This window comes from Macaca fascicularis, chromosome 18 (assembly GCF_037993035.2).
Source record: "Macaca fascicularis isolate 582-1 chromosome 18, T2T-MFA8v1.1".
Lineage (NCBI taxonomy): Eukaryota > Metazoa > Chordata > Mammalia > Primates > Cercopithecidae > Macaca > Macaca fascicularis.
The window spans coordinates 68,629,808-68,838,196 of record NC_088392.1 but is presented as its reverse complement, the minus strand read 5'-3'; the positions used below and the strand labels follow the sequence as shown (position 1 = coordinate 68,838,196).

General features: G+C 38.4%; 1 protein-coding gene and 1 pseudogene across 3 annotated transcripts; both read right to left on the bottom strand.

Moving 5' to 3' along the window:
• Nucleotides 1-27,013: 27,013 nt before the first annotated feature.
• ROCK1 (Rho associated coiled-coil containing protein kinase 1) lies at nt 27,014-184,452 on the bottom strand. Of its 3 annotated transcripts, XR_012427275.1 has the most exons (34): nt 183,456-184,452; nt 144,496-144,577; nt 129,752-129,852; nt 129,065-129,202; nt 125,602-125,777; nt 124,437-124,521; nt 123,046-123,190; nt 122,572-122,710; nt 119,938-120,029; nt 107,621-107,780; nt 102,032-102,092; nt 98,873-98,961; nt 94,258-94,306; nt 86,731-86,866; nt 85,412-85,503; nt 85,062-85,308; nt 71,716-71,822; nt 70,266-70,416; nt 65,664-65,824; nt 62,784-62,968; nt 60,918-60,987; nt 58,078-58,172; nt 48,780-48,945; nt 47,542-47,635; nt 47,204-47,292; nt 46,180-46,368; nt 45,346-45,505; nt 38,708-38,756; nt 38,184-38,254; nt 37,883-37,971; nt 33,008-33,086; nt 32,624-32,885; nt 31,106-31,313; nt 27,014-28,546 (listed from the first exon to the last, which is right to left on the bottom strand). XR_012427275.1 is itself a non-coding variant. In XM_005587067.3 (33 exons), exons 1-33 carry the CDS (start codon nt 183,546-183,548, stop codon nt 28,543-28,545), a joined length of 4,065 nt encoding a protein of 1,354 aa, XP_005587124.1. In that variant the 5' UTR covers nt 183,549-184,452; the 3' UTR covers nt 27,014-28,542. The 3 variants fall into 3 exon arrangements, 2 of the variants coding, with proteins under 2 accessions (XP_005587124.1, XP_005587125.1); XM_005587067.3 differs by lacking the exon at nt 38,708-38,756; XM_005587068.4 differs by lacking the exon at nt 38,708-38,756 and having other exon boundaries at nt 98,873-98,958.
• Nucleotides 184,453-193,597: 9,145 nt separating this feature from the next.
• On the bottom strand, nt 193,598-193,697 carry LOC123570092 (U6 spliceosomal RNA; annotated as a pseudogene).
• Nucleotides 193,698-208,389: the final 14,692 nt, after the last annotated feature.

The following is a 208,389-nucleotide window of genomic DNA, read 5'->3' as shown; positions in this document are numbered from 1 at the left end:
GGCGTCCCAAAGTGCTGGGATTACAGGATTGAGCCACTGCACCCAGCCTCTGAGGGTAGATCTGTTCCTTACTCTTCCCAGATTCTATACACTGTCCACATTCCTTGGCTCCTGGCTCCATTCCAGCCACAGCATCACTCCAGCCCCTGCTTGAGTCGTCACAGCGCCTGCTCTGACTCTGACCTCTGCCTTCCTTTTAGAAGGCCCCTTGTGATTACATTAGCCCCAAATGAATAATTCCAGATACTATTTTCATTTTAAGATCCTTAATCACATCATCCAGTCCCTTCTGGAAGGCAACCAACATATTCATAGGTTCAGGAGATTAACACATGGACATATTTGTAGAAGTATCATTCTGTCTACCAAGGACTGCCAATAAATAATAAAACAAAAAACAACGAATATCACTACACTTTCTTAGAGCACCTATAGTTTAATATTCCTATGTTTCCCTCTTCTCTCTCTACTAAATTATAAATTATAAGCCCTACTGGACGCGGTGGCTCACACCTATAATCCCAGCTCTTTGGGAGGCCGACGGGGGGGGGGCAGATCACCTAAGGTCAGGAGTTCAAGACTAGCCTGGCCAACATGGTGAAATTCTGGCTCTACTAAAAATACAAAAAATTAGCCTGGCATGGTGGCATGCGCCTGTAATCCCAGCTACTTGGGAGGCAGGGGCAGAAGAATCACTTGAACCCGGGAGGCAGAGGTTGCAGTGAGCCAAGATTGTGCCATTGCACTCCAGCCTGGGTGACAGAGCGAGACTTTCTCAAAAAAAAAAAAATAATAATAAACTATAAGCCCTGCCTTAAATAATCTGGGATCCTGCCGGGCATGGTGGCTCATGCCTGTAATCCTGGCACTTTGGGAGGTCGAGGCTGGCAGATTGCTTGAGGTCAGGAGTTTAAGACCAGCTTGGCCAGCGTGTTGTAATCCCCTCTCTAAAAATACGAAACTTAGCTTGACTTCATGCCAGGTGCCTGTAGTCCCAGCTACTCGGGAGGCTGACGCAAGAGAATCACTTGAACCTGGGAGGCAAAGGATAACCTGGGAGGCAGAGGATGATCTCAGTGAGCTGAGATCGTGCCATTGCACTCCAGCCTAGGCGACAGAGCAAGACTCTGTCTCAAAAATATATATATTATAATAATAATAATTTTGGATCCTACACACACACACACACACACACACACACACACACACACACACATTCTATAACCTAGAACGGTAGTTTGCCTAAAAAGATTTTCAGTAAGTATTTCCTGGCCAAGTATGGTGGCTCGTGCCTGTAATCCCAGTGCTTTGGGAGGCCAAGGCAGGAGAATGGCTTGAAGCCAGGAGTTTGAGACCAGTCTAAGTAACAGAGACTTTGTCTCTACGAAACAAAATTAAAAACAGTAGCTAGGCAGGGTGGCTTGTGCCTGTAGTCTTAACTATTTGGCTGATGCAGGAGGATCACTTGAGCCCAGAAGTTCAAGGCTGCAGTGAGCCATGATTGCACCACTGCTCTCCAGCCTGGGCAACAGACTGAGACCCAGTCTCCTAAAATATTTTTTTTAAAGTATTTCCTAAATGAATTCATAACCTAGTTTTGGATCAACAGATGATGCAAATTATATTAGGTGAATGCTAGGCTGCTATGGCAAAGGGGCCACAAGATTAAGTTGCTTATTTATTTATTTGTTTATTTATTTTTGAGACAGAGTTTTTGCTCTTGTTGCCTAGGCTGGAGTGCAATGACGTGATCTTGACTCGCCGCAACCTGTCTCCCAGGTTCAAGCAATTCTCCTGCCTCAGCCTCTAGAGTAGCTACAATTACAAGCATGTGACACCACTCCCGCCTAATTTTGTATTTTCAGTAGAGATGGGGTTTCTCCATGTTGGTCAGGCTGGTCTCGAACTCTACACCTCAAGTGATCCACCCGCCTCAGCCTCCCAAAATGCCAGGATCACGCATGAGCCACTGTGCCCAGCCAGATTCTGTTGCTTATTGAAGATAGGAAGTTATGCAGGAGCCACAGAAGAGCAAGTACTTGCATCATGACGTTGTTTACGGACCAACATTCCATCTGTAAAGCTCCTCTGCTAGCCGCTAAAGCAGTGCTTCTTGAAGGTGAATGTGAACGTGTATCACCTGGGATCTTGTTAAAATGCAGATTCTGATTTCCTAGGTCTTGAGTGGAGTCTAAGATACTAACAAGCTCTCAGGAAACAATAATACTCAGTCTGAAAATTACCCTTTTGAGTAGTAAGCTGTGAAGGGGCTTATCTTTTACTTGGTTGAAGATGAGTTTCAGGTACATCCAAGTTTCAGGCCCTAAGAAGAAGAAATAGAAGACAAAAAGAGTACAAGGCAGCAATTTCCTTTTAAGCAAGAGGAATGGGAGGAATGTGCCCAAATCACTCCCATTCCCATTTCACTGGTGAAAACAGTTATGTGACTATGCCTGGCTGCGTGCAAATCTGGGAAATATAGTCTCTAACCTGTCACAGATATACATGTCCTAATCCTATTATGATGCAAGAAGGAGAGAATGGATTTTGATGGAAAACCAGCAGTCTCTGCCATGCAGATGGTGGTTTCTTTTGTCAATAATCTTCAAGCTTATAAAGTTTTCCTAAAACAAGTGATCAAACTCCTGGTGGTTTAGTTTTCTCAACTGTAATATGAAAATGATCATATCTGTCCCTGGACCCTCCTAGAGTTGTAAGGTATAAATAGCTAGTTGAGAGCATATATGTCAGGAATAATTATCAGATAGAGCTAAACCACAACAGAGCAAATAGCAGATGCACTCATCTGTTTATATATCTGCATATGATTAGGCTAAGTTCTAGGCTAAGTTCAATTCCCAAAGTTTTCATTATTAAAGCCAAAACAGAAATATATGATTTGCAATCCTCACTCTCAAAACGTTCCTTTTAGAAACAAAAATCTCTACAACTGGACATGAATAAACTGTCTGGCCTTATCCCTAACATTTCTTTACCTATATTACCTCAAATTCAATGATGCTTGGCCAGGCACAGTGGCTCACGCCTGCAATCCCAGCATTTTGGGAGGCCGAGGTGGAAGGATCACTTGAGGCAAGAGGTTCAAGACCAGCCTGGGCAACATAGCAAGACCTTGTCTCTACTATAAAAACGACAACAATAACAACAACCAGAAAAAACCCAAGTGTGGTGATGCACGCTTGTAGTCCCAGCTACTCCGGAGGCTATAGTGGGAGGATCACTTAAGCCAGGAGGTTGAGACTGCAGATAGCTCTGATTGTACCCCTGCTTGCAGCCTGGGCAACAGAGTAAGTCCTTGTCTCAAAACAAAAAAATTAAATGATGCTTGAAGATACTGTGCTTTCTTACCTTCCATTGTTTTCCCCATGCTACTACCTTGGAATGTTCTTCCCAATTCCTCTCTACTTATTTCTCACCTCCATGATACAAACCGTGAACTTTTCTCTGCTTATTTAAGCAATTGCTTTTTGTATCACTCAACATTTTATTACCATCTTTAAATATATACTATCTTTTAACATTTAATATTTACTATATTTGACATTAAACATTTAATATTTACTGTCTTTTATGTGTATAGAGCAGTTATTATCTTTCTTGTTTTTGTTTTGTTTTGTTTTTATTTGAGACAAGGTCTCACTCTGTCACTCAGACTGGAGTGAAGTGTCATGATCTCGGTTCACTGAAACCTCTGCCTCCCAGGTTCAAGAGATTCTCCCACCTCAGCCTCCTGAGTAGCTGGGATTGCAGGCACCCATCACCACACCCGGCACCACCACACCTGGCTAACTTTTTGTATTTTTAGTAGAGACAAGGTTTCACCATGTTGGTCAGGCTGGTCTCGAACTCCCGTTCTCAAGTGATCTGCTCGCCTCAGCCTCCCAAAGCACTGGGATTACAGGTGTGAGCCACTGCCCTGGCAGTTATATTATCTTTCCATCTAGACTATGAATACTTCTTTGCAGCTCCTTCAATAATATTTGAGGATTATTTCGATTAGAGAATACAAGGTCATATCATACTCTGAAGCACTTTAATAATTATCATTAGATTGCCATCTGCGTATTATCTGCTTCGTGTCTAGACAGTGCCTGCATCTATGCTGTTCATCTTTGTGTCTCCTAGGCCTGGTACAGACTCGGCGTGAAGTAGGTATTCTATATATTTGGTGAATGAATGGGTTGAGGGTGTTGGTAATAGGAATTCAGAGAATAAAGAAATTGAAGGGAGTGGGAAGCAGTTGGGGGCAGGACGGTTCTAGAGAAATATAGAAACAGCAAAACCTGGCTGGGCACAGTGGTTCATGCCTGTAATCTCAGCACTTTGGGAGGCCAAGGCAGGTGAATTGCTTGAACTCAGGAGTTGGAGACCAGCCTGGGCAACATGACAAAACTCTATCTCTACAAAAATACAAAAAATTAGCTGAGTGTAGTGGTGGGTTTCTGTAGTCTCAGCTACTCAGGAGGCTGTCGTGAGAGAATTGCTTGAGCCCAGGAGACAGAGGTTGCAGTGAGACAAGATCACACCACTGCACTCCAGCCTGGCAACAAAGCAAGACTCTCAAAACAATAAATAAATAAATAAAATAAAACAAGAAGAAGGAGGAGGAGGAGAAGGAGAAAGTGGCTCACACCTGTAATCCTAGCACTTTGAGAGGCTGAGGTGGAAGGATCAGTTGAGCCCAGAAGCATGATACAAGCCTGGCCAACATAGCAAAGCCCCGTCTTTAGAAAAAATAAAAAATTAACTGTGCTTGATGGTGCACACCTGTAGTTGCAGCTACTCTGGAGGCTGAAGTGGGAGGACTAATGAAGCCCAGGAGGTCGAAGCTGTAGTGGGTCGTGATTGCACCACTGCACTCCAGCCTGGGTGACAGAGTAAGGCGCTGTCTCAAAAAAAAAGCAAAATCCCAAAGCAATCAAATTCATCAATTCAACAATTATTTATTGACTGTCTACTTAGGGACCCTGCATTCCAGGAGTTCACAGTCTATCAGAAAATGTAGAAAACAATTGCTGAGTGCGGTGGCTCACACCTATAATCCCAGCGCTTTTGGAGGCTGAGGCAGGAGGATCACTGGAGCCCAGGACTTCAAAACCAGCCTGGGCAACATGGTGAAACCACGTCTCTACAAAAAATACAAAAATTAGCTGGGCATGGTGGCACACGCCTATGGTCCCAGCTAGCTGGGGGCTGAGGTGGGAGAATTGCCTGAGCCCGGGAGGCAGAGGTTGCAGTGAGCCAAGATCGTGCCACTGCCCACCATCCTGGGTGACAGAGCAAGACCCTGTCTCAAAAAAAAAAGAAAAAAAGTAGAAAAGTAGAAAAAATTATTAAAATATATAACAACTATGCATGTGGTGGTAGGAGGGAGACTAGAGCAGAATGGAGGACCTCTATGTGGGGCTGTGGCAATAGATAAGGTGGCTGGCAATATGGGACGAGATTACAGACAGCCTGAGTGCCAGGGTTAAAATACTAGTCTCAATTAGGTGGGGTTTTCTATCTTCTTAAAATTACTATTCATCACAAAGAAGAAAAATAATGTTGAAATGTCTGTGTAGGCCAGGTGAGGTGGCTCGTGCTTGCAATCCCAGTACTTTGGGAGGCCAAGGCAGGTGGATCACTTGAGGTCAGGAGTTCCAGACCAGCCTGGCCAACTTGGTGAAACCCATCTCTACTAAAAATACAAAAATTAGCCAGCATCGCGGCGCACGCCTGTAGTCCCAGCTACTCGGGAGGCTGAGGCAGGAGAATCGCTTGAACCCAGGAGGCGGAGGTTGCAGCGAACTGAGACTCTGCTACTGCACTCCAGCCTAGGTGACAAAGCAAGACTCTTTCTCAAAAAAAAAAAAAAAAAAAAAAAAAAGTCCGTGTACTCGACTGTTGCAGATGATCTCTTATTCCAAAGCAAAGCCCTAACCTGGGTCAAAAAGCCTTACATAGGGCTCCCCATGAGTTAAGGCATTATGCCTCCCTTATGTTATCTACTTTTTAAAAATTAGTAAAGTAATGCCCATACAATTTTACAATTCAAACAGTAACAGGAAAACATTTAAAGAAAAACAAAGCTCTCCTGTCTCATTCCACCTACAATCTCGCTGCTCACCGGCAACTGACTTTAACTCTTTCTCATTTTAGGTCTCCTGATGATCACCTCTATAATTCTAAATAATATGCTTGGGCCAGGCACGGTGGCTCACACCTGTAATCCCAGCACTTTGGGAGGCCGAGACAGGTGGATCACAAGGTCAGGAGATCGAGACCATCCTGGTTAACACGGAGAAACCCCGTCTCTACTAAAAATACAAAAAATTAGCCGGGTGTGGTGGCGGGCGCCTGTAGTCCCAGCTACTCGGGAGACTGAGGCAGGAGAATGGCGTGAATCCGGGCGGGGGAGCTTGCAGTGAGCCGAGATGGCGCCACTGCAGTCCAGCCTGGGTGACAGAACAAGACTCCATCTCAAAAAAAAAAAAAAAAAATTCATAATAGTAATATGCTTATAACTCTATTTAATTTATCAAGTGTAAGCAATATCTGTTGAACCCCAGTGTACACAATAAGGATGTGGGTCAGTTATGCTATATTTCGCCTCCCCTTCTTCCTCCCTCTTCTCAATTTTATTTTATTTGTTAGAGACAGGGTCTCACTCTGTCACCTAGGCTGGAATGCAATGGCTGGATCATGGATCACCACAGCCTTAACTCCTGGGCTTAAGTGATCCTCCTACCTCAGCCTCCCAAGTAGCTGGGACCTCAGGCACGTGTCATCATGCCCAGCTAATTTTTTAATTTCACTTTTTGTAGGGGGGGGGTCTCAATATGTTGCCCAGGCTGGTCTTGAACTCCTAATCCAAATGATCTGCCTGTCTCAACCTTCCGAAGTGCTAGAATTATAGGTATGAGCAACCATGCCTGGCTCCCACTTTTCAATAATTAGGTTTTAGTTATTTTATTGGTTACTTTTACTTTTTTGTTTTCTTTTTCTTTTTCTTTTTTTTTGAGACAGGGTCTCATTTTCTCACCCAGTGTGATCACAGTTCACTACAGCCTTGAGCTTCTGGGCTCGGGTGATCCTTTCACTTCAGCCTCCTGAGAACCTGGGACTATAGGAGTCCACCAACACACCCAGCTAATTTTTTTTTTTTTTTCAGTAGAGAAGGGGTTTCACCGTGTTAGCCAGGATGGTCTCTATCTCCTGACCTCGTGGTCCGTGCGCCTCGGCCTCCTACAATGCTGTGATTACAGGAGTGAGCCACCGTGCCCGGCCTCACTGCACATTTTTTAACTATCCATTTCTTGTTCCATTGATCTTAGAGTGTTTCCTGACTGCTATTAGGTAAGATAAGAAAATTAGAATTTTTAGCCTTCCCTTCCCTTTTTATCTCCTTCACTTCCAATGTCTTTCAGCTATACCATTACTTATATAGTGAAATATTTTCAACAACAGAAACTAAGAATATTATAGAATTAAGAAGAGGCCGGTCACGGTGGCTCACGCCTGTAATCCTAGCACTTTAGGAGGCCAAGGCAGGCGGATCACGAGGTCAGGAGATCGAGACCATGGTGAAATTGAAACCCCGTCTCTACTAAAAATACAAAAAATTAGCCGGGCGCAGTGGCAGGCACCTGTAGTCCCAGCTACTCGGGAGGCTGAGGCAGGAAAATGGCGTGAACCCAGGAGATGGAGCTTGCAGTGAGCTGAGATCGCGCCACTGCACTCCAGCCTGGGCGACAGAGCGAGACTCCATCTCAAAAACAAACAAACAAACAAACAAACAAAAGAATTAAGAAGAAATGGACAAAAATGATGGAAGCCCCAGAGGGTTGGGGAACAGTAGTGATTTCTGGCAATGAGTCCTGCTGAAGATGTTGCTGCTGAGAGGAACGAATTCTTTCACAGTATTAACATTATTTCACATTATTTCACATTGTTCACATTATTTCACATTATTAACATTAGCTATATTAACAGTACTTTCAGTCAGGACAGGTAGGTGATGCAGTCTCTTGTATAAGTACTAGATAGCCTCACTTATTCTATGTATGTCTACAAATATATTTTAATCTTGTTCTTGATGATCGGTTAACTGAGTAGAGATTAATAGATTGGCAGTAATTTTCCTGAGCACTTTGAAGATACTTCATTGTCTTCTGTCATTTACTATTGCTGATGAAACTTTTTTGTTAAGTTTAATTTGTTGTTACCTTGTAGATAAGGTCTTCTTTCTCTAACAACTCTTAGAATTTTCTCTTTGTTCTTTGTTCTTAATATTATGCAGTTTCATGTAGTGTGTTCAGCTGTGTATTTAATTTATCCATCTCAGTACTAGGAGTAAACTTTTGAGCTGAGACTTAGGTTTTTGGATGTTGCTTATTCTCTGTTTTGGAACTACCATTTTTTTTTAATAAAAATTTTTTTATTATTTATTTATTTAGTAGAGACAGGGTTCCACCATGTTGTCCAGACTGGTCTGGAACTCCTGAGCTCAAGCAGTCCTCCTGCCTCAGCCTCCCAAAGTGCTGGGATTACAGGCATGAGCCACCATACCCCGCCAAAATTTTCTCTTATAATTCATATTTTTAAAAATTAACTAAATTTTGTATTCTTGCTGTCATCTTACAATTGGGCTTTTATTGAAGCTTCTCTTTTCTTTCTTCTTTTTTTTTATTGTTTTTTGTTTTTTTTTGAGACAGGGTCTCACTGTGTCACCCAGGCTGGAGTGCAGTGATGCAATTCTCTGCTCACTGCAGCCTCAACCTCCCAGACTCAGGTGATCCTCCCACTTCAGCCTCCCAAGAAGTTGGGATTATAGATATGCGCCACCATGCCTGGCTAATTTTTTGTATTTTTTATAGAGGTGGGATTTCACCATGTTGCCCAGGCTGGTCTCAAACTCCTGGACTTAACAATCTGCCCACCTTGGCCTCCCAAAGCGCTGGGATTATAGGCATGAGCCACCTCACCTGGCCTGTTGAAGATTCTACATCCTTCATTTGTCTTACCTGGTCTCTCATACTCTTTTATCTCTTTATCTCTATGGTAAATTATGTTTGAATTCTCAGTACTTTCTTCCAAATCATTAATTCTGTCTCTGTCCAGTCAACCGGTTTTCCCATCTATTGTTTTATATTTTAATGATTATTTTACACTTCCAAGATTGCTTATTGGTTCTTTTTCATAATTGTCCTGTCATGTGTAATATTTTTGTTTTCTTTTCATAATTTATCGGTGTTTTGAAGAGACTATGATCCCTTCAAACTAATATTTTTGTCATTACTATTTTTTAACTTATTATTTGAAGTAATTTCAAAATTACAGTAAGTTTGCAAGAGTAATACAAGGAACTCTTGTTTACCCTTCACTAACATTTCACCATAGTTGATATATATATAGTTACAGATATATATAGATATAAATCTGTATATAGACACTCATGATATTTTTCTTAATTGTTTGAGAGTAAGTTGCAGATATGATGTATATTTAGCTCTAAATAAATCACTGTTATTCCTTAAGATCAAGAACATTCACTTGTATAACCATAGGACAACTACCAAAATCAGGACATTCACCATTAATACAATAATACTATTACCTAATCTATAGACTTTACTCAAGGGACATTTTGCAAAAATGTCCTTTATAGCAATTTTTTTTCTAGTCCAGGATTCAGTCCAAGATCATGCCTTGCATTTAGAGTTATGGTTTTTAATTTTTGTAAATTTTAAACATAATTCCCCAGCCTAATTTTCATCTTTTACAGACTTTTACATAAAAGAAAATTCACCTAGAATAAAATCATTATGACAGTTGCATAATGAATAGTACAATGAACCTCTGTATTCCCGTATCAATATTTAACAAAATTCAAGTTTTGCCTATTTGTCTCATCTATTCTTTCCCTCTTTTTCTTTGCTTAAGAACCTCAATTAACCATCCCTAAAAGTGTATGAATTATTTTCTTAGATAGCTATAATATTATCTTACCTAACAAAGTTAACAATATTTTCTTGGTATTATCTATTTTGTAGACCATAGTCAACTTCCCCTGTTGTTTTTAAAATGGTGGGGTTTTTGCTGGTTTTCTTGTTTGTTTTTATTTGTTGATTATAGTTTTTTTGTTAGAGTTAGGATCCAAATGAGATCCATAGATTACATTTGTTATGCCCTAAGTTCCTTTTGAAATAAAGCTGCTGCCTCTCTTTTTTTTTTGGACAGACTCGTGCTCTGTTACCCAAGCTGGAGTGCAATGGAGTGATCTTGGTTCACTGCAACCTTCACCTCCCAGGTTCAAGCGATTCTCCTGCCTCAGCTTCTGGAATAGCTGGGATTACAGGCTCACACCACCACGCCCAGCTAATTTTTAAAAAATTTTTATTTTTAGTAGAGATAGGGTTTTGCCATGTTGCCCAGGCTGGTCTCGAACTCCTGGCCTCAAGTGATTGGCCCACCTCGGCCTCCCAAAGTGCCAGGATTACAGGCGTGAGCCATCGCACCCAGCTGCTGCTGCCTTTCTTTCACCCCACTACGTTATTTTCATGCCATTGACTTTTAGAAAAGCCAGGTAAGCCATTCCATAATTTGAAATGTCCCATATTCTGGAGTTGTTGTTTTGCTGCTTTGTGGCACCATTTACCTTGCTTTCCCCTACATTTCTTGTAAGAGAAATTAGCTGTAGCGACTTGATTACATTCTAGCTAAGCTTTTTTTTACAGAAATACTCCAAGAATGATGCTGTGTGCTTCACATTTCATTGGATCAGGAGGTGCACAGCATCTGATGGTCCTAGACTTAGTAATGATCAGGAAAGCTTAATGGCAGGGCAGAGTTCAAGTGAGACTGTATGATGATCTCCCCATTGTTAGGCTCCCTGTTGTGAACCAAAGGTATCTGAGACAGGTCCCAATCAATTTAGAAAGTTTATTTTGCTAAGGGTAAGGACAATCCCAAGACACAGCCTCAGGAGGTCCTGATGACATGTGCCCAAGGTGGTCGGGGTACAGCTTGCTTTTATACATTTTAGGGAGACATAATACATCAGTTAATACATGTAGGATGTACACTGGTTCGATCTGGAAGGGAGGAAGGGCAGGGCAACTCGGAGTGGCGGGGAGAGCCTTCCAGATCATAGGTAGATTTTAAAATTCTGATTGCCAATTGGTCGAAAGAGTTATCAATAGCCGGCATGGTGGCTCATGCCTGTAATCCCAGCATTTTAGGGGGCCGAGGCTGGTGGATCACCTGAGGTTGGGAGTTTGAGACCCGCCTGACCAATGTGGAGAAACCCCGTCTCTACTAAAAATACAAAATTAGTCTGGAGTGGTGGCACATGCCTGTAATCCCAGCTACTCAGGAGGCTGAGGCAGGATAATTTCTTGAACCTGGGAGGCAGAGGTTGTAGTGAGATCATACCACTGCACTCCAGCCTGGGCAATAGAGCAAGACTCCGTCTCAAAAAAAATTTATATATATATATGTATATATATATAAAATTTCATTTTATTTTCTTAAATAAATAATGAGATAAACAATAATTTGTATATCATGTGCTTTGGAGCAAGATTTAAAACACTGAAGCAGAAAATTAAAGTGGACAACTAGGTGGCAGCAATGGAAATATTGGTTTAAAATCTGCTCCTGTGCAGTCAAGTCGTTTCTTAGCATCACAACATGCTCTGTCAAAAATAACAGTGTTCTTGTTTTCCTACTAGCAACTCACCTGGGAACCATAGCAACAAGATGAGAATTGCTCTTCTCCTAGAAACCTACACACATTTTAACAAAGATTGGTGGTGAGCAGGGTGTGTGGGAGGGAAACAGCGGGAAAAGACGTGGACACCCCCCAAACAACAGACTGTTTTTCAATCACATACATTTTATCATTCCCAATTTGGCCGGGCACAGTGGCTCATGCCTGTAATCCCAGCACTTTGGGAGGCTGAGGCAGGCAGATCACTTAAAGTCAGAAGTTCAATTTACTTTTGATCCTCACATTCAGATCTCTCTCGCTCTCTCTCTCTCTCTCTCTCTCTCTCTTTTTCTCCTTCTCTCTCTCTCTCTCTCTCTCTCTCTCTCTCTCTCTCTCTCTGTTGTGAGCCTCACTGTCTCACCTAGGCTGGAGTGCAGTGGCGTGATCTCGGCTCAATTCAACCTCCGCCTCCTGGGTTCAAGCGATTTTCCTGCTTCAGCCTCCGGAGTAGCTGGGATTACAGGCACGCACCACCACACCCGGCTAACATTTGTTTTTAGTAGAGACCGGGTTTCACCGTGTTGCCCAGGCTAGTCTCGAACGCCAGAGCTCAGATGATCCACCCGCCTCGGCCTCCCAAAGTGCCGGGATTACAAGCATGAGCCACATCGCCCGGCCACATTCAGATTTTTTGATTCCACAGAAAAGCTCATCATGTTTAGCCTAATATTTCTTTTTTTTTTTTTTTTTTTTGAGACAGAGTCTTGCTCTGTCGCCCAGGCTGGGGTGCAGTGGCCGGATCTCAGCTCACTGCAAGCTCCGCCTCCCGGGTTTAGACCATTCTCCTGCCTCAGCCTCCCGAGTAGCTGGGACTACAGGCGCCCGCCACCTCGCCCGGCTGGTTTTTTGTATTTTTTAGTAGAGACGGGGTTTCACCGTGTTAGCCAGGATGGTCTCGATCTCCTGACCTCGTGATCCGCCCGTCTCGGCCTCCCAAAGTGCTGGGATTACAGGCTTGAGCCACCGCGCCCGGCCATATTTCTTACATTAGCCATTCCTAGACTTTATTTTCCACTAAACACCTATTTGTCAAATCTTTTTTGTTTTTATTCAGATAGTTTCATTAACCGTAGAATTTGCCATAGTTTCTTGGTTTTGCCTGTAATGAATCAGAGCAACCAGCAGCTATAAGAAAAATTTGTGGCCGGGCGCGGTGGCTCACGCTTGTAATCCCAGCACTTTGGGACGCCGAGGCAGGCGGATCACGAGGTCAGGAGATCGAGACCATCCTGGCTAACACGGTGAAACCCCGTCTCTACAGAAAACACAAAAAATTAGCCGGGCGTGGTGGCGGCGCCTGTAGTCCCAGCTACTTGAGAGGCTGAGGCAGGAGAATGGCGTAAACCCGGGAGGCGGAGCTTGCAGTGAGCGGAGATGGTGCCACTGCACTCCAGCCGGGGCGACAGAGCGAGACTCGTCTCAAAAAAAAAAAAAAAAAAAAAAAAAAAAAAAATTTGTTGCTTTTGCCTCTTCTTTTTTTTTTCCCGGAAACAGCAGCCTGTTTGCAAACCAATCCTTCCTCCTCTTTCAGTGCCGGCGGTTTGTGTGGGTCTGGTGTGACCAATCAGAACACGGCTTCCCTCTGCCTGTAGTGATTGGTTCAACCAGAGACATATGACTCTTTTAATGGGAGGATTTCCCTGGCCCCTGGAATAAGTAGGCAGCAGAGATGCTCTTTGTGCTGAGATTGCCACACTTCTAGAATGTAGACCTGGCACTGCAGTAGGATGAGGAGACTGTGAGAAGGAGGCCAACCCAAAGGAGAAAAGTGGGCTAGAGGTACAAAGATGCTAGCAGCTTCATTGGAGCTACTGGACTCATGCTCAAAGCTAGCTTTTTCCCTGCACTTTGAATTAAACAAATTTCATGAGTCAATAAGTTTCTTCTTTAGCCAGTGTGTGTTGGGTTTTCCATTTGCAACCAAAAGATTCCTCATGCAAAAAAGTGCATATTGTGAAAATGATTTTCTAACATGAGTCCTATTTTTATGGTTTTCCATACATATTTAAATGTTTTCTGTAATTATGTTTTAGGTACTGAATGATAACATACACTCTTATTTATTAAAAGGCACATTATTTTAATAACTTAGTTTTGGAAACAAAGCTATATGTTGCAGAAGCATTCAATTATAAATTGAGAGACCTGGGTTTTAGTCTGTTTTGTTCTGTTGCAACTTTATTTATTTAGAGATGATGCCTGGGCTGCACTCAAACTCCTGGGTTCAAGCAGCGTTCCTGCCTCAGCCTCCTGAGTAGCGACTATAGATGTTTGCTAGCAGACCCAGCTAATCACAGTTTAAAACATGAGCATCTTCCTCTCTAGTATTGATATCCTTACTTGAAGAGTAAGTAACTTGAGTTGGACTATCTCTAAGGTCACTACCAGCATTAAAATTAATTCTGTGGCTCTTAGAAATATAGCTTGGAGGATGAAATGGAAAAAAAATTAAATGGGAGGACACAGAGAAGAAAAATCAAACCTCTTTTTTCCCAGCAAACACAGGTATTAATTTTTGGTGCCCGTGTATAAAAACATTGATTTATTAGTCAAAGAAAAAGAAAATAATTCTGTAAGAATACATTATTGTTCCCCTGTATTTTCTGCACTTCCATATGGTAGGATTATGTATTCTCACCTCCTTGATTGCAGACTTGGCCTTATTGAGAGGTGACAACATGCTAGCAGCCCTCGCTCTCGGGGCCTCCTTGGCCTCGGGCGTCCACCCGGCGGCGCTTGAGGAGCCCTTCAGCCCGCCATGGCACTGTGGGAGCCCCTCTCTGGGCTGGCCGAGGCCTGAGCCGCCTCCCTCTGCTTGTGGGGAGGTGTGGAGGCTGAGGCGCGGGTGGGAACCGGGCTGTGCGCGGCACTCGCGGCGCAGTCCGCGAGTTCTGGCGGGTGCGGGTGAGGGCTTGGCTGGCCCCGCACATGGAGCAGCCGGCCGGCGCCGCCGGCCCAGTGCAGTGAGGGGCTTAGCACCCGGGCCGGCAGCTGCGGAGGTTGCACCAGGTCCCCCAACACTGCCGGACGGCTTGCACTGCGCTCGAATTCTCGCTGGGCCTCAGCTGCCTCCCCGTGGGGCAGGGCTCAGGACCTGCAGCCCGCCATGTCCGAGTCCCCCGTCCACGGTGGTGGGCTCCCACGCCGCCTGAGCCTCCGCGACGGGCGCCGACCCCTGCTCCGTGGCGCCAGGTCTCATTCATCGCCCAAGGGCAGAGGAGTGCAGGCACAGCTCGGGACTAGCCGGCAGCTCCGCCTGCAGCCCCAGTGCAGGATCCACTAGGTGGCGCCAGCTGGGCTCCTGATAGTGGGACTTGGAAAACCTTTATGTCTAGCTAAGGGATTGTAAATACACCAATCAGCACTTTGTGTCTAGCTCAAGGATTGTAAACGCACCAATCAGCACTCTGCTTTTAGCTCAAGGTTTGTAAATACACCAGTTGGTACTGTGTATCCAGCTAACCTAGAGGGGACTTGGGGAAATTCTCCTTCTAGCACTCTGTGTCTAGCTCAAGGATTGTAAAGGGACCAGTAAGCTCTCTGTAAAATGGACCAATCAGCTCTCTGTAAAATAGACTATTCAGCTCTCTGTAAAATGGACCAATCAGAAGGATGTGGGTGGGGTCAGATAAGGGAATAAAAGCAGGCTGCCCGAGCCAGCAGTGGCAAACTGCTTTGGTCCTTTTCCACACTGTGGAAGCTTTGTTCTTTCGCTCTTTGCAGTAAGTCTTGGTGCTGCTCACTGTTTGGGTCCACATTGCCTTTATGAGCTGTAACACCGTGAAGGTCTGCAGCTTCACTCCTGAAGCCAGCGAGACCACGAACCCACGGGGAAGAATGAACAACTCCAGAGGCGCCACCTTTAAGAGCTGTAACACTCAGCAAAGGTCTGCAGCTTCACTCCTGAAGTCAACGAGACCACGAACCCACCAGAAGGAAGAAACTGTGGACACATCTGAACATCTGAAGGAACAAAGTTCAGACTACCATCTTTAAGAACTGTAACACTCACCACAAGGGTCTGCGGCTTTATTCTGGAAGTCAGCGAGACCAAGAACCCACCAACTCAGGACACATTATGACTTGCTATGACCATGAAATGCAAATTGGCAGTGCTAGGTGCCATATCTGGGCGGAAGTGTTGAGAACTAGCTCATGGGTCACCATGTCCTTTTATCCTTTGCCATGATGATTGGCAATATTTGAAAGAGAGGCTACTTCATTACCCTACGTCCCAGAGTGAATAGGACACAAATCAAAGTTGCAGCTGACCTATAATGGACACATAGTATGAGGGAGAAATAAACCTTTGTTTTTGTAAGCGGCTGAGATTTGAGGGAGTGATACCACAGCCTAATCTAGCCTTCCAGACCCATGCTGTAATGGTTCTGAAACAAAACTGTATTAAGGTGGTTTTGCAGACCCTAAAAATTCTCAACCACATTGATAAAGTCTTGATTTGTTCTACATATATAAAGTTGAGATAATCACTATAATTATTAAGGTTGAGGCTGGCACTGTTTTAATAAATACAGAAAATTCATACAAGGATTATTTTTCTAAAACGAATGGCTTAGATGCCAACAGTATTACTTAAAAGTAGAAAAACATGGCCTGCAATAGTGCCAGTATCACGAGGGAGTCGCATCTGCAGAAGTTCAGTTTAACAGGGAGCTACTTGAGACCTGAAGTGGAGATTTTGTGTGAAATGTAGTTGCAATATGAAATGATGATCTTTCAAAGTGAAGCTGATGATTAGGTGGAACCTGTAAAACCCCGAGGCTTTTTAAAAAAGTGGCTATAAATCCATCAGAAATTGGAAAAGAGGTTAAAAATGTTCTATAGGCAGCAGCAGGATGACACCTGAAGCAACTGTAAAAATTCTGCTTGTAATCATGTATCTTCTTGTACTTACCTTTTAAACGCTAAAATAATGTATTAGACATATAATTAATACATCTGAAGCCTATAAAAATAGAGATTACTATTCAAGGGGCTTTTAAATGGCACATTACTCATTGTGGGGATTTTAAAAAATATTATTATTTTTTACCTAAACAAGCAAGCAGCACTAAATCATTTGTATTTCTAAAATTAATTGCTTGTTCATCAACTTTACCTCATTTTTTCTATAGGGTTACTTTAAAAAAATCCATTGATTTACAGGATTTTTAGAATTTTAACCTTTTTCTCTCGTTTCAAGTATTTTTCTCAGTGACATTTATAGTTTAAGTTTGTTTCTGGAGTTATTTGCCATATAGAAGTTTGATATTTGTGTGTATCATCTGCCAATTGTTACCTTTTTTGTCAGGACTGAAAATTCAGGTGATCTTAAAACATGAGACAGGTAACACAAATATGTGGTCCAGGTAGGGACTGTGTGAAATAGAAAGCATATCCTCTCTCAGAAAACAGTGACAGGGTATTGCTTGCTGTGCGGGCCTCTGGCCCTGTGTTACCAAACTTACTGTTGAGAAACAGTTATTGGAAATCAGATTTGTATTTGAAGTATTCCATTTTTTAAATTAGCAACTATTTGCTTGTAACCCCAGCACTTTTGGAGGCCGAGATGGGCAGATTGCTTGACTCATGAGTTCAAGACCAGCCTAGGCAACATGGCAAGACCCCATCTCTACCAAAAATATAAAAAATTAGCTGGGCATGGTGGCATGTGCCTGTGGTCCCAGCTACTAGGAAGACTGAGGTGGGAGGATCACTTGAGTCCAGGAGGCAGAGCTTGCGATGAACTGAGATTGCACCACTGCACTTCAGCCTGGGCAAGAGAGTGAGACCCCATCTGATGTGATTTGGCTCTGCCCCCACCCAAATCTCATTTTGAATTCCCACACGTGTGGGAGGGACCTGACGGGAGGTAGTTGAATTATGGGGGCAGGTCTTTCCTGTGCTGTTCTCAAGATGGTGAATGACTCTCATGGGATCTGATGATTATAGAAAGGGGAGTTTTCCTGCACAAGCTCTTTTATCCTGTCTGCCACCATGTGAGACATTCCTTTCACCCTCCACCATGATTGGGAAGCCTCCCCAGCCACGTGGAACTATAAGTCCATTAAATGTCTTTCTTTTGTAAATTGCCTAGTCTCAGGTATGTCTTTATCAGCAGTGTGAAAATGGACTAATACAGTAAATTGGTACCAGAAGTGGGGTGTTGCTGAAAAGATACCGGAAAATGTGGAAGCAACTTTGGAACCAGGTTAAGGGCAGAGGTTGAAACAGTTTGGAGGGCTCAGAAGAAGATAGGAATATGTGGGAAAGTTTGGAACTTCCTAGAGGTTTGTTGAATGGCTTTGTCTAAAATGCTGATAGTGATATGGACAATAAGGTCCAGGCTGAGGTGGCCTCAGATGGAGATGAGGAACTTTTTGGGAACAGAAGCAAAGGTGACTCTTGTTATGTTTTAGCAAAGAGACTGTCAGCATTTTGCCTCTGCCTTAGAGATTTATTGAACTTTGAACTTCAGAGAGATGATTTAGGGTATCTGGTGGAAGAAATGTCTAAGCAGCAAAGCATTCAAGAGGTGACATGGGTGCTGTTAAAGGCATTCAGTTTTATAAGGGAAGCAGAGCATAAAAGTTCAGAAAATTTGCAATCTGACAATGTGATAGAAAAGAAAAACCCATTTTCTGCAGAGAAATTGAAGCTGGCTGCATAAATTTGCATAAGATGTTAATCCCCAAGACAATGGGAAAAATGTCTCCAGGGCATGTCAGAGGCCTTCACGGCAGTCCTCCCATCACAGACCCGGAGTCCTAGGATAAAATGGTTTTGTGGGCCAGGCCCAGGGTCCCCATGCTGTGTGCAGTCTAAAGACTTGGTGTTCTGCATCCCAGCCACTCCAGCCATGACTAAATGGGGCCAAGAGACAGCTTCAGCTGTTGCTTCAGAGAGTGGAAAACCCAAGCCTTGGCAGCTTCCATGTGGTGTTGAGCCTGTGGGTGCACAGAAGTCAAGAACTGAGGTTTGGGAACCTCGGCCTAGATTTCAGAAGATGTATGGAAATGCCCGGATGCCCAGGCAGAAGTTTGCTGCAGGGGTGGGGCCCTCATGGAGAACCTTTGCCAGGATAGTGCAGAAGGGATGTGAGGATGGAGCCTCCACACAGAGTCCCTACTGGGGTACCGCCTAGGGCCACCATCCTCCAGACCCAGAATGGTGGATCCACTGACAGCTTGCACTGTGTGCCTGGAAAAGCCACAGACACTCAACACTAGCCATGAAAGCAGCAGGAAGGAGGATGAACCCTGCAAAGTCACAGGGGCAGAGCTGCCCAAGACCATGGGAACCCATCTCTTCCATCAGCGTGACCTGGATATGAGACATGGAGTCAAAAGAGGTTACTTCGGAACTTTAAAATTTGACTGCCCCACTGCGTTTTGGACTTGCATGGGTCCTGTAGCCCCTTTGTTTTGGCCAGTGTCTCCCATTTGAAATGACTGTATTCATCCAATGCCTGTACCCCCATTGTATCTAGGAAGTAACTAACTTGCTTTTGATTTTACAGGCTCATAGGCGGAAGGGACTTGCCTTGTCTCGGATGAGACTTTGGACTGTGGACTTTTCAGTTAATACTGAAATGAGTTAAGACTTTGGGAGATTGTTGGGAAGGCATGATTTTTTTGTTTGTTTGTTTTTTGTTTTTTCTTTTTTTGAGATGGAGTCTTGCTCTGAGTCCCAGGCTGGAGTGCAGTGGTATGATCTCAACTCACTGCAACCTCTGCCTCCCAGGTTTAAGGGATTCTCCTGCCTCAGCCTCCCAAGTAGCTGGGATTATGGGTGCCCACCACCACACCTGGCTAATTTTTATATATTTAGTAGAGACAGAGTTTCACCATGTTGGTCAGACTAGTCTTGAACTCCTGACCTCAGGTGATTTGCCTGCCTCAGCCTCCCAAAGCCCTGGGATTACAGGCATGAGCCACTGCACCCGACTGCATGATTGGTTTTGACATATGAAGACATGAGATTTGGGAGGGGCCAGGGGTGGAATGATGTAGTTTGGCTGTGTCCCCACCTAAATCCCATCTTGAATTCCCACGCATTGTGGGAGGACCTGGTGGGAGGTAGTTTAATCATGGGGGCATGTCTTTCCTGTGCTGTTATTGTGGAGGTGACTCCCACGGGATCTGATGATTATGTAAGTGGAAGCTTTCCTGCACAAGCTTTCTTACCTTGTCTGCCTCCATGTGAGACAAGCCTTTCACCCTCCACCATGATTGTGAAGCCTCCCCAGCCATGTGGAACCGTAAGTCCGTTAAATGTCTTTCTTTTGTAAACTGCTCAGTCTCAAGTATGTCTTTATCAACAGGGTGAAAATGGACTAATACACATCTCAAAAAAGATAAATTAGCAACTAAACAATATTTTAAAAATATGGTATGAGCCTAACAAAACAAAGAAGGCTAAATATGACTAAGGTCCCTTACTAGTTCTAATCATTTTCAATTAGTTGTTTGGAACATTTTTGGTAAGCAATCATATGACTGGCAAGTAATGATGGGTTTGCGGCTTCTTTCCAATATGTGTAATATGTATTTGTGTTTTGCTGCATTTATCTCAGAAAAATGTTGAATAATAGTAGGAATCCTGGTTGTTTCTGACTCTGAAGTTTCCTTAATTACGATGTTTGTTCTAGGTTGGCCTGCCTCTCTTATAGTTAAAGGAGCTATTGATCACATAAATAATTTGTAAGAATAATATGATGAACATGAGAATAGTTGAGAGTTTCTACTTTTTGAGTATTTGTGGTGCAAGTGTGAATTAATGTAATAGATTCATTCATTAAACAAGTGAGCTAATGAGAAATACAATTTCAGGCACATGATTATGAAGATGTTCCCTTTTTTCTATGACAGTAAATGCACTTTCTTGAAAGCCTGGTTGGAATAGATATAACATTATGATACAAAATATTTTAACCTATAGTTTGTTTGACAAAGTTTTTTTTTATGTGAATATATTCTGTTTAGAAAGTACAAAAATAATGAAGCTGATTTAAAACCAATTACAGTGTTTCTACAATAAGCATTACATGAACAAAATGTTTAAATGTGGGAGACAACTGTTACAACAGTTCTGCTTTACTATTTCCTGTAATGTAAATACTCTTCAGATTGTAAATGATATAAATAATATTGATGAAATAACAAGTTATAGAGGCAGGGCTTGGTGGCTTACATATGTAATCCCAGCACTTTGGGAGGCCAAGGTGGGAGGCCTGAGCCTAGGAGTTCAAGACCAGCCTGGACAACAGTGGAACCCCATCTCTACAAAAAATAAGAAAATCAGCCGGGCATGGTGGTACACGCCTGTAGTCCTAGCTACTTGGGAGGCTTAGGTTGGGGGGAGGATTGCTTGAGCCCACGAGGTCGAGGCTGCAGTGAGCTGTGATCACACCATTGCACTACAGCCTGGGCGACAGAGCAAGACCTTATCTTAAACAAAAACAAACCCAACAAAAACAAAAAAAGTCAAGTAACAGAGTATTACATGTGAAAAGTGTAATGCCATTTATATAAATGTAGAAGCCATATAAAACAGCTTTATATAGATACAAGGGTTTTAGCAAAGGGATAGAATACAAATGAGAAGAATACACATCAAATTAACAGCAGTTATTTATAGCTTTTAAGGGGGGAAGGAAAGAGAATAGAACTGGGAAAGGAAGTACACAGAAGTCTTTGGTTAAATCTGTAATTTTTATTTCTTTAAAAAAAGCAATTTAAAGGAAATATAAAGACAATATTTGCTCATTCTGGGTAGTAGGTATAAAAATGCATTTTATATTTTTTGCAGAATTAAAAAATATCAGTATTGAATGAACTTAGTAAAACAAATGAGCCCATACACAAATAGCAGTGTTTAATGAAGTATAATTATATGGATAATTAGAATAACAATATGGTAGGCCGGGCGCGGTGGCTCACGCCTGTAATCCCAGCACTTTGGGAGGCCGAGGCGGGCGGATCACAAGGTCAGGAGATCGAGACCACGGTGAAACCCCGTCTCTACTAAAAATACAAAAAATTAGCCGGGCGCGGTTGTGGGCGCCTGTAGTCCCAGCTACTCGGGAGGCTGAGGCAGGAGAATGGCGTGAACCCGGGAGGCGGAGCTTGCAGTGAGCCGAGATCGCGCCACTGCACTCCAGCCTGGGCGACAGAGCGAGACTCCATCTCAAAAAAAAAAAAAAAAAAAAAAAAAGAATAACAATATGGTATACAGGACCTAGGAATTCTTGTTGAATAGTCAGAACCATAGAAGTGAGCTGTAGTTGACATAGGATGTTATGTATATATGGTGTAAAAAGGAAAAATAAAAATTTCTATAGTAGCAAATATTAGTTTCTGAATATTATGAAATGACTACAACATATTATATATATCCAACTGAACAATGTCTACAGATGAATTTTAGTGAATAAAGTTTCTGTTAAATGACATTGTCATAAAGGAAAAATAATAGTGTTCATAAAGCTCATAATTCATTTAATGTTTCCTTTATGAAGTGTAGTCAGCTAGAGGCTTTCAGTCCAGTAAAAAATGACACCTATTATTGTATTTGTGTTATTTTGTATTGATAAAATGTTCATTTATATCTATATTTCTGCCTACTATAAATGCACAATGAGTTCATACTATAAAGTTTAAAAAACCAAGACATTTTTTCCCTACCATGACAGTGAAAGCAAAGTTTCCCCCCCTAAATAATAGATTACAATATGTGAAATATACTAATGCCCAGTAAAGTAAGTCAGGATGCAAATTCATGACTGTTTTTTATTTCAGCTGTAAGTTAGTTTACCTTCACATTCCATCTAGAAAATTGAGGTTTACAGCTGTGTACCCTAGAACAGAATATTATGTATTTTATTTATTGAGACAGTCTCTCTGTCACCCAGGCTGGATTGCAGTGGCACCATCATGGCTCACTGCAGCCTCAACTTCCTGGGCTCCAGCAATCCTCCCGCCTCAGCCTCCCAAGTAGCTGAGACCACAGGTGCATGCCACCATGCCTGGCTACTTTTTTGTATTTTGGTAGAAACAGAGTTTTGCCATGTTGCCCATGGCTGCTCTTGAACTACCTAAGTGACCACTGGCCTTGGCCTCCCAAAGTGCTGAGATAACAGGCGTGAGCCACTGTGCCTGGCCTACACATTTAAAATTGTCCCATCATAAAGTAGGGATGTTAATACCTATAGTTGGTAATACCTTGTAGAGTTGAGAATAGGATACTTTTTGTAAAGGTGAAAGTTAAGTTTTAACCTTGAAACATCTTAATTTCAAGATCTTGAGGTTAATAATATAGTGGAAACATTTTTTTTTCTTTTCTAGTTTTGACCTCCTTTATGCCTACTCTAAGATGGCCCCTCTTGTGATTAACTGACATATTTTGAATAAGAATTAGGCCTCAGGAGTTAGCAAATGTGTTGCACATAGCACAGAACTTACATCAACCACCACGAATGACACCTTGGCCAGAAGTGAGTAAATCTAAGAAACATCCATTCAGGCTGGGCACAGTGGCTCATGCCTGTAATCTCAGTACTTTGGGAGGCCGAGGTGGGTGGATGACGAGGTCAGGAGTTCAAGACCAGCCTGGGCCAACATGGTGAAACCCCGTCTCTACTAAAAATACAAAAATTAGCTGGGCATGGTGGCAGGCGCCTGTAATCCCAGCTACTCGGGAGGCTGAGGCAGGAGAACTGCTCGAACCCGGGAGGTGGAGGTTGCAATAAGCCGAGATCGCACCACTGCACTCCAGCCTGGCAACAGAGCAAGATTTCATCTCAAAACAAACTAAACCAAACCAGAAGCATCCATTCAGCCTAAGTAGAAGGAAGATCCAAAATATTTCCTTTTACCCAGCTGGGTCCATATTACATTTCTGCCACGTTATTTGGTTGTAGACTTTTTTTTTTTTCTCCAGATGGAGTCTTGCTCTGTTGCCCAGGCTGGAGTGCAGTGGGGTGATCTCGGCTCACTGCAAGCTCCGCCTCTTGGGTTCACGCCATTCTCCCCCCTCAGCTTCCTGAGGAGCTGGGACTACAGGCACCCGCCACCACACCTGGCTAATTTTTTGTATTTTTAGTAAAAATGGGGTTTTACTGTATTAGCCAGGGTGGTCTCGATTTCCTGACCTCGTGATCTGCCCGCCTTGGCCTCCCAAAGTGCTGGGATTATAGGTGTGAGCCACTGCGCCTGGTTGGTTGTAGACTTTCTTAAACAACTAGTCTAAGTGAATGTTAGATTCTACACTCACAGTTATCCAGGCAAATGAACTATTTAACTAAATTTAATAGCCAAACCATCCTACATGGTACAATAAACCAATTTATAGGATTAACATATAAGTGTCACTTTATTCACAATCTTTGAATTATACAATTTATTTCTAAGCATTTATATTTTTTCCCTTGAATCTCCAACATCTCAAATACTTCATGGGAAACAGGATAGCTTGGGAGAAAGTATCATATCTTAATTCTCATAAGACAATTCATTAACATTTGGCAAAAGAAAGGAGACATTTAATCTCTTTGTGTGTTAGACTTGCAATATGTAAAGTGGAATTAATGTTTTTTCCTACCTCACAAAAATCTGAGTTACATATACTTTGGAGATAATCCATTAGAAAACACAGCTAACTGTTAATAACAATTATGAAGGAATTGGTGGGGTAGGGTGGGGTGGGGTTTAGGAAGTGCAGACTGACTTTCTACTAGAATATTCTTTGCATTTAATTTATTGCAATAAGCATAGATCTTGTCCAGAAAAAAACACTAAAAGCATAAAGATTTGGCAGTAAATATATCTAGGGCATTGAGCATGGCTTTATATATACATACTATCCAACCAGAAATTGATTTGAACAGTAAACATTATAAAAGCAAAGAACAATTATGATTAAGATTTCCAAGTGTCAGGCCAGGCATGGTGGCCTACACCTGTAATGAGAGAGTAAAACTGCTTGAGGCTAGGAGTTAGAGACCACCCTGGGCAATATAATCTCATCAGATTGTCAGAATACGACTATTTATTAACCTAATGATCAAGTTTAAAAATCATTTGTTTATTTAAAAAAAAATTCCATTTATTTAGGTCTTTTTAAACTTCTCTAAATGTCTCATAGTTTTCTTGGTGGAGGTCTTACACATCTTTCAGTAGATTGTTTTTAAATTTATATGGGAATGCAGCCAGGCGCAGTGGCTCATGCCTGTAATCCCAGCACTTTGGGAGGCCAAGGCGGGTGGATCACCTGATGTCAGAAGTTCAAGACCAGGCTGGCCAACATGGTGAAACCCTGTCTCTACTAAAAATACAACAATTAGCCGGGCATGGTGATGGGCACCTGTAGTCCCAACTCCTCAGGAGGTTGAGGCAGAAGAATTGCTTGAACCTGGGAGGCGGAGGTTGCAGTGAGCCGAGATTGCGCCACTATACTCCAGCCTGGGCAACAAGAGTGAAATTTAGTCTTAAAAAAAAAAAAAAAAAAAAAAATTATATGGAAATGCAAAGGGTCAAGAATAGCCAAGCCAATTTGGAGGGATTACAAAGTTGGACTTCCACTATAGATATAAAATCTTATTATAAAGCTACAGTAATTAAAACTGTGATATTGGCAAAGCTAGAGAAATACACCAATGGATTGTTCACCTGAATTACAATGCAGGAAAGAAGTCTTTTAAATGAATACTGCAGTACCAACTGAATATCCATATGGGAGAAAGCCGAAAAAATACTTCTTGATCTCTACCTCACAAATGAATTCCAGATTGATTGTAGAACTGTGAAAGTAACTATGAATTATAAACTCAAGTAACTATGAGTTTGAGTTTTTTTTTTTTTTTTTTTTTTTTTTTACTTTAAATGAAGGGTGAACAGGTTAATTTAAGCTGAAACCCCAAATGACAGGTGATCAGAGTGAACCTGTGAATAATGACAGTGGCTATGTTTTCTTTGTAGCCCAAAGCTGGATGGAGTCCCTGGTCTCAGAGAAGCTTACAGGTGCGGGTGCAGGGGCTAACTCAACGCTGAACTTTCATTCCACACTCCTAGTGTGTCCTCCTGCAACAAATTAGAGAGAAAGCTAGAAGCTGTATTTCTGACTTTCTTGCAGCTAGGGGTCTGGATGATTTAGTTTTGGCCAAGTTGATGCACCTAGAGAAGGCAGGTGTGAGATGCAGGCTGTGCTAATGCCAGCAAGCAGGGTCATGGAAGTGCCTTTTCTGAGGTTCTTAAGTGGCAAGAGGAATGGTACAAAGCAACTAACTGGGGGTAGATCGTAGCAGGCCTGACAAGTGTTGCAGAGAACCAGCAGTGGTAGTGTGGCTTCCTGATTACGGCACTATCTGGACCCTCTCAATATTGGTATACTTGGGAGTGAGTGGTTTCCTGGACTTAGAAGAGGAAGCAGCTCTCCTGGTTGACCCAGTTCTGCAGTGTCGCATTGGGAGTGATTCCTCAAAGCTCTCTCAGTTCTCAACAACTCTAAGTTCAGATTAGCATGTCATTTAAAAAGTCTTCTCTTGCTTAAACTAATTAGAATTAACTGTTTCTGCAACTGGACCTTAATCTATTAGGTAATGGTGATGAGTCTGAGAAGGTAATAAGGACACTGTCAGGAACTGTGCTGAGATTTTATCCTAATTGCATGCTGCTGGTCACAGTTTCATGGATCCTTACAACAGAGATGAGACCCCTGGGTCAGAGTCAGATGCCTTCATTCACAGCACAGCAAAAGCAGCATGAGTTTCATGTTCCATTAGTTCCCTTTGCCCTCCAAGTCTCATGTGGGCAATGCATAGTGGCCCAGGTGGGTGCTGAGCACACAGTGGGTTTGCATTATAGGTGGGAGACGTTATCTTTATTATACTGGACAGTAAAAGAACCCGACATCCTCTCAAGGGAGACACTCTATCTTCCAAGGCTGTTCACTACATAAATATCCTTGGAAAAGATAGTCAAAAGAAAGATTGTCAGAGCCTCTGCTTCCCTGATGTGCAGAAATGCAAGAGACCCACGGAGAATTGCTTTCCAACACACATTAGTCAGCTTTTCATGTGAACTATACCCACTCTTGTTTTAGAGCCCAAGACCACGTTTTATCTTTTAAAAATATACTTTAATCTAACCGTGGAACTTAACAAACATTTATATACAATCAGAGACTAATTTGAAGTATGTTTTCCATTCATTTCAGCCATGAGAAAACACATTGCAGTCAAAATTAAAGATATCCATCCATAAATTACTTTTATTTCTCATTAAATGAGCACAGAGTCATTAGTATATTAATAACAGATATGTTTATTATTACATATCCATCAGTGCGGCTTTCAATACCACTTGAAACATGCATATCATCCTAGAGACGATCAGTTTTCCAGTGCTTCTTATCTGATACACATTACTGCAAAGCCATTATAAATTACTGAGGAGGTATTTGGTTAAAAAAATAAACAATAAATCATACTGTCCATATGCATCAACTCTTGTTACTGGACAAGAGTTTAACAGTATTTTTCTGGTAATTCCTATGTTAACTGGAAAACATCATGGATGTATTGCCATATTTCCTTTTTATATTGGTGCAACCTTCTACATTTTTTGCAGAGTTTTATAAAGTCATTATTGTAGCAGGTAGTTTGATGCAAAGATTGTACTCAATTTATGAAAGTCCAACAAACTTCTAAATATTTTAAATTAAACCAATTATCAATGAAAAACTCACTGACACACATAATTTTTTGAAAATACATTTTTTGACATTTCTATACTTACTCATGGCAGTAAAATAATTATCTCAAATTAAGGCACTAAAAGGACAATGCAACCCCCATTGAAAGTGTTCTAAGAATAATTTACATTTCAAACAGTGCATACATTTCTTATATGTTTGTTAACTTAATGTCTTTATCATTTAAAACCACAAAGAAATACATTACACAATTATAGAAATGATGTACCCCACAAAATGCTTTTAAACTTGGTTCTTTTGTACAGTTAGTTTCCTAATGTCTCTAGTAGTAAAATAACTCAATATGGCTTGGCAAAAATGCATAGATTAAATGTAATTTTTTTTGTCCTCTCCCATTCCCCAAACTTGCTGAAACATATACAGTATTTTCTAAAGCATAATGAAAGATATTTAATTTCTCCATCAAGTCCACCATGGGCAATCAACAGTAAGGCTTTTAAATTCTACAGTGAGGGCACTGAAGTTCAAGTGATATCACTGCTTTCTTAAAATAGTTTTGTATAGTCTTGCAAGAGCACAAAAACTTAAGTCATTTAAAAAAACAAACAAACAAAAAAAACTTCAGTTTGTCTCATTTTGAGATATTTTCTTTACTCCTTCCATGAGCTGATCTTGATAGTGATGGCCGTTCCACATGAAAGTGAAAGTCCCTTCCTCTTACTCATATGAGGAAAACTCTGTTCTATCACGACTGACAGGCATTTTCTTATAAATCCAAAAAGGCAGCACCTTTTAAAAAAAATACATCTACCTAAGCTTTCCCCCAATTGTACTTGCATTACATAGTAATAATTAATCTAATCTACCTGTAGGCAAACCCGCAATAAAAAAAAACCCCTCAGTGTGTTGTGCCAAAGCAAGGACAGAATAACAGCAATCTTAACCCTGAAGCCTGTGATATTTGTGTCAAAGAAACAGCCTGTCTGCTCTGCATGGTTAAAGAAGCCTGGTTTATCAGGTAGCATCCACACGACTCCACAAGGCACTCGGTCACATGGTTAACTGTTGAGGAGGGGGAAAAAAAACTAATTTAAGAAATGCACTCTGTTTAAGAATACAAGAAACAAACATTAGGAGGAAAGGTAAATATACATTATCTTTACATACAATTAACAATTACACAAAATTTGAGAAACAAGGAATAGGAAAAATATACTTAGTATTCTCTCCTCTTTGTTTCTGCACATTTTCTTACTCAGCTATAATCCCATTTCAAATCACTTTAGATCCAGTTTACACCCTATGTTCAGGAGAAGGCTGACATAGCATTCTACAGAATTAAGTTAGCAGTGATGTGGTAATACCTGGCATAGTGTGGTGGCTGAGAAGGAAAGGATATAAGTCATTTCAAAGAATTAGGCCTGGTTACTGACAACAGGGAATGAACAAAAGAGATGAATTCAAGATGGCTTTAAGCCTGCTTGGAAGATGTGGGTGACACTGGCAGCGAGGCCAATCAGTGTTAGGTCTCAGCTTCTAGATTCAAATGGCCCTATTAATCTAGGGAGTACACTCTAGGGAAGCTGGTATGTGGTAGAATAGAGGCTTTGGAATTGGACAACATAGGCTTTAGAATTGGACAGAAATGGCCTCCAATCCATTGGCTCTGTGATTGAGCAAACTGCTTAATTTCTCTGAGCCTTATTTACTAATGAGTAAAATGAGAACTTAATGAGATGAGATTTCATAATTTCTCTCCAAGAAAGAGTTAATTGCCGGGTGTGGTGGCTCATGCCTGTAATCCCAGCACTTTGGGAGGCCCAGGAGGGTGCATCACCTGAGGTCATGAGTTCAAGACCAGCCTGGCCAACATGGTGAAACCCCATCTCTACTGAAAATACAAAAATTAGCAGGGTGTGGTGGTGTGTACCTGTAATCCCAGCTACTCAAGAGGCTGAGGTGGGAGAACAGCTTGAACCCAGGAGGCAGAGGTTACAGTGAGCTGAGATTGTGCCACTGCACTCTGGCCTGGGCAACAGAGCGAGACTCTGTCTCAAAATGAATGAATGAATGAATGAATGAATGAATGAATGAATGAATGGTTATGCCTTATAATTGTTTATCATGGCATAAAAGATATTTTTGGAAAAAAGTCCATCAAAAATATTTAAACAGCCAGGCGTGATGGCTCATGCCTGTAATCCCAGCACTTTGGAAGGCTGGGGCAGGCAGATCACTTGAGGTCAGGAGTTTGAGACCAGCCTGGCCAACATGATGAAACCCTCTCTCTACTAAAATGACAAAAATTAGCCAGGCATGGTGGCATCCATCTGTAATCCCCGCTACTTGGGAGGCTGAGGTCGGAGAATTGCTTGAACCTGGGAGGTGGAGGTTGCAGTGAGCTGAGACAGTGCCGCCACTGCACTCCAGCCTGGGTGACAGAGTGAGACTCTGTCTTAAAAAACAAAAAAAAGTTAAACAACAAAAGAAGTAGGACTTAACTGGGAAGTTTGTTTGTAATAACATAGTTACTGATATGCAGCCATAAAAAAGGATAAGTTCGGCTGGGCATGGTGGCTCACACCTATAATCCCAGCACATTGGGAGGCAGAGGCAGGTGGATCATGAGATCAGGAGTTCGAGACAAGCCTGGCCAACATAATGAAACCCCATCTCTACTAAAAATACAAAAATTAGCCAGTCATGGTGGCATGCACCTGTAGTCCCAGCTACTCAGGAGGCTGAGGTTGTGGTAAGCCGAGATCACGCCACTGCACTCCAGCCTGGGCAACAAAGCAAGACTCTGCCTCAAAAAAAAAAAAAAAGGGGGCGGGGGTGGCGAGGGGATAGGTTCATGTCCTTTGCAGGAACATGGATGAAGCTGGAAACCATCATTCTCAGCAAACTAACACAGGAACAGAAAACCAAACACCACAGGTTCTCACTCATAAGTGGGAGTTGAACAATGAGAAAACATGGAGACAGGGAGGGGAACATCACACACCAGGGCCTGTCGGGGGGTCGGGGGACTAGGGGAGGGATAGCATTAGGAGAAATACCTAATGTAGATGATGGGTTGATGGGTGCAACAAACCACCATGGCACATGTATACCTATGTAACAAACCTGCAGGTTCTGCACATATATCCCAGAACTTAAAGTACAATAATTAAAAAAAATAGTCACTGATAATACCAAATAATTTTGTATGTTGCGATAGTATGGGAAGTTAACAAAGAAGGGAAAAACAATCTTGGTTTTTGTAGAAAAACTATGCCAACACAGTTAAAAAACAGAAAAGATGATTAAAAGTTTTATATGAATTTCTGCATTAAAAAAATTCACAAGTTGGTTAAAGCATTAAGGGCTAAAACTATGCCATGTACAGCAACTTATGACAATAAAATTAGACACAGAACTAAATAAATATAATATTGCATGTATTATTATTTTTAAATTCTAACAAGAATAAGTCAAACTAATTTATAAAGTCACTGCAAGTCATATACAAAGACCTAAAAATGATGCCCTCTGTGGTGAAAAGAATTAGATTTCTGATTTTAATAGATGTTAGCCAATCATTTTCACATTGTTAAAAAGGTTAGCATTTCAAATCCTTACCTAGTTTTTCCAGATGTATTTTTGACCACTTTCCGGAAAGACTGATTTGCAGTGGATCTTGTAGAAAGTGTTCGAGGGGAGGCACGAACAAAACCAGATGGTGGATTCTTAGGGATTTTCTTTACTAAATGAGTTACCCATTTTTTTTGTTCATCCTGAGAACATGCTAACAGCAGCATATCTCTTGCTGATGTTACGTCATAACTTACTATGTTAAGGAGGAAAAAAAAGCATAATTAAAGTCATATCTTTTTTTAAATCCAACCTATCAAATGCATAGTTTTTCAAGTTCTTAAGATTTTAAAAGTTTTAATATACTTAATTAAGCATGAACAATATCTCATTCTCCTTAAGTTAAATAAGGATAAAATTTAAAAATAAATTAGTCAAACTAATAAAGTAAAATCAGAAACATAAAAAAAAAGTAAAACAAATAAATGTTTAAAGAACATACGTTTCTTATCTGAAAATAGCTATGGTCTGTATTCTTTCCCTCAAGCTACCTCTGCTAAACTAGAAAATATTCTGTCTATGATACAGCATGCATGCTGATCCAGGCAGTGAATGCCAGACAAAAAGAAGAGGAAAAACTAAAGGGCGGAATAGAGTAGAACTCACCTGTTGCTCTCCTCTCCAACTTGGAGTAATTTCTTAGTGGCATGTTTGGTTTTTTTGTTTGTTTACAAGGGGGTGATTCTCTTTAAAAACACTGTTGGCCGGGTGTGCAATGGCTCACACCTGTCATCCCAGCACTTTGGGGAGGCCAAAGCAGGTGGATCACCTGAGGTCAGGAGTTCGAGACCAGCTTGGGCAAAATGGTGAAACTCCATCGCTACTAAAAATGCAAAATTAGCTAGGTGTGGTGGCACATGCCTATAGTCCCAGCTACTCAGGAGGCTGAGATAGGAGAATCCCTTGAACCTGGGAGGCAGAGGCTGCAGTGAGCTAAGATCACGCCATTGCACTCCAGCCTGGGCGAGACAGAGTGAGACTCTATCTCAATCAATCAACAAAAATAAATAAAAACATTCTTTTTTTTTTTTTTTTTTTTTTTTTGAGACAGAGTCTCCCTCTGCCGCCCAGGCTGGAGTGCAGTGGCGTGATCTTGGCTCACTGCAAGCTCCGCCTCCCGGGTTCACGCCATTCTCCTGCCTCAGCCTCCCGAGTAGCTGGGACTACAGGCGCCCGCCACCTCGCCCGGCTAGTTTTTTTGTATTTTTTAGTAGAGACGGGGTTTCACTGTGTCAGCCAGGATGGTCTCGATCTCCTGACCTCGTGATCCACCCGTCTCGGCCTCCCAAAGTGCTGGGATTACAGGCTTGAGCCACCGCGCCCAGCCAATAAAAACATTCTTAAAAGCTAAATCTGTAAGTAGCTGCACATTGCTCCACCAGTGTCAAAATATTACTTTTTATAATCTCTTTTCAACTTGGTATAGAAATTAATACACATAAGTTATTTCATTGAGACTGAAAACTAAATTTATTATAAGTTGTAACAATAATTGCCATACCTTACCTTTACATGGGCAAATTAAGTCCTCTTTCTTATCTAAGTGATCTCTGTGGCACTTAACATGGCATCTTCGACACTCTAGGGCAGGGGGTGGCTTAAAAACATGCCAGAGAGGTTTGGCACAGGCATCACAATTGGCAGGAAAGTGGTAGAGTGTAGGAATAAACTCATGGCCTTTGTGATTTTGGAAATTAGTTTTTTCAGCTTGTTGTACTGGTTCCATCTCTACATCTTTTCTACATTCACCTTCATTTGCATATAGTATCTACATTCAGGAATGGTGAAAGGAAAAGATTTTTAAAATCTTAAGCATTGGTAAATTTTACATTTACTTCACAAAAACACTTAGGACTTAGATTCTTTAAAATTATAACTTCAGATTTTTACCTGGAATATTTTAGGAATTTCTTCAGTTTCAGCTCTATACACATCTCCTTGGGTTACAGGTCTAACGTGAAACAGTTTACTAAAATGAAAATAAATATAGGCCATTTACAAAAACTCATTTATTGTAAAAGACATTTCATTAAAGAGGACATACAGGTGGTAAATAAGCACATAAAAAGATATTCAACATCATCAGTTATTAGACAAATGCAAACTAAAACCACAATTAGTGTCACTACACATCTATCAGAGTTAAAAAAATATAAAAATAGTAATAACACCAAATGCTGGTGAGAATGCGGAGAAAGTAAATCACTCATATACTGCTGATGGAACGTAAAATTACAGAGCCACTCTGGAAAAGAATATGGCGATTTCTTAGAAAACTAAACATATGCTTACCATATAACCCAGCAAATTGCACTGTTAGGCCTTTAATTCCAAGAAACAAAAATTTATTAAAAATTTTATATCTATTTAAAAAAACCTCCACATAGATGTTCACAGGAGCTTTATTCATAATAACCAAAACCTAGAAACAACCCAAATAAATGGGTACGCAAACTGAGATACATCTACACTATGGAATACTACTCTGTAAGAAAAAAACAAATCATACGTGGATTGATCTTAAGGGAATTATACTGAATGGGAAAAAAGCTGATCATAAAAGATTACACATTATTTGATTCCATTCATATAACACCCTTGAAGAGACAAAATTATGGAGATGGAGAATAGATTAGTGTTGCTATGGATTAGGGAGAGGTGGAGGAAGGAAGCTGCCTTTTGGCTACAAAAGGAGTAGCACAGGGATGCTTGTGATGGAATTGTTCTGTATTTTGAGTGTGGTGGTGGCCATATGAATCTATACATGTGAGAAAGGCATACAGATTGGAAAGAAAGAAGTGAAACTCATTATTTGGTGATGACATGATTGTATGCAGTTGTCTCGTGGTATCCGTGGCAGATTGGTCCCAGGACCCTGGAGGATACCAAAATCCTCTGGGGATTTTGAAGAGAGAAAGAGAAAGACAGAGAAGGTGAGGGAAGGAGGGAGGGACGAGACAGGAAAAGAAAGAAAAGATAAAAAAATGGTGTAGTATTTGTATATAACCTAAGTACACCCTCCTGTATATTTAAACTTGTCTCTAGATATAATACCTAATACGATGTAAGTGCTATGGAAATTGTTACACTATATTGTTTAGAGAATAATGACAAGAAAACAAATCTGTACATATTAAGTACAGACACAACCATAGTAGGCCTAACTACATTTTTAATCCATAGTTGGATGAATATACAGATGCAGAACCCACAGATACAGAGGAATGACTATGTGTAGAAAAGCCCTGTGGAATTGACCCCAAAACCCCACAACCCTATAAAACTGTTAAGTGCAAAGCAAGATTAAATGATTCAAGGTCAATATATAAAAACAAATACTGTTGGAACAACCAGATACCTATGTGGGGGAAAAAAAGCCAACCTGACCTAAACAACTACCTCTTACCAAACACGGACCACAAGAGGCAGAAAACATTTTAAAAATTGGTACACTGATCCTCATTAAAAGACACCATTAAGAAAATCAACAGGCAAGCAACAGATTGGGAAATATTTGCATTACATATTTCTAACATAGGATTTTTATTCAGAATACATATAGAACTCTTAAAAACCAATCTTGCCGGGCGCGGTGGCTCAAGCCTGTAATCCCAGCACTTTGGGAGGCCGAGGCGGGCGGATCACAAGGTCAGGAGATCGAGACCACAGTGAAACCCCGTCTCTACTAAAAATACAAAAAAAATTAGCCGGGCGCGGTGGCGGGCGCCTGTAGTCCCAGCTACTCAGGAGGCTGAGGCAGGAGAATGGCGGGAACCCGGGAGGTGGAGCTTGCAGTGAGCCGAGATCGCGCCACTGCACTCCAGCCTGGGCAACAGCGTGAGACTCCGTCTCAAAAAAAAAAAAAAAAAAACCAATCTTAAAAACATAAGCAACCGAATTTAAAAATGGGCAAAAGACTTGAAAAAACTTAAGAAAAGATACACAATGGCTAACAATGACATGAAAGATTCTTGCTATTATTAGTTATGAGGAGAATGCAAATTAAAATAACAATGAGATAGCATTTAGCATCCACTAGAAAAGCTAACACAGATCTATTTTATAATCCAGGATTCCACTCCTAGGTATTTACCCATGAGAAATGAAAACATAAGTTTAAAAAAAGGAATGCTCCTAAGTCTTACTCACGATAGCCCCAAATTGGAAGCAACCCAAATGTCAATCAACACAAAAATGGATAAACAAATTCATACAATGCTATACTATTCAGCAATACAAAGAACAATCAATACATACAACACCACAGGTGCAGGATGAGTGAAAGATGCTAGGCACAAAAGTGTACTGTTTAATTCCATTTATATGAAGTCCTAGAACAGGCAAAACTAATCTTGGCAATAGAAATCAGATCATGGGAAGAGGCACAAGTGAGCTTTCTTCTTTTTTCTTTTTTTTTTTTTTTGTGAGATGGAGTCTCGCTCTGTCACCCGGGCTGGAGTGCAGTGGCACAATCTTGGCTCACCGCAACCTCTGCCTCCTGGGTTCAAGCGATTCTCCTGCCTCAGCCTCCCAAGTAGCTGGGATTACAGGCATCTGCCACCATGCCCAGCTAATCTTTTGTATTTTTAGTAGAGACAGGGTTTCACCATGTTGGCCAGACTGGTCTCGAATCAACTCCTGACCTCGTGATCCTCCCATCTCGGCCTCCCAAAGTACTGGGATTATAGGCATGAGCCACTGCACCCGGCCCAAGTGAGCTTTCTTTATAAATTAAAAAATATATATCTATATTCTTTTTTCAGAGACAGGGTCTTGCTATGTCGCCCAGGCTGGTCTCGAATTGAACTCAGGGCAACCGCCCAGCTCGGTCTCCCAAAGTGCTGGGGTTAGAGGCATAAGCCACTGTGCCCAGCCACAAGTGAGTTTTCTAAAGAAATACAAATTTTTTTTGTCTTGTATTGAGTGGTGATTGCATGAGTGTTTACAACTGTAGAAAGTTACTGAACAGAACACTTAAGATCTATGAACTTTATTGTGGGAAATTATACCTTAATAAAGAGAGGAAAGAAATCTCTCATCAATCTAAAAAGTATTTAACTTAGTTGAAAGATAATATCTTTCATATAAGTGTTTATTATTTCACTTAAGCTGATAATTTAAATTTTGACAACTAAAGCTTTTTTTAAAAAAAAAAAAGAAAAGAAAATATGAGTATTCTCTAGTACTTGCTTAATTCTTTTTACATTCTAACTATAACCAGCTCCACAAATACTTAATTCCAAAGGGATGGCAAAACTTTATTTTATATATATATTTCTTTTTTTATTTTTTTGAGACGGAGTCTCGCTCTGTCGCTCAGGCTGAAGTGCAGTGGCGCGATCTCAGCTCACTGCAAGCTCCGCCTCCCGGGTTCACGCCATTCTCCTGCCTCAGCCTCCTGAGTAGCTGGGACTACAGGCGCCCACCACCGCGCCTGGCTAATGTTTTGTATTTTTAGTAGAGACGGGGTTTCACCGTGGTCTCGATCTCCTGACCTTGTGATCCGCCTGCCTCAGCCTCCCAAAGTGCTGGGATTACAGGCGTGAGCCACCGCGCCCGGCATATGTATTTCTTTTAAAAAGCAGTTACCATACTTGACTTTGAATTTATATTTTGTTGCATGTTTTGCCTTTTCTCTTACTAGTCGGTAAGCTCCTTAATTATGGAATTTACTCATCTTTATACATACTGCATAATCTATGATAATATAAGCAACAATAAGAAATGATTTTAGAATGAATATAAGGAAAAAATACTATATTATAGGCCTCTTTGACCTATCACTACAAAAGAACAGATATATTTATATTTCCCCTTAATAATGACCAAAGAATCCTACACAGCTGTTCTTTGATATCCATGGGGAATTGATTCCAGGAACTCCAAAAATGTCAAAAGTCCAAGTATGCTCAAGGCTCTCATATAAAATGGTGTAGTATTTGCATATAACCTAGGCACATCCTCCTGTATGCTTTAAAATCATCTCTGGATTACTCATAAGACATAATACAGTGTAAGTGCAATGTAAACAGTTGTTATACTGTATTTTTTTTTTTAGAAATTTGTATTTTTAATTATTATATTGTTATTTTTAATTTTCTTTCATATATATATATATATATATATATATATATATATATATATATAATTTTTTTTTTTTTGAGGTGGAGTTTCGCTCTCGTGGCCCAGGCTGGAGTGCAGTGGCGCAATCTCAGCTCACTGCAACCTCTGCCTCCCAGGTTCAAGTGATTCTCTTGCCTCAGCCTCCAGAGTAGCTAGCTGGGACTACAGGTGCCTGCCACTGCGCCCAGATAATTTTTGTATTTTTAGTAGAGACGGGGTTTCACCGGCCAGGCTGGTCTTGAACTCCTGACCTCAGGTGATCCACCTGCCTTGGCCTCCCAAAGTGCCGGGGTTACAGGTGTGAGCCACTGCACCTGGCCCTCTTTCAAATATTTTCTGTCCACAGTTGTGGATATGGAACCCACTGATACACAGCTGACTATACGTTTTGAAATGCTCTCTGAACTTAAACTACTAAACACTTGAAATAAAAAATTTGTCTTCCAAATAATAAGTATATACATTTTTTCTTCTCACATTTTGCTAAAGATTTAATATAATGTCAACATTTATGCTTAAGAAAAACAGAAAAGTAGGTAACAGTGTTGAAGTAACACAAAATATAAAATGAATTTTAAGTCTAAAAATAATTATCAAAAGTTAGCTCTCAACCTCTTTAAAATTCAATCAAAGGCAACTTACTCTATGTCCAATACCATAGAGGGATTGGATTGCTCCTTATCTTGTTCATCATTATAGAACAAAATTTTTTTGCTGCTTACCACAACATACTGAAATAAGAAAAAAGGGGGAAGAGTTACAAGAGCAACATTAACTTGGTTTAAAGTGAAAAGCATAATATTTGCCACTAATATCTAGATTATATTGTATTAATGTAAAATCAATGCTAACAAAAAGTAAAAAAGTAGCTAATATAAGTTCTATGCTTCAAAGTAAAATATAGAACAAAATACCAGTTAGAAAATAAATAGGTATATGGTACCTGTTTCTTCCAGCCATATCGTTTGATATTTCCTCTATTTGGTACTGAAAGCCAACCTTCAATTCTTGACTCTAGGAGAAAAAGAATATATATATTAGTCAGTCTTAAATTGTAACAAAAGAAAAACAATTAAAAGTTGTCTGACAGCATGCAGCAACAAGCAACTGAACGCAACTAAATGAATAAGTGCTATAATTTGCTCTTCCATGCTTCAATCACACAAATTAACTTTAATGGCCATACAAATATTGCAGAAAAAAATTTCAAGCCACTTTTCCCATACAATTTAACATTTAGTACTCAATTACAAAAGTATGAAGTAACAATACCCTTAAGAGCCAGGCAAGACTGGAATGGATTGCAGCTTAAATGGGATATGATGTAGAAGACTTTATCATTTAACATTCATATAAAAATAATCAGCAAAAAAAAAAGAAAGAAAAACATTATGCAGCAAGTGGAACAAATCAGAGCCATGATTTACACAAGAGCAAGCAAAAGTATAGAAGTGTCCTATTACTCACAGAAGACAAGAATAGAAGATAAATAAATAAGGAATGCAGGCAGAATCAACTAGATATAAAGAATAAGAGACAAGTATTTTATTTGTTTTCTCAGTACAATATTCTGATTAAGCTTTTTGGTAAAACAACTTCAATTTGAATTTGTAACAATTTCAATAAAATCGTCCAAATTTGGTTGAAGGGAGCACTTAACTCTAGTGGTAAGTCCAATTACAATTCTACTCAAACTAAAGAGTTTTAAAGCCTCTTAAGTTTGTGATGTCACAATTTGATAAACAGTAAAAACACAGAATCCATTTGGTCTACCGTCATTACTTCAACTAGTACGTGCATACCAGGAATTCCTTGACTATTTGATCAAGGCATTCTATAATAATTATCACTATTGTTTATATATAACTAATGTTTACTAGAAATATCTGGAGGATAAAGACAACTCCATTAGAAATGGTTATTTTAGATTAGGTTGGAAATAAGAAAATCCATTCAATTTAACTATTTTCTATGTCTACCTTATATTTGAAACACAAAAGAATAGAAAAATAACCAATTTCAAAGTATGACACTAAAATATGAGATTATACTATTACTCAAATGATAATCCTAAGGGGAATATATATTGTCCCCCTTCATGTAACTTACAAGCTATAAACTCAGTCTTACAGCAACAGTTAACAATAGGTAACATTTACTGATTTATTGATTTATTTACAAATTTATTATCTGCTACATGCTTTATAATATCTCATATTTAACCTATGTATAAGTCCATGAATACAGGATATTCCTAGGAATTTGGAATTAGGTTCTACTGTCATCTTTCACTTACAAAAGAAGAGACTAAGGCTTAGCAGGGTAAACTGACTTGGGCAAGGCAACTCTATCAGTATCTATCAAAGCTCTATGGTTTCAAATCCTGACAGTCTAACTTCTGAGCTTATGTTTCTAGAGCACAACACTATTCTGTTCCCAAACAAGCTTTGCAGTTGACTGAATTGTGGGAAATATTTTTTCCCTCTACTCCCACCAGGTACTTAATGTCTCCACTCCTTTGCTTGTGTTATTCCTCTTCATATAAATTGTTAAAATGGAGGAAATGATGAGATAACTTTAGTTCAAAATGATCCCTCTCTCTTCTCCCAACATTTTTCTTTTTCCTTTTTTTTTTTTTTTTGACATGAAGTCTTGCTATGTTGTCCAGGTTGGCCTCGAACTCCTGAGCCTCAGCTTCCTGAGCAGTGGCATGTACCACAGCACCTAGCTTTAATTGCTGCGATTTAGTTCATGAAGTAATTATTTTGTTGGTTAGGTAGTTCCTTGGTAAGTTCTGTGAGAGCAAGGACCATATCTTAACACTTGATTTTATATATCCCATGGCAAATGACACACCGAGGAGGTACGTGACAGACATTTGTTGATTATTTTGCAATTCTTCGTTCTTCTGAATTAGTCAATTAAAGTCATCCTTGGTGACTTTAATGGTTACAGTTTAAAAACCAAACGGGCAGTTTTATACTAAATAACAAACAAAAGACTGCTGATCACATATTGATTATTCACCAATGTTTTATTTTATAAAAGCAAAAAAGTTATTGCTAGAAATTTTCCCATTAGTGTGGCAGAAATGGCAGCTCTGGTTTTAAAGTGTAGTTTGGAAAACATTAAGATGAACATTAGTGAGAATGAAAAGTAGTCTTAATATCTGATAATACAAAGTTGTTTAGTATCAGTAATTCCTCACCAAAAACAAACATATAAAAAGCCTTTGAAATCTTGACATTTACACAAAATTTTGTATGCCGAAATACTCTACACTTTCACATTATTTCTTTGTGACAATAAATGTCAAAAATACTTATGCCTTCTGTCTCTAGATGTGGGTTAACCTGCCAGTTTTCTTTAATATATCTTCAATAAGTTGTTATATGGTATGGCTTTATCTGTCATTTCAGTGTTCCTTAGAAATTTTATATACCAAAGGAATTTTATGAGTCAAATAAGCCAGAATTCTACAGTTGCTCATATTTAAATTAAATGAAGAGGCCCAGGGAGAAAATAAATTAAATGAAGAAATCTGAAATGAAAATAAAGGTGTCAAGAATATGTGAAGGTTTTTGTCAATTTACAATAAAGTCATGGGAGAAAATTTTAGTTTTTCCATCTGGTGAATTCCCTCAGAGAAGCAACTGAACTAAGCTCAATAATAACAGATAAAAATAAAAAAAATACTAGCTTCTCCTCTGTTTTCTTTCCTCACTCCTACCATAGTTGCAAGATAATATACTTACCAGTTTTTAAAATATATAAAGACCTCCTCTAAATCGGGACTACCTGTGACTTCAGTGGTGACCTGGAGGTATAATGCTGTAAATTCCATCTTTTATATCACAAGCACAGAAAACAGCTTCTCCAGATAACTAAATGAAACTCCCACCGAGAGAACCTCTAAGTCTGGATTATCATTAATAATATTCTACATATGTACAAAAACAACTTGGCTCCAAATTTTATACAATATATTTGTAGAGCAATTTTAAATTATACGAAGTTAGATGTATATTACTACAGTATCAGCCATTTCTTTACCCTAATAAGAGATACTCTAACTATATCTACATCAATACTCGATACAGCCAATTTAAACATCAGAACTAACCTCTGAAGACAACCTAATTTATTTAGCTATACCACAAACATACTGCTTAAGAAACAGGGCTTGCACTGGGAGTTATACCTGATGTAAATGACGAGTTGATGGGTGCTGACGAGTTGATGGGTGCAGCACGCCAACATGGCACAAGTATACATATGTAACAAACCTGCATGTTATGCACATGTACCCTAGAACTTAAAGTATAATAATAAAAAATAAAAAAATAAATAAAAATAAAAGAAAAAAAAAGAAAAAAAATGTGACTATAATAAAAATCAGTCCAAAAACTCTAAAAAAAAAGAAAAAAAAAAAAAAGAGTTCTATGAACAGCCTTGGAGTGAGTTCCAAAATGTATTTTAAGTGAAAATAGTAAATTGCAAAAAAGTACCTATATTATTTAGTAATCTACTTTTAATTAGTCAATTATTAATAAACTAACAAGCAAATAAATGAATAAATAAATACAAAAAAAAAAAAAAGAAACAGGGCTAGAGAACCATTTCAAAATATTTTAATTAAATTCAAAAGTGATATAAAAAAGAAAATTAAATCAACACTCAACAAGCCAGATACACCAACTTCAAATCACTGTAGATTTGGGCAAAGTCAGAAACCTTCATAGATTCAAATATTGGGAAACACACCAAGCGATCCACCATTTTCAGGTTTAAGTTACATAACCTAAGGTCAAGCTGGATGGAAAAGGGTATGATACAAATAATCCATAAGAGATCATGAATATTACTGGAGTATCAATACAAGTTTTCCTAATGCCTCATCTATTTCTACATTCTCTTCAGATGTCTAGGTTAACAGCTCCAAAAGAAGGAAAGAGAAACAATGAAGAAAAGAAACAGTTTATCACATATAAGTTTTTGTCATCTAAGCAACAGGCATCCATAACCCTAAGGGTAATCTTTATGTTTACATTGTGTGGTAGTTCATAACCTGCTACAGAACCAAAGAGAGGATAAAGACATAAAAGAATTAAGAGAATGAAGGTGACTTCAAGAACTTCAAAGAGTTATAAGTCAGAGAAGGAGTAACATTTTTTAATAAGGTTTTTAGAATTGGGAATTTCAGAGGGGAGATTTAAGATTTAAGCCAGTTAATAACAAAATGGCCACTGAGGATTCATAGAGGCTGTGCTCTAGATGTACAAGATAATTAAATTATAATCTTTATATTGAATGATGAAATCTAAGAGAATAAAAGTTGCAGTGTCAGTTCATCCATCCAACTACTTAAAAAAAAATTGAAAACCGTGACCCATATTTCAAAAAGCCATTATTTTAACTATGGAGTAAACTTAATCTATTCAAAGTTCTCTCCTTTTTAGTATGTATATTCATTTATTAATTTTGTAAACTGAAGTAAAAATTAATCATTAGCCATTACCTTCAAGACATTTTTTAGACACTAGAATGATATGTAACTATCTAATATTAAGAATGAACATCAACATTCTTTAACAATTCTTCCTAGATATGACTGCAAAACCTTAACTTTATTTGCCAGGGACCATTTTTGAGCATCTAGTAAATGGTGGATTTAATACAGATTTTCAATTTACTAGCAAAATATCTGACCCACAGAGAGGTAAATAATATTGACAAAGATTATCCATTAATTTCTACTTCCAATATGAAAGTCAAGGTTCAGCACTCTTGAGATTTTATAAAGTCTCAAAATTAAGAACACAGTAATAGGAAAAGAGATATTAACTGGCCTCATTTTCTAGCAAGGGAAAATGGCCACCAATACTCCCTGCTCCACTTGGTTTGGACTTTGATAACCTTAAAAACAAAATTCCTGAAAGTACACTAATATTCTAAGAAATATACTCAAAATAGAGCTAGTAGAAACATTTAAAAATCTCTTTGCTCAATAAGTCAATTTATTAGGTCAGGATTCTGAAATCTAAATGGATTCCCAGCCTAAGTCTGCCAATGAAGCCAGCTGATGGCACTATGAGCTTAGCCTTTCTGAATCAGCCACGATGGTGGGTAAAATTCATCACTTTCCTCATTAGCAGTCCCACCAGCTCATCTTTCAACTCAAATCTTTTAACTAGCATTCACCAATAATGTATCCATTTCTGACATATTTCACTCAATACTAAGAAAACTAAGGTACATATAAGGCATTATACATAGTTAAAGAGAAATGGGTGGAATAAAAATAAAATTGGTCAGAATTTTGAATTGACATTAAATAGAGTAAGGTCGGCCAGGCAGGTGGCTCATGCCTGTAATCTCAGCACTTTGGAAGGCCAAGGCAGGTGGATAGCTTGAGCTCAGGAGTTCAAAACCAGCCTGGGCAATATGGTGAAATCCCATCTCCACAAAAAGTTAAAAAAATGAGCTGGGTGTGGTGATGCGCACCTGTAGTCCCAGCTACTCAGGAGGCTGGGGTGGGAGGATCGCTTGAGCCCAGGAGGCAGAGGTTACAGTGAATCAAGATCGCACCACTGCACTCTAGTCTGGGTGACAGAGTGAGACTGTTTCATACATACATACATACGTACATATATACATATATACATACATATATACATACATAACCCCTATACTAAATAACTCCAGAAGTATCTCAGGGTAAATGAAGTGGGAATCTAACCTACAAATTCAGTTCAACAATTGAAAGAATGTAGCCAAACACTTCTAAAAGTTGTATTCTTAGTGATGATTAAGTCTAACTTCAGAGAAGATGTTCAACTACTAAAGCTAGAGGTTCTTATTAAATCCAAAGCGACTCTCCAATAATGAATCATGTGTACCTGCAAGTTTCTCAAGAGGTAGGCAGTTTCAGAGAGCCAAAAATAGGTAAAAAGAGGAGTTCCTTGACCACTAAAATAAGAAATATTTCTTCACTGCCTTTCCATTCCCAGATACCTGATTTTGACCTAGCAAAGCCACACAAGAATGAGGCCAGGGATCACATGGCATACAGAGAGGAGCTGAATTCATTTCCCACTTTGAGTCCCACTTTCTTGACCAAGAAAGATACTATAAAGTTTTCTGAGTGACTCATCTAGTTCCTTATATCAAAGTCACAATAACAAGTAATATCTGTTAAAATAGAATCCCTATAATATCAAACATGCTGCTTCATAAATATCTTCCTATTTATGGATTATTCAGAAAATACAGTAATTAAAATCTATTTTCAAGTTTATGACCATATATACAAAACTTCCAAGACTCTGAACTAAGACTCTGTGTATATGTAAATGCATGTTTTAATAATGATAACCTATTCATTTTACTTCTAAACTGAACTTATAGTATACGTATTTCTCATCTCTGTAAAGTACATAAATGTACTGTAGTTTACATGACGATTAAGCCAAGAATGAAGTTGTGTTTATTTTTAAATTGATTCTCCACTGGGAAAAAGAAGACGCAGAAAAAAGTCTGAAATCTTAGCCACTCATTCCTGCCTTTATTTGACACCCCTGGCCTCTTACTGCACTGCCCAACCCCTTTTATCTATTTCTCCAAACTTAAAACTTAACAAAGTCTGATTGAAGTTGATCACTACTCCACTAGATAGGCTTCTATACATAGCTGCTGTGATTCTGATGATAAAGTACAGTTCCTAGTTTTAGCACAAGAATACAGAAAATGTTAAAGATCTATTACTGACAAAAATGTACAACTTTTAAAAAATAGCGAGATGTGTAGTAGCAGCTTTGACTCTCACTGTGGACTTAGGCTGCTCAAAATAGGTTCATAAACCTCTTATGGTTTTTATTCAGGTAAAGCTTCTTAGGTCTATTTAAATAGCCTAAGATTGCTTACAACTGCTGTACTCCATAAAATATACCAAGTGTATAATCATCAGGCCTTGGCTATCAGAAATAAGAATTCCTTCTTAGGAATCCATGGATAGAACGACAAGGAGGTAGAAACCCAAACGAAAGAAATATACACTAATTTCCATGACATTTATACATGTTTGAATGATACAGAATTATTCTTACCTGGGAGGTTTCCATCAGTTTCATCAGCACTAGGAAAACTAGCAACACTTGTAGAATCCGAGAGGTCCAAAAGTTTAGCACGCAATTGCTCAATATCACTCTCTTTGCTGGCCAACTGCATCTGAAGCTCATTCCTATGTGCACATTCTTCTACCAGTTGCTAATTTTGAAAAGTATCAAAATAATATATAATCAAGCTAAAACAATTTCCAACATTATTAATTGAAATATAATAAAGTAATTTAAATTGCTAATACTAAAAATGTACAGTAAACTTCATGAATGTTTGCTACCACAGATTTTGATACACTACAGAAATGTCAAGTTCTCAGTAATACATTGCTCGGACAAATTCCTTTTCTACTTGCCTTAAAAAGAGTTTTTGTTTTTGTTTTCAAACATAAGCCATCAAAAAAAAAAGTTACAATAGAAAATGCTTTTCTGGCTCCAAATGAAGTAGCTTTAAAGGTACAGAAAACTTCAGAAAACCATAATTGATGGAGCTAAAAAGCTTAGATCTAAGTGCCTGAGACCAGGTTCTCAATTTTGTTCTATTAACAAGCCAAGAGGTATCAAAAAATTAAGCTTGTTATTTTGATTTCAAAAAAGTGAGTCTTGACTAGAGAAAATAAATAAGCTACAATACTTCAAAACCTCTACCCCAATTACAGTTAATATTAAAACAGCCATATCCCAATTACAGTCTGAAACCAAACAGGCGGAACCCTTGATTGTTCCCAATCTAAACAAGATAAACAGATAACAAGTATATACAGAAATAATTTAAGAAAATAATCCTTCACACTCGTGTCCATACACACACACAAACCTTACCGCTTGCATGTCATTCAGCTCCTTCTGATGTTTCACTACCATCTGGTTGAATTTCTCTCTTTCTTGGTTGAGTTCCAGTTGTAGCTTTCGATTTTCCTTTTCTTTCTTTCTCAAATCTTGTGTATTAGCTTTCTTTCTATCAATTTTAAAATCTTTTCGATTCATTATTTCTGCCAACTTGTTAACAGCCTATTAAAATATTAATAAAGATAAATAGTGTAGTCATCCAATTTAATACTAAAATGTATTTTTTTCTTCAAAATAAGGAAGCAGGACTTTTTGTGTGTATGAAAATTCGGACAACTTAATGACGGTTGAGACATGATAACTGGTAGCACAAGTAACTAACACTGATTTATCACACTACTCAAATGTAAGAACCAGGAGCCTTTCCTTGGTTAACTTTACAACCCAGTACTGAATCAAGAGTATGTTAATCCTACTCTGATGTTGGGTACTAGCAAATAAAGCTTCTATGCCTTGGCCACATACTCTTATCTTCTACAACTGTACAATATTACTAGGTAAGTTAGCTTTCTTAACTGAAATCCTATTCTTTTTTTTATTTTTGAGACCGAGTCTTGCTCTGTCACCCAGGCTGGCATGCAGTGGCATGATCTTTACTCACTGCAACCTCTGCCTCCTGGGTTCAAGCAATTCTCGTGCCTCAGCTGCCTGAGTAGCTGGTATTACTGGAGCGCACCACCATGCCCGGCTAATTTTTGTATTTTTAGTAGAGACTGGGGTTTCGCCATGTCAGCCAGGCTGCTCTCGAACTCCTGGCCTTAAGTGATCTGCTGGCCTCAGCCTCCTAAAGTGCTGGGATTACAGGCATGAGCCACCACGCCTGGCCTGAAAATCCTATTTCACAAGTAAGTTTTTTATAGTTAGCAGGGAGAGAATTTACGTTATTTGTTCTGATGAAAAGTTTGAACCTTATAATCCTTGGTTTTAGGAAAAAGTGCATAAAGAGCAACGATTAACTCAAAAATGAACATGTGGAAAAGATTGAAAGCATGTATACCTGTGTTTTAAGGGTTCGCTCAGTGTTGATATTCTTTTCAAAGGCAGCCTTAAGATTACTGATCTCCTCCTCCTTCTCCAATTTATATTCTGTCAACAAATTATATTAAATGTTATTGTATGGTATTAATTTCTGCATCTCAAACTAACAATGTCCTTAATTATTCAAATGAGTATACACTACATATTAACTTTCAGTAACTTCATTAAGATAATTCTTAAGGCTACAGAAGTTACTTAATATATGAAAACAGGTATCTTAGAAACCTAACACAACATAGGTAAAGGTAAATCACTGAATTTGATTTAACATGATAATTTAAAAAAAATTCTACATACCTTCCTCTGCCTTCTTCATTTTCTCTGTTAGCTCTTCGTTCTCTCTTCTTAATATTTCCATATCTTTGGTTAGCATGCTGTTTGTTTCTTCAAGCTGAACAAAGCACACAAAAGTTTAAGCTCCAGCCTCTTTGCTATTCTCATATTTCAGGCAATAACCTTTAAATACACTGCTAGATAAAGAAAAGTCAGACACTGCTCAACTACAGCAAATGTCTGGTTTCCAGCTTAAAATATGTAGATATAATTACATCAAAAATATTTAAAAGTAGTTAACAGCTTCCAAAAATTATTTCAGTTTATGCATATAGATATATATATATGAACGAAAGGGGGGCATATGTAATGGCAAGATAACTAGATTGCAAACTAAGAAATGTTTATTTAGTTCCAGCTCTGCGATTAACCTAGTATGTGACCCTGAGCAAGTCATAATTTTTCTGGACTTCAGTATCTTTATCTGAATATTGATGATGCAAACAATAAAAACATTTATTTATAGATTACTTTTAGTAATGTATAATCATTACTATGTTATATGCTATATTAATCATTCTATGTCTACTCTCTTATTTAATCCTCGTAACAATCACGTGGAAGAGGTATTACTATTTCTATTTTACAGATGAGAAATCTGAGGCTTAGAGAAGTTAAAGCCAACTTTGCCAAGACCATATAACTTCTTAGAGGCAAAACTGGAACCCAGAGCGATTGATAGTGGCTTTGGAAGAAAAATCTAACTCCTCTTTTTAGTCCCATGATTCTATATAGACTATAGTATAAACTTCAGGAATAGGTAATTGTTTAGAGTATTGGTTTTCTTATAATGGATTTATATATTATCCCAAGAATTCCTCATTCCAAAATGGTTTATTTCATAGAATTCTGGCCCATAAAAAATCAGTTGCAATGTATTAAGAGAACAACAAATGAATTTAAGCTAAGCCATTTCTTCATATGAAATATAACTAATAAGATCTACAGCCAGAAAGAAAAACAGCCCAATATTGCATTGGTTCTGTACCTAGACAAACAAAAGCCCAATATCTTGAACAAGAATTTCAATAATTAACAAATGTTTGGTATTATACAAACTATTTTATACCTGAGTACAGAATGACCACTATGTATAACATAGAAGTAAATACACTTGCACACACACTTACCCTAATACTTTAAGATGTGACCTACTGTGATTTAAATAAATTTTATATGACTTACTTGACTATCACACTTACCCGACTAACAGTGTGATCTTTATCTGTAATCTCTTGTCTATTTCTTGAAGCAGCTTTCTTGCTTTCTTGAGTCAATTCAAAATACTGTTCTTCCAGAAGGCCTCGAGCCAACTGCTCAGACTCAGCTTTTGTTTCTGCTAGATCCAACTGAGTAGCAAGAGTTTCTCTGCAACAATTTTTTAAGAGAAATTGATGTAAACAAACTCAGTTCATTCTTCCAACTTAATCATATTCTTAAAAACACAATTAACTTTAAATGATAAAAAGAATTATTTTATTGCTTAAAATAAATTTATTGCAAACTTTCTATAAAAGTAATGAATTTAACCTCTCACATGTTGAAAAATTATAAAAGAACTATTTAGTTTTCTATCTGATATTGTGCTTAACTAAAAAAGGTAATAAAGCAACAGCAAATAGTCTGTTCTTGAAAAGAAATTTCTTGTGGGTTTGGAATGGAAGGCAGCATGGCATAGTGGAAAAGTCATCGACTTGTAAATCAGCAGGCTAGACCCAGACCTTTATTTCTGTTTTGTCATTAACTAATTGAGTAGAGACACTCAATGTGCACAAAGTGCAAATCCCTTACAATTCCTGTAGTTCAGTTTCATCAAATCTGTAAAATGAGATGGTTAAACTAGTCACTTCCAGCTCCAAAATTCAATGAGATTATGAAAACTTCTAAGAGATTTGTAAATCACTACAAACTAATTTGAGAACACTCCCTGGAAATGATACTAAAACATTTCAGAATTGACATTCAGACCAAGATGAGGTAACTCCAGTTTGCCTACTCTTCTAGAAGAGCCTCTCTTGGATAAGCTCTCTTAGTCACTACTGTAGTCCCTGAACAGAGCAGGTGCTCAATAACTATGTTCTGAATGAGTAACATCCACCTCCTATTTTCTATTGAGTATTACAATTCAAACTTTCTGCCTCAAGCCTCAAGAGGGACAGAGGGAGACATATAGTAAACACACACACACACACGCACACACACACAGAAAATTCATTCATTCACTTAACAACTATTTGAAGGTTTATTAAGTACTACACTATGTTTACTATGCATCATGTTGTTCTAGGAATTAAGAGATACAGCAGCCTGGGCACAGTGGCTCATGCCTGTAATCCCAGCACTTTGGGAGGGTGAGGTGGGCGGATCATGAGGTCAGGAGTTCGAGACTAGTCTGGCCAACATAGTGAAACCTCATCTCTACTAAAAATACAAAAAAATTAGCCTGGTGTGGTGGTGTGTGCCTGTAATCCCAGCTACTCGGGAGGCTGAGGTGACAGTGCGAGACTCCGTCTCAAAAATAAATAAATAAATACAGCAGTAACAAAGTTCCTGTGCTTAGGGAGCATGTATTAGTGGGGCCGTACAGGCAATTTAAAAAATGAACAAGTGCTCTATAGTAAGTCACAGAGAATACTACAAGATAAAATATGGAAAGTTACGAATGTGATCACTTTTATTACAGGGTGATCAAGGAGGCCTCTCTGCTAAGACGACATTAGAAGAAAAGGAGGGAGAAGAGAACAACAGATATTGTAAGGCTTTCCAAGGCATTACAAGGACTTTGACTTTTATTCTGGTACTCTGATGTTTTAGAAAGATCATTCTGGCTGCTGTATTAAGATCAGACAGTAGGGGGACAATGGCAGAAGTTGAGATACCAGTTAGCAGGCTACTGAAATAATCAAGATTGGAGATGATGGCAGTTTGGACCAGGTCAGTAAATGGAACAAGTAGTGAGAAGTGATTAGAGTCTATATATAATTTTTAGTGAACACTGGGAAAATTTGTTGGTGGATTGCATTTAAAGTGCAAGAAAAAAAGAAGAGTCTAGGATGACTCTAAATTTTTCACTTAAACACCTGGGAATAATAGAGTTGTTCAGGACTGAAATGAGGAAGATAGGGAGGAGCAGTTTGCACAGTGAGGGAATCAGGAATTTTTTCTGGACACTTTAAATGTGGGGTGCTTAACACTCAAGCAGAGATGTCAATGAGACAGCTGAATACATAAGTCTGGAATTCAAGGGAGAATGTACTTGGACTCTGACACCATTTAAAGCCACAAGGCTGGATGAGAACAAGCAGGGAGTAATCCCTTGAGCACTCCAAACTCTTAAGGGTCTCAGCAATTAGAAGGGAAAAAGGAACAAAGGAGGTTGAGAAAGAGTAGCCAGTTCAATAAGGAAAAAACAGCGTATGGTGTCACAGAAGTCAAAAGAAGACATTTTCTCAAGAGAGTAATCAACTAAGTCAAATGCTGCTATGAAATAAGGTGAGAACTGAGAAGTCACTATTAGGAAGATGCCACTGACCTTGAGAAGAGTTGTTTTGTTAGCATGATGAATGCAAAAGTATGACTACAGTGAGCTCAAGAGAGAATGGAAGAAGATGGGGGAAGAAGGTACCTGATGTGTTACTTTTCAAGTAAGCTGGCTATAAAAAAAAGAAAAGTGGGATGGTAGCTACCATGTAGATAATGTAGTTAAAAGACGCAGTTTTGCTCTTGTTGCCCAGGCTGGAGTGCAATGGTGCAATCTTGGCTCACTGCAAACGCCACCTCCTAGGTTCAAACAATTCCCCTGCCTCAGTCTTCCGAGTAGCTGGGATTACAAGCATGCGCCACCATGCCCGGCTAATTTTGTATTTTTAGTACATATGAGGTTTCTCCATGTTGGTCAGGCTGGTCTTGAACTCCTGACCTCAGGGGATCTGCCCACCTTGGCCTCCCAAAGTGCTAGGATTATAGGCGTGAGCCACCATGCCCGGTGTAAGAGGGTTGTTTTTAAAGGAGATATCTAAATATGTTTACATAACAATGACAATGACTACAGAAAGGTAAAAATTGATGTAGAAAAGATAAGAGAATTGTTAGAGTCATAATATTCTTTTTTTTTTTTTTTTTTTGAGACTCAGTCTGTCACCCAGGCTGAAGTGCAATGGCGAGATCTCGCCACACTGCAACCTTCCCCTCCCAGGTTCAAGTGATTCTCCCGCCTCAGCCTCCCAAGTAGCTGGGACTACGGGCATGTGCGACCACGTCTGGCTAATTTTTGAATTTTTAGTAGAGACGGGTTTCACCACGTTAGCCAGGCTAGTAGCGAACTCTTAATCCAAGTGATCCGCCCGCCTGGGCCTCCCAAATTGCTGAGATTACGGGCATGAGCCACCAAACTCGGCCAAAGTCATACTCTTAAGTAGGCAGGAAGAGATGGGATTAGCCATTACATAAGAACTAATGCTCTTGTCCATTTAAATCATCAGAAGGAAGGCAGGGTTTATAGGTACTATTCTCTACTTAGAAGCTGTTCTCACCAAGATAATGAGTAACCTTCAAAATAAATACAATGGACAATTTATGACTTTTTGGTGACCTTTCTGAATATTTGGCACTTTTTTTTTTTTTGAGATGGAGTCTCACTCTTTCGCCCAGGCTGAAGTGCAGTGGCCTGATCTCGGCTCACTGCAAGCTCCGCCTCCCAGGTTCGCGCCATTTTCCTGCCTCAGCCTCCCAAGTAGCTGGGACTACAGGCGCCCGCCACCAGGCCCGGCTAATTTTTTGTATTTTTAGTAGAGACGGGGTTTCTCCATGTTAGCCAGGATGGTCTCGATCTCCTGACCTTGTGATCTGCCCCCCTCAGCCTTCCAAAGTGCTGGGATTACAGGCATGAGCCACCACGCCCAGCAATATTTGGCACTTTTAATCACTTTCTCTTTCTTGATATACTCTCCTCCCCCAGCTTTTGTGATACTCTACTCTGATGTAGACAAGTTAGTAGCTACGGTGGTGAAATAGATGTTCTCTTCTGATTTTTAGGAAGCAAGGCCATTAGCTAAGTACAAGAATAAGGAAAAGGTGGCGATCTGAGTAGAGACGAGATGTGAAATACTTTTCTTAGGAGAGTAGTAGAGTTAGTACTTTAGGAAAAGAAAGGAAATGCTGCCAATGCCAAATCTAAGAATACTGGGAGTGGTTCTGCCAGCTATTATAATACAGGGCTTCAGGTTCACGACATGTTCTTATCTGGAGTTTCTGCTTTGTGTTAAGTTCAGATAAAAGTATCTGGGTTATACTTTAAAACACCAGAAAACCTATTTAACCCAGAATATATTTCTCTCCATAATGAAAGACTGTCTTTACTAATATTTAAAGTGAATCTCTCACCCTTATTCTCCTATCTCTTAAAAGAATTCAATCATCAATCATTCCATATTCTTCTGGATTATAAGATTATAAAGAGTGGCTTTGTTCTTGTTCACAAGTGTATTTCAAATGCCTAGAAAATTCTCTGGCCCACAGAGTGCACTCAAAAATTTTATTTGAATGAAGAGATGTGGGGCTGCTCCTACTCTGATTTCCTTCCCATAGTCCATTTAAATATGCTCAAGTTTACGCTACTGTTAGGAAGTGCTCTCCTTCACATTCTCTTCTAGCTACTGCTACTTCTTCTTGCCATAACAGCCAAGTCTCCTGAATTTTTTAATTTAACAAATATTTGCTGAGCATCACAATGCTGCCGTTACAATTGTAGGTGCTAGACATACAGCAATGAATTGGACCTAAGAATGAAACATCTGAAAATTCCTTCTGCCATAGTGCTTTGTTTCTAGTGGAAAAACAAAAACAATAAATACACCAAGTAAGAAAATTATATATTAGGAGGGAATAAGTGCTACAGAGAAAAATAAAATAGGGAAGGATGTATGAACTGGGCACCAAGGTAGTGGGGTGGGGATGTATGCAATTTAAAAAGCATATTCAGGGAAGGCCTTCTCAAATGATGTGGACCTGGAGAGGGCCAAGGAGCAAGTCATGTAGATACTTGGAGGAAACTGTTCCAGGAAGACAGAAGAGCAATGTACATACCTGGAGGTAGGAGAGTGACTAATTGGTGTGTTGAATAGAAAGAAGGCTAATCAGACTGTTAGGTATACTCTGTCTCTTGTTCTACCCTTTCCATTCAGTCTCAATCTACTTTAATATCTATTCTCGTCTCTATTTAGAAGCTGTTCTCACCAAGATAATGAATAACTTTCAATGTAAGTACAATGGACAATTTATGACTTTTTCTTGACCTTTCTGGATATGTGACACTTTTTAAAGTTTAACTTTTATTTATTTATATTTTTGAGACAGAGTCTCACCCTGTTGCCCAGGCTGGAGTGCAGTGGCGCCATCTAGGCTCCCTGCAAACTCCACCTCCCGGGTTCACGCCATTCTCCTGCCTCAGCCGCCCGAGTAGCTGGGACTACAGGCACCCGCCACCATGCCCGGCTAATTTTTTTGTGTTTTTAGTAGAGACGGGGTTTCACCATGTTAACCAGGATGGTCTCAATCTTCTGACACCGTGATCTGCCTGCCTTGGCCTTCCAAAGTGCTGGGATTACAGATGTGAGCCACCGTGCCCAGCCAATATGTGGCACTTTTCATCACTTTCTCTTTTTTGAAATATTCTCTTAGTCCAGCTTTTGTGACACCCTGCTCTGATTTTCTCTTATACTGTTGGTAGGTTCTTAGTTTCCCTTCCTCTGCCCATTCCTTAAAAGTCTAGGAGCTAGTAGTCTTTCCTCAGCCCTTATGTCTTCTGATCCTACACTATGGGTTACAACTTGCTACCTGGGAGGACCAAATGAGTCCACAACAGTGCCCCCCACTTCCCTCCAGACACACACACACAAACACACACCTAAAATAGTTTTGGGTCAATCTTTTACATAAAAATTCAGATTCTTGGTTTCTCTTGAAAAACCAGAAGATCTTGACATACTGGGCCAGTGTTATCATGTGGTAATAAATGGCTGGAACTGAGGAGGTGAGATCTTCAGTTTGTTATAATCCTTACAACTTACGCAATGAATATATCTGCACTTAGACCCCACTAATTACAGCCTAATTATACCAATGGCATCACAGGCTCATGAGTTTATAAACTCTGAGATACATAATCACCTTAACAGATCTCTATATTAGTGGTTTCTATATGCAAAAACTATCAAATCAGCTTCAAGTATTTATCTTTTATCTGCATTCTAAATAAATAAACCCAAATACCGTGGTATCCGTTTCTGTCTGGACATCCCATAGGCACCTCAAACTCAACAGGCCTGAAATTGAAATAATCTTCTCTCCCCTCATCTCACAATTTTGGCATCCCTTAGCTCAGGGACCAGCACTACCATCAACTCAACAGCCCTGGTCAGAAACTTGAGAGTCAGCCTGAAAATTTTCCTAACATTTACCCCTATGCCTCCAAATCTACAAATCCTACTTCTTTTACTTCCTACTTCGTTTTATGCACCTGCCTCTTACGGCCAACTTCCACTATAATTTTACATCTAAGTTTTTCCAGTGGTTCTATAACTGGGCTCCCTGTATCTATGCAGCTTTCTCTTACTTCAATTCATTCTCCACTCCTTAGAGTGAGTTTTCTAAAATACTTGTCAGTCACTAGCTTAGAATTTTCATTTATTCATTCAGTATTTCTTGAATACTTACTCTAAAAGTCCCTGATTGAAGTGCAGGGAATAAATAGACAACAATGGAAGAAACAAAAGTCCCTACTTTTCAATATTTTAAACTCTTCAGCATGATACACAAGGTCCTTTGTAATCTGACTCAGTTTTATCTCTCCAGCCTTATCTGTCACGAACTAACCATTTGCTGTTCCTCAAATCACAGATTGGCTTCTGCCTATACTGTCCCTTGTTCCCCACATCCCATTCCCTGGCTAATTCTACTTTCCCTCAGTTGTGATCTCTGTTGGGAAATGTTCTCTGAATCCCACATGGTAAGGTGAGATATCCTTTGGCACAGCCACTGTACCTTGATTATATCTCTCCTAACTCGATTCTGAAGCACTTGAAGAATCGTAACTTACTAATAATTGGATAGCTGCACAAAGCACAGTAATTATAGCACAATAGTGGTGATCCATATATTTGTCTTAAATAGATGAACAGATGAAAAAAGGAAAATATATCAACTCTGAAACAATATAGTATGGAGTGAATATTTGGCACTTTTAATTACTTTCTCTTTCTGTTCCTCACATCACAGATTGGTTTCTGCCTATACTATGCCCTTCACAGTGAATGCATACATCTGGGATTGCATATTGCACTATGAATACCATACAAATGGTAGAGTAGGTAACAGACCAGACTCTACAGTATGACTGTATCAGAGAATAACCAGGAAATGCAGCTTTGTGTCTACCTTAGCTTTCAGTTAACTAGGTTATCTAACTATGATACTTGGCCACCAAATTAGTATGTTGATACCTGCTGTGATGCTAAAATTTATAGTAATTTACAGATCGGCAACAAACTATTGTCAATTCTGGACCTCAAATATTTTAATCAACTTAATCAACTCGATTAAGGCAACTTAATTGCAAAAAGATGCAATTATACTTAATTTATAATCAAGTCAACAAAGCTAAACAACGAAAAGTCTAAGTTTATTTATAAAACTAGTAAAAATAAAGGTTATGTATTCCAACAACAAAAAAAATGAAGAATGATAAAAGTGAGTATCTCCAGTTTGCAACACCTAATGTATTAAGGATCTAACGTTGAGTACCGCAGTGGTTAACAACAGAAACAGGGAAACCAGAAAGTACAAGGTTATATATTAATTAGTCTTCTTTCTCCTAAAAATCAGATTTGAATCTGATTAAGCTTCCAAATCAGAAATGTCCAATAAAACTTTCTAGGATGTCAGAAATGTTCTGTATCTGTACTATCTATTATAATATGGTAGACACTAACTGCATGTGACTACTGAGCACCTGAAATACGACTAGTACATCTGAGGAACTAAGTTTTAATTTTACGTAACTGAATTTAAATTTAAGTAACTATATGTGGCTACTGGCCACCACATTGGGCAGAGGAGCTCTAGATATAACTACTGACTTCCAGGAAACATAAGGGAAATGGGGAATGTTCAACCAACTACAGAAATTGAATCAATAAAATTGCAACTGAGGGAACCTCTACAGGACAAAAAATTCCAGTTTCTTCGACAAATTCGTATCAGGATGGTGATTACTCTTGAGATGGGGAGGAAAGAAGGCATAATTAGGAGGTGGGATATAGTGGGCTTCTGAAGTGGATAGCAAGATTCTCTTTCATGGATGATGATGTTATGACGACATTTGTCATAATTCATAAAAACTATTAGTTTTGCTGTTTTCTGTAATTGTTTGTTTCAACAACAAACAGTCTTTCAAAGGTGATTAAATGTAAAGAGAATATAACAGTGTTGGAAAACTAGTTCTAGTGTATGTTCTGACATTACCTAGCTATGAGATACTCCGCATGAGTTAGTATCTTGTTGGACCTATCAGCTGAATTCTAAAATGAAGCTGTTACACTTGAAATAGCTTTATAAGGTTTTCTCCTTTTAAGACCCTAAACATACACATGTAATGAAAATTAACCTGCATAATAATACTTTATTATTATTATTTTTAGAGATGGGATCTCATTATGTTGCCCAGGTTGGTCTTGGGCAACTCCTGGGCTCAAGTGATCCTCTCACCTCAGCCTCCCAAAATGCTGGTATTACAGGCGTGAGCCACCATGCCCGGCCATAACTTGCATAGTAATCCTAAGAAGACCTTAAGTACCTTTATCTAACTTAAAATAATGATTTGCAAAAACAGCATGATTTATATATAAATAGATCTTTTAAAATTGAGATACTAGCCCAGGCGTGGTGGCTCATGCCTGTAATCCCAGCACTTTGGGAGGCCGAGGTGGGCGGAACACGAGGTCACGAATTTGAGTTTGAGACCAACCTGACCAACATGGTAAAACCCTGTCTCTACTAAAAATACAAAAATTAGCCGAGCGTAGTGGTGCACGCCTGCAATCTCAGCTACTCAGGAGGCTGAGGCAGGAGAATCGCTTGAACTCAGGAGGCGGAAGCTGCAGTGAGCCGAGATCACGCCACTGCAGTCCAGCCTGGGTGACAGAGCAAGACTCCGTCTCAAATAAAAATAAATTAAAAAAATAAAAATTGAGATACCCCTGAAAACAACTGTCAAACAACTTTTTGTCAGTTTAATGGATCTCTGCAATTGCTAAAGTGTTGATTTATAGCATTGTTTTTTCACCATAAAGGCAAATTTAGCCTAATCTGATTTGTTCTGAATTATCCCAATAAATTGTGTTCTATACCATTCCCACCAGAATAATGGCACATCTATTCACTATTTTAAAACTTAAGAATGCCTGTTGCAGTACTAATTCTTGTTCTAAAGCAAAATGGACATACTTTTCATTTTGTAGTTCCTGTATTTTCTTTAAATTTTCTCTGTTTTTTTCTTCAATTTCTTCTTTAAGTTCCTTTACCTGGGTTTTATAAAGTGTCTGCAAAACAAGTGACAAGAAGAAATAAGTGTTTATGCTGGGTTAACAACAATTTGGCAGTTTCTTATAAATTTAAAAAATTAACATATGATCCAACAATTCCTCTCAAGTATTTACCCATGACAAATGCAAATATATATCAACACCTAGTCTTATACATGAATTTTCCTTATGGTTTTATTTATAACAACTCCAAAGTGGAAATGAACCAGATATCCATCAATACATGGGTTAAAAAAAAAAACTGGTTAATTCATATTACTTAGCAATAAAAAGGAATTAACTACTGATACAACACGTAAAACTAAGAAATCTAAAAAATACGCTGAGTGAAAGAAACCACGTGTCAAAAAGCATATACTGTGTGACTCCATGTATATTAAATTCTAGAACAGGTGAAAATAATCAATAATGACAGAAAACAATCAGTCATTGTCTGTGTATAGAGGTGGTTGGGAAAAATGTAGAGTGAAGGGCCACAAGGGAACCTTTTGCGGTGAAAAAAAATATTCCACATATTGATTGTGGCTGTGGTCACACAGTTGTATATATTTGTCAAAACTTACTAACCAGTACACTTAAAATGGGTATATTATATAGAAATTATAGCTTAATGGCCGGGTGTGGTGGCTCACGCCTGTAATCCCAGCACTTTGGGAGGCCGAGGCGGGCAGATCATGAGGTCAGGAGATTGAGACCATCCTGGCTAACACAGTGAAACCCCGTTTCTACTAAAAATACAAAAAATTAGCTGGGCATGGTGGCACGCTCCTGTAATCACAGCTCTTCGGGAGACTTGAACCCGGGAGCGGGAGGTTGCAGTGAGCCAAGATTGTGCCACTGCTCTCTAGCCTGGGTGAGAGTGAGACTCCATCTCAAAAAAAAAAAAAAAAAAGACATTATAGCTTAATAAAGTGTATTATAGATTTGGGAAGACATTATAAAGAAATTTAACACACACTACTAATTTAAATGTTAGATCAATTCTTGACTAATGTTAGAAAAAAATCACTTCTGTTTTGGTGGGTGGGATGTACTGGGCAGTTGGGAGACAGGTAAAAAATATCCACAAAAGGGCTGGGTGCAGTGGCTCACGCCTGTAATCCCAGCACTTTGGGAGGCCGAGGTGGGCAGATCATGGGGTCAGGAGATCGAGACCATCCTGGCTAACATGGTGAAACCTCGTGTTTACTAAAAATACAAAAATTAGCCAGGTGTGGTGGCGGGCACCTGTAGTCCCAGCTACTTGGGAGGCTGAGGTAGGAGAATGGTGTGAAACCAGGAGGCAGAGCTTGCAGTGAGCTGAGATTGCGCCACTGCACTCTAGCCTGGGCGAGAGGGCAAGACTCTATCTCAAAAAAAAAAAAAAAAAAAAAGAAATGTCCACAAATAAGATTTATCAAGTATTCTGCTAACATATCTATAATATATGCTTATTTCAGAACAATCGTTCTTAAAAAATTCACTGAGCTTTTGCCAACTCCAGCGAAAAATATTTAACACATGAGACTCATTTTGTGTTAGTTGCTGAAGTTACAGAGTGAACTTCCAGTTTTGATATCTATTTCTTTTTAACTACCCTCTTCATTTTAAAAGAAAAAGAGAAGGGAAAAAAATAGCAAGGGCCAGCAAACAGCTGTGGAAAACTACTTTAACATTTACTTATTACATTAAGAAACAGCACTTTTCTAGGCAAAAAAATACATAAATGTCTATGGGAATGCAAATGAAAGAAGAATAAGGGCTTACTCTAGGTTAAGTATTTAGAATTCCTAAAATTAAGTAATCTATTTGGCCTTTGGGACTTAGATACTTATCTCTCTGACTTCAAATAATGAAATTCAAGTAAGTAAATCAATGAAGGGATAAAAAGAAAAATAATCTGATTTGAAAACCCAGAATAAAAACAAATCTTAAAAATTGGTTCATAACAGCTTATTGAATTGAATGCTGTTTAATCCAATGCCCACAAGCAATGCAATAAATCAGAACTGAGACAGGGTCAGGTTTTGTGCTATTTTCTAGAAGCAAAATGAAGAATCCACAGGAACCACCGCAAGTCATTTGACATCCATGCAAACATCTGGAGGCACTGGATGATTGCTCTGTGGAAGCATATGGCAAGAAAGTGTATGGGATGCTACAGATCACTTTGCAGAAGTTAGCAGTAGATACTTTGAATAATTACATTTAGCAAATACCCAGGGCAAGAGTTTTCAATAATATTTAAAAGTTTTTCATTTTGTTTATGAGACAGAGTCTTGCTGTCGCCCAGGCTGGAGCACAGATGACCTCGGCTTACTATAATGTCCAACTACCAGGCTCAAGTGATTCTTCTGCCTCAGCCTCCTGAGTAGCTGGGACTACAGGTGCCTGCCACCACAACCAGCTAATTTTTGTATTTTTAGTAGAGACAGGGTTTCACCATGTTGGCCAGTCTGGTCTCGAACTCCTGATCTCAAGTGATCCACCCGCCTCGGCCTCCCAAAGTGCTGGAATGACAGGTGTGAGCCACCGCGCCTGGCCTGAAAAGTTTTTATGATTTAAAAACATACACCAATGATAGCCTAATATGCCAAGAAACAAATGGACAAACAAAAAGAAGAAAATCACAATGTTTATTAGAAGATGAAGAGTCATTTGAAAAATAATTTTAAAAAGAAAAAGTTCAAATAAAAGAATCTAATACCTTGTTGTAAGTCAGGTTTTGAAACAGCGCATATGTTAAAAATGATTCTCACTTACCGAGAAATATTGTTCAGCTTCAAGCTGATCTTGCAGCTCCCGCATCTGTCCTTCATTCCCTCTATACTGTCTTCAGATGAAAAGAAAAACAAGTGAACAAACGCTCCTACTTATACTAGACTTTATTTATTCTTAGTTTGTTAAAGTTGCTAATATAAAAAAGGTTTACTAAAACAATCTTTATTTTTAAAAAACATACTTCATTATTATTTTACTGATTAACGTGGTCAGGCCACACTGGTTCTATCTTGCTCCTTATAAAATGATGCTATACAAAAGTCGTGAGAGCCCTTTTCTACTGATGATCACTTTTTGGAGAATATTAATTGTGGATCTATCCAAAATGAAAAAATAAAATTGATACCATATTTTTGCTAAATTTTTACAGAGAAAAGCAGTAATAGGGAAGAAAATGTCTTGTACAGTAAGTAAAAAAAAAGGGGGGCATGAAAAATTTAGTAATAGTTCAGTGCTATATATCATAGTACTATATTTAATAAGTAATAATTCAGTATTACATACTAGACATTATGGCCAATTAAGCACAAAAAAGGGGCTGTGGAAATGAATCATCAGGTAAGAAGGGAAAGCAAGAACAACAAACTGACAAAGGAGGAACATAGACAGACAACTGCATGTATATAATATATACATAAACAAAACTCACAAAGGAGCAGGGTCCAAAAGATGGAAACACAACGTAACCCGAAGACACAGATTTTCAACAATTATTTACTGTCTACTATGAAAGTCTAGCAGCTAGGCTTGAAAATCTAGCTGCTAGACTTTCATAGTAGACAGTAATAGCTTTGTATTCTCAGTATCTAAAAAGGCATGTGGTTGACAGAAAGTCCACACCAATCTCTTTTTTTTTTTTTTTTGAGACGGAGTCTCACGCTATTGCCCAGGCTGGAGTGCAGTGGCGCGATCTCAGCTCACTGCAAGCTCCGCCTCCTGGGTTCAGGCCATTCTCCTGCCTCAGCCTCCTGAGTAGCTAGGACTACAGGCGCCCGCCACCGCGCCCGGCTAATTTTTTGTATTTTTAGTAGAGACGGGGTTTCACTGTGGTCTCGATCTCCTGACCTTGTGATCCGCCCGCCTCGGCCTCCCAAAGTGCTGGGATTACAGGCTTGAGCCACCGCGCCCGGCGTCCACACCAATCTCTACTGAATGCTGAGTGAGAGTATTTTTGGAGGAAAAAAATATAAAACACATTTTTGTGAAAATGGTGGCCCTAAAAGAGGAAAAGAATTTCACCAATATAAACCCAATTTTATGAAAACTGAAAATTTAATCCAAGAATCACCTCTGTAAATGAAGCTAGCAAGTGATGATATAATAAAATAAATTCGGAGGAAATAAAAACACAGGACTTGGCATAAGATATATCCACTTTTGATATTAAACTTGTGATGCATATTCTTAGGCAAATTGTGAAAGCAATCCTGATATCTTGCTTGTTCTCCATTTCAAGTAAGCAGGCATATCACATCCCAAGAGTAACAGAAAAACAAAAAAGACATTTTTGCATTTTGAGATGAACCAAAGACACAAAACAAAACAGTGTGTCATGTCTAATTCTAGCCTCTGAACATCTCCTACAAGGCACTGTGATTTTTGTAATTCTAACCTGAAGAAATGTGATGACTTCTGTGGACATGAAAATCAGATGAGAAAACTGTGGTCTTTCCAAAGCCTGAACTCCCTTGAAAACTTTTGCAAGTAAATTCTTTTACTTCTAAATACTTTTTTGCAGTCTTTCACAAACTCTAAGTACATAATCTGTACATATGTAAAACATCAAACACACAAGTCAATGATGAGCACAAAAAAGAAAGAAATTACAATGTTATTTTAAAGACTTACTTCGTAAGCTGAGCTAACTCAAATTCTAATAATCTCTTTGCTTCCAATAAAGTATTTATTTCCTGTTTCATCTGCTTTTCTAAACCTTTTAAATTGTCTGCCTCAAATGCTTGAGTCTTCAATTCATTTTGTAACAACAGCCGCTTATTTGATTCCTGCTCCAGTAGCAGGGTTAGATTCTTAACCTATGAATGAGAAAAATAATTGGGATCTTAAATCTCTTAAATAATTTATTAGACATTATTTGAAAGAATACTAACCAAATCAAGTACATTATAATTCATGGTACTAGTAGAAAATATTAGTATTTTAAAGAGTCTTCATTGTTCCATGTGTTTATTATTGTAGATTTACTATAAAGTCAAATTAATTCTCAAATTTCAGACATGAGATGTTGTGGAGGGAAAAAAATTCTGGTTCCTTTCAGACCCAATCATCATGAAAATGTTGGAGTACAAGGTGATTATAAAACTCATTTCTGGGCCAGGCACAGTGGTTCACATCTGTCATCCCAGCACTTTGGGAGGCTGAGGCAGGTGGAGTGCTTGAACCCAGAGTTTGAGACCAGCCTGGTCAACATGGTGAAACCCTCGCTCTACAAAAAAATACAAAATTGGCCATGCATGGTGGTACACTCCTGTAGTCCCAGCTACGTGAGAGGATCACCTGAGCCTGGGAGGCAGAGGCTGCAGTGAGCCAAGATCATGCCATTGCACTCCAGCTTGAGTGACAGTGAGACTCCGTCTCAAAACAAAACAAAACAAAAAAACCATTTCTGGGGGAACATTTGAATGGAATACTTAAATTTACCTGTTTATGTGCTCTACTCTACAACCCTTGAAAGCTTAACAAAACAAACTGAACGTATGTTTCATTCAACTCAACAAATATTTTTGAAGTGTTTATTAGGTGTTCGGACCAATGAACTCAAAATTCCTACAGTGGTTTACAATGGCCTTCATGATCTGTTCTAACTCTATTCCTATCATTGGCCATTCTCTACAATCCAATCATATTCTTCAGATCCTCAAATGCAAGAAATTCTCCCTCATCTCACAGTTCTTGTACACACTACTCCTTCTGTTTTATCCTCCTTCATTTATTCATTCTTCAGCTCTCAAATGTCATACTCTTAGCAAGGCCTTCTGTAATTCCCAAATGTGATTAGTAATACACCCCTATAGCATTCGGTACTTTCTTTTTAATTATTTGCAATGCTTGTAGTTACTATTTTTTTTTTTTTGAGACTGAGTCTCACTCTGTATGTAGCCCAGGCTGGAGTGCAGTGGTGTGATCTTGGCTCACTGCAAGCTCCACCTCCTGGGTTCACGCCATTCTCCTGCCTCAGCCTCCCGAGTAGCTGGGACTACAGGTGCCTGCCACCACGCCCGGCTAATTTTTTGTATTTTTAGTGGAGACGGGGTTTCACCATGTTATCCAGGGTGGTCTCGATCTCCTGACCTCATGATCCACCCACCTCGGCCTTCCAAAGTGCTGGGATTACAGGCGTGAGCCACTGCGCCTGGCCAGTAGTTACTATTTTAATATCTGTTTTTCCCTCCTGGCTGTAACTTCCAACAAAGTCAGGACCATACCTATATCTTACTCACTTCAGTAACCCCCAACTCCTAGCACAGAGCCAAATAGTAGGTAGTCAAAAATTATGTTTTTTAAATGACTGAATATTATCTTTCAAATTTTGTACATTCCTCCTGCATGCTAACTTTAATAGGTACCTCTAGTTTCTCTTCTTTCTAAACCACTCTATATACCACTACTAAATTGATTTTTCTAGAAGTGCTTTCACCGATAGCTCCCATGCAAGTTTTATTTTTTAGAGATAGGGTCTCACTCTCAGCTCACTGCAGCCTCAATCTCCTGAGGTGCAAGCAATCCTCCCACCTCAGCCTCCTGAGTAGCTGGAACTATAGGCATACGCCACCACACATAGCTGATTTTGGTATTTGAGATGGGGTTTCACCATGTTGCCTAGGCTGGTTTCAAACTCCTGGGCTCAAGCAATCTGCCGATCTGCCCACCTCAGCCTCCCAAAGTGCTGGGATTACAGGTGTAAGCCAATGTGTCTGGCCACCCATGCAAGTTTTAAAGAGTATTGATATTTTGGCCTCCAAATTTCTCCCATGACCACTCAACATGTCTTCTTCTTTTCTTCAAAAAGTTAAAAGTTCTATCAAGTTCCTTTTTATGCTTTACTTACCCATCTTCTTATCCACCCGGTACTCATTTTATTATCCATATCTTTACTGATAATATTCCCTCTAGCAAATAAAACTCTGACTCTAAAACTATTACCTTTTGAAGTCTTACTCAACCTTTAAAATCTAGGTAACATGTTATATCTTCTTGAGAAGGCTTTCCTACTTTCGGTCTTAGAAATAATTTCTAAAGTACATATAGTAACCACCAGGACATGTTGTCATTTTATCTTTTTATTAACTGCTTTATAAAATGTATACCCCTTGCTATCAATCTAAGCCAGGAAAGACTACAGTTAAACACTTTTATTGAAATCTAAGAGCAATGCTTTCTTTGGGGATATAAGATGCATTATAATAAAGACTTTTTTTTTTCTTTAAAGCAGATGATCAGTTTTTTCAGGGAAGGAACTATGACATTTCAATACAGTTGTACTGTCATAGTGGAAAATGGCATAGATTACACAGAGTGAATATTCAATAACTATTTGAAGAGGAAAATTCTAGGTGCTGGGGTAAGCATATAGCAGTGAACATAGACCCATGTCAATCATTTCATTCAAATCTCCTTCACGGTGTTTAAATTATAGATAACTCTTCAGTCATAACTTATATAATCGTTTCTCTTTTAATAGATGAACAAAGTCAGTACTATTTTTCTTACTTCATCCTCCATCCTTTCTTTATTTTCAGTCAAATGTTCTAGTTTCTGCTGAGATTGCTTCAGATCAACGTCTAGCATGGAACACTGTTTCTCAATCTGAACAACCCGATTTTCAGCCTTCTCTCGAGCTTCTCTTTCTTCTTTCAGCTTTTTTTCCATCTCTGGGAAAGCAAAAAGTTACAAACATTTAAAGAAAGAGTACTTTAATACATTTCACTTTATATGGGCTGTAATTTGGTTTCAAACATCTCTATTGTTTTTATCCTGGGACTTGAATAGAGCTATTAATTATAGAAATTCTCATGTTATGTAAACTGTTTATATAGTAGAAATCTCTAAAGAAAAGGAGTTATAAAATATAATACAGCAATAAAATCTTCTAAACCCAGCTCTTGCCCAGTGATGAGAGATTAATCAGTACCACTTTCAGACTAGAAGGTGAAGAGTATAGCTAGAAAGAAAGTGAATCAACAAAGAAGAACAATGAAGGTACATCAAGTAAAAGCAGAAAAATAAGGCTGTGGTTATTAATTTATACCCTGCATTGTTCCAGAAAAGGTTCAGGAGGCTTAAGGCTATGGTAGGAACTCCAACTTATACAATTCAGATGAATAAGATTCCACAGTAGTATAATACCTCTTTTAATTATTACTGGAATATATTAGTCTACACTGAGGCTCCTTTTTTGAAATATAACTAAGCTTCTGAGAGGTTAACTTTTCCATGTTCACGCAACTAGTAAGTTGCCCCATCAGGATTCTAGTTTATTTGAAGTCTGCTTTCCCACTCTCGAAGACCACCCTCTAGGTGACAAAATATAAACTATTAAATAAATATAAATAAACTATTACTTATCTTTCCCCCCAAACCTACAACTTAGCTGCACCACTAAATTGTCACCTCTTAAGACCCTTCTGTTTAATCAAACACAAATCCATCCACTATGTTCTTCTGACTCTTGATATCTCTCTCCTGAGCGCCAGACTTAGATACCAATTGACTATTTAACATCTCCACCTAGATATCGAATAATCTTATTAAAGTTAACATATCCACAATAGATGCCTTTACTTCTGGCCTATCCCCAAACCACTCCAACCCCAGTTAGTCTCAGTCTTTCGTTTTTTTTTTTTTTTTTTTTTGCGACGGTGTCTCGCTGTGTCGCCCAGGACAAAGTACACTGGTGCAATCTCAGCTCACTGCAACTTCCGCCACCTGGGTTCTAGCAATTCTTCTGCCTCAGCCTCCTGAGTAGCTGAGATTACAGGTGCGCATCACTACACGCAGCTAATTTTGGTATTTTTTAGTAGAGGCGGGGTTTCACCATGTTGCCCAGGCTGGTCTCGAACTCCTGGCCTCAAATGATCTGCCGGCCTCGGCCTCCCAAAGTGCTAGGATTACAGGCGTGAGTCCCCGCACCTGGCCTCCTTCTATCCAATTCATCATCAACTCTTGTCCTCTATACCTCAACTTCTTTGCCGCTCTACTACTACCAGTGTTTACAGCCTATAGCCTTCTAACTGATCTCCCTTTTTTTTTTTTTTTTTTTGAGACGGAGTCTCGCTGTGTCGCCCAGGCTGGAGTGCAGTGGCGCGATCTCGGCTCACTGCAAGCTCCGCCTCCCGGGTTCACGCCATTCTCCCGCCTCAGCCTCCGAGTAGCTGGGACTACAGGCGCCCGCCACCACGCCCGGCTAGTTTTTTGTATTTTTAGTAGAGACGGGGTTTCACCATGTTAGCCAGGATGGTCTCGATCTCCTGACCTCATGATCCACCCGCCTCGGCCTCCCAAAGTGCTGGGATTACAGGCTTGAGCCACCGCGCCCAGCCTGATCTCCCTTTTTATCACTGTTCTCACTCTTGAAAGCATTCCCCACAAAGCAGCAGAAATGATATTTTAAAAACATAAATTACACATCCCAGAAGCTTAAAATGTGCTAGTGCCTTCATACAAATCTTAGAATAAGAATACTGAACTTACTATCACTTCTGCCTGGAATGTATTTTCTCCAGCTCCTTTAACAGGTGGTTCAATTTGACTTTCAGTTCTTACCTCAAATATTATGAGCTCAGAGAGCCCTTCCTCAGAACCCCCATCTAGGGCAGTGCCAAGTCAAAACAATGATATTAATGTGTATTTTCTTCCCATTAATAATTACAAGCTGTACATATTTTCATTTATGTATTCTTTTTTTTTTTTTTTTTTTGTCTATCTTCACCATCTGAATGTAATCTCCGGGCTTCCTGTCAGTTTTAGTCTCTGCGATATTCCCAGCTGTGCCTTGTCTGTAGTAGGCAGTCAGTAATTAAGTGAAAGAAATAAAAGTAGCTCAATATGGCTAAAGCACAGGATACACACAACAAAGTGTAGAGCAGGAAGATTGCAAAGACAGACAGGTGTCAACTTAAAGATTCGGTATATCCAAGGAGTTTGAAAGGTACCCTGCAAACAATGAAAAGCCACTAAAGGATTTTAAGGATAACAAAATATGATTTGACCAGAAAAGAAAATTGTTCTAACCTAAGTGAGAATGATTGATGAATAGAACAACTCTTGGCAAAATGAGGATGTGATGTTCAGTAACCAAGATAATAGCTACTGAAAACTTTCTATGCACAGGCACTTTACATGCATTTTTCATCTAACTTAAAATAGTTACAGGGCAACACTGATCTGTCTGATTCCAAAGCCTTGGCTCATCTCATAAAGACCCTATGGCCATTAACTAGGTTAGTGAGAATAAAGAATAAGAGCAGGTTTGATGGATAAGATTATGAGCTTTCTTTTGAGGAAAAGATAATTTAAGATGCCAACACATCCAGACTGTAGTAGGTTAAGAATAAGTAGAAGGTGAAGAAAGACTTGTTAGAAGTTTGGATATTAAAATTTTTTTTTCTATAAAGAATCTGACACCATTGAATTTGACTATTTTATTATTTTATCTGAAATAAAACAGTAGTAATTAGTAAGGATCATCGATTGCTGCATGGATTTGTCTATTTGTTTTTAAGATGGAGACTTGTTCATGTTTACAGTAAGAAAGAAGATAATGGAGGTAAAAAGGTCGAGGATATAGAAAAGAAAAAGAGGTAAGAAGTTAAGATGAGATAAGAGGAGATTACCCTCATTTAAGATAATAGTGAAGATAATGAAGACAGGTAAAGAAGTAGGATAGATTGACAAGAAAACTAAATTTTGAGGAGTTCACACCTATGCTTTCATTATTTATTTGTGAAATAAGAATAGAGTTCACCTAAAATTGGGAGTGATAAAGAAACGGCACAGGAAACTTGAGAAGATAAATAAAAGTCTGGGAAAAGAAATTTATGAGTGATATGTTTAAAGAAATTGACAGCTGGGCATGGTGGCTCATGCCTGTAATCCCAGCACACTGGGAGGCCAAGGCGGAAGGATCCATTGAGCCCAGGTGCTCAAGACCAGCCTGGACAACATAGTGAGACTCTTTCTCTACCAAAAATAAATAATTTTTAAAAATTAAAAAAAAATTGACAACTCAGGTTGCAGATAATGCATTGGACTAACACTCAACTGCTTGAAGAAAGTGGCTGGCTGGTCTGAACTAGGGTTGTGTTTGGAGGCATAACACAGTGGAAGTACAAAGAAATGAGAAAATTGAGGGTACAAAGCAAGATGGCATATGAATTAACAGACAATGAGGTCCAGAATGGATCATAAAGAAAATCAAGGAAAGGGCTACTAAAAAACAGAGAAAAGACAGATTCCACTAACTTTTATAGGAAACAGAGTAGTAAACTGAGGGAACAAGGAGGTGAAATTGTGATCTTAAAAAATGGAAAGCATTGCCAGGCATGGTGCCTCATGCCTGTAATCCCAGCACTTTGGGAGGCCGAAGCATGTGGATCACCTGAGGTCAGGAGTTCGAGACCAGCCTGGCCAACATGGTGAAACCCATCTCTACTAAAAATACAAAAATTAGCCGGGCATGGTGTCCGGTGCCTGTAATCCTAGCTACTTAGGAGGCTGAGGCAGGAGAATTAGGAGAATTGCTTGAACCTGGAGGCGGAGATTGCATTGAGCCAAGACTGCACCATTGCACTCCAGCATGGGAGACAAGAGCAAAACTTTGTCTCAAAAAAAAAAAAAAAAAAAAAAAAAAAAAGGAAAGTATCAAAAGGAAGGCACCCTCTTCTTGATTATAACTTATAATTTCTTTCTTTCTTTGAGACATAGTCTCACTCTGTTGCCCAGGCTGGAGAACAGTGACGCCATCTCGGCTCACTGCAACCTCCACTTCCTGGGTTCAAGCGATTCTCCTACCTCAGCCTCCCCAGTAGCTGGGATTACAGGTGTGCGACACCACACCTGGCTAATTTTTTTTATTTTTAGTAGAGACGGAGTTTCACCATGATGGCCAGGCTGGTCTCAAACTCCTGGCCTCAAGTGATCCACTGGCTTCAGCCTCCCAAAGTGATGGGATTACAGGTGTGAACCACTGTGCCAGGCCTGTAATTTATATTATAATTTCTACAAGTTATACAGTATAAAATTTTGATCAAAACCAAATTTTCTGTAGTCACTATTTGAAGCCAATTTTGTAAAAATAATAAAACTGACACTTACCACACATTGCCACAGACTTTGCCTCTTCAATAGATTGATGTTTGTCAGTTAAACGAGCTTTGGTTACTTTGTGTTCATTTACCTCTTGTTCTAACCGTTGTTGTAATGATTTAAGTTTGTAGTTTAAATCTATTTCTAAATTATTCTTTTCCTGTAAAATGGGAGTAGGAGTCATGTAATAAACTGTGCAGAAGGCATGCATGTTAGTAAATCTTACATTTAATATTCTGGAAGAGATAAGATGCCTTATTTTAAAAATCACAATAAACACATATAATTAAAAGCAAAAGATAACCTTTTCTTTACCCCCTCCCTTCCCATTTGAATCATTAACCATGGCGGAGGGGAGAACAAAGCTGTGCTGGTGGTTATGTTCAGGACAGTTCATTGCTAAGATCAGAAATGAATAAGTCAAATTTTCAGTTTATTTAAAAATTTTTGATACCATCTTTTTTTTTTCTTTTTTTTTTTTTAAAGAGATGAGGTCTCACTCTGTCACCCAGGCTGGAGTGCTGTGGCACCTTCTTAGCTCACTACAGCCTTGAACTCCTGGGCTCAAGCTATCCTCCAGCCTTAGCCTCCAGAGTGGCTAGTATTACAGGCATGTGCCATCACACCTGGCTAATTTTTAAGCATTTTTTTTTTTATAGAAATGGGGTCTTGCTCCATTGCCCAGGCTATTCTCAAACTCCTGGGCTCAAGCAATCCTCCTGTGTCAGCCTCCCAAAGTGTTGGGTCTACAGGCATGAGCCACCTTGCCTGGCCTGGTACCACTTAAAAAATATATACTAACTGATGTTTATCTACATTTGCATCTATATCCACATTTACTTTGCTTTCACAAAAACAAAACAAAACAAACCACAAAGCATCCTGTGGCAAGTCATTGACATAGAAAGGAAAAATGAGTCAAAATATATTCCATTTCTGTTTGAGTACCCTTTTCTACTCTTCCTTCTTTTATCCTAAGTCCATATTTACACCAGCTTGGCCATCAAAAACTATTCTAATTGTGACAAAACATGTCCAAAGGACAAGATAAGTAAGTCATGGCTTTTCTGATAATTTGCCTGAGGTTCTAATGAACCTCCAACATTACAGAGAGGCTTTGAAAAAGTGACAGCTGTATCTCTATATCATCTATCTAACTCTTAGCAAGGTACATAACAGAGAATAACCAACGACATTTTTATTGTTAAGAAAATTCTAAATGCAAAGGCCAATCATTTATGCTCTTTTCTATTTTGCTAACCATAACAAAACAGAACAGGTACTCATCATCTACCATGTACTGATCTGTTGTTTTCCTTCTTCATAGGCCCTCACAGCACATTCATCTTACTCATGTACAAAGAAAATAGGCAAATAAACTTCATAAAAAGGTATTTCCAAACCAAAGCAATCTGTGTGATACTATTTTATAATAATTGGTATATATTAAATCAATTACCTTTTCTGAGTGATTAAGCATGTCTTGAGCCTCTTTTCTTTCTCCTTCCACTTTTTCAAGATTATGTTTGAGATGCTTCACCTCCTCTTGTAAAGATGTAATTCGAGCTATCAAGTGAGAAAAAAGTTCAAGTCTGTAGTCATTGAAAGAAGTCTTCTTGTTCAGTGTGACAATTTAGTTTTTAAAAAATGTGTTGTTTTTTTAAATGTATTAAGTTTCCTGATCCGATAAAATTTATTAAGTGTTTTCACAATAAACACAAGATACAGAATAAAAATATTAATGCTAATTGGATATAATCTAGTGCACATTCCTTATTTACAAGTAGCCAAAGAGATGAAGCCTCAGCTTCAGCTAGAAATCAGATCCAAGTCCTTATTGAGTGCTCCTAACAACATTAAAGGTGAGAGCCTTTTTTAGTCAATTAAGGCAAGTATTAAATGGTACATATGTGCCAGACACTGCAGTGTTTAATAAAATTATTTTTAAACTTAATGGAGCCAAACTCTATTTTCATAGAAAACTAAGTTTTTAAGGAATTCATGTACTCTAACAAAGCTTAGTTTTAACTTACCTGATGTTCATGCCTTGCAATGGTAGTAACTCATATATTTAGTAATTGTCTACTCATTAAAACATGCTTTAACCTTATAGGCATTTAAGGCATAAGTATTTAATAAACACACAAATTTAAAACATGTAGAATCTAACTTAATATACTTATATTGTCCAGCTTAAAATAAAAATTATATTTTCATATTTTGTGATTCAAAGTGGCCTAGGATTTGACAAGGAAAATAGATGAAGAACCTGAAGGGCCAGTAAAAATTCTGTACTACTCAAAGTACAGTCTGACTTACTGTACTTGCCCCACTCTCAAATGTATTCTAGTTACCTCCCATATTTCAGGGTTTCTAAAGTAGTTCTTTAATAAACAAATAAATATTAAGTCTTTGGCACCTGATAATGCGTATCTGGCTAGATTAGTTCTAGATCTAGAGAACAATGAAATAATTTTATTTACACACTCAAGATATTTTCATGTTGGAGTATGTTCAGGTAGGAGAAAGAAACACCTGCTGCTTTCTTTCAAATCATTGACCAAAAAATACAGAGTATGTGTGTGTTTGTATGGACATAGATAAAGCAAATGTGCCAAGATGTTTAAATGTTGAAGTGCTATTTAGAAATTATAATTTAAAAAATAAATGATATAATTATCTTTAAAATGGGCCAGGTGTAGTGGTTCACGACTGTAATCCCAGCACTTTGGGAGGCTGAGGCAGGCAGATTGGCTGAGCCTCAGGAGTTTGAGATCAGCTTAGGCAACATGGTGAAACTCTGTCTCAAACACAAAAATCAGCTGAGTGTGGTGACACAAGCCTGTAGTCCCAGTTACTTGGGAGACTGAGGTGGGAGGATCACTTGAGCCCAGGAGTTCTAGGAGAAAATCTGTTTCAAAAATCATTTTTAAAAATTTGTACAAAGACAGTAATTCAAATTAATATTTGAATTTTTGAGGTAGAAGCAGTTTACTAAGGAGACAAGATAATAAAACTATATGGGTTGAATCCACACCAGATTCCTAACAACCACATGAAAGAGACAAATTAAGTATAGTTTATTTTCCTCCTTTACTCTGTCTGAAAAGAAATGTCAGAAATAAATAGAACTTACATGTGCAATACATGAAAACAAAAAAGCTTTATATACAGAAAATATAAAAACACAGTGGGAGGAATAAGGGCCCAAATACCAGGTATCATAATCTAAGTTGATTAAAACAATAACATTTCTAAAAGCTAATAGGAGATAAAATCTTCATAATCGAGTCAAAGACTTTTTCGATAGGCCACACTAAAAATAAAGAAAAAACTAGATACACTGGACTACATCAAATACAAGAAATGAAGACCTTCTGCTTATCCAAAAGCGGCACTGAAGAGTGAAAATGGTCCCACCATGCAGTAGGCTGACTATAGTTAACAATAACATACTGCATATTTCAAAGTAGCTACAAGAGACGATTTTGAATGTTCTCACCACAGAGAAATGACAAATGTTTGAGGAGATGGATATACTAATTACCCTAATTTGATCAGTACACATTGTATACACGTACCAGAACATCCCATAAGCACGTACAATTATTATGTGTCAATTAAAAATAAAATACGGGGAGGCAGAGAAAGGTGGCCAAATAGAAGCCTCCACCAATTGTCCTCCCTGCAGGAACACCAAATTGAACAACCATTTGCAAAGAAAAGCACCTTCATAAGAACCAAAAATCAGCTTAGTGATATGTATCAGCTTGGCCACAGTGGGGTACAGCACCAAGCAGGCTCTTGGGGTCCCCAATTCCAGGTTCTGGTTCTCGGACGGCATTTCTGGACCCGCTCTGGGTCAGAGGGGAGCTCAATGCCCTGAAGGGAGAGTCCCAAGCCTGGCAGCATTTACCACAAGCTGACTGAAGAGCCCTGAGGCCTTGAATGAACATCGGCAGTCACCAGGGGGCATCTGCTGCAGGCCTGGAGCAGTGGTGGCCATGGGGAGGGACTCTTCTGCTTGTGGAATAAGGAGGGAAGAATGGGAAGGGCTTTGACTTGTGGCTTAGGTACCAACTAAGCTGCAGTAGAACAGAGCACCAGGTAGATTCCTAAGGTTTCCAACTGTAGGCCCTGGCTCCCAGATGGCATCTATGGATCCACTTGGGACAAGGGGGAGCTCACCACCCTGAAGGGAGGGATACAAGCCTGGCTGGCTTCACTAACTGCTGATTATAGAGCCTAGGGCCTTGAGTGAACCTAGGTAGTAGCAAAGCAGTAGTTACCATAGGTCTTGGGTGAGACCCAGTGCTGTGCTGGCTTCAGGTCTGACCCAGCACAGTGCCAGGGGTGGTGGCTACAAGGGTGATTGTGTAATCCCTCCCCCACCTCTCCCTGGCAGCTCAGCCCAGAGAGACTCCATTTGTTTGGGAGAAAGGGAAGAGAACAAGAGTCTCTGCATTATAATACAGATAATCCTTCCAGATCTTACTCAAGACCACCAACATGGTACCTCTAAGAGTCTGCAAGAGCCACAGTATTACTGGGCTTGGGGTGCCTCCTAATACAGATATGGCTACAGTGACCAAAAACTTGGATCACAACACCTAAGTCCCTTCGAATACCTGGAAAGTCTTCCCAATAAGGACAGGTACAAACAAGCCCAGAATGCAATGACTGCAATAAATACCTAACTCTTCAATGCCCAGACACCGACAAACATCCACAAGCATCACGACCATTCAGGAAAACATAACCTCACCAAAGAAACTAAATAATGCCCCACAGACCAATCCTGGAGAGACAAAGATATAAGACCTTTCAGACAGAGAATTTAAAATAGCTGTTTTGAGGAAAATCAAAGAAATTCAAGATAAAACAAAGAAGGAATTCAGAATCCCATCAGATAAATTTAACAAAAGATTGAAATAAGTACAAAGAATTGGGCAGAAATTCTGGAGTTGAAAAATGCAACCGACATACTGAAGAATGCATCAGGGTCTCTTACCAGCAGAAATGTTCAAGCAAAAGATAGTATTAGTAAGCTTGAAGACAGGTTATTTGAAAATACAGTTGGAGGAGACAAAAGAGAATTAAAAAGAAGGGAACATGCATATAAGATCTAGAAAATAGCCTCAAAAGAGAGTATCTAAGAGTTATTACCCTTAAAGAGCAGGCAGAAGGAGAGAAAGGGGTAGAAAGTTTACTCAAAGGGTAATAATACAGAACTTCCCAAACCTAGAAAAAGATATCAATATTCAAGCACAAGAAGGTTCTAAGGCTGAAGCCTTAGGTCTGACTCAGCACAGTTTCAGGGGTGGTGGCCATAGGGTAATGATAAGTACACTGAAAAACAGTATTGTAACACTGTAATTGCAGTGTATAAATTATTCATATCTTGGGTAGACAGATTAAAAGAACTGATCAAAAATAACAACTACAATACTTTCCAAGACGCAGTAAGATTATAAATAGAAGCAACAAAAAGTTAAAATGCAGGGGACTAAGTTAAAGTGTAGAGTTTGTATTAGTTTTTTCTTTGCTTGTTTGTTAGTTTGTTAATGCAATCACTGTTAAGTCATCATCAGTTTAAAATAATGGGTTAGAGGATATTATTTGCAAGCCTCATGGTAACCTCAAATCAAAAGACATACAACAGACAGATACCCAAAAAATAAAAAGCAAGAAATTAAAACCTATCACCAGAGAAAATCATCTTCATTAAAAGGAAGCAGGAAGGAAGGAAAGAAGGAAGAGAAGACCACAAAACAATCACAAAAATAAAATAAAATAAAATAACAAAATGGCAGGAGTATGTCCCTACTTATTAAAAATAACAATGAATGCAGATGAACTAAACTGCCCAATCCAAAGACATGGAGTGCTGAATGGACGAAAAAACAAACAAACAAAAAAACAGAACCCAATGATCTGTTGACTACAAGAAACACACTTCACGTACAAAGGTACACATAGATATACATAGAGAACACAAGGGGATGAAAACAGATATTCCATGCCAATTAAAAAAAAAACAAAAAAAGAGCAGTAGTAATTATACTTGTATCAGACAAAACAGATTTCAAGACAAAAACTATAAAAAGGCACAGAAAAGGTCATAATGTAATGATAAAGGGGTCAATTCAGCAAGAGAATATAACAATCGTAAATACAGATGCACCCAACACTGGAGCAACCAGATGTATACAGCAGACATTGTTAGAGCTAAAGACAGCGAGAGACCCCAATCCTGGAGACTTCGACTCCTCACTTTCAGCACTGGACAGATCATCCAGACAGAAAATCAACAAAGAAAACATCAGATTTAATCTGCACTATAGACCAAATGGGACCTCATAAATATTTACAGAACATCTCATCCAACAGCCACAGAGTATACACTCTCCTTAGCATGAGGATCATTCTCAAGGACAGACCATATGTTACGCCACAAAGCAAGTCTTGAAAAATTCAAAAAAAGGAAAATTACATCATGTATCTATCTTCTCTGACCACAATGAAACAAAACTAAAAATCAATAACAAGTGGATTTGTGTGTGTGTGTGTGTGTGTGTGTGTGTGTGTGTGTGTGACGAAGTCTCGCTCTTGTACCCCAGGCTGGAGTGCAAATGGCATGATCTCGGCATACTGCAACCTCCGCCTCCCAGGTTCAAGTGAATCTCCTGCCTCAGCCTCCCAAGTATCTGGGACTACAGGTGCCCGCCACCACTTCTGGCTAATTTTTGTATTTTTAGTAGAGATGGGGTTTCACCATGTTGGCCAGGCTGGTCTAGAACTCCTGACCTCAAGTGATCCACCTGCCTTGGCCTCCCAAAGTGCTGGGATGACAGGCGTGAGCCACCATGCCCTGCCAACAACTGGAATTTTTGAAACAATATAAATACCTGGAAATTAAAGAATATGCTCCTGAATGACCAGTGGATTGATGAAGAAATTAAGAAGAAAATTAAAATACTTCCTGAAACAAATGATAATGAAAACAAAACATACAAAAGCCTATGGGATACAGTGAAAGCAGTACTAACAGGAAAGCTTAAATCTCTGAGCATCTACATCAAAAAGGTAGAAAAACTTTCAATAAACAACTTAATGATACATCTTAAAGAACTAGAAAAGCCAGAGCAAATCAAACCCAAAATTAGTAGAAGAAAATAAATAATAAAGATCAAACACATGCAACCTACCAAGACTGAACCATGAAGAAATCCAAAACCTAAACAGACAAATAACAAGTAATGAGATCTAAGCTGTAATAAAAAGTCTTCCAGCAAATAAAAGCCCAGGACTGAATGACTTCACTGCTAAATTTTACCAAACATTGTTTTTTGTTTGTTTGTTTTGTTCGTTTGTTTTGAGACAGAATTTTGCTCTGTTGCCCAGGCTGGAGTGCAGTGGTACAATCTCGGCTCACTGCCACCTCCGCTTCCCCGGTTCAAGCGATTCTCCTGCCTCAGCCTCCCGAGTAGCTGGGATTACAGGTATGCACCACCATGCCTGGCTAATTTTGTATTTTTAGTACAGATGGGGTTTCTCCATGTGGGCCAGGCCGGTCTGCAACTCCTGACCTCAAGTGATCCATCCGCCTTGACCTCTCAAAGTGCTGGGATTACAATCGTGAGCCACCGCATCCGGCCCTTACCAAACATTTAAAGATGAACAAATAACAATCCCTACTCAAACTATTCCAAAGAACAGAGGAGGAGAGAATGTTTCCAAACTCATTCTACAAGGCCAGCATTACCTTGATACCAAAACCAAATGAAGACACATTTTAAAAGACAAACAAAAAAGCTATAGGTCAATATTCACGATGAACACACATGCAAAAATCCTCAAGATGCTAGCAAACCAAATTCTATAATACATTAAAAAGTTCATTCATCATGGCAAATATCATTTGCTGAAATATCACTGTTTTAGCAAAAAACTAATTTAAATATGTTAAAATGCCAAAACAAAATATAAAATTTACAAAAAGGCATAATCTACAAAAAGGCATTGAGTCCCACCAAGAATATATAAAAATTAAAAATAAATTAATGGACAAGATATAAGAAGAAGAAAATGCACATTAAGAAAAAGCCTCGGCCGGGCGCGGTGGCTCACGCCTGTAATCCCAGTACTTTGGGAGGCCTAGGGAGGCGGATCACGAGGTCAGGAGATCGAGACCATTCTGGCTAACACGGTGAAACCCCATCTCTACTAAAAAAAAAATACAAAAAATCAGCCAGGCGTGGTGGCGGGCGCCTGTAGTCCCAGCTACTTGGGAGGCTGAGGCAGGAGAATAGCAGGAACCCGGGAGGCGGAGCTTGCAGTGAGCCGAGATGGAGCCACTGCACTCCAGCCTGGGCGACAGAGTGAGACTCCATCTCAAAAAAAAAAAAAAGAAAAAAAGAAAAAGCCTCAGAGTCAGATACATTTAATGTAATTTATAGTACAAATTTTAAATCCACCCAGAAGACACAGGAGTCAAAATCTTGCACACCAAAAAACACTACATTAAAAATACGTAAAGCAAGGTATTCATGAAATACCCACAGCTAACGTCATACTCAATGAACAATCCAAAAAGAAAATTGAGAAAATTCCATTTACAAGAGCATCCAAAAGAATAAAATACCCAGGAAGAAATTTGCATATAGAACACTAAAAACAAACAAACAAAAACACTGCTGAAACACATTTTAAAACATCTAAATAAATAAAATATATCCTTGTTCATGGATTGGAAGACAATATTAGTTTTGATGTTTTTTTGAGACAAAGTCTACCTCTGTCAGCCAGGCTGGAGCACTGGGACGACAGGCGTGCACCACCACACCTGGCTAATTTTTAATTTTTTGTAGAGACAGGCTTTGCCACGTTGCTCAGGGTGGTCTCAAACTCCTGCGCTCAAGTGATCTGCCCACCTTGGCTTCTCAAAATGCTGACATTACAGGCGTGAGCCACGGCGCCTGGCTGGAAGATTTAATATTGTTAAGATGGCAATACTACATAAAGTAATCTACAGATTCAAATAAATCGCTATCAAAATTCTAAAGATCTTTTTTGCAGAAATGGAAAAGCCAATCCTCAAATTCATATAGAATTGCAAAGAACCCTGAACACGTAAAACATACTGAAGAACAATGACAAACTTGGGAGGGCTCAAACTTCCTGATTTCAAAACTTGCTACAAAGCTACAGTGAACAAAACAAAACAGTGCGGTACATGCTGGCATAAGGACAAACACACAGATCAATGGAATAGGGCTGAGAATCTAGAATATCATAGATGCATTATATCTATATTCAATTGATTTTCTTTTTTTTTGGAGACAGGGTCTTGCTCTGTTCGTCCATGCTGGAGTGCAGTGGTGCAATCTTGGCTCACTGCAACCGCTGCCTCCCAGGTTCAAGTGATCCTCCGGCCTCAGTCCCCTGAGTAGCTGGGACTACAGGTGCGTGCCATCATGCCCAGCTAATTTTTGTATTTTTAGTAGAGACAGGGTTTTGCCATGTTGCCCAGACTGGACTCAAACTCCTGAGCTTAAGCAATCCACCCAACGCAGCCTCCCAGAGTGCTGGGATTACAGGTGTGAGCTACTGCACCTGGCTGCCAATCGATTTTCAACAAAGATGCCAAGACCATTTACAGAGGAAATAGTCTGTTCAACAAATGTTGCTGGGACAACTGGATATCAGATGCTCAACATCATTAGTCATTAGGGACAATGAAAATCAAAACAAACAACAATGGGACAACCACCATATACCCACTAGAGTAAGTATAACTGAAAAAAGGAAAATACCAAGTGTGGGCAGGGATATGGAGAAACTGGAATCCTGTACATTGTTGACAGGAATGTAAAATGGTGCAGCCATTGTGGAAAACACTTTGGAAATTCCTCCAAAGTTACACATAGAATTACCAGAAGACTCAGAAATTCCACTCCTAAATATACACTCCTAAAGAATTAAAAACAGGTACTCCAACAAATACTTGTACACAAATGTTGAAGCAGTGCTATTCACACAAGCCAAAAGGTGGAATCAATCCACAGGCCCATCAACAGATGAATGGCTAAGCAAAATGTGGTATATACATATAACAGAATATTACTCAGCCATAAATGAATGAACTACTGACACATGCTACAATATGGATGAACCTGTAAAACATTATGCTAAGTGAAAGAAGTCTGACACAAAAGGTCAGAAACCCTGTCTCTACTGAAAATACAAAAATTAGCTGGGCATAGTGGCACATGCCTGTAGTCCCAGATACTTCTACTTGGGAGGCTGAGGCAGGAGAATCACTTGAACCCGGGAAGCGCAGGTTGCAATGAGCTGAGATCATGCCACTGCACTCTAGCCTGGGCGACAGAGTGAGGCTCCGTCTCAAAAAAAAAAAAAAAAGAAAGAAAAAAGAAATACACGGGAGGCTGTGAGAAAAAAACTCACAATGATAGTGAAAACTTTTAAAACACATTTTAAAATTTGACAGAAGAGACACAAATATTTTAATAGTTCCTGATCACAATAAATAAGAAATTATTAATTACAAAAAAATTGTTTCCTACCTCTGTCCATTAAAACGACCCACTAATATTGACCAACCCAACAGTAGTGAGTACCCATAGAATTCAGGTTACAGACCCTGAATGTCATATGCTACAAAAGGAACTGGAGTTCCTAGGCAAATGGGTGATTCCAGGTCTGGGCCAAAAAATAATCCTGGAAAATCTATGCATATCAAAAAGCAAGGATGCTATCCAAAACTACTAGGGTAGTGTCTAAACTTAAAGAATTCCTACTAAACTTCAAGTGAGCATCATTAAGAAAAATGCAAAGGGCTAATATATATTAAATATATTAAAATTCATGAGTTCATAGATACATTTTTAAAATTCACTAATCATCTTTGGAGGATGCCTGGGAAATAACTCACTGTTCCAAAAACTGACAAATAATTAAGTATTTAACCTGACTTTCTTTTATAAGCTGTACCTCAAAGTAACTACTATATAATTGATGAAGAAATGTTTATCTCTAGAGTAGTATGCCAATTAACAAATGAAGAAGGATAAAAACAGATGATCACCACCGCAAATTCCTAAGGAAACAAAGGTCCTAGGCAATGATATCATCAATGGCTACTAACACCACAAAAAGATACAGCCAGACTTTAAGTTTTTACATTTGTTTGTTTGTTGTTGTTTTTGAGACAGGGTCTCTCTCTGTTGCCCAGGCTGAAGTACAGTGGCACGATTTCGGCTCACTGCAACCTCCGTCTCCTGGGCTCAAGCAATCCTCCACCTGAGCCTCCTAAGTAGCTAGGACTACAGGTGCGTGCCACCATACCTGGCTAATTTTTGTATTTTTTGTAGAGATGGGGTTTCATCATGTTGTTCAGGTTGGTCTCAAACTCCAGGTCTCAAGAGATCCACCCACCTCAGTCTCCCACAAGTGTTGGTTTTACAGGTATGAGCCACTGTGCCCAGCCCAGATTTTATGTTTATGTATCTCCTGGTACCTAAATACTACTACTTACAAGTATTCTTGACAAAGTCCTACCCGAAATAGATCACATCTCTAGATCTAACATCTGGTTTAAAGTACTATCGCAGACACAGCAACATGCTAAATGATACCAGCGGATGAAATCAGTAAAATTCTGAATGGGAGCCACTCACAGGACCAAAAAAACCCTGGTTTCTTTAACCAAAAACAGTAGCAAAAAGAGATTACAAATAACATAAAAGGGAGGAGGAAAATACAGATTAAAATAAACTTAAGGGACGTTATTAATGAAATGCAATGTCCAAACTTTGGATCCAAATTCAGGCAAAATAAATGCAATAATAACAACAAATTATGAGACTACTAGAGGAATTTAAGCAGTAATTAGATATTTTATAATATTAAATAACTGTCACCTATTTTCTACCTTTGATAATGACATTGTAGTTATGTTTGTCTTTCTAAAAATGAGTCCCTAAGATAATGAAATATTTACAAATTAGGATGTATTTACAAAAGGACAACATGGTGCCTGATATGTGCTTCAAAATAATTCAGTGTCAGAGGATTGGGAAGGGGAGGTAGAGGTATAAAATGAAATACGACTGGCTACCAAATGAAGACTTTTGAAGCTAAATGATGAGTACACAAGAGGTCACTACAGGACAGGTTACGCATCCTTAATCGGAAAATCCAAAAATCCCAAATGCTCCAAATTCTGAAACTTTTTGACCACTGACATGACATTCAAGGATTTCAGATTTGGGATACTCATAATGCAGATATTCTTACAAACCACCCAAAATCCAAAATCTGAAGCACTTCTGGTGCAAACAATACAAAAAAAAAAAGACTTTCAAAAATGGTTAATTAAAAAAAATTGTTTCTTGCCATTCAATCTGAAGAATCACAGATAAACTTACTATATGAGAGCTTATCAATTCAGTTAAAATTTTCAATCCTCCATAACATTTTGATCACTTTCATTAAGCCTCTATAGCCTGAACTTTTGGAAACTTTCTCTGTAATCAATCGCAGCCTTATTGTTTCACTAGTCCAGGCACTGGCAAATGTCAGGGCTGCAGCCTGGTTCTGTACAGACCTCAAGCTAAGAATAGTTTTTATACTTTAAAGGGTTATAAAAAGTAAAAAATAAAAAAGACTATTCAACAGAGGTCATATATGGAGGACACTCCATTAATGAATAACAATCAAGACTCTGCCAGAAGCCCATCATCCCAAACTAAATTTATACTTGAGAAGCCCGAAAGTTCTTAAAGACCAGAAAAGAGTAATATAAACATTGTAATTTGTTTAAAAAACCACAATGCCCTTTTATATGTATGTTGAAACTCACATAAGTTGTGTGCATTATTTTAGTGTATGTGAGCTTTTATCCACATTTAAGTTCCAAAATAAACAAAGGAAACACTGAAAAAGGATAAACAAACAATAAATCACGCTACAAATTTTCCTTAACTTTAACTGATATCTAAAAAATAGATACAGTTTAAAATCACTGTTGATAGTACATGGATGATCTCTGCCTCTGAAGCAAGGAGCTCAAAGCTCAGTCAAACACAGATCACAAACTTACAAGAATTTCAGAATTGGAAAGATTTATTAGAGGTAACCTATTCTTATCTCCTTGGTTTACAGACAAAGAAGGGAGATGAAGAGACTTTCAAACAGCTAATAAGCTGTATAAAAAGGCCTAGGAAAACAATGTAAGGAAGTCTGTAACTTTCCTATTACATATAAAGTGGTTACTTTCTTAGTTATATTCAGATCTATTTTAAGCCTGGTCCCTGAGAAATATGATTGCACAACACTCCTCAGCTAAGAACCAACAGGAGATCATATTTTCTGTTTCCTTAGTCACAAAAGCTGACCCTGACCTCTCTCCACTGAATTATAGCTAATCATCAAGCCCCAAGGGACCCAAAACTATGTTCCCAACTCTAACTAAGGTTAAAATGAACTCCTCCCTCCAATTTTTTCCTGAGAGATCTGGCAACTTCCATGCATATTTGTTTTGATTAGGTAGTATGGATGCTGCTGCTAACAGGAATAGAAAAAAGAAAAATATGTGAGTACGTAAAGCCAGGAATCTTTTTGAAAACAAACTGAATTTTATTACTATTTAAAAACTGTTCATTTATTCACTGTTAGTTATACTCAATCTTTTGCCTCTTAGATTCACGAAGACTTATCAGTATCTCCAGTTCAAACGTTCCCAAGTATATAACTTTTAATGTGTAATGGGATTCTATTTCTGCAACTGAATTTCTATTACTACCAACAATGCATGAGGAATTCCTAGGTTTTAATAGTGATAATCCTCTTTGCCTGGATTAGTCTCACTTTGAGTAAAACCTTTATGAATTAGGCAAGTTTTCAAATGAAGTTTTTGGTTAATTTACCTGTAAAACTGAAAAATATCCACATTACCTACCCCGCAGGAGTACCCGTGAGGGTGAAGAAATTACAACGTGATACAAATGTAGGCATTATCCTAAAAGAGAAAGAATGCTGGCCTGGTGTGGTGTGTCACACCCATAATGCTAGCACTTTGGGAGGTCGAAGTGGGTGTTTCGCTTGAGTCCAGGAGTTTGAGACTAGCCTGGGCAAAATGGTGAAACTCCGTCTCTACAAAAAATGAAAAAATTAGCTGAGCATGGTGGCATGCACCTGTAGTCCCAGCTACTCAAGAAATTGAGGTGGGAGAATTGCTTGACCTCCGGAGTTCAAGGATGCAGTGAGCTGTGATCATGCCACTGCACTCCAGCCTGGGCAACAGAGCAAGGTCTTATCTCAAAAAAATGTAAATAAAAAAGAATGCAACCATCTGGTTTCACCAGTCATTTTCTTTATGAGGGTAATATGATCATAAATATATTAACTTAGACTTAAAAATGGTCAAGATGGTAAATTTTGTTATATATTTTTTGACAATTAAAAATAAAAATTACAAAATATTCCTTCCATTGATAGATGAGTGGATGAACAAAATGTGGTATACACATACCATGGAATATTACTGAGCCCTAAAAAGGAACGAAAATCTGACACACACAACATGGATAAACCTTGAAGACACTGTGCTAAGTAAAAAAGCCAGATGCAAAAGGACAAACACTGTATGATTCCACTTATATGATGACAGTTGCATACACTGTGAACTGTATTTAATCCCACTGAACTGTATACATAAATGGTTAAAATGTTATAATAAATTTCATGTTATGCATATTTTACCACAATAAAAAAAAATATTACCTTGAAGGTCTCCGATCATCTCAGAATCATGACCTCTGTCCCTTCGTTCAGCTTCCAATATAGCTTGCAGCTGGTAATAATCTTTGTCTGTTTGCGACTTAGAATTCTCTAAAAGTCGATTTCTCTCTTGCAACTCTCTGTTCAGGGACTCTAACTGACTAATTGACTTGCTCATTTCTGTGTGACTCTTCCTCAGTCTTACAGCTGTGTCTGATTCTGTCCTAAGTAAGTCATTGGCTTCTTCTAGCTATTTAAAAAAGAAAGAAAGAAAATAGGTTTCTGACCAAAGTACAATACAATTTAATTATCTACATTTTTTTAAAAAAAGGAACCTCATTTGAAACACTTACCTGCTTTTGTAACTGGGACAGCTTCTCATTAGCAAGTTGTGAATTCTGACTTACTTTCTTTAAGTCTTCCAACTGATCCTTTAATGTAGAAACTAGAAAATGAAAGAATAATATATAGAAATTACAAAATTTTCATAGTGGAAACATATAAATCCTTTTTTAAAAAATGACATTTAGTCTTAGGCCATAACAGTCAGCTACATTAGGTCCACTCCCAAAGCCAAATTCCAATTTGGAAGTACTTGCATTTTACATTCATTAAAAAGTAGAACATCATTTTATAATACAGAGTGCAAAAACAGATTTCTTCTCACTATTGTAAATCTCAAACTCCATCTTCTTTATTCCCTTTATAAGATCACTCTGTTAGTGTAATTATAAAGCTAGTTTTAATATTATTTTTCAATAGATCAATTGCTTGATAATTCAATATCTTAATACAAAATTTAACAGGTATCAAATGGCAGATAGTATAAGGCTTCCTTTCTCCATTTAGTCATTTTTGCTCCTTGTGAGTCTCCCTTAACTGACTCTCCTCCCTAATATATATTTAATTTAAGCATATATAGACAAGTACTCTTGTTTTAAACACAAGCAATCTGTACTTTGTTTTTGTCACTTAAAGATATATCTTAGAGATTGTTTCATACCAGTATTTAAGGAGATGATTTTTTTTATAAGCTGCATAGTATTCTACCATATAGATGTACTAAAATTTATTACAGCATTGATTACCTTTATGTTTCATATGTGTTACATTATGTTTCATATAAGCATTGATTGCATTTTTTTTTTGTCATTTTAAGCAATGCTACAATGAATACCCTTGTGTATATATCAGTTTGCAGTATGAGTATGTATGTAAAATAACTTATGGAAGTGAAATCACTGCATCAATGGGTGTAGAAAGGTATTTTAAATATATTTGTAATAGGCATTAAAACACAAGAAATCCTAGTTTAGCAGTTCTTAGACGCAGCTGCTTGTTATAAGTACCTAGGGGGCTTGTAAAAAATAATGATACTCAGGCCACATATCTAGACCAATTAAATTAGAATCGCTGGGATTTAGGCATCAGTACTCTTTAAAGCTTCCCAGGAGATTCCAGTATGCACACCATGATGACAATCACTACTCTAGTTAAACACTACTTACTATTTACTTTAATATGTTATAAATTTAACTTGAGATCTGGGTTATTTAGCTTATAAAGTGTCTTAGGACTGTAGCTTTATGTACATATCATGGACACTAAATTAAAGACAACCTCATGACAATGTTAGAAATTTTATCATTTTTCAAAAGTAGTGACAATTCACCTTCATTTTCTACATTTCTTCTCTTCTCATTTTCCTGTTCAGCTTTTCTTTGGTACTCATTAATTCTATGCTGTAGCAACATTTTCTCCTTCTCAATCTGAGACACTGTAGATTCTAGATTTCTTCTTTGATTTCCCTGAAATTATAATGATAAAAGTTACCATTGTGATTAATACTCTCGTCATTTATTCAAGAGAGTATTTTGTTTTTAAAAACAAAAAAACAAGAAAAAAAAAAAACCAGACAAACACCTAAGACGAATGTTCTGCTTCAAAAGCAAATAGTATCTCCTAATACAACTTTCTAAGTAGCTTGCCTTTTAAGAAGACAGTGAGACTCTGCTTACTTGAACTTGATAGGTAAAATTTTCAGAGACTTCTGGCTCCAAAAATTTAAAATACAACCCTGTGAATCTTTTCAGACTGAAAGCCACTCTCTAAGTTTAAGACAATCATATTGTGTTACCAATATTTTGGCATAACAATCCCAAATTTAAGGAATGAAATAAAGTGATGAAAAGCTCAAACATTACCAGATGGTACAGAATGTGCAGTGAGTTCACCATTTCCTCGATGTCTCCCTTAATCCTATCTCTGTCAACAACAACTTGCTTATCTTTCTAAGATGTTCTAGGTATCTACCCACCAATGTGTATTAAAAAGCAATCAAGGAAATTGTTATTTTAGTAAAAGAAACTACCGGAGAGAGGAGGATTAAAATACCAATTTGTTTTGTCTATTTTTTTTTTATTTTTTTGAGACAGATTCTCACTCTGTTGCCCAGGCTGCAGTGCAGCAGCGCAATCTTGCCTCACTGCAACCTCCGCCTCCAGGGTTCAAGTGATTCTCGTGCCTCAGTCTCCCAAGTAGCTGGGACTACAGGGATGCACCACTGTGTCTGGCTAATTTTTCTATTTTTGGTAGAGACAGGTTTTGCCATGTTGGCCAGACTGGTCTTGAACTCTTGACCTCAAGTGATCCACCTGCCTCAGCCTCCCAAAGTGCTGGGATTACAGGCATGAGCCACCATGCCCAGCCTAAAATACCCACATTTTCACAACTTAAAAGTGTACCTTTCTCAGTTACCACTACCAGTAAATCTTGTTTTTGATGCTTCACTTTTTAAGACTCCACATTAGGAAACCTGTTTTATAGTGTTTCTGGGCTTTCTCATCTTTAAGCAAAAATTGGACATAAATCATTCAAGGTCTTTCTGATTCTAAGAGTTCATCATTCTAACTTTAATTTTTAGATAATTATACATTCAAAGAAAGTTGCAAAGATAGTACAGAGAGATCCCAAGTGCCCTTCCACTCAGCTTCCCCCAGTAGTTACGTTACATATAACAATAGTACAATAACAAAATCAGAAAATTCTCACTGGTATAAGGTGTGTATAGTTCTGTCATTTTATCACATATGTAGGTTCATGTAAGCACCACCACAATGAAGATACAGAACTGGTCATCACAACAATCTCTTTCCAGTCACTAGTTATAGCTACATCCATCCCTGTTCTCCCACCACCCATACTCCTGGCATCTAATGGTTCTCCATTTCTATAATTTTGTCTTTTTGAGAATGTTATATAAATGGAACCATGCAATATATGAGTTTTTGAGACAGTTTTTTTTTTTTTGTATTTTTAGTAGAGATGGGATTTCACCATGTTGGTCAGGATGGTCTCAACTTCCTGACCTCGCGATCTGCCTGCCTCGGCATTCCAAAGTGCTAGGATTACAGGCCCAAGCCACCGCGCCCAGCCAAGACAGGTTTGTTTTTTTTTTAACTCAACATAAAGTCCTTAAAATCCATCTATGTATTGTATGTATCTACAGTTCATTCCTTCTTGTGGCTGAGTATTCTATGGTACAAATGTACCAAAGTTTGTTCAACCATTCACCTACTGTAGAACATTTTGATTGTTTTCAGTTTTCGGCTATTACAAATAGAGATATTATAAACATTAGTGTACAGGTTTTGGTGAGAATATAAATTTTCATTTTTCTGGAATAAATGCCCAAGAATACAATTGCTAGGTCACATAGTAGGTACATGTTTAGTTTTTCAGGAACACAGTCAATTGGTTTTCCAGAATGTCTGTACCATTTCATATCCCCATCTGCAATGTCCAAGTGATCTAGTTTCTCCATATCCTTGCCAGTTTGTTATTGACATAATTTTAAAACTTACTGCTTTTCCATAGTTATGGAGTAATATTTTATGGTAATTTTAATTTGCACTTCCCAAATGACTAATTACGTGAACCTCTTTTCACATGGTATTTGTCATCCATATTATCTAAAAAGTTTTAAAAGTATGGATTCACTTTCCTTAACACTTATATAGGGCTACTGAAATTACCTATTTCACACTGTATGAGTTGTGGTAGTTTGTTTTTTGAGAAGTTAGTCCCTTTCATCTAAATGTCTTAATTGTGTTTAGAACTGTTCATAGTATTTCCTTATGATTCTTTTGATACCTATATGGTCTATAGTATATGCCCTAGCCCTATTTCATTCCTCATACTGGTAATTTGTGTCCTCTCTTTTTCCTTTATCAGTCTTGCTAGAGGTTAATTTTGTTGATCTTTTCACACAGTTTTTTGTTTCACTGTTTTTCTCTATTGTTTTCCTGCTTTTAACTGCATTGTTCTCTGCTCTTATTGTTACTTGTCCTTCCTTTTGTTTGTTTTGGGTTTATTTCACTCTTCTTATTCTCGTTTCCAGAAGTAGGAGTTTAAATTATTGATTTCAGACTTCTCCTCTTTCCTAAGGTAGGCATTTAGTGCTATAAATTAACCTTCTTCACTATGTTAACAGCATCTCACAAATTCTGATGATGTATTTTCACTTCATTGTTTAAACATTTTTTAAAGATGAAGAGCCGTAACAGTTTTATGAGACATAATTAACATTCCAATGTATTTTTTTCACTGAGACTTCTTTGACCTCTGGATTATTTAGAAGTTTGTTGTTTGCTTTCCATGTGTTTGCAGATTTTTCTGTTATTCTCATCTGTACATTTTGGTCAGGAAACTCTCTGTATGATTTCAGTGCTTTCAAATGTGTTTGTTTTATAGCTTGGCATGTAGTCTACCCTGGTGTGTGTTCCTTAAGCACTTGAAAAGAAGGCATATTCTGCTGTTAAGTAGAGAGTTCTGTAAATGTTGAACAAATTCTGATGGCTGACAGTGTGGTTGAGTTCTCCAATGTTTGGTAATTCTTAGGGGTGTTGAAGTCTCCAACAATATTTATGGATTGGTCTATTTCTCCTTTCAGTTTTATTAACTTTTGCTTCACACATTTTGTAGCTCTTTTGTCTAGTGTACAGTTAGGATTTTTATTTATTTTTGGTGGCTTAACTCTTATAATTATGTAATACTCCTCTATGCTCATGGTAGTTTTCTTTGCTCTGAAGTCTACGTTAAGGTATTAACATTGCCAATAGTGCTGCTTTCTTTTTAATATTTGTATGCTATCTCTTTACATCTTCTGATATTCAACTTCCCTATATTGTTATATTTGAAGAGTTTCTGACAGATACATAAATGGGGGATTTAAAAAAATCTATGCCTATCACCTCTTTTGATTGGTATTCCATTTACTTTCCATTTAATGTCATTATTGGTAGTATGTTAGGGTTAAATCTGCCATTTTTGTTTGATCTCTGTTATTTCTACATTTTCTTTCCTGTCTTTCTGTGGTTACCTAAACATTATTTTAGCATTCCTTTTGATTTACCTACGGTGTTTTTGAATGTATCTCCTTGTAAGGCCTTTCAGTGGCTGCCATAGATATTACATTGTATATGCATAGCTTAATATATAGTACGCTCTACTGGTATTGGCATCTTACCAGTTAAAGTATAAAAACTTCCCCTTTCTTTTTTAAATTTTTATCTTATTTATTTTTGAGAAAGGATTTCACTCTGTCACCCACGCTGGACTACAGTGGTATGCTTATGGCTCACTGCAGCCTCAACTTCCTGGACTCAAGTGATCCTCCCACCTCTGCCTCCCTAGTAGCTGCGACTACAGGCGTGCACTATGACACCTGGCTAATTTTTGTATTTTTTGTAGAGATGGGGTTTCACCTCGTTGCTCAGGTTGGTCTTGAACTCCTGGGCTCAAGCAATCCGCCGGGATTACAGACATGAGCCACCACACTTGACCTAAAAACTTTACCTTTCTTTATGACCCATTATTCTCTGTTTATAATGCCTAAAATATTTTTTCTCATACACAGAGAATCATATTAGACAATATAATTTCTGCTTCAACTGCCTATTATAAAAAAAATCAAGAGGAGAAAGAAATGTATTTACCCATATTTTACTCTTTCTTTATTCCTAGTAATTCAAAATTCCTCCTTTTTCTTTTGGAGACAGTCTTGCTGTGTCACCCAGGCTGTAGTGCAGTGGTGCGATCTTGGCTCACTCCAACCTCCACCTCCCAGGTTCAAGCAATTCTCTAGCCTCAGCCTCCTGAGTAGCTAGGATTACAAGCATGCGCTACCACACTTGGCTAATTTTTTTTGTATTCTAAGATGGGGTTTCGCCATGTTGGCCAGGCTGGTCTTGAACTTCTGGTCTCAAGTGATCTGCTCGCCTCAGCCTCCCAAAGTGTTGGGATTACAGATGTGCGCCACCCCTCCTGGCCAAGATTCCTTCTTTTATCATTTCCTTTCTGTTTAGAGAATTTTTTCTAGCAATTCCTTTAGGGAAGGTGTGCTGGTGACACACTATCTTAGTTTTTCCTCATCTGAGAATGTTGTCATTTTCTTTTTCATTTGAAAAGGATATTTTAATTGAACACAGAATTCTGAGTTGATAGGTTTGTTTGTTTTTTTAGCACCTGAAAAAATCATGCCACTTCCTCCTGGCCTCCATGGTTTCTGGTAAGAAATCAGCTGTCACTTACACTGTTCTTTCCTTTCTAGGTAAGGTGTGTCCTGTATTTAAGATTTCTTTTTTGTCATTAATTTTCAGAAATCTGGCTATTGTGTCTTGGTGTGGATATCTTTGGGTTTACACTTTTTGTGGTTCGTTAAGCTTCTTGGTGGTTTATGTCTTCTGTTAGTCAGTTCAGGTCTTTTGTCAAATTTGTTGAATTTTCCATTATCATTTCTTCCCACCCCCGTCTCCTCTCCTTTAGTAATTCGAGTGACATGAATGTGAGAACTTTATTGTTATAGTTCTACAGGTCCCAGAGGCTCTGCCACTTTTTTTCTGACCATTTTCTCTCTATTGTTCAGACTGTATAATTTCTATTTTTCTTTGTTGAAGGTCTCTGATTCGTTCCTCTGCATTGTTCACTCTGCTGCTGACACCATCTATTGAGACTTTTATTTCAGTTATTGCAATTTTTGGTTGGCTCTATTTTATACTATGTCTTTCTGAGACTATTTTTTTTGCTTGTTTATATGTTTATAGTTGCTCACTGAAACATATTTATGATGATTCCTTTAAATCCTTGTCAGATAATTCTAACATCTGTGTCGTCTGAGCGTTGATATTAGTTTATTATTGTTTCTCATTCCAGTTAAAATTTTCCTAGTTCTGATTATGATGAGTAGTTTTCTATTCAAACCTGGACATCATCTTACAACATTCTGGATCTTATTTAAAATCTCTTTTAGAAGGTCTCCTCTGACACTGTTCTGGTGAAACTAAGGGGGTGCTGCCTCTTTTCCGCCAGGTGGAGTTTGGAGAAGTCCAGGTTTTCCACTCAGCCTCTACTGACACCTCAGGTGGGGAGGGGAGCAGATCCTTATCATTGCTGCGTGGAAGCAGGAGTTCTGGCGCTCTACCAGGCCTCCATCGAGTGCACCATGGCTGCTCCTCATGTGGCCCCCACAGATGACACTGCATTGTGGAGGGGAGCTTGTTATTTTCAGTCGAAAGTTCTAATGCCTACCATGCCTCTTTTGAAACCAACCCAGAAGGCAGTGGGAGGGGCACTCCATTACTGCCAGCTGGGAGTGTAAGTGCAGATTCCCCACATGGTCACTGCTAAGCTGTCTGGGGAGAGAAGGAAGGTTTGTTACTGCCCACGGGAGATGAAAATTCGTTTACTGGGCCTTCTCTGACACTATTCTAATTGGAAGTTGGGGTGTGCTACAGCATAGTGGAGATGGAAATCTGGACTTGCCACTCAGCCTTTGCTGTTAAGAATGGGGCTACCGTTTTTCTGTGGTGTTTGGCTGAAAAAAGCAGCGACAGTATAAGTTTTCTGATTTGCTAGCCTGCTCCTTTTCTGGTCTTTAGGCTAAGGAAATTAGCCTTTTTTGGAGCTTTGTCTGCAATTGTTGATATTTCAAGGTTGCTGGCTTCTCCAGCACCCTGTCTAAGATACATGCAGCAAAACAAAAACCCTGAAGGTTCATTCATGTGTTGTTTCTCAGGATACAAGTAACCTAGGCTGGTTTGCCTTCTTTCCAACTTTCAAAATCTTTTTATGTTTGCTTTATATTTAATGTTTAGGGTTTTTAGCTGTATTTACTGGGAGGAATACAGAAAGGTACTTTTACTCCATCTTTCTAGAAGTGAGACTATTTTAATTTCATACCGCAAATGTCCCTCTCTACTTCTAATTTGGAAAAATGAATAACTTAAATCTAGCACATCTAAATTTTATCTGTGTTTTAAAAGTTAAATGTAAGTGGAAGACATGCAAAAAAGGACTCCTTAAACATTCAGAGTCAAATATATACTGCTAAGGCTAAATACAAAGGCAAGTTAGTAAAATGCTATCTAAATCTTCATAGATGATTACATGGATATCCAAAGCCACCCACAAAAGAAAGCAAGCCATTGACAGATACCATTCTATAAGGGAAGAAAAAATTAACACAGCATAAAAACTATCAGAGATTAAACCTAAAAAAGGACAAAATAATATATTAGGAGAAGACTATAGAGAGTGTATTTCTTTTCATGGGACTCATAGACACAGTAGAAATATACTTAGAAGTTGACTAAGAGGAATGGAAATGTATTACATATTTGCAAACAAACATCTGAATTATGAATGCTTGTTATTGTTTCTCTGATAATAAAAAAATTTTGACAGGTAACCATGGAAAAGATGAACATTCTAAAATCAATATATTTTCCATTTGATTACATGAGATTATGTCAGTGTTAATCTTTTAAAAATATTTTAAACTGTGTTTCTCTCTTTTCCTTATTTGTCTGTCTCTTTCTGATACAGTTTGAGATTCAATTTCTGATAGCTTGCTTCTCTGGCTCCTTTCTCACATTTCAACCATCAAGAACCACTGAACTGAAATTTACATACTAAAATTTCAATATGGCTGTAGAATACAATTGTACAAAGGAAATTAAACTATAATCTAATCTGTACCACTTGAAACTGCAGTTCCAAGGTAAGGCTCTCATCACAATTCTCTGGCTCTGTTTTGTGTTTCAAACTACAGAGTTTAAATATAATTTTCTCTGGAAACGAAACAATTTGAAAGACAGAAAAATCTCAAAAAGGAAACTTCTGATTAGAAAACAAAAAGTACCTCTTCATCCAATTCTTTCATTATCTTGTCTAGTTTTATGTTTGAGGTTCTGTAAAAACAAAAGCAATACAGATTAGAAATATATTTATTTCCTATTGCCCAGTATTAAACACTCACATTTCCTTACTTTTCCACTTAACTAGAGTTTTGTATCCTTTTTTGGTGCCATGGATCTCTTTGGCAGTCAAGTGAAGCCTATGGCCTTTTTCCAAAATATTTTTTGAAGCACAAAAATTATATATGATTAAAAGACAATTAGGCCAGGTGCAGTGGCTCACGTATGTAATCCCAGCACGTTGGGAGGCCGAGGCGGCTGGATCATCTGAGGTCAGGAGTTCGAGACAAGCTTGGCCAACATGATGAAACCCCAACTCTATTAAAAATAAAATTTTTAAAAATTAGCCAGGCATGGTGGCAGGCGCCTGTAATCCCAGCTACCTGGGAGGCCAAGGCAGGAGAATTGCTTGAACCTGGGAGGCAGAGGTTGCAGTGAGCCAAGATCGTGCTACTGCACTCTAGCCTGGGTGATAGAGAGTCCATCTCCAAAAAAAAAAAAAAAGGAGCCAATTATATTGAAATACAGTAATAAACTTTTAAAAAGCATGTATAATTCAGTAGTATATATGCTTCTTTATTAATATATTAAATCAAAAGATCTAGTGGCAGTAATTTCAAAGTACTGATGAGCATAAATGATATTTAGAGATAGCTGTAACAACTGTAATAAGAAAACATCTATAATTTCTATTGGTAATAAAAATTAACAACTACTGCTAATAACTGAATTGCTGCCTATGCTCAGAATTGAAAACAAGTGCTAAAATTAAGTTACAAGTTAGAGAAAACATTCACCTTTTCTCATCCAAGTTTAAAGACTTCAAATTTCATCCATGGACTCTTTGGGGGAGGTCTATGGATCTCAGGTTAAGGATCCCTAAACTCCATCATGCAATACTTGCCACTACTCAAAAATCAGCCATTTATCCTTTAATACAGGATAAAGTAAATGAAGAGAAAGGTAGCATATATCAAATCAATTAAGGCACCATTTGTCAACACTCAGGGTATTATCTTCATTACAATTTGCTTTCTTTGGTTCAAAATGTAATTCTGAGCTTCAAAACCTATATATGCAACATTTTCACATGGATGTCTCATCAAAAACCTCATTCAGCATCTCCAAAATGGAACTTACTGCCTCCGTTCCACACTCCCACCCCAATACCAATTTGCTTCTCTTCTAGAGTCCCTAAGTAAATGACATTACCTAGGAATTATCCTTGACTCATCTTCCCTCACTCCCACTTAGTTGAATAAAGTCCCAAATGCTGCTAATTAAGCAGGAACTTCTTTTGAAACAGCAAATTTAATATATATTTTTTACTTATTAGTTTAATGACTTTTGGTGTTTTTCCGTCACACTTAAAATAAATTCCAAATTTCTTAGTCCCCCCCGCCCCCAAAAAAGAGAAAAAAAAAAGAATCTTCCCCAATCTAGACCTTGCCATCCTCCCCACTCTCATCTCAGGCTTTTCCTTCCCTCGCATCTTACAGGCCAGTCAAGGTCTCTTACCTCATGGCCTTCACAGATACTCACCTCCTGGACCCTAACACTTCCTTCCACTCTTCTCCTAATAATTTCCACTAACTCTTCTGGTTTTAGCTTTCTCTGATCTCTGACAAAACAGTACAGGCATCTCCTGATGTATTCCTGATATTCCTGTATAATTTTATTCTCTCCCCAATTAATACATACCACACTTCTTGATAATTACTTATTTTTCTTGCTAAATTACAAGCTCCTTGTGGAGAGGGGCCATGTCTTGATTTATTCAGTACTATATTGTTGACAAGCACATTATCTTGACACTTTAACTGAAATTTTTATTGAACAAATGAATGTAACTAAAATGATTTGAATGCAGAGAATTTGATTTAAAGAAATGCAAGTAAATATCACTCCACAATCCCTAGCACTAGGTTTTTATTTTAAAAACTATTTGCCAATTTAATACATACTTTTAAAAAGTTTCATCTCAATTTTATTTCCTTGAGGTGACACATTTTCACAAGATTATTAGCCACTTCAGCCATTCTTATTACTTCCTCAAACTGATCCCTACTCACCATTACTACCAGTTTGTCACTTGTCTTTTAATTTTGTTTAAAATTTTTTGGGGGCCGGGAGTGGTGGCTCATGCCTGTAATCCCAACACTTTGGTAGGCCGAGGCGGGTGGATCACCTGAGGTCAGGAGTTTGAGACCAGCCTGGCCAACATGGTGAAATCCCGTCTCTACTAAAAACACCAAAACTAGCCGGGCGTGGTGGCTTGTAATCCCAGCTACTGGGGGGGCTGAGGCAGAAGAATTGCTTGAACTCGGGAAGCAGAGGTTGCAGTGAGCCGAGATTGCGCCATCGCACTCCAGTCTAGGGGACAAGAGTGAGACGTTGTCTCAAAAAAAAAAAAAAAAAAAAAAGGATGTAGAGACTTCTCAACATTTATATAACAGTATCTACCCAGTTCTTCCCCTTATTTTCATATTTTATATTTAGAAATTCTTTCCAAATCCTGGGATCCGTTAATTATTTGCTTATATTCAAATACTTTTTTAAAAAAAAGTTTGTATTGGCCGGGCACGGTGGCTCACGCCTGTAATCCCAGCACTTTGGGAGGCCGAGACGGGCGGATCACGAGGTCAGGAGATCAAGACCATCCTGGCTAACAGGGTGAAACCCTGTCTCTACTAAAAATACAAAAAAAAAAAAAAATTAGCCGGGCGTAGTAGCGGGCACCTGTAGTCCCAGCTATTATGGAGGCTAAGTCAGGAGAATGGCGTGAACCCGGGAGGCGGAGCTTGCAGTGAGCCGAGATCGTGCCACCGCACTCCAGCCTGGGTGACTGAGCAAGACTCTATCTCAAAAAAAAAAAAAGAAAAAAAAAAGTTCGTATTATACACTTAACCATATAATCTATAAAGAATGGTTGGCTGGGCGCAGTGGCTCAAGCCTGTAATCCCAGCACTTTGGGAGGCCGAGACGGGCAGATCACGAGGTCAGGAGATCGAGACCATCCTGGCTAACACGGTGAAACCCCGTCTCTACTAAAAAATACAAAAAACTAGCCAGGCGAGGTGGCGGGCGCCTGTAGTCCCACCTACTCGGGAGGCTGAGGCAGGAGAATGGCGTAGACCCGGGAGGCGGACCTTGCAGTGAGCCAAGATCCGGCCACTGCACTCAGCCTGGGTGACAGAGCGAGACTCCGCCCCCCGCAAAAAAAAAAAAAGGAATGGTTAAAAGTGAGAATTTTACCTGTTTCGTACCAAACCCCCCCACCTGCTCTGTCACAAAATTACCAGCGTTCCCAATTTTATTTGTTGAATACTTTTTGTGTTACCTTTGCATTTCATTTATTCAATACTATTCACTAAAAACATAAATAATTATACAAAAGTATTGCTTATAATTGATAAGTAATTCAGTATTAAGATAGGTTATTTAAATTAATCTTGAGCATAACTCAAAGATATTTTTTCTGTGGGTCTAATGCCAATAACATGCTGAAATTAGACCCGCAGAAAAAAATACTCTGAGTTACTGCTCCAGAGAACCACAGTGGAAATTAGAATGGCTACATCAAAAATTTAGTATATTTTAATCTTCAACATTTTACATGTCAAAAAGCACCTTGTTTAATGTAAACTAATTTCCCCTTTATTTATTTTTCTTTTTGAGACAGAGTCTTGCTCTGTTGCCCAGGCTGGAGTGCAATGGCGTGATCTCGGCTCACTGCAACCTCTCCCTCCTGGGTTCAAGCAATTCTCATGCCTCAGCCTCCCAAGCAGCGGGGACTACAGGTGTACACCACTGTGCCTAGCTAATTGTCTGTATTTTCAGTAGAGATGCAGTTTCGCCATGCTGGCCTGGTTGGTCTTGAACTCATGCCCTCAAGTGATCCACCATGCCCAGCCTAATTTGCCTTTTTAGTTAGCTAATTATGTAACGAGAAAAAAGCAGTAAATCCGGCAACTAAATGAATTAGCATTATAGTTTTTTAAGAATACAGACTGTTGGCCAGGCGCGGTGGCTCACACCTGTAATCCCAGCACTTTGGGAAGACAAAGCAGGTGGATCACAAGGTCAGGAGATCGAGACCATCCTGGCTAACATGGTGAAACCCCGACTCTACTAAAAATAAAAAAAAAATTAAAAAAAATTAGCCGGGCATTGTGGCAGGTGCTTGTAGTCCCAGCTACTGGGGAAGCTGAGGCAGGAGAATGCCATGAACCCGGGAGGTGGAGCTTGCAGTGAGCTGAGATCGTGCCACTGCACTCCAGCCTGGGCAACAGAGTGAGACTCTGTTTCAAAAAAAAAAAAAAAATACAGACTGCCAGGAACAAATGTACTTTAAATATTCTGAGGAAAATACATCTATAACTAAGCCAACATAAATAGAACTTCTCAATTCTAGCCAAGACACATCATGAATGTATTATCAGTAGTAATCTTTACACCCTCATTTTCTATCTACTTTCAGATGTTTGCAGGGTATAAGCTTTCAAATAAGTATTTGGTATGTAAAACTTTTAATATGAAAAACTTCAAGTATATTCTCACCTGCACTTCTGCTCCATTTCATCTTTTAACTGCATTTCATTATGCAGCTGTTCTTCCAGCTTATAGATTGTTTTCTGCAAACTTTCCTGCTTTAAAACAAAAACAAAAATTCATTCTACTAAGAATATTTAGACATTTAAAATATCAAGTCTATGTTAATATTTTAAACCTTTTTAGAAAATAATTTAATCTTACCTCTTTTCTATCTCAATTTTTTTATTATCAATTTAACAAGCATTTTCTTAACATCTACTAAATGTTAGGCCATTAGAAATACAAACATTAAAAAGATTTGGTTCCTGTTCTCATGAAGCAAATAGTTACATAGTGAGGCAAAGTTAAATTGGAAGAGAAAAAAGAACCTACAATGTCTCAAATAAATATACACAAAATATTACAACAGACTTTGTTAAACAATAATAAAATTATCTACAGAGTGTTCTGAAGGAAAGAAAAGGTCACTTCTAACTCTGCCAAGAATATATAATCCTTAAATTGAGGCCTAAAAAGGTAAGAGGAACTGATAATCTGATAAAGCAAAGAAGGTGGTACAAGGAAGGCATTTTAGCTAGAATGAACAATGAGCCCAAACGTAGAAAGGCAGAAGAAAATACGATACATTTGGGAAATGGAAAGAAATCAAGTACTATAGCAGAGCACAGAATGTAACAGGAAAAACAACTCACTTTACGTCTAAGAAGGTAATGATCCTTGCATGCACAAACTGGAGTTAGGGACTTTTTAACCCATAAACATTTTAAATGAGAAATGACATAATGCTGGCACCTCAGAAACATCACTACAATAATAAGGTGAATGAACAGCTTAGAGCGCAGTGAAGTTCTAAGAAGAGCAACCAGTTAAAAAGCTATCAAAAGAGTTCAGACAAGAGAATATGGATCTGATAAAAGGCAGAGTCTATAGGAATGAAGAGGAAGTAATGGATAAAGGTATCAATCAGAAAGCATAACGTATGACCAAACCAATTGAAGTTAGAACAGATATACCATTATGAAAGACAGTCAACACATTGCTAGGGAGGGAATGGGGACAGGAAAACAATGAGTTTAGCTCTGGCCTAGTTTCATATGCCTGAGAAGTATACAGAAGAGACAGAAAGATTCAGGGCTGGAGCTCAGACGAGCAAGCTGGACATGAATGAGATTACCTACAGAGAAAGAGCAGAGAGCCAAGATCAGAACTTTGGGAAATGTTTAATAATTGAAAGTAAGCAGAGAAGGAAGATCCTGAAAAGGGGATTGAAAAATAAATAAAACTCAAAAATATGGGAGGTAAAAAAGAGGGAAACAATCGGAACATAAAAGAGTTAGAAAAGTCTGAAGTTCCAAAGAAGAAGGAAGTAGTCAGTGTCAACTACAGCAAAGAAGAAAAATAAGACACGGGTTGAAAATCATCCACTGTATTTGCCAATTGCAAAGTTGTTCATTAGCATCTCTGTTAAAAGCTTTTCAGGGAAAATTAAATTAGTTGATTTTGTACTTAGTTCTGGGTTAAAATAATTAGTATTTCCCCCTTGATATTATTAGAGCAAAAGATAAAGGTAGCAACCACTGACAAACTTACAGTAATCACCACTGAACAAAATCCGCCCAAAGAAAACATGAATCCTTATTTTTGAAGGCCGAAGGCACTTCTAACTCTACAGTCAAGTAATACAGTGAGAGCTGACTTACAGCAACTCCTTATTATTACCTAGGTCAAAGATTTTTGAGCCCTGGTTAGCAATACATAACTTGCCAAACAGCTCTACTGGGATTAAAATTTAAAAGGACCTTCTGAAATGTAAGCAAGTAAGATTTTGTTTTACCTCCGTCTCAGAATATGAGCTATATGAACAACACAAAGAACTCAACTAAAATTTATTTTTGAGAGTAATTTACTTCTCAGTGGACAAATTAAGATGATGCTGACTATACTGGTTATTCTCCATTTCCCCCATTCCCTTCTAACCTTGAAAATTCATCCTCTGCTCTTCTTTGCCTTAAAATCTACAGACTGCATTGCCTGTATTACTCTGTAGCCCTATGATTTTAAGCTTGGTTTCAACCCACAGGAGACACCAGCAGAAATCTGAAGGTAAAAAAAAGAAATATTCATTCTCCCTACACCGTTTGTGCTTCACTATGGTTCTTGCAATGTTCTATGTTTTATATTCCTTTTCTATGATGTCAGGCTTTCTCTGAGCTACAATAAGGTTTTCTCTCTTTGCTCCTTTAGTACAGGGCAATGGCTTCCCACTCTTGTTCATACATGGGTGCTTTAATATACTTTATTGTTTCCCTCTACTGATGTTCACAGCTTGTTAATCATCCCTTCATTAAACTCTTCACTTAATAAATGCATAAAATACGGTGTGCGTGTGTATATATATGTGTGTGTGAGTGTGTGTATGTATATATATGTACACAATGGAATATTACTCAACCTTAAACATGAAGGAAATCTGAATACATACTATTAATATAGATGAATCTTGAAGACAGTATGCTACATGAAAGAAGTCAGTCACATATGGATAAATATTGTATGATTCCATTCATATAAGGTGCCTAGAATAGGCAAATTCATTGAGACAGAATGTAGAATAGTGGCTACCAGGACCTGGGGGGAGGGTGAAATTAGGAGTTATTGTTTAATTGGCATAGATTTTTAGTTTGGGATGATGAAAAGGTTCTTGAGATGGATGGCGGTGATGGCTGCACAACCATGTGAAGGTGCTTAATGCCAATGAACTGCACACTTAAAAATGATCAATATGGTAAATTTCATGTTATGTATATTTACCATACACACAAAACTCTCGTTTAAATCTTTTGAACATGTAATCTGTTTGCCTGTCAAGACCCTTAATGACACATTGATATATCATAGTTCCCGATTCCAAAGATTAAAAAAGATGACCTCTGTTAATCTGTGTAACAATTTAGTTTACTAACTGCCTCCAAATATATTATTTCATTTGATGTTTGAGCAAAAAATCAGACCGAAAAGGAGACGGGAGATAAAAGTGCCATAAAAATCTAAGTTCAGCTAACTACAGCTTCACAAACAATACATAAATTTACTATCATACACACAAATATATTACCCACAAAACAATTTTAAAAACAATTTTCTTAATATTAAAAAAATACCTACCAAGCTTTTATCTGCATTGGAGCTAGTCCTGTTATCATTAGGATTTGCTGAAGATAAGTATCTGAGGGAAAGAAAAGTTTAAAAAGAAAATAAAACAAAACTCTTTAATATCCTGTAACAACCAATAATAAATACTACATGCCTATTTTATGTTCAATGTTATAGTAGTTTTGTTTTTAAAAATTAAGTATAGGTTCATAATTTTTATAAACATAATTCAGAAATGATACATATATTAAATAAAACACCCAGTTAGGTCTAAAAATAGTAGCAGCCTATAAACATATGACTTAATATTCTTGTAGCAAAACATAAGAATATTCATACCAAGCAAGATAAATAAAAAACAAAGTCTCAAGTTAGTTCAGATTAGGCTTTCTGGTCATGACAGCAGGTTATGACAGTTTTTTCTACCAAACAAGTAACTCAAAAACATTCAGTTTTCAGAGCTTTTTGTATATAAGAATTGGGGGTAGGAAATTGCTGACTTCTGCAGACATATGCACAATCACCTCTCTTGCACCCAACTATCCTTCAGCAAAGCATAATATTGCCTCTTCAGGTCCAAAAAATTTTTGCCTAAGTGGGTGAAATAACAGCACCAAAGTTTAGGTGATGCTGCTAATCTTTTGGGACTCCCGGCTTGCAGAGTTCTTTAAATTCAGTGTACAGTTAGAATTGTATATAAATAAAGCTATTAGTGAACTAATTTAGAGGTCTTTTTTAGATGTCTCACAAGATTCTCAATCTAAATAGATCATATATGTAAACAATTTCCTAAGCTACCAAATATTATATAAAGGTAAGGTACTAGTGCCACTAGTGTTGCTACTACCACCACCATGCTATGCTACAATTACTATGGCTACAACTACTATAATCACTACTTCTACCATCACCACCACTACAGTCAGCACCCCAATTAACCAGTAGAGCTCTCGCAAAAGGAGATCAAATAGTTATCGTATGCTTCATAGCTATTGGAGGCATCTGTTAACACACCAGATATTAATAATGTTCCAAAAGAACAATTTAAGTAAATTTTAAAAATCAGTGAATAACACAATCCATTACGTATCAATAAAAATACACAGTATAATGGCACTATAAAAGAAACAGCTAGAAATATGTCACTTCCTAGGTTTTCCTTGAAAAATTATTCAGATCAAATGGAGATTCAGACAACTTTAAGACAATAATAGGGGCTATGTAGCAGTTTTATAGAGGAAAAGTCCCATATAACAATTGACAAATTCTGGATGTAGTGCAATTTAATTCCATTGACTATTAAGCATCTCAGAAATTCAATGTGAGATTCTGCTTATGTAATATAAATAAGGCATATAGCAATGCCAGTGAAATCTAAATTAGATGAGACTGTTTCATCTCTAAGATATTTTCTAAACTTAACAAGCTATGTAACTGAGACTGACATTTTAGTCTTTTGCAAAATTAGTAATAAAAGCTTGAATGCAGCAAGGGAAATGTAAGGACATCACTTGTATACATTAATTCTTCCACCTTCTGTCATTTTCTATCAAGGTACGTTTGCATATTATATTGATGCTTTTACATAGAATCTGGTCATTTAGGTAACTTTTTAAGAAATAGGAGTTACTATATTAGGAATATAGCTTAAGGCTATTTTAAAAATCAGGTTTAATTCAGCTGTAATTAAGCAGCAATTATTTCTGTCCTTGGTATTAAAAGTATATTTGGATTTCAGGGATAAGAATTTCAGAGGTTTTCTATTTCATATCTGTATATTCTAAATTATGCTTACGTATTACGGTAAGGCTAATCAATATTTCTGCCAGGGCCAGGTGCAGTGGCTAACACGTGTAATCCAATGGGATTACTTTGGGAGGCCAAGGTGGGTGGATCACTTGAGGCCAGGGGTTTGAGACCAGCCTGGCCAACATGGTGAAACCCCATCTCTAATAAAAATACAAAGATTAGCCAGGCGTGGTGGTAGGCATCTGAAATCCCAGCTACTCAGAGGCTGAGGCACAAGAATCACGTGAATCCAGGAGGCGGAGATTGCAGTGAGCCAAGATCACACCACTGCACTCCAGCCTCGGTGACAGAGTGAGACTCTGTTTCAAAAATATATATATATTTTGTTGGTTCTTTCTTATTAAGAGCAATCATACCTTTGCCTATTCATGTAGTAATTACTTAAAAAATACTACATATATTTGTCAATGGGCTATGACAGTTAAGAACACAGTATATATGGCCGGGTGCGGTGGCTCACACCTGTAATCCCAGCACTTTGGGAGGCCGAGGCGGGCAGATCACAAGGTCAGGAGATCGAGACCATCCTGGCTAACACGGTGAAACCCCGTCTCTACTGAAACTACAAAAAAAAAAAAAAAATTAGCTGGGCGTGGTGGTGGGTGCCTGTAGTCCCAGCCACTCAGGAGGCTGAGGCAGGAGAACGGCGTGAACCCGGGAGGTGGAGCTTGCAGTGAGCTGAGATCACGCCACTGCACTCCAGCCTGGAAGACAGCGAGACTCCGTCTTGGGCGGGGGAGGGAACCAGTAATAATTTCTACTTTTAAGAAACTTAAAAATTAGTTTGCGCCATAAAACATGAATACAAAGAAAAACTAGAGAACATGATCGAGTGCATGATAATGTAGGACAAATAGTAGAATAAATGTTTATGTAACTCAAGGTTACCATTATACAGAGAAACTTAAAGTTATTAACTGCTGGACTCTACTACAGAAAATACAAAAACATTGGAGGTTGTTTATATCAACAACTTGAGTGTTTCAGAAACCAAATCAAAGAATAATTGATAAGAATACAAAAAGTTAAAGAATGCTTCAGCAAGCTGGGCATGGTTGGTCAGGCCTGTAATCCCAGCACTTTGGGAGGCCAAGGCAGGCAGATCACCTGAGGTCAGGAGTTCGAGACCAGCCTGACCAACGTGGAGAAACCCTGTCTCTACTAAAAACGCAAAATTAGCCGGGAGTGGTGGTGCATGCCTGTAATCCCAGCTACTCGGGAGGCCGAGGCAGGAGAATGGCTGGACCCCAGGAAACGGAGGTTGCAGTAAGCCAAGATTGCATCATTGCCCTCCAACCTGGGCAACAAGAGCAAAACTCTGTCTCAAAAAAAACAAAACAAAACAAAACAAAAAAAAACGAATGCTTCAGCAAAAATCACCCTGAAGCTCTTCTGTATATGTATGTTAATTGAAAATAGTTAAAATACTATACTCATGGAGTATTAGGGAGGAAAAAAAGGTAAGTGCCAGCTATCTCACTGATGTATTAAGTACTATCTTACAGTGAATTACTGTAGAGGTTTCAAAAAGCCAGACTAAATTGTCTTTCTGATTTCTTAGCTTAACCCGAATGGCTCTAATACTAAAATGACAAGACTCTTCACTTTAAAATAAGATTAGTTATAAAGACCTCAAATGTAATAATTTACTCCAAGCAAATCTGTTATCTGATACCATTCCAAAGGAGTATAATTTGATTAGAAGTACATATTTTTGAGGTAATTAAAAGCAGATTTAACCCACCCAGTAAGTGTTACCATATAGTTCAATGCATTATATTGGTATAGCACTTTGTTTAGATTTCTCCTTCCTTCACTTCCTTCCTTTTTTTTTTTTTTGAGACAGTCTCACTCCATTGCCCAGGCTGGAATGCAGTGGCATGATCTTGGCTCACTGCAACCTCCGTCCCCCAGGTTCAAGCAATTCTCCTGCCTCAGTCTCCCAAGTAGCTGGGATTACTGGCATGTGCCACCACGCCTGGCTAATTTTTGTATTTTTAGTAGAGACGGGGTTTCACCATGTTGGCCAGGCTAGTCACGAACTCTTGACCTCAAGTGACCCGCCCACCTCGGCCTCCCAAACTGCTGGGATTACAGGCATGAGCCACCGTGCCTGACCGAGATTTCTACTATGTCGTTCTTATCAACCTACGATGTACAATTTATCCATTTCTCACCAAATGTGAGCCTCTCAAGAGAAGGTACTGTATCTTATTCATCCTTCTCCATGCAATTTGGTGCTTAGTATATACCTGACAAATAATAAGTTATCAAAGATATCTGTGGAATGAACAAATGCTCAGCACATTAAAATAATGTTAAATGTTTAACTTAAATCTCAAGTACATTACAGTAAAGCTAACATGAACTCATACCAATGATAATAATAGTTACACTGAGTGCTTACACCATGCAAAGCACTCTTCTAAATGCTGTACTGTGTTTTAATTTACTTAAACCTTACCGTTGGGAGCAAGCCCCCCAAAAACTGGCCATAAACAAAATCTCTGCAGCACTATAACATGTTCTTAATGGCCCTAACGCCCAAGCTGGAAGGTTGTGGGTTTACAGGAATGAGGGCAAGGAACACCTGGCCCGCCCAGGGCGGAAAACCGCTTAAAGGCATTCTTAAGCCACAAACAATTAGTATGAGAGAACTGTGTCTTAAGGGTGTGTTCCCGCTGCAGTTAACTAGCCCAACCTATTCATTTAATTCTGCCCATCCCTTGTTTCCCATAAGGGATACTTTTAGTTAATTTAGTATCTATAGAAACAATGCTAATGACTGGTTTGCTGTTAATAAATATGTGGGTAAATCTCTGTTCGGGGCTGTCAGCTCTGAAGGCTGTGAGACCCCAGATTCCCCACTTCACACCTCTACATTTGTGGGTGTGTGTCTTTAATTCCTCTAGTACCGCTGGTCTTGGCACTTTACAACAATCCTGTGAGGTAAGTAGGCAAGTAGTATTATCGTTATTATCATCATCCCTATTTTTGAGGAAATTGAGGCATAAAAGGCCAAAGTTATTTGTCCAAGGTCACAGTGGAGATAATACTACATGTTATAACACATGGTAAATTAAATGGGTTTGGGGAGGAATTACTTAATTTTTGAAGAGCTAAAAATTGATAGCATCAATATGGTGATGACAATGCTAGAAAAGTCTACATGCTGGCCAGGCACGGTGGGTCATGCCTGTAATCGCAGCACTTTGGGAAGCCAATGCGGGCAGATCATGAGGTCAAGAGTTCAAGACAAGCCTGGCCAACATGGTGAAACCCCATCTCTACTAAAAATACAAAAATTAGTGGGTGTGGTGGTGAGCACCTGTAATCTCAGCTACTCGGGAGGCTGAGGCAGGAGAATTGCTTGGACCCAGGAGGTGGAGGTTGCAGTGAGCCAAGATTGTGCCACTGTACTCCAGCTTGGGTGACAGAGCAAGACTCCATCTCCAAAAAAAAAAAAAGTCTACATGTTGTTTCAAAATGTATTATAAACCATAAGTCTACAGATCAAAATATCAGTATTTATAGCATCCTTTGACCTATTAATTGTTGTAACTTGAGGATATACAGTATATCATTTAGCAAAAAAATTTTGAAAAACAATGTCCTAAACATGGATGAGTCCAAAATAAATTAAATATGAAATACTGGAGATATCATGTATCAATGAAAAATTGCATAAGGTATATCTTTATATACCATTAAATCTACTTTAAAAATGAATTTTAGACATTTCTAAGAACAAACTCGGCACTTACTCCTACAATCACTGTTTAGCATACTTACCTACGATTGCTATAATATGTAAATCCTACAAAAGGTAGTTGATTGCCAACAAAAGCTTTAGGAATAGGGAATGTTTCTTCCTCTCCTTTATCTTCTTCCAAGTCATCAAAATTACTAGTATCAATGTCACTACTTAAATCAGGTACAACTGGTGCTACAGCTAAAAACAGAAACAAAATTAGTTGCTCATTTCAAACTTAAAATACAAGTAAAGTGAAGCAGATTCCATACCAACTACTGATGGTTTCTCTCTTATAAAAGCTTGCAAACTACAAATTCTACCTGGCTTGAATCCTATTATACTAAGCTTTACCAGGATTAAAAATCAACTGATAATTGATCATTATGTAATTCTATGAAACAATTATCTTCAAAGTCACCTATAATTATCTATACTTTGGGTTTAACTTGACTATTACAAATCAAGCATTATTAAGGTTTTAGAATGTACCAAGGTATAAAATACACAAAAGCATTCAGGACTACAGAAAAAACTTTTTAGAAACTAAAGCATAACAAACCGTACTTGAAAAAATTGTTTATCTTTAAATATAGTATTTTTTGGTTAATCTGCTTTATAGTAAACTAGAAATTAAGGTTACTTCTTAGCTTCCTGGACATAATAATTTGGTAATGAAATATTTTTACTCACTCAGAATCCAGATGATCAATACTCCTCCCTCCCACCCCAGTATCTCCATAAGATTAAGCCACAGGAGCAACGGATTTGGAATTGTATTTTCAGACTAGCTACCTCTAGAATCAAGTGATTAAGATTAATGCGGTGAGGTATTTATGATATCATTGTTAATAAAAAAAGGGCAGTAATACAAAAAACAGACACGACATCTTCAAGAATTATAAATTTGATATGGACCAAGTCTTACATATACTTAATATAAAACCATATGTGACAATGTTTAAATATTCATAATATAGGAGAAAATACCATATAAAACTAATACTACTAACATCTACTTCTGGGGCTTGAATGTTAGAAGAAGTATATCTAAAAATAAATTCTAAGAAAATAAAAGTTTAAGAAAATTTATTTTTTAGCTTAAAGATACTGTAGTATAATAAAACATCCCTGAATTATGATCATCAAAATACTAAAAAATTATTTTAGGTGTAACAACCTCATGTTCTTTTAGGGAAAAGGAATCAATTTTCTTTTCAATCATCTGGGTATTTCAGGCAAGAAATACCTCTTGTTGTGCCATCTGAGACACAGTAAATTAATATTTAGGGAACAAAACAACACATTTAGCCGAATGAAGCCATAGTACTAACTAATAGTAACACAAGAGTGAGATTAGAGCTTTTCCACCATTCCACTTTCCTGAATGGCCAACAGAACTGTCTGATTAGACAAGGCTAGCTTTCTAATATTTGTAAAATGAGGGAAAAACACAAATGGTTGCCGCCCTTGGGAAATACATAAGTTAAGTATGGTCTTAGCATAAATTTTATGTTAAAAGAGTGATCTCAATCAGAGACACTTTCGCCTGCTGGAGGGCATTCAGCAATGTCTGGGTACATATTCTGGTTCTCATTAATGGAAAAAAAGTGTTACTGGCACCTAATGAGTACAGTCATGGGATGCCACTAAACATTCTTAAGTTTAGGATAATCCCCACAAAAAGAATTATTTGTCAACTGCTAAGGCTCAGAAAACCTGTTTTAAAATTATATCAGAAAGAGAGAAGCAGAATAAGTGTGCTGCATTTTCTCTTGCTGTTTCTGATGGACCTACTCTTTTTATAAATGACACTATTTCACAGTAGTTCTAAAATGACAAATTCTCACCTGTTTAAATTCTGAGACACAAGTGGGGAAAATATTGGAAGAGTTATAAAAGTAATTATCTCTGCTTCTAAATTAAGATGCTTAGGCTTTACATAATGCCATATAATCACTTCAGAACTAATAAGAATAAAGATAACTTTACGGAATAAACATCAGTATATATTTGTTTAAAAATCTGCCTTCATTAAATAACTGTTAATTTAGAAATCATGTTCCATAAAAAAGAATCCAGCAGATGTTGTCAAAAATGGCAGAGTAGGGAACTCAAAGAAATCATACCTCCACTGAAGCAAATGCTGAGTTGACAAAAACTACCAGAGCAACTTTCTGAGAACTCTGGAACCTAATAAAAAACTAGTAACAAGCAGGGAGTGTTTAATGAAGAAAGAGGCTACAAAAATTTGGCATTTAAGGAAATCTCTGTCACTGGCTGAGATAATGAAATGGAGATTTCAGTGAATACAATGACAATGAATACAGACTTTGCAAAAATAGTTTGGAAAAGTCACTATCACAGCCCACAACAAGCAACAACAGCAAGCCCTGGGTAAAAGAGGAAGAATCTGATTTCCAGAGTTACAACACTGTAATATCCAAAATGTCCCTCTTAGAAGGATACAGCTGCTTTAAAACAATGTCCAGTTTACAACAAAAAATTACAAAGCATGTAAAGAAGCAAGAAAGTATAGGCCATTCACAAAGAATATAGAAAATGATAGAAACCACCACTGAGGAAACTAAGACATTAGATTTACTCAACAAAACCTTAAACTCTTTTAAATGTGTTCAAAAAGCAAACGAAAACTATAGACAAAGTACCCGGAAGACGATGTCTTAACAAAGAAAAAATATCATGAAAGAGATCAAAAATAAAACCAAATAGAAAGTCTAGCACTGAGAAGTACAATAGCTGAAGTTAAAATTTCTCTAGAAAGCTTCAACAGCAGATCTGAATAGGCAGAGGAAAAAAATCAGTGAACTTGAAGATAGGACAAATGAAATGATCAAGTGTGAGGAACAGAAAGAAAAAGAATGAAAAAGTGAACAGAGACTAAGGAAACTGTGGCATCAAACCAGACCAACACACAGATTACGGGAATTCCAGAAGGAGAGAAAGGGGCAAAAAGACTATTTGAAGAAATAATGGCCAAATCTTTCCAAATCTGGTAAAATATATAAATCTACACATCCAAGAAGCTGAATGCCAACTATGAAAAACTCCAAAAACTCCACATGAAGACATATCATAATCACATGCCATAATCAAACTGTCTTAACTCAAAGCCACATGAAGAAGAAAAAGGAGTATCAGTAAAGGTAACTATTTAGATAAATGTAAACAGAAGCAGGTTTTTGAAAGCTACTTAAACTAAAGTGGTATCAATTCAACCTAGATTGTTATCAATTTAGAATGTTAACTGTAACTCCATTTAATTAATAAGAAAATGACTAAAAAATATACAGAAAAGGAAAAGAAGGAATCAAAATAGCATACTAGGGTAAAAAACTAAGCACAAAAGAAAGCAATAATGTATTATCTGAGGAATAAAAAGGAAATATATGACATAGAAAACAGCAAGATGAGAGAAGTCTTTTCTTATCAGTATTCACTTTACATTTAAATAGATTAAACTCACCAATTAAAAAGCTGAGATGAGTAGAATGCAATAAAAAATGATTCAACTGTATCTGTCTATAGAGACTCGCCTAAGATCCACAGACATAGGTTAAAAGGTTACTTGACCTTCATCCACAGGTTAAAAGTAATGGAGGGAAAAAGATATTCCATGCAAAAGGGAGCTGAAGTGGCTACATTAACAGGAGACAAAACAGACTTTAAATAAAAAACTGTCAAAAGAGGCAAAAAAGGACACTGCATATTAATTGATAAAAGGCTCAATCCATTAAGAAAATATAATGACTATAAAAATGTATGCATCTAATACAGACCCAAAATGTAAGAAGCAAAAATAGCCATGAATGCAGGAAAAAACCATTCTAAAATAATAGTCTGACATAGTTTCATAGCTTGTCCCCACAAATGTCATGTTGAAAAGTAATCCCCAATGTTGGGGGGCGGGGGCTGGTGGGATGTGACTGGATCACAGAAGAGGATTTCTCAAGAATGGTTTAGCACCATCCCCTTGGTGTTGTCCTCAAAACAGTGAATGAGTTATTGCCAGATCTGGTTGTTTAAAAACGTGTGTGTCATCGTCCCTCTCACCCTCTTTCTTGCTCCTGGCTCTTACCATGTGATGGGCCTGTTCCCACTTTGACTTCTGCAATGAGTAAAAGCTCCCTGAGGCTTCTCCAGAAGCTGAGCAGATGCCAGCAACATGCTTGTACAGCCTGCAGAACCATGAGCCAATTAAAACTCTTTTCTTTATAAATTACCAGTCTCAACAATGGATAGAACATATAAATAGAAGATCAATAAGAAAATAGAAGATATTAACAACTTCACAAACCAACTAGATGTAACAGGTGTGTACAGAACACTCAACAACAGCAGAATACACATTTTTCTCAAGTGTATATGGAACACTTTCCAAGACAGATTATAAGCTGGGCCAAAAAACAAGTCTTAAAAAGTTTTAAAACACTGAAATTATACAAAGTATCTTCTTTAACCACAAGGGAATGAACCAAGAAGTCAATAATAGGAAGAAAACTGAAAGTTTCACAAATATATGGAAATTAAACAAAACACTCTTAAATCACCAGTGACTGAAAGAAATAATCACAGGAAGACTAAATACTTTGAAACAAATGAAAATGGGAAGACTAAATACTTTGAGACAAATGAAAATGAAAACAACATACCAAAATGTATGGGAGTCAATGAAAGCAGTGCTCCAGTGGAAATTTTACCCATAAATGTCTATTATACTAAAAACCAATGATCTCAAGCTAATAACCCAACTTGACACTACAAGGAACTATAAAAAGAAAAGCAAATTAAACCAAGAGCCAGCAAAAGGAAAGAAAGAATACAGATTGGAGTGCGTAGAAATAAAACTGAGAATAGAAAATCAATAATGCAAATTAACAAAACTAAAAATCGGTTCTTTATAAAGATCAGCAAAATTGACAATCCTTCTACTGAACTAAGTGGGGAAAAAAAAACCCAGAAGACACAAACAACTAAAATAAAAAATGAAAGTAGGGGGATAACTACCAACCACATAGAAGTAAAAAGAAAATACAATGCATAATCGTACAGTGACTTTTTTCTTTTCTTTTGGACACAGAGTCTTGCTCTGTCACCCAGGCTGGAGTGTAGTGGTGCAACCTCAGCTCACTGTAACCCGTGCTTCCCGGGTTCAAGTGATTCTCTGCCTCAGTCTCTGGAGTAGCTGGGACTACAGGAGTGCATGCCTGGCTAGTTCTTTTTTTTTTTTTTTTTTTTTTTTTTTTTTTGTATTTTTTGTAGAGATGAGGTTTTGCCATGTTGGCCAGGCTGATCTCGAACTCCTGGCCTCAAGCGATCCACCTACCTTGGCCTCCCAAATTGTCAGGATTACAGGGGTTAGCCACTACGCCCCGCCTACAGTGACAAATTAGATAACTTAGATGAAATAGAGACATTCCTAGAAAACACAGACTGCCAAAATTTATTTTAAAAGAAATAAAGAATCATAATAGGGCCATAGTGGCTCATGCCTTTAACCCCAGCACTTTGGAAGGCCAAGGGAGGGTGGCTTGAGACCAGGAGTTTGAAACCAGTCTGGGCAACATAGCAAGACACCATCTCTACAGAAAATAAAAAGAAAATTAGCCAGGTGTGGTGACACATGACTGTGTTCCTAGCTACTCAGGAGGCTGAGGCAGGAGGATCCCTTGAGTCTGAGAGTTCAACAATACAGAGAGCTAAGGTCATGGCACTGCATTCCAGCCTGGGCAACAGAGCAAGACCTTGACTCTATTAAAAAAATAAAACAAAATGAAGGAAAAAAACCCATATGATCATTTCAGTTGTCATATGAAAAGCATTTGACAAACACAACACCCTTTCATGATTGAAAACACTTGGCCAACAAGGAATAGAGAGGAACTTCCTCAATATGATAAAGGACATTAATGAAAATCCCACAGCTAACATTATACTCAGTGGTAAAAGACTAAAAGCTTCCCCCATGACCAGAAACAGACAAGGTGTCCACTTTTACCACTGCTATTCAACACTTTACTGGAAGCTCTAGTCTGAGTAATTAGGCAAGAATGATAAATAAAAGGCATATAAATTGGAAAGGAAGAAGTAAAACTCTCTCTCTTCTCAGGTGACATGATCCTATCATAGAAGCTACAAAATAATACATTAGAGGTAATAATCAAATTCAACAAAATTGCAGGTTACAAGATCAGAAATAAAAGTTCTTTTTTTTTGAGACAGAGTCTCGCTCTGTCGTCCAGGCTGGAGTGCAGTGGCCGGATCTCAGCTCACTGCAAGCTCCGCCTCCCAGGTTTACGCCATTCTCCTGCCTCAGCTTCCCGTGTAGCTGGGACTACAGGCACCCACCACCTTGCCCGGCTAGTTTTTTGTATTTTTTAGTAGAGATGGGGTTTCACTGTGTTAGCCAGGATGATCTCGATCTCCTGACCTCGTGTTCCGCCCGTCTCGGCCTCCCAAAGTGCTGGGATTACAGGCGTGAGCCACCGCGCCCGGTCTAAAAGTTCTACTTCTATATGCTAGCAATAAACAATATGAAAAGAAAATTAAGGGAACAATTCCATTTAAAATAACATCAAAGGCCAGGCGTGGTGGCTCACGTCTGTAATCCCAACACTTTGGGAGGCGGAGGCGGGGGGTTCAGGAGGTCAGGAGATTGAGACCATTCTGGCTAACATGGTGAAACCCCATCCCTACTAAAAAAATATATTAAAAAATTAGCCGGGTTTGGTGATGGGCGCCTGTAGTCCCAGCTACTCAGGAGGCTGAGGCAGGAGAATGGCATGAACCCCAGAGGCGGAGCTTGCAGTGAACCTAGATTGAGCCACTGTACTCCAGCCTGGGCGACAGAGCGAGACTCGTCTCAAAAAAAAAAAAAAACATCAAAAAGAAACACCTAGGAAAAAATTTAACCAAGAAGATGTAAGGCTTATGCACCAAAAACTTAAAAACATTGCTGAAATTAAAGAAGGCTTACATAAAAGGGGAGACATCCTGTGTTCATGGACTCGAAAAGTTACTATTGTTAAGATGGTAATACTACCCAAAGTAATTTAAAGATTCAATGCAATCTCCATCGAAATCCCAATGTCCTTTTTGGCAAAGATGTAAAAACCCATTCTAAAATTCATATGAAATCTCACGAGATCCCAAACAGTCAAAACAATTTTGAAAATGAACGAAGTTGAAAGACTCACATTTCCTGATTTCAAAACTTACTACAAAGCTACCATAATCATACAGTGTGGTACCAACATAAAGACAAACATATACAGACCAATGGAATACAACAAAAACCCCACAAATAAACCCTCATGTATATGGCCTAATGATTGACACAAGGGGCCAACAACTTTCAATGCAGGGAAAGGACAGGCCTTTCAATACACAGTGTTGGGAAAACTGGATACCCACATACAAAAATATTAAATTGGACCCTTACTATACACTATATAAAAAGTAATTCACAACAGGTCAAAGACTTAAACATACTGGCTGAAACTATAAAATTCACAGAAAGCATAGGTAAGACATTTCATGACACACTGGATTTGGCAATGATTTCTTAAATACAAAGCCAAAAATACAAGCAACAAAAGAAGAAATAAACCGGATTTCATCAAAATTTAAAATTTTGTGCTTGAAAGCACTATCAACAGAGTGTAGAGAATAGAAAATATCTGCAAACCACATATCTGATAAGAGATTAATATCCAAAATTTAAAAAGAACTCCTATAACTCAACAACAACAACAAAAACAAACCACCAAATTTTAAAATGGGCAAAGAACTTGAATAGAAATCTCTCAAGAGAAGATATACGAATGGCCAATAAGCACATGACAAGATGTTTACCATTCCTGGTCATTAAAGAAATGCAAATCAAAACCACAATAAGATACCACTTCACATCCATTAGGATGACTACTATTAAACAAAACAGAAAAGAACAAATGTTGGAGATGTGGAGAAACTGGACCCATGTGCACTGCTGTTGCGAATGTGAAATGGTGCAAACGTTGGGGTTACTATTATGGCGTCTCCTCAAAAAAATTAAACATATGGCTGAACGTGGTGGCTCACGTCTGCAATCCCAGCACTTTGGTACGCTGTTGCTGGGAATGTGAAATGGTGCAAACATTGTGAATTTTATGGCATTTCCTCAAAACATTAAACATACAGCTGAGCATGGTGGCTCAGGCCTACAATCTCTGCACTTTGGGAAGCTGACGCAGGAGGATCTCTTGAGCCCTGGAGTTTGAGACTAGCTTAGTCAACACAGCAAGGTTGTCTCTACAAAACTAATTAATTAATTATCATATGAGTTAGCCATTCCACTTACAGGTAAATACCCAAATTAATGGAAAACAGGGATATTACAGAGATATCATATATATAACATCAATATGGATATAAAATATAATATGGAATAATATATAATAATAATATAATATGGAAAGCAGGTATTTGTACTCTACTGTTTGTTATTCACAATAGCTAAAAAAGAGAGCAATCTTAAGTGTCTATTAACGGATAAATGGATAAACAAAATGTAGTATATCCACACAATGGAATATTATGATACATGCTATGACATGAATGAACCTTGAAGACACTGTGCTAGGTGAAATAAACCAGTCACAAAAAGACAAATATTATAGTAATCTATTTAAATGAAACACCCTGAGTAGTCTAATTCAGAGATAGAACAGTGATTACTGAGAGTTGAGGGGAGAGGGAAATGGAAAGTTACTGTTTAACTAAAAGAGTTTAGTATAGGATGACGAAAAAGTTCTGGACACAGCAGTGGTAATGTTTTAAGACAATGTGAATGTATTTAATGCCACTGACTTGCATAGTTAAAAACGCCCAACATGGGGAATTTTATCTTACGCATACTTTATCACAATATAAAGAGATAATTTATTTTTTAAAAATCCATTATAATGTTCAGAAAGTCTAAACTCCTAAGTAAAAGAGCCCCGAAACTTGGTAGGCCTTAAGTTTTTATTCACAAAGCCCACACTGATAATCTCTCCTGTAAGAATGTAAAATTCAAACAGAGAGGGTACTAGTCTTGATTAACCCACAGAACCTAGAATAATATATATGTGTGTATACAATGAGTTTTGAGCCAGCAGAAGTATTACCACTGTTAGCATCTTGTGTGTTGCCCACAAGCTATAGGTGGATTAAGTAACGCCAATATCTTATTTCAAATGAGATAATAATATATGGCAAAGTGTGTTGTAAGTTACCACATATTTAATGTAGTATTATTAATTTTTCTAAAAAATTAATAAAAATTAATTCCAGCCTGCATTCAGGCTGGAAAGCAGTAGCATGATCAAAGCTAACTGCAGCCTTGAACTCCTGGGCTCAAGTGATTCTCTTACCTCAGCCTCCCGACTAGTTGAAACTTAGGTGCGTGCCATCACACCTGGCTAATTTTTAAATTTTTTTGTAGAGATAGGGTCTCGCAACATTACCCAGGCTGTCTCAAACTCCTGGCCTCAAGAGGTCCTCCCACTTTGGCCTCCCAAAGTGCTGAGATGACAAGCATGAGCCCCTGTATAATACTGTACAACATTGTAGACCACTGTAGAATAGAGCCGCCTGGACCTAGTCATTATTAATCATTATTAATAACATGTTAAATATGTGGTAACTTGCAAAATCCTTTGCCATTTATTATTTCATTTGAAATTAATACTACGTTAAATACTAACAGTATTATTAATAATGTAGGCTAAATATGTAGTAAATGTTATTTTCTTTTTCCCAAAATTTAACTGCCAACAATCGTCAATTCCTTCCATTTTTGATCTATGTAATACTGAACAGGTAAAGATCTTTAAATCGTACATGGTATTTCAAAGATCAAAGGCTTTGGAGTCAAGACACTTAGATCTGAATTTTGACATTGTTGTTTGCTTGCAGTTATGACCTGTAGTAAGTAATTTACGTCTTTTCATTTCTTATGTCTTTCTCCTATCTTTAATCTTACTCATGTCACTCCTTCAATTTTATCTCAAATGAGTGGAAAAATAGTGTTACAATCTTAATACTTTGTGCCTCTGAATTAAGGGTGAACAATCTCAGGAAGCTCAAGGAAATTCTGCCAAAAATCAAGCTATTTTGTGTCCTGCTCCTACACCACCAAGGAACACAAGGTGAAGATTAATTGCCATTGCTATGTGGAGACATGTAAAGTGGTAAAAATACCCAAAAAAAACACTATTATTTGTATTAGAAAGCAATTTTGCCAAAGAAAATGGAAAGTCAAAAAATTAAAAGGAATTATAACTGTTACATAATTTTTAAAAATTTAGCAGGTCAAAGAGGTCAGTTCAGAATAAAAGAATTCTTGGTATTTTAGGGGTGGGAAGTAAAGAAGGGGTAGGAAGATGGGAAGGGAAGCAAAGAACAATAAGTTCTACAGACTTCAATTTTTCTTTGTTTTTTCCAATAACCACAAAACAGGACCTCTTAGAATTAGGAAAAACTACCAAAATGCTATTAAGTATGCCAAATCTAACTACACTAAAATAAAACCATAGACAATGCAGATCTTAAGCAGTTTTATGAAGGAGGTACAGCAATATCATAAAATGCCACTGATCTGGACTCCCTAATTCCATAAGACTATGAACTCCAGAAGAGAGAAAGAAAACTTTTGTTGGTTTCATCACTGCTGTTTTCCCACTGCCTGAAACTGAACAGTGCTCAATATATAACAAGTGTTCAAAAAATAATTGTTGACTAAATTACCTCCTCTTTGAAGTGATCAGTTTTTCAATATACAAAAGGAAAAATATCTTTATTACTTTTGAGGGTGATTTATTGTGTGGTTATTCTCTAATTATTTATGCATTGCTTAACTTTGAAAACGAATTTAAAGCAATACAAAAGATTATTTTGTATTTTCTTCAGTCCCCTTCAAAGTTTTATTCAGATTTATAATAATATTTGCACATCTTCAGCCTTCTTAAACTTTACTAAGATAACCTGAATAAAACACAAAAAGTGTTTCAATGTAACCATTTCTCACTCCCTGATCATCTCTTTGTCATGTAACAATTTCACTTGCAGCATGAAGAGAATAATTATGTCACATTTAATTCTGAAGAGGAAGAAGTTCCTTATTTCCTAGTATATAATTGTTAATAAAATTCTCCTCAAGTCAAGCTGCTCTTACAGCTTCTCAAACAGCTGGTCATTCAATGATGTTCCTTGTGTAATTTCTTAATTTCCAGAGAATTTATTTTCCCTTTCTCCTCCTTAGACAATTTTATAGCTCAGCACAATGTAAGTACTATGTTATAGTACCTGAAGGCAATACAACTGTTCTTTTAAAATATTTGATAACTAGAATGCTTCACTAATATTAGCAAACCTACATGATTTATTTCATCAGAATTAACAAGATTTCCTTCTCTCTGGAAAGTACTATCCTTCACTGTCTCAACCAGATAGTCCTTAAGACAACTAATGTGTAACTTTCTAAAACTAGGTAGCTGAGTTCGTTTCCATTGTTGCTGTTCACTGCTATTCTTATGGCAGCAAGTTAGGGACTGAGATACATTATCTTTTCTCTGATAAATGAACAGGGAAAAAATCCTAAGATGTCAGCAGGGGAAAGATGGAATTCTTTACCTCCCAAATCCACAAAGATGATGAGAGCCTTTGATGCCATGATAATTTTGATTCGGCTATGTTGCAGAGAGTTTTCTGTGAATCATCTTATAATTTTAACTTTTTTTAAAAAATAAGAAAGTGTTCTAAACTGACTGAAAATTAGCTTCTTGAAATACAATACATTTTTGTTTCTGAATTGCAAGTTGCAAAAGCCTGAGGGAATCAAGTATATCACAATAGCCTATAAACTCATAAATAAAATTAAATTGAATTCTGGCATTAATTAATAATAGAACCTTCTTATATTTTGGGTTTTAACAAAAACAAGAGAATAACTTGTCTTCTCACAAAAACATATATTTTAATCTCATTACCTACTACTTATTGACCACCTCCATAAGAAGATAACTAATGCCTAAAATAAAGAGCAATTCAACAAAGATCAAACGTAAAATTATGACTGGTAAGTCTAAATCCATTACATTTATATTTCATCTGGGTATCCTGCATGGGATATAAGAGGAGTAACAATATAATCTTCCCAATATTATCAAATTAATAGGTTAGGACAATTCCCACATAGTATTTGGGGCTTCTGATTTTCATCAGACACACAAAAATATTTAGCAATGTAGTTCCAACAAATTATCACAACTACTTTCAAATATTCACTAAAATATGCAAGAAAAAAATAACTTACTATCTCGGAGTGTTTCCCAAGCCCACTGGTCATTTTTGAAGAAGAGATGTCGTTTGATTTCTTCTACACCATTTCGTCCTAATCTCACTTCCCTGAATAAAGACAGAAGGAGAAAAGTAATTAATCATTTGAGATCTTATTATAACCTGTACAGGTTTATTTGTGGGCAGAATATTAAATCTGTGCAGGACAAATACAGTTCTAAGGTGAAATTATATTGTCAGCATAATTTCAGCCCAAATAGAAAATATGTTAAAGATAGAGAACATTAAAGAACTTTTTAAAAAGAAAACTGAAGAAAGGCCAGACGCGGTGGCTCACACCTATAATCCCAGCACTTTGGGAAGTCCAGGTGGGGTGGATCACCTGAGGTCAGGAGTTCGAGACCAGCCTGGCCAACACAGTGAAACCCCATCTCTACTAAAAATATAAAACTAGCCGGGTGTGGTGGAACACGCCTGTAGTCCCAGCTACTTGGGAGGCTGAGACAGGAGAATCGCTTGAACGCAGGAGGCAGAGGCTACAGTGAGCTGAGATCGCACCACTGCACTACAGCCTCCGTGAGACAGAGTGAGACTCCGCCTCAAAAAAAGAAAAGAAAACTAAAGAATAACTACAAAAAACACCCATGACTTTTCTACTGACAACAAAAATCCAGATTGATCACCACCTTACTTCATTAGTAAAATGAATAAAGCACCATGCATTTTCTTGACAGTTGTTTGTGCGTGTATGTTTATTTTTTTCTTACAGTGGTAAAGTTATGCTTTTTTTCCCCCAACCAAAACTTTACTTAGGCAGTAATACCAGATGCTACCAAAAACCTCCAGAAACACATTTTAAATTTTGAATTTCCAATTTATAATCTATTAATTATTTCTGACCATTCAAAAGTCAGTGACTACTAATTCTTGATACTGCCACAAAATTCAGAGCTTTCACTGGACAAGTTACTGACACCAGCCTCTTTCCTGGTGAGCAAAAAGTTTTTAAAAACGTGATTTTAGCTGAATTGGAAAAAGAAAGTCAGCACCTTTTTTTCCCTAGTAGAGTGCTTATAAAGAAAATACTCTAAATTCTAAGTTTCTGCATAAGCTAAAAGATAAGTTGGCTTAGATATGTGACAATTTTTCCAAGAAGCTTTCACGAACTCTCAAACTGGATTAGAAAACCTCTCCATGGTTCTCTGGCACATGGTACTTACCTCATGGTAATTAGTTGTCTGTACTATAAATGTCTGATTTGCTCATCTAATTCCCCCAAAGGACTATGAGATATTTGAGAGAAGTGGCTCTGTATCTTCCTCACTACTATATCCCTAGCACCTAATAAACAGCATAGTACAATTCTTTATATTAAAATGTAAAAATTATCCAGGCACGGTGGCTCACACCTGTAATCCTAGCACTTTGGGAGGCCAAGGCAGGTAGATCATGAGGTCAGGAGTTCAAGACCAGCCTGGCCAACATAGTGAAACCCTCTCTACTGAAAATACAAAAATTAGCCAGGCATGGTGGCAGGCACCTGTAGTCCCAGCTACTCAGGAGGTTGAGGCAGGAGAACCACTTAAACCCGGGAGGTGGAGGTTGCAGTGAGCCAAGATCGCGCCACTGCACTCCAGCCTGGGCGACAGAGCGAGACTCTGCCTCAATGAATCAATCAATCAATATCAATGTAAAAATTAGCCAGGCATGGGTGGCTCATGCCTATAATCCCAGCATTTTGGGAGGCTGAAGTGGGAGGATCACTTGAGCCCAGAAGTTTGAAACCAGCCTGGGCAATGAGCAAAACCCTGCCTCTGTTTAAAAAAAAAAGCAAACATTTGAAAAACCATACTTCAAGCTCTAAAGGACATAATGAAGGCAAGTTAAAGCAAATATCAACTTGAAACATATTTAAAAGTACTAGGTCTCTCTAATATTTAACAATTTACAATCATAAACATTAAGTATAATCTTACTAATACATCTGGTTCACTTTCAAATTTCAAAAGTAAACCTCAAAGGTATACATAATATGTCATTTTTCTTTCAAAAACGCAGACAAGTATCATTAAAATGCTTGTTGAATCTACAAGATGGAACACCAACTATTATGTCTAGAAGAAAAAAGGTAGTATACTTTTAAAAATGGCTTTATACTATTGACTCTTTCAACAACCATATACCATACATCATCAAATCTAAAATGGTTTAAAGTATAAGGTGTATCACCATTTTTATACCACTAGGAAAAAGAATGCTCCCAACTCACACCATTGACTGTGAGATGTTCTCTAATTTGAGATGTTATGTTAAAAAAATTTTTTTAGATTCAATAAAATACGCTGTAATTTTTATAATTAACCAAGTTAAAAATTGAACAATAAAAGAAAAAGTCATCTAATTTAGCCATCAGCCAAGACTATATTATCATCACAATTTCTTAGGTATGATAAGTGAGCTGAGATCCACAAAAGACATCTAGACTATCATAAAATTATCTCAGGTTTCACTGTCATTAACAGTTTTGAGAATGGTAGCATATAAAAATTCTAACAATTTACACGTAGAAACTCAGATATGGACCTTAAAAACGGAGCAGAAGATGAGAAGTCCTCAGAATTAATACAGGCTCAATTTTAAAATTATTTACCTGTCAGTAAGGAAGGCACAAATAAGGTTTTTTGCTTCTTTTGATATGTCATTATCATCAGGAAAGGTAAGTGAATTTTTATGGTTCATAATTTTACTGTAAGTTCCAACCAAAGAATCTGCATAAAAAGGTGTATCACCTGAAAAATTAATAAAGAAAACAAAAGCAAAATGAAATACATTTGAAAAAAGTCAGTTTCAAAGGAAGAGTCAAAGTTAACCCATTTTAAAAGATTATTAGGTACGTATTAAACTAAAAACATACTCCTAATATATAAAAAGAACACATCATAAAGTTGCTCTAAGCCTCTAAATGCTTTTAAAAACACATACAAAGCGGGTTTGGATCATGTTTATTACCCACAAACAAAATCAAGATTGCTTAAGAAAATAAATGTTATATTAGAAAGAGCCAAGTGGCGAGTTTTGAGATGAACAACTATAATAGAGAGACATAAAATCTTCCTTTACTCACCTACAAGCATTTCGTATAAAAATACCCCAACCGACCACCAGTCACATTCTCTTCCATAATAACCATCACCACCTTGGGATTTTAATACTTCAGGGGAAATATAATCAGGTGTTCCAACTGCTGTATCACATCGTACCATGCCTTCCTAAAAACAGCAGCAGGTCAAATTTTGAATTAGGATATAAAGTCTCAATTATTTAAAATGACTTTCTTATTAATATAACCTATGGGACTCCAAATCTTTGAGCTATAAAATATCATATATTAAAACTTAATGGAAACCTGACAAAAATTAACACAGCTTAATCATATATATACATACTGTATACACACCATATACATATATACCATAAAATCTATGTGTATACACATATACACACACACTATGCATATACACACACACTATATGTGTATTCACATATATACACACACCAGTGATTATTTTGTAATAATGCTCACTAGAAAGACATACTGCCACCATTTATTATTCCCCGAGTTGTGCCAATATCATGATATCATCTTAACTGCTGAGAATAAGTACACAGGCCAGTGCAAATACATTGGGGAGTTCATAGAATAGGGCATTTTACAACATATTGGTATAAACGCTGACTTCCTTATTTCTTACTAAAATAGCTATTTAACTATGTTTGAAACTACAAAAGAAACATACAAAAGTTGACTATATAAATATAAAATGGGGGCGCATATGTATGGGAAAAGGGCATAATAATGTAAAGCACACTGAATATCTATTTCATGTGAATTTTAACTGCCCTCCCCCACCAAACCTGAGAGACTTGTTAGTTGTTACCTATATTTGCTGGTATTAATGAAACAGAATTATAACTAAATCCTCACACAAAAGTTCTCATGTAGTGTTTCCTTCACTGTTTATATGAAGTGAAGGAATAACATACACAGCTGAATGAGCTGTGTATATGTTTTATTTATTATATAGTGAGGGTAGGTATCTTTTAAGACTCACTCCTAAAATAAGCAGTAAAATTTTTTATATGTTAACAGAAGTAAAACACTAAAAAATACACACATCACTGAAATCCAATTTTTATGAAAGTCTAATTTTAACACTGGCATAAGTATTTAGTGACGTTTAAGCTAATTCCATTCCTAGTTACCAGTAGTGTATATTAGAGTTGTTATGAAGGATTTAGTAAATTTGGCAATCCACATTTACCCTAAATAGAGAGGAAAAAATAAATCACTAACAAGTTACTAATACCACATTGAAACCATGGTATCTAGTTCAACAAATAAGGTCATATCAATTCTGGACAAGTCCAGCAATGGTTAGTAAATTCTTAAACCATTTTCTAAAGAAGCATCTATCTTGAATTAGTAAAAACTAAATTAAAATCTAGTTAATTAACCTTATTCATCTTCATACAAGTACCAAAATCTGCTAACTTCAAATGTCCAGATTTATCCAGCAGCATGTTATCAGGCTTCACATCTCTGCGGGAGGGAAAAAATAGTACAGTATTTTCTGAAACAGATTAGACACTGTAAAAATTATATGAGGCAGTTATTTTAGGTCAAGCATCCTCAATCTAGGTAAGGCCATCTTGGATCTGTATGTGTTCTCTAACCACATCTATAAATTAAATTTCATCAAGGAAACTTCTTTATATGTTAATGCCTCAGAAGAAAACATATATATTCCTTTTTAAACAGAGTTTGATTCTTTCAGAGGGAAAATCAAATCGTTTAAGAGAGACTGACCATCAAAAATACAACACTCAGACATAAAAGGTGATCGAAACATATGAGATAGATAAGTACATAAAAAACCCCAGGGCAGGGTCTAAGTTGCTTTCATTTTTGATCCCTGACATGTAGGCACAGCAACTGCACACAGGATTCCAGCAGTGTTTGTACAACAAATGAAACTATTCGTCTATGAATAAATATGATGTATTCACTAATTAAAAGCAAATTAAATTACATATTTAAAAAATTAACATCAAAGTGTTTAACTCCTGGCACATACCTTAGAAAACTAGTTTACAATTTTTACTTTTCAGAATATCATTTAAAGGCTATATGATCAGATTAAGGGATATTAAAGAATACATTTATACCAACATTAAACTGAAATGCTAAATTTATAAACTTCAAAGTCTGGAGTTCTTTTTTTCCCCCCTTCCTGAGATGGAATCTCATTCTGTCACCCAGTCTGAAGTGCAGTGACTAGATCTCAGCTCACTGAAACCTCTGCACTCAGGCTCAAGCGATCCTCCCACCTTAGCCACCCAAGGAGCTGGGACCACAGGTGCATGCCACCTGTTGTTGAGATGGGTTTCACCATGTTGCCCGGGCTGGTGTCAAACTCCTGAGCTCAAGAGATCTACCTGTCTCAGCCTCCCAAAGTGCTGGGATTACAGGCATGAGTCAGCGCCTGGCCAAAGTCTTGAGTTCTGAAATGTCATTCATGTCATACAGAAGAATGGGTGAATTGAGAGTAAGAAATGTTAAAGTTATTTTTTAGCTATTTCCTTCAACAAATGAGAAAATTTAAAGCACTTTTATCTTTACCTGTGAATAAAACCCATGGAATGGATTGCATCCAATGCAAGAACTACTTCTGCAGTATAGAATCGTGCCCATTTTTCAGGCACATCATAGTTGCTCATTAAGTTTACAAGATCTCCACCAGGCATGTATTCCATCACCATGTAGAGATAACGATCATCTTGGAATGCATAAAAAAGCTACACAGACAAAAAAACACACAAAACATATTCATTAATGTTAAACAAAATTGTTTCACTTAAAAAGTGGCAAAAATACTAACAAAAGATTTAAGTAAAATTAATCAAATTACAGAAGTTGCAAGTCTAGTTAAAAAAAAAAGACAAACATAAATGCCACAAAGACCCCTGTATATGCAAAAGGACTATAACCTGATTATTCAGAAGAGTTACATGGAGATAGTCTTCCTTCATAACTTTCTATACTATTTGAATTTCCTTTACTGAGAATTTTTTTAAACTGTAATATTTTCAGTAAATATACAAATCTCCTAGGCAAAGAAATACTGTACTTCTTATTTATGCATCAGTGAGGTCTACTATTAAATTTATATCAATATCACAATGCTCAAGAAGTCTTTGATAAATTTGGCTTAGTTTCAGCTGTTTCTTATTAGCTGTGTGACTAGTAATTTGCTTAACCTACCCGAGTCTCTGCGGCTATAAGATCTTCTAAAACACTGTAACGACTGTACTTTAACTTTTATACCTGCTGCTTAGTCAAGTATCCAGATGCCTGGTAGTTAGTAATTGCTTAATAAAGGCTTAATGAACCAAATCATAAATTAATCCATGAAGTAACAGTGCACCTAACAGATTAACTGTGTTTCAGGGTTGAGGGTTGTTAAAAAAGATTACTGAATACAGAAAGCACTTAGTGCAATAGATGCTCAACAAATGACAACAGTCAGGAGGAGGAGTAGTAACAACACAAAAGTAGGAGAAAGGCAGCCGCTAGGGCTAAAATAGTAACAGTAAAATCCACTAAATGTGAAATTAGTGAGGATATCAGGCATAAATATAGTATGTGACCGGGGATCAAATAAAAAGGTCAAATTTACAAAATAACATTTTAAGTAAATATAAGAAGTTCAGAATTAAACTAAAAAAAAAAGTAAGCCCCAGAGAAGATGATCTCTAATTTACCCAGATGTTTGTCTTAAAATCTGCTTAATGCTTCATTTTTTTCAACAGTGTTTAGTAATTTTAGTTATAGATTCAGTTATTTTGTTTTGATTTTTTATTTTTTTGTAGAGGTAGCGGGGCCAGTCTTGAACTCCTGCCCTCAAGTGATCTTCCTGCCTCAGCCTCTCGAAGTGCTTGGATTACAGGCTTGGGACTACCACACCCGGAGGAGACTCAGTTATTTTAATGTAAAAAATATATTTTGGGGGAAGAGGGAAGGATAAGAAACAAAGTGGCATTTCATGACTATCCCAGATTAAAGTACACAATTTGTCATTTGGGCCCCATAAAGAAATATTGTTAATTTGGTGACAGTTTACCCTATTTATAGACAATATATCCAGAGAAATAAAGCTCTGAATACCTAAACTGTAAATAGCCCTGAAATTGACAATTATGTCACATATCTTTTAACTAACGGACACTGAACATGCATGTATCAGTGGTTGTTAACCAGTGGTGAACACATTTTCGGTTGTCACAGCTGTGTGTGAGGTGGGAAGAGTTGCTACTGGCATTTCCTGTGCAGAGGCCAGGAATGCTGCCAAACATCCTAAATTAACACACTCGTAACTGGAATAATGTAAAGGATGGCCCCCAACAACAAAGAACAAACACTATACTAACGTCAACAGTATTAGGGCTGAGGAACTCTGATCTACACAGTTGGTAAAAACATAGACCTTTCAAGTTGAAAAGTGCTATGGTGACCGGGTATGGCGGCTCACGCCTGTAATCCCAGCACTTTGGGAGGCTGAGGCGGGCGAATACCGAGATCAGGGGATCGAGACCATCATGGCTAACACAGTGAAGCCCGTCTCTACTAAAAATACAAAAAAAATTAGCTGGGCGTGGTCCCAGCTACTCGGGAGGCTGAGACAGGAGAATGGCATGAATCCCGGAGGCAGAGCTTGCAGTGAGCCGAGATTGCACTATTGCGCTCCAGCGTGGGCGACAGAGCAAGACTCCGTCTCAAAAAAAAAAAAAAAAAAAAAAAGTGCTATGGCATAAACCTTCAACATTTTTCATATCCTTTTAATTCCAATTACTGTTATGCTTTTTAAGGATAGACTTCATTATATATTATAAATAAATAAATCACAAATACAAGTTAGAAAATTAGAAATGGTCTAGCCCAGTTTAACTTCCCCCGTATGACATTTTGCATTAAGGACCCCAATACATAAGACAGATAAAACATGAAGCTGAACTCAAAAAAGCAGAGAGAAAACTCAGAATTATAGTCTACCCAAAACCCCACTTGACCCCATGATTTTGCCTAAGGTACCTCCACAACTGAACATAACCAATCAAAGACAACTTTCACACTTACGAACAAGGGAACTGTGGCCCAGAGGTGTTAAGTAACATGGCCACAGCTTCAGAGAAAGGCCTATGGCAATCAAGACGAGGACCTAAAACTACTGACTTCTAGTTTATTTTTCTTTCTACTGAAAACCTAAAGACAAGTATTATTTGGTGACCTAGCTTAACTTGGTTTCCTCTCACTTTCCCTTCATTTCCCTTATTATCTCCTCTTCACAAAATAAGAGACAAATAAATGAGACAGCTAAACAAAATGAGAGCCTCATGTCTGGGGAAAAAAAATTCAATATTAAATAAAAGTAACTATTTAAATTTTAATAATATATGACTTCCCTCAAATTTAAGTAGATTAAGTTTTCTGTATCTTCTGTATTTAAAAATACCTAATTTAAAATTCTGTGTTTAAATTTTTTATTTTTTATTTTTATTTTTGATACAGGGTCTCACTCTGTTGCCCAGGCTGAAGTGCAGAGATGTGAACACAGCTCACTGCAGCCTCAACCTCCTGGACTCAAGCAATCCTCCTGCTTCAGCCTCCTCAGTAGCTGGGACCACAGGCGTGTACCACCATGCCTCAATAATTTTTTTAATTTTTTGTAGACATAGGTGTCACCATGTTGCCCAGGCTGGTCTCAAACTCCCGGGCTCAAGCAATCCTCCTGCCTCGTCCTCCCAAAGTATTGAGATTACAGGCCTGAGCCATAATGCCCAGCCCAAATTCTACATTTAAATTAAATTTCCTACATATAAATTCTACAGAAGCATAATTATTTTGTTCTGGCCTTTCTTTCTAGAAATGATTCAATATAATTAAATTTTAAGATTTAAAAGGTAATTAGACAATTTTGTAACTGCCAGTAAATTCTCTATTACTATTCTAAAACACAAACTAAGCTTCTCAGATATGTTTAGTTACAAACTGATAGAGCAGTAATGAAAGAGTAGCAAAGTCATACCTGAACAACCCACGGACTATTAGCAAAAGCCATGATGTCCCTTTCTTCCCAGAAAAAAGCAGAATCAGATCTCTTAATCATTTCAAATTTGCTGAGAAGCTTCATAGCATATACCTTCCTGGTGGATTTATGCCTTACCTTTAAAATTGAAAAGGGAAAATAATGAACCTTTTGTTAACATTTAAAGCTCAAGGTTTCACAGAACAATTTACTAAGTGCTTTTAATACTTGTTAAATAATTAAGCTTTACTGTTTCCGTTATTTTTATTTCTTCTCTTCTGCCAAATTATTCCAAGTAGCTAATGTCAAGACTTTAATTATCAGAAGTAATGTTTTAAAAAAATCTCTATTTCCTATATTATAAGATACGTTCCCCCCTCCATCCTGCTATGTAAGCTGCTTCCTATTTATAAAGCTTACTATTCTACAGCATTTTAGTCTAATATTACGAGCAAAGATTTATCTTCTGACGCCTGAGACTTCTTCTCTGCCATAGGTACTTGGGGAAAACACTTCCCACTACGGCTGGATTTGACACTAGGCTTTCATACCCTAGGCAACAATGTCTAAAGGAACTTCAAGCAACAATTCTATAAAAACAGTATTTTCCCAAATAATATGTTAAACACACAAGTGGATTATTTTAATTTAATAAAATCCTTTTTTATTCTCATTAAAATAACCTACCAATTGAACTTCTCCAAATGCACCTCTACCAATCACCTTCACTACTTCATAATCTTCGGCTTTCATTCGTAAATCTCTGATTTTATTTATTGTGTCTTTATCTGTATGAAAAGAAAAGCTTATCATTTTAAATCACTAAAGTATTACAACTAGCACTACTTATTTTACATTCGAGTTCTTAAGAAACACAATGAAAAACAACAAACTTCATTAAGAATTATTTGAAAATATGGTGAAACTTGAAGTTATAAAACAGATAAATGTTCAATTTGCTAATATTTTTAAAATAAATTCCAGAATAACTTCATTATAGCTACTAAAGGTTTTTATTAATCAAAATATGACTTAATAGAATGTTTTAAAAACAAATATTACACTACAAACGAAAGTTGAGAATAATTAGCTAATTAGTTCCTAGTATTTTAAGTACACATCAAATCCGAATTTAGGAAACATGAGTAGATATTTTAGATTAATACTGGAATAAATTTTTCTTTTTATAAGGTCAGTTTTAGTGACCCTTTTAAAAAAGATGTAATTTAAGATATCAAAAGCAAATACACTAAAAAAAAAAACACAGTAAATTTTCCAACTGGCAATCGTTAATACTTACATCATTACATTTCTCTATTTGAACCTAGATTTTTAACTTGAAACACACAGTGAAAATCACTGCAATTATTTATATAAATCTGTCATACTACAAACTACAATAATTCACAAATCCCCACTGGATAGATATTCTAATTCCTAATTTGGTCATAGATTAAATTAGGGCTATTTTAATCCACATGGGTCAACACTGGCATGAGATTACATGGAAAAGCTTCACATTTCAGAGTTGTACAAAATACACAGCAGCTATTAAACTTCAGTTCCAGCTCCTAATAAGAGCTGTATTAATATTCTTGTTTTCCCTTTCAAATGCAAATTTAAACTTAAGTGTTTGTGTACTTTATGATCAATAAATACATGCAACAGAGAGCAAATTTCTACAAAGTTATAAGTACATTTAATTTTAGGTTACATATTCACTGCAAGATGCACCAGAAAGATAGACAATAATCAATTAATTCACTGCACAAATATTTGTATCCACCACACACCAGGCTGTACAGCACTGGAAATAAAGGTAACTTTAAAATGTAGCTCCTATTCTTTAAGAGTTCAAACACTAGCAAATGAAACAGAAACAATGAAAAAAAGAATTCAAAATAATGTAATAAGGAAGATAAACAGTTTTTTGAGTACTAAGGAGGACACCTAACCAAAGCCTGCTGGGGTGAGAGATAGGTAGGAAGATTCTGTAAATGATGGTACCTGAAACAAGTCTAAACTGAATAGTAGTGGTTAGCTAGGTGATAGACAATGAAAGAAAGAACAGGCCGGGCATGGTGGCTCACACCTGTAATCCCAATGCTTTGGGAAGCTGAGGCAGGCGGAATGTATGAGTCCAGGAGTTCAATACCAGCCTGGGAAACATGATGAAACCCTGTTTCTACAAAAACTATTTTTAAAAATTTAGCTGGGTGCAGTGGCAGTTTCCTGTAGTCCCAGCTACTTAGGAGGCTGAGGTGGGAGGATCACCTAGGCCTGGGAGGTGAAGGTTGCAGTGAGCCAAGATCACACCAGTGCACTCCAGTCTGGGCAACAGAGTGAGACCCTGTCTCAAAAAAAGGAAAGAACCAACAAATATAAGCAGACAAGCAATGTAAACCAAGCACAGAGGAACTGTATCTAAGTTCTATGTTGCTGGAGTATCAAGTTTGTAGTAAGGACTGACAGAAGAGGCTGGAAAGCCCCAGATAAGTTCAGGAGCTTGAACTTTACCTGTCAGCCAGTAGTTATAGTAATAACACTATAATTTAAGTATCAAAAACCATTTTCACATTAAAGTTTAAAGTAGCTCTCTATATAAAATAGATCAAAGAAACTGCTCTGTTCTAAAGGAGGTTAAAGGTGTCAGACAAGAGACAGAGCCTCATCTACTTTAGGCTCTTCCATAATACAGCCCCTGAGGAATCCTCTGGAATCTGCTGGGAACTGAGAAACACCACTACTATGGGCAGGAAGCCATGAAAAGGAATTACGGTGGACAAAACAACATAGTCAAACTTACATTTCAGGAAAACTACTCTAGGGAATATGTAGAAGATGAGTTCAATAAAGGCAAGACAGGAGGTGGGGAGAATTTTAAGAGTACTGTAATATCCCAGATGAGACAGAAAGTTCTGAACCTGGATAATATAATAGCCTGTGAGGTTAAGAAAAGATTCTTGGCTCTAGCTATATGAGCTAGAATAGGCTGCAGAGTCTTGACAAAGGCTGCAGACAAGTCATTTGAAATCTAAAAGATCTTTCTATGTTCTACTGCCTTGGATTTTAGCTTGTTCTAATACAGGTTTATGTGCTAGTAAGTGTAAATGCCTCTGTTGGATGGCTTTCAGTCAAACTCAGAGTTTCTATGGTCCTAGTTTTCTCAGTTCATCTCACCAATGGTCCAACCTAGAACTAATCAAGAACTTAATGGTAAAATTCTAAGCATTAGACTTTAGTTTCCCAAACACTCAGAACTGTGTATTCACACCCACCCAAATCTCAGGATCTTAAACAGAAGCCTATTTATTGTCAAGTAGTCATGTAAGAAACCCACTCTTGGTCTAGGGGTACTATACAGCCTCAACTTTGTAGGCTTATGGCTCCGTTGAGACAGAAAACAATGCATGCACTAGAACGGGGTTCCCAGCCCCTGAGCCACAGACCTGTACCGGTTCACGGCCTATTAGGAACTGGGCCATACAGCAGGAGATGAGCAGTGGGTGAGCAAGCATTGCCATCTGAGCTTCATCTCCTGTCAGATCAGCAGTGGTCCTAGATTCTCACAGGGGCACAAACCCTATTGTGAACTGCACATGCGAGAGATCCAGGTTGCATATTCCTTATGAGAATCTTTTTTTAATCCTGATGATCTGAGGTGGAACAGTTTCAGAAAACCATCCCGTCTGCCACCCCCCAACCCCCATCCTGTCCATAGAAACACTGTCTTCCACTAAACTGGTCCCTGGTGCCAAAAAGTTTGGGGACTGCTGCTCTAAAGGGAAATAATAAGTACATGAATAAATATGTAACTTAATTTCACATTGTGATACATATTCTAAAGAAAATAAGACCAAGCTTTCCCAAGTCTGTAAGGGGAGACTATAGGCTAATTCTTCAGTCACTTCAAACTCTGCATTGATTCCTTAAATAAACAAGAGTCAAGGAAAACAACCCAAGATTGGTTTTTTTAATTGACTATTGACGCCACTCCCAATGCCCCCAATTCTTTGAGCAGCTATTCTTTCCCAAAGGCTAACTAACAGTCTTAGGCAAGTTTTTGTCTCTGTACACATTTGTTTGGCTGCTGCAATCACATACCATCAGTGAACAGCTTTCTCTGCTCGGCTAGTGAATACACCACTCGTACGCTTACATAACATTGCAGCCTCTTTTTTTTATTTTTTAATTTTTGTTAAGCCTGCATGATCATTTTTCTTTATGAAGAAATTTTATGGGGATGAGATACTCCGTTTTAAATTTTCTCTTTTTTCTTACTGTTGCTGTCCTATGTCGGGAAGATCATAGTGAGTGCTTAGTCTGGGAATGTCCAATGTACACTGTATTCCTTTAGCACAGCTATACTGTCACTGCATAATTTTAAAAAATGCTTTGCCACCTAACTTGATAAAAATAATGCATACTCCATTGTGCTTCAAAAGGACAACATTTGGGCTGGGCATGATGGCTCACACCTGTAATCCCAGTGCTTTGGGAGACGAAGGCAAGAGGACTGCTCAAGGCCAGGAGTTCGAGACCAGCCTGGACAACATAGCAAGACTTGTCTTTACAAAAAATTTAAAAATTAGCCAGGTCCATGGTGGCATGCACCTGTAGTCCCAGCTACTTGCAAGGCTGAGGCAGAAGGACTGCTTGAGCCCAGGAGTTCGAGGTTGCAGTGAGCTATGAACGTGCCACTGCACTCCTGCCTGTGCGACAGCCTCTTACGGGAGGGGAAAAAAAGACAACATTTGAAGTATACTCTTCTCTTCTTGCTTTGACACAATGCGTATACACTGGTAATAGAAAATAAATAAAATGTTGTGGTATGGTGGTACATATAGCGCTCAAAACTCAAGCTGTAACAATATCACTGTGATGTCTACTGTGCTGAGCAGCAGTGTGAAGCAAGGAGAGAATTACATATGGTCTCTGTTGTAGCTACTCAGCTTAGGTGTTGTAGAACAAAAGCCGCCACACACAATACATTTTTTAAAAGTATGGCAACATCCCAAGAAAACTTTATTTATGGACACTAAAATCTGGATTTCCTATTATGTCCCATTCATGATATACTATTCTTTTGACTTTTTTTAAATCATGGAAAAATACAAAAAACATGCTTAGTTCATGAGCCATAGTGGTGGGTGAGATTTGGCCTGTGGGCTGTAGTTCACCACCTCCTGCTCTAATAAAACCCAGTGGCCCTCTGAGGGCACTGCTTCCCCACAGCTCTCAAGTCAGGACCTTTACTTATCCACATGCCTTAGACTACCAACCCTGAAAGTGAGAGATCTTCACATCCCCACCCCTAAATCTGCTAGCTTTGATTTTCATTAGGTTGTACTTCCCACCTCTCATTGTTGCTGTAATCCACTGACTCTCAGAGGTCACCACGTCTCATTGCTAGACAGTTTTACTTCTGATTTACTGAACTTCTCTCCAATATTTTCCTGTTTCAATTCTTAATAACTTTAATGCACCCACAGACAATACTTAAAGTACCTTGGCCTCTCAACACCTATACTTCTCTCCTTCAATGATCTTGTCCTCTATGTTACCTTGGTCACTCATTTCCATGGTCACATACTAGACCTTGTCATTACTAGTAATTACAATCTTCCCACAATTTCAATTAGAAAACTTACATTTTCTAAGCACTCTCTTATAGCTTTCCTGCTTAGTTCCTCTAGTATCTTAACTCTAACAACCCCAACCCCACCAGGACCTCCAATCCATTGATCCTACTCCACTCGTACTTTCCCTCGTTGCACTGATAGCCTCTCTTTCCTACTTACCCAGCTTAAATTACATGGTCAATTATTATAATCACTCCCTTGCATATACCTTTAATGTCATGAGCTCTCTTCTGCCTCACTTTACTTAGTTTGGCAAAACAACAATTCTATTATAGTTAAATCCAACTCTCCAACTACTCTATGTCAGCACCCATGCAGTTAAATATGTCTCAATAAATACATAAAATCACAATGACTGATCCTATTTTAAAATTCATAATCACAAACATCAAGTTGGCCCTTAGTTCTACTTGGTAATCCTAAATTTCTAGTCACTCTCCCACTCTCCTAGAGACATATTTCAAGTTTTCTTCTTTCTTCACACACCTCCTACAGCTCTCCCACTGATCCTCATTCACAGCTAATGATCTTGTTTGGCTACTACCCTGAAACAAACGAAACAGAAGAAAACTACCACGGACTTACCACCACTTATACACTTACCTATCAGTATGTACAAGCATATATTTTGTCTTTTCACCTTTTACTATGGGAGACTACTTCTATCTTAAGTCAAACCCTCCATTCATGCACTAGATGTCATCCTTTTTTATTACTGTAGTTCAAGGACATTGCTCAAGCAATTCTCCCCTTTCTCCTCTACTACTAAGCTTTCCCCTTCCTAACTGGATCCCACCATGCTGTTTTCTCTCCCATCTTAGGGAAACAAACAAAAATAATCTCTTGATCCCATTTCTCTCAGCAGCTACTGTCCCATTACTCAACTCCCCACTGCAGCAAAATTTCTCATAAGTTGTCTACACTTTCTGTGACTAAAATCTTTCCTCCTATTTGCTCTAAAACCCACTTCAGTTCGGCTCTGGCTCTTAACCTTTCTTTCAAAACTACTTGTCAAAGTCACAAATGAGCATTATGTTGCTAAATCCAATGGTCAATTCTCAACCCTCATCTTGATATATCAGTGGCTTTAACAGTTTGATCACTCTCTCCTGATACATACTCTTCACTAGACTTTCAGGACACAACATTCTTCCAACAATACTGAAGATTTTACTTTTCAACCTCAGTAGTCTCAGTTGCCTTGGCTGGTTCCTCCCCTTCTCTCAGATTTCGTAACACTAGAGCATTCCAAGGCTCAGTCCTTGATGGTGACTTCTTCTCTATCTACACTCACTTCTCTGGCTTTAAAAACCATCTACATATCAACTTCCAAATTTTTATCTCTAGTCTAGACGTCTCTCTTAAACTTCAAACATACATATTCAATTACTTTCAAAATATATCCTCTCTTGAAAAACATCTCAAATTTAACGTGCCAAAAACTGAAGACATAATCTCACCCAAAACTTAAACCTATGTGTCTCACACTTTGGCTGATGTCTCAATTTTGCTCAGGACAAAACCGAGGGGCCATTCTTGACTCCTTTTTTTCTTACACTCCACATCCTATCTCTCAGGAAAATATGTTGGCTCTCTCTCTGAAATATATCTGGAATCCGATAACTCTCACCCTCTGCATTGCTACTATGCTAGACCAAGCCACCATCATCTCTTCCTTGGATTACTGCAATAGACTCTCAACTGATTTCCCTGTGTGTATTCTCAACACAGGGTGATATTCTTTTTTTTTTTTTTTTTTTTTTTTTGAGACGGAGTCTGGCTCTGTCACCCAGGCTGGAGTGCAGTGGCGCGATCTCGGCTCACTGCAAGCTCCGCCTCCCGGGTTCACTCCATTCTCCTGCCTCAGCCTCCCGAGTAGCTGGGACTACAGGCGCCCGCCACCTCGCCCGGCTAGTTTTTTGTATTTTTTTAGTAGAGACGGGGTTTCACCGTGTTAGCCAGGATGATCTCGATCTCCTGACCTCGTGATCCGCCCGTCTCGGCCTCCCTAAGTGCTGGGATTACAGGCTTGAGCCACCGCGCCCGGCCTTTTTTTTTTTTTTTTTTGAGACGGAGTCTCGCTCTGTCGCCCGGGCTGGAGTGCAGTGGCCGGATCTCAGCTCACTGCAAGCACCGCCTCCCAAGTTTACGCCATTCTCCTGCCTCAGCCTCCCGAGTAGCTGGGACTACAGGCGCCCGCCACCTCGCCCGGCTAGTTTTTTTTGTATTTTTTGGTAGAGACGGGGTTTCACCGTGTTAGCCAGGATGGTCTCGATCTCCTGACCTCGTGATCCGCCCGTCTCGGCCTCCCAAAGTGCTGGGATTACAGGCTTGAGCCACCGCGCCCAGCCCACAGGGTGATATTCTTAAAACACAAGTCAGATCATGTCGCTTCTCTGCTCAAAAGTCTCTAATGTCTTGCCATCTCACCCACAGCAAAAGCCCAAGATTTTACAATGGCCTACAAGACTCTACATGACCCAGCCTCCTTATTTCCTTACCTCTATGATATCATCCTACAATTCTCTCCCCTGCCTAGTCCTCTCCAGCGACACTGGCTTCCTTGATGTTCCTCAAACAGGTCAGGTACACTCTCCTCCCTCCAGGCCTTTGTACTAGCTATTCCTCTGTATGCCACTCTCTTCCCTGAGACATCCACATGGCTAACTCCCTCAACTACTTCAACTCTTTTTTCAAATGTCACCTTTTAGCAAGGCCTCCCCTGGACACCTCACCTAAAACAGCAAACTTCTCAGAACTTTCAATCCTTCTTAAACTGTTTTATCTTTTCCTATGGCAGATTTCGACCTCTTTGTTATTCACAAAATTAGTTTTATGCAAAATAATACTTGCAAAATTATAAATCTGGTAAGTTCTCATTCATTCTAAAACCTCCAAATAGGATGTTGTGACCACCTAGACCCTTTTAGCGATTTCTGATTGTCAACTATATTGAGTCAGGTGATGCTGGCAGAAAGCTAAGATTCAGAGAAGTGAAATACTACTATACAACATATTCAGCAAGAAATGAAATGAGCAAATTGAGTCATAAATAGGAACCACAGTCTTGACAACCACTAACTAGCTAATCGTTAGAGCTAGTAGTTTAGAGTTAACCATTCTCCAAATGATCACAAGTTAGCAAAAGGACCAGTACAAAAAGGCTAACTTATAGCTTCTGGGTTACCAAAAATTCAAAAGCATTTCGATCACATATAAACTCGTGGATCTAATTTTCAAGAAAGCAAATGGATGATTTTTCCTAACACTGTTTTAAAAATTGGCCAGGCGCTGTGATTCACGCCTGTAATCCCAGCACTTCAGGAGACCAAGGCGGGCGGATTGCTTGAGGTCAGGAGTTCAAGATCAGCCTGGCCAACATGGCGAAATCCCGTCTCTACTAAAAATACAAAAATTAGCTGGGCATGGTGGTGGACACCTGAGGCACAAGAATCACTTGAACTCAGAGATGGAGGCTGCAGTGAGCTGAGATCAGGCCACTGCACTCCACCCTGGGTGACTGACTGAGACTCTGTATCAAGAAAAAAATTAAATTAAATGGAAAATAAATAAAAATCATACTTTATACCCAGTGAATTTTACTTCTAGGAATTTATCCTAAGGAAATGAGATACAACGTGGGACAAAGATTTCTACAATAAAATAGTTTTAACAATTTTAAAGAATAAATAATTTCATATACATATAATAGAGTATTAGGCAACATTTAAAATTGTGTTGAATGTTTAATTACATAGAATTATGTTCAGCATATAATGTTGCGCAAAGAATAGAATAAACTGCATACAGTATATGAACTTGATTTTCTAAAAACATAATTATATACTGATATACAGATATGAATTTTTTTAAAAGCCAGAAGAAAATATGCCAAAACAATAATTGCAGTCATCTCTGAGTTTGGTGAGACTACAGAGTATTCTGCCACGTTTTTATATATTTTAAGTTTTTTATAATGACCCTTTGTTGCTTTTCTAATAAAAAAAAAATGTATTTTTGCCTAGCCTAAGATCCTAGATTACAAAATGTACCATTACTTTATGTACCACTGGAGATTCTAAGACACATTCTAATTTCAAAAATGTTCAAATTTTTTTAAATGTCAGAAAAGGTAAAATATGGTAATAAACATTAAGTACCATGTACTATTTGACCAGAATACTGCTACTCTGCCTAAAAAACCCCAGTATACATTGCACACTTTTAGAGTAGTGAAAGCAGCCCTGAAAAGCTCACAAATTAAACTTACTTGAAAAATTAACAAGAATGTTATATTCAATTCCATAAAAATCTGACTTTTTTTTTTCTTTTTTCTTGAGATAGGGTCTCTGTCACGCAATCTCAGCTCACTGCAACCTCCACCTCGGAGTTCAAGCAATTCTCCCACTGCAGCCTCGCAAGTAGCCGGGACTACAGGCACACAATACCATGCACAACTAATTTTTGTATTTTTGTAGAGACAGGGTTTCGCCATGTTGCCCAGGCCAATCTCGAACTCCTGGGCTCAAGTGATCTACCTGCCTCAGCCTCCGAAAGTGCTGGCATTACAGATGTGAGCCACTGCACCTAGCACGGTTTTAATTAAGAAAATTACTTAATGTCCAAATGTTCAAATAAAATCATGCTCTAGGAAGATGTGCTACATTTTGACTGCACAGGCACATATGCGCGCATCCACCCACCCACATACACACAGAGTAATCCAGTTTGATAAACAGACCAACAAAAAATAAATATAAATTAAAAATCCAGACTCCTAAATTCAAACTCCTCAACATGGCAGAAAAAAAAAAAAAAAAAAAAAATTGATCTTGTTAGTGACTGTCCAGTCTTACATTTCTACATTAAAAAAAAAAACTGATCTTGTTAGTGACTGTCCAGTCTTACATTTCTACATAAGCTACTCCCCACAACTATGCTCTAGCAATGCCTAGTTATTTGCAATTACCTGTATAAGCCATACTGCTTCATCTCTGTGCCTTTGCAGATGTTATCACTAACCTAAAATGACTTCCCCCACCACCTTATCTGACCAAGTTATTATTAAACAAGATCTAATCTTTTATCTCCTCTTTAGACATTCCTGATTCCCTCTTGAGCACAAAGTATGACTCCCTTCTCTGGGACAACATTATTTCCCTATATTTCACTTAACAATCTGAACTGGGATTGTTTATATAGGTCTGTTTCTTCTATTACATTGTATGTCCCCACAATCCTTAAGGATACAGACTATACTTGTACTTGATGCTACTGAAATATTAAAAACACTTACTGACATTATATGCAAATGGAGATAAACACATAGTGCATTTATCTATTCAGGAACAACAGAAAAGCCACATATATTTACTCCAAAATAATAAAAGTATACATTTAAAAATCAATCTTGAGTTTCTCAAAATGTTAAACATAGAATTACCATATGACCCACCAATTCCACTTCTAGGTATCTACACAAGAACAATAAAAACATATGTCTACACAAAAACTTCTACACAAATGTCCATAGCAGCATTATTCATAAAAGCCAAAATAGAATCAATACAAATGTCCATCAGCTGATGAGCAGATAAACAAAATGTGGTACATCCATACAATGGAATACTACTGGCAATTAAAAAGAATGATATACTGACACATGCTACAACACCGATGAACAATGAAAACATGCTAAGCCAAAGAAGGCAGTCACAAAGGACCATTTTATTGATGATTCCATCTATAGATTCCTAGAGTTGGCAAATCTATAGGGACAGAAATAGATTAGTGGTTGCCTAAGGCTAGAAGCCTAGGGAGAAAAGGAGAGTGACTTAAAGTTAATGGGTGTTGGCAAATCTATACAGACAGAAATTAGATTAGTGGTTGCCTAGGGCTGGAAGCCTGGAGACAAATGGAGACTGACTGTTAATGGGTATGAGGTTACTTTATGAAGTGATGAAAATGTTGTAAAAGTAACTGTGGTAATGGTTGCACAACTCTATAAATATATATACACTCAAAAAGCTCACTGAATTGTACACTTTAAATGGCTGATTTTTATAGTATGTAAATGATAGCTTAATAAAGTTGCTTTAAAAATTCAATCTTGAGTTTGGCAATGATTTTTACATGACACAAAAAGCACAACCAATGCAGAAATAGTTTATAAGTTAGATTTCATCAAAATTAAAATTTTTGCTCTATGAAAGACATTATGCAAACAAAAATTGACACTAGCAAATGCAACAAGGATGCAGAACAACAGAAACTCTCATTCATTGTTGGTGGGAATGTATAATAAAATGGTATAGCCACTTTGGAAGACAGTTTGGCAGTTTCTTAAGAAGTTAAACCTATTCTTAGCAAACAACCTAGCAATCCTACTTCTGTGTTTTTACGTATCTGCCCAAGTCAATTTAAAACTAAATTCATGGCCAGGCGCTGTGGCTCATGCCTGTAATCCCAGAACTTTGGGAGGCGGAGGCAGGCAGACCACCTGAGGTCGAGAGTTTGAGATCAGCCTGACCAACATGGAGAAACCCCGTCTCTACTAAAAATACAAAATTAGCCAGACATGGTGGTGCATGCCTGTAATCCCAGCTTCTCGGGAGGCTGAGGCAGGTGAACCGCTTGAACCTGGGAGGTGGAGGTTGCAGTGAGCCGAGATCGTGCCATTGCACTCCAGCCTGGTGACAACAGCGAAACTCCATCTCAAAAAAACAAAACAAAACAAAACAAAAAAACCTAAATTCATGCAAAACCTTGTACTCGAATATTTATTGCAGCTTTATTCATAATTGCCCCAAACAGGAAATAACAAATACGTTCTTCAACAGAGGAATGAACAAACAAACCAAGGTACATCCATTCAATAGAAGGTTGCTCTGCAATTTAGTGGAAAAAAGGAACAAGTTACTACTTCACACAACATGGACAACATGCAGGAATCTTAAATGCATTTTTAAGCCTCCCAAAGTGCTGGGATTACAGGCGAAAGCCACCGTGCCTGGCCTTCACTCTTGATAGTATCTTTGAAGCACAAATAAAAGTTTTTAATTTTGATGATGCCCAGTTTATCTATTTTCCTTTGCATTTCCCTATGAATTAAAGAATTGCTGGTCACTTTATACAAAAAACTGTCTGCTAAGGTTCTGAGAATATACGGGCTCTATAGATCAATTAATCTGGGGACTGTTAACATTTTAATACTGAATTGTCCAATCCATGAACACTGAATATCTTCTTAGGTCTTCTTTAATTTCTGTCTACAATGCTGTATAGTTTTCAGTATACAGGTTTACACATATTTTGTCAGATTTACTCCTAAATTTTTCATGTTTTTGCTTCTATTGTAAATGGCACTGTATTTGTTATAATAAATCAATTTCCAATTGCTTGCTGTTAATAAATGTATGTGCAACTGCTTTTTGGATATTAATCTTCTAATTTTCTTTTTTTTTTTTCTTTTTTTTTTTTTTGAGACGGAGTCTCGCTCTGTCACCCAGGCTGGAGTGCAGTGGCCGGATCTCAGCTCACTGCAAGCTCCGCCTCCCGGGTTTACGCCATTCTCCTGCCTCAGCCTCCCGAGTAGCTGGGACTACAGGCGCCCGCCACCTCGCCCGGCTAGTTTTTTGTATTTTTAGTAGAGACGGGGTTTCACCGTGTTAGCCAGGATGGTCTCTATCTCCTGACCTCGTGATCCGCCCGTCTCGGCCTCCCAAAGTGCTGGGATTACAGGCTTGGGCCACCGTGCCTGGCCTAATCTTCTAATTTTCAACCTTGCTTAATAAACTTACTAGTTCATGTAGCTTTTTTGCAGAATCTTGAGGATTTTCGATATGGAAAATCATGCTGTCTAAATTGAGAAAGTTTTACTTCTTCCTTCTCAATCTGTATGGCTTTTCTTTATTTTACCTGATGGCACTGTCTAGAACTTCTAAGACGATGTTAAATAAAAATGGTAAGAGAGGACAGATTTGCCTTTTCCTATCTTAGGGGAAAAGCATTTGTCTTAAACAAGTAGATAAAATCTGAACTGTAGGTTTCTTGTAGATTCCCTTTATTGGGGAAAGGAAGCTTCCTTCACTTTCTAGTTTGCAGACAGATATTTTAAAATTGTGAAGCCGGGCGCGGTGGCTCAAGCCTGTAATCCCAGCACTTTGGGAGGCCGAGACGGGCGGATCACAAGGTCAGGAGATCGAGACCATCCTGGCTAACACGGTGAAACCCCGTCTCTACTAAAAAATACAAAAAACTAGCCGGGCGAGGTGGTGGGCGCCTGTGGTCCCAGCTACTCGGGAGGCTGAGGCAGGAGAATGGCGTAAACCCGGGAGGCGGAGCTTGCAGTGAGCTGAGATCCGGCCACTGCACTCCAGCCTGGGCGACAGAGCCAGACTCAGTCTCAAAAAAAAAAAAAAAAAAAAAAAATTGTGAATGGATATTAAATTTTATCAAATGCTTTTTCTGCATCTACTAAATTTCCTTTTTAAAGTACATTAATATGGTAAATTAAACTAATTGATTTTTGAATTTTATACTAACTTAGTAATGCTGGCATAAACTATCCTTGGTCATGATTTTTACCTGCTACATTTGACTTCCCTAAAATTTTGTTATATTATTCTCTGCATTTTTCTCCAATTTAAAAATTAAAATAAATTGTACAGGTTTACCAGTTAAAACAGTTTACTTTAGATTTATACTTTTATTTTACTTATTTCTACTAAAGCATTAATGTTTCTATTTATAAAATATAATGCACAAGCACACTTAACATTATGAAAGCAACAAAGTAGCTAAGTTTAAGGAAGCACGTATTTCATTCTTGCTAGCCATTACCTTTAAAAAAAACATGCCCCACCCTCTGCCTTTGTACTAAGGAGTATTTACCCCTTATCTACACCATCTCTGTAAACACCAGTTACCATTAAGATACAGTCAAGCCTCTCCATCTTTTTAGTTCCTTCACCATGTTGTCAGGTAGGGAGGTAAGCAATTGTAAACATTAATAAAATTTTACTGCTATGTCCATAGGACATGATAAATAATTAAAACTTTTATACTTAAAAACTTCTCAGTTCAGAATATGGAACCATATTCAAAAACTCAAATAAAACTAAATAAATTTTTAAAAATTGAAAAACGAAAAGAACAAAATTTAAAAATTCTAATACAAGATTTCAAAGTATAGAAATGATTTTAAAAATCAAAAAGATATGACTATTTAGAAAAATAAAATCTTTGTAACAAAACACATGTAACCAAAATTGAAAGACAACACCAAAACCAATCAAACTTACATGTATCAATATTTATAGTTTAGAAACAGAAATAAATGAAGGAGGACTTTATGATCTAAATCTTATTAATTCTTTAAGATTAAAAGTTTGAAGTTGTAAGTTAACCAAATTTTTAAATTATAATATCCAATCTAAAAAGGAGCCTTCAGAAAAGAATATCTGTAAAATTTAAATATAAAACAGCTTTCATGGAGAAAAATTCTCATATCTCAGCAGTCACTCAAACTCAATGTGTGGTTATTCAAACTCAATGCACAGTTTTCTGAATACTTATTTTAGCTATTTTTCATCCCTTTCTCTTCAAAGTACTTTGGTTCTCCTAACAGGCATCCAAACTGCTTCTTACACACTTCCTACTCGACTCTATGTAGAAATCATTGATGAAATCACCAAAAAGTAAATAGAAGAAAAAATAAGGGCTTGAATGATCTAAGTCAAAATGTAGTTATATGAAGTCTGTCATTAACCTACACAAAAAATTACTTACATCTGCTTAAAAAGTTGTCAATATTTTTGTTTTTTCTTAAGGCAGGAAAATCCAAATCATATACCAAAGCATCCAATCCATCCTAAAGAAACAAACAAACAATGGTTAGTTTTTTTGGACCACATTATGAACAGTTTCCTTTTTTATGAAATAACAAAATATATGCTTTAATATTTAATGTCCCCTAACACATCTTGTGTACATTTAACACCCTCTACAAGATTAGATGAGAACTGGGAGAAAAGCTGTTTTCATTTCATATGTAGCTCTTTTTACCTTCTAAGTCTGGCGGGCCCAGGGGCAAGAAAATTACCACAGATTGGCTGCAAGTGATTTCAATCCATGAGCTTTTCCCCTCATAAGGACATGAAATTTTATTTTGCATTACTTCTCCTTACTATTGCATTTATCTTTATCTCACAGACATCAAAAACCTACATTTGTTACTATAAGTATTTTACAAGGTAACAGCTAAATAATAAAATGTGAGGTTTAATATAAAATAGATAGCTCATAATCACAAATACAAGCTATATACATTTTTAATTATAAAAATGTATTGGATTTTCATGGGTCTTCTTTCTAGGGAAACCTAGCAGTAAAGGACACACATGAGCTTTTGCATTTTTTCTGTTTTTTTTTTTTTTAAGGGTCTTGCTCTGTTGGCCAGGCTGGAGTGCAGTGGTGCAATGTTGGCTCGATGCAACCTCCACTTCCTGGACTCAAGCCATCCTCCTGCCTCGGCCTCTAGAGTAGCAGGGACTACAGGCTCACACTACCATGCCTGGCTAAATTTTATCGTTTTGTGTAGAGACAGGGTTTCACCATACTGCCCAGGCTGGTCTTGAACTCCAGACCTCAAACAATTGCTCCTGCATCAGAGTCCCAAAGTGCTGGTAGATTACAGGTGTGAGCCACCATGCCTGGCCGAGCTTTTGCTTTTAAGAGGATATTTAAGTATTATCTAAGCAAGTGCATGGCAGTGTGAAGGTATACTAAGCAGTACTGAAATGGGAAAGCATCTATTCAGACTATAGCCTGCCGCATGGCAGGAACTGGAAGAACATTCAGATAATCCTAAGCAATCTTCATTACAAAGTCTCACTCTTTGGTAAATGTTGTTTGTATAACTGAACAGCACTATGGGAAAGAATGGTTTTTGCATGATGCTTAATAATGTAATCAGTTCCAGATGGGTCAAAACATTAAAAAAATAAAGAACCAGGCAAAAGCATTTTAAAGAAAAAAATAGTATATTTAACATGTTGGGAGGACAAGTCACATAACCTTTCTGAGCCTCAGTTTTCTTTTTTGTAAAATGAGGGATAATGATTACAACACATAACAGATTTGTAAGAATTAAATGAGTTAATATGTGAAGTGTCTGGACCTTAACAGTCTCACTCTCTCTCTTTTATTTCTGTTACTGACATTTGAAAGCTCTCAATGTTAGTCTCCCTATTGACAGGAATGACCTACACAGAAAATAGACATTTTAGTCATGTGGTCATAAAACCTTAAAAGTAAATCTTAGGTCATGATGTTAAACCCTTTCCCAGTGCAGTAATCTGAAGTACTTTTGTTGTTGTTGTTACATATGGGCATCTGAGTTTTGCGTGACCAAGTATTTGATCATGTGTTTGTTAATGAAAAATGAGCTGCCTCCACTAATTACATATGGTCACTAAGTGTTTGGACCTGGCACTATACACTTTAATTCTACAATACCGCGGGATAGTCTATTACTTTTCAGCATCACCCATAAGCAAAACTTGTATGCCTTTATTAGGGAAATAAAGTTGGCAAGAATGTATTCTTCTACCTTAACCAAAGCATATACCAACTGAGGTTTCTAAGGGGAGTCAAGACACTGGGGTGGGAGAGAGGGATGCAGGCTTCCATTTTAATGCAGTGGAAAAGTTGCACAACGCAAGGAATGTTGTGCAGCTTTTCCACTATAAATGAGGCAGGAATCTTTTATTCAACACTCTGAAGTTCCATAAAATAATGCAGAATAACACTTCCACACTTCCTAAAAGTCCAAATTCTAGTATCAGGACTCAGAATGTCAACATAACATTCATCCAAGTGCAAAAACAATTCACGAGGAATGATAATCAAAGGATATACTTCCACTGGTCCTTTACTTAATTTTATGATTTAGGCATGAGCAAAACTACCCTCTACTTTCACAACATGTCCATCATATAGCCTAATCATCAGTTTAAAAATGTAGAGGAGGCCAGAAGCGGTGGTTCACTCCTGTAATCTCAGCACTTTGGGAGGCTGAGGCAGGCATACTGCTTGAGGTCAGGAGTTAAGAGACCAGCCTGGCCAAAATGGTGAAATCTCATCTCTACTAAAAATATAAAAATTAGTCGGGCATGGTGGTGGTGGGCACCTGTAATCCCAGCTACTCGGGAGGTTGAGACAGGACAATCGCTTGAACCCGGGAGGCGGAGGTTGCGGTGAGCCAAAACCATGCCTCCAGCCTGGGTGAAAGGGCGAGACTCCGTCTCAAAAAAAAAAAAAAAAAAAAATGTGGAGGAGAAAATATATAACAGAGGGGCCAATCAATGTCAAAAAATTACAGTAATTAAATTCTTTGCTACTAATAGTTGAACAAGGGTAGTAGACCAGTTGTAGCAGTTATATGTTAAAAGAAGGTAGTTACATAAGAGAAGTATTTTCACATATACACACAAAGTCAGGCATAATCAATTAAAAGTATAACATTTTACAGTGATCTTTAAAGTAAAAACACTTCACATTTCCTGAAAAGCACTGATATGGGGGTGGCGGGGAGCAGAGGGAAGAGGAGACAGAGGCCTGTTGTGTTATGCCATAACAGAGTTGAAGCAAAAGCAGAAGCAAAAGAAAATTATTCAACACTACTGCAAACTTTAGTTTTCTGGATAGATCTGAATTAACAAAAATGAGTCAGGTGTAAAACATCATTTAGGATTAAATCCATTAAAAATAACACATTATAAGGCATGAGAATTTAACGAGGAAAGGACAGTTACATTATTATAAGAAACATTCATTTTTAGATAAATTTTCAAAATCTAAATGGTTATTATTCTAAACCTAAGGGACATATTTTTGGAGAAACACTACCCCACCCTCAAAATTCACTGAAAACTATGGCAGCAAAACTGGGGCTTCTGAAAACCAAACTACTTCTAAAATGGACTGCCCACTGGTACTAAAGAGTGCTGACAAACTCTGATAAGAGAGGATATACCATTTAAAGAAAATGCTTTTGGTATATGTAGTAAAATGTTGTTTTAACTAAGTCCCTTAGGCCAGATGTCATGGCTCACAACTGTAATCCCAGCACTTTGGGAGATCAAGACAGGAGGATCACTTGAAGCCAGGAGTTCAAGACCAGCCTAGACAGCATAGCAAGACCCTATCTCTACAAAAATAAAAGTTAAAAAATATATATATATAGCTGGGCGTGGTGCCACATGCTTGCAGTCCCAGCTACTTGAGAGGCTGAGGCAGGAAGATCGCTTGAGCGCAGGAGCTTGAGGCTACAGTAATCTATGATTACGCCATGGCACCGCAGCCTGGGTAACAGAATGGGACCCTGTCTCTAAAAACCAATCAGTCGACCAATCAATCTTTCTTCACTTGATAAAGAAATAATTCATCAAAATTAAGCACAGCTATGAAAATGAAAACAGAATTTCCTTAGGGAATTTTAACAAACTGATATTAAATACAATTAATATCTGTTTAACTACTGTGACATTACTATGCCCATGTCAATGCTGCCCAGGACATTTATAGTCAATAAATAAGTAAATAATGTTCCAAATTATCTAGTACAACAAACAATGGCTCTTCCCAATCAGTTTCCAATCACAACTTTGTCCAGCCTGTTTCTCTACATGCACATAGCTGGGCTTATGTGCTACCAGCCATTTCCCAAATAAGCCAGGTTCACTCTACCCTATGGAACCTCTGCACCTGCTCTATTCTCCAGTTGGAATGTGAACGTTCTTACATTAAGACTGCCTCAAAATGTCCCTTACTTTGTGCTGCCTTCCCCAGTGCCCTGAGGCAATGTTATATGACCTCCTTTGTGCTATTACAGAAATTATGTATTTAGCTGTTATACTATAATTATTTATTTCTAAATCTGCCTCCTCTTCTGCAGGAAAGCAGAAAAAGAAAATACTTCCTGTCTCTGAGAGTTCAGAGGTTAGTAGGTAGAAAAAGTAAATATAGGATATCAAGTGTTGTAAGTAGGTACTACATAAATAGAGAAAGGGCTGTTGGGGCTTTACAGAGAAGATGAAATTTGAGCTGAACCTTGAAGAACAGAATTATGAAGGAATAAGACAGAAGTGGGGCAAGGCAATCTAGAGGTGAAAAGCAAGGAGAATTCAGAGAATGAGAGTAGAATGTTCTGGACTGGGAAAGGTGAGAAGGAGACGAAGGAGAAGGAGTCAAAGCTGTGATGATGAGGTAGGGAATGTTAAAGGTATAACATATCAGGAGAAGAATTTATCTTCTGATAATTTGGAACCATAGGAATTTCTGCGGTAGGGAGAGTGGCATGACTGGTTTTTATTTTAGTAGTCTGTCAATGATAAAGATGATAAATTAAAAGCAGAAGAGATAGGTGGAGATGAAAGCAACTAGGAGAATACTGTGGTAATACAAGCATAAAAGGATAAAAGACTGAAAAACTGGGGAAACAGGAATGGGGCATTAGAAGCAAAAGAATCTGATGAATAACTGAAAGAGGAACAGGAAGGGTTGAAAATGATTATATGATCTTCAAGTTGATGTAAGTAGACAGCAACTTCATTAAACAAGGCAGATAATATAATATGGAGAGAAGACAAATATTTCAGACACACTAAATCTGAGGTCCTTTGGGATATCATTTCATGGATAACTAGATGGTAACTGGATATAAGTTTGGGTTTAACAGAGAGACTGGGACTATAATATAGATTTGGGAGTCATGAGAGCACACTTAAATCTGTGAGAACATATGCAATTATCCAACAAGAATAAACAGGGAGAGTGGAGAAAGACTCAAGAATAGAACCCTGGGAAACACTAACATTTAAGAGGTACACAGAGCAGGCTGGGTGCAGTGGCTCACGCCTGTAATCCCCATACTTTGGGAGGCCAAGGCAGGCAGATCACCTGAGGTTGGAGTTCGAGACCAGCCTGACCAATATGGAGAAACCACTTCTCCATTAAAATACAAAAAATTAGCCGGATATGGGGATGCCCGCTTGTAGTCCCAGGTACTCGGGGGGCTGAGGCAGGAGAATCACTTGAACCTGGGAGGCGGAGGTTGCAGTGAGCCAACATCGCGCCACTGCACTCCAGCCTGGTGACAGAGCAAGACTCTGTTTCAAAAAAAAAAAAAGAAAAGAAAAGGAAGAAAAGCAAAAGAGGTACACAGAGCAAAAATGGTGGAGGAGGACACAGAGAAGAGAAGACAGACAGAAAGAACAGTACCAACGAAGCTGAGAAGGAACTTAAAAAGCAGAAATGCCTTAAGAATGAATTTAAAACGTCTCAGGCAGTCAAACAGAATAGTGAATGCAAAAGAAGCCAAATCATTTGCCATTTAAATATCACTGATGGTCGCATAACAACGTGAAAGATTTAATGCCACAGAATTATACATTTAGCATCAGTTAAATGGGCTAGGTGGCTCACGCCTGTAATGCCAGCACTTTGGGAGGCCAAGGCGGGAGGATCACTTGAGGTCAGGAGTTCAAGACCAGCCTGGCTAATATGGTGAAAACTCGTTTCTACTAAAAAGACAAGAATTAGCTGGGTGTGGTGGAAGGCACCTGTAATCCCAGCTATTCAGGAGGCTGAAGCAGGAGAATCACTTGAACCCGGGTGGTGGAGGTTGCAGTGAGCCGAGATTGTGCCACTGCACTCCAGCCCGGGTGATGGAGGGAGACTGTCTCAAACAAAAAAGAAACAGTTAAATGATAAGTTTTATGATATGTTTTTTTGTGTGTGTACAAATATACACACACATAAAAATTTTTGTATTTGTATTAGAGATGGGGTTTCACCATGTTGGTCAGGCTGGACTAAAACACCTAACCTCAAGAGATCCTCCCCTCTTGGTACATACACACACACACACACACAGAGAGCCATAATTTATTTTAAGTCACTATCAGATATCAGCAAATTGATGGACTAGGAAGCTCTAAGCTCTCCTTCACCCACAGAAACATCAAAAGTAACAAGCTATCTGAAACAGGTCTGCAGAAGTTCTCGAAAATTTAGGCTTATAACAAGCAAGCAAATATCCAATCAAGTAAAAGCTATCCCAAATGGTAGGAAAGCGTTACGGCAGGTTACTTGCTCTTGTCCCACCCGCTAAGGATAATCTTAAGTCTTGAGCAGGTAGTAGACTGGTTCCTCCTCTTACCACCCCCCCCAAACCTTGAACCCAAGGGAGTAGAATAAGACCATACTGTGTATGTTCATTCTATCTTGTATGGGAGATACCTGAAGGACTAAGGCAAGAACCTAAACTCTGTTTCACATAATTCAGAATACAGGCAGGAAAAGCAGCATGCGCTGCTCATAAAGGCTACAAGGAAGCTAACTATAAAACCTACTGATACACCTGAGGTAAAAGATGGAGAAGTAGGGAGGACTAGTGGACACAACACAAAGAATAGACCATCTAACGCCCAGAGGAGAAGCAGGGTGAGACTCTTTGGGAAATAAGATGATTCAAAAGCAGCCATGTATACAGAGGAATTTAAAAAGCCATGTGAAGCCCAGGCAAAGAAGCATGCTAAGAAAAATCCTGAGAAGATCCTAAGTTCTCATCTCATCTGAGTTTCATCCTGAAACTCAGAACTAGCCTAGCTAAGTGGTAAAGGAGTACCCCAGCAGAGGGCAAATCTGCAAAGACTGAGAGGTGGTTCTCTTTTTGTTTTCTGAGGCTTTTTTGGTATGTATTGGAGCACCTGACATTCAAGGAAATCTCTGCCCAAACATTAGCTGAATACAAGCTAAAGGAATCAAGACTTCAGTGATCACCCACAGTAAGGAATAGTCTTTGCAAAAACAATTTGGAAAAGTCTCAAAACAAATGGACTATAGCCATTTGTACTACAGCCATCAGCAAGAAAAACCAAACAGGCCAGGCATGGTGGTTCACGCCTGTAATCCCAGCACTTTGGGAGGCCAAGGCAGGCGGATCGTTTGAGCCCAGGAGTTCGAGACTAGCCTGGCTAATATGGCAAAACCCTGTCTCTACTAAAAATACAAAAATTAGGCAGGGTGGTGGCGTGCGTCTGTGGTCCCAACGACTCGGGGGGCTAGGGCGCGAGAATCGTTTGAACCTGGGAGCGGGGGGCTGCAGTGAGCTGAGATGGCACCAAAAAGGGTCCTTTGGAAGGTGTTTTGCAGCTCTCGTCTAGCAGGAAAGCCCGGGACACCTGTGCTGTAATGGCAGTCTGAGTCGCTGGAGCCAGTGGTTTGAGCTCCAGGACCCATCAGTCCTGCTGGACCTCTCAGAACTACTGGAGACTAGTTCTGAACCCAGAACAAAAGACCAAAGCAGGTCTGTCTCCAGTAGTCTCCACCACAGGCTGGACAGGGTCGACGTGGCTTCGTCTTGCTTCCTGGACATTCCTTCTTAAAATGCCCAGACTGACCACACTGATAACAGATAGAGGATGCACCTTGGGGATTCTGGACTTTACAAGATTGTAATGCTGCTACTAGAACCTCTGTTTTTCTCTTGTACTACTTCTCCTTTTCTCGGGCTTCCTCCCAATCCCTACTGTAAAACACTGAAGTGGCTATTCTCAGGAAGCTTTCTAGGGTGCTATCTGGTTCCATTGCTTGCTTCTGTAGCTTTCTTTTAATATCGGGAGCTGCCTGTGTAATAAACTTGTCCTTCAGGATGAGCTGTCCCTCAACTGAATCGGGGTATAGAAAGGTGTGCTTTATTAGTGCCCCTCTCAGCCTTTCCATAAAAGCTGTGGGATTCTTGTCTGGTTTTTGGTCTATCATAGACAGTTTAGAGTAACTGAGAGGTTTAGCTGTGGTCTTCCATAGGCCTTCTAATATACACCTTAAAAAGTGCTTCCTTTTCCATTCATCTGCTGAGTTATTGGGATCCCAATTAGGGTTATTTAACCGGAACTGCTTCCCTTCCTTGTGGGAGTGAAGTTTCTACCTCTTCCTCACCTTCCTTTTCTCCTCTTTTTTAACTTGGTCTGCTATAGGAGGTATGTTGTTCATCTCCATAATTTTCTGCTGCTTGCGGAACTCTGCTTTTCAGTTGCAGGGAGGGTTTGACTTAGCAGCATCACAACATCCCTCCACATGAGATAAAACACCTGAGTTAAATTTCAGAAAATTTCTACACGCCTATCAGGGTCATCAGAAAATTGACCTAAGTCTCCCTTTATTTGCTTAAGGTCCTGTAATGAGAAGGAAACTTGAACCTTTATGGCACCATTCCCATCAAGCATTTCCTGGAGGGGTAAGAATGAAGAGGGGAAAGTAGGATATACTGGAGATGGTGGGGCTGATGGTACAAATAGAGGGGAACGGGAAGGGTTGGCACTTCAGTAGCTGTCTTAGATTGCTCCTCTGGAGCCCACTTTAGCTCTGGGGAACTACTCCCTGTGGGCTTGCCTGCCACCAGCGCTTTAAAATACACTCCAGGGGAGTGCATGTTGAAGACGATCTGTTACCCATCCAGAAAGAGAAGTGAAAATAAAAGTGTTCTCCTTCCTTTCGGTATGTGATCCACGTGTGTCCACGTAGTTTTTTCTAATTCGACTTGAGACAAAGAACCTAGTGTTCCTCCACTCATCAAAGCCATACCACTAGCAAACCCTGGAGAATAGAGAAAATCTGATTTCCAAAATCACCACATTATAACAGTTAAATGGCCAATTTTCCATAAAGAAACCACAAGATATACAAAGGAACAGAAAAACATGGCTGGAGGAAGAAATAAATGAACAGAAACCATACCCAAGAAGCCTAGACATTGGACTTGATAAAGACATTAAAAACTCTTAAATATGTTCAAAGAGCTGAAGGAAAACACAGAAAAGGAACTAAAAGAAACTAGGAAAATTATATATGAGCAAAATGTGAATGTCAACAAAGACAAAGAAACTATATTAAGAAACAAATTCTGGAGCTAAAAACTAATACCAGTAACCAAAATGGTGTACTGCTGGCATAAGGACAAGCATATACAGCTGGTGCTCAAACAACGTAAGTTTCAACTGCATGAGTCCATTTATACCTCCCTTCCACCTCTGCCACCCAAGAAACAGAAAGACCAACTCCTCCTTTTCCCTCTACTCAGCCTACTCAATGTGAAGATGGTGAGTATGAAGATCTTTATGATGATCCACTTCCATTTAATGAACGGTAAATATACTTTCTCTTCCCTATGAGTTTAGTAATATTTTCTTTTCTCTGGGTAACTTTACATAAGAATACAGTATATATATATTTACATATAACATACAAAATACATGTTGTTAATCAACTCTTTATGCTATCAGTAAGGCTTTCAGTCAACAGTAGGCTATTAGTAGTTAAGTTTTGGGGAAATTAAAAAAGTACATATTTCATGTATTTCAAATGCATGGGGAGAGGGTAGTGGTCAGTGCCCCTAATCCCCATGTTATTCAAGGGTCAACTGTATAGACAAATGGAATAGGGGGGGAAAAAAAAAAAAAGACCACAAACCCACACATACATATGGTCAATTAATTTCAACATGTGTGACGTAACCATTCAATAATGGACGGTCTTTTTAGCAAACAGTGCTGGAAAAACTGCATATCCACACGCAAGAGAATCAAATTTGAGTCCCCACAATATACCATATACCAAAATTAACTCAACAGGGATCAAAGACCAAAATGTAGAAGCTAACTATAAAATGCTTAGAAGAAAACATAGGGGGAAGTTTCAGGATATTGAATTTGACCATGATCTCTTGTACATGATACCAAGAACACAGGCAACAAAAGAAAAAACAAACTAAACCTCATTAAAATTAAAAACTTTTGTGCACTAAAGAACACTATTAACAGAGTGAAATGGCAATCCACAGAATGGGAGAAAATATTTGCAAGTAATATGTCTGATAAGAGATTATTACCCAAAATATGTAGGGCACTCCTAAAAATCAAAACAACTCATTTTAAAAATGTGCAAAAGACAGAATAAATGTCTGTCTTTTGGATAAAAATGTCTCCAAAGACAGAAATGGCCAATAAGCACATGAAAAGATGCTCAACATCATAAATCATTACAGAAATACAAATCAAAACCACAATGAAACATCACTTCACACTCATTAGGATAGTTATTGTTTTAAAAAATCAGAAAAGAACAAGTGTTGGAGAAGATGCAATGAAACTGGAACCCTTGGCAATGCTGGCGGGAACGTAAAACAGGGTAGCTGATATGAAAAATAGTATATCCGTTTCTCATAAAATTACCACATGATCAGTAATTCCACTTCTAGGTATACACCCAAAGGAACCAAACGCAGGGATTTGAACAGATATTTGTACACCAATGTTCACAGCAGTATATTCAAAATAGCCCAAGGTAGAAACAACACAATTGTACACCAACAGATGAATGAATGAAAGGCAGTATGTACATACACTGTAATATTATTCAGCCTTAAAAAAGGAAATGCTGACACATACTATGACATAGATGAAATTTGAAAATATTATGCTAAATGAAATAAGCCAGACAAAAAAGAAAAAATATTGTACAATTCCATTTATACACAGTACCTAGAAATGGCAAATTGGTAGAAACTGAAAGTAGAATGGAGATTACCATAGGCTGGAGGGACAGGGAATAAAGAGTTACTTTTTAATGAATACAGAGTTTGTTTGCAACAGACGATATAGTGCAAACAGATACTGGTGAAAGCACAAAATTGTGAATGTACTTTAACACCACCAAATTGTACTCAAGAACAGTTAAAATGGAGACGGATGTAGTAGCACGCATCTGTAATCCCAGCTACTCAGGAAAGTGAAGTGGGAAGATCACTTGAGCCCCGGAGTTTGAGAGCAGCCTGGACAACCCCATTTCAAAAAAAAAAAAAAAAAAAAAAGGCAAATTTCATGTTAACGTATATTTTACTGCCAATTTTTTAAGGGCATTATTATTCTTTTTTTTTTTTTTTTTGAGACGGAGTCTCGCTCTGCCGCCCAGGCTGGAGTGCAGTGGCCGGATCTCAGCTCACTGCAAGCTCCGCCTCCCGGGTTCACGCCATTCTCCTGCCTCAGCCTCCCGAGTAGCTGGGACTACAGGCGCCGCCACCTCGCCCGGCTAGTTTTTTGTATTTTTAAAGTAGAGACGGGGTTTCACCGTGTCAGCCAGGATGGTCTCGATCTCCTGACCTCGTGATCCGCCCGTCTCGGCCTCCCAAAGTGCTGGGATTACAGGCTTGAGCCACCGCGCCCGGCCTATTATTCTTAAGTAGAATGCTTCATCAGAGGAGAAGGTGCACATACCAGCTTACGGTCCATTGAAAACTTAATGGAAAATGAAGAAATGAGAAAAATGGCTAAATGAGAAAAATTAGAAGTGTGCACAATTTAAAACTTAAACTTGATGAAACATTTTTAGGTAGAAAAGACATTTTTGTAGAAGATAAATGATTTAACAAGGTTCCAAAAGATGTAAGGGAGAACAGGCTTAAGATACCAAGTTAAGACATTAACCTTGTAAAGTGAGAGAATACTTCTACAGAAATGGCATTCTGTCTCATATTCCAAGCTAGAATATTTAGCAGTCATGTGATCTTGAGCAAGTTATTTAACCCATCACCACCTCAATATTCTCATCTGTAAAACAAGATAGTATCAGTAACAACCACACAGGACTGTTTTTTCTTTTTTAAAGATTTATCCGAACGAGTCACAAAAATATATTCACAGATAATATCAAGGATGATTTCCTTCCTACTGCCGTAAAGGTTTCTAGGTATGGGTGAACACAATCAAAGTTTTCTCCTGGCATGAGTAACTGAAGATGTTCAGATGGTTCAGACTCTGGGGAGAGAGAGTTTGTCATTTCTCAAATGATTCTTTTAAGTATCTAATTTGTTACTTTGGGGAAAAATAAATACACATCATACATTCTTTAGTTAGTAGTAGTATGAAATTTTTTTTTTTTTTTTGAGACGGAGTCTCACTCCGTTGTCCAGGCTGGAGGGCAGGGGCGCGATCTCAGCTCACTGCAACCTCCACCTTCCTGGTTCAAGCTATTCTCTTGCCTCAGCCTCCTGAGTAGCTGGATTACAAACACGCACCACCATACCCAGCTAATTTTTGTATTTTTAGTAGAGACAGGGTTTCACCACGTTGGACAGGCTGGTTTTGAACTCCCCACCTCAAGTTGATCCGCCTGCCTAGGCCTCCCAAAGTGTTGGGATTACAGGCGTGAGCCACCACGCCCAGCCTGAAAATAATTTTTTAAAACTCAGCTAATTGTTATTTTCTTGAAATTCTTATACAAATTCTCATATAACCAGACCTTGATCATGGAAAAAAATGAAGAGAATCATTCATTTTCCATGGAACCATAACAAAAGATTTAACATCTGTATCATTGTATGCCCAGAAGACAAACAAGAAAAACAGAATGGGGCTAAAAGGGACTAAAATAAATGATGGCTAAAAATTCCCCAAATTTGGCAAAAGACATAAACCTACAGGTGAAGGAGCTGACCAAACATCAAAACAGGACACACCCAAAGAAATCTAAGCCAATTTTTTAAAATGTCAAACCAGAATTCTACATCCACTGAAAAAAAAAATCAAGACATTCTCAGATGATGAAAAACTAAGAGATCTGTCTCAAGCAGACATTCTAAAATAATGGTTAAAGGCAATTATCTAAACAGAAGATGATGAAAGAAATAAACCTGGTATATCAGAAAAGAAAAACAAAATGTAAAAATATGGGAAAAGATAATACATTTTTCTTCTCTCGAAAGTTAAAGCAAAAATTATAACGTTGCTTGTTTCTCAATGCATGTAAGAAGATATTAAACATGAATATATTACAAACAAGAGTAAAATGACAAAAAGGAGGAAAAATTTCTACCTTTCAATTGAACTAGTAAAATGTCAACACCAATATAATATGATGCTTTCTATGCCTAATTTAATACCTAGAGTAACCAATTTAAAAAGTTACACAAAGATATATACACACAAAAACACTTTCAGATAAGTCAAAAGGGAATTATAATAAATGTTCAAGTGGCCCAGGAAGGCAAAAAAGGAACACGGATACAAAAAACAGACAGGTAAAAACAGAAAAAAAAGAATATAACAGCAGATTTAAACCCTAACATAATGATAGTTATATTAAATATAAATGGTCTAGACAACAATTCCAATTAAGAAACAGATTGGCAGACCTGGATACATAAACATGACCCATCCACAGACAAGAAATTCACTTAAAATGCAAAGGTAGGTTGGAAGAAAATGAATGGGAAATTATTTACCATGCAAATATTAATCAAAAGAAAGCGGGTGTGGCTATATTAGCGTCAGGCAAGGCAGACTTCAGAGAAAGAAAATGGCCAGGCACAGAATGGAAAATTACATGATCACAAAAGAGTCAATCCACCAGGAAGGCACAACAATCTCAACCATGTGTGCTCAGAACAATAGAACTGCAAAATAAGTGAAGCAAAACCTGACAGAAATGCAAAGAGAAATAGACAAATCTACAATTTTAGTTGGCACCTTGAATACTTCTCTCTTAACAATTGATAGAACTGGGCAGAAAATCATCAAGAACTTAACACAATTAATCAACAAGATCTAATTGACATTTATGTAACATTCCACCCCAAAGCAGCAGAATACACATCGTTTACAAGTGCTCATGGAACACTTGCCAAGACAGATCACCATATTGTGTGCCATAATTCAAACCTCAGCAAATTAAAAAGAATTAAAACCATAACAGAATGTGATCTTTGACCAAAATGTACAAACTACAATAAATAAGAAAAAGACAGTAGGGAAATCTCCAAACACTTGGAAACTAAACAACAGATTTCTAAATAATTTCTGAGTCAAAGGGAAAGCCTCAAAGGAAATAAAAATATACATTGAACTGAAGGAAAATGAAAATACAACACCAGAATTTGTGGAATGCAGCTAAATCACTACGAAAAGAAAAAATGTAGAGCACTAAATGATTAGAAAAGAGTAATGATGGTCAGGCGCAGTGGCTCAGGCCAATAATCCTAACACTTTGGGAGACTGAGGTGGAAGGATCACTTGAGCTCAGGAGTTCAAGGCCCATTTGGGTAACAATAGAAAGACCTCGTCTCTACAAAAAAATTTAAAAATTAGCTGGGCATCAAGGCGCATGCCTGTGGTCCCAGCCACCCAGGAGAGGCTGAGGCGGAAGGATAGCCTGAGCCCCAAAAGGTCAAGGCTGAAGTAAGCTATGATCACATCACTGCACTCCAGTCTGGGTGACAGAGTGAGACCCTGTCTTAAACTAAATTTTTTTAAGAAAAGAAAAAGAATAATAATTTTCAATTAATAATCTAAGTTCCTTTCTCAAGAAACTAGAAAGGGATCATCTGAACGAATTTGCTATGGTCTGAAACTGTTCCCCAAAATTCATTTATTGGAAACTTAATCCCTAGTGCAACAGTGTTGAGAGGTGGAGCCTTTGGGGAGGTGTAAAGGTCATGAGCACAGAGTCCTCATAAATATATTAATGCCATGATGAACACGTTTGATTAGGGAGTTTGGCCCCTTTTTGGCCTTCTGCCTTCTACCATGTGAGGACACACTGTCCCCCTCCCTTCTGGAGGATACAGCTTTCCAGGCACCTTCTTGGGATGAGAGACTAGACCATCATCAGAGAACCAGACCTGCTGGTGCCTTGATCTTGGTCTTCCCAGACTCCAGAACTATGAGAAAACAAATTTCTGTTCTTTATAAATTACCCAGTCTTGGTTCTGTTACAGCAGCAGAAATAAACTAGGACAGGAATTTTTTAAAATATTCCTGTTACATGTTATTACAAATAACATATTTTATTAAAACTTTTTTTAAGACAGAGTCTCGCTCTGTTGACCAGGCTGGAGTGTAGTGGCATGATCTCAGTTCACTGCAACCTCCAATGGTTCAAGAAATTCCCCTGGTTAAAGAAATTCCCCTGCCTCAGCCTCCAAATACCTGGGATTACAGGGGCACACCACCACAACCAGCTAATTTTTTTGTATTTTTAGTAGAGATGGAGTTTCACCATGTTGGCCAGACTGGTCTTGAACTCCTGACCTCAGGCAATCCACCCGCCTTGGCCTCCCAAAGTGCTGGGATTACAGGCGTGAGCCACCACACCTGGCCTAAAACTTTTTTTAATTGGGAAGAAGAATGGCATTATCTTACATTTTTACAAATCTCTTTAGTATCTAGCTTAATAGAAGGCAATTGGACACTCATATCTACATCTGCATTCAATCTATGGCAATACACTGTCTTAGGTTGAAGCATGAAAATCTAACTTCACACAGATATGGACAGATGCTCCCAGATTTATGATGGGTGGGGGTTACATCCTGATAAACCACTTGTAAGTTGAAAATATCATAGGTTGAAAATGCATTTAATAGATCTAATCTGCTAACATCATAGCTTAGCGAAGCCTACCTTAAACGTGCTCAGAACACTTACATCAGCCTACAGTTGTGCAAAATCATCTAACACTTTATATTTTATAACAAAGTGTCAAATATCTTATGTAATTTATTGAATACTGTACTGAAAGTGAAAAACAGAATGGTTGTATGGGTACTCAAAGTACGGTTTCTACTGAATGTATATAGCTTTTACACACACCACCATAAAGTGGAAAAGTCATAAAGTGAACCATTGTTAAGTCTGAGATTGTCAGTAGTTGGAAAAGGGAAGAGTACGTTAACAGCCTTTTCAGATAACCGGAAATTCTTTTCTACTTCATCAAATTTGACAATTGGTATTTCTTAAAGTTTAGGGGCATTGTGGAATCTGAAATTATATCAATGGTTTCAGAATTTTTTGTACCAGTTTGCAACATTAAAATGTATTGGTCTATCTTCTACTTTGAATGGATCTTTTATTCATGGATGATTTTATAACATCATGCATTGATTGGTCACTTAGAAAATACTAGTTCCTTGAATTATGCAGCCAAATGTTGACACATTTCATCACATCTGTAACCTCAACACTTTGGGAGGCTAAGGCAGGAGGATCCCTTGAACCTAATAGTTTAAGACCAGCCTGGGCAACAAAGTGGGACCCTGTCTCTATTAAAAATTTTAAAATTAGCCAGGTAAAATTAGCATGCCTGTAGCCTCAGCTACTTAGGAGGCTGGGGTGGGAGAATCACTTAAGCCCATGAGGTTGAGGCTGTAGTGAATCATGATCCCACCACTGCATACAGAAGCCAAATAAAGTGATTCTCTTTATTTTTGAGAACCTGTATCAAACAACGCACACACAAAAAAACACATTATTGGCTTTTGGTCCTTCATTCAAAATTCAAGAGGTACTGGGGTGGAGAGCAGAATATCTGTATTTTCATATAGACCTCTTGTAGTTTTAAAATGTTATCCCCCAGATAGATAGTTTACATTTAAACAAATTATCCATTATATCCTATTTCCTAATATGATGTCAACCATCTTCGGCTTTTGTTACAGAAACAAACAAGCAAAAGATATTTTCTAGAAATTCAACAACAACAAATAAATGTTTATTGAAAACTTACAACATGTCAAGCAGGGCTCTAAGAGTCAGTGATACAACAGTGAACAAGACAATGAGATACCTGTTCTCACAGAGCTTACATGTAAGAGCATCAGTATCTCAAAGTACAATAGATCAGAAGCCCAAAAGCTAAGTAAGCAAAATGTATTACCATTTAGGGAAAAAAAAATTAATCTCATAGGAACAGTAAATTTCCAAACCTTTTTAATCTGTGAAAATACCTGTTTTTCTGTAACAGTTGACCCTTAAACAACATGAGTTGGAACTGCACAGATCCACTTATATGCAGATTTTTTTCAATAAAATATACACAAAGTATGCCTCTCCTGCTTCCCTTTCCATCTTTTACCTCTTCCCTCTCTGCCACCCCTGATACAAAGAGACCAATCTCTCCTCCTCCTCAGCTACTCAACATGAAGATAATGAGGATGAAGACCTTTATGAGATCCACCTCCACTTAATGAATAGTAAATATCTTTTCTCTCCCTTATGATTTTCCTAATATTTTCTTTTCTCTAGTTTACTTTACTGTAAGAATACAGTATATAAGATATATAACAGCCAGGTGCGGTAGCTCATGCCTGTAATCCCAGCCCTTTGGGAGGCCAAGGTGGGCAGATCACAAGGTAAAAAGTTCAAGACCAGCCTGGCCAATATGGTGAAACCCCGTCTCTACTAAAAATACAAAAATTAGCCAGGTGTGGTGGCGTGCACCTGTAGTCCCAGCTACTTGGGAGGCAGAGACAGGAGAATCACTTGAACCCAGGAGGCAGAGGTTGCAGTGAGCCAAGATCATGCCACCGTACTCCAGCCTGGGTGACAGAGCGAGATTCCATCTCAAAAAATAAATTAATACGTATATATATCACAAAATATGTGCTAGCTGAATGTTTACATTGTTAAATTTGGCTGTTAATTGTTAAATTTGGGGCTGGGCACAGTGGCTCACACCGGTAATCCCAGCACTTTGGAAGGCCGAGGCAGGTGGATCACTTGAGCCCATGAGTTCGAGACCAGCCTGGCCTACACAGTGAAACCCCATCTCTACTACAAATACAAAAATTAGCCCGGCGTGGTGGCTGAGAATCGCTTGAACCAGGGGTGGGAGGAGGGGCAGAGGATGCAGTGAGCCGAGATCGTGCCACTGCACTCCAGCCTGGGCAACAGAGCGAGACGCTCTCAAAAAATAAATTAATTAAATAAAAAACTGTTAAATTTGGGGGGGAGTCAAAAGTTATATGCAGATTTTCAATTATTAGGGGAGTCAGCACCTCTAACCACCATGCTGTTCATGGACCAATTGTAAACTATTCTTTTATAGCCTCTTCACATTAAAATAATGCCTTCATAAATTACTAAAGAAAACAGCCAATCCATTCTTTTTGACAGGTGAAGGAACAAGGTATTCGGGAGTTACAATGATGATTGAGGGAATCTCTTCACTTGGCTTCTGTATCAAATTGGATTTTCCCTTCCCCAGTAAAAAAATCAAAGCAACCAAACAAAATAAAACAAAACCAGCCAGGCACTGTTTGTAGTCCCAGCACTTTGGAAAGCCAAAGTGGGAAGATTGCTTGAGCCCAGGAGTTCAAGACCAGCCTGGGCAACATCATAAGACTTCGTCGTTTCTACTAAAATTCAACAAAGTTAGCCAGTTGTGGTGGCACAGGCCTGTAGCCCCAGCTACTCGGGGAGGACTGCTTCAGTCTGGGAGGTCAAGGCTGCAGTGAGCCATGATCGCACCACTGCACTCCAGCCTGGGTAAGCGAGACCTCATCTTAAAAAAAAAACAAAAACAAAACCAAAAACCAACACAGCTTCGTTTTAGCAAATGTCAGAAAACGCTCATCCTCTTCATATAGCCTAGCATTTTTAAACCACATTTTTTAAGAGAAAATAATTTATTAAATGGGAGGCAAGACTTTTCCTTCAATTCTCATACGGTGGAGCAGTGATGAATCACAAGAATCTGCATTTGGTTCTAATGTGGTTGGATCCATAAACAGGCATCTGGAAATCCTCACTATGACACAGCACCAAGGCAACGCAGCACACAGGTATCCCTCTCTTAAAAGACCAAGTGTTATCCAGTTGGTGGTCTTAAGCTGAAGTGTGGCAAATAGCTGGCAATATTTATTTTAATGTCAGATAATTTAATAATGGTAAATGAACTCCAATTTCCAACCCTCCTTCATGCAACTGTAATGTATCTTGGTATAAGCTGACTCTTCCCCAGTTCCAAGACTGGAGCACATGATGCAGACCTATGCTCATCAGCACACCATTCTTTTGACTGAGATTGATTCAGATATGGGTACATAATACCTAAGTTGGTCAGATCAATTAGAGATTCTATTTGAAGGTAAGAAGAAAAGACTTTTCCACTGTGCCTGAACAAATAGTCTTGGACGCTCCTAGCACTTGTCTTGTAACCACAAGTTATCTGGTGGACAACACTAAAGAAGCAGATCTGGAAAACCAGCTGCAGTCACATCATTTGCAAAACCTTTGGGGTCAGGCCAAATAAGCACAGGGCACGTTGTTGAGAGATGAAGGTACAGCCACTTATCACCAGGTTACTCTATTGTTTTTGTAAAGTTTCAAATGCTGCTTTCTAAATTATCTCATTTAGTCCTCATCGGTACCCCATGAAATAAACTATTGTTGATTCCATTTTATAGATTGAGAAAACTGCACTTTAGGAGAGTGTATATGACTTCTCAAAGGACAAAGAGGGAAGAAAGAGTAACATAATGTACACCTATGACACTGTCTGCCCTGCCCTACTGCCCTCATTTTCCTGTGAACTGCCTCCCCATTCTCACAGTTCTCATGTGATCCTACCCGCCTTATCACAATTAATTAGTCAAGGAACAAGGCGCGGTGGCTCACGCCTGTGATCCCAGCACTTTGGGAGGCCGAGGCGGGCAGATCATGAGGTCAGGAGATTGGGACCATCCTGGCTAACATGGTGAAATCCCGTCTCTACTAAAAATACAAAAAAATGAGCCTATGGTGGCGTGCGCCTGTAGTCCCCACTACTCAGGAGGCTGAGGCAGGAGAATTGTTTGAACCCGGGAGGTGGAGGCTGTAGTGAGCTGAGATCGTGCCACTGCATTCCAGCCTGGGTGACAGAACGAGACTCAATTTAAAAAAAAAAAAAAAAATTAGTCTAGTCAAGGAGTGGGCACCTGACCTAAATGTTAACTAAATGAATCTTTCCTCCAGAGCTCTATTATACTCAAGACCCAAAGATCTGAAGTCAATGGTCAAAGCTGAAGCTGTTAGATATAAAGTACCAGTGCTGTAGGCAGCCATATTTTCCACAGGTGACTAAAACCAGTCTACAATCTGAGAGAATGATGCCAACATAAAGAAAAACGTAAGAGAACACAGAGAATGAGCCTTGCTTATATTTAAGCCCAAGTTCTGGTTTTTACTGAAGTTCAACTGAATCTTTACCCTTAATGAGACTGTTTTCCTGAATCCAAAATTCTTTTTTAAACAATCAACAAAGTGAGGAGGCAACCCAAAGAATGGGAGAAAATATGTGCAAACAAGGGATTAATAATCAGAATATATAAGGAGCTCAAACAACTCAGGTGGAATAAAGTCTAATAATCCAATTTTTTTTTTTTTTTTTTTTGAGACGGAGTCTCGCTCTGTCGCCCAGGCTGGAGTGCAGTGGCGCGATCTCAGCTCACTGCAAGCTCCGCCTCCCGGGTTCACGCCATTCTCCTGCCTCAGCCTCCCGAGTAGCTGGGACTACAGGCGCCCACAACCGCGCCCGGCTAATTTTTTGTATTTTTAGTAGAGACAGGGTTTCACCGTGGTCTCGATCTCCTGACCTTGTGATCCGCCCGCCTCGGCCTCCCAAAGTGCTGGGATTACAGGCGTGAGCCACCGCGCCCGGCCATAATCCAATTTTTAAAAGGGCAAAGAATCTGAATGGACATTTCTTCTCCAAAGAAGACATACATCATGCCCATAATCCCAGCACTTTGGGAGGAGGATCACTTGAGCTTAGGAGTCTGAGACCAGCCTGGGCAACATGGCAAAACCCTGTCTCTACAGAAAAAAAAAAAAAAAATACAAACATTAGCCGGGCATGGTGGCATGCACCTGTAGTCCCAGCTACTCAAGAGGCTGAGGTGAGAGAATCATTTAAGCCAAGGAGGTCAGGGCTGCAGTAAGCCATGACTGCACCACTGCACTCCAGCCTGGGCAACAAAATAAGAGTCTGTCTCAAAAAAAAAAAAAAAAAAAAAAAGATGGTCGGGCGCGGTGGCTCATGCCTGTAATCCCAGCACTTTGGGAGGCCAAGGCGGGCGGATCACCTGAGGTCAGGAGTTCAAAACCAGCCTGACCAACATGAAGAAACCCCATCTCTACTAAAAATACAAAAAAAATTAGCCAGGAGTGGTGGCACATGGCTGTAATCCCAGCTACTCGGGAAGCTGAAGCAGGAGAATCGCTTGAACCTGGGAGGTGGAGGTTGCAGTGAGTTGAGATTGCGCCATTGCACTCCAGCCTGGTCAACAAGAGCGAAACTCTGTCTCAAAAAAAAAGACACACAAATGGCAAACAAGTACATGAAAAGGTACTCAGCACCACTGATCATCAGAGAAATGCAAATCAAAACTACAATGTGATATCATTTCACCCCAGTTAAAATGGCTTTTATCCAAAAGAGGCAATAATAAATGCAAGCCAGGATGTGGAGAAAGGGGAACTCTCCTACAATGTTAATGGGAATGTAAATTAGTACGACCACTATGGAGAACAGTATGGCGGTTCTTCAAAAAACTAATCGAACTACCCATAGGATCCAGAAATCCCACTTCTAGGTACATACTCAAAAGAAATCAGTATAGCAAAGAGATATCCGCACTCCCATATTTATCACATCACTATTCACAACACCCAAGATATGGAAGCAACCTAAGTGTCCATGAGGAATGCACAAAGAAAATGTGGTACATACACACAATGGGATATTATTCAACCATAAAAAAGAATAAAATCCTATCATTTGCACAACAGAGATAGAACTTAAGGTCATTATGTTAAGCGAAATAATCCAGACACAGAAAGATAAATCTCGCATGTTCCCATTCATTTGTGAGATCTAAAACTCAAAACAACTCAACGAATGGAGACAGAGATAGGAAGGGCAATAGGGGAGAAAGGGACGGGGGGAGAGTTAATGGGTACAAAAAAAAATCTATCTAGAAAAAAATGAGTAAGATCTAGTATTTGATAGCACAACAGGCTAACTACAGTCAATAATAGTTTAATTGCATATTTTTAAATAACTAATGGAGAATAATCGGATTGTAACACAAAGGATAAATGCTTGAGAGGATGGATATCCCATTTTCCACGATGTGATTACACACAGCATGCCTGTATCAAAACATCTCATATACCCAATAAATATATACACCTACTATGTACCCACAAAAGTTAAAAATTAAAAAAATAAAATAAGAGTAGAATCAAAACATTCTTAACAGAAAGAAATGGTAAGTGTTGGCCGGGCACAGTGGCTCACTCCTGTAATCCCAGCACTTTGGGAGGCTGAGCTGGGCGGATCATGAGGTCAGGAGATAGAGACCATCCTGGCTAACACGGTGAAACCCCATCTTTACTAAAAATACAAAAAAATTAGCCGGGCGTGGTGGCAGGCGCCTGTAGTCCCAGCTACTAGGGAGGCTGAGGCAGGAGAATGGCATGAACTCGGGAGGCGGAACTTGCAGTGAGCCAAGATCGCGCCACTGCACTCCAGCCTGGGCGACAGAGCGAGACTCCGTCTCAAAAAAATAAATAAATAAATAAATAAAAGAAATGGCAAGTGTTGTAGGTGATGGATGCTCCATTTACCCTGATGTGACTACTATACACTGGATGCCTGTATCAAAACATCACATGTACCCCATAAATACATACATCTACTATGTTCCCATAAAAGTGTAAAATAAAGCATTTTTAAAATTATTTTTTGTCTACAAATATTCTTTTTTTTTTTTTTTTTTGAGGCGGAGTCTCACTTTGTCGCCTAGGCAGTAGTGCAGTGGCGCAATCTCGGCTCACTGCAAGCTCCGCCTCCGGGGTTCACGCCATTCTCCTGCCTCAGTCTCCCGAGTAGCTGGGACTACAGGCGCCTGCCACCACGCCGGGCTAATTTTTTTTTTTTCGTATTTTTAGTAGAGACGGGGTTTCACCGTGTTAGCCGGTATGGCCTCGATCTGCTGACCTCGTGATCCACCCACCTCGGCCTCCCAAAGTGCTGGGATTACAGGCGTGAGCCACCGCGCCCGGCCATATTCTTTTTTTTGAGACACAGTCTCGCTCTGTCACACAGGCTGGAGTGCAGTGGCACAATCTTGGCTCACTGCAACCTCTGCACCCCCGGGTTCAAGCAATTCTCCGGTCTCAGCCTCCCAAAGTGGTGGCTGGGACTACAGGCGCCCGCCACCACGCCCGGCTAACTTTTGTTTTTTCAGTAGAGACGAGGTTTCACCATGTTTGCCAGGCTGGTCTTGAACTCCTGACCTCAGGTGATCTGCCTGCCTCAGCCTCCCAAAGTGCTGGGATTACAGGTGTGAGCCACCATGCACAGCCTGTCTACAAATATTTATGTTGGGTTCTATCACTTACAACTGAAAGAGTCCTAAATAATTCAGAGAAAGAAAGCGAAAGAACAAGGGAATGGAAATCGGGGAGATAATCATTCACAACAATTAATGAGCATTATTGAACACTGATGTCTAGAATTGTTGCGCTTAGCCCACAAGGAATTCTCATTAGGTAAGTTTAACAAACAAGATAGCCCTATACCACATAGCTATGATCAACTAATTCAGAGAAAGAACGGGAAAAAAACAAGGGAACGGGGAAAGGGGAGATAATCACTCACAACAATCAAGTACTACTGAACACTGATGTCTAGAATTACTGTGCTTAGCCCTCAAGGAATTCTCATTAGGTAAGATTAACAAACAAAATAGCCCTATACAAGACAGCTATGATCAATTTCTAAATTTCATGAGACTACAAGAGTTCAAAAAAGAAAACAGTTTAACACAGCTGTGATTTATGTCAGACTACAAAGATGAGAAAATTGTGTGAGGAGGACATGCGGGAAAGGTAGGTCCCGGAAATATGATAGCAAAAGTAGGAAAGAGTAGGTGAGACACTACAGAAAGCAAGAAAATCCAGTGGAGCACAGTCTATTTTGGGAAATGCTGGGAATAAAGACTAAATAAACGGGTACACTGAGACCACATGACAAAAAGCACTAAAGTTAAGAAAAAGATGTAGTATAGATTATATTGGGAAGCTGCTAGGCTGTCCCACAAATCCAAGAATGTTGGGTTGAAAATTTGGATTTGGGTTACGCACAGCAGTAACAAAAAGATCAGATCAGATTCAGGGAACATTTCAAATAAAGTATCCCACTCTACTTTACCCCCAAGTAGTACTTTTGCCTATAGTGGAACCTTCATCAAGCCTATACTATAAAAGTAAACCGAGGAAAAGAATTAACTACTAATACTTGTATGTAACTATGGCACCACCTATCAATTATTTCATTTAATCCTCCTAATTAAAACCTATGATGTATTATCATGATTCTCATTTTGCAGATTAAAACATATTCAGACTCAAAAAAGTTAGGTAACTTGTCCAAGATTACACAACTACATAAAAACCTGGCCTGCAGAGCTGGGAGGTAGATTATAATCCACTTAGATCAAAAGTAGTTTTTCCCAAGGACAAATCATAAGGATGTATAATGACAATGATGATTAAAAACAGCTAACATCTACTAAATGTTGGGAACTCTGCAAAGCACTTACATGCATTATCACGTTTAATATTCTTAAGAGTTCTAGGAGGGTCTATGATTAATCTTATTTGAAGGTGATGTGTTTGAGTTCCTCTTAAGAACTTTACCCAGAGTCACAGGGCTAACAAGTGGCTAACCTGGGTGGGAGTCAAAAATCCCAGTATGACTCCAGAATTCACGCTCTTAACTACTATGTCACACTGCCTCCCTAACTAAGAGCCTATCAGAAATGATCAGAAGAAATAGAATCAGGATGAGATGAGGAAATACTTTTAGGGTAGATGATAAAAATCAGAGAAACATTTTATTTTTCTTTCTGTTATGAAAATAAAATTCAAGCAATCATTTAAAGAACAAATAGAAGGGCTAAGTACGGTAGTTCACTCCTGTTATCCCAGCACTTTGGGAGGCTGAGGCAAGCAGATCACTGAGGTCAGGAGTTCGATACCAGACTGGCCAACACAGTGAAACCCCGTCTCTACTAAAAATACAAAAATTAGCCAGGCGTGGTGGCACACACCTGTAATCCCAGCTACTCGGGATGCTGAGACAGGAGAATCACTCGAACCTGGGAGGCGGTGTTTGCAGTGAGCCGAGAACAGGCCACACTGTACTCCAGTCTGGGTGACAGAGCAAGACTCTGCCTCAAAAAAAAAAAAAAAGGAAGAACAAATAGAAGCATATATCTATAACTTCTTGAAGAGGTTGAGAATTTAAATAAACTCTTATTTAAAGACAAATTAACTTGGAGATGGTTTTGATGAGTGAATTTTGCATTATACTCTTAAATAAAACCAAGGTTCAGAAAGAGGGTATTTATCCATCTAAGGCAACACAATTTTTCAGTTTACAGAATCAAGAGTAGAATTCAGGGCTTTAGATTCCTAGTTCAGTTTTTCCTTCACTATATATAGTGAACGATATATATACCAGGCCTATATTCTTAGAAATTGGTGTATATATTAACTATCTACAAGGTTGACAGATACCTGACAAGGCAGTTCTGCTGGTGTCATGTAATCCTTACAACAGTATAAGGTAGGCATCATCATCCCATTTCAGAGATGGGATAAATGGGTATCACTGTGCTTTAGTAAACTGTCCAAGGACCAAGGGCTAGTAAACAACAAAGCCAGGGTTGGAAGCTAGTTATCCCAAAAAAAAACAAACACCCATGCACTTCAATATGACGGTGCATGTGCATGGGAGGGCAGGGGTGGAGATGGCCCTACTAGATATTTTAAAAGCTGAAGAGATATCAGAAAGCCTTTATAATTGACACAGTGTGGTACTAGCACATGAAAAAGCAACAGAGACCAACAGAACAGAAGGTTTAGAAATAATCCCAAGTACACATGGAAATTTAATATATGAAGAAAGTGGCATTGCCGACCAATAAACACACGCATTTTAAAATAAATGCTGTGGAGATAACCAGATAGCCATTTATTGAATAAAGATAAAATTGGATGTATCTCAAAATTTACCATACATGATAAATTCCAAATAGATGTCAAAGTAAAAACGGAAAAAAACATAAGTATCAGAGAAAATATGGATGAATTCCTTTATAATCTGGACATAAGGGAAACCTTTCTAACTATGATTCAAAATTTTGAAGCAAAAAAAGATTGATAATTTGGAGACATTTAAAAATTGTGCGGCAAAGTAACAAAATGCAGAAGCAAAGTCTAAAACATGAAAAATTGCAAAAAAAACCTTACACGAGAAGAACAGAAATCAAAATTTACATCAGAATAGAAAAAATAGAAAATAAAATTAAAATTATACTGAGATACCACTTGTCACCTATTAAACGGACAAAAATTCAAAAGTCTTACAACATATTGTTGGTGAAGACAACAGACAATCTCATATATTACTAGTGGAAATGTAAAATAGCACAACTCTTAGGAGAGGGAGAATATTTTAACAGTGAGCAAAATTATATATGCACGTGTCTTCGACCCAGCAATCTCACTTCTAGGAATCTACTCCAAAGACACACTGCTAAAAATATAAAATGACTTATGAGGCCGGGCGCGGTGGCTCACGCCTGTAATCCCAGCACTTTGGGAGGCCAAGATGGGCGGATCACGAGGTTAGGAGATCGAGACCATCCTGGCTAACACAGTGAAACCTCGTCTCTACTAAAAATACAAAAATTAGCCGGGCGTGGTGGCGGCGCCTGTAGTCCCAGCCACACAGGAGGCTGAGGCAGGAGAATGGCGTGAACCCGGGAGGCGGAGCTTGCAGTGAGTGGAGATTGCGCCACTGCACTCCAGCCTGGGCAACAGAGCGAGACTCCGTCTCAAAAAAAAAAAAAAAAGACTCATGAGCAAAGTTACTAATAGCATAAACAACTCAGATGTCCATCCATGAGACTGAATAAACAATGCTAACACCCACAAAATGGAACAGGATGCAGCTGCAAAAAGGAATGAGGAAAATCACACCCCAATATGTAGCATGCTACTTTTTGTGTAAAAAAGTGATAAAAAAAGAATATAAACATATCTATGTATATATCTATGTATATCTGTATATGGATATATATTTGCTTATATTTATAAGAATAAACACTGAAATGTCAAATCAAAAGAAAGAGTAAAGGGAAAAGAACAGGGTAGAGAGACGTGGATCAAAGTAAGAATATTCTGAATATATCCTGTATAGTTTTAACTTTCAAACCACGTAAATGGGCCTGGCACAGCAGCTCACACCTTTAATCCCAACACTTTGGGAGGCTAAGCATTTGATCTTGGCCTAGGCAACACCACAAGATCCCATCTCTACAAAACATTTTTAAAATTAGCCAGGCGTGGTAGCACGTGCCTATAGTCCCAGCTGCTCAGGAGACTGAAGTGAGAGAATCGCTTGAGCCCAGGAGGAAGAGGCTGCAGTGAACCGTGATCATGCCACTGCACTCCAGCCTGGGCGACAGAGCAAGACCCTGTCTCAAAAAACAAGCCAGGCCTGTTTTCATAGTGGCTCATGCCTGTAATCCCAACACTTTGGGAGGCTGAGGCAGGCAGATCACGTGAGCTCAGGAGTTCAAGACCAGCCTGGTCAACATGGCAAAACCCTGCCTCTACTAAAAATACAAAAATTAGCCGGGCATGGTGGCACATGCCTGTAGTCCCAGCTACTCGGGAGACTGAGTCAGAAGAATTGCTGGAAACTGCAGGGGTGGAGGTTGCAGCGAGCCGAGATGGTGCCACCGCACTCCAGCCTGGGCGACACAGCAAGACCGTCTCAAAACAAAAACAAAAACAAAAAAACCCAAACCAACCAAAAAGCATGTAAATGTTTCACATACACACACAAAAAAATTAAATCAAAAAGAAAGCACTTTTTAAGTATGGAGGGGGGAAAACCTAAAATGAAAGAGTCTAACTGACGTGAAGTTGGTGAAATAATCAGTATAAAGCACTTTTTCTTCTTTTCAAAAATAAAACATCATAGCTCTGTTCACTGAACAAGGACAAGAAACAATTTCAACCAGTAGTAAAGAGTAGCATTCCCCACCAAAAGGAAAGAGTTTCCTGGAGGAATGGCTGATTTCCAAGTCTGAGGCAAGAAATGTACAAGATGAGCCTGAGTACCTCATTGCAGCAAAAAAAAAAAAACAAGGACGCTCTATCAAAGATAATTAGAGTCATATACAAATAACAAGAGAATCAACCTGAAGAAGCCCCCATTAGCCAAAGACAGAACAAGCTGAGTATCAGCAAGGATGACATATATTGACTGAAACACACCAAAAGTATTTTTAAATGTGTTTATAATGATGCCAAAAATAAAAAACAAAACAAAAAAGACAGAGAGAGAAATAAATAAATAAATGTTGGTTATGTCTTGTTTGTGGCTCACATGGATCATATCAACAGGCTCTTATGCATATTAGCTTTTCAGGTAATGGGAGACCTCAGAAGGAGACTGTATGTAGGGAGAGAGGAGAATAAGGGTAGGGGATATATTCCTCTGCCTCCCTTAATATCTGATCAACAAGCTCCTCTTTAACTTGAAACCACACTGCCTGTCAGGGAGCTCTCTTCCATAGAGCTGCCCTCAGCTGTTCTCCTCTTCCCTTGTTCCTGCTGGCCTAGAGGCGATCGCAACTCCCTTCCTCACTGTGGCCAGTCACAGAGCACTGCACTGTCCCTACTGGCTTCCTTAAATACTATCTACACCTTTGTAAACAGTCCTTTACTTAAACTTCCCTCAAATTACCCAGTTCGTGGCATATCTACCATAATAAGTCTCCAAAGTACCTTGCTATAAAAAGTGGCAATTAAGGAAAATATTGAAGCATTCATCCTGTATTTCATGAATTGTATTTCACGGTAAACATACAGCCCTAGTTGATATTAATATGTAAAAGTTCTACTTTTAACAGAAGAATTACAGTTAATAAATGTAAAAGGAATAACAGAATTAGAAAATCATTATTTTGCTATTCCCTAATGAAATAACAGGGATTCAGCTAAAGATCATGAATGAATGGAACCATTAGATGAAAGGTTAATGAAGGATTCTTACAGGAAGTTACCACAGACTGATGCCACCTGAACAGAATGATCAACCTTAGCATCACCACAGGCCAGCCAGACATTATGCACCTCCGTGTGAAGCAAAGAAAATACAATCTATTAAGTACCGCTGACTAGAAATCTGAAATAAGTAAGCTTTTAGATCTACCTACTATAGGAAATATGGAAAATACAGGAAGAAGTTAAATTATATCATCAGGAAAGTAAAAAGAAAAATCCAGAATGTAAAACAAGGTCCTGTATAGTACCCCTGACCTAGTTCCTTCAACACGCAGGGGGAGGGGAATTGGAGAAGTTGGGGGAATGAGATTTCTCTATATTAAGAAGAGACTTAAAAGACTCTTAAAGGACCTAACCAAAGAAAAGCAACATTTGGACTTTGGATCCCGATTCTAATAAAGCAACTGTAAAATAGACACTGTTTTAGACCATCAGAGAAATCTGAATATAAACTGGGAATTAATGATACCAAAGCACTTTTAATTTTGCTAGGCATGATAATGGCCATTATGATTATGTAAGAAAATGTCTTTTTTTTTTTTCAAAGATGCTTATTGAAGTATGTAAGGATGAAATCACAATATATGGAATTTACTTTAAAATATTTTGGTAAGAAAAAGGGTGATTAATGAAATCAAATGTGATGACATTTTGAAAACTGCAAAATCTGAGTAACAGGAGTTCACCATCCTATTTTCCCTACTTCTGTGTACGTTTGAAATTTTTCATTATAGGCCGCGCACGGTGGCTCAAGCCTGTAATCCCAGCACTTTGGGAGGCCGAGGCGGGTGGATCACGAGGTCAGGAGATCGAGACTATCCTGGCTAACATGGTGAAACCCCGTCTCTACTAAAAATACAAAAAACTAGCCGGGCGTGGTGGCGGGCGCCTGTAGTCCCAGCTACTTGGGAGGCTGAGGCGGGAGAATGGCGTGAGCCCGGGAGGCGGAGCTTGCAGTGAGCCGAGATCACGCCACTGCACTTCAGCCTGGGAGACACAGCGAGACTCCGTCTCAAAAAAAAAAAAAAAAAAAGAAATTTTTCATTATAAAATTACCAAACAGAATGAAAATTCACACTTTCCACTGTAACTACAGTTTTCAAACTTGAGTGTGTCTAAGAATTCACATCTCATGCAAATCCTAAGAATCATCCCAAAACATTGTGATTTTGTTTGTCTAGGCAAGATCCCAGGTTCCATTTTTAACAAGTGCCTCAAGTGGATCTGATAGACAATCTACAGCCTCATATCTGAAAACTATACACTTAACGGCTTTACTACAAGAAAACCAAACCTTAAAGGAAAGTCATGATCACATCTCTTACCTGCCCTTCACCTTACCCCACACCTATCTTAGTGTGATAGACATTTAATTAATCCTTTTCCTGACACTATAAATTCCATGAAAGTGGGGCATGTTTGTTTTTATTCACCATGGTGTTCCATTGCATAGCAGAATTCCTAGCACACAGTATACACCAAATAAACATCTGTCAAATGAATGAATGAATGAGTAACAGAAAAGAGAAAAAGGAAAGTTAATTACAGTGCACTGTTTCAAAATTAGTTTGAGGGATGGGTGCTGTGGCTCACGCCTGTAATCCTAGCACTTTGGGAGGCTGAGGCCAATGGCTCGCTTGAGACCAGCCTGTGCAACATGGCAAAACCCCATCTCGACCAAAAACAATACAAAAATTAGCCAGGCATGGTGACACATGCCTGTAGTCCCAGTTACTCAAGAGGATGAGGCAGAAGGATGGCTTGAGCTCAGGAGGTGGAGGCTGCAGTGAGCTGAGATAGTGCCACCACACTTCAGCCTGGGTGACAGGGCCAGACCCTGTCTCAAAAAAAAAAAAAAAAAAAAAAGTAGTTCAAGACAACAATCTGAGAAAATTTTCAATTTCTTGCCAAAAATCTGGTATCAGAAGTAAGGATCAACTAAGAGGGCACAGGTTGGCTTACCCTTAAAAATATAACACAAGTATAAGATAACCTCTCACCTCCCTGAGATATCAGACTTTGGACGTTAATTTGAACATCTACCTTCCTATTGTTTAGGAACTGTAATAAAAATATACTCTATATTTCATAATCCCAAACAGAGAGGGCAAGTATACTAGAGAAGAAAACTATATCTTTACATCTTAATAGATAAACAAATGGAAAATTATACTTCCTCTGTTCAAAAAGTACAAACCTCTACAGTTATGAACATAAGTCACAAATTCAAAAACTAATGCCAAATATAATTATTGAAATTAATTTAGGAACTAGTTCCAAAAACTGCACTTACTACAATTGGCTGACAATCTTACATTTCTACCCCAACATCATTTAACTGTTTTTTATTTCTTAAATAATAAATCAATGACAATTTTTTGAAGTTTTAATTGAAGTGTAATAAACAAAGTCTCATAGAATTTTTATTTTATTTATTTATTTATTTATTTATTTATTTGAGACACAGTCTCACTTTGACAACCAGGCTAGAGTGCAGTGGCACCAACATGGCTCATTGCAGCCTCAACCTCCTGGGCTCAAGCAATCTTGCTACCTCAATCTCCCAAGTAGCTGAGACTACAGGTGGAAGCCACAACACCCAGGTAATATTTTAATTTTTTTTGTAGAGCTGAGGTCTCTCTATGTCGCCCAGGCCGGTCTCAAACTCCTGGGCTCAAGGGATACATGCACCTTGGCCTCCAAATTACAGGCGTGAGCCACCGTGCCAGGCCTATCATAGAATTTTCAGAGATACAAGGGACATCAGCAATTATCTGGTCCAACACTTTGTTCTACAAATAGGGAAACTGAACGTTAGATAAGAAAAATGATGTACTTCGTCACACAGAGAGTTAACAGTAAAACAAGACTATGCTCTGAATTTTCAGTCCAGTGTTATTTTCACAACACCACACTAATGGCATATTTTTAAGAATAAATACTTTCCATTGTGAATTGCGGTACTATCTGTTCATCTTCTTGAACACATGTGTGTTGTATCCAACAGCTATACTGTGGACTTAAACTAAATGGATATGCCCCCTTTTTAGTGGGGATGAGAATGGAGAAGTAGAGCTATTGGATTATCTTCAGCAATAGAACTCTATATGTAATATTTCCTGGTAAGTGGGTTTTTCTATCAATTATCATAATAGAATCTGCAGTTTTCACCATATATCCATAGATAGATAGAACTCTATATGTAATATTTCCTGGTAAGTGGGTTTTTCTATCAATTATCATAATAGAATCTGCAGTTTTCACCATATATCCATAACACCAAAACTTACAATCATGAAGTAAAACTAGTGTAAAGTTATGCAAAGTCTAATCTAAAACTGAGAATTTACTCTTTGTTCAATATAAAATTTTACATGTAGTTCCTTCTTCTAGATTAAAAACATTTCTGACTCAAAAGATTAATGAATTAACCAATTCATATCTCAGCTGTTACTCTGAGCCACCTCTCTACACACCCACAGGGTGGCTGTAGTGCAAGAGGGCCTATTTACAGAACACATACTGAAAGCATAAAAGATACATACAGAAAGAGAACAAGATAACAACTCAATCTCCATCAATTAGTTCCCAATTGCCTTTTATATCCAACTAAACCCTTGGCACAAAGTAGATACCACGTTATAAATCATGACTAAACAAACAGTCTGTAAAAGATCCTCCCCATTTATTCAATCTATCTATTAATAAATGTCTCAATTTTCAGTTACAATTGGCTTAGACGTCAATAATGCACAGCTAGATTATGAATTTATGAGCAGTTTGAGGTGCTAGATAAATTACTCTGCACTTAGAGAAGACAATAAATATCAACTTCTAGACTGAGCACACTGACTAGTATCTAACAGAAATACTATAAATATGACATATTACAATTGCTTACTAAATACCAAATGCTGTGATAGTTGTTTTGACTGTATTATTCAATTCTTACAACAGTCTAGTACTTTTATCCCCTCTTATTTTTCTGAAGATGAAATAGCATTGGCAGGTTAAAATAACCCCCTAAAATATTTCAGCAAATACATGGCAGAGCCTAGATTTCAATCCAAGTTTAGGCCCTATACAAAGATTTGCTGAATGAATAAAAATGAATTAGGAGAGTAACTTGTTTTTTTTTTAAAGAAGTTCCTTCAACATACTAACATCTAAAAAAGTCTGGTCCAAACTAACCAGATATGCAATTGATACTAATAACACCTATTAACACACAAATTAGGAACACTGGCAGAGATACAACTTTGAGGCTAAAGATTTAATGACCTCAGGTCTTTTCATTCCAAGAGTAATATATCTCCAAAACTGATCAGTTCAACTGGCAAGGCGTACCGGGAATTAGACAGCAATAATCTAGATTCTAAAATGCTACCCAAAATCTGCTGTAATAACCCAATGTGTGGACTAACACTGTCAAAAAAGTTCACAACAAAAATTCCAGTTTAGTGACAGGGACAATAGTTGACTTAATGACAAAACAGGTAAGTTTATGGGAGGAAGCCTATTTTGGAATATGAGGGATTTGAGACTAACATGACACCCAAGTAGAGATGCTTACAAGGCAGTCAGATATTTAGGGTTTGGAACAAAAGACTAAAAATAAAGATTTGGGTATCATGTGCATAGAGATAATAGTAATTGAAGCTGTAAGAATGGATGAATTCTCCAAGAGAGTGAAGACAAAGATAAGTATTATAGGCCAAAGATTGAGGCAAAGAAAAAAAGAATGAAAAGATGGGAAAGCACTAGGTCAAGAGAGCCCAGGAAGATAATTTAAAGGAAGAAAAACTCAAATACTAACACTAGAAATTTCATTTACGTTTATCTTCCACATTCTGAACAACTCCCTAATGACAAATAGTAGTGACAAACATGTACAAAAGGAACGGCACAGTGTTAGAAGTCAACATGCACTGTTCGACTAATATTGGTTCCCTTCCATCTCCTCCACTCACCCGTTGCTACACCTCCACCAGCCAGAAGAAAAGTGGAAAGGTCATGTTCTTAACTGGCATCGTGAAGCAGTGTGCTAATAAATACGCTACAAGGAAGATAGCTGTATTTTCATGAAAAGTATGTCAAACTTCAAAACAAATATATCCATAACCCTCCCAACCACTTTTGTTTTTCCTTTTTTTTTAAGACAGGTTCTCACTGTGTTGCCCAGGCTGGAATGCAGTGGCACAATCTCGGCTCATTGCAACCTCCCCATCCTAGGCTCAAGCAGTTCTCTGGCCTCAGTCTTTCAGAAGCTGGGACCAGAGGCGCATACCATTACGCCTGGCTAACTTTTTGCATTTTTGGTAGAAACAGGGTTTCATCATGTTGCTCAAGCTGCTCTCGAACTCCTGGGCTCAAGCTATTCGCCTGCCTTGGCCTCCCGAAGTGCTGGGATTACAGGCATGAGCCACTGTACCCGGCCTTGTTTTTCCTTTTTAATTTACAAATTATAAGCATCTTTTCCTCTGCAAAGATTAAACAGACTTAACTAAACTCTATCCCTTACTCTGTTTTCAAGGGTACTCAAAATCACTGAGAAATTATTACAGGCCCTAGACAAAATAATTAGAAGATAAGGAAGTCAGAAAAAGGGAAATAGCTCCCGATAATCCTTATAAACTGTAACATGGACAGTAAGAAAGACAACCATTAGGACACTGGAAAGAATATGACTTACAGAAAAGCAAAGTTGACTAATTTGAATGCTTTAGGAAACAAGCGAATGGTTATCATAATATATCTTAATATTTGCAGACTATTTTAGCATTTATATATATATGAAGACTGAACTTACTTAGTCCTTGAAAAAAATTATAGGTGTTCCAGAAAAGGTTGGATACCCACTTATCAGAGTTCTTCCAGCTACATTATTCTAAACTACTGCAGGTTGAGTATCCCTTGTTTAATATGCTAGGGACTAGAAGTGTTTCAGACTGCATACTTTTTCAGATTTTAAAATATTTGCATATACTAAGATACCATGGGGATGGGGACAAGTCTAAATAAGAAATTCATTTACGTTTCATATATACCTTACACAAACAACCTGAAGGTCATTTTATGCAATATTTTAATAATTTTGTGCATGAAACAAAGTTTTGACTGCAACCCATTGCACAAGGTCAGGTGTGGAATTTTCCACTTGCGGCATCATGTCAGTACTCAAAAAGTTTCAGATTTTGAGCACTTCGAATTTCAAATTTCAGATTACAGATGCTATTCATCATTAGTGTCTCAACAAAAAAGCTGTTTAGTGGGTAAGGTAGTTAAAAGGACATACATCAGCAAACTTCTGAAACCAAAAGATTTGGAAGTTTCCATTTCTAAGCATGAATCTAGTAAAGGAGGTAGAGAAGAAACAATTTGAAAACCTTATTTTTGGGATTACAAAAAAAATCCTAGAACTAAATTGCCTGTGGCACATAATACACACTAATAAGTAAGTATCAGTTAAACAAATCAGCAAAAGTCAAAATAATATAGAAAGGCAACCAATGTAAAAGGAGTTTTGCTCCTATAATATATGAGAGGTCCAAAGTCCAGATAGGGGAGAACAAGAACAAACTCACTGAAAAAGTTGAAGTCAACTGATAGGTCACTCTGAATGACAGAATGAATGAATGAATGAATGCTCAATGTTAAACATAAGACATCATGCAAAGAAAATTCATGCTAGATACTACAAAACCGGAAAAAAGGACTTTTTGTCTCCAAAGGAAATTCAGTCTTGGGCCAGGCACGGTGGCTCACACCTGTAATCCCAGCACTCTGGGAGGCCGAGGAGGGCGGATTACTTGGGGTCAGGAGTACAAGACCAGCCTGGCCAACATGAAACCCCATCTCTACTAAAAATACGGAAATTAGCCTGTAATCTCAACTACTCACGGGGGCTAAGGCAGGAGCATCACCTGAACCTGGGAGGCGGAGGTTGCAGTGAGACAAGATGGCACCACTGCACTCCAGCCTGGGCAACAGAGTGAGATTCCATCTCAGAAAAAAAAGGAAAATTCAGTCTTTACCAAGTTCAGATTGATAGGCTAATAAAATTTCAGTAACAGCTATCAATAAACAGCTGTGGAACTAAACATTAAAAGGGGACAAGATAATAAGATTTCAAGGGGAAAAAAACAACCAAATGTGTCTGTTGACTATTCTCTTCTTCAAAATGTTGCTTTAGAAGTGTTGGCCTCCATGATACCTGGCTGTCCTAACTCTAGAGGCCTTGATTGCTTACTTCCTCCACTCTTCCTCCTTGTTCAACCTTCATCTTTCACCCTGTTTTCCCTCCACTGTTTCTCCCTTTATTGTATCAACTTGCACCTTTGTGCAAATGACTTCCAAATCATTATCTGTAATTATGAGCTCAGTTCTGTATCTCTAACAGTCTACAGGTCATTTCCTCATGATTGTTCCACTATCCCCTCAAATACAACAAATCTAAAATTGAATTTATCTGTAGGCCTTCAAAGCCAAGCAATTTCCAAACCTGACTTTGCTATTTTTACCATTCTCCCTATAATCCAGGCTCAACTTTTTCAGGGTCATCTGACTACTGCCTCTCTCTTTGGTTCCCCTTCTTTTCCCCAAGCCTGCCAATAAAGTTCCATTAATTCTTCTTTTCTCATTCTCATGCCCCAATTTTGGGCTTCAATCATTTCTGGACTATTACAATAATAATTTTTTAAAACCATCCAATCTCACCATCTCTCCAATCTTTTCCCATGCTAACCCATCTTCCACACACTAGATTCATCTTCTTCATTCATCCTAGCACGGTCTTATTTATAAATATTTAACAGCCACAACATTGTAAAGGCAGTCCAAAATCCTTGGCCTACCAATCAAATCCTCCACAGTCTAACCCTAATCCTTCCTTCCAACCTTATCTTCCTTGTTTCCCCAAACCTGTCATAGCCAGTCATGTCTCTATCCTCTATTCACGTTATCCTCCACTCCTCCTGAGTACCCTCTATCTAAATCCTATCCATCCATCATGAAACATACTTTGGCTCTCTCAATTCACAGTGACTTCTCCCTCTCAATTTCCAAGATCATACATTATCTAAACAATCATCTGGAATTTATCACATTTCTCAATCTGTGAAGTGTTTGGCTTTGTTTCTGTGTATATATGTGAGATAAGGTTTTGTCTTCCATTAAATAGATTGGACTCTCGGGGAAAGAGTCCATGACTTATATTTCCTTGTATCCTCCACATCTAAATAAAGGTCCCCAACAAATGAAGCTATAGCAAGAGGCTGGAAGATGATTAAAATAAAAAAAGAAAGCTACAAAACCCTCCCTATAACACCATCTCATGTAATAAGGAGATCAAAAAGCAAAATAAACTCAAAAATACATGAAAACTGGATAAATATTAAAAGATAAATCAGACTTCTTAGAAGTTATAGAAATCCTTACTAGACAGATATATTCTAATTCCTTCCACTTATCTCGTTTAATAAAATGTTTTAAAATCCATTGTGCATCAACCTTCTTTACTATTTCTCAATATGAAGAGCATCCATAATGTGATAAGACATTTCTAATAACCCACAATACTCTTATTTCCTGGTCAGGGATGCTTAGAATAATTCTGAAAGCTTTGGGAAGCTTCTTGTAAAGTCCATACACGTGGAAAAATATGCACGTTAATTTTAAACAATCTACATTAATTTTCCTTTGATTCAAGATGGGATTTTTGAATTGTATTATTTCTTTGAGTGGTATTATTTTGTTTCCTTAATCTTAATTCCCAAAATTGAGCATCTCTAACATTATTTCACCGAAGACTTTGTGAAATCCCGTCCATATACGTACTCCCTGAAACCTTATTTGTAGAGATTTTGTGGTTTTGTTTGGACTAAAAGAGAAATACTATATAACCCTTAGTTGTTCAGAAACTCGTTTACAGAGGAAATGTATCAAACCTAAGAATTCCAATTATTTACAGAGAACTGTAGGTTATCAACCACTTAACTATTTTTAAAATGGGATTTTGGTTTTTCATGTCATAAAACCCTCTTTAGAATGTTTTAAAAGTGACAATGTTAAGTGCCACACCACCAAAAAGACAGTTACAATAACTGTATGGTCAGTACTTTTGTAACCAATAATATAATAAGTTAACATTGTAATGGCCTAAGACCAATTATCTTGGGTTTTTACAATAGTTTAGCCAAAAGTTCCTTCAAACTCAAATCACCTATGAAATTTTGGCTCAAAAATCACTTGCTCAATATCAATTATCCGTTGTCACTTTCAAGGCTAAAAACTAAACGCCTAGGAGCTAAATCGCAAAAAAAAAAAAAAAAAAAGCAAAGTCTTTTCAATTTAACTGTCAAACTGATCAAAAAGATTAGTATTACTACGATCGCCATTCAACAAACTACATACGTTGCAGTAACTCTGACGTAATAACTTTTTATAGGATGCCTGCAATAGCAGTTTGTAAGTATCTTTCGGGTACTCATGAACTGAGTCAGAATTAAAAGTTCAGAGAGTAGTTAGTACAGAGCCAGTCAAATGGCAAATAGGACCATGCCATGAGATGTTAATGGTACTCCAAGATTCTTCGGGAAACAGAAATCCAGCGTTTTCCAAGACGATTATGCACACCTGAGACTTTCTTTTGCAGCGAACCAGAGTAATGCAAGAGGAAGGAAAGACATGCAAAACCCCAGACGAGCAAAAGAGAACAGCGCTACTCACCAGCAAACAATCCGAATTCACTTCCGATTTGGGATCCCGCAGCAGGTTGTCGATTTTTTCAAATCGAGTCTCAAAACTGTCCCCAGTCGACATGTTGCTGCTGCTGTGACAATGCCCTCGTACCAGCACCAGCAGCGGAAAGAAATTTCAACCAACTTCCTCCGCGGTGGGTTCGCAGCCGCAGGGCGGAGGAGCCGGAACCTCAGGGTCACCAGGTGCGCCCGGTTCCCCCTTCTTCCCCTCACTGAGGGGACCTCCGCTCTCCAGACCCCGGGCCGGGGGCAACAGCGACCCACAGCCGCTCGGACGCCCAAAGTCGCATCCCACCCGGCAGCCCCTCACGACAGCCGACAGCGCCGTCGCCACCAGCCTCGTCGCTCCGACGAGGTGCTTCAGCCTAGCGGGCCCCGGCCGCCGTCGCCATGGAGGGGTCCCCGTCCCGAGATGGGCAGGAGCGGGGAGAGAAAGAAAAGCAGGGTGGAGACTCCCTCGGGGCAACAAGGGAGGGAGAAGAGGAAAGGCGAAAGCGAAGGGCGGGTGAGGAGCTGTGCCAGCTGCGGCCGCCGCTCGGGCCACGGGCCGGGCCCGCTCCGCTCAGAGGCGCTGTAGACGGTCTAGCCCCGCGTCCCCGGCTCTACTCGGCCCGGCCCGACGCACCGATCAGTCTCGGCCACGAGCTGGTCCCCGCGGGACAGCCTCACTCTCCCATTTTGTCCCGTCGCTGCTGGGGCTGCTGCTACGGTGTCCGGTGGGGCAGGGCGAGGTCGATGCCCGATGGAGACTTAGCAGAGGAAAGGCTGGAGAGCGGGCGAAGAGGAAGACGATAGTTGGGTCCCGGCGGCTGCTGATGGGGGAGCTCCTGGGAGGGGCTGCGGTCCCAGCCGGGGAAAGGGCGAGTCGCGGCGGCGAATGCCTGGGGGGGTGGGGCGAGGGGGGCCGAGAGGGACTAATATGTCCGCCTTCCTGTTCAAACAAACGGAGACCGCCGGCGCAGACTGCGCATGCGGGGCGCGGACGCTCGGAAGGGGAACCAGCCGGGACCCCGCGCGCGCGCGCGCACGGTGTCGCCTCCGCAGGGCGGGGCGGGGCGGTGAGGTGGGCGGGGCCTTGCGGGCAGGCGGGCGGAGAAGGCGGACCGCCGGGAGGAGCAGACGTGGGGTAAGCAGCTGCCGGTAGGGTCCGAGCCTTGGCCGGCTCTGAGGAGCCTTGCAGGGCTCTGGAGCCGCCTTGGAGGTCCGGACAGAGGCGGAGCTCTGGCTGCTTCTGGTCGCTGTCCCGGCAGATGCCCCAGCTCTGTTTCCTCTGGGTTGTAGCAAGTCCAGAGACTTCTGACGAGGAGATAGTGCTTGTTCTTGTTACTGTCAGGATGGGGTGATACGTTCTTCTTTAGGCAGGAAGCCTTTTCGTGGGCAGGTACCAGCATTTAGCGGCGTTTGGTTTTCGGTGGTACTCCATGGATAGCCCTCTGGAGCCCTAGCCTTGAACCCATTTACAATTCACTGGGAAAGTTTCGAAGCGCTCAACCCTCCCACGCCAGGCGTGTGTGTCAGGGGAGCCATAAAATATTGACTCCGGAAGGTACAGTCAATAGAAGTCAAGCTCAATTTAATTTTTTTAAAGGAAAATAATCTCTTAGAAAAAAAACAATATTTTTAAGTCATTCGTATTAGTTCTCTTACTTCATTAACACCCCCACTGTAGTTCTCTCCTGGACATGTAATGCTGTCGTTTCAATGTCAAAACATTCAGTGAAACGTAAGTGTGATTTTTATCAGAACTGACGTAGGACATGAGAATAATAGGCATTTCTCCTAGTTCGTTGCTTCACTGACTGTGATGTGAGGAAAGGTGAAAGATTTGTCACTCACCCCCGCTGATAAAGTTATGTTCTTCACTGGTTTCAGCAGGAAATCTACCTTAATGTATTTCTAATCAAACTTTATTTTTGCTCAGAAATCAAATTAAGGATCACTAGAAATAGAAAATGTGGATCTTTTACCCCATGATGGAAAATGCTACAGATGAACCAAAAAGCATCGGGGTAAGAAGCATCGTACAGCATCTGAACAGTCCACCAACCTTACGATGTGAGTCAGAGGTTAGGAAAATCTTATATGGTTTGAAAAAAATGTCTATTTCTATTTTTAATTTATTAAATACAAGAAATATTTAGATGTAAAATCCACTGTATATATCAAGATAGGACGTTTTTGGTTTATACAAAAATCATAGCAAAGACAACTAGACAAACCAGGTATCTCATTAAATGCCTTTGCAGTGACTTTTCTTGGCTCCAGCATTTTAAGTCATGTGAATTAGATTTATTTTTAAGCGTAGGGCTTAAAATAAATCTAGCAGTTGCCCTAAAATAAATTTCCTAAACCCTGCTTGTCTTTTTTTTATTATTATTACCATTTTTAGGTATTAGGAATTTTGTTCTCAGAGAACGGTGAACATTATGTTGCTTTCCATTTAGACACATACGAAGAAATACAGGTAGTTAAGACAATACATGAGTGACACTGATAAATATAAGTGGAAGTGATAACCAACCTGGCAGAACTACTAGAAATATATGTGAAGTCCATATAGCTTACTTACCTACAAGGCTCTTCTGATGATTGTAACACATCACTAGTTATCTTCTGCCGTAAGATAGATGGACTCTGAATTAACTTTTTTTTTTTTTTCCTCCGAGGCGGAGTTTTGCTCTTGTCGCCCAGGCAGGAGTGCAGTGACGCCATCTGGGCTCACTGCAACCTCCGCCTCCCGGTTTCAAGCGATTCTCCTGCCTCAGCCTCGGGAGTAGCTGGGATTACAGGCATGCGCCACTACGCCCAGCTAATTTTTGGTGTTTTGTTTTGTACTGAGATGGAGTTTCACTCCTGTTGCTCAGGCTGGTGTGCAATGTCGCAATCTCGGCTCACCGCAACCTCCACCTCCTGGGTTCAAGTGATTCTCCTGCCTCCCGAATAGCCGGGATTACAGGCATGCGCCACCGCCCCCTGCTAATTTTGTATTTTTAGTAGAGATGGGGTTTCTCCGTGTTGATCAGGCTGGCCTCGAACTCCCGATCTCAGGTGATCCACCCACCTTGGCCTCCGGAAGTGCTGGGATTACAGGCATGAGCCACTGCCCCTGGCCTATTTTTGTATTTTCAGTAGAAACGGGGTTTCACCATGTTGGTCAGGCTGGTCTCGAACTCCTGACCTCATGATCCACCCTCCTCGACCTCCCAAAGTGCTGGGACTGCAGGCGTGAGCCACCGCGCCCGGCCAACTTTTTTTAATAAAGAGATCCTCACCTATAATAGGGTGGAATCATATGATATTAAAAATTCCCTTCCATTAGCCGAGTGTGGTGGCAGGCACCTGTTAATCCCAGCTTCTCTGGAGGCTGAGGCAGGAGAATTGCTTGAACCCTGGAGGCGGAGGTTGCAGTGAGCCGAGATGGCGTCATTGCACTCCAGCCTGGGTGACAGAGCGAGACTCTGTCTCAAAATAAATAAATAAATAAAAACAAAATAAAGTTCCCTTACAACCTTAAAATTCCGTCGTCTAATTGTGACTAATCTCTTCCAAAGTATTGTGGATATTTGAGATCACCCTTAAAATATAAATTATGGGCCAGGCGCGGTGGCTCACACCTGTAGTCCCAGCACTTTGGGAGCCTGAGACGGGCGTATCGCAAGGTCAGGAGATGGAGACCATCTGTCTAACATGGTGAAACCCCGTCTCTACTAAAAATACAAGAAATTAGCTGGGCATGGTGGCGGACCCCTGTAGTCCCAGCTACTCGGGAGGCTGAGGCAGAAGAATGGCGTGAACCCAGGAGGCGGAACTTGCAGTGAGCCGAGATGGCACTGCACTCCAGCCTGGGCGATAGAGCGAGACTCCATCTCAAAAAAAGAAAAGAAAAGTATGTTAAAATCCTACATGTAAGGGCAAAATACTGATGCCATGTATAAATATAATAATAATATAACAAACATATTGAGTGCTCACCATGTGCTAGGTACTACTCCACACACTTTATACATGATATATTTAAAACTATGCCACAGATGGGGAAACTGAAGTGCAGAGAGATATGTTGTTAATACTTGCTCAGACCCTGATTGGAACAGAGACAATCTAACTACAGAACCCCCCATTCATAACTACTGACTATGTTTACACTATCCAGTCCTAATACAGTGACAAGTATTTAACAATGGGATTACTTACATTAGCACAGATTTAAATGATTCCATGTAAATGAGGGAGTTACAGAATTTGCAATGTCATCAGTCTGATTACAGTCCCTAGATAAAGATGTGAAATGATTTTAACAGGTTGAATGAAAAGGGTCTTGAAGGGTGGGTGCGGTGGCTCACACCTGTGATACCAGCACTTTTGGAGGCCAAGGCAGGCAGATTACTTGAGCTCAAGAATTGGAGACCAGCCTGGGCAACATGGTGAAATCCTACCTCTACAAAAGAATACAAAAATTAACCAGGCATGGTGGCACCTGTAGTCCCAGCTACCCAGGGGACCGAAGTGGGAGAATTGCTTGAGCCTGGAAGGCAGAGGTTGTAGTGAGCTGAGATCATGTCACTGACTTCAGCCTGGGCAATGGAACCAGACCCTGTCTCAAAAAATAAAAAAAAAAAAAAATGTTTTTAAAGGCCTTGAAAATGTTCAGTAACACTGAATTGACTAGGGATTCCCAAACACTGGGTCCAGGAACCAGTGGCAGTCCTTGGTGGGATTTTCATGACTTGCAGCAAAATAAGAACAATAAAGATATATAGTAAGTTTTCATAAAGTAACCCGTTTCATAATGAAGGCTGTCCTTCAGTATGAAATTCTGTTACTTTTTTAAAAAGTAAACATACTTTCCTTTAAGAAGCAAGAGTAATAGTAGATGGTACATTTTTTAATGTTCTTAATTGGCAATTAAAAAATTACAAAGTTGGCCAAGCATGGTGGCTCATACCTGTAACCCTAGCTCTTTGGGAAGCCAAGGCAGGAGGATCGCTTGAGCTCAGGAGTTGCAGACCAGACTGGGCAGCATGGCGAAATCCCCGTGTCTACAAAAAAAATCTAAAAATTAACCTGGCATGGCGGTACGTGTCTATAGTCCCAGCTACTTGGGAGGCTCAGGCAGGAGGATCGCTTCAGCCCAGAAGTTCAAGGCTGCAGTGAGCTAGGACCAAGCGCCACTGCACTCCAGCCTGGGTGACATAGCAAGACCCTGTTTCTAAAAAAGAAAAAAATAATTATAAAAAGAAATTTACAAAGTTGAGAACGCTCTGTAAATATATAGACTAAACTAGTTATATCTTAATTTTTCTGAATTTTGGAATTCATGCATCTGGAAACATTTAGTGTACATGAGAGTCATGCTAGAACCTAATGAAGAGACTGCAGTGCTGAAAGATTTTGAATGAGGCATATTTGGGAGAGATCATGGAAACATCAGAAAGATTTGGGTGTAGACTTCTGTATAGTAAAAGACAATTAAGCTGAGCATTCCTTTGCTTTTGGTCATTTGGTAGGAAATAGGCTTGGTATCTTGTTCGTGAATTTCTCTAATAAACATTGATGTGTTAGCTAGCCTCCAAAGATGGCCCCCAGTGAACTATGTCTCCAATATTGACGCCCTTGTGGCATTCCTTCCCACATTGAATCTGGGCTGGGGTCTTGTGACCTGCTTTAACCAATACAGTGCAGCAAAAGTAGCACTGTGCCAGCAGGAGGCCTAAGCTCTGAGGGTGCCTGGCAGCTAACAGTTTTATGCTCTGGGAAGTCAGACTAAACTGAGATCACCATGGTGTGAGGAAACCCAAGCTAAGTAACCGCATAAACAGATCACATGGAAGACAACCAAGGAATCCTACAGACCTTGAGAACAGAGACCCCAGACTATGGCCCATTCCAGCAGCCCCCAAGCTTTGGTGGCACATAGAATAAGAAACAAGCTGATCCCTCCAAGCCCTCTGCCCATACTGCAGAATCATGGGCAAATAATAAAATGGTTAGTACTTTGAGACACTAGGTTTTGGCATAGTTTTACAGCAATACAAGACAAAACAGTTGAATTTCAGAAAAGAATTAATCATAAGTAAATATATAGAGAGATATATGTTGAGAATGCCTTTTATACTTCTTTTAATTACCCACTATAAAAGGAAGCTGCCCACAGTAGACCCTTGGTAAACGAATGACAGACTAACTCATGTTAATCTTCACTTCAGTGGAAACTCTGTCCAAAAGAAATATAAAAGCTTTTTAAACAAATTAAAGAATGATTTCAGGTGTTTTAAGTTATTGCAAAATTATCATATTCTTATATAAATACATTCTACCTATGTTTTTCTATTTCCTCAATTTAGAAGGTAATCATGTTTATTCTATTTCAAAAACATACCAAAAATGCAGGTATAATCATACATCAATTTTAATTCAGTGCTATAAATTGCATGTTATTTCAAAAATGCATACCACACACGTGTTAACAATGTGATGTGGCTAAGTTTCTATAGCAACTTTAGCTAACATTTCCAAGAAAGTATGATACTTATTATGTTTAATATAACTTTCCAAAGGGCACTACCTTTTTTTTTTTTCATATAGAGTAACTTCACTTGATACTGAACAACCTTAGTAAACAGAAATGGAAAAAAATTAAGTTAATTTCTGTTTTAACAGGTTGGTTTTATATGATTAATATTTACCCATAAGTAGTTTATCTGTATATATTTTCCCAGATTTGAAAAGCGAATCAAGAGAGTATGTTCCTTTACCTAAGAGTACTCCTTTTGAGATCAGTCAAGCTTTTCTTTCCATGGGACATTCAGGCATGGGAGTAAATGTATTTTGACATTTTTAGATCTACTATGGCCTTGATGCTGCCTACACAGAGTTGGGGATGCAGGTATCTATCAAGATAGGAAGGAAAAGTGTAGGGCAAGCTGTGAACACAGAGTACCCTTAAGGCTTCTCCTGACTCACCCTGGAATGCCTTCCTCTAACATCTGTTTTTTATTTCTTAGAAGCTGCTATTCCATTCAACTGCAAAAATACTTGCACTGACCCTAGAAACAGAATGAAGAAATAGAGGAAAATGGATTTTTGTAAAATAATTACTTCCCTGCTTTATGCCATTGCCATTTTGGAACCCTACTGTTACACTCACAATCCTGAGCATGCAAATGGCTGATATTACAATTTATTCTAAGAGTGGGGGCTGTTATGTTTGTGGAATTTCTGAGATAGTTGGTATGTGGCCATAATAAGAGAAGGAAGCCCAGATCAAGGAGATACACATAGCTGGTTACATACTCTTTCTCATTTTTTTGGTAACAGCTTCCTATCCAAATTTCCCCCTCCCACCCAGCACCACTCCACTGAGTTCCAAGACCAAGTTTCCTTTCTGTCCTATCGCTTTTTAAGTTCTTACATCTTCCTCTTTAAGGTTCCTAAACTGGTGAATTGCCTTTTTTTGGCAGTGACGGACTCGTCACTCAGTATCTACTTCTCTTTTTTATTTGTCATAACTTTTATCAGTCATCTCAGTCCCAACTTTCAGACTTCCATACCAAACACTTGGAAACAGAAAAATGTTTCTGACATTTCACTGTTTTCCTCTCCCTTCTATCATTCAAATACCTCCTGAAATGTAACCTCCTCCCTAAAAATCTCTCTAACGGGAAGAGAGACACTGATTCCTTATGCCCACCCATATTTATATAAATGTTACCCTTACACTCTCTATGTTCTTCGTTAATAGCTATGATAACTCATACACTTTACCCCTTTTTATTTGCAGTGTAAATACTCTGCTAGTTGAATTTATATGTTTGTTTTTGTTTATGTGTTCTTGTCTTTGCTGCTTCATACATTCCCTAGGGCATAGGCTAGGACTTTAAAAGCAATACTCATGTTTTTCTTTTCATTGTAAAAATAGTTCATGCTTATTTTTAAAATTTTGGAAAATATGGAAAAGTAAGCAGAGAACAAAAATCACCCATATTCCCACCACCCAATTATCATCACTGTTGATGTTTTTGTAGTTTCCCTTTTCATCTTTTTCCTCCCTCTGCAATTGTTTGTTCATTTTATATGCTATAGGATAATTATTGTATACTTTTTTTACAGCAGTCTTATATATACTCTAATTATAACTTTTCAAGCCTGCATAATACTCCATTCTAGAAATTTACCATAGTCTGCTTAACCATTACTCTGTTCATCTATAAATAATGCTACTGTAAACATCTTTGTACATAAAGTGGGTTTTTTTTTTTTTTTTTTGTAAATAATTTTATTTCTTCCTTGATGATTTAGAGGGACTATCTTCAAACTAGTACAAATATTTCATACATAATACCTGGTCATTTTCTAAGCAATTGAGTAATTTGTTGCACAATAAGCTACCTCACATATTTCAGCAAGAAATGCATTAAATTTGAATAGTGAAGACATTACATAATGAATTAGGGCACAATTAAAATTTGCTTTAAATATTTCTTTCGGGGAGAGGACACCACACTTCTACTCAATGAAGAGAAACATTTTTACAGTCCAGAGGTTTTTTATTTTTTTGAACACCTATTATACCATGAATTCATAGGGAATAGGTTCCAGCAGCTCAGGCTGCTTCCTGTTGGTTCTCACACAGTATGCTTGTCTGGGTAGAGGAGGCTCGCACTTCCGCTGAACCGGCGTACCTTTCTCTTTGGCTTCTTTATCTGACCATTTTCCTTCAAGCGTTTCAGGAAGCTATCTCGGCTCTTGGAGTGCTTAATGTGCTCCCTACGCACATTAATTCTCTTGGCAAGAATCTTGCCCTTAACTTGTTTGTTAACACAATGCCAACAGCATGCTGGGGAACATTGTAGACTCTTCCATTTTTGCCAAGGTAACACCTGTGGGACATTCATTTTTGAACAGTACCCATTCCCTTGATGTCTACACTATCACCTTTCTTATAGATTCGTATATACATGGCCAAAGGAACAACTCCATGTTTTCTAAAAGGCCTAGAAAACATATGTTGGGTTCTCCTCCTCTTTCGCTTTGTATTCCTCATTTTGGCGAATTACTGGAAAATGGCGGTTCCGGCCAAAAGAAAGGGAGTGTTTTTTTGTTTGTTTAATTTGGTAATACAAGTTTACACTCCCACTATTAATAGTTGCATGCCTTTTTATTTATTTATTTTTTTTTTTTTTTAAGTTTTTTTTTTGAGACGGAGTCTCACTCTGTTGCCCAGGCTGGAGTGCAGTGGCCGATCTCTGCTCACTGCAACCTCCACCTCCCGAGTTCAAGTGATTCTAGTGCCTCCGCCTCCCGAGTAGCTGGGACTACAGGCGCACCACCACGCCGGGCTAATTTTTTGTATTTCTAGTAGAGACGGGGTTTCACCACGTTGGCCAGGCTAGCCTCAAACTCCTGAGCTCAGGTGATATGCCTGCCTCAGCATCCCAAAGTGCTGGGATTACAGGTGTGAGCCACTGCGCCCAGCCTGTGCATCTTTTTATTATTTTTTTCCTCAGCACTGGGTGTGTTACTATTTACATCTGAGCTCATTGTTGTATTGATTTGTATATCATTGATTATTATGAAATTGGATATGTGTTCCCTATGTTTGCCAATTAGTTGTTTTAGGTTTTTTTTTTTTTTTCCATTAATTTACATTCTGTGCCTATTCATCAATTGACTCTTAGAATTTTTCTTATTGATGGGCCGGGCGCGGTGGCTCAAGCCTGTAATCCCAGCACTTTGGGAGGCCGAGACGGGCGGATCACGAGGTCAGGAGATCGAGACCATCCTGGCTAACACGGTGAAACCCCGTCTCTACTAAAAAATACGAAAAACTAGCCGGGCGAGGTGGGGCACCTGTAGTCCCAGCTACTCGGGAGGCTGAGGCAGGAGAATGGCGTAAACCTGGGAGGCGGAGCTTGCAGTGAGCTGAGATTCGGCCACTGCACTCCAGCCCGGGCGACAGAGCAAGACTCCGTCTCAAAAAAAAAAAAAAAAAAAAGAATTTTTCTTATTGATTTGTATGAATATAAATAAAATACTAACCTTTATCTTATTAATTGCACATTTTTACCAATGTTTTTATTTATTTTTAAATTCTGAGTGTATTTTTGACAACCAAAATGTTTACTTTTTTAAACAATTTGTGTCATTCTTGCACAGCAGCCATGCTAATCTCTGTATTGTTCAATTATAGTATATGTGCCCAAGCGAGCAGTTCTTTTGCTATTTTTATGTTTAGAAAGTCCTTCCACTTTCCGGCCGGGCGCAGAGACTCACCCTGTAATCCCAGGACTTTGGGAGGCCGAGGCAGGCGGATCACCTGAGGTCGGGAGTTTGAGACCAGCCTGACTAACATGGGGAACCCCGTCTCTACTAAAAATACAAAAAATTAACCGGGCGCAGTGGCACATGCCTGTAGTCCCAGCTACTCAGGAGGCTGAGGCAGGAGAATAGCTTGAACCTGGGAGGCGGAGCTTGCAGTGAGGCGATATTGCCGCCCCTGCACTGTGGCCTGGCAACAGAGCAAGACTGCGTCTCAAAAAAAAGAAAAAGAAAAAAAAAAAAAATCCGTCCACTTTCCAAAGTCCTTCCACTTTCCAAATGCTTAATATATTTGTATTTCTATTTACTTTTGTCCCCCCACTCTCCCACTATGGCTTGGTTTTCCATATTTTGTTTTTCATTATAAGTGAATATATTTTGATGTATTGAATAGGGTGAGAATCTGTTGTACTTTTTCAAATTGCTAAACAATTCTATTAACACCATCTATTAAATAAGCTTGTCTTAATGATTCATTATACTTTCATTAACAAGGATGAATTATGTGTAACTATATTCCTGCTCTCTTCTATTTCATTGTAAATATATTTATTCTACTAGTGTAGTAATATAACTATAGTCACATGGTGTGTTTGGATAGCCCAGAAAATCTAGTCTTCTTCTTTAAAAAGTTATTTCAACTTGTTATTCTTACATACGATTTTTAGAATAACTTTTCAAGTTCTTCCTCACTATACCCCCATTCCACTGCCATTTTAACTGAAAATATTTTAAACTATAATTTAATTTGAAAAAAAATGTTTATGCTATTCCATCTTCCCAATCAATAATTGGTAACTTTTATTCAAAAAAATTATATTTATTTCAGACAGGGTCTCACTCTGTCACCCAGGCTGTAGTGCGGTGGTACAATCACTGTTCACCACAGCTTTGACCTTCTGGGCTCCAGTGATCCTCCTACTTCAGCCTCCTGAGTAGCTAGGACCACGTGTGCCTGCCACCATGCCCAGCTAATTTTTGTATTCTTTTGTAGAGACAGAATTTTGTCTATTACTCAGGCTGGTCTCAAATTCCTGGGCTCAAGCGATCTGCCTGCCTCAGTTTCCCGAAGTCCTAGGATTACAGGCATGAGCCACCACACCCAGCCCAAAAATGTTTAAAAATATTTATTAACAAAATGTTATAGATGTTATCACCTGGGCCACACAGATTTTTCGCTGAGATTATTTCTGGATATTCTAAAAATTTTGTTGTCATTCTGAATAGGACTTTTGTTTTGATTATTTCATGATTATTGATTATGATATATTTATCATCTCTTACCCAGCCATTTTATTGACCTTATTGTGTCTATAAAATTTTCTCATTTTGAAATTTTTAAAGATTTATTGATAACTACCATATTTTAATGTAAAACAATATCAATTATAAGATATATAATTATTTTACATACCACCAAAGGAAAGGACACTAACAAGCTATCATTTTTGAGATGTATCTCAATTTCAGAGAGTTTAAAAGGTGAAAAAGAAAATATTAAATTTGACAAAATATCTTGTGTGTGTAAATAATGTTTAGACATTTGGTTTGGTTTCTTTCTTACCAGTAATCATGCCTCACATCTATTTTAGGTCTCAGTTCTTTAACTATAGCAGTAGAGATAGACAACAGATATCCTTGTCTTTTGTCAGTTTTTCTCAGAAATAACTCATATTTAAGCACATGTTAAGTTTTGATTTAAAATAAATACTCGCTATCATGTTAAGACAGTGTCTATTCACTGATATATGGACATCAGTTAAATACTAACATCATATCTACTACAACATATGATTTTATTTACTTAACGTTTTTCTTCAACTGTGTAATTTTTTTAGATTTAAATTCCACTAAAAAGGAAGCTTTACACCATTATAGAAGATGGAAAAACACAATCATTTTCTATAAATGGAAGGCAACCATAAAAATAAATAAAACAAAACAATGTTGTAACATTCTATTACTGTTCCTTGCTTAAGGCTCTGAGCTTGGTTGAGTGCCGTGGCTCATGCCTGTAATCCCAGCACTTTGGGAGACCCCAGCAGGCAGATCACTTGAGGCCAGGAGTTTGAGACCAGCCTGGGCAACATGGCAAAACCCCATCTCTACAAAAAATAAAAAAAATAGCCAGGCATGGTGGCAAGCATCTGTAGCCCCGCTACTTGGGAGGCTGAGGTGGGAGGATCACCTAAGCCTGGGAAGTCAAGACTGCAGTGAGCCATGGTTGCACCACTGCACTTGAGCCTGAGCAACAGAGTCAGACCCTGTCTCAAAAAAAAAAAAAAAAAAGACACTAAGCCTAATGCCAACTGCTCAGTGGAGGGAGAAAAGGACATTAGGAAGTGTTAGGAAAGTGTTAAAAATATATGCTAGTGCACCAAACTCAAACTTTCTTCTGGCAGTAATTAGACTACAAAGATAATTGACATAGAATAATGTTATCACTACAGTTAAAACTATGCTGAGTCCCATCTAAAATTATCTATCCAATTTGCTTTTAAAGCTTTGTTAGGAATTTGTTTAATATTTTATCAATTGCTTTTTTGGTATATGTTGACATTATTGTATAGCTAATGATTGACATATGTATCATATAAAGAAAGTTCCAGGCCAGGCACAGTGGTTCACGCCTGTAATTCCAGCATTTTGGGGGGCCAAGGCCGGCCGATCACCTGAGGCCAGGAGTTTGACACCAGCCTGGCCAACATGATGAAACCCTGTCTCTACCAAAAATACAAAAATGTTTGTGGTGGTATGTGGTGGTATGTGCCTGTAATCCCAGCTACTTGGGAGGCTGAGGTAGGAGAATTGTTTGAACTTGGGAGGCAGAGGTTGCAGTGAGCCAAGATTGCGCCACTGCACTCCAGCCTAGGCGACAGACTGAGACTCCATCTCAAAAGGAAAAAAAGAAAAAAAGAAAGAAAGTTTCCAATATTATGTTACAAGGCTAATATTATGTTACAAGGGTAATATTATGTTACCCTCGTAGTTCTAGAGATAAATACACACACATTCATCCTAATATACTGCTACTTTTGAATGGTTTATTTAGGATTTTCCTATTTATAACTGTATCACCAAGGTTTTAGGTATTTTGATGTGGTTGTTGCAGGAAACAGAAACCAACTTAAGCCAATTTAAGCAACAGCAGAAAGTATAGCTGGGCACCACAAGGGACTAAAACCAGGACATGCGAAGCTCCAATGAACCAAGCATGTTCTTCTTATTTTCAAGCCTAAATGGTTTTCATCTTTTCAAATACGTCTACTTTATTATTTTCCCTATGTCCTTAAAACCAACTTTTTCTACTTTTCTCTACATATAAACCAAATACAACAACTTCAACATCATACACATACAGTGAATTTAACAGAGATCAAGAAGTGTCTCGTTCCAATCCATATTCTGAAATTTTTATACTATACTTATTCAAATAATTAGTATATGTATATGATCACACAAATTTAACAGATACAATGGGGTATACAATGAAAAGTATTATTATATATTCTTCCTCCACTAATTGTATAATTTTTTAGACTTAAAAACTTTATACCATGATGGAAGATGAAAAAACATCATTTTTCATAAATGGAAGGCAACCATAAAAATAGATAAAGCCTCCATAAGCCACTTAGTTCCTTTCACAAAAGGAAATGGCTATTCAGTTTCTTTTATTCTTCCCATAGGTACACAATCATATCCATATATACATATATTTTTTAGACAGGGTCTCACTGTGTTGCCCAGGCTGGAATGCAGTGGGGTGATCATAGCTCACTGCAACTTCAAACTCCTGGGCTCAAGTGATCCTCCCAAAGAGTAGCTGGGACTACAGGGTCCTGCCACCCCACTCAGCTAACTTTTTCTGTTTTTTGTAGAGATGGATTATCACTTTGTTGCCCAGGCTAGTCTGGAACTTCTGCATTCAAGCAATCCTCTTGCCTCAGCCTCAAGAGTAGCTGGGATTACAGGCACTTGCCACCACACTGGGCTAATTTTTTTCCATTTTTTATAGAGCAGGTAGGGTGGGGTCAGGGAAGTCTCACTTTGTTGCCCAAGCTGGTCTTGAACTCCTAGGCTCAAGCGATCCTCCCACCTTGACCTCCCGAAGTGCTGGGATTAAGGGCGTGAGTCACCATTCCTGCCCTCCTTCTTTCTTTTTAAAAAAACTTCTTCTTAATCGTTGTTTTTGCTTTCTATAATTTGCTATATAACATTGACCTTATTTTCCTCTTGCTTCTGCAATGATTTGGATTTTGGATTAAAACATTCTTGTTAGCGTGCTAATAATTGCCTTGAAACATAAGCAATGTTGGCCATACATGTCTCTGATCATAAATTTAAAAATAAAACTATAACTTTTGTAACTTTCTATTTGGATGAGAAACTTTGCACATTTGCTGCCTCAAACTTTATCTTTCTGTCTTCTTTTTTAAAAACACTATAACCTTTTTTTCCAAGTTTTACAATATTAATTCAAATTTGTAGCTAAACTATGATTAATGTTTATATTTCTTTCTGTATGTTTAATTCCCATGTTTATTTCTAGTCCTAGAGAATCTGCTTTCTTGAATCTTATTTTGACTCATTTTGGGCAACCTAAAGTAAAACTTTAAATAATTTTAAAATGAATAATACTTAGGTGAAATCTTGCATAGGTAAGAATGCCTATCGTCTTCACATCAGTGACAACATGGGTAGATACAGTTTTCTAAAAATTCATTACATTTACTCCATTTTCTTTTTTAGACTTAGTGCCACTGAGAAAAAGTTAAAAAGCAATCTGTGCTTTGCTACTTTATAGGCAACATTTTCCAACTTAGCTCTTGTAAGATTCTTTGTGTATTTCTGAAATTCAAAAACTTCACTGGAGGCCGGGCGCGGTGGCTCAAGCCTGTAATCCCAGCACTTTGGGAGGCCGAGACGGGCGGATCACGAGGTCAGGAGATCCAGACCATCCTGGCTAACACGGTGAAACCCCGTCTCTACTAAAATACAAAAAAAATTAGCTGGGCGAGGTGGCAGGCGCCTGTAGTCCCAGCTACTCGGGAGGCTGAGGCAGGAGAATGGCGTGAACCGGGGAGGCGGGGCTTGCAGTGAGCTGAGATCCGGCCACTGCACTCCAGCCTGGGCAACAGAGCCAGACTCCGTCTCAAAAAAAAAAAAAAAAAAAAAAACAAACTTCACTGGTATAATCCCAGAAGTGGATCTCTTATAATGTTTTTCTAAAAGAGAGAACTCTTTGACTTGGTTCTTTTTTCTCCTCAGTAAAATTTTTTTCTCATATATTAGTTTATTGATAATGCTCCATTTATTTCATTTTCTTCTTTTGGAACATCAATTATCAATACTTGGGGTCTTATCTCTGTCCTCCTTATCTGTTTTTATTTTTCTTTCTTTCTTTTCTTCTACATTCTGGGAAGACTTCCAAGTTTGTCTTCTGAAACATGAATTTAATTTTCTGCACTGAGAAATTATTTTTACCTATTAGTAAATCTCTTGTACTTCATGATTTGATCTGCAATTCTGCTATAAACTGTTCCCAAAATGGATGTTATTGAGATACTGCATTTTAATTTTTATTAAAAAGATTTTTTTTAGGGAAAGAGTCTCATGTCATCCAGGTTGGAGTGTAGTGGTGTGATGATAGCTCACTGCAGCCTCAGATTCCTGGGCTCTAACAATCTTCCCACCTCAACCTCTGGAGTAGCAGGGATTACAGGCACACACCACCATCCCTGGCTAATTTTTTTTATTTTTTAAAAATTTTTTGTAGAGACAAGATCTTGCTGTGTTGCCCAGACTGGTCTCAAATTCCTGACTTCAAGTGATCCTCCTGCCACAGCCTCTCAAATAATTACTGCCTTTTAAAATTTTGATTTCCTTGAAGGCTTTTCTAGCCTGTTTTTTTGTTTGTTTGTTTTTGTTTTTTGCTTTTAATCTCAGTCTGTTTTCATCCCATTTTAGACTGCTCTCTCTCTCTCTTTTTTTTCTTTTTTCTTTTTTCTTTTTTTTTTTTGAGAACAGAATTCTCGCTGTGTCACCCAGATTGGAATGCAGTGGTGCAATCTGGGCTCACTGCAACCTCTGTCTCCTGGGTTCAAGCAATTCTCCTGCCTCAGCCTCCTGAGTAGCTGGGACTACAGGCGCACGCCACCATGCGCAGCTAATTTTTATATTTTTAGTAGAGACAGGGTTTCACCATGTTCGCCAGGATGGTCTCCATCTGCTGACCTTGTGATCCACCCGCCTCAGCCTCCCAAAGTGCTGGGATTACAGGCATGAGCCACTGCACCTGGCCTAGACTGCTCTCTCTTTTTAATAGCCTGTTTGTATTTCATAGGTGCAGATGTAATATACATAATTAGATATATCTGTTATATACTATACATAATACATTTACATATAATATGTATAAATATAATGTATATTTAGTAAAACATACATATTGAGTGTTCAACTCAATGGACTTTTACATATGTACACACCTGGGTGAACAGTACCCAAGTCAAGACATAGGACTCTTTCAGTACTCCCAAATATTTCCTCACTTTCCCTTCCCACAAACCTTACCCACCAAAAATAATCAATATTCTGATTTCTATCACCATAGATTCGTTCTACCTGGTTTTGAACTTCATGGAAATGAAATAATACAGTATGTACTTTTTTGTCACTTTGGTTTTTCATAGTTTGTTTTTTTTTTTTTTTTTTGCATTTTTTATTGTGGTAAAATGTACTTGACATAAAATATACCATTTTAACCATTTTTCAGTGTACAATTAAGTGGCATTAAGTACATTTACATTGTTGTACAACCATCATCACCGTTCATCTCCAGAACTTTTCCAAAGTGAAGCTCTATTCCTGTTAACTCCCCAATTCTTCTCTCCCTGCAACCCTTAACAACCACTATTCTACTTTCTATCTATGAATATAACTATTTTAGGCAGCTCATATAAGTGCAATCATACAATATATGTCCTTTTCTGTCTGGCTTATTTCACTTAGCATAGTGTCTTAATGTTTCACCTACGATGCAGCATATAAAAGAATTTCATTCCTTTTTAAAGGCTGAATAATATTCCATTATATGTATATAGTACATTTTGTGTACCCATTCACCTGTCAGTCGACATACAGGTTTTGTTTTAAAATAATCTTTCTAAAATTTCTTCCTCTGCCTGTAGAAAATCAATATTAGGTGAAGACTTTTCTGAGTTCTTAGGAGATCTGTCTTATACTATAGATCTTTTTTCCTTAGCCTCCACTATTTTTCCCTTATTTTCTCATCTTTGAATTGGAGGGAAGATATCTAGGCCCAGAGTTTGGAAACAGATAAGGTACAGAGTTTTGCTATTGAGTACATCTAACTTAGGTACTGGCCAAGTGCGGTGTCCTATGCCTGTAATCCTAGCACTTTGGGAGGCTGAGGCAGGTGGATTGCCTGAACTCAGGAGTTTGAGACCAGCCTGGGCAAATGGCAAAACCTCATCTCTATTTAAAAAAAAATTAGCTGGGTGTTGTGGCGCACACCTGTAGTCCCAGCTACTCGAGAGGCTGAGGCGTGAGAATCACTTGAACACAGCAGGCAGAGGTTGCAGTGAGCTGAGATTGTGCCACTTCACTGCAGCCTGGGTGACATAGCAAGACTCTGTCTCAAAAAAACAAAAAATAATAATAACAACTTAGGTACTGTTGGATGCGTCTCTAATACTTCGTGATTTGACATGCAAAGCCAGTTTTTATTGCTTAATGAGCATTTATCTTGTGTCGTTTTTTTGAAATGAAATAGTCTCTTCCTAATTCTGTATTAGGAAGAGGACGTTTAACCTAGAGAAGCGTAGAAGTTTAAGCATATTTATCCTTTAATGCCGTTGAGTGGTGAATGAAAACTCTAACTCTTCCCCAGATTGTACTACCTTTATGGTTCCTCTACCTTTACTCCACCTGAAATTCATATTCAAGGTGGATACGTATCCCAAGATCTCCATTTGAGAGGACTTCGTATCCCAAGATCTCCATTCTCTTTATCCTAGCCTATTATGCACTGAGAATTGTAGAACCTGAATTGGCTAAAAGGTGCTGTTAATGACGGGATGGGACACTCTGACCATTCAGAAATCAGTTTTCACATGGTGAAAGCCATGGCTGCCTAGCCTTCTCATTAACGAAACTCTGTGTTCCTAAACTACGGGCACTCAGGGGAAGTGAGGGGAGATATGAAACAGAATTCTTTTTACCTATTTTCCAGCTGTGTTTTCCTAATTCAAAAGATGCTATATGAGGCCAGGCATGGTGGATCATTCCTGTAATCCCAACACTTTGGGAGGCCGAGGTGGGTGGATTGCTTAAGCCCAGGAGATCGAGCCTGGGCAACGTGGCAAAACCCTTTGTTTACAAAAAAGACAAAAAAACAAAACAAAACAAAAAAAAAACTAGCTGGGTGCACTAGCGCATGCCTGTGGTCCCAGCTACTCAGCAGGCTGAGATGGGAGGATCACTTGAACCTGGGAGGTCAAGACTGCAGTGAGCTATGATTATGCCACTGCACTCCAACCTGGGTAACACCGCAAGACTCTGTCTCAGGAAAAAAAAAAAAAAAAAAAAAAAAAAAAGGTGCTGTGTGCATCACTATGCACTTCTGTTTCTTAATTTGACTCTACTAAGAGTTTAATAATAGAAATACTTCTGGGATTCTCCTCTATGTTTGACTTTTATCTTTTGTTTCACAGGTTGTTGTGTGTCATGCATTTTCATTTTTTTATACTACTTTATGAGTATTTATTGGAAGCTTGGGAGAACTATTAGGTGTAATTAATACTCAGCCACCACCCCAGCCCTAACAGATGGGTCCAAGATTGTTTAACTTACTTTATATAACCTGTGTGTTATAAGGTAATCAAGGAAGAGTCTCTTCTCCCACTAGCCGGATAGCTTAAATGCAAGTATTCAATTTCTTTGTGTTGTAAAGAATTTACCATTCTCAGGAGTCTCTTATAAAAAGCAAATATTCTCCAAAAAGATAAAATTAGTATCATCTTGGTTTGATAGCTTTAGGTCATCAAGCAGAACTGGTTTACTCTGGTAGTAAGGGAGTGAAGCACAGAAGCCGATGACAGCTAATTTTGCATTTTCCAGCATACAGACAAGTGCTTTAAATGCAAGGGAACAGAAAAATGTTGCCTGCTCTAAACCTTCCCTAGTATCCCAGGCAATCCCTGAAGAGTCGTCACTACTTCCTATCTAGTGTGTCAGCTGTTTTACAAGCATCAGAGAAGAACTGGAAAGCAACGTCATGTACTGCTGCTGATGATCAATCCAATCCCAGGCTCTTTACTGTAAACTGGTGATTTTCTATGATATTTTGTCATGTTTTGTTTACCACTGTAAATCATGTTATGCCATCTTGCAGTCCAATATGAAAAAGAGGTCAAAGTGGGCTGCTCTAATTGAAGCAGGTGCTAATAACACAAGTGCACCCACACACCACTGTTTTTGCCCCCGAAACTGCTCCATGGAATGCCTAGAGCTTTGAGTAGCAAGATGTCTAAACAATGACCCTAGACATCATTGGAGGGTGTTTGTGCAAGGCTACCCACTAAAGAAGAGTATGAGAAAAGACATCAAGATCTCAACATAACTAGAATGCTTGAGTTCTGACTTCAGTCAGTTATTTTAAGAATACACTTGAAGAATATTGTCTATACTTAGCACTCTTACCCCCTTCTTACCCTAGGCAACTGCTGAGGGAGTTCCACTGACCTATGTGATCTCCAAGACTTCATCCTTCCATTATATGAATTTCATACATCCTTACAAATATCCTCATAAAAACATTTTTTTTCTTTTTCGAAACAGGGTCTGACTTTGTCACCCAGGCTGGAGAGCAGTGGCGCAATCTCAACTCACTGCAACCTCCACCTCCTGGGCTCAAACCATCCTCCCACCTCAGCCTCCTGAGCAACCATAGGCGGACACCACCATACCCAGCTAATGATTTTTTTTTTTTCTCTGTAGAGATGGGGTTTCACCATATTGCCCAGGCTGGTCTCGATCTCCTGAGCTCAGGCAATCCACATGTCCCAGCCTTCCAAAGTGCTGGGATTACAGGCATGAACCATCATGCCCTGCCAAAATTTTTTCTTACATCAAATATCAGGATGTGACTTCCTATTCGGCTCAAAATGGAGCACATCCACTATGACCTATATCTCCTGCTGATTATAACTAAAAACTTGGGACAAAATTAAAAAAAAAAAATCTGAGGACTCTTGAAAGTAAATAAAACAGGCAAATAGTGATGTGGAGTCAAAACTTGAAGAAGCAACACATATGACAATGATTTTTCATTTTTCCCCCTTTTCTCCTGTGGCTGTGTGCCAAAGGCAGGCCTCAAGTGCAGAACTTCTTAGTAGCAGTGATCCAGGCAATTAAAACTCTTAAAAGAAACCTTATCTTTCTGCACAGAAGAACTGGAAAAAGGGACCTCCATGGGACAGAATGTAGAAGGAATCCTGGAGAGAAGTGTACTGGAGAACAGGATGTCTTAATAATATGTAAGAAACTACACAAATCCATGTTTACCTTTGAGGTGCATATGCATGGGACGAGACCGAAGACAACATAGCACAGCTTTGAGAATTGAACTAATATGTAAAGCACCACGCAAGTTTCAGACTAACTTCTTGGAAGCGTATGTGTTGAACAGACCCAAAGCAGCATTCACTGCATTTTGAAAACTGAACTGGGATGGGAACGCTGCCCACAGAAAGTGATTTTTAAAACTTGCAGTCTGAAGCTAACTGGAGTGATTGCCTGCTAAAATGATAAAATAAAGTAATAATAACAACATCACTTCGAGGATTTTGATAGGACTCATATCCACACAATTTAATCTTCAAAAAGTCCAGAATACAATTCAAAATTACTCAACAAAGAACCGGAAAAATGTGACCAGTCCTTTTTTTTTTTTTTTTTTTTTTCCTGAGACGGAGTCTGGCTCTGTCGCCCAGGCTGGAGTGCAGTGGCGCCATCTCGGCTCACTGCACGCGCCGCCTCCTGGGTTCACGCCATTCTCCTGCCTCAGCCTCCCGAGTAGCTGGGACTACAGGCGCCCGCCACCATGCCAGGCTAATTTTTTGTATTTTTAGTAGAGACGGGGTTTCACCGTGTTAGCCAGGGTGGTCTGGATCTCCTGACCTCGTGATCCACCCGCCTTGGCCTCCCAAAGTGCTGGGATTACAGGTGTGAGCCACCAAGCGAGCCCTGACCAGTACTTAAGAGAACAGACAATTAGCAAAGGCCAACCCCAAGATGACACACCTGGTAACATTATCAGATAAAGACTTTAAAATAGATACTGTAAGTTCCATGAGGTAAAGGAAAACACATGTTAAGTAAAGTAAGTGGAAAGATCACTTTAAAAGAAAATAGAAAATTTAGTATTGAAGCATACAATATCTGAAATTTAAAATTTACTGGATGGGGCCGGGTACGGTGGCTCACACCTGTAATCCCAGCTCTTAGGGAGGCTGAGGCAGGCGTATCACTTGAGGTCAGGAGTTCAAGACCAGCCTGGGCAACATGGTCTCTACCAAAAATACAAAAAATTAGCTGGGCATAGTGACACGTAACTGTGGTGCCAGCTACTCAGGTGGCTGAGGTGGGAAGATCACTTGAGCCTGGGAGGTGGAGGCTGCAGTGAGCCAAGATTGTGCCACTGCATTCCAGCCTGGGTGACAGAGTGAGACCCTGTCTCAAAGTAAATACATGAGTAAAATAAAGTTTACTGGATGGGTTCAATAGCAGAATGAAGATGACAGAGAAAAGAGCAAGTGAACCTAAAGATAGATTAATAGAAGTCATCCAATTCGAAGAACAAAGAGAAAAAGATTGGAAAAAAACTGAATAGAACTTCAGAGACTCATGGGACTATATCAAAAGTCTAACACTGATAACACTGGAGTCCTATAAAGATACTGGTATGGAAGAAACATTTGAAGATAATGGCTGAAAATTTCCCAAACTTGGAGAAAAAGACATCAATTTGCAGATTTAAGAAGTTCAGCAAACCCAAAATAGAATAAACTCAGAGAAAAGCACAAACACATTATAATGAAATTACTAAACACTAAATGTAATGAAAAAAATCTTAAAAGCAGCTAAGGAAAAATGACACATATACAGGAGAACAATGATGTTAACAATGATGTTGAACTTCTCATCAGAAACCATGGAGGCCAGAAGACAGTGGAACAACATCTATAAAATTATGACAAAATTGTCAAGCCAGCATTCTATATCCAGCAAACATATCCTCAGGCATGAAGGAGAAACAAAGATATTCTCAGATGAAGGAAAACTAAGAAAACTCATAGCTAACTCAAAGAAATGTGCAAGGAAGTTCTTCAGACTGAAGCAAAATAATCCTAGGTGAAACCTGGAACTTTAGGAATGAATGAAAAACAACAAAAACAGTAAATAGCTGGGTAAATCTAAAAGATTGTTTGCCTTTTTCTTCCTTTTTAGTTCTTTAAAATAGGTATAATTGTTTTTTGTTGTTGTTGTTTTTTGTTGTTGTTGTTGTTGTTTGAGACGGAGTCTCACTCTTGTTGCCCAGGCTGGAGTGTAGTGGCACAATCTTGGCTCACTGCAACCTCCAACTCCATGGTTCAAGCTATTCCCCTGCCGCAGCCTCCCAAGTAGCTGGGATTACAGGCACGCGCCACCATGCTCAGCTAATTTTGTATTATTAGTAGAGACGTGGTTTCACCATGTTGGCCAGGATGTCTCAATCCCCTGACCCCGAGTTCCACCCGCCTTAGCCTCCCAAAGTGCTGGGATTACAGACGTGAGCCACCGCGCCTGGCCTAAAATATGCATAATTGTTGAAAGAAAAAAAAAATTTTGAAAGAAAAATTTAACATTGTCCTATGGGGTTTTTAATGCTTCTGTAGATTTAATATATATGACAACCATAACATAAAGGAAGGAAGTTAAAGGACCTTTATGGTTGTAAGGCATCTGCATATTACTTAAATAGTAAAACATTACTCTAAGTAGACCCAGAAATGTTAAGTATTTCTATTGTACTACTTAGAGCGGTCATTCTTAATTGGGATCGAGAGGACATTTTTGATTGCCGTAACTGGAGAAAGGCGTATGACTGTCATCTAGTGGGTAGAGGTCAGAAATGTTGCTAAACATTTTACATTGCACAATGCAGAACAAAGATTTATCTGGTCCAAAACAAAGAATTATCTGTTTCAAAATATCGATAGTGTTAAGAGTGAGAAACCCTGCTCTAGAACAACCAGAAACAGTGAGAGTGAGAGAGAACCAAAAAGCAATATGTAAAATAGAGTAGAATACTAAACCTATCCAAACAATCCAAAAGGAAGGCAGAAAGGGAAAGGGAAAATAGGGAAACAAAAAAGCAGACAGGACAAACAAAAAATACATAATATAATGATATAACTAAATCTAAACATTCCAATAATTACATTAAATATAAATGATCTAAACATAGCAACTAAGAGATAAAAGTTACTATATTGGCTTAAAAAACCTACGTGCTGTCCTCAGGAAAGCCAGTTTAATTATAAAGACTTAAATAGGTAAACAGTAAAAAGGTAGAAAAAGATATACTATGCAAAAAATAATCAAAAGGAATTTGGAGAAGACATAATAATCCTAAATGGGTACACATCTAATAAGAAGGTTTCAAAATACATGAAGGACAAAAACAAATCTTAACAAATTTACATAATTTAAAATCACACAAAGCATTTTAACTGACCATAATAAAATTATGTTAGAAATCAACAACAGAAATATAATTCCATTTTGTTTTTGCATATGGATCTCAAATTATTGGATTGCCAGTTGCTAAAAGCTGTCCTTTCACCATTTAATTTCTTTGGCAACTTTATTGAAAATCAATTGAGCAATTTTGTGTGAGTCTATTTCTGGACTCTCTATTCTATTCAACTGATCTATATGTTTGTCTTTTACCAATACTATGCTGTCTTGATTACTCTAGATTTATAAAAGCCTTGAAATCAAGAAGTGTGACTGCTGCAGCTTTATTTGTATTTTTCAAAATTGTTTTGGCTATTATAGGTCCTTTGCTTATCCATGTACATTCTATTTATTATTTTGTCTCATTTTTAAATTAAATTTTATTTATTTTTAGAGATGGGAGTCTTGCCATGTTGCCTAGCCTGAAGTTCAGTGGCTATTCACAGGCACGATCACAGCACACTACAGCCTCAAACACCTGTGCTCAGCAATCCTCCTGCCTCAGCCTCCTGAGTAGCTGAAACTACTGTGTGCACCACACCCAGCCGTGTAAATGGTAAAACCAACCTGCTAATTTCTACGAAATACCCTAATGGGGTTTTTATTGAGATTACATTGAATCTATAAATCAATTTGGGAAGAACTGACATCTTAATAATACTGAGTCTTCTAATCCGTTAACACCATATAATTTCCATTTACTTAAGTCTTATTTTATTTCTGTTTGTTTGTTGGTTGGTTGGTTAGTTGGTTTGTTGGTTGGTTGGTTGGTTTTTGAG

What these genes read in the sequence shown, in the direction of transcription:
- ROCK1 (XM_005587067.3), bottom strand. Translation starts at nt 183,548, where the DNA reads ATGTCGACTGGGGACAGTTTTGAGACTCGATTTGAAAAAATCGACAAC. An exon ending in TGAAAGAATTGGATGAAGAG is followed by an intron (nt 86,867 to 94,257) that starts GTACTTTTTGTT and finishes TTATAATTTCAG; the next exon opens with GGAAATCAAAGAAGAAATCT. An exon ending in AAGCTGAACAATATTTCTCG is followed by an intron (nt 58,173 to 60,917) that starts GTAAGTGAGAAT and finishes CTTGTTTTGCAG; the next exon opens with ACACTTTATAAAACCCAGGT.